This window comes from Miniopterus natalensis, chromosome 16, assembly GCF_054644295.1.
Source record: "Miniopterus natalensis isolate mMinNat1 chromosome 16, mMinNat1.hap1, whole genome shotgun sequence".
Classification (NCBI taxonomy): Eukaryota; Metazoa; Chordata; class Mammalia; order Chiroptera; family Miniopteridae; genus Miniopterus; species Miniopterus natalensis.
The window spans coordinates 5,286,053-5,574,410 of record NC_142096.1 but is presented as its reverse complement, the minus strand read 5'-3'; the positions used below and the strand labels follow the sequence as shown (position 1 = coordinate 5,574,410).

General features: G+C 44.4%; 3 protein-coding genes across 4 annotated transcripts; 1 reads left to right on the top strand and 2 right to left on the bottom strand.

The window, feature by feature from the left end:
* Positions 1 to 3,740: 3,740 nt before the first annotated feature.
* OSR2 (odd-skipped related transciption factor 2) lies at positions 3,741 to 11,120 on the bottom strand. 2 transcript variants are annotated; one of them, XM_016198474.2, is made up of 4 exons: positions 10,780 to 11,120; positions 6,129 to 6,896; positions 5,081 to 5,180; positions 3,741 to 4,328 (listed from the first exon to the last, which is right to left on the bottom strand). In XM_016198474.2, the coding sequence occupies exons 2-4, from the start codon at positions 6,782 to 6,784 to the stop codon at positions 4,146 to 4,148; spliced, it is 939 nt and encodes a 312-aa protein (XP_016053960.1). In that variant the 5' UTR covers positions 6,785 to 6,896; positions 10,780 to 11,120; the 3' UTR covers positions 3,741 to 4,145. The 2 variants fall into 2 exon arrangements, with proteins under 2 accessions (XP_016053960.1, XP_016053959.1); XM_016198473.2 differs by lacking the exon at positions 10,780 to 11,120 and having other exon boundaries at positions 3,741 to 4,246; positions 6,129 to 6,870.
* A 54,600-nt stretch (positions 11,121 to 65,720) lies between these two features.
* On the top strand, positions 65,721 to 208,080 carry STK3 (serine/threonine kinase 3). The gene is made up of 11 exons (XM_087825299.1): positions 65,721 to 65,761; positions 81,222 to 81,302; positions 82,724 to 82,852; positions 86,882 to 86,996; positions 104,109 to 104,273; positions 104,777 to 104,944; positions 144,313 to 144,450; positions 150,524 to 150,649; positions 163,959 to 164,151; positions 169,764 to 169,936; positions 205,673 to 208,080. The coding sequence occupies exons 1-11, from the start codon at positions 65,736 to 65,738 to the stop codon at positions 205,829 to 205,831; spliced, it is 1,473 nt and encodes a 490-aa protein (XP_087681425.1). The 5' UTR covers positions 65,721 to 65,735; the 3' UTR covers positions 205,832 to 208,080.
* Positions 208,081 to 221,325: 13,245 nt separating this feature from the next.
* On the bottom strand, positions 221,326 to 222,759 carry KCNS2 (potassium voltage-gated channel modifier subfamily S member 2). The gene has a single exon (XM_016198522.2). It carries the CDS (start codon positions 222,757 to 222,759, stop codon positions 221,326 to 221,328), a length of 1,434 nt encoding a protein of 477 aa, XP_016054008.2.
* Positions 222,760 to 288,358: the final 65,599 nt, after the last annotated feature.

Below are 288,358 nucleotides of genomic sequence, written 5' to 3'. Positions count from 1 at the left end.
TTGTCTTGAATAGTTTCAAGAAAAAAGTTACATAACTTAGATAATAATGTAATTTATGTTGGGTAGTGAAGGGGTGGGGGGGTGGGGGGGTGGACCAATAAGCAATAAAGAAAAGAAACAGGAATAAACATGAACTATCTTAGGTCATCACAGCTGAATCATTCTGAATCTCCACTCCCTTTATTGCTCATTGCTGTCAGCAGAGGTGCTTATCAGTCGCAATTTACATCTCAGAAGGAAAAATTGGGAAATAACAGTCTCAATAGAACACACAAATAAAGATAAACACAAATAATCCTCCAAAATACAAAGCCATTCCTGTTTGCAGTGCATTACAAGGTTTCCAATTTTTTATTTCTTCATCTTAATAATTAAAATTACTTTGGTAATAAGAAAGGCAACTATCATGCTGTGGTAATACTTTTCTCATAGTAAAATTTGCTGTAGATTCTACACTGTGTTTAATCCAGATGCATCTAGTCTATCACGTTGACAATATTAAAGAACTAATGTTTCCCCTGTGTCTTCCAGGGGTAGATTGGCCCCTCCAGGATCAAAACTGGGGCAAGGGTAGCTGATCGAACATGATTTAAGTGAGGAAGTCTAAATGTCTATGCTAGCATCTTACAAATGAACAGTAGAAGAAACTCCCATTAACTGCCTCTGATTTCATCATTAGTTGTATTCAGGCCTACTTATAATTTGAGATTTGAGATTTGTTTACTTTTTAAATATTTAGTTGTCCGAGAGTCAAATTTTGGAAAGGCCTCCTAGCGTAAAAGAGGGTGTGCCTGGGCAAAAGAGCAATTTTAATGACTGCAGTTATAAAGCACTAGTACTACAATGACCTCTATATAAACATTAGCATCAAGAAGTGGATTTCACACACATTCCTAACTTTATATCAACAATTGATTACAATGTAATTCATATTTAGAAATTATTTTTAAAACCCCGCACACAGATTACAAAATGAGATTAAAGTCATAGCTCAATATAATGCTCATAAAGTTCTTCAACACCATGGTTGTGACTTGTGATATTTCCCACTCTGGTCTCTGGCCAGGAGTATTGATTCGGGAGTTGACTATGGTAGAGGTTGTAAGGAAAACAGGCTAATCTAAAAGTCAACTAATGACTCTTCTCTAAGCCAAAAAAAAGAACCCCAAAAAACATACACACAAAAAAGCAGCAGATCAATTTCATAAGATACAAGATATTTTCCCTATGATGTCTCAAAAATTTGTCTCAGGTGAGATTCACTTCCTGCATACTTGGACATTCTAAAGAAGACACAAAACTCAGAACTTGGAGAGGAACCCACTCACTCTTCTAAAGTTACCTGAGCCTGGCCAGGCGTTGCTCAGCCTTGAGCATCGACCTAGGATCCAGGAGATCGTGGTTCGATTCCCGGTCAGGGCGCAGGCCCGGGTTGCGGGCTCCATCCCCAGTGGGGGGCGTGCAGGAGGCAGCCGATCAATGACTCTCTCATCATTGATGTTTCTCTCTCTTTCTCTCCCTCTCCCTTCCTCTCTGAACTCAATAAAGATATATTAAAAAATAATAATTAAAAAAAAAGTTCACCTGAGATCATGAAGAATGTAGAAAGAGGCTACTCTGAGCCAGATACTTTCTAAATCTAAATGGACGTTGGATTTTAAGAGTGCCGATTGAGGGTAGCTATAAAACTAAGCCCTATTCCAGATTTTTAAATTATTTAAGTTGTACTGGTAAAAACGTGCCACTAGATATAGAAAGGCAGAAACCGATCATGAAAATCATTGGAACCAAGCAAAGGGCTTGACACATGAAAAGCACACAATAAGCATCTGTTAAATTGATGACTACATAAATAAATTATAAATAAATTAACCTTAAACTGTGCAATAATGTATATATGGAAAGGGGGACTGCCTTCTCCACTTTCTTCTCTGATTTCCCCCATTCACTTCTGATTCCCATTTTTTCAGCTAAAATAAATGAACAGGAACAGTATTCTGGTTATATCTCTATATCCCTGTGACGGAGACTTCAAGGCTATGCCTGAGCTTGATAGTGAGCAAGGGTCATTCTGTGATAATTTGACGGAAGCCTGTGCAATGCAACTGCTGAAGCTTGTCGTCAGTCGGGGCGGGCGGGGCAGTGAGGCTGACTGCATGGAAAAAGCCTGCAGGATTAGGAAAGCTCTAGAGACAGTCAATGTGTAACCCTGCCCTGAAGTATTCAAATCTTCTGTGCCAAGGTGGGCAGGATCCTGAGGGAGCAGGGATAGGGAGGTCACTGAGTTAATACCGTACAAACAAAAGAAAACAAACAACAGTTTCGGTCCTCTGCATACCACACACACTTGCACCCCACACTGCATCCTTGCCCTCTCTCCTCAGGGAAGCCTTTAGGCCCATCCCACGTTGGGAAATGCATTTGTGTGAGTATTAGACACACAGGCTGGTGAGTGGACACTTTGTTGAAGAGAGTTGACCTCTCATGAGAAGCTGCAGTGACTTCCAGCCAGCTCCCCTGAGAACAGAGTGAGCAGCGAGTCTGGAACAACTTTGCAAAGTCCTTGTCAGTCGAATTGAACAAGGCGCTGGTGAGAAATTTTGAATCCAGTCCTCAAATCTCTACCTACCCTTCTGGAGGATTGTAAGGTACAAACGTGGGATGCGTTGTCTAGTATCACCCTGAACACAAACCATGTCATCTCCACACAAATATACAAATGAAAAAACTCTGAGACTATCTAATTCGCCCCGTTGTTTAGTATTGAAAGTTTGTGAGACTCTACTGGGCCGCTGGGTTACAGGTTCCTCTGATGTTCCCACTTTAAGTTCAATGATTTCCCTTCCAGTCTCTGCATAGACCTGCTGTTTACCTGCATCCAAAGCCCTCCACCCAAATCCTACACTGGGTTGTCATTACACTAGTGTCATATTCCCCAGAAACCATTAGGGAAAAGTTGAAATGCCTCAAGAAGGTGATTACAGATTTGCCGTGAGTTCTATACACAGTCACCTGTACTTCTGGCACCATCCCAGGGACAAAAGGCCAACCAGTGACAGCAACCTAACTCAGTTTGCTTTGCCGAGAAACCCAAAACTTCTGGAAGAAAGGCTCTCCACCCTTGGAGAGAAGCATTTTGTGCAAACACAGCTAAGCAGCTTCTCTTCTCTCCCCGTGTCCTCCAGCTTCTGAAGGCTGTCCTGGAGGAGATCCTCGACCTCTCCCCTAAGGGCAAGGTAAAGTCTGCCTATCGTGCTAAATCAGAGTGTTCAAAGTCTAATGGCAAGAGAAGCTGCCCATCATAAACTTTGACGACAGGTCAAGGACTTCAAAAAAAAAGTGAAATGGGGAGGCGCTCCCCTGCTCTTCCTCAAGACTCTTCCCACCTTGTGCTTTTAAGTAGGTCAGTCATCGGACTTGCAAGTCATTCACAATTATTACGTTGCTTTTATCCGAAGGGGTAATACACGAGGAATTAGAATAAACAGAAGGAAATAAAACCTTAGGGGAGTCCGTGTTTAATATCTTTGAAACACAGAAAGACGACACAGTTGTCCAACTCCAAACTGCCACAGTAGGAAACGGGAAGAGCCGCCGTTCCAGTAGGAGGACTGCGAGTCCTATTCTCAAAGCCTGGGGATAAAGTACACCCTTGAGTACCGACTGTTTCGGAGGCAGCCCACTCTTCCAGGATACAGAGGAAAAACAGGGGTTAAACAGCAAGACTCTTTGCAGGAGTGTTGAAACAAACAAGAAAAGGTTTTATTTTGAAAATACAGTCTTTAAAGATAAATTTGGCTTCCATTTTCCATATCTAGGTGCATCCAACAAGATACAAAACCAAACAAAACGAGGAAACCAAGACCCACGACATTATGTACAGAGCTCTAAAATGAGCTGTGAATATCTACAAGAAACTAGCATACGCTGTCTGTGAAGGGATGTACGTGCGTGGCTTTCCTTTCTACAGTTCTCAGTTCTCCAGAAGCTGAGTTAACTCCCTGGAGCTGCAGGTGCAGCTGCAGCGAGGACAGAGCTGGGGTCAGTGAAGGGCCGGGGGTGGGAGCCCCGGGGAGGGGGAGGCGTGGAGAGGTGTCTGGGGCGGGGGGCGGGGGGGGGGGGCACGGGACAGATCCTGGGCTTCTCTAGAAGTCCTGCCGCGGGGTGTGAGTCAGGCTGTGCCTCCGCAGATCACAGTTTCGCCTGAACACTTTGCCGCACTGCTCGCAGCTGTAGGGCTTGATGTCTGTATGGGTGAGAAGGTGAGTTTTCAGATTACTTCTCTGATTAAAGGTTCTTCCACATGTGGGACATTTGTGTGGAGATTCCTGTTCAGATGTGAAGCAAGCAAAGGATTAATCCTTCACACCACCACCGCACCCTTCTCAATAGTTGTCTTATTGGTATCACATAACACACGCACAACAAAAGAGGGGGCCTGCAGGGACAGATCTGCGGCCTTAGTCCCCCAGGCACTGACACACACGCCCAGGCCCACACCGAGGCCGATCCCACTGATAACTGTGTGGTCGCCGCCGTGGGCTCTACGACATGTCATCGCCGTGTCTCGGGCAGGAAAAGGGGGGAAGGAAAAACCCTAATCCTCCCTTAAGGAACGACATTCTCCCGGGTAATAAGTCTCCTCTTTGCTGGGAAATTAAACTATTCCTCAATGTTCTGAAAACTACAAATTATGAGGCCCCTGGGAGAGAGAGCATATGGGATTTCACCGCGCCTCCATTATCAAAATTACCTTTATTTCCTCCCAGACACGAAAGCCTTACATGCAGGGCAGATCGGATGAAAAAAATAATAATTCTCAAATTAGGATTTAGAATAAAGAGAGTGGCCCGTTCTTTAAGGAAATATAAAACTGTTTTATGTTAAATAGGATTCATTTTATGTATTAAAGAAAAAAAACAGCAACAACGCGGAGTGCTGCTTTCCCCGCCTAGAAAACTGATCTAAAGAGAGTCCTTTCCAGAGAAACACTCTGTCACCGAACACCTTTTGTAGAGCAAACAGGATAAAACGGAACCAGCCACTGTTGTTTTTTTTTTTAACAAGAAAACAAGCTTACCTGCATGTGTAAAGTTTTGTGAACTGCTAGAGTTCTAGACTGACAGAATCCTTTCCCACACTCCTGACATTTGAACGGCTTTTCTTTGGAATGAATATACCTGAAAATCAACATAAGGCTTCATTGAAACGGCTTTACCACCACGGTGGGGAGTTTCTTTTTTGACAATTACTGAAACCGAAGCCATAAAAGGACCAAAGAAATAGGATGCCCATTATGTACGTTTTTAGATTGTATTTTTTCCCCTGTGTAATTCTGTTTATGGTTAACCTCAACTAACAGACCCTTGCACACATTCCCTGGACGTGGGTTTTATGCACACTTGACCGCCCTCTCCGGCTCTTCCGGAGCTCTAAGTCCTGCCGAGGGAGTCCTCCTTGGACTCGATGCTTTTGCCTGGGATTTAAACTGGCAAAATCAAGGCCGGGACGGGGCAAGGGGGGCTGACTTTACCAGCCCGCAGACCTTAGGTAACAGCAAGTGGCATCGGAAGAGATACCCAATCCCCAGTCCCGGGAAGATTTTACAGGGCGAAAACATTTCTGTTTATAGTAATTTCTCCAACTGCCACTGCTTAATGCAGAGTTTACCGTCCTGGGTGGAGGTGGGGGACCGGGGGGTAACTGTTTAAATTCAGTGATCTCAAGACCTCCACAAATAAAGTTAAAGGGAAGGTCGCGGTGTGAGGCTCTGGGGTGCACCGTGGCGTGGGGGTTAGGAGGTAGGGAGGGGAGGGAACCCAGTGGGGTGGCCCTAGTGGGTTTCCAGGAATGGTCTCAAGGCTGCCCTTGTGGGGTTTGGGGCGCCTAGGCTTCACCTGCCCCACCCCAAGGGCGACCTGGAGGAAACTGAGAAACCAGTCACAGCACCGAAAGCCACCCACCGGGTCTGGACTGCCTAAGGGTGGCCGGTGGACGCTGGCCCTGGAGGGCTCTGGGGGCGCACCCTGGTTCAGAGGGCGTTTGGGCGACGCTGGGAATGTCCACGGGGCTGCGGTGTCCTGGACCAGCTCCCCTCGCCTCCCTCCCGCGCCACCCTCCCGGCTCACCTGTGGTCGCGCAGATGGTCTTGCCTCCGGAAGGCCTTGTGGCAGATGTCGCAGGTGTAGGGCCTCTCGTCCGTGTGGGTCCTCTCGTGGATGAGCAAGTTGTAGGATTTGGTAAAGTGTCTGCCGCAAAACTTGCAGATAAACTCTTTTTTCGTTTTAGAGGGCAGCCTCCCTCGGGAGGGCTTTCTGTCCGGAGTCAATTTACTGAGGCCCGAGATGGGGCTCCCCAGCCCGGGGCTCAGCTTGCTCAGCTCTCCCATCTTCGGGGGGTCCTCTTGCGTGGCGGCCACGGCCAAGTTGGCAAAGTCAAAACGGGGCCGGTCCTTGTGCAGGGCGGGGAGCACGTGGGCGATGGCCCCCTGCTTGGGGTGGAAGAGGTGCGTGGTGAAGGGCAGGGCCTGGAAGGGGAAGCGCGCGTCCACGAGGCCCTGCGCCGCGGCCATCTCGGTGATGGTGGAGCGCGCGATCTCGTGCACGTTGGGGTACCCCAGCGTCCAGTGGTTCATGTGCATGGTCTGCACGGCGCTGAGCCCGTACAGGCCCTGCAGGTGGTCCACGGCGGCGGGGAAGGTGTTCACGGCCTGCAGGAAGGAGTAGTTGGTGAGCTGCAGCGACGGGTGGAGCGGGATGGGCGCCGGCAGGGCCTTGCTCCCCATGGTCGGGGCGGACGGGGGGCGCGGGGAGCCGCCCCTTTCTTCCAGGACTCAGAGGCCGGTGGGTGTGGGGCTCCGGTGAAAACCCAGGGAGACGACGGCGCGCAGAGACACCCTAAAAATGACAGGGAGAGGGAGGGAGCGTCGTGATTGTTATCCAAACCAGCTCGGTCTGAACTTTGGCGCCGGCGCGAGTTGCCACACCTCCCTCCCCAGTCCTCCTTCCCACCCAGGTCCCCCCAGGGGTGGCGAGGGAGCCCCAGCGCCTGCCCCGCGAGTCCGCACTGAGCTCGGCCCAGGCCAGGGCGGGGACAAGGTCCCCTGGCGAGCTGGGCGCCCGCAGGAAGGTCAGGCCCCGCAGGGATGGAGCAGAAGACGCAGGTCCCGGGAGAAAGAAAGTGGGGCAGGGGCCCCCAGCAGAGGCAGCGCCCGGCCCAGCCCGCCCACCTCACCCTGCCTGGCGAAGCGCAGTCACCCCACAGCCCTGGATTCCGACGCCCCGCAGGCCCTGGCTGAGCCTCTGCCGCCCGGGCGCCGGGAGCGGCCCGGAGCAGCGCGCGCTCGGGCCCGGTGCGGGGGCTCCTCGCGCTGCGCCCCGCACTCACCCCGGGGTGCTCCGTGCTCTTGGGCCCTGGGGCGCTCCGAGGGGCCCGCTTCGCCCCGCGCTGACCTCGGAGGTTTTCATTTCATTCCTCTGCCTCCGTCCCATTCATCAGCGGTGACGGGCCGCAGGAAAGAAAAGTGACACCTCCGGGGCTGGGTTCGACCGGGAATCGCCTCCTCCTTCCCAGGGGCCGTCCACTCCCAACCCCCCACCAAGATCCCTTCCAGATGGTTCGGCTCCCGGAGAGAGGCTGGGGGTGGGCAGAGAACCTCCCTGAGGCCCGAACCCCTTCTCCCGGGTTGAGCGCCAAGCTCCCGGGAGGCCCGGCGGCTTCCCGACCTGGTACCAGGAGTGGCTCCCACACGGAGGAGACCTCAGGAGTAAAGAAGAGCAGAGCCGGGGCTCCCGGGGGAGGGGGGGGGAGCACGGGAGACCCGGCGGCCGGTGCGTGGGGGGCCTGCCGGCCTGTAGGGAGCTGGTTTATCTCCTGGAGACGTGCGCTGCGGGGCTCCTGCCACCTGGACGCCGGGCCGAGGTCTGCGGCCTGGGCCTAAGCGAGGCGCACACGCTCTGCTCTCCCTGCGCGCCCAAAGGCAACACGGAGGTCTGCCTTCGGATCCAAGCTCCCAGAAGCACCTCACCTGCGTTCCGGGGGGGCCTCCCTTCTCCCACTGCCAACCCCCTTACAGCGCCGGGTTCCTCCCGCTCGGCAGCGCTGCACCTCGACTCTGAGGGCGGCTCCCCGGGTGCGGGACTCACGGCCTCCAGCCGTCCCTGGAGACGGGCAGGCCGGCCCATCTGAGCCATCACCCTTCCCGCCGGCTGCTGACACCCGCAGAAAGGTGGGGGAGTTCGCTCAGCCTTCCCTCCCCACGCACCACGTCTGCGCCTGGATTTTCTTTCTCTAGCGCGTGGCGCTGCCAGCGGCTCTGAGCGCAGACTTAGGGGGCCGCGCTCATGGCACGGCGCTCTGGCAAGGCCCGACCTGGCTGCCTCCTCGAGGCCCACACCTTCCCTCTCTCCTCCTCCGCCTGGAAAGGCTCGGAGACAGGGATTTATTAATGAACCGCTTCTGCTGGGTGGTAGGCGGTCTGGGAGCCCAGGCCCCGAGTTAATGAGAGGTGTGTAACCGTCAGAGGGTCTCCGTCAGACCATTCAACCGAAACCGTAAACCTCCTTTCGAAATAAACTTTCCCACCACAAATCACGATTCATTTTTGTTCGGTGGCAACTCCTCCAGCCCTCTCCTAGAGAGACTGGAAAAAGGATTCTGCTTAACATCCCCGGTAACCTATCTGATGACTTCCTCTCCCATTAAAATAAATTACACCTTTCCGTATTTCCTTCTTTGTGCATAAGGAGGATTTCCCAGAGATTCCAAATATTATTTTTCCCCTAGCGTCAAAAAGCAGCCTTCTCCATAGAGAGGAAACCAAAATTATTATTTGGGTGTATTCCCAGATTTCTTAGAAATAAATACAGGAGGCAAGCACAACTCCCACCATGTTCTATGTGTGCATGTGTGTGTGGGGGGGTGTTGTCCATTGAAGGACTACCACGACTTGTGGTTTCGATTCAAAATACTCGAAGTGAACTCTGCCATAAAGGTTACACGTTAGTTCCGCCGGCGGAAAGATGAGTGCCTTCCCTTTTCCCCCAATGGTTCATAACGCAAAAATGAAAGATTCTATTGTAATTCAGCTTCGCGGTGGTACACAAGTGCCTTGTGACAGTGTGTGTTCATTTTAACTTGCAGGGCAAATGGTTCCGTCAGGAAGAGCAGACCCTTGGTGACTTCTGAAACCCTTCTACAAACAGAACCACCCTAAATATCCAGCAAACTTTTTTTTTTTTTTTTGCCATAAACAATTACGGAGTTTAGATTTCCACTCTCCCGCAGAGTTGCTGGAAATATATGTCAAAAAATATTTAAGTCAATGCAGAGACCTGCAGTACTTTCGTTTTGTCTGGAGTGGAGCATGGAGCTCCCATGCTCTGTCTCAGGCAGTAACAGTTACCGTTTGCTGTCATTTCTCCGCCACACTGTTTAGCACCATTGGCTACTTTTAATTTTGCAAGGAAAGAAATTTAAACCAATGAAAACACATCGCGATTTCAGTGGAGCTGGGGTTGGTTTTCTTTCATCAGTCTTCTTCATAGGAATTCCCAGGCACGGACAGAAGTTTTGCAAAATTTAGCTCACTGGCTGTCAACAAGTGAGGTGTGTACATACTAATTTCAGTCCAGTGGAGCTTTCAAAGCATTGGAGAGAAAATGGTACGTGGTAATTGATAAGGAGTCTGGCTCTTAGGTAACAGTGTTACTGCACCGAATTATCTAAAAATAATATACAGTCAGGGGTCATCTGCTAGAACCTGTACACTGGTGTCTGGGAGAACTGACGGATAGATGGATGGGCTGGCCGAATTTCAGCCCAGGCCACAGTGGAATTTTACATAAATCAGACAGCTACCGTCCAAGTGGATCTAAGGAGGTCATTTTAAAAAATAAAATAAAAATGGCCAGGCTGGATCAGGTGAACTGAGAAAAAAAAAAACGGTCGCGAAGTTCCTGCCCCTGTGCAGCGCCTCTGCCTGCCCAAGGAGTTAATTAAATTAAGATGCCTTCCGCGGCAGGGCTCTGCTTCTCTCTGCTCCCTCGCTCCCCCTGCGCGAGTAATTTTCTCGTTCTGCTCGGGACTGCAGTTTGTGTAGCCGAGAAAGTAGCTGTCTGAGGCCCTCTTTTGTTCTCTGCTAACAGGTAGGCAGACAGACGCGGCGCTCCCTCCACAAACACCTCTTCTCGCTCCTTCCTACCACCGCCACTCCTTCCCCGGTTGCTATTTCTGGAGAATCCGAGCGATTCCGACCCCGGGGGGGGGGGGGAATCGGCCTTCTGTCCCCTCCTCCAGACCTGGATCAAGAGGCCAGCGCAAGGCTGGAGAATTACCTAGGACTGAACTTCCCGTTGGAAACGGGCGAGCTCGACAGGCTCCGTGAGTCCCGGCCCGTCCGCGCTGCGGCGCGCGGCTGCCCTGGGACCTGGGACCCGGGACCCGGCGCGCGGCGGCGGGGTCGGGAACACCCCGGGGTAACCGGGCTCGTGTCTCAGCGTGCGTGCGCGGATCAGCTTTTATCAGAAGACGCGGGGAATGCTTAGATCAAATGTCCCAAAGCAAAACTAAAACCAGCACATGAAAGTGAGTGTCGCTGGGTGTTCGCTGGGAGTGGCACGCCTGGGACCCGACAAAGTGAGGAACAATGCCCCGGGACTGCATCCCTATGATCTCTTTCCATAGTTTCTGAACTTGCGGCTCGCCCGGCCCCCCTCCTGCATCCCCGGCACCCTTCCTTTCTCCGGGAGGCTGCAGCCCCTTCCCGGGGCGGACACTCACCTCCCGGGGAAAGGTCCGCCGGGGCAGCGCCGCTCAGACCCGGTCCAGGCAGGGAGGCGCACAGCTTGGAAAGGTCACTGGGTCCACGCCGGGCAAACTTCTCTTTCCGCGCGGAGTCCCGGGAGCCGCCGACATTCTCTGGAGCACCACGGGCCACAAAACACGAGCGCGGATCGTCGCCTTGGCCGGAGCCTGCGGACGCGGAATGCGCGAGGACCCCGGGCGCTGGGCGCGGGCGCTCAGCGCTCGCCCCGCACCGCGCGCCTCCGCGCGTCTCTCGCCGACTCGGGGTTGGGTCGGAGCCCGCGGCGGCGCAGGGCCATCCCCCTCCGGCAGCGAGCGCGCCGAGCTCCGTCCGCGCCCGCGTCCCTCCCTAGGCTGCTCGCGGCCGCGAGTCCAGGGCTTTAGTAGCGGCCCCGCCTCCCCTCCGGGCGGGCGTCCCGCCGCCGCGCGGGGCCCGCGGCTCCCTGGCTCCGCCTCCGCGCCCGGCGCCCGCTAATGGTCCACTCTGTTTACTTGTGTTTGGATAGCAACTGAGTCTTAAAGGCGCAGGTTTGCCCGCCGTTCCCCAGTCGGAGCCGAAGGTGACTCAGTTCAAAGCTCAGGCGCGGGCGCGGCGCCCACCCCTTTCCCTCCCTGGGCCACTTTTCCTTATATTGTTACAAAGTGAACAACCGACCTTCTGCCTCCGAGAGACCCCCGCAGAGAAACTAAAGGGCATTTTGTCGGTGGACTTGGAGCTCTCGGCGAGTGTAACAAAACCATCTTCTTCGTAGGGTAAAATCAATCAGTTCTGGATTGCAATCTTCACCACGCATCACCCCCCCCCAATTTAAAATACAGTGTTGTCCATACTCTTGGCCAACCTTTGACTCTATGTATAATCTGCTTTCATCTGTGTTTGGAACAAAGTTTGTTTTTGAGGTGACAATGGCTAATTTCGTAATTACTGGAAAGACATAGGTGGAATGTCCCAGGAGAAATTTCTCCCAATATTTAAGCTTTAATCAGCCAACGTACATTTCACAAGCGGTTAGCGTCCTTGGCTAAAGAGGTGGGCTTCTGCATGCCACCCACTGGCAGATAAAGAATCCATCTGGAACTGGGGAAGAACAATCCTTTAAAAAGTTTAGGAAAATACTATTTTTTTTTAGCGTCTCAAAACATGAACATCTTCATTCCCAGCCAAAAAAAAAAAGTGGAGTTCATTGTTTAGTCGCCAGCAAACTTAATGGAATTTGAAGTGTAGTGATACATTGTTCAGGTTCTTCCCAAGGTTCGGTCCTGTGAGAGAGTCATTGCAGAGCGCACTCCAGCTACTCTGGAAGCAGGGTGACCGAGCGACAGAAAGGGGATGACACGCACTCATCTTAATCAGCCTCTTTCCAGATGAGATCTGCCTGAGCACCATGAGCGCGTCCCGGAGGCGCGCCGCCCGAGGGGTTTGCCTCAGCCCCCCTGGCAAGTCCACGTTTGGGGGACGCAGATCTTCAGGCCAACAGGCTGTACAATTAGAGTGCTCAGCCAAAACTTGGTTTGGGATGTGCCGCCTCAAAGAACAATGACAATAATCTCAGGGAAGTGGACAAATATAAGTAAAAGACGAAAAACTGTCAAAAAGTGACCCAGTGACTGGGGGCAGGGGGCAGGCAGAAGCTGCGAGATGCTAGTTTTTGAAGATACAATGCTATCGTGTTCATGCCGAGGTGGGCAGAATTTTTCGTTCCTTTGGGGTAAAACGTTAGCTCAGGGATGGCAGATCTCTCCTTAATTTCAAATTCGCAAAGGTTACAAAGTGAGCTGGGAGGCAGACCTGAGTGGTTACTAGCCTTCAGTATTTCACTGCTTCAGAGTAGATCTGACAAACAGCGTGGAAGCAGTAGAATGTGGAAGAGTTCAGGATTTAATAAAAAAAAAAAAAACACCCACACACAAGAAGAAAACCGTTTTCCCTGGTGGCTTCTATAGCATAGGGGCGCTTTCATTTTCGTGCTCAGCCCTGAGCTCCAGCTACCGGGATGCCTGCGGTCCCCTCTCTCCAACCGCTTCATTCTTTCCGCAGCTTTTCTTAATTTGGAAGATTTGGAGGGAACTTTCTCTTCTTTCAGACCCCCCAGGACACACACTCCAGGGGTGGTGACCTGAAGAGTGTTCCTACGCGTTGCATTTCCTTTTCATAAAGTGGAGGCAATTCCCCAGCGGCGGACTTCACACCTTCCTACCGTGCGCGCGCGTGTGTGTGCGTGTGTGTGTGCGTGTTGTGTGCGGAACCGCCTGCTTGTCCCTAGGAGCAGACAGAATTGACAACCACCCGTGAGCTGCGCCCTCTTTCTGCAAACCTCCTGAGCCGAGGTTTTTCCATAAACGCGTTTACCTCGCCCACCCGAGCCTCCGACGTTCCACAATGGAGCTTGGGCCACGCCGGCCTCGTGCGCTGCGGTCGCGTGAAAGGTAGGGAGTCCCGAGCTTTGCGGGAAGCTGCGTGTCCCCGCGGCGCCTCGGCAGCCTCCAGGCCAGGCCACCTGGGTTGGCAGGTGCGCGACCCGCAAAGAGGGCCAGCCCGCGGCCGAGCCCCAGCCGCAGTGTGAGCAAGGCTCGCGTGAGTCACCTCCGCGCCACCCGCGCCAGGCCCCGGAGTCTCTCCACGCTCAGCCCCGGGCAAGCCCCTGCGTCCCCGCCCGCGCCTGGGGCGCACGCATTGTGGGGGGGCCCACCCAGGAACAGCGTCGCTTGCCCGCCTCTCCGGGCCACAGCTCCTGGCACGGAAGATTGGCCACCTGGCCCCGGCGAGTTGTGGGGTCCGGGTGAGAGGAGAGGGGGAGTCCGGGAACCTACAGACGCCCAGCTGCGCTGCGGGGGGGGGGGGGGGGCTGCGTCTGTGCGCGGCCCCCCTCCCCCCGCGTCCTCCCGGCGGAGCGCCGACGGTTCGCTCCGACACTCGCGCCGACTCGGGCTTCTGCTTCCCTCGCGGCTCTGGGCTTTCGGCACCGAGGACGCTGCCGGAGAAACGACGAGGGGCGCGAGCGGGTGCTGCCCAAACCCGAACCGCCGAAAGTTTACGCCCCCGGAGGGCCGGACGGAGGCGAGAGGAAACGCGGGGCGCTGGAGGAGGGGGCGCGAGCGCAGGCCCCTTCCCCCCTTCCCCCGGCCCACCCAGGAGGCTCGCCGGCCAGGCAGCGAGCAGGTGCCAGGCAGACGTCCCTGGGGTTGCCGTGGAGCCCTCTCGCTCTGACCGCGCGCTGCGGACACCCCAACATCGTTTACCCTTTCAGACAAATTACAGAAACCCCACCCTTTCCCCGGGGACGCCGGCTGCCGTCATCTCTGGGGACTCGCCTCCGGTTCCCCAGCCTTCCGCAGCCTCTGCGGGGCGGGGACCTTCTGCGTTTGAACTTCCCGCACTGTGGGCCGCCTGCCTCGGGGCTCCGGGGTTCGGGGAGCCCGGCTGTTCTCTGGGCGCGTGCGCTTCAGCCCGGGCTAGGGAGGAGGCCCGCGGAGGCCTGGAGGAGGGTCGCGAGCCCTGGGTGCAGCCCCGCGGGTGTGGAGGTAGCGGCTCAAAACCCTGAGAAGTTTATCTTTTACGAAACGTCCGTCCCAGCCGGCGCCGCACTGCGCGCGCGGACGGCCTGGGAAAGCGCGGCCCCAGCCCGAGCCCGGCGCCCGCGAGAAGAGCCGCAGCGCCCCCTGCAGGCGAGGGCCGAGCACTGCGGGGCGCGGGGGCCGCGAGCCGTCCCTCGGGCGGCTGGCTCCCTGGTGCGGGGCCCCGGCGCCCCGCGACTCCTTCCGCCGCCGGGACCCTCCCACCTCCCCTGCGGCCCTTCTGCCGCGCAGGGAGAGTCGTGCGCGTGGCGGGGGTGCTGGGGAGAGCGCCCGGGCCTGCTGTCTGGGCCAATGAGCCACCACCCCCAGCGCTGGGGCCTCCTGGGCGCCCCACGAGGAGGCCCCCCAGTGACTCCTCTGCTGGCGGGTTTTCTCAGACGGATTTTGGGACTCAGGACGCGGCCGAGGGCGACCTCCGCAGGGCGGGGAAAGTACCTCCAGAGAAGGGTGTTCGCGCGTCCCCGCGCTGAGCTGCTCTGATAGCAGCTGATCCCAAGGCCTCGGACACTGTCCCTGCCCCAGAGGCAACCCGGGCTCCTCAGGGGGCCGCATCGGAAGGGATGCCCACTCCCCACGCCTCACCCCTCCTCCCACCCAGCGTCGGCAGCGTGCGTGTCGGGGAGCGGATCCCCGGGCCGGCCGCGCTCTGGGTGCGTGAGAGCGGGACACGCGCGTCGCGGGAAGCCCCCCGCCGCCTCCAGCCGTCCAGTTCCCGGGCCCAGCGTCTCTCTGAGTCGGGCCGAGCCCGATGGACAGCCTGCCCGCGGCCGGCCTCGCCCGGCTGCCTCTCCCCTGGGGCGGGAGAGGGTGGCGAGGGGCGCTGCGCCCACGGCGCGCTCCCTGGGCCTGCGCCCCTTGCTCCGCGTCTTTCTGCCGGAGACCGCAGCGGGCGCCCTCGCTGTTGCCAGCTGGCGGGGCACCGAGGCCCTGGAGAGGGGAGCTGGTGGTGGAGGCCGAGGACCGGAGGGTTAGCTACGTGCTCGTGGCCGAGGTGGGCGAGCCTGGGGCCCTGCCGGGTCTGGCTTTTCCCGGGGAGGTTGCCGGCTGCCGCAGGAGCGAGGCCCCGGCCCACTCGAGGCCGCCGGGCTCCGCCACGTGCTGGGCGCGGCCTGCGAGGGCGCGGGCGCGGGCGCGGGCTCCCGCCGTGCGCCTCCCCCGTGCGCCCCGACGGGCCGCGCGTTCGCCTGCGCTGCCCCCAGGAAAGCAGGTCTCCAGGTGGCCTCTCCAGAGACGGCCGGGGCAGCGCCCAGGCTCCCGCCTGGAGGGCAGCTGCGAGCTCCAGGCCAGGCGCTTTGCTAAGGGGGCCCGCTGGTGTCCGCGGCGGGGAGGGCCGGGTGTGCGGGAGAGATGGGCGGCGCAGGACAAGCCCCGGGAGCCTCTGCGGACGATGCCTCCTGGGGGCAGCTTCGCCTGCCCTGGGTGGGAACGTCCCAGCCCTCGAGCTCCGAGAAGATCACCCTCAGAAAAGACCAGGGCGCAGTCTGTTACCCTATTTTGATTAGGCTTCACACTTAAAAAATTTTTACTTGGCCAACGTTGAATCGTTGGGAAAATTGAAAGGAAAGTCTTGGTTTCCAACGAGCCCTCGCAGCTTCGAGCGAGCTGGAGCGGAGCAGCTCTGCTCCCGGTCCCCCGAGGTCTGATTTTGCAAATACTGGGCCTCGAATTGCCTCGGAGGTTCCAGTTCCCGAGGCTTCCCGGGAGCGCCCGGCCCGGCCCAGGGCTGCCGCCCAGCGCGCAGCTCGCGGTCCCGTGAAACTCGTTAGAAATGCAGATTCTTTAGCTCCACCACTGAGTGTCCAGCTCGGGGAGCCGGGCCCCACGAACAGGGTGCAGACGAGCCCTGCAGGTGATCCTGAGGCTCCCCACCGAGTACAAGAACCTCTGACCCGGGTCAAGCTGACCTCTGCGGGCCTTGCCAGGCGGGCCCACTCCTCTATTCCGCTCTCTCCGCCCTGCCCCCTCCTTTCCTTTCCCACCAGAGTTGGGGGGGTCACACTTGTGGCCTAGGACAGCTAACTCCCCCAGCACCCGCTGGCTCTCACTCATCTGACTTTCCCCAGGCGTCTCTCAAGTCCTTGGACACCTGCTGAGGGTCCCCAGGGGAACAAGGCGCCACTCCTCCCTTCAAGGAGTGGGGTCTGGGATGTAAGGGGAAGAGAGAGGGAGAGAAAGCCTCTTATGGCCAGTTGTTTGTTTGTTTATTATTAGAGTCTAATACTAGACTTGCTCTGCTTTCAGAAAATGCCCGTTAGGACCCAACAGAAGCATGGCATTTCATCTGACAGCTTCTAACCTTTGGGGACTCTCCAAGACTCTCTCCCTGCCGGGGCTTTCTATTTGTCTGACATTCTAGGGATTCTGTGTGTCTGCTGCACACACTTCCACACACACACCTTGACACACACTGACCACACCCTCCCCCCCTCCCTGTACTAGGTCAGGGCGTGTGGCTGGGGCCGGGGGAGTGGGTGAGGGAGTGTCACAATTCGAAGGAACCTGTTTGGCCTGGGGCTCAAAGTCTGTGTGCAGTTGGGTTTTCCTGAAGCTGAAGCTGCTCGGGGCACTCGTAGGACAGTGGAAACTCATAAGCCCTGTTGTGCTCCTTGACACCGCGGGGCAGGGCTCCCAACCCTCCCATCTAGCATCCAGCTGCCCTGAACTGCCCCCTTCCCGAGGTCAGCTGTACCCCAGGAGGTCCTTCCAGTTTATCACTTTAAGATTGGGCCAAATACCCTTACCTTTTGCTTCGGATTAAAAGAATAGCCTATTTTGACCCCTCCCAGAGTATATAAAAATCCGGTTGAAATTCACACTTTCTAGTTCTCTTGTGCCAAATCTGTCTCCCTTAAGCTTCCACTTCGCACTTTCTCTCCAGAGTCTGGACTTCAACTCCCGTCCTGAGCCCTGGGAAGAGCTGCCTCCCCTGGACCTCAAGGTTTCCGTCCGAGATTTTCTGGCTGTGGGCAGTGAGAACAGGCGAGGCCTTTCGCCTCCCAGGCAGTGGTGAGTCTCTCAAAAATCCGGTCTAACTAGAAGCCTCTTGTCTAGTTTCGAATTCAGAGGAAAAGGTTTCATTTTAGTGAGCCAGTGCAGGGAAGCCACTGAAAATGCACACAGAAATGAATTTCATATTGACCAGAGTCGTAAATTGTATAAAAGTACTCAGCTCCACTTTGCCAAAGACTTGCTAGTTTAATATGACCCTTTCTTGTGGGGATTTTCAAAATATAAAATGTGTAATGGTCAGGAACATGATAATCTTTTTACAACCTGTGATCATATTTCTTAACAGGATTTTGCTTTCCAGTGCAGATGGTTTGACATAACATTGAAAGCAGTCAGCACTTAGTTAGGAAATGCCAAGGCCAATATTTGAATGCAGATACAAGTTTTAACAAAGGAAAGTGTATATCTCTGTAGCTGTTTGCCTGTGAATTTTCCCCGGAGGATTAATACATTATTCTTGAATCTAATCCAAGTCAGCGAGCTCTCTAAAAAGTCTGTAATGTGCCAATTCATAAGGCACATAGAATTCCGTGTCACCAAATATTTTTGAGTTGTCTACCATGAACCAGGGACTAGGCAAACGTGTTCTTGTTTGAGACCCTGAACTTTCATCCTGACTTGGGGGCGGGGCAAGGGCTAGGAAGGTAGGACTTTGTAAGGTTGTTTTTCCTCTGGTTTGGTTAAATTGTTGAAGTATTTGTACTTAATAGCAATCTTTAAAACATTTATTGAACTCTCTGTTACATTTTTGGTCATTTTTACAAGTCAAGGAGAGAAAGTCAGTGTTTGAGCCAACTCATTTATTGGAAAATGAATGCCAGCACAGGCTTAACGTTTGGCTTTCCAACTGGAAGACCTCAATATCATGACAGCATTTTGCAATAATGTTATTTCCAGCATGCCAGGTGATAATTTAGCTGTAGATTTTATGACTGGTGATCATAGCTCACTCAAGCCTCATTTCATCTCTTGACTCTGTAGGGAGCCACAGAAGGAAAAAAAAAAACCCAAACACATATGAAAACACCCTCTTCCTCTGGCACCCTTGCTGGAGGGATGGGTAAAGGAAGTGGCAGACATCTAGGGTGGCCCCATCCTCTTTGTTCCTTGGAAGAACTTGGAGCGGGACCAACTCAGATCCAGTTGGCTTCAGAGAGCCCAGGTCTTACAAGGAGTGATGTGCTCCATTATCTTTGCCTCTAAGCCCAAAACACAAACAACTTCAGTGGACCTGGACTTTTACCCCATGAACTGTGTCTTAATGCCTGGTCGCTGTGCATGCTGAGGCCACATTCTCCATTTCGCAGGGCCTAACCCCTTTTCCCACATTCCCTCCCTCTATACCCTTCCCAGCCATGCCTGGCCAGTGGGCCTGCCTCCAGGAATCAGACTGGGTGGATGCTATGATGTCAGGACACCAGGCAGCAGCACATCTAAAATGTGCTAGACCACAGTTGCCTTTTTCTTTCCCTGGAAAAGTACACAAAGTGCAAGTTGTCTCCCAGGCTGTGAGGCGCACGTCCAAATGCCCTACGTGGTGGGCCCACCCAGGCCCAGGAGAGTGTGGAGGGGAACACAAGTGTGTCATATGGGTGTGTTCACCACTCCTGTTCCCTCTGTCTCATCTTTGACCACATTCTCTTGACAGGCCATATGGCCTGGGAGTGACCTGGAATATAGCAAGAGCATTGGCTTGTAGAACCCTTGCAGACCAAGGGAGCATTGGCAGAGTGGGGTTTTTAGACTTGTTAACTCATTTAACATGTATTTATCAAGGATGTGTAATATATTAGGCTCTGTGGTAGGTGCTGGGGATCAACAGTGAATGAGAAGCCAGGCCTAGTGGGGAGGAAGACAGATGAATAGGCAATTATGATACAGCATGAATCAGAAAACCTGGATCCAAGGTCTCTAGTTAATGCTCCATTACCTTGGGCAAATCATGCCACTTGTTGGAGCCTCAGTTTCTGAACGTGCAAATTACGGACATCCTGAGGTTAAATGACATGGATGCATATCAGTGCTATCAGTAGTTATGATTCTTTCTTACCCATTAACGTGAACTGACCTCACTGGCATAACGTTGTTCCTCTAACCCCTCCAAGGACTTAGAGACGAAAGAGACCAAGGAGAAGAAATCTGACCTAGTGTCTAGTATTTAGTGGTCTGAAGTACAGAAATTAAGTCGCTGCAACAAGTATTTCTAGAGAAAAAGTCATCTGCCTTTTATCAAGAGAAAATGTCTATATTTTCACCGTTTACTGAAAAATAGGAATACTGTACTGTGCATTACATTTTATTGTAATCTCTTATTTTAATGCAGTTAGAGAATACATGGAGTAGATCTGTGATGAACAGATGTTTTTTAGGCTTCAAAGCTATTATTTTGGATGTTACTCTTCAGGGAAGTAACAATGCAAATTAATTTGGGGATGTCATTGATATATCAGGCCTTAAGAGAAATGCAGTGGTATAGGTTAGAATCCGACTGAGCTCTGATATTAGAAAATCCAAAATAACATGGGTTTAAACAATAGAGAAGTTATTTTATCTCTCACACACACAAAGGCCAGCCAGAGCTAATAGGGTGGCTAGCTCCTTGATGATCAGGTACTTTGACTCCTTGTTGCTCCACCAACCTCAAAAAATGACTTTCACCTTAGAGTCCAAGGTGGCTTCATCCCAGTCAGCAGCAGGAAGGTGGACATGAAGAAGGCAAGCCCCCTCCCTTTAAGGAAACTCTGCAGAAACCAAAACCTAGTCACAGAGCGATACCCTCCAGCAGCTGTAGCCTTTACGCTGGTATCCATCCGCTCAGCTAAAATCCAGGCTTCTGCTGCTAAGGAAGATGTTGGGGGACCACCAGTCTCTGCGTAGAATGTCTAGGCCCAGGGCTTCCTTCTTGACACATGTTATCATGGATGTGTTGGCAACATAATCCCTGTCATTGGTCTGAATAATGTTCACTGTCCCCTTTTGCTGATTTTATGGTTTTAAGCACTATAGTCAGTGGCGGGATTCTGTTTTGGAACCGCTCGGCATATTGCCACCACTTGCTTACTTTTAGTTGCGGCTGCCGATAGGTAACTTTCTGCTAGGGGTGGGGAGGTGTGAACAAAGAAGGCGGGTGAGGCGGGGGATAGAGGTGTCAGGAGCCTGCCTGGGGAAGACCTTGTGGATTGTGGAGGATACCACTGGTACCACCTGGCAGCATCCCCTTTGTGGGATGGGTCCTCGGGTGTCACGCAGGCCATGTGAGCGGGTCTTCTGCAGAACTTCATTTTTCCCCTTGGAGCATGGGTTGAGAAATGAGACAGAACATACTGGAGGAAAAGTGGAAGCCCTGGTTCTTCCTGGCCCTGTTACCATGTAAACCAGGCTGGGGTGTGGGGAAGGGGGGGGCCACTGCAGAGGCCAGGATCTGCCTTTTTACAGCTTCTATGCAGAGCAGGTCATCCTGAGGGGTAGAGTCAAAACTACAAGCAGACCCCACACACAGCAGAGAAGGCCCTGCTCAGCTAGAGTCCAAGGACAATCTCCGAAGATAAGTGTGGAGAGACTTAATTACCATTTCAAGTTGTCCTGGCCTGACCTCTCCGCCTGGTAAACTCTGCTCTGAGCCTTACCCTGTGCTCATGCTAACGGGCTCCATTCTTTTTGCCAAGCCTAGGAGAATACTTAGCAGCACACATAGCCTTCCAGGTGTGGGGGGTTGGAGGTGGAAAGGGCCTGTGGATCCCCAGTCCCACCGAGGGTCCCCTCTCAGGACGCTGCTTGGCTTGGAGCAAGTCTGAGCATGGAGGCTACAGGCAGAGTGTTAATGCCAATGTGTGGGGAGGAGGGTTCCTTCCCTGCAGAAACATCTGGAGTGACACCGAGGAGATACTTATACGCATTTACACGAGCCCCGGGGGATTCCCATGCCTGAGAGAACTGGCTGCATAGTTCCTATTACACATTTATTTCCTCAAAGGAGGTATTTTATATTCTACCCTGTAATTCAATTCCTTTGTCTCCCCGCCCTGCTTTAAAAGAAAAGAACATGCAATCCAAACAATTTTTAAAACCAAAAGTTTTTAGAACTAAAGTTTTTAAAACCAATTTTTTCCCCTCCAGATAGTTAATGTGCACAATTTGTGCAGCTTTTACTCACATCTGTAAGCTATGACTTGTTTATACCAGCCCTTAACAATATTTTAAAAATAAAGTATAGTGTTTTTCAGTCTGTATACAATAGCATTTTCTTTTTATCAACCCCCCACATACAAATGTATTTCCCCCTTTTAGGGAGTAATTACACGTCTAAATCATAATGTATACAATTGATGTACAGGGAGGACATCTATGTTTTACAGCAAACATCCCGAAAGGATGTAAGATACTCATGTTGATTCTTTAAAATACAGTAACTAATAACCTGCAGAGTTAGAAACGGCCACCGAGGTTGGTTTGATCCTATTGTCTGTGCTGGGATTGGAGAGTTTTAGGGTCATGGAGTGAGAAAAAATTTTAGAGACAATATAATCCAGTCCTGCCGTTTTACCTAATGTGGCCACAGAAGCTCAAGAGGAAAGTACTTTTCTCAAGCTGGCTGACTTTTCCACAACCCAGAGCCCAGACTCCTGATTTCAAGGGAGGGCTCTGTGATATCTCACAGTCTCACCTAGATTTAAGCTGGAATTTCCCTCCAGGAAAAGGCGTTGAGTGGGTCCCGGCAGCCTGTGTGCTATAGACCCACAGCCTCCGAGTACCAGAATGCCAGCCTCGGACATCCTTCAGGATTCAGCTTTTCAAAAAGGAGTGGGAGAACTGGCGGCTTTGGTCTCACCTGGGGGCCGGTTAGGGACACAGCCAGACCTGCTGAATGAGAATCTGCATTTTCACAAGATCCCTGGGTGACTTGCCTCTACTGCCAGATTGTTTCCTTGAAGACCTGTTTAATTATTTCCTCTGGTGCATTAAGAACCTGTAATGGCTTCCTATTGCTTATCTGTTCCTATACAAATGTTTTGAAAGTCCAGTCTCAATCTGTCTACTAAACCAGCAACTTTCAACTTTTTTCATCTCCTGACACACGTAAACTAATTACTAAAGTTCTGCGGCACACCAAAACATGTATTTTTTGTCGATCTGACAAAAAAATAGGTATCATTTTGATTCACTCACACTGGATGGCTATTGTTGTATTGGCTGCTCTCATTTGTTTATCTGACAGTCTCAGGGAAAAGAGGTCATTGCCCCTGACTAAATAGTCAGGTATTTCATGCTTTAAAAATTCCTGTGGCACATCGGTTGAAAATCGCTGCCCTAAACCTAGGAAGTGCAGTTCCTCTTGCAGTATACTAGACAATCTCTATGGGTGGACGTGGGGATCTAGATGTTTAAAGCCCCCCCCCAGTAGCCATCAATGGGTCCTTAAACTGGCCGTTGGAGAATGATTACTATCTTAAACGAGGTAAACCATGGAAACCAGCAAGCATTTCTCTGTGCTACCTTGTTTTTTTCAGATACCAAATCACAAGGGCTGTTTTTTTATTAACATTTTCTCTCTGCTTTCCCCCCCCCCCCCCCCCCCCGTCGTTGGCTGCTCACTTGCACCCAATTTGAGAAGCTAAGCTCTGCTTGACTCCCAGATGTCCTTTTCACACCCCTGCTAATCACTATTACTAAGGGGAGTGAGCTATCCCGCAGGCCCGTTTGGACCATTCTGAGATCCAGTCATTGGGTTGATCTGGGTGCCATATCTGATAAGCCCATGATCACCAGGATTGATTGGCTAATCTGGTTGGCTGGGTGCGGGTCTCTGCCTACCTCACCATTCAATTAAAGCCCCTCTGAAAGTTGTGCTTGGGTCGAAAATAACATCCCAGAGTTAAGTTGAGGCTAAATCAATGAACTAGCTCCATTTTTTTTAGTAAAAGAAAGCACTTAACCACAGTTCCCAGCTCTGAACTTGCACTAACTGATTCCAGGGAAGGGGATTGTTGTGTATAGCAGGGTTTAATCTAGTTCAGTGTTGTTTTTGTTTTGATGGCAATGACTCTTACAAGGCAATGACTTAGGGCGGAGCCAGTCAACGGATTTTTTTGTGCCTATTTAAAGACTGTTACCAAAACCCAGTACCTCTGCAGGCTGTTCGCTGTTACCTCATGACCATGGTGAGGTCATCTGCTGAGCATCTGGGCTTACACTGACCACAGCAGAGAGAGGCCAGGGCATTATTTGCTCGGATGATTTTCTCCCCTCCTTCCTTCTTTTCTTTTTTTAAAGTTAAATATGTGCCAGACGGATCAGGCTGGGAAAGGAAAGGGTGAGGTGGGGTGGTGGTTCCACTGAGTGTGATGTGTCCCTTTTCAGCATTGTGTTACTTCCATAAAATAGACTTTACGAGCTGTATGTTTGCATTTTTGTTTTCTGACTTATTGCTCCCTATTCTACATTGTTCTATTCATTCGATAGTATATGGTTTCAGCCAAACATTTGTTCCAAATTCTGCCCGAGTGGGGGTGAGTTTCCAGACAAAACCCAGCCCAAGAACCTTCCTAAGCAAGCAGAACTCCTTTAGCCCATCCCCCAGGCAATGCACCGTCTTCCCAGGGGCCTTCGGGAGCTGAACGGGCCCAGTGATAGGGCCCCAGCTCAGCTACTTCAAGACACCTAGTCTCTGTGACAAGACACATCCGTAGGCACTTCTGAGACCAGCTCCGCAGCAGAAACCTGGATCAGACAGGAGCCATGGGTTAGGAACCAGAGCTGAGCGTTGAGAAGAACGAAAACTTGCAGGGTCAGCTCCCTCCTTGGGCTGAGCGGCTCCCTTCCTCCGGGCGCTATGCAGGCCGCAGGCCCATTCACCCCAGAATGACACTCACATTCCACTCAAGTAGTCTGCTTTTGTAATTCGCTGGGGATTTTCATGAGTAGAGAGGTCACTGTTTCTGACAATTAAGCTTTAAAGTTAATTCCCAAGATAAATAGAGCAAATTGACACCACTTTGGTTGTAATTTCTCTTGCTTCAAACTCTAAAAGACAAGCGAACCAGCTGCCAGATTCGGTTCCTGGAAATTCAAGAAACACAGGCATTTGATTTTTTACCGTTCAAAACGAGGCAATCTAGGGTGGTCAGGAACAGCATCCATGTAAGCGTCTTAATTCTGCAATTTTGCTTGCATTTCTGAGAAGACAGAGAATCATTGTTTCCATGTTTTTTAAAAGCTGCATAAGTAGCGGTTTCTTTTTAACCTGGAATGATACAGGGTTGTAATTTTTTTAATTCAGATCTCACAGCAGAAAAGCTAGGTTTACCCCGTGAGCTGGATGATTAGGTAACACAGTAAATAACTGAACCCATACTTTTAATTACACACAGCAGTTGGGGTGGGGGATTCAAAGCGGCGTGGGAGTGGGGGGTGTGGGGCTGGGCCTGGGGCAGCAGCTGCAGGTCTGGCCTCCCCTCGCAGGCTGCCCAGGGCAGGGCAGGGCAGGGCAGGGCAGAGGCCTGCAATCCAGAGGTCTCAGCAGGAACCCCGGTACTGAGGGGAGTCGCTGTGCACTGAGCAGGAAGAAAAAGGCTCTGTCGCTCTGGGCCTGAGCTGGCAGGAAAATGAGTGTTTAGAGAATAAAATGGGAGCCTGTGCAGGGGCTTTAGAGCTTCACTCCACCATTGCCTAGGTGGTGTGCAGGACACCTCAAGATTTTAATAATTTTGCCAAGGAAAAATGATCCCACTGTCAAATAAGTTTGGGAAAGGTTGTATGCTAGATCCCCTGTTGGAGAATCAGAATTCATGTCACCACAGTCAAAGCTCTGAGGAGCCCCACAGAAAAGACATTTGTTTAATCCAGCCCCCCGCCCCCCCACACCACCTATTTAATTTCTCAAGTTCCTTTCAGCTACAAAGGTCTACAGGTTCTTGCTGACCAAGCACTTTCTGCTTTTCAAACTAGTTCATTCGATGACAGAGAAAATCGCGTTGTCAATGCAAATCAAGAGGCGGGTACAATTTGATTGTAACAACCTGATCTTTTAATCCCAGTTCTGATACTGCTCAGCTGTGTGACCCTGGGCTTTCACTTAGCCTTGGTTTTCCAGTTTTGATCTTTGAATGAAAAAATCCGCTCTGTGTCTAACACTTGTCCATGCGCAGGAATATTGATTAGAGGGTCTTCTTACAATACACAGTTAATCCAGTTGTGAAACCCTTCACCACTCACCCCGCTACAGAATCTGTTCGTTAGAGAAGTGACAGCAGTTGTTGGAAAATCAAGATGAGAAGGCAAGAATCGTGTTTGGTTAGGAAGCACTCACTACGTGCCATTCATTGTTCTAAGTGCTTCACTTGTATTAACTCCAAGGCCAAACACACCAAAGCCCGCTGGTCTGCAAGCCCAGGAACCTAGAAAAGACACTCAGTCAAAGGTTAATTCTATCTGGCTATTCCTGAGGGACTGACCGACCAACAAACCCCCCAACCCCTTAACCCTTTAAAGGGGGTTTCACAATATATAGCTTCCTTGCTCTTCACTGCAGACAATTCCCACCCTGAGGCCTGGGAAGATGGTCATCTGAATCTCCAGTTTGTATAATCCTTGTAGTGTACTATCCCAGAGGAAGCAAAGGGAGTCTTTCCTTGCACAGCAATAACCCAAGCTCTGCTCCAAAACTGCCTAGTGACACAGTCTGCCTTTACTACCTAGCTGTGTGATCTCACCCAAATTACTTTATCTTTGTCTCAGGTCTTTTATCTGTAAAAGGGAGATAATAACAGCATTCCCTTATTCAATTAATATGAGAATTAGACGAGATAATGCATCTAAAGCTTTTAGATCAATTCCTAGCCCACGGTAAGCACTCGATAAATGCTAGTAGTAGGAGAAGACCTTCAATCGAAGAGCTGGCTCAGCCTTTGCCATATGCCTACCTCTGGATAAGGTGCTGTGGGGGGGGGGGTGAGGTGATCTGATTGGCCAGATCTGAGTCACATTCCCAGCCTTGTGCACTGGGACGTTAATACCTAAATCACATTGAATCACAGAGAAGTCATATGTTGGGCGGACAACGTGTGTTCACTAGAGGGCCAACACCTGGTCCACTCCTGACCCGGACAGGAAAGGAACAGCCGAAGCCCTCCACCTCGGTGTGATCTGGAGTGAAGCTGGATCTCACATGCAGAGAGATCCAATGTAGCTCTAACGTGGAAGCACCATCACTCTTACCACCTCAGAGCTGGGCCCCTCCAGATGCCACGATTCCAGCGGGATAGCTACTTAGGTACCCGGCCTTGAACACCTGTATATAACTGGGACACCCTGTGAACTTCATTTTGCTTGGCTGTGGCTCTTACAAACCTAGTCTGGACTCTGGTCCCACAACTCTTGTAGTTCTAACCGACACCCACACTACTACCCACTGCTGCTGCCTGGGACCTCTGGTCACCGTGCCTTAGGTGCTGGTTTGGACCAGCTGGCACTGACCACACCTCAGCTTACCGTATCCTAAGATATTGTGCATTAGATACCCTAGGCTCAGTTTCCTCATGGTTTCACCCCTGCCCTTCACTTCTTCCTCTGTTGCTCCAAATCCCACCGTGTGTTGGTCCCCTTTTAGCAAGATGGGCTATGCCTTATTTCTCAGTGGTCTTGCTCTCACAACTGTATTTGCATGTGGTCTCTTCTCTGCTGGTCTTTTTTTTTTTCAGAGCTCTGTCTCCAAATAACTCTTCCCATGTCCCCATCCATGTTACTGGGTAACATAATTTAAAATTTTTCTCTTGAAGAGAGCATCATTTTTGATGTCCTAGCCCAGGTGACATGAGGTGCAATAAACTTGAGTTCCCATAAAGGACATGTTGGGTAGAATGGAAAGTTCCGGATTCACTATATATGCATTAACAGACAACTAGCTCTGTAGTTGACTAATAAATTACATTTCCATGTCAGCAAGCAGGTATTTATTTTACAATGAATGATTCCCCAAATCCAAGAACTTCTAAGGAGCAGATAAAGCAGCTGCAAATGTGATCTCGGATCCGTATCAAGAAAGGAAACGCGAGCAGCCCAGAGTTCCAGCTGCTCTCCCGCAGCGCTTATCGGCGGCCTATGGCCCATCCGAAGTCGGAAGGCCCATTTCCAACGGCTCGCGCCCTCATACATGGTTCTTGAAATACTGCAGATGTTCTGGTTCCTATCAAAATAGTAGTCACTGTCACCAAAATTATTCATTTCCTCCTCAACCTCTGCTCTCCCTCCGGCCCCTCTCTGGCAGCTGTGTCTTCCATCCTGGTGCTCGAGATGACAAGTCCTAATTGTGGGGAGGCTGTGACACTGCAGACTTTCATAGGAGCGGAGCCAAGGTTAGCCTGTGATTTATGTGATCGTTCTACCCACGGGGGCAAGCAAGGCTTTCTTAATCCCATACCTTTAATCCTTGCCTCCTCCAGACCCATCACATTTCCATCTTATTGTTGCAGCTGCGCTAAGTTCCTTGAAAGGAAACTGCAGTTTTCCAGGGACGGTAATTCCATCTTCCTGAGCTGATTCAAAGATTAAACAGTGTGCTTTAGAGACTGCATTCTCAGCAAGCAGCAGGGACAATCCAAAAATGGTGTTGGGCCAACAACAATACAAATTTCAGATGGAGAGGGGTTTGAAAAATCCTTACAATTAAAGGTGTTTGAGTGAGTGTAGAGTTTTGAAATGGAAGGATATGGGGCTGCCTTCTACACTGTAAAAATGCTAAGGATTTTATATCACTATTTCCTCCAAACCTGAGCTCCTTAAATAAATGAGTGAAGCACACGCTACAGAAAGCAGTTTTCTCTCCATTTCTGCTGCCGATCTGCTCTATGAGAGAGGTAATCATTTTTTTTGCAGAATCTTCATGTATCTCTCTTTAAATTTTCAAGTCTGGATGCCTTATTTTGTAGTTTTTAACTAAAACGTTAATAACCACTGTCGCTGAGCCTGTCATAAAAATTAGGACGATTGAGCCGAAAGATAGGTCAAATATTTGTCTTAAGGAATTGTTAGGAGAGCAATGGCCTGGTGCATAGAGATGGAAATCAGAGTCTGATGGGAGACTCTGGAGAGCACCCAACTCTGTCCGGCCACTGTGACCTCCTTGTGGCTACCCTGAAGAAGGTTTGGACTTTGGCAACACCATTCTCATTGCAGGACAACCTTCCGGAGGAAATCTAGCTCTGAATTGTAGTTTCTCTCCTAGTCTCCTCCCTGCCTTATCAGATTCAGAGGATTTTGTCTCTTCCTTCTGGTTAGCATCATACGGTGTCACATACCAGCCACAATCCTAAGGCATTTTATGGTCACAAGGCCCAACCCTTTGGGGGAAACTGTCCCGGCCTCCACACGCCTATGGGAAGAGAAAGCTGAGCTCATTCCCATTTCTCTGAGCTCTGTCTCTCGTTGCACCTACTGCTTTCTGCAGACGTGACTTCCAATCCTGACTTCCCCTCTTTTTAGTTATTTGACCTTGAGCCAGTAAATTAAACAATTTGTTTTCCAGTTCTGGCTTTTACAAGGACTCTTGCCTATGTGGTATGAGTTAAGTTTCTCTTTTCCAAATATAAATCCTACCTCTGTGCCCAAATTCAGTCTATAGTGATTCATTCCTTTGTCTGTATCCTTTCTCATGTTTTTGTTTTGTTTTCATTTAAAGAATACTGGGGGGGCGGGGGGCGGGGATCCGTTGGTCCCTTAATAGGATGATGCAAGATGAAAACAGTGGTTTCATGAGCCATCTGGGCCTTTGAAAGAGGCAAAAGTATGCATAAAAGAGATGCAAGGATTCCCAAGAAATAAACTGTACTGACTCCACAACTCTACCCAGGGCTGCCTGCTTACACAACCTTGTCATTCCTTTTTCTTGTGTACACAAAGTCTTTATATAACCAGTTAGGGTAAGCAGAAATTCAATTTAGCAGAGAAACAGAAGCAGATAATGTTTGTTTATTGACAAGGGAAGCAATCAGCTCTTTGTTCACAAACTTATTAAACAGACAAGGGTTCTCCCCGCTGTCCAAGCTGCGGTCTGAAGAAACAAGAGTTGGGAGGCCTGCCAAGGGAGGGAAACAGTCTCCTTGACGTTTTCAGGGTTAACAACAGCATCCTTGTCTTTATGCTTCCCTGCTTTCTTGACATGAACTCTCTGGACCTTCTAAGAAGGCCTGGCAACTCTTACAGGGCACCGTGGGCGGTTTTAGTGCGAGGGTTTTCCTTTTTTCTTATATCATGAATCTAAACAACTTCCAAAGGAAAAAAATTTAAAAACCAGCTGGCTCAACATAAAACCGTTGACATGCCTCCAAATTCTCTCCCATCACTGTCAACATATACACGTGTTTTTGCAAAGCCGTAGTCTGTGTGTACACACAGTTTCATGTTCTGCTTTTTGTTTTCGTTTAATTGTATTCCATATATACGTTTCTGGACGCGGTTGCTGCTCCAGACTTAAAAATTGTGATGGCTACAGAATATTCCATCTCGTTCATGGACCTCAGGCCGCCTGACCGTTCTTCCTCCCCCTGTGGGACTCCAGGTGCTTGCAGCCCAGGAGGAGTCTCTCTTTGTTCGAGGAACCGCCCCTGAGGTTTCTCAGGCCATTTTCGCAAGTAGTGCTAGGCTTTAGGCTTGCTTGTTTGCTTGTTTTTATGATTTCTTCTGACATAGTTCTCATTTTGTGCTTGCCTGGGATGTTATTTCTGGATGTGGTTGCTTTAAAAAAATATCCTGTTCATGGTCACCAGCGATCAGTGCATTTGTTCTGAAATGCAATCAAGGCCCACTCGACAAAGCTAAGAGTACAAGTGTTGCCACCTGTTGATGGAAAACTTACTGCACTTGTTTCACTTGGTCTTGCTGAAGAACAGCATCAAAGAGAAATTTTATTCGAATTCCCACAGACTTAATCCCCAGGCTTATTAACATAATATTTGCATTTTTTTCTGTTCTTTCTGTTATTTTAGACCTTCTTCTAACATGGGCCATTGATTGTAAACTATATAAATTTTGCTTCATTACAATTTGCATTAGGTATATTTAAAACCTTTCCATTTGATCAAGGCTCCACATTTCTTTTTAATTTAAATGTTCCAAACATCAAACATTTTGAAAGCCCATGGATAGTACATATCCTAATGCTCTAAATGAAATGATGTCAGCAAGCAGCCAGAGTTTGTCAATCCTCAGTGGGACCAATTTTAGCTGATTTCAAAGAAGAAAAATAGTTTCCATATTTCATAAAAAGGGCCCCACTAATAAACAAGAGAGGAAGAGTTATTCTCCTTCAAACTTCAGGAATGAATGAGTATGTGTACATTAAGAAAACAAGCAAACAGCATGAACTTCGATAAACCATAATTTATATGAATCAAAGAGCAAGAGCCAAGAATGATAATAGTTTATAGCCAATACCTAATAAATACTGTAGTTCTAAAATATTCAACTAAATAATAAATTTTAACAGCTCTTGCTCAGCAACCAGCCTTGTCTATAGTAGAAGTTCAATAGATGAATTCCTGAATCACTCTTTATTTATTTCCTGATTTGTTATTTATTTCCTCGTTCATTAAATAATTACTGAGCTCTTACTGTGTCAGATTATGAGCTACGTGCTTGGGAATATAAGTTGAATAAAGCACAGTCTGTCTTATCCATCTAATGTGAAAGTTAGAAAAGTACCAGTTCTGAAGTATTTGAATGTAGGTAATAGAAAACAGGAGACTAATTGTGGCTTAAACATTGCCAATGTTTACATTGTCTCCCTTAACAAGAAGGCTAGTGGTAGGTGGTGTCAGGAATGTGTCGGTGACTCAGCGAGGCCCAAGGACCCAGGTCATTTTTATGTTTCTGCTCTACGCTCCTCAGATGTTGCATTTCCCTCCCCCGCCTTTTGGTTGCAAGGTGACTGCCACAGTGTCCGGCTTTACATGCAGAGCAAAAAGAAGGGAGAACTGGTAACACCAGCAAGCCCTCTACTTTTACCTGACTTTTTTTTTTTTAAGTAGGAAGCAAAATGTATCTTAGGAGTACCCCAGCCAACTCTCTATTAATGCCTTATTGGCCAGATACCTAGGGACAAGGGAGACTTTCCAACTGCTAAAGTGGGAGAGAGAAAGAAAGAAAGGCCTTGGGGATGGCTTCTGGACACCCAGCTAACAAGGAACCACCTCCAGGCCCTCAGAGGCTCCAGCAATGTGAAGATTCAGGACCCAGCATAGTCCCTTGTTCTATCAAGATGTATTTGAGGGGTTTCTCTTAGCCAGACCCTGAAGATATAGCAGTGGATGAGACAGACACAACTCCTGCCCTTGAAGAAGAAAAAATAGATGGTAAACAAATAACTGCAGTAAGTAGGGTGAGTTTGTCATCATCAGATACTAATGATGTTGTTAGGATTTAACCCGAAATCCAATCTCAGCAGGCCCCACGGATCCAGGAAGGATCCTATTCACTTGATAGGTGGGACTCTCTTAACTCAGCTGACCAACCCGTTTCAATGGTGTACTTCACATGCAAGTGTTATAGTTAGGCTTTTTTTTTGCAATTTTACACGTATGCTCTGGGTGGGTGTTCTGCATTCATCTGGCACCTCCCAGTGATTTACTTTGTCTTAGGAACCCAGGCACTAACAAGACAGATCAGACAGCCTTTTGCTGCTCTAACTTAGGCCCCTGGCCCTGTCTCTCCAGGGACCAGAGGATGTGGCCAGGCAGCGAGCAGGGCTACAGGCCAGCACGGGAGCCTGGGGGGCCTGCTCGGTGTACCCGGGTAACATTTGGACAAACTGGAGCTCCTGGAAAAATCAGAGAGCAAAGACCCAGCCCTGGGAAAAACCATCAATGGACTTCACCAGGCCCAAACAACGGCTGGGCCACTTGTGGCAACATAAAAGGCCGACACCCTGGCCATGAGTAATGTGCTCTTGGCAGCTGTTAAAAGGGGCCTAAAACCCCACTGGCTCCCAGACCCAGCCGGCCAGGCCAGGTGCAGGCTGACAGGAGAGCTGTGTTGATTCTAAAGGCCAGAGATGTTATTTTGAGGTTTGACTGTTTATGTCTCATTACTGCTAATTTCCATGAGTGCGCAGGCTTCGTTCTGTGAGCCCCATCTCTGGTGCAGTAACCCCTCCCCACACGGAGGCCGTTCACTAACCTATCCCACCTCCGGGTTTTTGTTTGACCGGATCGTTTCTGGGAATACGGCAATCTTCGCACGAAGTTTCTGAAGCAATTCGCGTTTGGGTTTGGGGTCCCTGTCCTCTGCTGAGTCTCGCCGGGTGCGAGCAGGGCCGGCCTGGCACACGTCCCAGCGGCGTGGTTCCCTTCTGCTTCCCCTGGCCCCGGAGAGCGTGAACTATGAAGACAGCGGCCTGTGCAAGCGCGTCAGAGTATTAGCTTATTCTCACAGAGTTAGACACCTCAACGGGAAAAGACCAGAGTAATAAGACACAAAATATGTAACAGGTGGGATTAAATTTGACAAGAAATGTGCAGGAGACAAAGGGGACCCTCCGCCTGGGCACTTTTAGTCCATTCCCCATGCTGCCCTTTGACCCCACAGGCCCTCACCCCACGTAGCCCCTTCCTTGCCCTTGATTGTACCTTCCTCTGCTCCTGACGAAGACATATTTAGTTTTTTATTATGGTAAATTTTAAGCAGGTACAAAGGAAAAGAGTCTAATGAACCCTAATGTGCCCGTCATGGGCTGCCATCGCTGCGTCACCTGGACCTCTATCCCCCCCCCCCCGCCCACTCCATTCTGATTTTTCCCCACAGCTTTTTAAGGTAAGATTTACATACATTGAAATGCACAGCTCTGAGCTGTACAGTTTTGACGACTGGCTACTCCACCCATGTAACTTGCACCCCGTCGACATACAGAATTTCCACGTCCCCAGAAAGTTCCCCGATGTACCTTCTCAGCCAGACCCCCGGGCAACCATTGTTCTGTTTTGTGTGTGTGTGTTGTCATCTTTTAAATCTCAGATTTTTTTTTTTGCCTGTGTTAGACCTGACAAAGACTTTTCTCATCTGTGTCCTATCTCTGAACTCTTCTCTCAATTTTTTTAAGACAAGAGTAAGTTTATCTGTGGAGACAATACACTCGTATCTACTGGTAGGTTCTGATAGACGGATGTGTTACCTCTCTCAAGCCACATCCTGTCATTTCACAGAGGTCTTTGGTGGTATAGATATTAGAATCAAAGGGTTGTGTCTTCCAAGGTGATTGCTGTGGCCAGCGGGGGTTGGGGGGAGAGTTGAGGGGCCCCTCAACTGTTACTCCGTAGGGCCTATTGTATATGGAGCTGGCAGGAAAGAATAGATCATTTGTACACTGATACACAGGCACGTCTTGCTTGAGAAATGCCTCCATCATTACCAAGGTTTATTCTCAGTGTTCTGGGCCCATCTGCCTGAGCCAGGCTCCTTTGACCCTTTCTTCTTTTGGCTGTGACACTGCTACTCTGAGGCCAGTCCTGACATGAGTGACAGAGGCCTCAGTCCCCCTCCTGACATCCCAGTTGCCAGCCTCTCTGCTGAGGCATGGGTTTGAAGGTTGGAGAATGCCACCCAAAACAAAGAGATTTCTTTTTCTACAGTTGATATAAGCTGTCTTTTCTGAGTAAGATCTTTTAATACAGTTCCTGATAGTAAAACTGAGCATTAGCAGGGAGGAAAGAATAGTTGTCGAGCATCTATTCTGTGCCAGGCTCTTTGTCAGCTTCTAGGATAAGTTAGCAGCAGGATGTGCCTCAAATAGCTAGTTTCTATAAGTCACCCAGCAGGGCTTTGACCCTTTAGATAAATTGGGGTGTGGCTTCACCAGAGGGACTTGATGACATTGCTACCGTTCTAGCTAGAACATTCCGCACCCACTATGGACCAGGCACTTTCTATACGTTATCGCTACGAGTGTTTTTGAAAGCAGCCATTTCAGTCTTTAGAGGAAAAAGGGAGGGGAACAAACATTTATTGTTTATCAGTTTTGCACTTGGCATCCCAGCCTATGAAGTAAGTACTATTATGATCCCCTCTTTATAGATGGTGAAACTGAAGATTAAATGAGTTAATACAAGTAAGGTCCTTAGAACAGCGCCTGGCCCAGAGAAAGCACCATGGAAACATTTACTTTTATTATTATTAGGTAACTAACTTACTCAAGATGCATAGCTAGTAAGGAACAAAGAAGGGGTCTTAAGCTGGTGGTCTTTCCTCTACCAGGGCTGGTTTTTGAGTCCTCAGACCCAAAAGACATGGCCCTAAACTTGGGCTCAGTTCCTGGCACTTGGCAAGGGGTTGGCGGGATCTGGAATCTGCGTTGGGATAGGAGAGGCTTCTGTCAAGAGGGATGAGAAGCTTGCCTCTGGATTCTGCTCCCTGGATGTGACCTGCATGGCTGTCATTCAAAAGGCTGCACTGGTCCATCTGTCAGTTGCTGAGTCCTGCTCACTTAGATGGCTGTTCATCACAGATCTATCCAAGACATTATGCGTAGAAAATCAGTTAATCTAAATACTTATATATCTACTTATAATAAATATTTAAGTATGAATCAAAAAATTAGGTGCCTATTCAGTTTTGAGGCACTGGAACAGGCTGTCAGACATGTGCACTTAAACAGGTTGTCTGAGACAATTTTTACTGTGACCTGGGTGTCTTGGCTTCCATCTCTTTTCTGATTTCATCTCAGTGCCGCTCCCATTTGCTCACCATGCCCCAGCCACACTGGCTGTCTTCCTAGTCCATGGACACGTCAAGCTCATGTCATCTTAAGATAAGACCTGTGTGGATGCTCTTCCCAGACAGGAATGCTCCTCCCTCAGATCTGCTCTGGCTGACTGTTTCCCATCCCTCAGATCTCAGCTCCCAAATCTCCGTCCTTAGGGAGGCCTATGTCACCTAGAACCGCTCCCAGCACACCAATACTTTCCATTTTTTCTAATTACATTGCCCTGTTTATTTCCCACCAAGTACTAATCTCAAACTGAAAGTATCTTTTGATTAGTAGGAAGCTGCACAGGGGGCAGATTTAATGCTCTATTCTCTAGCCCTAGAATGGTGACCTCAGTTAATATTAGTTGCATGATTGTTAACAATCATGCATTCCATTTGGATAATGCTTTGCTATCACACATAGTCATGTGGTTCTCCCAATAACCACGGGAGACAGGGAGGGCACATGCTTAGGTCACACACAGAAAGAAACTGAGTTTTGGTTGAGAAGACTCACTCTAGACATGGTGCTTGTTCTCTCTTTGCCTTTTTAAATATTTTGCATCCTTCCCTGCCCGTCTAGCACTAGGCTGCAAGCTGGGGGTTTAGCAGTCCTCTGACCTTGAGGACTTGACCTCTGGAGCTTACGCAGGTTATGCCACAACAGGAAAGAAAAAGGGCATTTGAAACAGTAAATGAAGACTCCGTAAGGGCTTCCAGCAAGAGGCGCTGAATCTGCTGCTCCTTTGCAGTCTCGGAAGCAGGAAGAATTGTCTCGTGCCTTTGATGGTTTCTGGGGAAACTATCCTCACGTGAAGGGAGGGGCCAAATGCCACTTCAATCCTTGATTTCTGTCACTGGTAAAGGAAGTCGGAGATAGCATGTTGGCCTTGGGGGTGGGAGATGTTTTCTCTCAGGGTGGTTGGTGCTCTGTGTGACAAACTAATGAATGTGTCTCACCTGAGGACATTTTTTTATAAGACCCAGTTTCTAAAATCACACACATACAATCAGTGTTGATTACTATTTGCATTTCAAAAGGATTCTTCAAATTATAAAATAAATCTTTTAATATCCAAATAACTTCTGTGTGTATTAGGTACTCTGCCAGGCACTCTCCCATACAGTTTCTGATTCAGTCCTCACGGCCACCCTTTGAGGGGGTTGTGTTATCTCTGCTGATCACAGGGGTAAACTAAAGCTCAGAGAAAGGGTTTAAGGACCTTCCCTAAAGTTATACAGTAAACGGCAGAAACACATCTAGACCTGAATCCAGTGCTCTTTTTAAAATGTGGTCCTAAATAGGGAATTGTCCTACAACCCATAAGATAGGGTTCCATTTAATGAAAGATTTATCTCTCTTCAATTTCTCAGGATGTTTTCCTTCTGTCAACCACTTGTAATTGTCCTGTGTCATATATCCATCGTTCAGGCACACATTCAGAGATCAGCACTGTTAGCTCTTCCATGCCCCAGAGCACACGGTGCTGGCTCACCCAGCCTGTTTGAGGACCCGTGTTTAGAAATCTATCCCACTTAAAGAGAGATGAGGACAGTTGGGAAGGACTGAAAACAACCTGGCATAATTAACATGTCAATAGCAGCCCCCGAAGTGCGGTGTTGAGTAATTTGGGCCTGTATGAACAATTGAAATAATTCAAGCGCCTCACTTTGTGAGTGGGGGGTGTGTGTGTGTGTACATAAGCCTTCCTTAAAGGTCTTTTAAAAATTGGCATTAACTGAGCTATCGGTCGCTGAGATCATTTCCACCTTAATTTATTGCATTGCCATACGAATATTTAGACGCAAAGAAACTGAAGACTCATAGAATTTTGATGCAACCTTGTAGATCCAGCCTGGGTATTCTTTTTTTTTTAAAAACATATCTTTATTGATTTCAGGGAGAGGAAAGGAGGGGGAGAGAGAGAGAGAAACATCAATGATGAGAGAGTCATTGATCGGCTGCTTAGCCTGCAACCCGGGCATGTGCCCTGACCGGGAGTCGAACCCTGATCTGGATCCTAGGTCGATGCTCAACCGCTGAGCCATGCCCGGCGGGGCCAGCCTGGGTATTCTTGAGATAAGGGCACAGAAGCTGAAAGAGGCTGAGGTCGCGCAGGAGAGAGGCCCCAGGTCACAGCCTGGGGCTGCCAGCGGTGATTGCCGCCGGGGACTGTGTTCCCGCTCCAGGACTTCTGTTTGCTCCTGTTTCATGCCTGCCCGATGTTTGGTCACTTTGCGGTGTGGAAATGGACTTGATTGAATGCCTGTGTGGGCAGATGTGGTGCAAGAGGCCAGGGCACTGCAACACCTGTGTGAAAATCTCCTTCCCTGCCACCCCCCTGGCCCGCTCGGACGCATGTGGACATGCACGTAGGCCGGAGGCCTTGCACAGTGAGCGTGGTGTTGAGTCAGCATACCTGGTCACGATTCCCCGGGGACTCTCCTTTGGCGATTGTGCAACTCCAGCCAAGAGGATGTGCTTTCCGTACCAGATTTATACACGGGGTTAACTTTTCAAAAACAAAACCACTCTCTCTATTTTTAAGAAGTTTTTATTTCTTTGTTTCTGGCTAAGTAATGTTTATTTGTTTTATCTCAGTTTTGTTAATTAGAATCAAATAGGTATCATTTATCTGTTTATATACTGGGGAATATACTGTGTTTTTTTTATTGATGTACATAAATTATTTTTCCCATAAAGATAAAAAAGTTTATTTATTTAACTAATATTAATTAAGCAGCTACTGCTATGCTAACTAAGCTCAGGGGATACAGTGATGAGAAAAGTGATCATGGTCTCTGTTCTCATGGAGTTTATGCTGATGGGAGGGATAAACAAATAATTTTATACATAGAATTAATTTTGGTAACACTATGAAGCAAAAGTGCAAGATGCAATGAGAAAGCATAACATAATAAAATAATTTAAATAGGGAACTAGGGAAAGCTCCCTTGGTGAGAAAGGGACAATAAAGCTCAGTTTTGAAGGATGAGGTAGAGTTCGGTCCTACGTAAGGAAAAATGTTACAGACAGAGGGAACCATATATGCAAAGGCCCTGAGGCAGGAGGGAGCTGAAGGTATTAGAGGCACTGAAAGTGGGATGGTATGGCTGGAACACAGAGAGCAACGGAGATGATGAAGGCAACGGTGCTGGAGAGGTGGGCAGAGACCTGGGAACGTGGCCTTTTAGGCTGTTTGGGGGAGTTTGAATTAAGTGAAAGTCAGGATAGCAGTAATTTTTGAGCCTGGGTTTTGGGGCCAGACTAAGTTCAAACCCTAACTCTACCTTGTTCCAGTTCCATCATTTTGGGAACATTACTAAATCTCTCCAAACCTCAGTTTCCTTATCTGTAAAACAAGATTGTAACGATTAATTGAGATAGTGCATGCAGGGCTATTTGCACAAAGCTAGATGCACTGGCTATTATTAAGTACAATGAAAAGCTGTCAGAGTGTTTTGTGTAGGATAGTGACACAATCCCACTGGTTATGTTTTTAAATGACCCCTGGTTGCCATACGGAAGGCTCAGGGAGATTGGCTAGCTGGTTATCAGAAGAGAAGGCTTGAGCCAGAGTGGTGACAACTGGAAGATGTAAGAAATCTTGTAGGGGAGGAATTGAGAGGGTTTATGATAACTGGGATGGAGGTGATGATGACTCCTAGTTCTCAGGCATGCATGAACTACTGGGCAGATGGGAGTGACCGAGACTTCCTGAGAGAGGGACGCTGGGTGAAGGGACAACTGGGGGGAGTTCAGTTTTGGACTTGTTAAGAGAGATTTCTCAGACATCAAAGTGGAGATTCGTATGTCCAGGCTATTGGATATATAGGCGTAGAGCTCAGAAGAGCAACCTGAGCTGAAGGTGAAAATTTAGGGGTCACAGGATGTAGATGACATTTCCAGTTGTGACAATGGATGAGGTCACCTAGGGAGAAAGAAAGCTCAAGAAGGGGACAGGGCTTAGGGTCATGCCCTGAGGAACTGTGATGTTTAAAGTCAAGTAGAAGAGAAACAGGCTGACAGAGGAGAGTGAGATGGAGAAGGGGTAGAAAGCCCGGGAGAGGCTGACATCACAGAAGCCAAGCGAACAGTGTCAAGAACCGGGGAGACTCCACTAGCTCAACGGGGTGGAATGCCGCGGCAGCCTCGGGCACGGCCCCAGGCCCTTCCTTGGAAGAGCAAAAGTCTTGAGAGTGAAAGAGTGAAGCAGTACAGAAGGGGAGAGCACATGTGAAGTCAGTCCTTTTGAGAAAGCCTTGGGTTGACCCTCTCTGCTCTTTAGTGCCCATTCTTTCCCAGCTCGCCTACTAATGATTTATTTGACGCGTAGCAGTGTCGCATTTCTGTGTAGAGATCAGCCCTACTTTGAAAAGCTGAGGATTTTGGAAACTGAGAAGCTCTGACAGGACACATAAAGCTGCCCTGCCCTCCCCAGCTGCCTCCATCCCGGCCGCAGGGGCTTCGCCGCCCCGAGGGAGCCGGCCTGGAATGAGGCTCCGAGGGCAGCAGGTGGGCGCAGTCCACACATCCCCGCGGTGACCAGATCTGCCCTGTGAGCTACCTGGGAAAGGAATTTCAGCCGGGGGACCCCTGCTGCTGCGGCCGAGCAGGCCCGAGAGCCTGGGGCGGGTGATGTGCCCTCGGAGGGCTGGCAGCGCCCCCAGCAGCCACGCTCTCTCCTCCCTCCCTCCCCCCCCCTCCCTCCCCCCCATTTCTTCTCTTTCTCTCTTAAACCTACGTAATCTCTAAGCATATTTCTGCAAAGCCATTGACTCACTGAGAATGTGAAGTAATGCTGTCTGGATCGGGAAGGAGAGGAAGCTTAGACTTAAGAACAGCTCTAGTTAATACTAAAAGCTTATCGTGAACAATACCAGCATAGGGACCTTATTTATGTGTCATCTCACTTAATCCTCACGATAATTCTATGATGTGGGACCTAAGTTAGCCCCATTTTTCAAATAAGTAAAGGGAGGCTTCAGAGTTAGGGAAGTTTCTTAAAGTCACATAGCAACAAAATGGTGAAAGCGAGGATTCTTTCCGAGGCGCCCCTCACGCGGCGTCCAGACTGTGGGCCACCGAGCCCCTGCCCTCGCGACGGGGAGGCGGGGCTGCAGCTGTGTCCCCCCGTGAGCCGCACACATCGCGGCCTGCGTTTGAATTAGCTGCCCGCTGGAAGGGTATAAACACTTCCATGCGCCGTGTCCTCTTTAAAATGTATTTTTCGAATCCTGGAGGAATAGTGGGTCATGTTTGAGGTTCCCGGACGCCTTTGGGGGTTGGTTTTTATGCCTCGGTGCAGTCACCCCCCTCCCTAGGTCTGCTTTCTGTATACTTTCTCCTGCGAATGATGCCATCTTTCTTTCATAATGCACATTTCTTAACGCTTTTTTATGAGGATTGGCATTATTTGGTTAAATAACAGGAGGCGCAGAGTTTATGGAGCACCAGGTTCGTGCCATACCTGCAGCCCCGTTTTCTGGAAGCAGTGGCCAAGCCAGTCCTTTCCTGTATAAAGTATTAGGTGTCCCTGGAGAGAAAGCGGCCCTGACTCCTTGGCGCCAGCTGGTTAGAGCAGGGATCGGTGTCCAAGCCGAAGACAATCGCGGGTGAGCGGGACAGGCGGCCGGTAACTGCCTTGGACAGCGTTTGCTGGGGAGCTGGGCAGTTCGGGGCAGGGACGGACTGAGGGTGAGTTCACACGGAGAAGGGGGCTCAGTCCCCCTCCCTGGCAGTCGCTGTTGTACCCCGTGAGGCCTGGCGTGGGCCGTGGCCTGGAAGCCCAGGGACCCAGAAGACAGCCAGGGTCGTGGAGAATGCCCTACATCCTTCCGATGGGCGCCTCTTCCACAAGGAACCTGGGAACCTGGGTGCTGCTTCTCCCGGCAGACCTGAGGACCATCCCTAACGGCATCCCTCAGAAATAACTTAATCAGTCCCTCCTTACAGATGAGGAAACCGAGGCCCAGAAGCCAAAATGGCCATGTGGTTAGTTAATAGTGCTCGTGGGACAGGAGCTCAGGGTTCTGATGCCTAGCATCCTTCCAGCTGCTGTGCTGCCTCGTGTCTTTTTTCAAATCCTCAGTCAACAATATTAGTTATTTATTTTTAAATTTAAATTTTTTAATCCTCACCTGAGGATATTTTTTTCATTGCTTTTGAGAGAGAGAGAGAAACACCGATGTGATAGAGACACATCGATTGGTTGCCTCCCACACTTGCCCCGACCGGGGCCGGGGATTGAGCCTGCAACCGAGGTACATGCCCTGGGCTGGAATCGAACCTTGGACCCTTCAGTCTGAAGGCCGATGCTCTAACCACTGAGCCAGACGAGCCAGGGCCAACGATAGTTTTTCCATTGCTCCTCAGCTCCCATGGCATTTTATTCCTAACTCTGTCATGTATCTTCCTTCTGTGTATTATAGTTAGTTGTTTAAGTAGTTGGTACTAAAAGGAACTTGGTGAGTTTCTATCCATTCATTCAGTTCAACAAATTTTAATGAATACCTGCAGTACCTGGCACTATTCTAGATTCCAGAGACACAACAATGAACAAAAAAAAGTCTCCTACTTTATGGAGCTTAAGTTCTAGGTAGAAGAGAGGTATTTTAAAGTATTTGCTTTGTTATACGTACTTGTGGAGTGAATTAATTAATTAAACACATGTTTATTAAGCACTGCTATGTGTTAGTCCCAGTTCTAGGCACTGGACGGCATCAGTGAATAAAAACAGACACAAATCCCCGTTTTTAGTGGCACTTGCATTCTGGTAGGGTTTGGGTAAATAGTAAATAGATAAGCAAATTACGTAGTAGGCTAGAAAGTGATAAGTGCTGTGAAACTAATGAAGCAGATGAGGGGGAAATCAGGAATGCTGGGGCCATGGAGTTGTGAGTTTATATGGAGTAGTCAAGGTGGACCTCACTGAGGAGGTGGCAGTTTATGATCTAGTGGGAGGAGCGAAATATTCTGACTTGTGACTGGGAGAATGGTGGTACCACTGGCAAAAGTAAGGACAGTGCAGCTAGTTTGGACTTGTTGAGTTGGAGCTTTTGGTGAGATATTCAAGGGAAAATATCCAACAGACAATGAGAAATGTGGGCCTAGAGTCTGCCGGTAAGATCGGGGTGAATGTTTCAGGCTTAGGAATCATTACTGTGGTCCCTAAACCTAAAAGTGAGAGCCGTGGTTTAGAACTGTTTCCCCCAGGAAAGAATGCAGAGGGAAGAACATTCAGGAGCTCATGGCTGAACCTTGGAGAATGTCGCCAATCTTAGGGTGGGAGGAAGAAGCAATTTTCTCCCCTCGCTCAGAAACATCACTGAGTGATTGAGGCCAGCGGCGCAATGAACAAACAAACTAATCTGACTTATTTTTCTTCTTCTGCACGGATTATAGATAAAAGAGCTTAGCTGGGAGGGAAATAGATGGGCTGGGGAAGTTTTAATGCTTCTCTAAAAGTTGCGATAAGCAGCCATCGATGCTCAGACAAGTTCAGTCAAACTGGCCAGAATGAAACAGTCTCTCTGTCTTTGTCTTGCCCTTGCAGCTCCTATGTGAAGTAGGCCTGGGGTTAGAGCACAGCCATCTGGCCAGCCTTGGGGTGAAGCCACTGGTCCAAGTGCAGGTACCCTGAGGTTAAACCAGGCCATGGAACCGACCTTTCATTAGTGGTGACCTCAGGGACTAGATCAGGGATGAAACTGGAGTTTTGGTTGCTGTTTTCTTTTATACCCACAAAGGGCCATTCTAACCTCTCCGGTAGTATCTGCTCTTCCCTTCCTTCCCAGAGCTTTTCTCTCCAGCTAATCGTTGCCTTTGTATTGTCCACTGGTTCTTCTGAACTAGTTCACACTGAAGTGTGACTTCTCAACATGAATATATTAACAGAACACAATAATTTTGTTAGAATTCGTTTATCTAGTCAACAAATATTTATCGAGTGGCCATTATGTGACAAGCATTGTACTAGGTCCTGGAAATACAGTTGTGAATTAGTGACAGTTTGGTGTTCATGAAATACATAGTCTAATAGGGAAAAATTAGACAGTCAAATGGGTAAGAAAGTGCTAAAATAGGGATAAATTTAGGGTTACGTAGTCATTCGGGAGAAGAGTAGAAAGTGGGAAGGAGTGTTCTCAGCAAAGGGAACTATGTGCAGAAAGCCCTGGAAGCAAGAATGAGGTCTTGCGAAGAGGTGCTGATAGGAGGCGGTGGTAAGAAATGAGGCCGGAGCAGCAGTGGCCGGACCATGAGGACCTTGTAAACCCTGTGAGGGAATCTGGGCTTCATCCTGCGGGCTACGAGGAGCCAGCTAATGGTTTTAAGCTGGGGATTGTCATAATCAGATTTGCATCTTAAACGATCACATTAGTTGCAGTGTGGAGAACGGACTGAAGGCCCAGAGACAGGTCAGGAGCCAACACAGTCACCCTGGCAGTAGTTGACTGTGACCTGAACTAGAGTACTGTCAGCAGGAATGGAGATAAAGGGACAGAGTCAAGAGCTATGTGAGAGGAAACTGTGATTGATTAAATGGGGCCAGAGAAGGAGAGAGAGGAGTCAAGGACGATTCCTAAGTTTTTGACTGGGATGAAAACACTCCTTAATGGCAGAATTGCAGGCATCCGTGACATGGTCTGTAGCATAGCTGTTCTGTGGGTGGGGTGCTTGTCACACTTAAAATCACATTATGCAAACAGCTGCCTACCCCAAATATTTACCTTTGAGGATGGCTCTGGCACTCGTTTTTACTTGCTGGCATAGGGAGTTCTTTTGTTGTGCTGGGACTGGAGTACTTGTGGCCTGAATGCTTTCAAAGTGTAGTGAAGGACCACAGAGAGTACTTCTCAGAATTATCCAGGTTATTCGCAATTTTCCCCTACATGATAACTTGAGTCCAACCCCTCTCCCCCGCATGATGGAGTTTCACTTCTTTGTAATCTCCTTTCCCTCTGGATACCATTTCCCCACCTCCTGTTTATGGTAGAAACAGTTGATTGCTGGAAGTCTTTTTTTTAAATTAATTAATTTTTAATTGAATTTATTGGGGTGACATTGGTTCGCAAACCATACAGGTTTCAAGCGTACAACTCAATAAAGCATCATCTGCACTCTGCATTGTATCCTGCGCCCAATGCCCCAAGCAGAGTCTCTCTCCCTCCCCATTCCCCCCCTTTGCCCACCTCCACCCCCTTTTCCTCTGGCGATCACCACACTGTTGTCTGTGAAACACATAGATACAGACAACACTGTGGTGGGATATATATATATATATATATATATATATATATATATATATATGTTTTTGGCTAATTACTTCACCTTCTTTCATCCAGTCCCCCCACCCTGCTGCAAGTCTAGTAACAGCATGATATGCTGAATTAAATCAGCTTTCTTTTATTGTTTATATCTGCGCAATGTCTCCCTCTCACGTACACACATAAATGGCTTTATTTTAAAAAAGTATGTATGGCTTACAAAACTTTTAATAAAATTCCAGGCAACCTAAATAGCAACCCATGCCATACACACACACACACACACACACACACACACACTGAGAGTGCTATAGCAGAGATTGTAGCATAGATATTTGGATGTTATACATCTAAAGGCTCTACCTAGAAATCATTAGTTATCATTAAGTATGTTTTAAAACATACTATACATTTTGCTGTATAATGCAACCGGGGATGGTTAATGCTGCTCATAAAGAGTATTAAAACCATAAATGGGAATACCTGACAGCAGTGAGATTTTAAAAAGAAAACAAGTGCACCTGGTCTGCCTTAAATGCTTTTTAAAACACTCTTTCTGGAAAGTTCGTGTAAGTGAATTAAGTCTGTGTTTCTCCTGGGGCTGCCAGCACTTTCCTTGGCCAATGCAACAGCTGCACCAGGCGGTGCCGAGCTGCAAACAGCTCAGCACGGAGCTGCGGTTGTGGCTTCAGCCCTGGCAGACTGACCTGCACAGGCTTTTAGCTGGCACCTTGAAGAGCTGCTGGGAAGTCAGATTTTTCGCTTGTAACAGTGCACAAGCCCATGTGCCTTCAGCAGCCCCTGCTAACCGAATGAAAGGCATTTGCAAGTTAGGCAACATGGCCATCTTTCAAATTAAGCTTTGCAGTTACTGGCATTGATAACCAAGCTCAAGGCTAAGACAATGAAACGTGATCATTTTTCAATCCAAGGACAAACACGATGCCCAGCGGAGTGGTGTTTAGAAGATGTATCTTTACCAAAGTAACGCTTTATCTGTATATCTGTGTTTTCAGATAATGGATTGTTGTGAACCCTGGCCTGAACTCCTAACGGGTTTTGTGTCTCTGGAATTAGAAAAACACTAGTTTTATAGGTGTTTTCTTTTCTTCTTCAAGGGATTCCAGTTGCTGAATTATGTGTTGTAACCCAACCAAGGCCTGTGGAGGAAGAGGGTAGGTTTATGAAGTAGCAAGGTCTAGTGAAATCTTCTACTTATGTGACCCCTGGTGGCTGGTGGAAGCGACTGGTGCGCCGGAACAATTTTTTCTTACTAATTGCTTTCCAAATAGCAGAGCAGCCGATGGAGGCTCAGGGTCTGGCTGGTGTTTCCGAAGGTTCTCTTGGTGCTTGGGTCACGTGGATGAGGTAGATGGAAAAGTAAACAGATGGCGCTAACTCATTAATTCATTCTCCTGACATTGTAACCAAAGGGTGCCCTGGCTACTTGGCTGCCCAGTTTTGACCGCCTTTCTTAGGCTACAAAGGAGCTAAGTTAAAAAGGAAGGGAGGGAAGGAATTCCTGGGCTGGCGACTTGAGCAGAAGAGCTATGCCTCTGCCAGCGCAGGGAAAATGCCAAGGTGGGAGCCAGCGGAGAAATCCGTATGACTCAGAATCATGTTGGCTCCCGCGTTCCTTGCCAGGTCCGCTTGTCCCATTTCATTTGAGTGTTGGCAAGAGCCACGACATCTGGTTTCTAGCCCCAGCTCAACCACAGCTTCACTGGGAGACTTTGCACAAACTGATTCTCTCTAAGCGTAAGTTCCCTCGCTGGGAAAATGAAAGTGTCGAACCAGATATGTCAGGTTTTGGATCTTCCAGACCTAGTGGCTTTGCCTTTGAGCCTTCCCAACACTGCTAGGGAAGGCTGGGGTCTTCATTTCCACAGGTCCTGCTAGATGAAAGATGGTAGAAACCAGTAACTGTGTGCCTGCTTTGCCCATTAAATTGGAACAGGCCACGTGGATCACCTAAATCAGTGGGTCTTAAAATGTGATCTGAAACCAGCAGCGTGGGCATCACCTGGGAACCTGTTAGAAATATTCATCCCTGGGACCCCTCCAGACCTGCTGAATCAAATTGGGGGGGGGGGGGATGTCCAGCAATCTGTGTTTTAACCAGCCTTTCAGGTACTTCTGATGCGTGCTAATGTTTGACTGGAGTATCATGTATGCATTGAATGTAAAAAGCATTGGACCGTTGCTCTGTTATGCTTTGCGGATCCTGGCCTAGTCTAACAGTTTAGTATTTTTATCTTTAAAAACTTACCCCTAGGTACTGGTGATAAGATGAAATTTGAAATGAGCTGAGTCAACTCTGTATTTCAAAAGGTTGTCACATTTAAAGATTTCTACCTTTTTTTTTTGGTGACAATTAGAGTGGTTTCAAATACAGTATAGCCCTAGGCCTGAGCAAAAAGAATTCTGGGAAATGTAGTTTATTTATTTATGACAGGGGTGCTCTGTAAAGGGGGAGCTTTGGGAACTGTCTCCCTGGAGAGGTGGGAAGTTTTCCAGGGCACCTCAGACGTGGTGAAAAAACCATCTGCCGTCGCTGGCCGCGCCCGGGGAAAGCTCGTGGCGTCCTATCTGTGCGTGTTTGTTTGTTCTGCTTGTTGAACGTTGACTTTCGTACCATCTTGTTCTGTAATTCAAAACTGACTCTATAATTAGGTCTGAAAAGGAATGGTTCCCAGGCAATTCCTTGTGAAACTAGTAGAGACAGTTGCGATTTGCTTTGGCTTGTCTTGGTGTAATTTGTCTGGGGGGCTGCGTGGTGGCTCCATTAAAGTTACAGTGGGTGGGCCTCTCCTCGGGGTCTTTCTAGTGAGAGGGGCTGAGGGCTGAGTTCTGCTCTTGAGAACCTCCTGCGGATGAGCAGAAGATGCTGGCAGACTTCTCTCTCATCTCTGGGCAGCAAACTCTGAACTGGTTCATATTTTTGAGTCCACCTGGTTCCAGTTGGGCTGTCCGGCTGGAGGAGAAGATTTAACCAGATAAACCACAGGGGCCACAGGGGACTTCCTCGAGAGCAGCTGAAGACGACTCTTGGTGTGTTGATTCAAAGTTTCACTTTGGGGGTTCCATGCAATGGAGACCTGAGACATTCTAATTAATTTGCATACTTAAAACTGAGGTTCAAATCTAACTTCTCAGTAGAGAACACGATGACTGCATCTGTGAACCTCTTTGCTTCAACATCCGGGCCTGGGAGCATCAGGAGGCCTGGGAAGGGGGAAGCAGGTTCAGCCTGGCAGGCCCTGGATCCCGCTGCGGCCTTGCACTTAAGCAGCCACACTTCATTTGTTTTGGTTGTTTACACTTCCACTTGAGATTTCTTTTGGAGAAAATGTTTCACTGCTTTAGGAAGTTTGAAAACCACTGGTTTAGACTGGAAGCGTGCAGTCCAACCCTTGCCCTCAAAGCAGGTTCGTTTATCTGCGAGCCCTCCAAGCAAGCCTCAAACGCTGGAGGCCCTGGGGACCGCTCTTCAGCAGCCACTGGGCGCTCTACTTGCTTTTGCCCACCAGCTAAGACTTCGAACCCACCTGCAGCGCCCGATTCAGAAATCGCTCTGATCACCCCCCAGCATGTGGCTACTCAGTTCTCTTGCCCTGTTAACGGCTTCACCTGCTCCATCTGACTCTGGTATCCAACTGTGAGGCATCTAATCTGATTGCCTCCCTCATACAGGGAGTCCGCAGGAGGCCCCTTAAACCATAAGCTCTCCATAGCTGCTTTGCTCTGTGGTAATTTGTCCACGCCTACATAATTTGATGTTCTTCTTGGTGCCCTTGTGCAGAATGGAGTCGCCCCTGCTAACAGCTCCTTGCCCTGGACTCATCTCCACTACCACGTTCTCAGAGAGACCAGTTGTCAACTTTGGGAAACATAACTGCTGTCGTCTTGAATCTCTGGTTACTCTCTGAAGCAGATCTGCTGAGCAAAGCTTTTTCTCAGGACTGCTGGATACACTGGCTTCAGCAGCTCTGTTTCGCTATGTACAGGACCAACCTCATCCCTAGGTGAGGCAGCGGCCTCCTAAATGCTTATGTAGTTGACAGTCCGCCAATCTTACTTCATCTAATGGCTGATGCTTGAAACCTTACCATCAGAGCTTCATGTGTTGTTTTTAATGTATTGAAATATAGTATATATGCAGAAATGTATATATAAGTACGCGGGCCAATGAATTTCCACAAACTGAACATGCTCATATAGCCATTACTCAAATTAGAAGCAGAGCATTGAGCACACAATGTCGTATTATAAAGTTGTACACCTGAAATTCATATAATGTTATTAACCAGTTACCCCAACAAATTTAATTTAAAAAGAAACAAAATTACCGTGTCCCAGAAGCCTCTCCCATGTCTCCCACCCCAAGTTATTACCCTTCCAAAAAAAAAAAAAAAACCCACAGATTATTTTGCCTGTTTTTTGATCTTTATATAAATGGAATTATACAGGGTGTACTCAGTCGTGCCTGTCTTCTTTTGCTCGACATTATATTTGTAAGATTCATTCATGTTGTTCAGCTGTTAGAGTTTTTCCATTCGCATCACTCCATTCCCTGACTTATTTATTCATTCTGCTGTTAACGGGCATTTACATCTCATTGGCCATAAGTTACTCACATGATGAATCTTATTGGCAAAGAAGGCTAGGAAATACAGTTTTTTAACCACAACAAAAATCTGGGTGTGGTCGTTAAGGAAGGATGGAAGAAAAGCATTGTATAGGCAAAGACTAGTCTTTATCCATATTACCCTGCACTTTCTTTCCAAAATGTGCAGACTGCTGTGGATAATGGGAACATGGAACGTAATGGGTAGTTTTCATTTAAAAATGCTTTTGTGTACTAATTATTTTGTAGTAAACATGTTATTTTTCTAATCACCCAGACAGAAATATAACAGCTGACGTTGTTACCTACCGCATGCCAGGCCTGCTCTAAACAGTCTATATTTTCTTTATTCCTCAAAGCAAATCTTTAGGTAGGTGTTCCTGTTATGGCCATTGTATATATGGGGAAACTAAGGCATGGGGAAGGTAAGTGACTTGTCCAGAGTTACCCATTTAGCAAGTGGTAGAGCCAATGTTCCAACCCAGGGAATCTAGCTGAGAGTCTGCCCTTCCCTTCAATGTTGTACGTCCCTTCTGAAAGGAAATTAAGCAATGAGAATAAAAAGAGAAGTCAAATGCTGCTAACAGCAACAGCAACGACAACAACTTTCTCGCATTTTCACGAAGAGTAGGGCTGCAACTCCAAAATCACATTATCTTGATATGCATTGTGTTGGATGAGATCCTTGGCTGGGGGCCATGCTCTCCTGAAATCAACTGCGTCCCCACCCAGGGGGCATCAGGCCTGAGCTCTGCTCACTTTTAAATGCATTTGACACCCTTGGCAGCGTGGCCATCATCAATACCACTTAACATAGTTCCAAGGAGTCTGGTATGTTTGGGAGTGCCTCCTTGCCTCAAAATAAATTGGCCAATCTACAGGGTGAGTGCCTGAATCTATGCTAGGCTGGTTTGAACCTGTTCCGTGTACATAAGAATGAAAAATATTAGACATCTGTCACTTCATCCAATTAAGACCCACATTTAGTTTATTAATAGAACTAAGAGCCTAGCATAGGTCACCTGACTCCTTCAGTAGATGCTATTTCAATGGATTTTGCGGTCCCTCTGATACCAGTATCCTTATTTCTGCCTTCTCGTTTCTTTAATTAATTGCATTAAATAGAATTGCATGAGCTGAAATTGCTTTGACTACAACCAGTGACATTTGAGTGTTTCAGTGCCTCCAATAAGCCCTATTCGTTCTGGCATTGAGCCATCTCCAAATGGAAACCCATTTAAAAACCCATTTTCCTGGCAAGAAACAATTGATGTGAACCTAGACTAATGTGGTATTAAAGAGGCCTAGGAATTTACATGGCTAGAGTTTGTTTGCTATAATCCCAGGTCAGGCAGTGTAAATGTTTGTGTAAATCCCTCATTGGACGTACTGTGGATTGATCTGAGGCTACAACTGGGGTTGGTGGTTCTTATGTTTGGGTTTTTTAAATCAAAATCCTGGCAATAAATTATTTTGGCCCTATTATGTTTTAACACCCTTGAAACCAATGTCTGTGTTAGCCTCCTGCATTAAGGAGGGAGAAAATGCATTACTCCAGGCGTTCCATAGCTTTTCCACTCAGAATCCTTTTTGGCATAAAGCTAAATTTCATTTTTCACATATCTTCTCTCTGGTGCCTTGTAAGAAGTTCTAGATTCTCCAAGTGATACCACCTGTTCTCCCTTTCCCCTCAGTCTGTGGACACCCTTTGCCCCACGCAGACTGTCCACCCCGAATACTCAGCCATGGCCCTGGATTGGGGCGACAGGCTTTAGTGGAAAAGAAGAGCCATTAGACATCTCGAGATTTGGCAGGCACTGTCGCTTTCATTACCCAGTGAAATTCCCACAGCATTCAGATGAGGCAACTGGGACTCCAAATAATTAAATAATTTTCTCCAGGTCCCACAGAGAAGCCAGTCCTCGGACTGGGAGCCTGAGCTTGCGAGGCCCTCTCTGCTGTCTCCCTAAAACTATCAATTCGCTTTGATGCTGACAATGCCGGTGCCTCATTACGCTCTCCTGCCTCATTATAAAGGTGGAAGAGCTACAATCTCCCGCACAAATTCATACCAAGCTGCTGCCATCCCCTCTTAGCAGACACCCCTTGAAGATGAAATACCCTAAGCAGTGGAGCACTAATAATACACTGCCAAATTATTCAATATAATGTGTTTCTTTTCCTAGGGTTCTTTGCATTTTAACTGGGCAAAAGCTTAAGTTAAATAAGTGAAGCTCTTTGAGATCTTAGTGAGTCCTGAGTGGTTTCCAGTGGAAAAGGGGGTGACCTCGATTACGCTTTCAGGGGTCATTCAAATCCTGCTGTATAAAAAGCTTAGGCTCTCAGCCCTGGACAGTAGCTCCACTGCCCAGCCTTGCTGCTACTTCTACCCCCACAGTGTTGCCTGTTCTTGGCCTTAGGTCAGGACTTTTGTTTGTAGTGTCCTTGCCTATAGTCCCTCTTCCTTGGCTTTATGTTCCTAGCTCTTTATGAAAATATAATTCACAACCTATCATCTTTAATCCCTGTTTCACATTTAAAATAAAACCAGCGCCTCTCATCTATCTGTGCACTCCTCAGGTTATCGTGCTTACTGGGTCTCTTCTTCCCATCGGGCGGCGAGAGATCCTCAAAGCCCAGTGGGGGAAGAACCAAGCCTTTCCCCAGCCAGCCTGCCTAGCTTTCCCAGGATCGCTGAGCTATAACTGGTCCTTTTTGTTTCTCAGACACACCAAGTTCCTTCTCACCTCAGGACATTTGCCCTTGCTGTTCCCTCTACCTAGAAAGTTCTTCCTTTACATGTCCATGTGACAGGCTCCTCTCAACAGGTCTCACTTCAGAGGCCCCTTCTTGAGAGACTCTTTGACATCTAGACACTAACCTCCAGCCACTCCAGCACATTCATTTGTTCTGTTTTCCTCATAGCATGTATGTATCTGATATTATCAGGTTTATTTTGATCCTTTAAAAACAAAACAGAAAAATCTACCTTAACTTCATGAGAATAAGGACCTAGTCTTGTTCACTGCTGTGTCCCTAGTACCTGGAATGGTGGCTAGCACGTAGTAAACAGCAAATAAATATTGATGCCATACACGAATGAAGAGTGGTACTCAATAAATGTTAGTTGAATGAATGAATAAATGACGGGGTTTGGTTTCTCCTTCCGCTGAACACCCACATTCATAGTGTCCATGCAGCATAATTGCTGTCTCCATGTCACAGCTCTCTGATTTCTCTGGGTAGACTTGGAGCTCAAATAGGCAGGGGCCCTGTGGAATTTATCTGTGTATTTTACCTACCACCCAGGAGAGTTCTCTTTCCTGGTTTTTCAGTAGTAAATGTCTGAGTCTCTCCTTCCATTTTCTGATACCTAACAGAGCCCAAGACATGCCATTTGGGTTCTTACCAGTGATGCCACCAACCCGGTGCTCTGTCTTTATGGGTATGTTAATGCCACGTGATAATTATTGTACAGGGTGGAAAAGCATGTCCTGTGGGGCCAGCTCCTTCTGTCCCCACTTCTAGGTCTGTCTCAGAACCAAATGTCCCGGGAGCAGTCACGATAGTGGTTTGCTCGTGGACAGAATAATCAGCAATGTCAGTTGTCTTGTTTACAATCACCTAGCGTTGACCTTTGACCCTCAGCAGCACATCGGGATATCTTTAAAGAGCAGCCTTGGCGACGCCTCGATGCGTGTGCTCCATCGTGGCTTAGCAATCAAATCCGTCTCTAACTAGAGCTGGGGTTATTTTCCCTCCAATATGTTTGTTGACTTACATGTAGGCCAAACTTCGTCCACCCTTTCTGCTTTGCATAGTTTATCCCTGTCTTTCTGGCGTATCACTCTCTATAAAAGCTTAGTATCATTTTTCAAATTTAGAGATTTTACTGTGCCCTCTCTTTTCCAAAACATAATAAACCACTAAATCAGATTGGCCTACAGTTGATTCCTTGGAAAATACTATAACTTAAATTTCTCCCTTTAATAATGTTTCTGCCCTATTACCTTGATATTAATTCTTTATACCTGATAAAACCCACTGCCTAATCCTAGGATAACTCAGTTAAGACAGAGTGATTGGTGTAAAAAAATTTTAAAGATTTTTCCAAAAACAAAAGACATTTATAATTTCTCCTTTCTCCGCAAATCTATTTTCCCTCTGAAAGAATCTCATAGGTTAGTTAAGCATGATTTCTTCTTACGGAAACTTAGTTGGCTTTTCTCTAATTGAAAAATATCCAATAATTCTTTTTCATTCACCTTTTCAGTAATGTGTAGATATCCCCCCTTTAAAGGCTTGATCCCTCCCACTATACGTTCAGATTAGGCAAATAACGATTCAGCCTAGAACCTCAATCTCAGCCTTTCTTTGCTAACACAGAAAGCAGGCACAAGACAGCATTTTTAAAAAGTGACCACATCTACCTTATTTTTAAAAATATTTTATTATATGATAAAAAATGTTGTCTGTGTGCACACTCAGCCATTGGTAAACAGGTGGGAAAATTAGTAAGAACTGATCTGATCAAAATAACCGTATTTTTGAGCGCCCATTTAAGTATTTCGTGTTTTCTGTTTCTTTTCCCTTTCTGTTTTCTCTAGTTTTGCCTGCTAATTAATCCTGTTGTCATCCCCCAGCCCAGGTATTGTTATGGCTCCTTCCTCAGGCTTTATATATTTCCCCCTTTGGTCCCCCACTCGAAAACTCTGTATTTAGTTTCATTGCTTATAGCCAGTAGTTGGTCTAGCAATGAATTTTAACTTGAACTACTCCTTCAGCCTCTACTTTATGGTCATTGATGTCACTCTTATAAGTTTTAAATGGACTTTAATGCATTATCCCCCTTTTTAAGAACTTGAAATGCTGGTAACTCTTAAAGGAGTATAAACCCTCTGCTATTCTCTAGCACGCTTCTCTAAATAATCTGAGCAAATAAAACATCTAATCTTTCCCCATTATTCTGCTCTCTTTGACAGAAGCTCAGTACTCTTGATTTGTTAATAAGGCAAATAAATCTTCCTTTGAAAGACATGATGGGCGCTAAACTTAGGCTTCAGTCACAACTAGAAATTCTAAGCTCCCAAGTAACAATTTTTGAGAATGTGCCTTTAACCTTCAGTAATTGCAAAATAAACAGATCCATGACGCTAAACCTTCAAGAATCTGTACTAGATGTTCAAAGCTTTTTAATGTTTTGAAAAGTCATCAAATATAACCCTTGAGTGGATTTGATTGTTGTTTTTCTTAAAGAGTTTATTGAGATAATATTTAAATATCATCTTTTACTACTCTTTAAAGCATGCAACTCAGTGGTTTTTAGCACACTCACAGACGCGTGAAACCGTCACCACAGCAATTTTAGAACATTTTCATCACATCAGGAAGAAACCCCTTATTCTTTAGCTATCACCCCCCACTCTCCATCCCCACTCCACCCTCACCCCCCCACCTCCTGTCTTAAGCAACCACTGATCTACTTTTGTTTCTGTAGATTCCTCTAATTTGGACTCTATTATTGGCCAATATTGTATAAATGTCAATGCAGATTCTTTGCCCAATTTTAATTGAGTTATTTGTGTGTTTTTTTAATTATTAAGTTGCATGGATTCTTTATACATGTATAAATCTCTTAGCACAAAAGCTTAATTTTCATGATGTGCAACTTACCTATTCTTTTCTTTCGTTGCTCTTGCTTTTAGTGTCATATCTAAGAAACCATGGCCAAACCTAAGGTCATGAAGACAGGCCCATATGTTTTCTGCTAAGAGTTTTTAATTTTTGCTCTTACATTTATCTTTTTGATCCATCTTGAGTTAATTTTTGTTTGTGGTGTAAAATAAGGGTCCAACTTTTTTCTTTTGCATGTGGCTCTCCTGTTGTCCCAGCATCATTTGTTGAAAAGACGGATTGATCATTTCCTCATTGAATGCCCTGGCACCCTTGTAAAAAATCAGTTGACCATAGATGAATGTCTTCATTTCTAGACCCTCAGTTCTATTCCATTGATCTATGTCTATCTTTATGCCCATACCGCAATGTCTTAATCACTGTTGCTCTGTAGTAAGTTTTGAATAAGAATGTGAATCTTCCTACTTTATTTTTCTTTTCAGACTTGTTTTGGCTCTTCTGGATCCCTCGCAATTCCATGTGATTTCTAGTATCAGCTTGTCAATTTGTACAAATAAATCATCTGGCATTCTGATACAAATTGCATTGAATCTATAGATCAGTTTGGAAATTATTGACGTCTTAACAATGTTAAGTCTTCTGATCCGTGAATATGGGAATGTTTTTCTATTTATTTAGATCTTCTTTAATTTCTTTCAGAAATATTTTTAGTCTTCAGAGCATTAGTTTTGCCCTGTTTTGTTAAATTATCCCTAAGTATGTCATTCTTCTTGATGCTATCATAAGTGGATTGTTTTCTTAATTTCATTTTTATACCAATCATTTAAAATTAGAAATACAATTGATTTTTATATATGATCTTGTATCTTGCAACTTTGATTAACTCATTTATTACTTCTAATTGTTTTTTTTAGTGGATTCCTTAGGATTTTCTATATACAAGATTATGTCATCTGTGAATATAGTTTTATTTCTTCTTTTCCAATCTGAATGACTTTTATTTATTTTTCTTGCCTAGTTTTATCTGTGTTAATAAGATGTGCTATTCTATGGTTTTCTTGTGATGTGTTTGTCTGCTTTTGGTATCAGGGTAAAACTGTTCTCATAGAATGATTTAGTAAGCGTTCCTCCTCTTCTGTTGTTTTGGAGGAGTTTGTGAATAATTGGTATTCATTCTTCATTGAATGTTTAGTAGAATTCAGTTGTGAAGCCGTCTGGGCCTGGGTTGTTCTTTGTGGGCATTTTAGAATTATTACTGATTCAATCTCCTCACTTGTTACGGTTCTATTCCAATTTTCTATTTCTTCTTGAGGCAGTTTTGGTAGTTTGTGTTTCTCTCTTGGTTCCTGATTCTCTGTCTGAGCTTCCCCACTTGATTGTCTGTAAGTGTTGGCGGCAGATGTGATGAATCTGCACCAGGACTGTGGACCACAAATGAGTGTGGCTGGCTGCAAGACTTGGAAGAAATAAAAATCAGTCAGGGGTCAGCAATCTGGGCCTCAGTGGAAGCCAGAATGCACATTAGCCGGGAAGGAAGGACCAGCCATGAAACAGAGTTGTTGGGAGACCGGCCCCCGGAGGGAGGATGGGAACCAGAGGTACGCAAATCGAGGCGGGAAACAGAAAAAAGCAGGCCAAGGCGTAGGCAGAAATCAAGAGCAGAGACCAGCAGTGAGAGCAGAGCTTAGTGTGTGGCATTGAATCAGCCTCTGTTTCAACCCAGGACTTCCATGAACTTGTGGTGAAAGCAGTAACCTTTGCTTGGTGCCCCGGGACCCAAAGACGCAGGCATGTGGGACTTGCTGACCACACTGGGGACTGAGAGGAGAGGAGAGTGGAAACAGTGAGAGGAGCCTAGAAGGGTCTATGCACCCTGCTCGAGACCTACCCGAAACCCAGCCCCTTAACAGGACAGAGGTTTCCTAAAAAGAACGATTAACTTAATTTAACATTACTATATATAATTTTAAATCTATTCTCGAACTATACATGACTATATCAAATGATATACCACTAGATGAACATTTTATATGTCCCAGAAACAAGAAATCATTTTCTCATATTTTGGAATATAAAAGCTGAGCCTTTATTCCAAACTAATTCTCATCCAAAAAGCATGGGTAATATGAGTCCATTAAATAAATAAAAGAAGTAAAATGGAAAATATTTTTGATCACATATTTGATTAAAATATTTAGTATTGTGTATCTGGAAAAAGATGATCCCTTGGGGAATACAAATTCCAAGTAAGATGGGGTTTATTTTAAAGGGAGCAAGCCACAGCTATGCTAATAATCCCTTTTAAGATTCTGTGGATAACATGAGACCCACAGTAATATCTAACATAAACATGTAAGGAGATTTGAGAGAAACACAACAAAAATAAACTGTGAGAATCACCCCTACCAAGTTTTTTCCACCCTCTGGCTCTGTTAAAATTTGAAGGAAAGGATGAGAGCTCCTCAAAGAGTAGAAAAAAGATAAAGGAAAGAATCAGAAAAGTGAATTTGTGAACTTGAAGGAAAGAATATATTCATAGATAGGTATAGAGATTGAGTGATGATAAGATTTGTTATTAACTGAGGCAGGACTCTTTCATTTGACATACAACAAAACCGAGTAGACATATAAAAATAAAATTTCTAAATATATCATGAAACTGTATGTAAAACAAAAACAATAGTGAAAGAAATTTGTGAGTTTTTATTTTATTTTATAGGAACATCTATCTATTAAGGTTCTTTGTAAGCAATAGAAATGAACTTTTAGCAGAGAAAGGGGCATATCAAAGGGCGATGGGGTAGCCACACAATCGAAACAAAAAACGAAAGAATCAAGTCTCAGGAAGGGTGGGAACCAGCGCAGGTCCAGAGATCCGAAGGAACGAGTCAACGATCCCGAGTCAGTCCCCTGGAAGCCCCGTGTTTGTCGGGTGAAACCAAGGGCCTCTGATGTCCTCTGCTACTCGAATGTGGAAAGGAGCATTTCCGAGCCTCGGAGCTGTACACTGGTGCCTGAGGCAGCAGTGTTTTGTCTCGAGTGTCAGCTGAACAAAAGGACAACCAGATCGCGAGGAGATCTTGCAAAGCAGCAAGGCAGCCTCGCTCTGCAAAACTGTGTGGGGCCCTCTCAGCCCCCGCGGGCTTTCCCGCTCGTCTCATTGGCACGGTGGCACCGAGTTTCCATTTCAAACCAGTTAATGCCAGGAGAGCAGGGCTATTTAGATGTGGGCTTCGTCTAATTCACATTCACCCTGGGGTGCTGGAGAGTTGTCTCCTTGAGGCACATGGTTGCTTTGCAGCTTTAAAATAAAAAACAGTGTTGTGTTGAGCAAGTAGAAACAGCCATTGGGTAGGTCGCAAACAGTGGCCTTAATATCTGAAATTCCCCCAGAGGTATTGCATTGCCTTTGATTTACTACTTTAATAGGGAGAGAGGACTTCTTCCCATAATAGTTAGGGAAAAAACTGGGGGGAATTCCCCAGTTGTTGAGAATATTCTAGTCAACACAGAAAACGGAAAAAAATCCACAGAAGGCATGGGTTTACAGTTCGACTGGGTCAAACTTTATTTTACCTGACTAGGCTACAACCATATTCTGATAGGTAGGTCTCGGGATTTCTGTGCGTGAGAAATTACGATTAGCTCAGAGGAAGTACCTAAAGGTTTCCAAAAAAGCCTTAATTATTCCTCTCATTCCAGGACACAGTTATCCCATTAAATGACCTTCAGGGATATCTAGGTGTAATAGTAAAAAATGAACTTTTACTGTTATAACATGGTACCCAGTCTTCCCTTTAAGCAAGATGCTGTGGATCTAGGGGTTCAACTGAGGAAATTGAATGAGGAGTCATGACTCTCTATTGTCTTGACTCAGGTCAGACTTTATTCATCACATCTAGGGTATTGCAGTCATACAAATCAAGTAAGACTTCAGGGGGAGCCCTGTGTTCAAATAGGCTTAGCCAGAGACTTCTTGTGGTGAGATCATCTGATTACCAAACTGGTGTCCCTGCCCATTGTAATGCACTGTGTGCCTTTGATTGCAGAGGGAGGCTATCTCACCCCCGTGATCCCAAGATTCTCCTTTCCTAATTGAAACTAGGGAACACATTTTAATTGCAACATTTCCCACCAACATTTCCAACATTCAGAAAATAGTGAAGCTTTTTTCTTTTTCTTTTTCTTTTTCTTTCTTTTTTTTTTTTAAGATGCTGGAATTTCCCTCACAGTTCGGGGCTCAAGGCCTTGAAGAAGGAAAAGTCATTCCAGTCCTTCTTGGGGCAAGTTATGGGTATACAAGCAGGACACACAGTGGATCTCTTCCAGCATTCCTATCTCAAGGAGTCTTTATTTCCTTCCTGTATGTATGCCAAGGGATTTTTGGCATCTGCATTTTCTTTAATGAGGGCCAGTGTTAGGGCCTGATTTGCCTTATCCAACCCAGTTCAACACCCAACTGCTTCAGCCAGTGCTTTGAATGCAGCGCTCCTGGTCAGTGCATCCACATCGACAAATTCAGCCCCATCTAAAATTATGGCCACCCTGCTTGGTGGAGTGCTTTCAATACATATTCCTGCAAAAATTTCACCAATAGTTTCTCTATTTGCAGTAACAAATCCTACGATCCTTGCAATGTAAAAACCTCTTGGCAAAAAGAGAGTCCTGGCCAAATATCTGAGACTGATGTTGTTATCTGTGTCTTTTATGTGCTCGCTGCAAAGTGATAATTTGGAGGACTCATTGTACTTAAAATGCCAGGAATGGTGGGGACAAAATGTGATAAGAACATTCCTCCAAACCCATTTTCTAGTGGTTCTCAAAAAGGTTGAGGGTAGGAAGCCTTGAAATCCCTTGAGGATCCTTTGCAAAATGTACATAGCTGCCCCTACCCAGGGACAAGTCAGAAGATGGTGGAGGTTAAGGTGGGGAGGTCACACATATTAAAAGAGCCCTGTAGATTCTTTTTCAAATCCTCACCAGAGGATATATTTATTGGTTTTAGAGAGAGGAGAATGGAGAGAGAGAGAGAGAGAGAGAGAGAGAAACATTGATGTGAGAGAGAAACGTCAATCGGTTGCCTCTCATACATGCCCCGACCTGGGATCGAACCCAAAACCTAGGTATGTGCCCTGACCAGGAGTCAGACCTGCAACCTTTTGGTGCACAGGACAATGCTTCAGCCAACTGAGCCGCCTGGCCAAGGCTCTAGATTTTACTTTTAATACATACCCTCCCACACTCAGAACTCTTTACCCCCAGAAACATTACTACACACCCATCTTGATCATGAATATAGGATAAGGGAAGGGACAAAGTGGCTGTTTATAATTAATTATAAGGAGAGTGACTCTTCTTATGTTGTGACAAATTGTGTTAATGTGCCCAGCTATTCTCTTCCCTATTAAGAGTAGATGCAGTAGACTTTCTCACCCCATTTTCTGAGGTAGCTTTGACACTTGGGTCAATAGAAGATGAGAGCAAGTGACAAAAGTTTAATCAAACAGTTCAAAAAATTTGTGTTTTAGATGCATACCTGGTGATATTGCTTTTTAAAAATTACCTTCCTACTTTCTATATTTCCCACTTTTTCTTAATTGAAGACTATACTTTTCTAACTTAAAAAATGTAATCAGAGCACTTAGGAAAGTGTTCTGCCCTAGTCAGTTATTTTATACAAAGGAGCTAATTAAAAATATAATATAGCAAACATCTTGGGTTCATGCTGGCATTCTGCATACATATTGCTTTCATCTTAAAATTGTGAAGGAAGAGAAATTCCTTTTTGTTTTCCACATTTTATGCCTCTGTCGGTTCGACTCTCAGGGTTTACATTCTGTGTTCTGCTCTTAAAGGATCTTGCTTTATGATTGCTGCTACTGTGTAAATTGGTAATAGTGTCTACAGTAATTTGCATTTAAAAAAAATCTGACACTTAAAAATAAGGAAATTAATGTAAAGCTCTTAACACAGAGTGTTCAGTAAGTTGATGAGGATCATAGTGGTGATAAGGTGAAGGCACCGACCATCACAAGAGGCCTTCAAGAGGAAAATGGGACTTTGGGGGGAAAGGGAGTAGTCTTCATTGTGACACTTCCAAAATATTTGGAGTGTGCTTGGAATTTCCTTCTCCATAAAAGAATAAAAGCTTACTACAGACCATGGTCTATGATAATACTAGAGATAGCTATGATGACAATTCTAAAGCCCTTATTAAATCTGTTTAGATTCTCCATCTATATGGTGGCATGTGTTAGTGACTTCCTGTGATAAGACATCCACATTTTCTTTTAGTGATGTTAATATTGTCTCTTGAGGCTTGAAGGGGCACCCTTTTCTGCTAATATTTTTATATTTGTGGAGTAAATTTAAATTAATCCTATCCATATTTGATGTTTGCCATGACTTTATAAGTTAAAACATATGAAGCTCTTTATTTCCTCCTAGGCACCATGCCTAGAATTTGGTGCCCCCAGGTAAATGGTTGAACTTGGACATGGCTGCATGCCAAAAGCTAGGCTTCCTCCAGCTGTGGACAACTAAGGCTTACAGTCTAAACTTTTCCACAACTGTATTTTTTCTATTAAAATAACCACTCCCTAAACTTAGAATAAATATTAACCAGTAACTAGTTACCATCTCTTAATTTTTAAGAACAGATGAGAAATTGAACACAAGTTTAAGAATATGCCTAGTCTTAAGGCCTTTTAGTGTCTTCCTGAGTACTGTCGAGGGCGTGAAAGCAAATCTAATTCTCTTTCTATTACAGTGCTTCACTAAATCTCTTCCTATTCCTAGAGTCCAAAGACATTTGGAATTCATATACATCTCCAGTTCTGACCCCTAGCTTTCTTTGTTTACAAATTACCTCATTTTAGAACAAGCCTTTGGGTGCCACCTTCCCAAAGAAGCTTATAAGATGTTTTCTTAAACAAAGGTAGAAATTTTCTTCTACCCCTCTAAGTTCTGGATTAAGCTTTGCAGCACAGTTTACAGCTTGCCTTTCATAGGCTTCCTGAAGTCTAAGAAGCTAGACATGTTTTAATCTTATACTTTTAAAACTGATAATCATACGTTGCTCTTAATGTCAGTCTTGTACTCTGCCTGCTGCTGTCTCCCCTTTTCCAAACTGATGACTTAAAAGAGCATCGTTGTTGCTTTGTCTGCATTTTCCTGATTATTGGTGATGATGAGCATCTTTTAATGTTTACTAATCATTGAAATTTCTTCCGTAATTTTGTCAGATTGGATGTTTTAACCATTTGCCTATGTAGATCATGTTTTTCTAGTTTTAAAAAACCTTTCTGTGTATTCTAAATATGAGCCCTTCATCTATTACATATGTTGCAGATATTTTTATTTTCATTGTTGGGTATCATTTTGATTATTGACTTTCTTCTTAAGAAAGTTTTAAATTCTTATGTAGTCAAATTTGTTCAGCTTTTCCTTTCCGCTTTCTGAGTTTTCATTTTGCTTACTAGATTTTCTTCTATCTTGTGATTATAAAAAATTTACTCTTATACTCTCTTTTAAAAAATATCTTGGAGGTCTTTAATGTGTTTAAAAATTTTAAATAAACTTTTAATTTTAGAATAGCTTTAGGTTTACAAAGAAGTTGTAAAGGTAGTACAGAGTTCCCATATACCCCAAACTCAATCCCCCCTGTTACTAAAATCTGACATGGTACATTTGTCACAACTAATGAGCTAATATTGATATTATTATTGCCTAATGTCCTTTCTCTGTCCCAGGACTCCCAATATATTTGGAATACCTCGATACATTGAGCCCTATGTCTCCTTAGCCGTGTCTGGTCTGTGACAGTTTCTTAGACTTTTTGTGTTATTGATGATTAACTTGACAGTTTTTAGGAGTACTGGTCAGGTATTTTGTAAAATGTCCCTCAATTGGGATTTGTCGGATTTTTTTTAAAACATGAGACAGGAGAGCTCCAGGTTGTTACTGAAAAGGAGCTGGGTCCCAATCGCAGGTTTCCCTCACATTTCTCTTAGAGCACACCGTTGAGGATTCTGGTGAGCTGTTTGCTGGTGTAATTAAAGCAATACCTGATCTTGATTCCAGGGGAACGGTTGGAAGCAGAAACAGATTACCCTACTTTCACAGTTAAGTGAAGCTGAGTGACCCTTATCTGAGTCTCAAATTGCCCTGCGGCTTTTGTTTGTTCGTGAACGCTGCTGCCCCTTATTTGGAGGTTGAATGATGATTTCTGTGCTTGCTTTTGTGAAATCTTCAGGCTGCTTTCCACAGACAAATTAAATGGAGACTTGAGCCTTTTTTCCCTGAATAATTAAAGAGAAAAACAATTCCTTTTTCTTAGTAACACATGACACGCCAGGCACACTGCTTCTGGGACCTCAATACTTACTGTTCCTCTGGCCACACAGTTCTCTTCCCACAGCCATCGGCATGGTCCTTCCCCCGACAGCCCTAGCCAGGCTTTCATTAAGGCCTTCCCCGCCACCCTCTCTCATTTCATTCCTTCCCCTCCACTTTCTATTTTTCTTTTTCTTCTTAAATTTTATTTATTTATTTAGTAACTATATGTCCCTTTTTCCCTTTATTTTTTTGTGACTTAAAATTTTTTTTTAAATTACTAATTTTTATCTTTATTGTTGAAAATATTACAGATGTCCCCTTTTTACCTCCATTGATCCCTTCCACCCCCAGGCCTTACCCAGACCAGTGTCTGTGTCCCTGGGTTATGCCCATAAACATAAGTTCTTTGATTAATCTCTCCCCACCCACTCCCCCATCCCCACCTTCCCTCTGAGATCCCTCAGTCTGTTCCATGCTTCTATGTCTCTGGATCCATTTTGTTCATCGGTTTATTTTGTTCATTAGAGTCCACATTTGAGTGAGATCATGTGATATTTGTCTTTCTCTGACTGGCTTATTTCACTTAGCATAATACTCTTCAGGTCCCTCCGTGATGTCTCAAAGGGTACAAGATCTTTCCTCTTTACAGCTGTGTAGTATTTCATGGTATAAATGTCCCACAGCTTTTTTATCCACTCATCTACTGATGGGCACTTGGGCTGTTTCCAGATCTTAGCTATTGTAAATTGCACTGCTATGAACATAGGGATGCATACATTCTTTGTGATTGGTGTTTCAGGATTCTTAGGATATATTCCTGGGATATATTCCTAGGTCAAATGGCAGGTCAATTTTTAATTTTCTGAGGACCCTCCATACTGCTTTCCACAGTGGCTGCCCCAGTCTGCATTCCCACCAGCAGTGCCTCGGTTCCCCTTTCTCCACACCCTCGCCAGCACATGTTGTCCATTGATTTGTGGATGGAGCCATTCTGGCAGGTGTGAGGTGATATCTTATTGTCGTTTTAATTTTCACCCCTCTTATGATTAGTGACGTTGAGCATTTTATCATATGTCTCTTGGCTGTCTGTATGTCCTCTTCGGAGAAATGTCTATTCAGGTCCTTTGCCCATATTTAAATTGGATTGTTTGTCTTCCTTTTGTTAAGTTGTATGAGTTTCTTATATATATTATATATTAACCCCTTATCAGATGTATCATTGGCAAGTATGTTCTCCCAGACAGCGGGCTCCCTTTTCGTTTTGTTGATGGTTTCTTTTGCTGGGCAGAAGCTTTTTATTTTGATGTAGGTTTATTACATAGTGAAACTTAAAATAATGCAAAAGGAGGAATAACTGTTAATAGACAAGTTTAATTTGGGTTAATGTTCATAAAGTTCCTTTAGAGAACATTTTCTTCGCGCTCTTTGCTCTAGTCTCCAAAAACTACATGACACTACATCTTGACAATTTCTGTCAGAATTAAAGTCCTTACACGGCAGCTATACATGGTCATAAGAAAGGTATCTACAGTCAGAATTTAAGGTTAATGGTACGCACACAGCAGGGCTGTATGAAGGGGTCAGATGACAGTGAAACAGGTTGGGAGAGGGGTCGGCAAGAGGAAGGCAAGCAGGCTTTTCTCCAGTACTCCTCTGTGCACCCAAACTTGTCTGCTTTGCCAGGTTATCCTGTTGAACAGGCAGCAAGACCACAGTGCGTGAATCCTGTGTACTGAGTGAGGTCACTGCAGTAATTATTTTCTTTGTAATTAGACATAATTATTGTGAAATGTAGCGAGGAGCTTATCCACAATCAAATCAAACAAGAATTTCCAGAAGCATCCCTAGTACCGTAGCTACAAATGTCAGCTGGCTGGGGGCAAACATAACCAATAATTATAAACAGAGCTAGGAGGGAAGCGTGGGCAGTCAGCAGTACTTCAAACGCCTGTTCAACATGTTCGGGATGCATCCTTGGGAAATCCAGAGAAACGAACCACATTGGATTGGGGCAAAAAAAAAAGGCAAGTGAGGCCGCGGGCTCCAAGGAAAGAAGGAAAGTCCCCCGGCTCGCCCAGGGCGGCCCTGGGCCGGACTAGGCCTCGCCCTCCTGCTCTCCCAGCGCGGGTCCCTTTCTCCCCTGGCAGCTCCGGGCACAGGGCCGGACCGCCCTCACCCGGCTCCGCCCACCCTGCCGGCCCCTGGCTTGGCCCAGTGTGGCACGACCCCGGCCGGCCCCGCCCCACCCCTGGACAGCGGCTGGCTCCGCCCCCTCCCTGGACCGGGGCTGGCTCCGCCCACCCAACCTGGACCGCGGTTGGTCCCGCCCACCCTGTGCGGCCGCGGCAGGCTCCGCCCACCCTCCCTGGACCGCGGTTGGTCCCGCCCACCCTGTGCGGCCGCGGCAGGCTCCGCCCACCCTCCCTGGACCGCGGTTGGTCCCGCCCACCCTGTGCGGCCGCGGCAGGCTCCGCCCACCCTCCCTGGACCGCGGTTGGTCCCGCCCACCCGGTGCGGCCGCGGCAGGCTCCGCCCCCTCCCCGGACTCTGCCCGCGGCCGGGGCCGAGGGGCGGGGCGGGCCGGGAGGAGCCGCCCTCGGGCGGGAGGGGGATCCGCCGTGGAGTTACGGGAAAGTTGTTCCGAGTTCCTGGAGTTTCCCTCGGCGGTTCCCGGGCTCGGCCGGCGGCGCCCCGGCTCCTCTCCTCCCTCCGGCCTTCGCCGCGCGCCAGGCCCGTCCTCGTGCCCGGGGCCGCCATGGAGCAGCCGCCGGCGCCCAAGAGGTAACGAGAGCGGGGTCCGGGGCCGGAGGGAGGCGGCGCCGGGGCCGCGGGGCGGGGGCCGCTAGGCCGGGCCGGACCCGGACGGCCTCCCCGAGCGCGTGGCCCGGAGCGGGGCCGCGACCGTCCCGGGCTCGGGGCTCGGGGCTCGGGGCTCGCGGGAGGCGGGGCCTGGGCCGCCCCGGGGCCCGGCGGGCGCGCGTGGGCATCGGGGCAGCGCCCGGCCCCGCGGCCGGACTCCGGCGGCAGCTGCCCCTCGTGGCAAAGTCCCGGCGCCAGCGAGACGTCAGACGAGGCAGCCACTGGGCCCCTGCGACGGGGGCTTCCTCGCGCGGCGCTTCCCGCAGGAGGGCCTTTTTTTCCTGAGAAGGCGGGCTGTTTATTTACAGTTTAAGGAATTAAATGTGAACAGCTCCGCAGTTTGTGAAACTTGTCGCGGGTCTGCTGCACTGACAGGTGTTCTTCCCCTACCCCTCAAGTTCAAAAGTATTTATGGATGCAGGACAGGAACCTTAAGTTAGACCCCCTCCCCCATATAGGTTTTTTTTCGTAGCTTGTAAAAATAGTGGTGCTTTGGCATTTACTGTCAATTCCTACTTAATCCTTGATGTATTGGAAGTGTAAGAGTACACAGTAGGTAGGTTGAACTAATAATCGAAATGATCTTAGGAAGCTAAATCAAGGCTATCCATTGATTTAATTTCATAACGTGCATTTTCCCCCCAAGAATGGATCCGTCGACTAACTGATGTTGGGTAACATATTTAACTTCAAGCTTTTATTTTTAGTTTATAAAGTAAGGGTACTAATTTCTCTCCCCGATAGTGTTGTTATGAAGATGAAAGAGTGTGTGTTTTGATACCTAGAGATTTTTAGGTGAAAGGTAGCGTATTCAAGAACGTGAAATAATTAAAAAGGTAGGAATGTTGTGAGCCACGGTGAACAAGGTGTATAGACACGTGAGCCTTGAGGCCTGGAAACCATCTGTTCAGGTGTAAAAGGGGGGTTGTGGACGGGTGTCCAAAAAGAGACCTCCTATCAGACAGAGCCCTTGATAAATTCTTTCCTGGCATTTTGTAAAGTGTCCAAATTCTAGTATTGATTGGGCATCTAGTTTTAATACTATAGAAGAAAACCGGAAACATTTTTTTTCCCCCTTTCCCCTTTTTTGTCTTGGAAGGACTGAGCCAGCATCGTAAGGCCCACTTGAACAGCTCTGAATTGAAGTGGTAGTTCTACTGATCCGCTGTACTCTAAATTATCTGAGTTTCCTTCTAGGTGTAAGAGAACCCCTGCCCTTGCGGGGACGTTAGAGAAAAGAGGGGTCAGGGCCAGGTGTGGGTGGCATATATCACGACCCATGGTCACTTACACTTTTTAATATAGTGGCTGCCCACTTAATAGACTTATTTTTAGCTCTCTTCAGAGAGACATGTTAATCCACAAGGCATTTCTAAAGAGCAAAAGATATGCGACAATCCCATATATTTGAATATCTCTTAAATTTTTTTCATAGCATTTTTATTTTTATGATACCATTTAATCCTTCTAGCAGCCCTGTTGAGTAGGTTAGATTACAGGCATTAATTCTGTTTTATAGATTAGGACACTATGAGAGGACTATGAGAGGGATAACTGATAGTGTTTGCATCGTCCCTATTAATCATTACCTTCTAATAATGCAATATAGCTACAATTTTTGGACATCATACAGTTTGCCAGGACCTTGATATATACATTATTTTATTGTCTTAAGAAATAGGAATCTTGGTTCTGCAACTTACTATGCTGGTTCTAAGTTTCATTTCTTCATCTGTAAAATGTGTCGTGAGGTTATGTGTGAAGCACTTAGCACAGTGCCCTATAATGTGTTCAATAATGTTAGTTGTTAGGGTATGTTTTCCTTAATAAATGAAGCTCAGAGAGGTTAAATAACTTGGTCAAGAGGAGGAGGTGCCAGAAACCCAGGTCTGATTGGCTGCAAGTGAGTGTACTCTCTTATTTTGTACAGTGGTGCCTCTTTTTGAAACTCCTGCTTGCTTTCTTAGCATTCCATGATGTGGTGGCCATCTCTTCCCGGAATTTCCTTGTCTCCTTCGGTTGTGTTTTTTCTTAATCCCTGTAAAAGTGCCACTTTGCTTTTCTTCCTTGAGCAGTACTTCCGTAGGGCTCAGACATGTTTACATACATGGTCACGTGTATGTTGCTAATGCTGAAGTGTGGATGACCATCAGCTGCTGCACAGTTAGTACTTTTGATTTCTTCATGTAGATGTGCTCTCATTATCCCATGTAGTTTGTCACGAGGGCCTGTCAAATTTTCCATCAAAAAGTCTGTGGACTCATCCCCTTCCTTCGATTCCCAATACTACTGCCCTATTCCAGGGTTTTATAACCCTCACACTTGATTTACAGCAGTGCCTTCCAACTGGGCACTGTAGTCCAGTGGCTTTCAAAACATTTTAATGGCTGAAGGGCTCTGTTTGGAGTAGGGCAGAGCCCAAGAACGTGGTTCCAAGCACCTCACCTCCTTCTGTTCCCCTTTTGCTGTCCTACAGAATGTCATAATGATCCATGTTTGCTGTAGTTCATCTGGCACATGGCTTCTGATTTATTTTGCTGAAACAGAACTTCAATCATGCTACCTCTTTTTTGGGGGCAGGGAGTGGGGGGTTTGGGCACACTAGCCATTTTAGTACCCAGGGCACCCATCACTGAATCTCAGCCTTAACCCCCAGCCATCTAATACTACTCTCAAAGATGAATCTGTCTTCCTGAAGTTTCCTTCTTGTTATTTAGGTTGTAGGCTGTGGGTACCTCCAACTTTGCCTTTGGCATGCTCTTCCTTTAGAAAAATTGGGTGTTTTTTGCTAGTAATCTATGTTTTAGTCTTCTCTAAGGCCTGCTTTGTAAAGTATCTTATTTGAGTACTTTCTAGCTTAAGATATTTCTCTGTATTCCTAATATGATATCAGTTGGAGTATATATGCCATGGTCATATTGTTGTTGTTTTTTTTTAATTATAAGCTTTAAGACATCCCAAAGATAATTGGAACGAATTTAATAAATATTTATGCATCACTACCCCGCATTGGAGATAAAATAAAACCAATATAGTTGAGACCCTCTACATATATCTGTTCTCAGTTGCATTCCCTCACCATCCCTCAAAAAGTTGTTACTGTCCTGAATTGGGTATTTGTTCTTCCCATATGTGTCTATAGTTTTAGCATGTTGTTCCTATATATTTGATGTAGCATTAGGCCTGAGTGTTAGGCCCAGCTTTGTGCTGATTCTGAAATCTGCTTCTTTGGGTATCATTCTTCTCTGGGAGTTGGAGATTTCAATGTGTAGGCAGGTCTCAGAATCATGACTAGATGATCTGTAAGGCCCCTTTGACCCTCACATTATTGATTTGGCCTTCCCAGCAAGGCTTGTGTTAAACATAGACAATAGATGTGGTCACCCATGTCATTGATTTGAGGTACCAGAATGGCTTTTAGATTTCTCAGATTTCCTTAGCAGGTCTGTCACAGAAGTCTTCAGAAGTCCTTAGTAAAATGGATCCCCTCTGGGAGGGTAAATCCATGAAATGGTTATTAATTATTAGCATTTCGTAAGTTGAGTTTATCAGAGTGCTTTGTAGGGGAACCTCTAGTTGAGGTAAAAATGACCATAGAATGAGTAAGTTTTGATAGGTAGAAAGGGAAATGGCCAAAACATGGGTTCTTCACCAAGTAGAACATTTGTAGAAAAGGAAATGATCTCTATGATAGGCAGCTGGACAGCATTGAGAACTCTGGTTGCTTGAGGGTAGGCAGTTATATACAATACTTGTCAAAGAGAGGGCAGAGTGTCATTGCTGGAGAGACACATTACCGGTACCAGATATACTTGTTCCTAAGTTAGATTATGGAATTAATAGTTATTTAAAATTCATTGATCAAGATATATTTGGAGGAAAAGTTGGTGTGGAACAGTGAAAAAAACCTAGAAGGATAATAAATAATAAGAGAGTAAGTTACTGAAGCTTCTCTCAAGACAGATGAGGGGAGTTCTTTGATTTAAGCTGTAGTTGGATTTTGTAGCAAATTTAATTTTTTGGTAAGTGTGAAAAGTTAGTTTGGAGGAAGTAAAATTGGAAGTTGAAGTAAAAATGTTAGGATTACAAAGTACTTTCACATAAATGAAAGGTGAAGGTAGGAAAACAATGGATTATCAGCCACAAGATAGATTGCTATGGAATGAAAAGGCAAAGGCAAAGGAATGAAGATACAGAAGGGTAAAATAGAAAGTATCTATATTTCCTCAGCACGTAGAGCCCACATCAGCCTGTAGCATCAGTGGCCCTGACCTTTGGCCAGAAATTAGGAATGGTGATAAACTGTCAGCAGGGAACTTCCCCCTCTCAGGAATTAAGTTGAGTGGGACAAAGCAATAAACCAGATAAGTAGAAGTAGGGTACAGTATCAGGAAAACTATGAAGACATTGTAGTGAGAAGAGGGCGGACTTAATATTAACGCCTACATTTCTAATTCATGTGAACTTGGAATGTTAGAAAGTAAAATTCTTGTGTGCTTATCATCAGAGAGATTCGCAAAGTGGGGAGCTGTCTTCGAGAAGCTAACTCTAAGAACTCTTAAAAGGCAGTAGCCTCAGGATAACCAGTTGGAGGAGGTGTTCTGATAGTCCAAGGGAAAGAACTGCACAAACAGGAACCTCTCTTTGCTAATATTAACTACTTGGTCCCTAAACCATATGCTCCCTTTGGCTTTTCTTGGTTCATTTGGGGTTGCACCAACTCCACTGGATTTAGGCCCTGTAGATAGGAACAGTCCATTGACCCTTCCTTGTTAGGGTGTATATGGCAGACAATAAAATCTGGAGCAGTTCCTGGTGAGCAAACTTCAGTTACACATTAAGACAATAGATAAACTTAGTTTTCAGTCAGCTCTAGGCAATGATTAATTTATCCACTGTTCTTTAAGGGCTGAGATTTGGCATATATTAGTACTGCAGAATTTGTTAGAAATATAAAGAAAAAGGTAAACATTTATTAAGCACAGCTGGGTTGAAATTTGTTTTTCTGATGAAATCTAAATGCTCATTCCAGAAAAGTGTACCAGCAAAGTTTTAATAATAAAGGATATAAATTGAGCACTTCTTGTTTGGATTGTAAGGGGCAAAATGTGCTGAGAATTTAAAATTTCTCTTTTCAAAGACATCTTTTGAACTAGAGGTACTGTCTCTTCAAGTCTTAGTGGCTTTCAAAAAAATTTTAAAAAATGTTGATGGTGAGACCCAGTGCAGGCCCATATACATATAAAACTAAAATAGAAGTTTCATAAAATGTACTATGTGTGATGGTTTCTGGTATTTTTCTATTTTCTGTTCTGTTTCATTGAAAAACTGCTGGTAATGATCCACCAGATTATTTTCATGACCTATTAATGGGTTGTGATTGCAATTTGAAAAACACATTCTTGTATGTAGTAGAGACAGTCAGGAAATCAATTTCATTTCCAGCTCCATCCTGATACTTGGAGTTGAAAGCTTGATGCTGGCACTGCCAAAGGAACCCCGAGTGGTGTAATTGTAGCAACCTATACGTAATACTAGAGATGCTCTCTAAGATTCTAAAGGGGGGAGGTGAAGGGGACAGAGGAAAGTCTTATAAAAGCCACTGTATTTTGAACACTTTATATATGTCACAGTTAAAGTATGGAAAAATGCAAAGTGATTATCTATGATGCCTGACAGAGTTTACAAAGGAAAAGATTGTTACGAGAAAAAAGCGCATTTGCCTTCTGGTGTAAAATGACCCCCCACACTGGGAGCATCCAGCTATAATTATGAGGACTTCAATTTCTGACTCTGTACTAGCTCTGCCCTCTGTAACTACCAAAGGTCTTTAGATTTTTCTTCCAAACAGAACATTTATACTATATGATAGAAACTTACTTTTTTAGTTGTCCTAAGCTTCTTTTTTGTTGTGATTTTATTTGAATTGCCTCATATATTAGGATTATTCTAAGTCCTAAAAAGCTTTTACCTCTTAGAACAAAGATTCTTTATTTGAGATGTCTTAAATAACTCAGGTTAAATAACTGAAAGTAGCAAATACATAAACAGACATGTATGAATATTAAATAACTGAAAGTAGCAAATACATAAACAGACATGTATGAATATTAAAAATAAGTTCATTGTTTGCTTATTAGCTGCAAATGACCTTGAACTTCTTAAAAGTACACCAAAGGATGTATCTTGAAAAATGATAGCAAAGTGAGAATTACAGAAAGCTGTTAATATGATAACCAGACATCGTAGTAAAGAAGTAAAATTGAGTAAATTTTTTCAGAAATTTCAGGTATCTTGAGGTAAATATTAGTGTCTTAATCCGCACACACACAAACACACATGGATAAAATTGGGGAAATTGTTGAGCATATGTGATTCCAAGGGTGAGGTAGTTTCTATATTTAAAATATAGAATATTATTCTCTTTCCAGTTCAGATCATCTTTTCATTTTTAGGATGTTTGGTTTTCTGAAATTGTGGGATCTAGAGTCCTATAATTGGAAAGAAATGCAACTTAAAATTATTTTTTGTAGTTTTGGTGAATTTTGTTGCTAATCCTCGCCTGAGGATATTTTTTCCATGGACTTTTTAGAGAGAGTGGAAGGGAGTGAGGGAAGCAGAGAGAGAGGGAAGACCAGAGAGAGAGAGGAAGAGAAATATTGATATGAGAGGGACAGATCGATTGGCTGCCTCCTGGACATGCCCTGACCAAGGCTGGGGATCGAACCTCTAATGCAGGTACATGCCTGTGACTGGAAATCGAACCCATGACCCTTTGGTGCGTGGGCCTCCCCTCTAACCACTCAGCAACATCGGCCAGGGCCGTGAACTTTTTATGTAATTGAGGAAAGCATAAATGAAAGATAGTAGGCAGCTAACATCTTGACTCCAGATTGGAGCCACATGATCTCTCCTGTCTCTGCTGGGCTGCCCGATGATGGATGAGTACAGAAAGCCCTGTTTCTAAAAACTGACTTTCTTTACTCACCCATCATTGCTCGTGGCAGGAATGGACTGTCAGCCTCGAGTTCATTCGTTTTGCTCATTTATTCATATATTCAGGAATTAATAATTAACTGCCTTTCAAATGCTAGTGCTGGGAACCCTGATGAATGGAATAGATGGGATCTTTGCCCTCGTCGAACATCCTGTCTAGTTAGAGCTTGAGCTGTGAAGGCTGGAAGGAGCAGGTATTGACCGAGAAAAATGGAGCAACCTGCTCAGTAGGGCAGCTGGCCAAAGCTTCGCGGAAAAGGTAACATTTAAACTGTGACATGAGGTTGAGAAGTTATCCGTGTGAGTAGCCAGAAAGCGTGTTCCAGGTAGAGGTAAGAGCTGTAAGAAGACCAGGAGGTGGGGGAAGTGTAGTGCGCGAAAGAATTGCAGTGAGGCCACTGGCTGGCTTATGGGCTGGAGTTGAGGTCGGGGGAGGGCCAGGGAGGCAGAGATGCGGGCCGGAGGGAATTCAGAGTTGTCATAGTGCAGTGCGCTGTCATTAAAGGTTTTAAGCAGAATTTTAAGCAGTTTATGTTTTTTCAGACTGTGGGATATTTTGTCAGAAAATATGATTGCACTGGCAGTTTTGAGTTTCTTTCCCTGGGTAACATCTTCACATAGAGTTTTGATTTTAAGTTTGAGTCAGAACTCGGGCACGTAGAGACAGCTTCTGTGGTAGAGACTGCTTAGCGTGGACCGTTGTCCTCATGTTCCCCCAGCCTCACTCTCATTATGCTCCTGTTATCCTAATATCCAGCCTTACTTTCTCACCGCTAAAGGTTTCAGCTGACCTAGTTTCCTCTTTTCTTAAATGAAAAAGATACAGAAAACAAAAGAATCCAAGACAGATGACACCACTAGTGATAAGATCAGATTTCAGGCCTTATTTTTTAAGGTTGCACACTTAACCTGCCTTGTCTTGCATACATAAAAATGTATCTGTGGATAGACAGACAAAATTCAAGGGCATCTTGAGGCTGCTTTATAAATTTAATCCTGACACAATGTGATGAATTGCAAAATGAAGCATATCCAGATATTAAATGCCATGTGTTAAACCTTTCTAGTTTTGATTTTAGCCCCTCTTCTTAAAGTTTTATTGTGCTTTAAATAAATAAATAAGATGAGGTATTTGTTTCAGTGACATAGTTGGTAATTTACATTTGTCAGTGTGTCCCATAATTTTTCTTTCTAGAATTTGTTTTGGTGTAATTACTGTATTAAGAGACATTAGGTTCCACCTGTAAGTTTAGTCTGTCATTTTGCAATCAAGTAGCAACCAGTAACCATTTCCCAATGATTATCTATTCAGACATTTTTAATAATCAGTGAAATCTGGGTCATAGAGAGAGGCTGGAGAGAAATGATTGCTCTGAATAAAATTTGAAGTTTATGTAATTCCTAAGAATTAAAAGAAATAAGTGTCAAATTAAGCAGTAGAATTCCATAAAATTCCAGTGGAAATTAAAAATGTATATAATAATTAACTTCTGAGAAGAAAGTATTTTGATGATCTTTCTTTTCCTGGCTGATTGAGGTTTCCTTCTGTGCTCTTGATTCTCGTGATATACTTTCAAGAATTTTCTCTCTATTTTTTTTTCTAATAGAAGAGAATTCAAGTATCAGGCCAATGGTTAGAAAATGGGATTTCTCCCCTTAGACTCTCAGTACTTGATTATTCAGCTTTAATTAATTAATATTCATAAAACTCATGTGATGTGAAAAAGCCTGCCAAGTTAGCGATGTGGTGAGAACTTTAAAGATCCTTAGCATCCCTGGGAAGTACGGTGTGCCAGGTAATGCATTTTCTAAACAAATGAAGTACATCACTTTAAGTATTATACTTTTAAAATGTTTAGAAAACACCTTTAAAACAACTAGTTTTGATGGAAATCATTCCAAAGTGAAGACACTTGACCAGCGTTCTGAGACTGATCATTTGCTTTCTTGATTACTTAATATTATTTTTGTGAATTTTAGTTCAGAAAAACACAGAAACTGTTCATAGTTTTCGTTCATAAAAGCTGCCAGGGGTGCTCTTTTATGTGTCTGAAGCTTTGTTGCTGCATGTAGCTGTTTTTTCCCTGACCCTCGTCTTGTCTTTTACTTTTTTCTGTCATTTCTCACTGTTACAGCCTTCCCTAAACTACTGCTTATCTTGGAAGTGATCATCTGACCTGACAGAAGCTCTCTCTTTGTGTCAGTTTTTGCTTTTCTTCTGGGCTCGTGGTACATCTTGAAATCATCTTTCGACTAAGAAGAACATTATTGTGCAGTGAAAGAGAAAAAAATTATTTCAAACTTTTCTAAATTTCTAAAATTTAATATGAAAATAACCAATTTTCTTTCGCATTAAAAAACAAACAAACAGGATTTTACCTTAAAAAGCTTAAAAAATTCCTAAGTTAAAAGTATTTCTGTTATTTTGGAGCATTACTTAGATTTTGAGGAGTTATGGTATTGCCAAAGCAATTAGAGTTTTGGAGGGTATTTGTACCTGTAAAAATACAGTAACGTTCTTTCTATAGTAATTTATTTTTATAGTTTTTAAAAAATTTCTATGGGTGTAGTATTTAGGCTATTTTTCTGATCTTCCCCCCCCCCCCCCCATTAGATACTGCTGGGATTTTTAACATTTTATTTTCATTTCTAAAAAATGAAAACCAAACAGGTAAAAACAATTCCAATTTGAAAAATGGAAGAATTATTTTCACAAAGCTCCAAAATCATGAAATGTTTCTTAGCCTCCTTCCCCTTAATTTGTTTACAAAGAACCACAGAGAAATCCCGAGAGTGGCTTTCTGTGTGCTCATGCTGTGCAGTGAGACCGCTGAGAGGCGCCGTCCGAGCCCCCCTGAAGCTGAAGCGTCGCTGTCACACCCTTGCTCATCCCTAGCCACGAAGGCTCTGCAGGAGTCACCGCAGACCTCGCTGCGCGAGACGAAAGTTAATACGACAGAGTTTAACTTTTCCTTGAAGTTACTCTTTTATTAACTTAGCTACACCTTAGTTAAGGTATTAATGTTTGGGGTTATTGCACTTTTAGTTTTCTAGGGATGGGAGCGAGGAGTTGTGAGTGTATGGGGACTAAATCCTCATATTTTATCTTCACATTTGAGGTGTAGGGGACAAAGTGAGGAAGAGTACGAGTAAATCCAGTTTTTAAGTGTACGTAAATCTGCGGCACAGATCATGGTGGATTTTCTGTATGGCAGGTACATGGGTAGACTGGCAGGTTTCATATAGAAGTATCTCCTTTCACTTCTAATCATTTAAAGATTCTGTTCTCTTTTTTAGTTCTCAAATCGAGGCATGGTTATTGAATCTGTATGAATTGGATTAAAAATCATGAGACAGGTCTGCATATTTCTTATAAAATTGTTTTTCATTTTTATTTTAGGACATGAATATGTTGGAGCATTTTCAAATGTGCTATTTTACGTTGTCTACATTTTCTGGATTTGTTTTTTGAAAAATTAGTTATTAAGAAAGTGAATGCAGTAACATACCATTAAGTCAAAGGAGTGTGTTGCCTCGTTTAACTTTGTGTAGGTTTGTTTTATAAGAAATTAAAAGGAATCATATTGCTTTCCAGTTGAGGGTAAGTGAAAAAAATTCTTAGGAAATAAAAATCAAAGACTGCAAGGAGGGCGGAAGGAGAAAAAATCTCAGCTGCTTTTCCTTCAAAGTTCTGTGCAAGGAAATCATAACTTTAGAGTACTTTTGGGCAGAGAGCCCAACTCGAGAGGAAATGGTATGGTAGAGTTGAAAACAAGACGTTCATTTAATTTAGTAAGTCTTCTGTCCATTGTAGAGTATCTATTTTCCTAGGTGGACTTTAGCTCATAATAGTGTCAGTAATTAATGAAGCCCCCTAAGTTTTGATACAGCTTTTTAAAACTAAAGTTATGAGATCATTAAATTGTATCTATTTTATTATTAAAGGTGATACTTATTAGTGAAACAAGAACCAGAGCTTTGGAGTCAGGGAGACCTTGGTTCTAACCCTTGTTCTGCCATTTACTGCTTGCAGCAGTGGGCAAGTTACTTAGGGTTTCTGAGTCTCAGTAGACTCACTTGTAAAATGGAGGTGCTAATAGTGCCCTCCCTTTGGGTTTTGTGAAGATTAAATGAAATAGTGATCATAAAGCATTTGGCCTGAAGATAGTTTCCAGAGTGTTTCAGAGAAGTGTTCGGCATTGTCAACATATTTGGGAGAAACACGTAACTTTCTAAGAGGACAGAAGGACAACTTTCACTGGTATGTCTAATTCTAGTTAAGACAAAAAAATCAGTATTACTACTTTAGAGCTAAATATCTACTAAATATTTACAAAATGCATGCCCTTTAAAAAGCAGAAGGGAGCAGGAAAGATCTCATCCTTGAGTTTTGTTACTTTGGGATAAAATGTACTTCCCGTTGCCGAAATAGAAAAGACGTTGGATTTTGTGGGTTCAGGATCGGTGTCAGCACTGTCTGACTTGGAAAGGCTTGTGTTGAAGGCTAGCTTGAGACTGTCGCTGTTGAGTAATGGACTGCTGAAGGACTAGCGGGTGAAAGCCTTTCATGCGTTTCTGACAGTGTTCAAGATGAAACTGCCGGGGTTGAAGACTAGAACTTAGTTTAAACGAGGTATTACATACGAGATGAAGCATAGGGCCTGATTAGCACATAGCAGTAATAACAGCCTGACTTTTATAACACTTCATTGAAATTAAATAGCCGCTATGAGTAATAACACTACCAATAATGTGATCACTGAAATATAGGGCAGCTTGCTGGAAGAGAAGGCGACATTGAAAATTATGGAGCTGAAATGCGGTAGAAGGTCCTTTGCCATTACGATTGGAGAAGATATTTTGTATGATTTGTCTTCTGACAATTATAAGAGTTTTTGGGGGCCTAGCATAGCATGCAGTATCTTTTGGAGACTTCTGTACACGCTTGAGAAGAGTATGTGTGCTGCTGCCGAGTGGAAGGAACATTTTCCTGTGTTTACTTATATTTTTATTAGCTGTCGCTCTTTAGTCTTTTGTGTAGATTTATGTTTCCTTTCGCATCAGTTTCATTGAGCCTGAAGAACTGTTTTTAACCACTTATTGAATCCTCTCACCCTTTTGTTTGAAAAAAATTTTTGAATTTCCCTTTCATGTTTTGAGCGTATTTTCACTTGATGTAGAATTTTAGGTTGGTTGTTTTCTTTCAGCAGTTTAAAGGTGTCTGTCTCTCACTGGCTTGGCTCAGTGTCTGACAAGAAGTCTGCAGACATCCTTGTTTCTGTTCCCATAAAGGTAATGGGTTTCCCTCTGACTGCTTGGTAGTCTCGCTCTTATTGGTGGTCAGCAATTTCATTGTAATTATCTGTGTGTGTGTGTGTGCGTGTGTGTGTGTTTAGATTTGTTGAGTTTCCTGTATCTGTAGGTTTATTGTTTTTATAAAATTTGGAAAATGTTTGGCTATTCTCTCCCTCCTCCCTCTACATCTGTCTATCTGTCCATCTGTCTGTTGATCTCATATCTATTTATTATTTTAGCTATCCTCTGTGTATCTAATCTCTCTCTCTATATACATCCTTCATTTTCACGTGAGGCACAGGCTTTCTTTTAAACATTTTTTTCAAGTTATTCAACTTTTTTGCTGCACTGTAATCTGCTTCCTCGTCATTGTCCTTAGGAAACTGACTTTTTTGCTGGGCTTTGCAGAGTGTGTGTTTTTGTGAGCGTGCACAGGTTGGGGTTAGTCACGGGAGCACCTGGGTAAGTTGCCGGACCTCTTTCTCTGCAGAGCTCTCTTCTGGAAGGTGTCCGGTCATGCGGATTTTATTCTCCTTGCCGCCCCGCAGCCTCGTCTCTGTTTCGTCAACTCAGCAGAACTGTCGGGCTCCACTTGGATTCCTTTTCCCCTGTGTCCAGTCTGCCCAAGCTTCTCGATCTAACGCCTTGATGATAGTGAGGCTTATTTCTTCCCCTTTTCTCAGGGACCTCAGTTCTGAAATGCCTAACATCTAATGTCTGAAAATAGTTGTTTCCTATATTTGTTGAGTTTTCTAGTTGTTTACAGCAGACAGATAATCCTGGATCCTGTTACTTCCTTGTGCTCAGAAGTGGAAATTCTGTAACTGACACTTTTGAATTTTTTTGGTTTGAACTTTCAAAAGCTTTTGACATGGTCAAGTACTGCCTTCTTGTCCTACATGACCTCATTGCTTAAATATTGATGTTTTCCTGGGAGCTGTTTCTCCTTGACCCGTTTTTCTTTTTAGACGTTTTCTTGATGATTTGGTCTCTTCTCATGCCTTCAGGCTCCATCTATGTGCTGATGGCACCAAAAGTGATATTTTCAACTCAGATCTCTTTTGGGATACACTTGCTTACTGGAAATCTGCATTTGGATGAGTTGACTTAAACCCATAATATCCCCCTCCAAACTGTTTTCTACTGGTGTTTGTTAGCTTGGTAAATGACATTAAGCCAAAGGCTTAAGAGACACGCTCAACTCCGCTCTTCCCCTCGTCACCCCATATTTAATCAAAACCACTCCCTGTTGATTATGCTTCTTTAGTGTCTTGAATAGCTTATTTTCTGTCCATTCTTACTGTTAGGATTATGTTCTGCGCATTCATATATCGAATCAGCTCCTAACTAGTTTCCCTTTTCTACTGTTGTTCACTGTATGTCCTTCCTCTGCTTTACAGGGAAAGTGATCATTTTTTAAAAAAAAAAGTCTTTATTAATTTCAGAGAGAGGAAGGGAGAGGGAGAGATAGAAACATCAATGATGAGAGTCATTGATCGACTGGTGCATGCCCCCTACTGGGGATTGAGCTCTCAACCTGTGCATGTGCCCTGGCCAGGAAATGAACCATGACCTCCTAGTTCATAGGGCGACTCTTCAACCATTCAGTCACCCCAGCCAGGTGGGAAGTGATCATTTTAAAATAGAGCTCCTTCACATGGTTTACAAGGCTTTTTTTCTTAAACTGGACCCTGCTCACCTCTACATGCTGGTCATTTTTGCTTGATTCATGTTGAATTTTGGGTCCTTCATACACGAAGCTTCATTCATACTGCATTATGTTTGGTCTGTCAGACATACTGTGCATAATCTCTCTGATCTCTTTGCTTCCAGATGCCTGCACATGCCATATATGTGGATGATGTTTTTTAAACAGCAAAAACAAAAGAAAAGAGAAAACAAAAAGACATTTCTGTATGGCAAACAGTCAAATAGACCATAAAACTAAAAAGTCATAAGTGAAGTCAAAATACAAGCAAAAATATGTGCAACCTAAACAAAGACCAATTTATATTGTATACAGATAACAAAAACGCCAAAAACACAGTAGAAAAGTGAGCAAAGAACATGATCAGATGGTTTAGTTTCATAACTATAATAGAAGATGACCAACTTCACTCATAATAAGAGCAATGCAAATTAAATCTACTCTGAGTTACAAGTTTTCACCTAACATACTGGCTAAAATCCAAATATTTGGGTAAATACTCTTAGTGGGACTGTGGGAAAGGAGGCTTTCTTATATATTACTGGTAGGAGAATAAATTGGTACAAGTACCCTGGAGGGCAATTTGCTAATATCTATTAATATACATATATGTTTATATAACAGGCAATTATAGTAGGTAAAGTAATATAATGTAATCACTGATTTTAATAATTACTACGTTATATTATGAGTTATATACTATATATAAGTATGTAACACATATAATAGTTATTTTATTAGTTATATATACATTATTAAGTTTATAGTATAACATGATTATACTTGTATATACTTATTAACACATATGCTTTTGTATTTGTATGTGTTTTGTGAATTTGCTAGACCTCACAGTTTCACTTCTGGGAATTTATCCTACAGATATACTAATACATGTGTGAATTGACTTATGTATAAGCTTTTTTTTATCACAGTGTTTATAATAGCAAAAGGGAACCTGGATCTCCATAAATAAGAATTAGCGAGTAAGAGGTGCTACATCTTTGCAATAAAGTAGGCTGCGGATGTAGGGAAGAAGGAATGAGAGTACTGTCTTTGCACTTACATTGTGGAGACCTTCAGTGTAAGTTTCGTGTTGTTAAGCAAAAACAGCAAAGTGTGTAAAAAAGAATGGGTAAAATGCTGTGTATTGAAAAGCGGGAGAAATAACATTCATAAAGGTTTCACAAGAAGCTAAATAAAAGTGGTTATTCTTTGGGGTGTTTCTGGACAGAGAAGAACAGGGTTTGGTAGGAGACTATTTATTATATACTTTTTTGTATTTGAGTTTTGAGCCAACTGAGTATATTGCCTCCTTAAAATAAAATTTAAAATTTTATTAAAGATCTTATGGAAAATATTTTCTTCTTATCTTTTTGTCACCAGTAAGCTAAAAAAGCTGAGTGAAGACAGTTTGACTAAGCAGCCTGAAGAAGTTTTTGATGTATTAGAGAAACTTGGGGAAGGGTAAGTACAAAAATATGAAAGTAGCATTTAGATAATGACAGAACAATTATAAGATATTTTATAGTATTAATTTTTCTATTTGCTTGAATTTAATAGTAATAGTATAGAGGGAACATACCTCAACATAGTAAGGGCCATATATGACAAACCCACAGCTAACATCATATCTGTGGTGAAAAGCTAAAAGCTTTTCTTCTAAGATCAGGAACAAGCCATGGATGGCCACTCTGGCCACTTTTATTCAACATAGTACTGGAAGTCCTAGACAGAGCAATTATGCAAGAAAAAAGAAAGAAAAAGCTTCCAGATCAGAAAGGAAGAAGTAAAACTATCTCTGTTTGCAGGTGATACACTATTATATAGAGATTCCGCAAAAACTGTTAGAATTAATAAACGAATATAGTAAAGTTGCAGGATATAAATTAATATACAAAAACCAGTTGTGTTTTTATAACAACAGATTTATCAGAAAGAAAATTAAGAAAACGATCCCATTTATAATTGTATCATAAAGAATAAAATCTCTAGGAATAAATTTAACCAAGATGCTGAAAAATCTGAACACTGAAAACTGTAAGACATTGATGGAAAAGTTGAATAAGACACAAATCAATGGAAAGATACTCTGTGCTTGTGGATCGAGAGAATTCACATGTTAAAACATCTATAGCAATCGCTATTAAGATTCCAATGGCATTTTTCACAGAAATGGAACAAAGAATTCTAAAATTTATATGGAACTATAAAAGATCCCTAAAAGTTGACGCAATCTTGAGAAACAAGAACAAAGTTGGAGGCATCATGCACTTTGATTTCAAATTATATTATAAAGATATAGTAATCAAAACAGTCTGCTATTGGTATAAAAACAGACACATAGAATGGAGAGCCCAGAAATAAATCCATGCCTGTATGGTCAGTTAATTTATGACAGAAGAGCTAAGGATATACAACCGGGAAAGGATAGCCTCTTTAACAAATAATGTTTAGAAAACCAGACAGCTGCATGGAAAAGGCTGTTACTGGACCTGTTTTCCACCATACATAAAAATCAACTCAATTGGATTAACCAACTGAGCCACACCAGCCTGGGCTATTTTTCATTCTTTTAATTTCCATTTTAATCTTCTTAATGCTTCATTTGTTTGAGTTGACAAGCTGTAAGCCAGATTTTTTCATTTATAAGAAAAGCAACAAATGTTTATATATTAACCTGGTGATTTTAATAGATTTTAAGTCAATAATTGAAGCATTAGAGCTAAGGTATAATTCACTTTTCTGATTATTTATTTACTTTGATTCATCATCATTAAGTCATGTTTTAAACTGGAAAAGACTACACACAAAAATTCATCATAGACTCTTTTTCTCTAATAGTTATGATGTTTGAAAGGAAAAAAAAATGTCTTGATTTCTTTTAGGTCTTATGGAAGTGTATTTAAAGCAATACATAAGGAATCTGGTCAAGTTGTAGCAATTAAACAAGTACCTGTTGAGTCAGATCTTCAGGAAATAATCAAAGAAATTTCCATAATGCAGCAATGTGACAGGTATGAAGAGATTTTGTTTCATTTACCTTCATTTGATGAGTTTTGCTAATAATGTATAATAAAATGTGTTCTTTGGTCATCTGTTTAGTTTTCTGACTTCCCATTAGAAGTGAGGCTAACCCTTGTCTTTAGGACTTATAGCTCTTAAGCAAAAATTATAAAGTAACATATGCTGATAGAAAATACTCAGTTTTTCCATTTGCAGGGCAAATTTATGGGTGAAAATTATTTTTTGATGTTAAGGGTGGGTGATTTAACAGTCTTTTTTATGTTACTCTTTTTGTTAATTCAAAACAGTGTTATGAACTCTTAATTCATTCAACAAACATTTACTGAGCATCCCCAGTGGGCCAGGTTCTGTGCCAGGATCTAGGAGTACCAAGAGAGCTAAGATGCTGTTTTTCTTTTTGAGGGGCTGGCTGGTAATCTAGTTGAGAAGACAGATCCTTAAAATAAATAGCTATAATACAGCTCAGTCACCATATGACTGGTGCGTGGGGTGATGTGGGAACAAAGAGGCAGGGCACCCATCTCAGCCAGGAGTCAGGAAGTCTGGAATGCTGAGGAAGGGTTAAGTTGGTGAAGAAATGGAGGAATGAGAGGCTATAGAGAATTACAGGTAGAGAGGTGAAAAGCAGCCAGTGGTATTTGCTATTCTGACAAGGTTTAGAATTACTGGAGTGGAAAGTATGAGACTGAGATTTGTGTGAAATGAGTTTGGATAGTAAATGGAGCTGGTCATGAAGGGACTTACTACACCCCATTAAATAGCTGGTCTTTATAAGGGACGCAGAGTATATAAATTAGAACTGTATTTAGCCTCTAGTTACTTAATCAAAGAGCGGTTTCTTATTTTCCCTTTACCAAAGGTCTAGAGGTAGGGCTGGAATAGCAGCAACAGTGTAACAACTATCTTAGGTTTCTTTTCTTATACTGTGCCATTCTTGTCATGTGTCCTTTGTTTTCATGCCTGTTGTCTCATGGTTATAAGAGGGCTGCTCCAGCTCCAGCCTTATGTCTATATTCCAGCAGGAAAGAAAAGGGAAGAAGCAGGAAAGGGCTTTCCTAGAACCCCCTAGCTAATGTTTTATTTATTAGAATTGACACACAGCGACTTAGAACCAGTGACTTAGGGGAGCCTGCACACATTGTCACCCCTAGTCAAAACATAGTCCTATTAGTAAGAGATCTATGGAAAACCTCTTCCAACAGTATATAAGCTCTCTGGCTCATGAAGGGACTGTATAATCTTAGGGGAACTTTGTTGCTTGGGTGTGTTTAATTTTGCTTTTCTTTATCGTGGGTTATGTTTATTTAGGTTATGTTACATATTTTCATTAAGGCTGTATAACTGGAAATTCAAATGGTTATAGAGAAATAATACATTCCCCAGCCCTCATTTCCCAGATCAAAAAACATAATTACAAGTTTTCCCCAGACCTTTCTATTAATTTGGTAACTGGGTAAGAATGTGGTTCCCATAATTTGACATAGAAAAGGAAAGATTGATCATAGCATAATGCCAGGCCCACCAGGGGCTTAATACTTGGCATATTTTGCTATTTTTTTGAATATACATGCTTAATTCCTAACACATCAAGTTTATCCTGACAGATAAATTTTCAGAGCACGGTAATAAAGCAAATATTTGATAGATAATACATTTTTGACAGTAATTGTGTACTTCTGTTTAAATGTGGAATGTATAGAAAATCTGTTGTGAATGAAGTATGCAATTTATCAACTTAAAAAAAAAGAAAACAAAAACCAAAAAAATAAACCCAAAAGCTCTTGGTGTTTTCTTTTTAAGCTTTCATTTCTCTGTGGAGAACTGGCAGGTGGCGGGGCAGCTGGGGAAAGCATGCCCATGACTGAGATCCTCAGATGACTTCCGAGAAAGACTTGGGGTCTTAGAGTCTGGAGGAGGAGCTGGAGATTTAGGAAAGCTGCTGGCCTGTTGTGGAGTAATATAGTTACCTGAGGAACTATTTCCTGAGTTTGAGGGCAGTTTGGTGGGTGGAGGTCTGTCTTGCTCCATTTCCCAGTACTGAAGACTGAACTGACACGGTCTCAGGCTGTCCTTTCTTTCCCTGGGGGAAGCTCACTGAAGTTGGCTGACCACTGGAGCTGAGTAACGTCTTGATTGGACACTTGGCTTCATTCTGTACCGATTCCTGGTACCGACTGACTCCCCTCTCAGCTTCAGTCTTTGATCCAATAATGAAGCAATTTGAATGATCACCCGGGGAGAGTGGGGTGAGACACCTGGCTGTCACCTTCGTTGTCTTCTTTACACGGCTGACTTTTACGTAGTAGAGTGGGTCACCGGGTGATTGCAGGACGGTCAGCTCTGTTTTCTGATGCTGATCGACAGCTTCATTTAAATACATAATCGTCTTTTACGTCATGGTCTGTCCAGACTGTTGGTTGTGAGTCATCAGATTTGATAGACTTCTATGAAGCAGTTAAGACTTTTTTAAATTGGGAGAGCGCTATAATCAGCTTATTTTACTTTTGATTTAAAGGGAGGCAACCTTGTTAACTCTATGGGGGCAGAAAACTATGACAGGGAGATCTGTTGGAAAGGAATTCTGTGCAAGAGGTAATGAGGAGCAATAGGGATAAATCTAAATTAATTTTTAGCCCGTAGCGACTGGCATTAGCTTAGGCCTTTTAACCCATCTGCCCTACCCTTTACTTCAAGACAGCAGAAGTTATAAAGGCTCTGCTGAGAAGTCCTCCCTGGCTTCTCCTACACTCTTCTTTTGTGGTCTCTATTTGGTCTTTTATACTACTTTCCATTTTTGTTACTTTTTGTTTATTTAATTACTGTGTCTTACTTGTCTGACACTGATGACACTTTTCAGGATAGCTACTACTACATGGAAATATCTTTTGAACAAGTTGCCCCCTAAACATACCACTCTTAATTTTTTCCTTTCTGCTTATGTGCCTTTGCTCATGGCCTTTCTCTTTTCTGGAATGTTCTTACCTCTGTTCTCTACCCACATTTTGAAATTTACCCTCTTCTTTGTAATTCAGCCCCCTCTCGTCTACAGAGTTTTCTCCGATGGCTCCACCAGGCCACGTCCTCCTCGAGCTCTTACAGCATTGAAGCTGTGAGCTGTTTAGTTTCTGCTGCCTCGTGTTTTCCGTCTTTTTATGTGACTGCGGATAGTCTGCCGCCTTGAGTTCTGCAGGTGTTTTGCACGTCAGTGTATGTAGCATGCCCTTGATAAGTTTAATGGCGGTCGTTTTGCTCTTTGTGAGCCTTGCTAAAACAGCTTGGCTATAAACACAGTTTATTCTTCCCTGAAAGACGTAAAACCTCAGTTCAGAAATACTTTAAATTGTTAATAATTTTAACTATCTGAATTAAAAAAATTTTTTTGACTCTATTGAAATATAAAGTATTTTAATGTTGAGTGTTAATATTTGACTGTTGAAAAACTTTTAGAATCCCAGCCGTCTTAGCTCAGCTGTTGAGCATCGACCTAGGGTCCCGGAGATTGCTGTTCGTTTCCCGGTCGGGGCACACGCCCAGGTTTCAGGCTCGCTTCCCAGTCGGGGGCGTGCAGGAGGCGGCCGATTGATGACTCTCATCACTGATGTTTCTGTCTCTCCCCCTCTCCGTTCCTTTCTCTGAAATCAGTAAAGACATATTAAAAAAAAAAGAAGAAAGAAAATTCTTTAGAAGAGTTGTATTTCAAATGCTTTAGTTAAAAATATTTTCATTTATTCCTTATGTTAAATAGTAGTTCTTTACCAGAACAAAGCCTTAATTTCGTGGGAATCACTGAAAACATTTGGGCCTCCTGTGGTTTGTAATCCTGTTAAATTTCATCAGTCAATTAAAGCCTGATTAACACAGTTGGTGAACCCTACATATAGGCAATTCAATGTAGAATAGAAGTTTAAACATTAAGTTTATTTATTGGAACATCATGAAATGTTGAAATACTTTGTATTGGGAGTAAGAAAGGATTTTCTTTGGGAATTAACTAAGTTTGATTGTATAACTTTCTGTAGCCCGTATGTTGTCAAGTACTATGGCAGTTACTTTAAGAACACGGACCTCTGGATCGTTATGGAGTACTGTGGAGCTGGCTCTGTCTCGGACATAATTAGATTACGTAACAAGACAGTAAGTATTTTTTAATTGTTTTGTTAATCTCTTTTCTAAAGATTCATATTTAGAATCTGATTAGGTAATATTTTGTTAAAAAGAAAATATTCGTGTGAAAATAAGAAAAGATTTTAAAGTGTAAAGGGATCTAGTTTAGGTCTGAGAACCAGCCACATATCTTTGTATGGCAAATTTAGGAGTCATATGACTGTTTATTTATGGTGATTAATTTTTGTTAAGTCACCAAAAAACTACTATGGTACTCTTTTTCATTTTGTATCATTGTGAATATTCTTTATTAATCTGAGTTCAATAAATTATGGCTAGAATTTTATTTAAAGTTCATAGTATTCATGGCATTTCTTTAACTTAGTTTCCTGTATTATAATCTATGGTTGGTAAACAGTTGAAGTTTTATATTTCTGAATTTTTAAAAATAATTGAAAAATAATTTTTGTCTTTATTTTTCCAAATATTGTGAGGATGTTTGAAAGTGAGAGAAGTAGACTATATCTTTGTAAAAATTTTTGTGAATTCAGCTTAGTGAAAGGTGTTATTAATAATAGCTTTTTATGGTTATATTTTAACCCTAAGTAAAAGAGCTATCTATTTACAAAATTGTTTACTTTCGGCCATCATCTAGTTTTCTTGGATAATTTATAAGGACAAGAGTACCCTTTTTATCTGTGAATGACTAAGAAGAATAGTCAGTGAAATAATTTTTAATTCTGTAAAACAGTAACCCAGTTACTATATGACATTATTACATGTTGTCAGACATGTTTCAGTAGAATACATTCAGAAAAATACTTAACTACTTGAGTCAATTTGTGGTTAACCAGAATCATTTTAAAGTTTGATTGGGGATGTAAGTTGTAAGTTTATCCTGCTAATTTTTTTTTCTGTTAGAGAAAATAAAGTAAATAGGATTTCTTTTGAAGGACATGAAACAAGTTTAAATAATCTCTGTTTTGACAGAATGGATTAAGTGACTTGTGACATTCTAGTTATCTATTGGAGGATTTCTATGGTGCTTAACTAGCATTTATGTAAATCAGATGACTCTTGAATGGCAGAACAATGCTTTAAATGAAAACAATTATACTTCAGTTAGAGATTTGTTTTAAAACCATTTTAGGAATAAACTCAGTGCATTTGGTGCTTAAAATTATGAGGTAGAAATATGAAGTAAAAGTGTGTGAAATGGAAAATCTATTATTTGATTGTAAATGTTAATGCTATCATTTTGAGTAGCTAAAAAGTATTTGATTCAAGCACTTTATTTCTTGTTGTCAATAATTACAAGCTGTGAAGGTATGCTATAGTTTGATGAGATGAGTATGGATGGGACCTTATCCTTGGAAATCTCCTTCATCAGCTAGGAAAGGAAAGATTTTAGTCTATATGCGTTGTTTTTTAGAAGACTGAAGCTACTGAACATGTTGGGAGTCACACATTGGGAATAGTCTAACTGCTGTTCTCATAGAACAGTGACCCTTGGGCCTGGGGTGGTGTGGAAGAACCTGACTCCAGATGTGAAAAAGAACCCAGAGCTGCATGATTATGGATCAGGAGCTGGAGGTATATTGTCTCTGGGTGTTGCTTTGCTAACAGCTCCTGTTAAATCTCATTATTTGTATCCTAGGTTTCCTTCATTTATGTATTATCTAAAAGGAGTACCATTGTTATGAAGGTTAACAATATATGGATATGTATCATCCCATTTTTTAAAAGAAATGCCTTGACATTTGTAAATATTTGATCATTTTATAGGAATGTTCACTGGAGTGATAATCTTGACTGTATGATTTCAGAGTCATGGCTGTTACTGATTGGCTGGCTTTCAAAAATGTGACCAGTGAAATAGTTGTCCTTGATCTATTAAAACTTGCTCTAGTGGTTATTGTTTTCATGGTCACAGAACAATCAATCATTTCCTAAGAGTATGGGAAGCTTTTTTTTTTTTTTTAAGGTTTCTATGCTCTTTTGTTTTTATTACATGTTTTGTTGTTTCTGTTAATTCTGTATACATTTAAAACAGCACAAGGCATTCTTACTGTCTTACACTGCCAGCGTTTTTATTTACTTATATATATATGTAGCATTTATGCTTTCTATTCCTCTTTATTCTTTCCTGCATTTCTCAGTTGCCTGAAGAACAATGTCCCTTAGTGTTTCCTTAGGTGTGGATATTATGGTGATAAGGTTTCAGATTTTTTTAATATAAAAATGTTATTTCACTTCATTTTTGAACAATGTATTTGCTGGGTCAAGAATTCTAGGTTGGCACTTTGTTTTAGATTTTTGATTTAAGAGGATCGACTTTAGGAAAACCACCTAAGTAACCTACTTTTTGCAGAATTATGCTTCTCTTTGAGAGAAATCTCATTAGGGATGAAGTATTTTTTGTTAATTATTAATTGCTATCTATTTTTGATCACATGTTTCCTTGAAAATTAAAGGCACAGGAAAAAACGCATCAGAATGTAAGCTTCTGGGTGGCAGGATTTTGTCGTCTTTGCTCACTGTTTTATCTCTGCTCCTAGGACAGCGCCAGGCATGTAGGATTCTCAGTACGTCCTTGTTGCGTGAATGAGCGAGTCAGAGAGGGCCAAGGACATCTTGAAAGAGGTCTCAGTGATTCCTAAATCCCATCCCTGAAAGCCGGATGTCAAACACACGCTTAGGCCACCTGAAGGAGGGTGTCCCACATCTGGCTTAAATGGATTTACTTCTCTCACACTTAATCAGTTGCTCGGAATTCTTGCCACATTTTAGTTTGCTAGATCTGTCTTGGGATTATGATATTGTTACATAATTTGTCCTCTTTCCTGGAGTTTTTCTCATTTTTTTCATGTTGAGAGAAGCAGCATAGGCCATCGTTTCTGCTTTGCTAATAATAATGTCTTCTAGCTCCCGACTCATTTTGTCCCTTTCCTGGACTTTGTGCGTTTCTTCTTTGGGGGGACCGCCTTGGAGCGCCCTGATTTCTGCTCTGAGTGGCCTCATTGCTTTTTGGTCTGCTGTGCAGTGCGGCCTTGGGATTTCTTTTCGCTGGGCCCCTGGTTGGGGCCGCTGTTTCCGGCACATTTCCTACTGCCTTGCTTTCACCCGTGTTTCGTGTGCTTCGCAAACTCTTCTTCCTGGCACGGGAACCAGGGCCGGCCGTGAGCCCCGCGGGTCTGAAGATGTGCCGGGTTCGTGCTCGCGCGGCGCTTTGCTCCTGCGGGCTTCGTGGGCTCTTCCTCTCCGCCGTGCGGGGCCCCGGTGCCTTCTCCCACCCGGTGGCGCCCAGGTTGCGGCTGGCGCGGGTCACAGGCCTGCTTCCGTCCCTGGACCACGCACACCTTCCCTCCTTCCCGGTGGTGCTGCTGCTGCTGCTGCGGGAGGGGGAGCTGTGCGGGAGGGAGCGGTGCGGGAGGGGGAGCTGTGGGGGGGAGCTGTGTGGGAGGGGGAGCTGTGGGGGGGAGCGGTGCGGGAGGGGGAGCTGTGGGGGGGAAGCGGTGCGGGAGGGAGAGCTGTGGGGGGGAGCGGTGCGGGAGGGGGAGCTGTGCGGGAGGGAAAGCTGTGGGGGGGAGCTGTGGGGGGGAGCTGTGGGGGGGAGCGGTGCGGGAGGGGGAGCTGTGCGGGAGGGAGAGCTGTGGGGGGGAGCTGTGGGGGGGAGCTGTGGGGGGGAGCGGTGCGGGAGGGGGAGCTGTGGGGGGGGAGCGGTGCGGGAGGGGGAGCTGTGCGGGAGGGAGAGCTGTGGGGGGGAGCGGTGCGGGAGGGGGAGCTGTGGGGGGGAAGCGGTGCGGGAGGGGGAGCTGTGGGGGGAGCGGTGCGGGAGGGGGAGCTGTGCGGGAGGGAAAGCTGTGGGGGGGAGCTGTGGGGGGGAGCTGTGGGGGGGAGCGGTGCGGGAGGGGGAGCTGTGGGGGGGAGCGGTGCGGGAGGGGGAGCTGTGCGGGAGGGAGAGCTGTGGGGGGGAGCGGTGCGGGAGGGGGAGCTGTGCGGGAGGGAGAGCTGTGGGGGGGAGCGGTGCGGGAGGGGGAGCTGTGCGGGAGGGAGAGCTGTGGGGGGAGCTGTGCGGGAGGGGGAGCGGTGCGGGAGGGGGAGCTGTGGGGGGGAGCTGTGGGGGGGAGCGGTGCGGGAGGGGGAGCTGTGGGGGGGAGCTGTAGGGGGGAGCGGTGCGGGAGGGGGAGCTGTGGGGGGGAGCGGTGCGGGAGGGGGAGCGGTGCGGGAGGGGGAGCTGTGGGGGGGGGAGCGGTGCGGGAAGGGGAGCTGTACTGCCCTCTGACCGTCCTGGGAACCGCCCTCTGGCTTCTTCATTGGTGGGGGAATAGTCTCAATTTTATTCTTTTTATTTCTCCTAGAATTTTTTTTTTTTTTACCTTTTTGAGGGGTATGGGGAAGGTGGTTTCTTTTTTTTTCTGACTCGTAACTGAACTTTTAACTTCCACAGTTACATTTTAGTTTACAAGGACTGTTGTTTTTGACGGTTCCTTTCTGTTAACGCCTTGATGCAGAGACATGGGTGCATGTCTAAGCGCTGTAAGGATAGTGAAGTTACCTCCTGCCCCTGGACCACCTCGGGGCTGTTCCACTTGTCCCGTCTGCCCGGGTCTTGCCCGTGGCGGGACCCTGCGGCGCTGCCCGGCTGGCGCTGGAGGCCCTGGGACCGGGTGCACTTTGGCCGCAGGTGCGCCCTGAGCATGAGTGGCAGGGAGCGTGCTGCCAGGGACAGGGCCGCAGGCGCAGGTGGCTCAGTGTCCTGAGGGGCCGCCGGCCACTCCCCTCCTCCTGCCTTCTTTTGGCCTCTGGATAAAGGCCAGAATGCGTGGAAACTGCGGGGCAGGGCGGGGATGAGCCAGTTCCTGCTCCATTCTCTCTTCTCAGCCCCCTGGAGAAAGCCCACCACTGGCTCCCCCGCCCTCCCCGCCCAGTAGTCCCCACCTGGAGCCCCTGGGGCTCCCTTGGTAACCACTCCTTTTGTCCCAGACCCCTCTTTGTCTGCTCTTGGCAGTGACTCTTTCCATAAAAATGCTTCCAAATGTATTATATTCTCTTGTCTTGATTCCTATGTTACTAGTGGATTTTGTTTAAAAAATTCTCTATTGGTTTAATGGGGTCTCGGGGAGGAAAGACAAATAACTAAGCAAATTAATTACAAATTCAGGCTGGTTTTTGAACCCAAATCAGTGATATTTGCTCTACCCCCCCCACTTGCCTTACGTTTACTGTATGTACTTTCAAACTCTTAGGGGTATACAGTAGTACAACTGCTTTCAGGAGTAAGTTGATAATCGCTTACAGTTGAAGGTATGTGCACCCTAGGACCCATCCAGCAGTTCTCCTCTGTCGGTACCTAAGAGAAATCCGAGCACAGTTGTAAGGTGACACATACACAAGGATGTCAACGGGAAATTGGAAGCAGATTTAAATGTTAGTCAGCGTGGGCCCTGGACTAGTGGATTGCTACTGTTCTTTCAGCCTCCGGGATTCTGTAAAAGCTCTTTGGTGAAGACAGACCCTGAGAGTAGTATTGCGGATGAAACCTTTTAGGGTACCTGGTACCCCAGCTGTACAGAGGAGACTAACATGATAATACCAAATAAATTTTGTGTCTTAAAATGTACATAAACTTGCAGTCTGGTACTGAGGACAAATTTTTAGTATCTCCTTCTATCAGGATGGAATGTATTTCTGTGCTGTTGGCTGGGAGTGGGGTGAGGGAACACAGTACAATGGAGAGGAAATTCCAGACTGAAGAGAGTGATTCCTACATTATGTGCAGAGGGGGACAGAAGCAGGTTTGCAGTTCTTTGTGTGGGAAATAATATAGGAGTTAATGAATAATAATACAGGAATGAACTCTGCTTCATGTACTCACAGCCGTAAACCTACTTTTCCTTCACCTTGTGTATGTATTTTCCTGAAGCCTGGTGGTGGACTTGCTATTTCATAATGGAAATAACTGGGGAAGTCAAGTTCAAAAAAATTTTTTTTAATCCTCACCTGAGGACGTGTTTTTCGTTGATTTTTTTAGAGGGAGGAAGGGGTGGGGGGAGAGAGAGAAAAAGAGAAATAAACATTGATGTGAGAGAGAAACATCGATCGTCTGCCTCCCTCGCGCACCCCATCCGGGACTGAACAGTCACACCAGCCAGGGCAAGTCAAGTTTTATTTAGTCATCACTTCTTTAGAATTGTGATGACACATTTAGGCCATCCTGCTTGGTAAATTCTCGCTGATATTGATTCTCAACTCCAGTGACAGACTTGTTAGATATTGTAAGAATGGTTACTCATACAGTATTGGTATGTGCCAGGTACTGTTCTGAACACATTACATGTATTACTGCATTTAATCCTCAAATGAGGATTGAACAAGAACTGTTATTGGCCTATTTTCCAGATAAGAAACTGAATCATAGGCTGGTAAAGTAGATCAGAGGGAAAGAAAGGGTTGAAATTATAGCTAATTGCTAAAATTGAACTCAGAGCACAGATTCTGGAGCCATACTGTCTGGGTTTGAATCCTGGTTCTGACATATGAGCTGCGTGAACTTGGGCAAGTTTCTTATCCTCTCTGTGACTCATTTCTTCATCTGCTAAATGGGATAAGACAACTACCCTACTTCAGTGAGTTCTGAAGATTACATATATGTAAAGTGCTAGAACAACAGCAAATACACATGAAAAGCCCTATGTGTATTTGCTGTTGGTATTGTCATCATCAGCCTGTCACCCTACTTACGTAGATGGGAGTATCTCTGCATCGTGAACATTATGTATCAGGTGTGTTTGAGAATAATACCCAAGGATGGTGGAACCAAAGACAGAACCCTAGCGTTCACCATTGGTACTTTGAATTATCTTTGTTAATGAAAGGTGGCACTGCATAAGCTAAGCTTACATTTATAGGCACAGTGAGAGTTTCTTTAATAGAACCAGGCAGTGGTTATTCAAAATATACTAGGATATTTTATCTTAGTGCCCTTAGAATTAATGCCTTGTACATAACAGCCTTTTTAGTAAATGCTTGATTTGTTGTGTTTTAAAAATATGTGTTCTGTCTTCATCTTAATTATGTACTACTTCAAGCAGATTTTTTTTTTTTTTTTTTGTGAAGGCATACCGATTTTTTGATTTAAGATTTATTTGGAACTTCATAGTTCGATATTATTTCATTCTGAATAATAGACATATTTTGATATATGTGTATTTCTATTCCATGAAATACGGGGTTTACGTTTGCATCTGTGATATTGGGCTAATTCATGTTTGACTTTCCTAATCACTTCGTTGCATGATCCCCCTTTGTGTAATAGATACTAGCTCATACAGGATTTATAACTCCATATATATTGAGTGCTTTTTTGTTGTCTTCTGATCTCTTTTTCAGGAATCTTTTCATGTGGGAAAGGATTTTAAAATGTCTGCCCACTGACCATTTTCACAGTAGAGTATCAGTTCTCTTTCTCTTCAGATCAAGGGATTATAAGCAGTGTGTATATATGTATATTTACATATGGTGTAAGTAGTGAAAGCTTTCATTTTGAATCAGTAGTTCTGGGACTTTGTGATAGATTATTAATCTTTTTTTTTTTTTTTGGCCAGACATCTGCAATCCAGATTTCATGAAAGACAACCTCTCTCTGCTCTTTTGTATATAATATGGTTAAAATATTCCAGTTATGTTTCCTAATGTATGTACTTTGTGTTGAGCAGATTCGTGTTTTTCTGGAAGAATCCCATAACATTTTTATTGTTTAAAACCGTGGCTCTTTTATATTCTCAAGCCTCCTTTTGTGGGTGGGAGTCCCTGCATTGCTCTGCTGCTTTCCGGGGTTTTTCTCACGTTGGGCACCCGAGAGCCCCATTAAATTCCTTTTCCCAAGTAGGAGGAACAAGAAGGGGAGAAATCTGGGCCGTAAAGAAGTTGGGATCTAAGGCTCGCTGGATGTTCGGATAAAGCCTGACATATTGGCTTACGTGTTACTTTTGAGATTTAGCTATTTGAGAGATTGCTACTTAACTCCTCAAGTTTCTCTAAACTGTTGATTTTTAGCAAGGGGCTTCGATTACTGTTGTGTGTGATTATATCATGTATGTCATCAAAACTAATGGAAACTGAAGTATTGGACGAGCTTTATAAAATGAGAAACCTAAATGCAGTATTAATACAATTTGGAGTAAATATTTATTAGCTGGGGAGGCAGTACTAGGAAAAGGAAGGAAAAGGAGACTTTTAAGGAAAATCTCCCTGCTTCCTTTAAAAAGACTTCCCTTGCCCCCAATTATTGTACCTCTTTTGTGTGGGGGCAGAAAATAGAAATAAGTTTCAGTGATCTCATGCTGTTAAATACCTGGAATAACTACTAGCATTTCTGGAGTTGGTTAGTGGTTTGTGCTTTATCCAAACCTCTTTTCCAGGAACTTTCCCACCTTTTGGTATCAGCAAGTTTATTGCATCAGTTTCTGCTCTTGGTTATGTTACAGATAAGCCAGCATAAACTGACTTAAGCCAAAGAGGGAATTGATTTGCTCATATAACAAAAGTCTTTGCAGAGCTAGTTTCCTGTATCCAGGGTGAAATGAATTACTTGAACTCATCTTGTCCTTCTGATACCTCTGTACTGATTTCACTCGCATACAGACTCTTGCTTCGTGGGCACAGGATGGCTGCCAGCAGCTACCTGGGTTATAGCTTTCAAGTTGAAATCCATCAGCCTTGTACTTCACTCCTGAATGGGTCATGTGCCTTTCTCTGAGCAATTGGTGTGGCCATTGGAATGTGATGTGGTAATTGGCTTCGACCTCCAGGTTAGACAACACTGACTGGTTGCCTCCAGAACACGTCCTGACCAGGGCCAGGGACTGAATCAGCAACCCAGGTACGTGCCCTTGACTGGCAATCAAACCTGTGATCCTTCGGTGTATGGGCTGACACCCTAACCACTGAGAACACCAGCCAGGGCGAGCATACCAGCCAGTCCTCGGGTGAGGATTAGAATCTGTAAAATAGCTCCTGAAACAAATGTTCAGTGTTGGAAGAGGCATCAAGTGGCACCGGGAGTCAGATCTGTTGGGTCCTCAATCCCTTTTCCGGTTGCAGTGAGGGACGGTGAGGCTGTTCCTCAGGGAGCTTGTTTGTGCTTTGTACGCTGTGACCGTTTGCTGAGATTTCCTCTGCAGAGCCTACCATCAGGATACGACCCACGGCTCCCTTTAGAGCAGGGCGGCCTGATCCTGCTCTTAGTTCTGGTGTCGGTGGCCCCTTCTCTTACCGAGATGTCCTCAGCCTTACTCTTCAGTGCCACCCTAGGGTCTTAGAACCATGAGTCCTTTTGTGTGGAAAGTAGCTCTTGCTCCTTCCTTGTGTCTCCCATAGAATGAGATCAGTTGTAAGTATTTCACACATGCCTCTTAAAGTTCCAAGCCACTGCATTAGCACGGCCACCACCGCAGGGCTAGACCCTTAGGGCACTCAGGGGCCCGTCTTAATCTCTGATTAAATACATTGTACACATCACGCTCCACCACATCTCTTCTAAACCTTTTGATTGGATTATAAACACTTCTCTTTATGATTTTTTTCACATTACAACACAGCCCTTCCAATAGCCTTTCTCTTCTTCTACCTTAACTAAGTAAATTAAGCTTACAAAGGTATTTCTTTGGCTTCCCTTATTGGTAAGCTGCCCAGTCTTCACCTCAGCTGCTGTTCTTCTTGGCATGTCTCCCAGTTCTGGTTCTCTTTCGTCAGTCAGGCCCACTTTCATGCACTTTGTTTTTATATTGTACATTCTTCTGGCTGACTGCCTGTCGTTGCCTGACCCTTAGCACACCGTGACAGTGGTGTTTGGAGTGATGTGGTTTAGTGGAAAGACTTCTGGATGTGGAACCAGGAGAGCAAGCGGCAGTTCCTGGGTTGTTACTTATTAGCTCTGTGACCCGGGGTACATTGTGTAACTCCTCTAAATTCAGGTACCTAATCCTAAAATGGACCCGATATCATTTTACTTTCTTTACCTACCTCAGTGTTTTCTTGTGAGGAACAAAGATGCATGTCAGAGCATTTTGTAACCTGTAAAGTTCTGTACAAATGTAAATTGCTAGTTTATTATTGTTACAGCAAAAACTTTAAAAACGGTATTTAGTTTTTTAATTGCTAGTGATCTAAGAATTTTATGATATTTGTTGAAATAGTGGATCTTCTCTAGTATTACAAAAACAAAAAAATAATTGTGTTTTATCTAATAAAGACCTGTTTAATCTTAGGAAATCAAGAAATATGTATAAGTTAATTTTCTAGATAATGGACATTTAGCTCCTTAGGTTTGGCAACTCTGTAATTTTAACAATTTTAGATGGAAGTCTTTGAAAATTGTTTCACACAATTCTCTATACATTTAACCAGAATGTATAAACCCCTCACCCCTTTAATTATATAGAGCAAGGAAAAAATAAAAGTAATAAGAGTACATTGTAAAAATTCCAAATAGTGTAGAAAAGGAACTTAGCATCTCTACTCATTTCTAACTTTTACTTCCTTGGGGTAATGTCAGTTAACGGTTTCCTGAGGCCTCTGTCGGCGCACATGTTTGTACGCCTTGTTTTATACAAGGGATTCATATTATATGTGGTGTTATATATTGCCTTTTAAAAACTTCTGATATACCTGAGCTGTCTTCCCACCCAGTACATATAGGTCTCTCTGTGTGTAACAGAATGGTTTGTTTTTTTTCAGTACTTTGGATACAGTGAGTTCCAGCTTTTCAGTTTCTGTTTTTATAATCAATGCAGAAAACTTTTGTACATATGTATTGGCATAGTTGTGTTGTTATGGCCACTGGATACATTGTGAGAAATGGAATTACTGGATTAGAGGGCATATTCATTTTTAACAACAATTTAGCTTTTGGCTGATAGGGCTCTACCTAAGCCATATGTGATTTTTTTTTAATTTTTTTTTTTAGTGCTGAGGCAATTTCAGTTTGAATTATGGAAGAAGAGTGGATTTCACCCTTGGTGTTGTTCTTCTCTAATTTTGTCTTATTTTGCTTAAGATGTTAATTATTAATTCCCCCACAGGAATCTCCGTTGGGATTTTGGGCAGTTACATGCCTGTCAGCTGCTGCCACAACTGGCTGCTGTGGCTGCTCCTCTAAATGGCTTCGTTATTAACTGTCCTTCCTAGCCTTTCTAATTCTCATCTCTGGCTCAGAGTCTGCTGTCAGAGTTTTTCCTCTGAAAGTTCAGATAGGAGCATATTATCTCTCCACCCAGCATTTGTAGGTGTAGACAGCAGAGTTTGGCCCTAGTCTAACTTCACATTTTGCAGTATTTCCCAATTCACTAGTACTGGCCTTCATAGAGTGTATGCCCATTGCCCTTACACATTCCTAGTGTTTTCTTTCCTCTTTGATCACCTGACAAACTTTGTTCATTCTTCAAGAGTCAGCTCAAAAGTCACCTCCTCTGTGAAGGCTTCTTAGAGTAGGGAGAATCGTGTGGTGAGATCACCAAGGCCCGCAGGAACTGCATCATTCAAGCCTTAAGGGTTACATTAGATGGTCCAAATCTTATTTTAAGAACTCTAGTTCTGGTGGGTAATCAACTTTAGGAACTGCTATCCTGGAGTGCTCCTAGAGCTAATCCTGTTGGTGCGGGTATCACTTAGTATTGTGATGTTTTGTCCCTGTGCCTTTCCCTTCCCACTAAATTCTGAGCCCCATGAAGGCAAGGGCAGTGTACAGGCTCTCAGTAAGTTCCTGTTAGTGCCTACTTCCTGTGGTTGTGTTCGGGTATTAAATGAAATGACACCTGTAATGTGGCTGGAGTAGTAAAAACTCAATAGATGTAAGCTGTTGTTGATGTTACCGTTATCATCGCTGATAGGCAAATCCTGATGGGGAATATATAGGGTGAGTTCTTGAAAGAGGCAGGATCTAATCCAGGCCTTAAAAGACTGTAAGGATTACATCAGTGAATTTTGATTAAATGGTTTTCAAAACTTTATGAAAAGTCACTGTAAAAGTTGAAACTTAAAATTTTATAATGAAATATCTATAGTTATCTATCTGTGTGGCACTTGGAAGGGTTTTTTGTTTCCTTGATATATAATAGGTACTAAACATAGAATTAATGCATTACTTTATATGCAGAAATAATTATGTCAAAAGCTAAGTTTAGCTAAGATTGTCAAAGATTCACTTTTGGAAAGTAAAAATTTTAAATTTTGTATGAACTTACAGAACCTCGATTTGTTTTTACTGACATAACATCAGGGCAGTATGTGTATTTTAAGACAGCTTGTGCATGTGCCCTTGAGACTAGTTGGTGGATGCATTTTTATCAAAACCATATACACAGAGACATATTAAATGTATCATATTATTATACTAATCATATGACTCTAGAAACAAAAGTAACCAGAGGACTAAAGCCTATCAAAACCATCTTTTTGTTTTTGTACAATGAGATTCTTTTAAAATTTGCCAGTGAATTCATACCAGTATTGAAACCAGATGTAGACTTCCGTCTTTTAATGTATTAGCTCAGCTATAAAAGTCTCATTTCATCCCTGATTACTGAGTGTTTCATTCATGGTTTATTATCTCTTTCCCACCCTCTTTTATTTATTTATTTATTTTTGTTAAAACTAAAAAATGTGATTTAAATGATCTTAAAATGACATTACCCTCTTTGCATAGTGACAGAAATAAAATGAAACCTCTAGTGTATTGAAGGTAACCTAATTAAGTCAGCAAATGAAGTACTTTGTTGGTAAAATTTTTCATTGGAAATTATTCTTGACAGATATCATTAAAAGATGTGTTAGCTGTAGTTTAGAATGGATTTAGAAGTTTTTCATCTTAGAACTGAAATCTTACATTACCTCCTTCTGTATAAAGCAGACCCTCTTTCCTGTGTGTGTTTTTTAAATGTTTTCATTATAAACCTGACCATTTTGAAATGGTTGGATATGGGTCTATCTGAAGTGATGAAAAGTTTTAGAGAAGTGAAAAAAGATACTCCTTTAAATTTTATATACTATTGGGTATAAGTAGTTCTATTTTGAAATAGAAATCAAGCCACTTTTGGTAACTAGCTGTGTTTATATGTAAATGAATTTTTAAAAACATTTAAAGGCTGGAATCAAACCCAGGACCCTTCAGTCCACGGGCTAAAGCTGTAACCACTGAGCCAAACCAGCTAGGGCCCTCCTTTCCTCTCTTTAAAACAAGAAAGTCAGTCTGTATCTAAAAGATACAAAATAAACTTCCAGATCAAGGCCTACTGTGTTCCGTCTAACACCAGCACCTGTCTCCTTCCTTTCTTACTCTTCTTTGGTGACACAAAATTCTTGTAGGGCAGCTTAAATGTTAACATAGATATTGCTCTTATCCCAGGTTCATTTGCTACCATAGATATTTCAAAGAGACGAGGTAAACATTTATTTCTCCAAATTTGTTAAGATTTACCTGCATTTTGGCACTTAGAAGGCTAAAAGTTGGCCCATCATTTTATCATTTTTCTTGTTTTAAAGAAAATGGGCCTTACTTGACTTCTAAGTCGCATTTCATAGCCATTATATTTGAATTGCTCTATTGACAGTCTTTCCTTTTTCTGGACAGTGAACTACTTTTCTTGCTCAGGGCCTAATTTTAATGCCAGTTCCCTTTTCCTTCCCGAATTAATTGCTCTCAGCTGTGGTTCATAATAATTTACTAGAAATTTTTTAATTGAATGTAGAACAGGTGCTCAATAGATGTTTCTTTCAGTGAGTGAATGTTATCTAGAGCTTTTTGGAAAACAATTCTGCACCCTTAGATCATCTTTACCCATGGTTTACACTCCTGTCTGCCACATGTGCTGTTAATACTCAGCAACATTGTGAACCATGTGGGATAACTTTATAATCGATACCTCATTGTTTAATTTGCTTTTCTTTGATAATTAGTGCAGTTTAATGTTTTCCATGTATGTTACTCAACTCTATTTTTAGTTTGGTGAATTGTGTGTTCATTTTTTGCCTATTTATTTATTGGGATTTGATTGTTTTTTTCTGAGGATTTATGTGAACTCTTTATAGTCGAAATAATTCTATACATTAAATATCTTACTCTGTTTGCTCTGAATATTTTTCTAAGCTTACAGTTTTCATGTAGACAAAGCTAATAAATCCTCGTAGTTCTTTGTTTGCGTTTTTCATTGTAAATTGCTGTTCCTGCCTGCTGATGTGATACTTTGATTTTCTTCTCTTTTTATTTAAATATTTTTAAAGTGTTGATCTGTATGTTTGTTTTAGTGGGATTAAATATCTGTTTTCAATAAAATACTCAGAAAGCCACCTATAACTTCCTCGGTTGAGGTTACTTCCCGGGCCAGGTGAACTCATTGACAGGTGTCCACGTATCAGTGTGAATGACTGGATAGTGCGGCATTTTTTGATTAGGGCAGAATGTGAAGTGACCCCCTGAAGTAAGGAGAGGGTTTATTATAAAGAGAGAAGAGCATAAGGCAGAGGGACTTTATAAACGTCACATACTTGCTTCAGATGCGCCCTCTCCACTTGAACAGTCCAGGGCCGAGTGCAGCTCTGCCCTCAGGGGCTCCTGTGTAAGCTCCATGCGGCCTGGGACTGGCGTTTCCTCACCACCTTGAGCAGAGCTGTAGGAGAGGGCTGGTGAGGTGCAGGTATTTGTTGAAAGAATAAAACAATAGGTGTCCACATTAATGTGAATTTACTTAGTTGTTGAGTAAAGACTGTGAGGATCTTTTTTTAATGTATCATAGAATCATGGAGTTTGAGTGAATCTTTGAAACCATCTAGCAAAGCCAGAGAGAGTCCATCAGTCAGTGTATCTCCCGCAATCTTCCTCTGGTCTTGCTGTGGGTTTGCCCAGTGGCACGTGCTTTACAGCATCAGAATCAGATAGAGATCCCGAGACTCTGAAATCTATGGGTCTATTTAATTCTGAAGTTTCTCTAGCACAGCTCTGAAACAGGGCACAGGAACGGAGATGACACATCGAAGAGTTAATGAAGGGTCGGTGGCACATCGGTCAGACACAGTGGAGAGTTAAGAGGGTAAAATTTGAAGTTTAGGCAACTGAGAAGGTCCGCTGTGAGGCGATTAAACGGCACGGTTTTATGGGCTGGTGCTGCTGTTGTAATGCCCCCAAGCTCTTTAATCTTCACACCAGGAGTAGGGGGTGGGAGAGGAGAGAAAACCAAGGCAGATTGACAGTATCGCCACCTTGCACACCTTCTACAGTGGTGCAGTGCGGCGGCCCTGAACAATACCTCTTCCTCCCCTCTCCTTGGTTGCAAATCATTAATTTAGAAAGACTGGGAACATCAGATGTGGTATCTTATTTCTTTTCATAACTACAAGTCTGCATTTATTCATTCATTCATTCATTATCACATGCTAACTGTATGCCAGGCATGGTCCCAAGTACTGCAGATACATTAGTGAACAGAACAAAGATCCCTGCTTGTGTGGACCCTTTTCTTAGTGCAGTGGTGTCTAACAGAAACATAGAATGAGCAGAAACATAAAATGTACTGCTATAAACGTTTATGTTTGAGTACCAGCTTTCAGTTCTTTTGAGTGTGTAACTGGGAATAGAATTGCTGGGTCATATGGTAATTCTATGTTTAACTTTTCTTTTTGACGTTTTGAGGAACTAAATATTGGTTTCCACAGTGCTGTACAATATTGCGTTCCCACCAGCAATGTATGAAAGTTATAATTTCTTCACATCCTTGCTAACACAGTTTTCTATTTTTTTGATTATAGCTATCCTAGTGGGCATGAAGTGGTACCTTGTTGTAGTTTTGATTTGCATTTCTTCATGGCAAATGATGATGATGTTTAACATCTATCTTTTTATGTGTGGCCATTGGTATATTTTTGGAGAAATGTCTATTCAAGTCCTTTGCCTATGTTTAAATTGGATTGTCTTTTTGTGTTGGGTTATAAGAGTTCTTTATATAGTCTAGATTCTAGACCCTTATCAGATATAAGATTTGCAAATATTTTCTCCCATTCTGTGGGTTGTCATTTCACTTTATTTTTATTTTTATGCTGATTCAGACGAATTTACTGAGAATTTGACTGACACATCCACAACTTTATCATGATGAATCTGGGGGCGGGGAAAAATCCAAAAGTAATACATACTTGGTGTCAAGTTTCTGAAAATGTCCCAACACGCGTCATCCAGGGCAGACTGCTGAAGGTGGCTTGTGGCTTTCATTTTCTTCCCCCAGGTTTCTGGGGCCAGGGCTGAAGCGCAGTGATTGGGAGGTTGGGGAGCACATGAGGACTGAAGCAGAGGGGAGGTGCGCCTCTCAGCCCTGGGATGCCAGCCAGGCAGCAGAGAGCGTAAGGCCGGTGTCTCCTGTAGCTGAGCCGGAGCCCCAGCCCCAGCCCCAGCCCCAGCCCTTGGGGGCGTAGGTGTTGCTGTAGCCACAGCCCGTGCTGTGCCACGGGGTAGCCGCAGCTGCCCCAGTAGCAGCCTGGCAGGATGGCCCGGAGAAGGTGCCTCAGCACAGGGTGTCGGACTGGAGGGCTTGGGAGCAGGAGAAAGCCTTTCCTCCGAGTGATGATCTCATTTCACTTTCTTAATAGTGATCTTTAACGCACAAAATTTTTAAATTTTGAGAAGTCCAGTGTATCAATTTTCACACTTGTTTCTTGTACCTTTGATGTCATAGTTAATGATCCATTGCTAAACCCAAGGTCATGAATATTTACCTGTATGTTTTATCCTAAGAATTTTATGGTTTTAAATCATATTTAAGTTGTTGATTCATTTTGAGTAAATTTTTATATGTGGTGTGAGATGAGGTCCAACTTCATTTTTTTGCAAGTCAAATTCCAGTTTTAAGGCATGAACTGCTGTGGAGCTGGTGGCTGATTCCAGTAGTTTTCACATTCTACATAGTCTTTATATTTTTACCTTTTTAATAAGAGTGACAGAGAATATGTGTGGGGGAAAAGAAGCTTCAGTGTTTTACCTTCTAGCCTTTTCTTAGAGGTTTGATGGTCTTCAGAAAGCAGTGCTTATCACCCTGCTCTTTTGTACGAGTCCATCCACATGGCATTTCAATCAAGTTTTTAAAATATTTCTTACAGTTAACAGAAGACGAAATTGCAACTATTCTTAAATCTACTTTGAAAGGACTAGAATATTTACACTTCATGAGAAAAATACACAGAGATATAAAAGCTGGAAATATTCTTCTCAATACAGAAGGACATGCAAAATTGGCTGATTTTGGTGTGGCTGGTCAGTTAACAGTAAGTGTAATAATTTTGGAAATACTTTTGGCTTATATATGCAGGTTTGATTGTGACTAAACTTTAATAACTTTTGGGGAGTATGGAAAGAAACGTATAACTTCATTGTTCTTGGGTAGAAGGAGCTATCATTTGAGAATTATCTGTTAGTTTTATATACAACTTAAGAGACATTGAGTAAATACCAAAATATATGTAGTCATTGAAATGCTTAAATGTTAGAAAAGGCAAGCTACATGGGCCCATTTATGTAGCTTTCGTTGTACAGTACTGTTTTTAATGACAATAGTGGAGATAAGTTACTTGTGGACTCGTGGTTATTTTAGAATTCAAAATTCCTAGATATGTCATGTCATCACTAGTTGCAATTTTAGGAAAATGGTCAATTCATCTGTAATCTGTAGTATTTGAGGGTTTCACATACATGGTTTTAAGAATATGCTGGCAAACAGATTCCTCAGTAATTCTGTACTAGTATTTATGTCCGTGTAACATTTTTGCAGGACACAATGGCAAAACGCAATACTGTGATAGGAACTCCATTTTGGATGGCTCCTGAAGTGATTCAAGAAATAGGCTATAACTGTGTGGCTGACATCTGGTCCCTCGGCATTACGTCTATAGAGATGGCGGAAGGAAAACCTCCTTATGCTGATATCCATCCAATGAGGGTAAGAAAATGATGGTTTTCTAAAAATGTCAGTGTCATAAGTGTGGCAGTGTTGTGATGTCAGTGGAAGTAAATATAAAGTAAATTAAATATGTTCATTTGATTTAGGTTCTGTGCAAAAGTGGTAAAATTATCTGTCAAAGATTAGTGACTGTTAACTCTCTCCCCCACTCCAAATTCTTAATTGTGAGGAAAGAAGTGAAGGCTATCTCTTTCTCTCTACAATCACTGTTTCCCGCCCCAAAAGATATGCCTGTAAAAACTTCCCTCACTTTTTAGTAGAAGAAAGGGTTGGTCAGTTCACTACGCTGTCCAGTTCATGGTTTTCCCGACGTGGCAGTGGAGGCATTGGAAGAAATCAGTTCTTTTTTTTCTACTCACCCTGCAAATTCTGCCTTTCTGTGTTTTTGTTTGTTTGCTTTTAAAAAAATCCTCACCAAGGTATATGTTTATTGACTTTAGAGAGAGAGAGAGGAAGGGAGAGAGAGAGAAACATTGTCTCCCATATGTGCCCCAGCCCAGAATCGAACCCTCAACCTTCTGGTGTACAGGATGGCGCTCCAACCCACTGAGCCACCTGGTCAGGGCTGCCTGTCTGTTCTTGTTTCTCCCCCTTTTCTTCACATCTAATATTTTTAAAATCCTGATTTCTAATATTGCAATGTACTTGTAAGCAAGTTACTTTTATTTCTTTAGTTAGTGCTCAGTGAGAAAATGCCCTGTCTTTTTATTGAACACTATTATATGTTCTGGGAACTCCTTTTCTGGGATAATTTTTGAATTTGAAGTTCATACCTTGCATATTCAAGCCTAATTCCTGTGCTCTAGGGTTTGTGATCATACAGTCTTTACATTTATTGGTATGTGACTCAACTCATTATAGATAGTACATTTATCTTTGTAAACTTATTGCCCTCTAGTGGCTGTAGTCATCTCGGGAAGAAGGGATATAGGAATAAAGGGCAAAGAGAAAGGGGGAGAGAGGAGTGTGTGTGTGTGTGTGTGTGTGTGTGTGTGTGTGTGTGTGTGTGTGTGTGCGCGCGCGCCCACGCGTGTGTAAGGCGGAGAAGACCGTGTCCGGGTGCCTGGAGAAATGCCTGAAGGCAATAGTTGGGAGGAAAAATAGTGCAGTATTTTAGAGTATCTGGAGAAGGGTAAATTGTAATTATTTCTGATGTTACAGTGTTGTTACAGATTCAATTTCAATACTAAAGGCAACTGAACTATGCCTAAAATATTTAAAAATTTCGGGTAACCCAGTGGTGTAGAATGTGTATCATCCGCCTTCTGCATATGAATCCTTTGCTAAGTGAAAAATAAAAACCACATCAATTATTTGTTTGATAAGAGCTTGAAAACTATGTACAAGGTCAGCATAAAATCAGTGACAGATTCTCATTTCTCATCTGATTACCTTATCATTAGTTATCTTTGATACTTTTAGTTGGAATGTTTTTGGGGTGACCCTTGAACTGGGTGTGTTTGAGTTTGACTTAGTGAGTGAGGTAAACTAAATTGTCCAAGGCAACCTGCTAAGTGCCGGAGCTGGGACTTATCCCAGGACTTAGATTATTACTGCCTGCTTCCTCCTTGTGTAAACCTTATTTTTTCCATTCAAATAGTGTATTTAGGAGTTAGCAAAGAATTGTAATACATGGCCCCTGCCTTCCAGCATCTTAAAATATCACTTGACAGTTTGAATGAACACATACGAAGTAGTAAGAATATACTTGAAGATATTATATCTCTTTAAGTTCTGTCTAGCTAATCTGTCTGTCAGTCAGACTTCCTAGGATGCATTCACTTTTTTCTACCAATCAAAATTCTACCCATTTTTCAAGTCCCATCTGAGTTTTTATTTCTAGGTAGAGCCTTCCTTGATAGTTGCTACCTAAGTGGATTTCTCTTTTCCCTCATAATTTATGTATAGGCAACTCTTGACTCTTTAGTCCTTTGGATAGTTTATCAGGTGTCACCTTCTGCGTTTCCACAATAGACTGAAGATGCGATTGATGGAAAGACCACTACAAAAGATGAGGCAAAGAAAGCTGTTTCTTTATATATATGTTTTTATTGATTTCAGAGAGAGGAAGGGAGAGGGGGAGAGAGAGAAACATCAATGATGAGAGTTATTGATCGGCTGCCTCCTGCACGCCCCCGACTGGGGATGGAGTCCACAACTTGGGCATGTGCCCAGACTGGGAATCGAACCATGACCTCCTGGTTCATAGGTCAATACTCAACCCGGGTTGCTAGTTCTTTTAATGTAAGTAAAGGCTATTATACAATTACTGCATATAGATGGCTTTCTGGAATAGGAGGCTAAGTTAGGATGTGGTGGGCCAGGTTCCTGAGCCTCCACATCCGGGGGCTGCCCAGCCACTGTTGATATTGCCTGCTGGAGTGGGGATTCTAACCAGTCTGTCGGCAATTACCTTTAGCCTGTCTCGCAAGAGTGTACCTCTTTCTACTATGCCTGCCCTCTAGATGCATGTAAATAGGAACAACTCCAGAACAGTGATGCTGAGTCCAAGGCTGAGTGAACTAGGGATTGGCTTCCCAGTCATTGTCTCAGGCCTACCACCCTTTCAGGATGCCCGTTCTCCAGGCCTGCTGGAAACCCGTGCTTGCATAGGCCGGCAAGAATTAGGGACAAGAAGAGGTGCATCAGCTTGGATACTTTAGAACAGAATTGCTCCTGCTGAATAGTCACTGGTTTACATTGTGCTTTTTACTGATGAAGCTTTTGAAAAACATATTTTGAGTGTCATAGCCTGAGGGATCTGAAGAACTTAAAGATGGTACTAAATTAGAAAATGAGAGTAATTGTATTAAGTTGGAACTTGGCAGTGAACTGAGAGTGGGTCTTCTGAAGGTGTTAAGGCTGAGGTCATTTGTTGTACATGCTTTTCGTTGATTTATCGGGTATCGGTACTTGGATCATTCCCGAGAGAGAAGGAGAGGTAGGTAGAGTGTAGATACTTGGGGAATTTCCTAATAAAAAGAGCTATGGAAAAGACTGGGTTTGTTGCATGGCAAGGAATGAACTAAATTTTTTCATTTGGATACAGCTCTCTCTCTTTCTTTAAAAGAGAAATTTGTAGGGTGTGCAAGCCAAACCTTCAGTGTAGTAGATAGTAACAGTTATCTGTGTAGTAAAGGGCACCGCGGGGATACACACTGAAACCTGTAGAACTTTCTAAGCAGAGGACTGGAAATGTGCTTATACATTTATAGCCAGCTGTTAGATTAAAATTAATGAGTGATGGCTAATGGAAGTAAATCTATCTGCTCAAAATGTTAACTGAAACAAATTTTATTAAAACCCAGTTTATTTTTAAAAGTTAAATGTGAGGTCACCAAATTAATTTTGGTAAGTTAAATAAATAAAAGATTTAAAAAAATTAATTTTGAATTCAGTTAACCACAGAACTCTGTGGAGAGCAATCTTCTCAGCCCTTGAGCAAATAGAATTACAAAAAAATCAGGAAATGAGTGAACAGTATCATTTTTCTAAATATCTATCACCGTATCCCCCCACCAAACCTAAGCACTTCTCCGTAGACATCACTAAGACCCTCCTGATTATTAGCACAGCTTTGCTTTGCTTTGCTTTACAAGCTTGTGTGTTTGGTTACCAGTTAGTCAGCGTGGTGACAGGGCTAGGACAGAGCTGCTCGAGTCAGACCAAGGACAGCAGGCAAGGGACCCCCAGATCTGATGTCACCCGAGGAAAAGAAAGTAAAAATAAAACTAAGAGTTTTACTTCTGTACAATATAATACGGAATGTGGTTTACCTTTTAAAAATAAGATGTACAAATCTGTGGTGTATCTTAGGAAGCTTTATGTCATGTGTGACTTAAGGAGAGGCCGGAGGCATTTTACTCACTTGTTATTTGCTCGTGTAGCTCGCACTCCTCTGACCTGAGCTGCGAGGCGGGGAGGCTCACCTGCGCCCCAGGCTCGCCCGCCCTCGGGGAGCCCCAGGGGGAGCCCCAGCCCTGCCCGTGCCCGCTCGGAGCCGGGGAGAAGCGCGCGCTGCCCAGCGGCCGCTTGAGGACACGGCTGGCTTGGGCCTGTCTTTCTTTTCATCACACTTCATCGGAGTTTTCTTTGATTTTTGTTGTTGTCCTTTAAAGCCTCCTGTTCCTCAGGAGCCAGCTCGGCTCCCCGCAGCCCTGCGGGGGCAGGTGGGCTGGGACTCTGGGCCGGGCGCTGCCTGGCTCTGGGTGCGGCGGCTCGGTGCTGGGCGCTGTGCAGGCACCGTGCCCGCAGCCCTCTGGGCGCTGTGCAGGTGTGGTGCCCGCAGCCCTCTGCGCCCAGGAGGAGCCGCCCGCTCCCACCGCTGGCACGGCCCCCACTGTGCAACGGGGCCTGGAGGCATTTGGAAGACAAGTGCCCTGGGACTCCCTCGCTGTCCCCTTCACTCCCATTCCCCTTCCTTGGTTTCTCCCCGCAAGTGCTTAGTGCGCGGTTGTCTTGCACGGCTGTCTGTCTTGCATCGCTGGCCATGGAGGACGGGTGCTGAGCGGCAGGGCGTGGCTCCTGCTCTGGGGCTTGGGGTCCAGTGAAAACTGGAGCTGAGGTTGGAGACGCAGCTGTCCTGGGGGAGCGCGGGGTCGGCAGTGCTGCAGTACTTGGGGTGCAGGGCCGCCCCGAGAACCTTCATTCAGTGACATGCGCGCGCTGCAGACTATATCGGCTCCCCGGGCTGCGGGTGGGGTTTTATCGCTGTCATTTCACGTGTCACTGGTTTTCTCCTCTGAACTTTCCCTCTTCTTCCTTTTTCTCACCTTGTCCTTCCCACCTTGACGTCCTCTGTCCCCTGTCTCCCGGCAGCACGGGGACACAAAGGCCCCCCGCTCCCCGTCCCACTGCTTGCTTGCTTTGTACAGTGCCCCTTCTCTATTCCCTGCACTTTCTGCCTGCTTGTTTTAGGCGACACCCCGATTCTGTTAACCCTACTTTCAGATCAGAAACAGCCCCGATGTGGAGGAGCAGGGCCCGTTGGATCAGGGGAGACTCAGTGCCGCTTCCAGGACATATGGTTTTTCGCTCTGTCTGAGAGTTAGTTTTTCTGCCCTGAGGTCCTAATACATGTGGGAGTACCAAGCGTTCCAGCCCCTAAATTGGGGATTAAGGTTTATTACAGCGACAGTTTCAACGTATTTCTGTCCAGTTGGAGTTGTTATTTTTGAAGAGATGAACAAGTGAGGAGAATGGAGTGAACAGATCTCAGCTCCTCTTGGTTGAGCTTGCTGAGGTCACCCCACTGGGTTTCACAGGGAAGACAGATTCCCACTGTATTCAAACCTTATTATTGATGTTGCCAAGTGCTTTGTAAACGTGATTAGTTTGGTAACTATTGAGGAAACAATCATTTCCCTACTGACACACGAATTACATGAATCTGAATTATAGTTTTGGAGACATATTTTTATTAAGTACTGTATTGCTTACAGTAAGAATCATTGAGAAAGAAATGCACTAGAATACATCTTTTAAAGATTTTAATGTGAGGTATTGACAGAGACAATATTTATCTGTATTTGTGTGGGAGCATCAAAAGGAGACAATTTAAACTGATTTATTAACGATTGAAAGATGGCATTTCATTTCAGACTCTCTCAGCTGTGCTGCACAGCATGAAATATATTTCACTGTGACCCGTTTTTGTGTGACAGAGAAATGGGACTTACACATAAAACAGTGTTTATCGTCACTGTGTGATCCACCCTCATTTCTCTTCTATCACAGTCATGTGTTATTGTCTCTCCTTTTATTGTGTTGCATCCTTTCATTAAAAAAATATAGGTGGTTCAAATCTGTTCAGTTGATTACATGACCAGTATTAGTTTTAACTTGCATAATAGAGAAAAAAAATCACTGAACCAGGCTTTGGAAGTCTGAATGTGAGTCCTGAAACAATTTTGTTATCTAGGAATTTGTTTTAAAGCACTCTCATATGTCCATTTCAGAGAGTTGTGTAAATGAGCGATACATGTAAAATGCTGAGTACTGTAGGTATGCCAGGTAGCCGTATTAAGTTACTTTTCAAGTCTCACATTGAGACAGTACATTAGTTCAAGTTCTTGCAGAGGATTCCTACTTAATAATATTTACCATCATCACTTAGGGAGCTTTTGGCTATGGAAAGGATCAGGCAGTTACTTCAACATCACCTGACATTGTTTTAGGGTGTCCGGTAGAGTTGGAGATATTGGGACTTTACACAGTACCCAGAGGAGTTTATTGCCAGCCAAGGGAGGTTGCTGAAAGCTTTAAGCCCTTCTTATGGCTGCTGAGATGACTTTTGAAGCCTTTACTGAAACAATATGGAAGTAATGAGTCTGTGAGGACAGAGATACATGTGGATTCTCTCTTTTCTAACTTTAAGTCAGACTGGTATACAGAGACTTTCTACTTTTTCACTGTGTACCAGCCCAGTGATGGAGACCGTGATTCATGGGGAATAGAATGAGCTTCCTCTGGGGCAAGAATTCAGAGTTAGTGGACGCCCAGAAATTGCATTTAAATAGTGGTGTTTGTGCAGCTGTGCATTTTTCTGGTGATAGAGTTCATAATTTTTATCAAATGAAAATGGAGACTCCTTGACACAAGGGTTTTTTGACCCCAGAACATTGAAAATGTGATTCTCAAAAATCAGTGACCCTCAGGAGAGTTTATTATGTTGTATATTTAGGTTATGGTTTTGTTTACTGTTTACTTGATCACAGCATATCACTGTTCTGTGTCTTAATCCGGAAACAGATTAAATATGTATGTGTATGGCATCTATGATCTGCCTCCCCATTAAGATAGTTTTAGGTCTGTCAAGTTACTGTCCAAAGTTCCTCATTCCACTGATTAAAAATAAAATATTTTCTTTCTCTGAATTCTCACATCACCTTTTCTTTGACTTACTTATGGCACTTTTTAACTTACTATGTATCATCATAGTTATTATGTTATCTTATTTCCCCTGCTAGAGCTAAGTTTTAAATGCAGGTGTGTTGCATTTCATCTTTGTGCTTCTAATGGAACCTGCAGAGTGACTTACGCATCAGAGCACCCAGGAAATACTTTTGTTCACTCTGTACCCGACCGCCTTTCCTGTCTCAGGGTCCTCTCTGATGTTAGTATTGAAGTCTGGCAAGGTCACCTTCTTTCTGACGATAATAAATGTTGTGCTTTTAACAGACTAAGAGTTAGTGAAATAAACTGAGAAATGAAAGTAAGCAAATGCTAATCAGATACAACTTGAAAGGCCCATCATCACTTGTAGCTTGATTTTAAATCTTTTACCAAGTGCAGTTTATTTATCTAAAATTTAAATTTTAAATTGATATAATTCATATAATTTTTTTGTACTTTAGATCCTGTTCCCTTGTTGAAGGAGATCAGAAAGACCAGTGTGAACACCCTTATAGTTTTGGCTTCTGGACAGTAGCTTTGGTTTGCTAATGGGGATGTAATTGTTAAGTCTTGTTGAAGACTTACTTATATTTTCAAAGCAATTGTATAGACTTACTATATTGATCTTAGTTAAGTTTTGTTTTGTTTTTAAACCAGCCATGGAAACTGTTTAGGCTGGAGACCTGAGCTGGCATTTATTTTAGAAGACAGATATCTGGAGTGTGTGTGTTGGGAGGTTGAGAGATATCTGAGGGCAGGTATTGACTCGGTAACTTCAAGTGTATAATATTAAAAAATTTAAAATGGTTTTGGAGGAAATGCTGTTTACAGCAAATCTTACTTTGGAATTGTGACTGAACAGACATTTTTTTTTAAAAAAAGAAGATAAGACATACCTGACTTTGAAAAAAAATTGAATTTTAGTTAAATTCCTGCAGAGTAGAATTTTTTAACTGTCTTAGAGGACCATCTTAATCACACATTAATGATTTGATTATGTTAACTTAGTTTCAGTTAACTTTTACATAAATAGAATCATCTTTATTACATCTGGGATCATTTAAACGGCAGAATTACATGTAGTTGTGCTATGTAATGAAAGGTGAGGGATAACTGGTCAGAAGTGACTATAAGCATGGCAGTAAGTGACTTATATACTGAAGGTCACCATTTTAATTGGAAGGTTTGTGAATCTCTGAAATTCTGTAATCAAATGAATGATATCAAAGGAAGAAGTAATTTAACATAACAATTGTGGCTTACACTGAACATATGTTCCTGTTAATAAGTTGCATTATGGTCTTTAAGGAATTGTACATAGTTAGTACATTTTGGTTCATATGATACCCACAGTTTTTCTTAATTTTTATTAGTGAGTTGTTACAGTGGTTAACAAGAAATACACAGATTTAAGTTGCAATAGTTTTCCCAGGGTTATATGATCTAACTTCACAAGCTTCTTGGACATATGTAGATGCTTTTCTATTTTGCTTTAGTTATGACATACAATTGATATAGGCAAGCATGAAAGCTTGGGCAAATTTTCCCATTGCTTTTTCTGGATCGTGCTCAGGTCCTGTGGTATTTGTGTAGAGCACAATTTTGTTACTTGGGAATGCATGTTGAAATTATCATGTGCACTATTTTGCTGGAGGCCTGTTGGCACTGCCACAAAGGTAATACCCTGCCAGTAGGCCATTTCCTTGTCGGCTGCATTTGCAATTTAATAGAAATATTACATGACTTTTTAAACAAGTGTTTTGGCAGGGAGGAAATGGCAGATTCCATACAAACAAGCGTAGCTTCCTCTCCTTAACCACACTCCCGCTACTCAAGAAATTGCACTCAGTTTCAAGTTTGGGAGTTTGGGGTTAGAATGGGAAGTCAGGTTGAAACAGGAATGACATTGATATTTACTGTAAAATAGTTATGTATTTTTAACGGCTGGGTTTTATTACCATACAGTTTCAGTGAGTGACAACCAATATATTTCTGAATTAGAGCTGAAGTTATTTTAGGCAGTTCACCTGACTGGAAATATCTGGTTTTGATTGGTTGGCAAGGTCAGGACCACCAGATAAGCTCTAAGATTATCGTATTGGTTCCTTTAGGTTTTTATAGTTTTGGCTTTGCTGTGTAAATTGGTCCTTCATGGCCTTTGCCTCATATCATCTATGAAATCATTTTGGGAATTAGAGAATATGGAAAGAAAATCTGTAGACTTAGCCTTGACATAAAATGTGATGGATTCCCAGCCTTCCCAAAAGGTGGTCAGTCTGTTTTGTTCTCTATTATATATTTCAAACTTGAAAGGTCACGTTTGCAATTTTTAAAGCTTGGATGCTAGTCTCTTCTATTCCAGTCTTCTTACGGAATTTAATTCTTTGGATCTTAAATCATTCGTAGTTTTGGATAAAATGCTGACCTCTTTAATTCTAAAGTACTTTATAGTTTGGGAAACTGTCAAAAAAAACCCCAACAAAACCAGTGCTTTGCTTTACAGCCTTTATTGTGGCCACATTCTGCTTTCTAGAGTAGATCCCAGCTTTTTTCATGTAGAGAATGAGAACCGTTTATAGTCAGGCCTCTCCCCTTTTCTTTCCTTATTGCTTCTGACTTCTTAGCCAGCTCACCTGGCAGCTGCAGTAAGCTATGCTGCTGCGCTGTGGTAGAGACTGGCATTGGGTGTGCTCTTAGAGCCATCACAGCATTGGCTTTTGTTATTTCCCATGTTTTGGTTTGTTGGTAATGGACATATGGACATCATATGTTCCGCAGAGTACTGTATGAAGCCAATTTGAACTGTTTCCATTTGCCTCAAGTCCAATCATGATATTTATTTTTCCATGGCACTTACCCAGAGTATCCATACCTCCTGCTTAGCTGTGTCACTGCCACCACGGACTGTATTTCTTCTGATTGCCTTCATTTTTTCACAGTATCTAATTGCCTCGTCCCTCTTAGCTTTCTTTGCACAGCATTGATTGATGTTTATAAAATATCCCAAGATCTCTTAGATAACAGATACTCAGGTGCATAAGAGTACGATATTCAGCTTGTTTTTTGTTTATACATAAGGAACGTTTTATATCCAGCTTCACAGACTGGAATTGAATATTCTAGTGGAAACCTTAGACGAGTAGCAGTATGGTTTTAGACAATATTGCTTACTTTTTAGTATCAGCAATAACAGCAATGTGATCAATCTTCTAGAGTCCCTTTGATATATCAAATCAGGTCAGGTCATAAATTTATTCCTAAATTTTGGAGGGAGTATCTTAGATGCTCCCTTTTAGGCTTGAAAAAATAGGACTACGTTATTGTTTGCCACAGCTCTTCTAGCCCTCTGTAAAGTCATTTTAGGTATTGATTCAGAATAGGAATAAATGAGTTGCTTTCATTTTGTGACATCCAGTGAGCCAATTATTACTGTGACCAGGAAGCTCTGGCTTCACACCGCAGTGCATTTATTCATTCATCAGCAGATATCACTGAGCACCTATTTTGTGTTAGGGACTATTCCAGGTGCTGAGGATGTAGTGGTAAAAAAGTCTTTTTATTGAGCTTATAGTCTAATAAGGGAGAGAGATAATACCATGCTAGATAGTAATAAGTCTTACAGAAGAAAAAATAAAGTAGGGAAGCAAGATAGGAAATCTCAAGGGTGGGATGGAGTGGTTGATGTATTGTGCATTGGATCACAGTGAAGGCCTCACTGAGAAGATGACACTTCATTTGTATTGTTTATTGTAGAAAGGAATGAATAAAGAAAGCAAAGTATAAAGAAGAAAATAAAAATCACTCGCACTTGTTCTGCCTAGAGATTTACAGTTAACATTTCATGTATGATACTCCTGTTTGCTTTATATATATAATGACCACAAGGACATACATTTTTTAACCAAAATTGGAAAATCATGAGATCATATTGTTTTTTATTTCATTTAATGCTTTATCTTGATAACTTCCCCATATCCTTAAATTTTGTAAGCCATAAAATATTTTTTAAAATTTCTTAAATTAAATGATTTTATATGCATTATGCTTTTATGTTAAAGCTTTAAAATGAGTAGTTTTTTATGTTTGTTTTTCAAGGTAAAAGGAGACAACTTAGGTAAAGTGCTAGTCAACAATCTCGAAATGTGTAAAAATGTCCTTGGTCTTAATTTTTCATACCAATAAATTACTGTTCATTAATTATCACAACTTATACTTTTAAAGACTATAAGTATTCTGACAACTTTTAAATTAAGGTATAATATCAGCTCTCTGTGGATTTTATTTTTGTTTCTTTTCTACAAATATTTTTATATAAAATTTTTAAAATGCCCTTCTAGAGGAAATTGGTTTTGAGCCTTAAGAAGCTGATATTTACATTGCAATTTATACATCCTATCTTTTGCTTTGTATCAGTAAGCAGTCTTAACCAGCTGAATGATTGCATCAAGTCTAAATAATTAACCATATCAGAAGACATGCAATTAATAATGAACAGATTGTTAGATGCTTCCTTCTAGCAGCACAAGCATTTTAAAAAGAAAACATTCTAAATGTTTTTTTCATTTAAAATGTATTTCACCTGCCAAAAAATACAAATGTGGTTTTCTTAACCTTGAGCACCGATACATACATGGATAGTAGGAAAACATTCCTCCAGTCGCCAGCTAACTAGTTATTGAGGTGAGTGGAATTGCTCTCCAACTACCTGACTCCTCCTGGTATCTTTTGTGCTGTTAGTATTCTGCATTTATGAAATATTTTACAAAGTTTCAAGAAGAAAAGTTCTCAAAGGTTCCTGGGAGAGAGGGGAAAAAGATGAAGGGCAGAATTACAAGTATCCGTATTTGGGGCTTGGAGGAGGGGGGAAAGGAGGGGGCAGAGGGTAAGAGAAAAATTAGGAGAACGTGGTTTTACAGGCAAGAAAGAAAAGAGGTTTAAGACGAATGTTCGTTTGCCTTTAGGTTGGGAGTAAGAGGGGTTATGAGATCGGAGGTCGTGGTTAACTTAGGGGCGCAACTCACTCAAGTGGTGGAACAGGGCGTCGGAGCGAGCGGAAGTGGAGACGTGGAGGCAGTGCCAGCGCCGTGTTTGAGCCGTTTGACAGCCAAGGAGAAGTTGGGGGAGATGTTTGAAGGTATCAGGGTTGAGGAAAGGTTAAATCACCTTGAATAACCTTTGCTCTTGAATTATATGATTTGGAAATAGAGCATCCTTTTGATTTACTGAAGCAATTGCTCTGAAATCTTTGGGGAAATAAAGATGTCTTTTATAGGCTTTTCCTCTTAACCAAACCTTAAGTGCAAGAAGACAAAATAAAACGTAAACCTCTTTCTTTTCTAAGTCCGCTAGAGCCAGTGGAGGAGATGGTGATGTCCAGGTAATTAGCCTGATGACATGTAGATGAGAGATTTTATGTAAAACAGATTTTTGAGCCATAATTTTATTATAATGTCAGATATATGATATAGAAAATGTTTCCAACTCAGGCAGTAAAAAATTTACATCCCCAAATCTCAACACTTACCTCACAGAAGTTTATCAATGAGTCCTTAAGCATTTTGCTTTTAATAATATAAAGGCAGATTTTATTTGCTATCTCTGTATGTATACAGACAACCACATTGCTAATTTCTTTTTTATGTGGACTATTTATTGAATTTGTGGGATTTTAATTTGTTTGTAGTTATAATTAACTGTGTCTATGCTTTGCTTCCCCTGGAGGGAAGTGGGCTTTATTTCTCAGATGGATTTAGACAAGTTCTAGATGCGAAGTCTCCATGTGGGGAGTCAGCCCTTCTAGTCGTACAGGCTGCCCTCCGTTTCCATAGGTATGTTTCAGAAAGTCAGACAGTTGACAGAACTAAGAAAAGTTCTCAGCCCGGAGAACTTTATTATGTGTTCTCTAGTTTTATTTCCCTTGTCAATAATATGTTTCTAGCACCTTATACATGTTCCTTAATGTTGACTCTTTTACATTTAAACAGTGTTGACTGGCTGGGATTTAGTGAGCTCCAGTTGAGCCTAAGGATTTGATGTTAAATCTAATGACTTCTACTTATGTCTAGATTGTTACTTTCTTATCACAAGTCAGTATTTTTCCCTTTTCTATTCATTTTTTATACATTGGCATAAGTACTAATTTTCAAATATTTGTCAAGATGAAAGAAACCCTTGGAAAGGGTTGAAAAGTTACCTGTAAGTACAGTTACCTACTAGAGTTCCCGATGGGAGGGCTTACGGTTGAAGATGCTGGGAGCTAGACCCTTCTCTCCTGGGGGAGCTGGGCCTTCTCTCCCATGAAAGGCATCGGAGTCCTTCCTGCCTCCAGGTGCCATGAAGGGCTGGGCCGTCAGCAGGCCAGCACCCCAGAAAGGAGGAGTGAGGGAGAGCGAGGAGCAGGGGTTTGTGGGCTCGTGCGTCGCAGGAGATGATGCCGGGTTACCTTCCGCTCTTTAACGTGCCACTTGGTTTTGTTGTGGGCTCTATACTCCTTTACGTATTCATTGATTTGGGGCGTATTTCCTTGCCTATCTGTGTGAAGCACCTTAAAAACACATGATAGAAAAAGTCTTTTGTTCTAAAATTTACACTTGCAGTTTTTGGAAGACTGTTGCTTATTAGTAAAACAGAAATATTTTAGATGAATCTATTTCCCTTGCCTTTTCATTCCTTGAAAGGCTGTTCGAAGAGTGTTAGGGTGTACAGAGTACAAGTCTTCTGCGTTTGGGCCAGTTACGTGTGCACATCCGAAACTTGGCCAAGGGTATTTTGTGGGGTCGACATCATGATCAGTTGGTGTTAAAGGAGGGAGGAGTCTTTCCTGGATCTCAGGACTTTAATGATTGTGTTGCTATAACATATCCCGGTTCTAACAGTAAGAGTTACTTCTTCTGGGAAAGCAATTCAGAATTAGAAATCTAGGCCAGTAAATTTGTTGTGCTTTTATGAGCTAGTGGAGAATGTAAGACAAATAGAATTTCTAAAATTTGAATGAAATTTAAGTATTTATTCTTAGGTACTACATTGCTTAAGAGAGAAAGAAGCCATTAGTGAATTGAGGCTAATTTGTTTATAGTTAGCTTGATTGTTAATGAGCTCTTTGATTTAAAATAAAATGTAAAATACTGGATACCTACTAGATAATCAAATATTCAAGCCTTTTGATTTTGAGTTTGTTTATATGAATCATTAGAAAAAGATTAATTTGGCACGTGTAATCGAGTAGCAGAAGCAGTTTGAAAGCTGGACACAATTGAAATATAATTGGAATTAAATAGAAAACATTTATTTCATATTTGTAAATGAGGTTTTAATTAAAGTAAAATTGGCTCATCTTTTTTGACATTTCTCTGAGAAGGAAATTCAAAACACACTTCAGTTGATGGTTGGCTTTCTCTGACTTTGATTAATCACTTTCAAAGTAAGCAGTAGACCAGTACAGTAATTTTATAATTATACATAAGTGAGATTATTTGAAACTTTAACTAATATAACCTTAAAGGAAGTTTTACATTGGTCAACGTTATATAATACTGTGTATTTTTCTTTTATGATTCAAATACAAGCGCTAATCTGAAAAAATTCTATTATTTTTGAAAATATAATTTAATGGGGAAAACTTTTAAACTAGAAATATTAGTTTCAAAGACATTTATCTATTAATACTGAAAACTTTCAGGTTTTTGGGAAGCTAGCTGATGAACTCTTCAGTGTGGTTAAGAATTGGAAAGAATCCAACTAATGGAGCTGACTTATGGTTCCACACTAATGAACCAACTTGTGTTTCCCCAGAGCACTGCTAAAAATAAAACTTGAACTGTCCGAAAGGTTTGAAATGACAATGGGATTTGATTATTTATGATCAGTATAAAAGAACTTTCATCCATACAAAATGAAATGCCCTTACAAGTTTAAAAATTTTTCAAGTTTAAAAACTGATGCAGAGAAAATATATTCTAATTAAATTAATAATACTGCAGAATGTGCACCTCATTTTACTTATATGTCTAGAATTTTATGGTAACAAAGTACTGAACTCTTTCTAAAAGACTTTTAATAGTCTTATCAAGAACATCAACCTACCTACAATATCACCTATCTAAACATTTCTTGTAAGTTCATTTCTTAGAATAAACCTTTTAACAAAACAAAGTGTGTTTTATACCATATAAAACAAGTAAGAAAATGTTTAATATTGAATTGTATTTCTTAAGAGGCACTTGCTTCATCTCTTTTAGGAGTAAAAAAAGTGCTGTTTAATGGTAGAAGCCAAGTACTTAACTTCTTTTCAATACTAAATACTAATACTAATAGAAAAGTTATTGGATATTTTATAAGGGAAACTTTATTCAGCTCTTAACAATAAAGTTTATACTTCAATTAGGTTTATGAGGAATGGTTAAACTTTTTGTAATGTTACTAATTATATAATGTTTTCCTTAAATGTTGTGAATTTAAGTTATTTTGTGCTTGATTTTTTAATTTTAAAACTGCATAGATTCAAAACAAAGTAAAACCTTTCAGAAAAGACTGTCAAAGTTTATACTTGCTCTCTTTCCTTATTTTGACCTGCCTTTTATTATATATTCATTCCATTTTTTAAATGATGCTGCATATTTAATGAAAGAAAGTTTTTTTTTAAAAGGAAGTGTTGCCAATCAGTCTAAATTTGTTACAGTTAAAATTTGATGGTCTACAGACAATTTATAATCCTTTTCTTGTTATAAAATATTGTCAAATTTATAGTAGTATCAGTTAGAAAGTTTATGGAAACATTGTTTAAGGTGGTTTAAAATAGAACTAAATCTTTAATTTGAATTTGATGGCACCTGTTTTCATTTTGTTCCCCAGGCAACACCACTGGTACCAAAATTGCCCATAGACCACCCTGGTTTTGAGAAGAATGAAATCATTCTGAGTTTTTTAAAAAAAAATCTCATCCTTTTACTGACTAAATATTTAAACAGAGTTATAAAACATCTGTCAGAATTTGTGAACTCATTTTGGAGTAAAAGAGTTTAAGACACACAATTGGAAGTTTTGCATAAAAATCCCCAAGTAATTTTAGTTTGTCTTTCTTAGTTATGCTAAACTTTTTATTAAAATTAGAAATTAGAAAAGTAACTGACAGCAACAAGAAAAAATATCTGGACTTAGAAAGTCATCTTGGAAAGCTGTGTTTCCTTTCATTCATTTACTGACAATTGAGATTAAAAAAAATGAAAGGCAGCATGGTCTTTTTTTCTGGAAGTGTCTGAGGAATCAAGGTTTGTGAATTAAGTTACATTCTTGAGACTCCTGTGGGAGAGAGAGAAAGCTGACACAGATGTCATCTTTTCTCATAGGGTCTGCATTTTTTCCCTGCTCTATCATCGATTCATATGTTTGGGACATCATGACATTGCATTATTCTGTCTTTTTAGTTGTGGATAATTTAGACTTACATGCAGTAAAACAAGTGGCCGAAAATAATTAATTTTCCATGTCCAGAGACCGGAATTGAGTGTCTTGTAATAGGCTAACTAAGCCAGCCATGTTAGATTAACATGTATTCTTTTGACAATTTCCTTGATCAAGTTAGATTTATTTCTGTTTTCCAAAGGAAAATTCATATGGGAAAATTTTGGCTTACTTTGAAAGAATTGGGTGTATAAACCAGATAACCTTTGTTTTATTTATATGTGACAGTCCTTTTTCATATAGGTTCTATCTCCTGCTACGAAGATATTTATAGGAGGCCAACTCCCTAAACCTGATTTGATTAAGTAGAGCGTTATATAGAACCAGCAAAGATGCTAAATAGTTGACATGTATTAAAGTTATATTCTGTTCTTTTTTACTGTACAATTACTTTTCCTCATAGCATATAAGTAATTTTTCTATTTTTCTTAATGAGGAGCATGCGCCTGAGTAATTAGCCCTCTCCCCCAAGTTCTCTTTTATATTCCTTTTTCTCTGTGTATTACTAGGCTAATATGGAAAATGCCCTTGGATGAATCAGAATTTCTCAGTATGATTTTTGACATTTACCAAAACCATTGCGTCAGGGTTAGATTATTCTGGTGTAACAGAATGTTATTGGAATGAGGGATACATTTTCATCATGTTTAAACCAGTTATTGGGAGAAATTTAGTTTTTTACTCTGTTCATTCATTTTGAAGGGACTGGAAACACTTGTGTTGATCTTCCCTCTGCATCTTGATGCCTCATCTAACCAGCAGCTTCATTGGGCTCTAAGTCCTGGCGGCGTTTGAAAACCCCTTGGAGCCTCAGTTCTGTCGTCTGTAAACAAGCCGGTGATAATACTGTCAGGGGTGTTGAGAGAAATGAGCAGCCAGGGGGAGGCGCCCTCGGTGTCTGGCGCCGCAGCAGGGTGCCGTCAGTGCCTCTCATTCCCAGGCTCGGCCCTCTCCCCGGAGCTGCCCTCCGTGCCAGTGCCAGTGCCCCCGCAGGAGGGCCGTGGGATGTAAAGTGTCCTGGGAGGGCTTGGGGGAGCACTTGGGGCCCATGTTTTGAATACTATTTTTAGTTACACTATTTACATTACCTGAACACTTTCAGGAGAAATCCCCGAGCCTGGGATGATTCTCTCACCTCTTGATCGTTTATGCTTTTGGTGAATTTGGTAGTTCTTTTCGTCTCTTCTTAACACGGGAAGCATTTCTTACGCATTGTAATACAAAGTATCCTTGAAGGAAATACCTATGAGGCGTCCATGTGTGCACCCAAACCAAATAAAGTTGGGCTTAAAGAAGTCAAGACTTGGTTCTGAAAAAGGCAGGGACGATCTGTGCTTAAAATGTGGAATAAAGATCTGAGCTTTTTACAGTAATACTATATTAACCTATATTTATGAAAAGTCTTTATAAGTAATAAAATTTATGTATCTTTAGCAGACAATTCTACATAAATTATTTTCTTTAAGCCTCACAATTAACCCATGAGGTTGGGTAGGTGTTATGCTGTCCATTGGACAGATGAAGAAATGGAGGTCAGATTGTGGTAGCATCGAATCAGTTCCTTTGAAGCCTGGGATTGTGGTTAAGTGCTGAACCTTTTTCTGGGCCGGGGGGAGGGGGGCGGTGTTGTTATATTTTCATATTACTTTATTTATGAAGTTATTTCCGAGTGAATCTCTAGCAGAATACTAGTAAAGTCTTCAGTTAAATGGAAATCAGCAGAAAGAAGTGGATCAGCGTGGTGGTTATATTACAAGATTGATCTGAGTTGTGCACTACCTTTTTCTTCAAAGAACAGCCTATGGGTAACTTTCAGGGACTTGGGCATTTCATAATTATAGTGATAATAGTACCTAGGCATTTACTGAGTTGTTACTAGGTACTAGGCACTATTGTAAGTGTGATACATGAATTCTAGTCCTTTCAGCAATCTTATCAGGGGAGGTACTATTGTTAATTCTATTTTCTATGCCAGGAGAAGCCAAATCTAAAGGAGAGAGTACTACGGACAAGCGAGCTTTTCTCCTACATATAGCACATTATATGTTTTTAGGTCTGCTAGAAATGTTGTAGTTTCAAAGTCTTTTTTAACGCGTTTGCAGTAAATTATAATTGTGTTACCTAAGCTTTGTGTTTCCAGTTAAAAAAATTCAGGTGTTTACTTTTTAATCCATAGCATGAAAAAAATCCCTCTAATGTTAGTTTGTACCATGAGATAAAGCAAGTTTAATATATCTCTCTTCCACTTGTAAAGATCTACATATGTGTGCACCCAAACCAAATAAAATTGGGCTTTAAAGAAGTCAAGACTTGGTTCCGAAAAAGGCAAGGATGATCTGTGCTTAAAATGTGGAATGTACATTTTCTGACCTTTTTATAGCAATGATATATTAACCTATACTTATGAAATGTTTTCATAAATAATAAAGTTTATGGATCTTTAGCAGATAATTCTACATAAGTTGGAAATTTAACTTAACTGCGCCCAAGGTTTCTTAGGGAATCCAGATCAGAATTTGAAATCAACTCATTTTTTTATTGTAAAACTTGAAATACCAATATTAATCTCCTATTTTCACTGAGTTCCACTTTCTTCTAATAGAAGAAATGTTTTGAAGAATGAGCGACAAAAATGCAGAATTATTATACAAATATTGAATTATTGTGCACCTGAAATGAAAATGTCAACTTATATTTCAATAAAGAATAAAATATTGTAAACCTTTCATAAATCTTTAAAAAATATGCCCTGGCCAGGTAGCTCAGCTGATTATATAGCATCGACCCAGTAACGCCAAGGTTGTGTGTTTGATTCCCTGGTCAGGGCACATATAAGAGCCAACCAATGAATGCATAAATAAGTGGAACAGCAAGCCCATGTTTCTCTCTCTCTCTAAAATGAAAAAATAAATTAAAAAAAATCTTTAAAAAATAAGACAATAGTGATTATAAAAAATTAACTACATTATATTATTTATTTACTTATTTTTACTGATTATAGAATTGGTGAAGATTAATATTGATATTTCAGTTTTATTAGACTACTGGCTTGGTTATAGAAAGTAAAAATTGAAAGGCTTTTCCATAGGTCTATTAACGTATAACCTGTTTCACCCTTTAATTCATTTTTAAAACATTTATTAACCACCTGCTCTATGCCAGGCACTATGTGCATATGTAGGGATAAAATATAGCAATACAAACAATCCTTATACTTAAATAGTTTACAGTCTCTGGGATAGATATACTGGCAAGTAAGCGTTCATACTATATTTTGGTAAGTGCTGTAGTAATTGTGTCTAGATAATGATAAAACTCAGCATTATTGGGAGCGGGGAGCTGTAGGTATCGAGTCCTAAAGAAAAGGAAGTCTTTGCTGGAGTAGAGATGTGGTTGCAGAACAAGATAAAGTTCTTCTAGTTAGAGAAAGTAGTGTGTGTAAAGGGAGACACAGGACGTTCCGTGACCCCGAGTAGCTCCCAAGGGTGGTGGCGCGGAGAGTGGGTAGAAATCACTTATATACGTGGTGGTGCTAATGCTGAAGAAAAGTAGTGGTCATGTCATGAAACATTGCTTTTGATCCTGGGTGTGTTAATTTATTTCCCGCGGAGACTGTACGGAGCCACCAGAGAAATGACAGCAGAGTGATGGGATCTGGTTTTTGCTTTTTTTGGTTTTGTTCTGTTACTTCGCTAATGGCAGTGGTACAGGAAATGGATTAGGGCGGGACAGGCGCCCGGAATTAGGAAGGCCCGTTAGGAAGCTCCCAATAATCCAGATGAGAGATGATGACGACCCGCTGAAGATGTTAGCCGAGGTGACAGAGAGAAAGGAATTCAAGCGATACAGAGGAGGTAAAATGACAAGGTAGGGTTATTGTCCTAAAACCACGCTGAGCCAAGTTGTCAGGCTACACCTGTGTGTCTGTGACGCGACAGAGTGCACCGCTCACCCATCGCAGGCTGGTTTGCCACACTTCCTTTGTTTTCAGAGATGCCTCTGTTACACTTTTAAATTCATGATAGGATTGCTATATAGAGCTACAAACAAACTGATTTTGTCTCTTAGATTTGCCTTGTAGTTACCTTTGGCTCTTTATTCTTTGTGGGTTCGAGTTCTCATGTACTGTCCTCTCATTTCATCCTGAAGGGCTCCCTGTAGTGTGACTTACAGGGCAGGTCTGCAGTGAACTCTCTTCATTTTAATGTATCTGAGCGAGTCTTAATTCAGTCTTCATTTTAGAGGAGGGAGGGGAAGTCCCAAGCAACAGTGGCTTCTTAGTGATAACAGGAAAGAGAGGAGGGAAGAAAACAACCTAAGGTTGTGCCTTGGCAAGTTGTTTATTGGGGACTGATTATACTATTGGTGAAGGGCTTTAAAGAAAAGGTCCTCATATGGAACCCTAGAACTTTGGTGAGAGAAGGGGTCGGTGAGTCTGACTGAGAGCCTAGTTCTGAGAAGTAAATTTGTACTTGTCAGAATTGATACGGGGAAAACCACTACATCACACACACTGAACGCCAGATATTAGAAGTTGTAACACAACAAATGTGTTTTACATGCAAGATTTCTTTGCCTGTAAGAGAAATTTTTCTACAAATATTTTATTTTTCACTTTCCATTATTTAAAAAATTTTAAATTGTTGTAAATAAAAAACACATAATAAATTTACTGTCTTAACCATTTTTAGTGTTAAGTATATTCAGTTTGTTGTGCAATGGATCTTCAGAACTTTTTTTATCTTACAAAACCAGGACTCTATACCTATTAAACCACATTCTGCTTTCTGTCTGTAAGAATTTGACTACTTTAGATATCTCATATAAGTGGAATCATACAGTATTTGTCCTTTTGTGACTGGCTGTTTTCACTTAGCACAATATCCTCAAGGTTCATCCATGTTGTAACATATAACAGGATTTTTGTCTTTTCCAGGTTGAATAATATCCCATAGTATGTATATACCCCATTTTGCTTATTCAGTCATCCTCTTCATTTATTTAAGTCTAGGTTATCTTTCCTCTTCACCCTCTAAGTTTCTTAATCTCTAGGTTTTTGCTTATTTAGGGACATAGACCATTTATTTGCTTGACTTGTTCTTTGGAAGTCATATTAATGGTTATACTGCTATACTTCTAATTTATATGTTGCTATTTTAATTATTCATTTAGAGATCTTTGAGTATTTTATTAGCTTCTTTAGATATTTAACTGATTGGATTTTTTTTTTAGATACATCTTTGTTGATTTCAGAGAGAGGAAGGGAGAGGGAGAGAGTTGAAACATCAATGATAAGAGTCATTGATCGGCTGCCTCCTGCACGCCCCCGACTGGGGATGGAGCCCACAACCCGGGCATGTGCCCTGACCGGGAATCAAACCCCGATCTCCTGCATCTTAGGTGGATGCGCAACCGCTGAGCCACGCCCGGCCAGGCCTGATTGGAAGTTTTAAAAGAACCTGGGACTTTATCAGTTAAATAATGATCAATAATGAGGCTAATAAATCCTTTCCCAACAGCATGCATGCTCTATACTGTACCGGTTTAAATTATAGCACCTAACCCTGCCTCAAGGCCTGTGACATTATAACTTTTCAACTGAGCAGTGCTTAATTTGTTATGAAAGTAAAAGAAAAGTTAACTAATTCCATTAAAATTGTGCTGCTGACATCTGTTTCTGATAAAATTTTAGTAATATGATAAGAATTAAAAGCATTGTGTGATCACTGGTTTCTGATTCCCACGATAGTAAACTGCCGATGACTTGTATTTCCTTCATGAATCATTTATCATATGTGAGGTGTTATTAAGTCCAAATGGAGAAGCAGTGTAGTGCTGAGGGACGCTAAAGCAATAACTGAGTCTCTTTTCTCACACGAATATTCTTAGATTACCAGTTAAATTTGTTAAATCACATTTTATTCCTTGAATTTTGAAAAACAATTTTTAAATGTATGAAGGAATTTTTAATATATTTAGGGCATAATTTTTTCTAAAGTCACATAGTATTTTAACATAAACAGGTCTGTGTTTTCAGTCTGTCTTTCACTCTATAACATAGGCTGGGTTGTCTAAAGTTTTCTTAAATTACCAGTATTGGAAGAAGACATATGGGCTTTGAGATCAAAATGTATTTGGAAGTAATGAAGGTATAATGCATGCTCTTGAAACCAAACTGGTGGTGGGAGAGAAGAGGCAATTCAAAAGGGGGTGCCTGCCTAAGGTAGTGGGGAAAAGGAGAGATAGCAGGGAGGAAGGAGCAAGGTAGTTAATAGAGGGTGAAGGGAGTTTACTAGAAGAGGAGAGAATGGGAGCTTAGAGGGAATTAGCGTTGACTTCTTACATAGCTGAGATGGTTGCCCTTGATCTCTCCAAGCCAGGAATAGAGTGTTTGAACAGGTATTTAGGGATTGCTTTAGATTGCTATTGTTGCTGAGCAACTTTGTCACTGGTGCATCCCCAAGGGTTATCACAAAAGTAACCCTGCAGATGCTAATCTGAGCAACATGCACTTTTAAGTTAACTCCGAGGTTAGCTGCTTGACTGGACTCAAACATATTTGGCTCCAAAGCCCACTTTCTTTCCACTGCACAGTCCAACTTCAATAGGGAAGCACTTTTCTGGATTTACCCTATATCGTACAGCTTTTCCGAACTCACTTATTACCTGCAGTAAGTTGATGTCCTTGAAGAGAGTAGTCTGTGATCATGCTATCTGTACAAATTCCTATTTTTATTTCTTCCCCCATTTTTCTTATAATGTAACTTTAGGTAAGGTATTACTTCTCTCAAACTTCACTTTCCTCACATATAAAATGGACATAATAGACGTACTGGACTCACAGGTTTATTGGAAAAATTAAATGAGAGCTTACGTACAAAGGATTCACTAAGGCGTTGGTACAGAGGGGTGGTACACACATCCTACTCTTATTTACATTTTTATTGAGAATGGCCTCTTTCTTCATTTTGTATAATTCTAGAATTTAGTTTTAGAAAGAAGTTTTCCTTTTAGTCACATTAACATACTCTCAGCATCTACTTTTTTTAGCATTTTAATTCTGAATACTATGATTTATTCTTGACTGATAGGATGGTATAATAACATTTTAATTAAGACATTTTTCTATAAATGTGAGGAGTTGTTTTAGCCACATATTCTAAGGTTGAATCTAAATAAGTAATACAATCTGTATTTTAATACTAAGTCCCTCATAGGGATGTTTAGGATTAGATGAGTTAACGTACATTCAGTACTTAGCACAGGACCTGGCACTTAGGAAACACTGTATGTGGGGTTAGCTGCTATCATCATCATCATCACAGAGAGCTCCTTCCTGACTACACATATATTTTATATATATTTGTGTGTATAAAAAACAGCACTTCCATGCTGCCATCATTTTCTTTTCTTGCCTTATTGTTTTTTCTTAGTTTTTAGTAACTACTTTATTTATTTATTTACTTATTGTGTGTTTCCCTCAACTGGAGTGTACATTCTTTAAAGGCAAGGACTCTCCTTCACGATGGGTGAGTGTCCATCGCCTGAAACAGGGCATGTTACATAGTGTAAATTTCTTATAAGTTACTGAATGAATGAATGACTCAACCAATATATTCCATTCACCTCTCAGAGTAAAAGATATTTTTTCTGTATTCAGGGCCTCACAGAATATAACTCTAAGTTACCCCATTTGAGGAAAATACTTGAACAGATCCTACCTAAACAGCAAATAAATCATAACCAAGGCCTCAAGAGAGACAGCGATAAGTAAGGAACTTTTCATTGTATGTTGCTACATTCAAATGAGGGACAGTTCACTAGAAGGGGGAGGGAAAGGCAGGTGGCCGTGGCTCGTCACAGCGCAGCGTATCGCGGTGTCCCGAGCACACTTATTGTGCCTTTTACCTTCCCATGGGTTCCTGGGAGCTCAGGGTAGATTTCAACTTTGTTGACACTGAAAAGTAGTGAGACTTCCCCCCCAGAAACTCATTACATTGCTGTTTTTCTTTACGTTATGTTTGTTCACATACTCAGTCAGTCTTTGCTGGCTCCCGGCCCTTTGTTCAGTAACTGGCAGTTCAGAGGTGAACGAGCCGGACACACTCTGTCTTAAAGTAGCTCCCAGTGTGTGACATTAGGGGGGCACTTGCAAATATCCATTTAAGTTTTTCCAGTAGATTCATTTGACCTTTACTACAGTTTATATATAATTTAGTGTTTAGCAAGAAGCTGCTTCTAATGTACTATATATGTGTAATTTGGCCTATAGCAGCTTGATCCTCTTAAAAGTACACTTTTTTACTCCATAATATCTGGAATATGCAATTATTTCTCAGATATTACATATTGCTTTAAGCTAAAAGTCTAGGTTAGGCAAAATGTTTTTTGTTTTGACATATTTTAGTTTATTCTAAAAATGTTTTGGACCTAATACCACCCAGAGTCCTCACCTCTAAAGGACTGAAATGAGCAAGAGAATGGCCACCCTGCTAAGAAATTAGTGGTGATTTTTCATTAGAAGTTGATATTTAAATCTCTGCATCTGGTTCTGTTGTTTAAATGAGACTGTCTGGTTCAACAGAGCAAAACAAAAATTAAAATGTTTGAAATAATCTCAGTACCTGTAATTGTCCATAAACATTCAATTCTAATTTTATGAACTCCCAAATCTCGTACACCAAGGTTGTAGTAACTATTGTAATTGGTCTTTGTGGCTGTGTGTTTAAATTTTTGAAATGAGACTTTAATATGAACATGCAGTAAATCTTAACCACAGAGGCACACACAGGTTTCAGTGTAATATAGAGCAGGAAAGAGACACATGTAAACAGGCATATTTCTCATCTTAGTATGTGGAGCCATACTTCCATAGAATTGCACTCAGTGTTTATACAGAGAGAGCTGGCAATGAAAAACTGCTGTGCCTATGGGTTTACTATGTATTTTGATCTCTAGGTTATTTACCTTTTCTCAGTGTGTAGGGATGATATTAAAAGATGCTGGTATCAGTTAATTATTTTATTGATATAATAAAAAGTTACTTAATAGCTGGGGGGGAGGGTGTCCCATGCCTTCATGTACCTTAGGAGAGAAAGGTTATGGTTGAGAAAACAGATTTTTAAATAAGAGTTTTGGATAAGAGATTCTTTGTTAAATATAAACGACATGGATAGTTTAACACTTAAGTCTGATGTGGCATTTTAATTTCCATTGCATTTAGAATGCTTTATTCATGTGACTGTCTTTTTTTTTTTTTTAATATATCTTTATTGATTTCAGAGAGAGGAGAGTTAGAGAGAGATAGAAACATCAACGATGAGAGAGTCATTGATCGGCTGCAGTCCGCAACCCGGGCATGTGCCCTGACCGGGAATCGAACCCTGATCGCCTGGATCCTAGGTCGACGCTCAACCGCTGAGCCACGCCTGGCCGGGCCACTTTAGTTCTTAAATTACAAGTGTCCCCTTTGAAAGATTATGTGTTTATTAATAAGTTTTTGGAAATGAGAGCTAATAGAGATGTCTGAACAAATTGAGTTTCATTCAAACTTTGACTTTTACCTTCAGAGTTTTAGATTTTGCTTTGTGTTAAACTTATAAAAAGCAATGAAAAATAAATGTAGAACTATACTTTTAAAGAAGCCATGATTAAATCTACAGCAGTGATAAAATCTAACTCAGTTTCTTCTCCGGTTCTAAATGCTAAAGCTCATTTATTCAGTCAGTAAACACTTACTGAGTGCCATGCACTGTCCTGTGGGCATGGGACCTAGCACTGCATAAAACAAGATTTCCTGCCTTTGTGGTATTTACATTCCAGTTGGATTAGACACATAATAAAAGAAACAAATAAGTACAATATATAGTATTAGACAATGATTAACACTTTGAGAAATGCTAATAGGGAATGTGAAGATTTGGTTACACTTTTAAGTACCACAGGGGAAGCCTTGTAAGGAGACATTTAAGCAAAAGCTGGAAGGACACAAAGCAGTGAGCCATGTGCATACCTGGGGTGAGGGAACAGAGTCTAGGAAGTGGGGTGCCTGGCGCATTATAATTGAGATTTTGTTTTTCTTCTCTCTCTCTCTCGCTCATTAATCTTATGTAATTCTGATTTCAGTGGGAACATAAATTGTTTTAGATTCATTCACATATGTATCTATAGGGTGTTCCAAAAAATGTATACTCACTTTTTTAAAAAATTAATCCTCACTTGAGGATATTTTTCCATTGATTTTTTGGGGGGTGGGGGGAGAAAGTGGAAGGGGACAGGGGGAGAGACAGACAGACAGAAAGACTGACATTGATGTGAGAGAGAGACATCAATTGATTGCCTCTCCCTGACCGGGGCTGGGGATCAAACCTGCAACCCAGGTACCTGGGTGCATGGGCTGGTGCTCTACCACTGAGCCACACTGGCCAGGACAAGAGTTTAAAAAATGATAGGACCTTTAAAAACATATCCGCAGGTGACTGAAAGATAAAGTCCTTTCCATGTAGTTCATTTTAGGGTATTTCTTGTCTCGTGCCTCTAGGTGGCTAGGATGGACTTCCTGGCCCCTTTTAATTGTGCTGGTCGGCTGCCACTTCATTAACCGCACATGGGGCCACACCTCCTCCTGCACCAGCACAGCGCCCCTTTGCCCGAGCCCGTCCTTCCCGGGCGGGCTTGGTCCCTTGCCTGCCTCTCGTGGTTCTGTGCTGGAGGTAGCACTGCTGTTTCTTCTTCAGCCATCGCCTAACCTCTGCCGAGAACAGCAGCTTTGTGTCTTATTCTACGTGCTGACTGTAATGCAGACAGTGTCCAAAGTTGGCCCCACGGTACTGAATACCATAGAGAGTAGCCCTGGCCGGTTTGGCTCAGTGGTTAGAGTGTCAGCCTGTGGACTGAAGGGTCCTGGGTTCGATTCTGGCCAAGGGCATGTACCTTGATTGCAGGCTCGGCCCCAGTTGGGGTCAGGGCTGGGGTGCATTCAGGAGGCAACCAATCGATGTGTCTCTCTCACATTGATGTTTCTCTCTCTCTCTCTTTCCCTCCTTCCACTCTCTGAAAAGCAATAGAAAAAAAATATCCTCTGGTGAGGGTTAAAAAACAGCATAGAGAATAAAAAATACTCTTTAATCTATAGCTGTTGGCTGCTTTTTAATACGAGATGGTGATAGTCTGTTTTTTCATTTTGTCTGAAGCAGTCACCTTTATACACCCAGTGCCTTCCATGCCCATTCTGTTTCAGTAGTGACGTGATTGACTGTGTCACCTGTGCAGTAGTTGAAAAGGGATATGAGTGCACAATTGCAGGACCTCCCTGCCTCCTTATAGATCATTTGGCCGTATGTAAGTGATTTAACAGTCACGCAGTCGGGATTCTCAGAGTAAATAATCGCCAGCTCCATTACTGTATCTCTGTGTTCATGCACAGTCGCGGGAGCACAGTATTCCTCAGTTAAATTTACACAAGTTTAAAAAATCAGCTAAAAATAAATAAAATGTTAAAAAGCAGGCTAATTTAAACATTTGGAGACTTGTAGTTTTATAATGAGTGAAGTTTTTCATTTAAAATACCAGCTACTGACAGAGTGTGAATGCAGTGAGGGATTAATGTGGTTTTTGTAGGAGTGCCGTCCGATTTGAAATTTGGATTCTATGTAAATTTTAACTTGAGTTATGTTACGACTTTTTAAAGGTCCTTATTTTTTAGCCAATATTTCTTTACATAATAGATTATAAGAAAATGTTGAGTTCCAACTCCTGATAAAAGGTATTAAAAAAGTATTGCTTCTTGCCCTGGCCTGGTGGCCTGGTTGAAAGCATCGTCCAGTGCACAAAAGGTTGTGAGTTCAGTTCCTAGTCAGGGCAGATACCTAGGTTGCAGGTTTGATCCCTGATCGAGGTGTATACAGGAGGTAACTAAATGGTGTTTCTCTCACATCAATGTTTCTCTCTCTCTCTCTTCCTCTCTCTCTAAAAAATCAATAAAAATATATCCTCAGCTGAGGATTATAAAAAAATATTTCTTCTTTAGTTATAAATATTTCTTCCTATTACCCAGTTTGTCATGTGTCTAATTACATGGTCGTTTAGGTTGACTTAAGATTACAAATACTGAAGTTGAAAGTTCATAGCCTTAGAGCATCTTTTTTGCGTGCATCTGCTAAGTCATGTTTCACTCACTCATAACTGTGATAAATAAAAAAACAACTGACTTTGAAAGTCATGCATCTTTAGATTAGACGGTATGCAGATTCCATGTTAGTAGCTCCATGATAAAACATTTGAGTTGAAGGGGAAAACAGGTATTGTGCAGGAGTGCTGTCCTCACTTTCACCAGAAAATATACTTAAATTAGGATTTCCAAATGTGAGAAGTCTGAAAGGAATGAAAAGTGCTAGCCCTAATGTTAGCATGTGGTTGGTGTTAGCCAGGGTGAACCTCAGGCCGTGGTGCTCTCTAGCCACCGTATGACCCACCCAAAGGCATCCAGAGCCCGCTTCTGTTTTTCTCTCTCTCTTTCTCTCTCTCTCCTCCTCCCTCTCTGTCTCCCTCTCTCTCTTTCTAACTAATTGGCCAATGTTGAGTTTACTGAATGTCATCTGGACTCAGTAAAAAGCAAGTGACCTGCATTGAATTAGTGTAATTGTAATACAAACAGAATATCGCATAGTTTTGGTCTTATACAGGAAAGGAGAAAGTTGGAAAGATTTTTCTGTTTGATAAATAGAAACTGAAGATACGGGGATCCAGACGTGGTTCATACTTAATTTTACCTTTCATGTCTTTTCGTAAGATCAGTGTTTGGACTTTTAGGCATTTTTCCTCTATAAAAAATATTGGTTTCCCTTTGAAACTTACTATGAAAGAAGTTTTGTGTGTTTTTTAAATGTTACAAATGAAGAATATTAAGTCATGGATCTAATTCCTCTTTAATCTTAGAAAGTTAGCGTTGTCCAAACTGAAAGTACTTTCTTGCACTACTTCCATTGTCAGGAACTTGGCATATTATTTTACCTTTATCATGACTAATATTTCAAGGCCCCTTCAAATACCATTTTATTAATTTTTTTCTAGTTTATATTTATTGCACTTTGTTTCAGAAAGACAATAGCTACATTTATCAAGGGAACAAAGAACTGAAGAATTTTAATGTCATTTTAAATAATATGTTTAAAATTTTAACTATGTGACTTTGGTCTTATAATTTAATCACTTAATTTGATTTTGAAAGTGTCATTGTAAAATGGAGTTATTTGGCATTCTGAAAGTCATATTCTGCATAACTTAGACCATTGTATTAGGAGACTGAAGGTAAAGAAAAGTAGCTATAGACAGGTTAGGTCTTCCTCTTATAATTTCAGAGAACTTTGTACTTTTTGTCTTAAATGTTTATTTATTGAAATATTTGTAATTTTTTGTTTGTTTAATGTCAGTCTTCCCCCCCTAGATTGAGTGTGTCAAGGGAGTAGGCACTGGGCCTTCCCTTTTTTATCTGGTATTGCTCAGTGCCTAACACAAGGCCTGGCATACAATAGGCAATCATATTAGTTAAATAATGTAAAAATGAATACGGCAATTATTTATGTTAGCATTTAATTAAAATATGTATTATCTAAACAACACTCAAGTACTAAAGGTCAGGAAGTGTTAGCATAATATAATTGCCTGGCTCTTGGTAGAGTCCTGGCTCTTGTATTTACTGGTTTTATCACTTATGGCAAATTTGACCCCCCCCATATCTCATTTTTTCCACATGTAAAATGAGAATAATTATAATCTTTATCCTGAGTTGTAATGAGGATTAAATGAAATAATTAATGTAAAATCCTTGGGAAATGCCCCACAAATGTTGATTGATATTTTATCGTTGTTTCCTCTCTTATTATTTTAGAGGTACTTTGGACTCATGGAAGGAATGTGCGGCTTTATTAGAGTTGTTTTAGGGAAACCTTTAGAGATATTGAAAGATGAGTAATTGGACTATGGCTCATGGGCAAAGGGATCACCTGTGAGCAATGCCGAGGAGTTTGTCCGTTATTCTGTAAGTGACGGGAAAGGTTGGTTTGAAGTAGGGGCTGTGCAGATGAACATTTCAGAAAGGCTGTTTGCAAGCAGTGTGGGGGAAAAACAGCAGAGGCAGATGGAGCTGGCAGGTGGGTTATTGTGATCTTAAAATAGTCACAATATGTCAATTTTGTATTATCTTTGAGTAAAACTTGATATAAAAATCTAAGTAATTATGTGGATAATGGTAAGTCATTATCATATTATTATTAATAATAATTGTAGATAGCACTTTTTGCTTACCATATGCTATGTATTTTTATATTTATCTCACTTGATTCTTATAGAGTTACTGTAAGGTAGTAGTTCAAGGTGAGGTCCCTAGACCTGTAGCATCAGCATTTTCTGAGCACTTGTTAGAAATACAAATTCTTGGGCCCTGTTTCAGGCCTATTGGATCTGAAGCTCCACGTGGGGTTCAGCAATCTGCTTTTTAACAAGCCCTCCAAGAAATCCTGATACATGGTAACATTTAAGAACCGTTGTTATATGTATGTATTTATACAGATAAGAAAACTGTGTTTAGTGGTGTTAACTATAGGGTAAGATGTCTTAATGATATACTGTTAAATAATCTAGGTTTTCTTAATATATCAAAAGTAGTTTAGCAAGTTTCTGATCAGTAAACTCCAGTTTTCTACTACTTTTATTCTAAAGTTAGAAATATTTTCTGATAGAAAGTATGTTGTCTTCAGATTAACTTAGTGAACCAAAAGTATTCTATATCTGTGGAGGAGGTTAAGAACATCAGCTTTGGAGCTACACTGTCTGGGTTCATTTTCCAACTGTGTCCTTTGTTTGCCGAGTATTCAAGGGCAAGTTACTTAACCTCACTATGCCTCTGTTTCCTGATCTATAAATTGGGATAATAATCCTTCATTGTGTTTTTGTTAGGATTAAAAGAAATAATTTTTGTAAAGCTACTTAGTACTTGCCGTATACATTGTCTATATAGAGTAGCTGTAATAAATACAATACTATTACTATATATATGTAAGTGCCTAAAAAATTACATAGCAAAATTTTAAAAAATACTGCTAAGATAGCCTAAGCACAGGATGTTTATCATTAAAAAAATATTGGTTCAGTGGCTACTGTGTGGCTAAACTTTAGGGGCTTGTTTCTCTCTGTTCTGGTTTTAGTAGAAAGCCACGCTCCTCCCCTTCCATCTCTGCCCATCACTTGTTCCCTCTGTTTCGGAACTTTACTGCTCAGGTTCTTCTCATTTTAAGAAATAAACAAACAGAGTTCCTTTGGCTCACGCTCCTCTTGCTGCCCTGCCTCACACCTCCTTTCAAGCCGCGTGAGAGCCGACTAACAGCTCTTGCTGCTGAGTTTCCTCTCTCGCTGAGCAGACTGGCTGTTTCTTCCCTGCCACGCTTCTGCAATTGTTCAGTTTGCTTCTATTGGGCATTGGTAACCACTTTCTTCTCCTTAAATCTCTTTCCTCATTTGATTTCCAGCATATTCTATCCCCCAGCTTTCCTTGTATCTGTCTTGAGCTCTAGACTCATTCCTACTTATCTACTTAGATAATTCTATCTTTTCTGTACTGTCATTAGACACCTCAAATCCAGTATCTTCAAATTTGTTTTCACTGTTTTTTCATCAGATTTGTTTTACTTTTGTATTTTCTGTCTTGGTTAATGGCACGACTGTACAACTAGTTGCCACATTGAAAATCTGGAGAGCATCCTCCCTCGGTCCAGTCTTTCACCATTAATCAATTATCCAGTCCTGTTGACTCTGCCTCCTAAATTTCTTGTAATTACTTTCCTTCGTGTCCAGCTCCTTTGCCTCTGAGCTAACTCAGGTTCTCAGTCACCAGCTCTCATCCGTGTTGCTTCCTTAGTGTCTTTCACATGTATCCCCTTCTTCCCATCACAGCTTTATCTCCATATTTGAGACCTCATAATTTGTGCGGATTTTTAGTCTCCTAACTGTTCTAATAGTGTTCTGTTTCGTCCCATCCCTCTCCAAAGGATCCTTCATAGTGTTGCTAGAGTGGTCAGCCTAAAATGAAACACATCGTATTACTTACTTCCTTACCTAAAGTCATCCAGTTAAAAAATTTTTTTCACCTGCCTCTAGGTTAAGACCCCCCTCTGACTTTTAAGGGTGTTAAAAGCCTTGGCCTCTGCCCCCCTCTGTAGTTGTGTACTGTCCGCTTTCCCTTAGGCGCACTAGCGCTGGTGGATGGTTTAGGCTCTTCCTGCTGCCCTCTGCTCAGTGTTACTCCTTTCTCCCTGCATTTTCTCCCATCTCTCTTCTACACAGCCTAACCTGGGAACTTTCCTCTGGGCTCCCTTAGCACCCTGTGCACCCCAAGATCATAAAATTGGTTATACTCTATTATACTTTGCCTGACTTTTTTTTTTACTAGATTATGAATTTATTGAGACCAGCATGCATAACTTCCGTCTTGTGTCTTCAGGGTCTAGTACAATGCTTTGTGACATAGTATGTATAAAACAAATAGTTAATGCATATATAAACGTTTTGAGTACATAAATTTTATTTGCATTTTTTATAACTAGGAAGGTTGCGGTGGACATGTCTCTACTGTATACCACTAAATCTGGAAAAACGTGAAAGGAAAGAAGAGCATCAGCTCTCTTTTACCGGTTAACAGCTTGAGTGCTGCCATGTGGGCAGCCTGGGCGAGGCACTGCCTGAGTGAGACAGAAAGAAATAAGAGGGAAGCACTGGGGTTAGAACTTTTTTCTTTGACAAAATGTTTCTTTAAAAAATCCATTTTATACTCATGATTTATCATGTTTTATTTTTAGCCCACTTTTGTTTTAGGGAAGCAAAATAGAAGTCCTTTAGGTTAGCATCTAAAATGCTAATTCTGAACCTCACTGAGTGTGGTGTGGCTCTCGGCCAGCGCAGTCTGTTAAAGACTTTCCTCTGGGTCAGCTCTGAGCTGGGAAGGGCGAGGTCACTGTCACGTGGACCCAGATTGTACCCAGCCTTGCTCTCCTGTGAGTTGCCAGATTCGCAGTTCCATTCGTATCTGGACTTGGGGAAGCTGAGTTTAATATGGACTTTTGCCAATGATAGCAAATCTTGGCAAGATAGTCTTGTTCTCTGTGCTTAATTATACAGTTTTATTATAAAGTTTTTTACATATTTATTGGGAGGCACCCCTCATATAGACTTTATCTTCTGGTAGTTAATCACTTACTGTCAGGTCTTCCTCGCTTTTGGAGAAGACCAGTTTGTTTTTTTATACCTTGCTGTTAGCCAGTTAGGTCTGCCTCTTTGCTAGATTTATAACTTTTAAAGCTGTACAGGTATCTTGGGGGTCATTACATGTAAGTCCCTCCTTTTGTTAATTGAAAATCTTAGTGAGGCGGAGAGAGACTGAGTTTATTAATTCATCCCATATTTATTGAGTGACTTCTCTGATACCCCTGTAGGCACTGGGATGCAGAAGTGAATGAATTAAAGTTTCAGTCTTTTAGGTGCTCATATTATAGTGAGGGAGAGAATAAATTACACAGAAAAAGCTATAACATATCAGGTGTTGATAACTGGTATGCAAGAAAAAAAAGCAAGATTTTAACCCATTATCAGAGGTGTTGTTTGTAAATGTCTTCTCCATTTGGTTGGTTGCCTTTTTGTTTTGTTGATGGTTTCTTTTGTTGCGCAGAAGCTTTTTAGTTTGATATAGTGCCATTCATTTATTTCTGCTTTTGCTTTCCTTGCCTTTGAGGTCAAATTGATAAAATCCTCTCTTAAACCAAGGTCCATATGTTTATTTACTACCTATGTTTTCTTCTATTTAATTTATTGTTTCAGGTCTTATATTTAGGTCTTTGATCCATTTTGAGTTAATTTTTTGTGTATGTCAAAGATTTTTTGCCCATATACATGTGGGTTTATTTTTGGGCTCTCAGTTCTGTTCCATTGGTCTGTGTGTCTGTTTTTCAACAAGAAAACAAATAATCCAATTAAAAAATGGGCGGAGGACCCGAACAGACACTTCTCCCAAGAAGACATACAAATGGCCAACAGATATATGAAGAGATGCTTAACTTCATTAGCTATTAGGGAAATGCAAATCAAAACTACACTGATTTGCTATATCTTAGATTCTTTTAGAGAGTTAAAAAGATACACCTAAGCTCCTTCTGGATCAGATTCTTTGGGCTGGGTCCAGGGGATTAGTAATTTTTCAAGTTCCCTATATGGCTCTGATCTAATATGTAGCCAGTGTTGAGAACCATTGGCTGTGTATTTGGAATTGGTGGTTGCTTGTGAATCTGAAGGTTTTCTTAAAGAATATGAAGCCAGAAACTATATAAATATTTTTATCATTTTCACTAGTTGGTGATAGACTGATGAGTTATTTGGCTCTCATGTTTGACCCAGGCAGTAGATGAATGCATTCTTTCGTCCAGGCAAGGTTGAGGGACCATGTTGACAGATTTTTTTTTCTAAAACTTACCATTTAGTTCCTAAATTGTCAAACAATTCCTGAGATCTATCGTTTCTTTCTGATTATAGATTTTCTACATTTACAGTTGTTTCTTTCTTGTTCTTTATAGGTCCTTTATTGATGATTTTAGTTTTTTAACTATAATTTATATTGATTTGATTATGTAATACCTTCTTTTTGTTAAGTTCATTTGTACTGGGCATTTGTACTGTTCTTAGGCCAGATTCTCATTTATTGTATGACACTCTTGTTACCTGAGGAGCTTATTGTTTTATCTTAATTCAACCTCATGAGCTCTGTGTTGACCTTTGCCTGCTTCGCTTTAACCTAGTTCTTATTATCAAATTGGGTTCATAGGCACTAGGAGTGCTTTTACATGAAGCCTTTGTTCAGTTACAAATATGATTTTTAAAAGTTGAATACATATTGGCTTTTGTAATAAAATTTTAAAATGAATCTTACACAATCTTGTAGATAGTTGCTGTTGTGAATAGACATTTAAAATTTTTGAGACCCTGTACTGTCTTCCTGTTTTTATTGCCGCATACCTGTCATTTTTATGGGAAGTAACCATTCTGTACTGTTACTTTATTTTCTCATTTTCACTAAGTATTTTACATGTATTAACCCATTTACAGTTCAGAACAGCCTTGTGAGGTAGGTACTCTTACTATTCCCCTTTTCCAAATATGTAAACGGCACAGAGAATTAAAATAGGTTAGGTAGCTACCCTTAATGGTGGCGCCGTTACATGGTACCCAGTGCCACCCGGGCTGGCTCGGGCTCAAGCCAGCTCTCCTATTCACTGTGTGCCTCCCAGGCACCAGTGCACCCCTTCCCTTAATTTGGTTGATACGCAAGCACACTGGCCTTTGTTGGCCAGATTAATGATTACTGACGTCCCTGTACCTGGAGCTGGAGTGAATGGTGAGGTCGTGCTTGCGATACTTCAGCCGGTGCTTATGTGGGAACTGCACTCAGAGCAGCGTTCACGCAGATTTTAGTCTTCTCTTCCAAAACTCCGTCTGTTTCAGATTTGCTTTGGAGGGAGTGGTGATACATGTTTAGATCTGTATTTTTATGTTAACATCTAGTAGGCCTTTTACACTTGATCTTAGCCAAAGCGATTGCGAGGCCCTTGAACACCCTTCCCTCTCCTCCAGGTCCACCTCCTTTCTAACTAACAATGTAGTACTTGTCTAGCTAGCACTTACCTCCTAGGTTGCTGGGAAGTTAGAGTGCCAGTCTTTGAGACCCAGAAAGGAGCCTGAAAGATATCTAGTCCAACTTTTCTCACTTATGTGAAAAAACTGAGGCTGCACAGTCAGTTGGGGGGTGATTTGGAACTTCGGCCGATCATTCTGACCCGGGTCCAGTGTTGCTTCATTTGGTTGTGCTGTTTGCTGTCATCTGTAGTAGTCTTTTAAAAATAGTATTATATGTATCCTTTGCAGAAATTATATATTTTTGACTTAGTAGCTTGCTCCCGATTATGTTGCTGTCAGGAAGCAGCGATGTTTGTTTAGTTCTTTGCAGTTTTTGAAAATGCTTTCTCATCATTTATCTCATTTAGTTGTTAGGAAGATAACCTTTTGCCCGAGGTCCGTGAGTAGTGGCACAGATTTCTCTGTTATTCTGGCATGTTCATTGCCTCTGCGCCTTCACAGACCCAGCTCCCTTAGCTTCAGACAGTGTGGACGCAGGCCGCTGAGGTTATAATGTCGTTCAGGCTTTGCAGTTTCCCAGCTCCAGCTCTCTCCACAACTTCTGGGGCCTCCTGCATTGGAAGGCCTGAAATTCCAGGCACGAAGATGTTGCTTGTTTTGAGGCACTTAATTTCTTGGCTTCTTAAGACTACTTGTGATCGGGGAAGTTCTTTTTAAAACTTAATCAGAGGTTCAATATGTAGTTAAGCAACAAATTGCGTAGAAACAAACACAAGGATAATCGTATCATTTATTGTACGAACATTCTTCATCAGAATGGTGTTAGAGATAAGATAAATTATATGGCTGTAATGTGTGCCCATGTGATTTGGCTGGTGGCAAGGAAGGGAGTGAATTGTTAGTCTAAGGCTCTAGCCACTGATTGCCAAAACTTTCTACAGCGGAGGCCTATTACCTAATCAGCTCGGAGGCTCTTGAGAGGATCCTCTACGATTCATGATTAAGTTAAATTAGTTGAGCAGAGTAGAGTCTGTGATAAAATGTGTCAGTTTGTTATTGATTATCTAACATAAAAAATGGAAATAAAAGGTAGAGTGGTTTTCCTAGAGACTTTAAAGTCTCTACATTTTTGTAGATCACATATTAAGACTATTTGTTTGAACTGTATGCAGTTCATTGCTTGTTTGAGAATGGGATGTGAACATTTTAGGATCACTTTATGATAGTCCTGGGCAAATAAGAGTTAGAGTTAAGCTTTTTATCCTTGGGTTTCTAATAGCTACTGCTGAGGTGAGCCTTATACGTTAAGGTTATCTGAAGATAAGGCTGCAACTCATTGTCTCAGAGTTCAAAGGAGAGCCTTAGCTTCAGGGACATAAATCACTGGGCTGTTATCCATCGTTTGTGGCAGAAGTGCATATGAACAGCATTCATCTGACAATCTAGTATCACTTACCTGCGGTTTGAGGTCATCTGTCCAGGGGCTTATGTTGGTGCTTTGAACTGTTTTGTAGAGATGAGAGTTCAAATTTATTTCTGTTCTTTAATTTGAAGTAGTGGGTGGTTTTTGTGTGCCTTCTCCAGCAGCCAGTATTTACCCCATTGTGCCCATCCTTAAAACCAGATTAGGTTCTGCTTCAGCGATGGAACTGTCTGAGATCAATTAGGTTATTTGTAGAAAAATTTTATTTTCTAGCACTCCATTGTTTGCTGTTTGTTCCACGAGTGTTAGTCCCCTCCCCCCCCCCCCCCCCCACACACACAAGTTGACTGTGAGCTCTGTGAGTCCAAGGTATGTATCTTATTCTAAAATTTGTATTAGCAGGGTTTACCTGGATACTTAAGGGGGCATCAGGTAAAGTAGATAATTGAGCCAGGCCAGGTGGGGCCCACAGGTATCCCCCCAAATATTTTATCTTTGTCCACAATTTTGATGTTTTCTCCATATATGAACAGAAGTGTTAAACATAGGTATGGTTAGTTTCTTTCAGTGATAAAAACTTTGTTTCTAAGTCTTATTGTAGTTTGCAGCATTACCGTTTTAATTTTTTTTATGAATTAAGGAGAAGGGACATAAGTTCATGTACATGAAATTTGTTTGCACATGAAGAGAGAAGGCCGCTAAAAGCCAGGTGAAAAACTGAGTATGGAACAGAGACAACAGCTGTCTTCTGGAACGTCAGAGAATTCTGTAGTCTGGAAAGGGAGTTTTTTATGCCTCACCCCTGAATACATCTTTGTGAGGCCCATGTCTGGAGGCTGCATGTGCCTTTGTTGATTAAGATTGTCAAAAAGCCATTTTCCCTCACCTCACATGTTTTCATTGATGTAATTATATAAACTTATCTATTAAACTACAGTTATAACATGGCTAAATTCATTTTGCTTTGTAAAATTTTTGTCATTGCCATGTTTGCCTCTTGTCTTTTTTATATTATGTGGAAATGAAAGTAATAACTAGTATTTATTGAGTGCTTAATACATTTGGTTTAAATTTATTATTGTTTTCATACCTTTCCTAACTTTTCACAGGAAATGATGTTTTAGTGATGGTATTTTATCAGGAACTATTCTAGATGCCCAGGAGAAAAGTTAACTTGTTACATACAGTGATTTGCTAAGAACATTAGGGATTAATTCTCTTGGTTGAAAAGGGTGACTGGATAGCTAAGCTAAGAGGATAGGGATGACACGGAGACTTTTTGAACTGTGAACTTTATGGATGTATTATCATTAGTACTGAATTATTAATACTAAATCAAATCATTAGTAACAAATCAAAGTGGTATATCAGCGTTAAAACTTTTCATTTGGAATCCTGACATACATATTTAGGAAGAGAAAAGTCTTGGCTCTGTCAAGTATTATTTCACATAACATCAGTAAATATTCTGCGTTGCAGAAGCAAATTGGGCTGCTGCTAGCCATTTTGAGCAGCAGTACTTGTATAAAACTGAAATGGAGCTAAATCTGGCATGTAGTAGCAAAATTGGGGGGTATAGCTATTTAACTAGAGAATGTCCTTAGTTTGGTAAAAGGGTTAGAAATGCAATCTTCTTTGGAGACTGATGAAAAATAATAGATAAAATAAAGAATCATGTGCTCAATGAGCTACAATTCAAATAGAGGAAATTTAATGGGAAGTGATCACATTAGTAGCAGATGGGTTTGCTTCCTGAATTGCACTCTTACTGGAAACCCTAGAACCACTTAAATTTGTTTCCCAGATTTAGAGTCCGATAGGAAGATAGATGAAGAGATTTGTTTATTTGGTGTGCTCTTGTGATTCTTACTGTGTCTTTTGACTGTTTCATTTTTACTAGGCTATTTTCATGATTCCCACAAATCCACCACCAACATTCAGGAAGCCAGAACTCTGGTCTGATGATTTCACTGATTTTGTTAAAAAGTGCCTAGTGAAGAATCCTGAGCAGAGAGCTACTGCAACGCAACTTTTACAGGTCAGTGTTTGTGCCACTAAGGGAAGGATATTTTCATTATGTCTTTCAGCTTTCTGACATTAACTTCCAGGATGGCTGTGAGTTCCCTTAGCTGATTTCTAGATGCCAGCCTCCCAGGAAATGTGGTCTGATAGATGCACATCCGTCCTTACACCTGCAGCCACCACCTCCATTCTTCTGTGTGTTCTCCGTGTATTACTCTTTTCTTTCCTTTTTCCAAGTTCAGTGTCTCTTTTCCCTTTTTCTGTTTGTTGTTGTTATTGTGGTTGTCAACTCTTTCCCCCTAAAGTTGTTTTAAAACAAAACCTCCAAGGGTTCTCATTTCAGAAATGAGCTCTCACCTCTGTCGTTACTGTTTCACGTGTTTGTCCTGATGTATTGTTCCTTGACCCCGCACTTCTTTGACTTTCTGCTCTACTTTCAGATATGTAAATACAAGATCCCTGAACTCTGAAAAGATCACGTTGTACATGTTGGTTACAAGGTACCTAAATGAAGACTTTCTGTATTCCTGCTACAAATAGACTTGTATCTAGAGTGTCAGGAAGTTTTTTTTATCTGCCTTGAAATTTAGGGCAAATAGATGCCTGGCTGGGTGTGGCTCAGCGGTTGAGGGTCAACCTAGGATCCAGGCAGTCGGGGTTCGATTCCTGGTCACAGGGCACATGCCCGGGTTGCGGGCTCGATCCCCAGTCAGGGGCGTGCAGGAGGCAGCCGATCAATGACTCATCATTGATGTTTCTATCTCTCTCTCTCCCTCTCCTTTCCTCTCTCTGAAATCAATAAAGATATATTAAAAAAAAAAATTTTTAGAGCAAACAGAAATAATGTAATACTTTCAGTAAGTATTTGTGAGTCTTCATTTTCCGAACAGAATTGGCTCAGACCTCTAAACTATTAATAAATGTGCCTAACATTAACAAAACTTGATATTTGGAAAATAATTCATTTATTAAACAACCAAAGGATTCAAAGCATGGTTCTTATAAAAAGTGATGTTTTCCAAAGTACTGTTTAAACAAAAGTATTTGTTAAGGGGTGCAAGAAACAGGCTCTTAAGTATAATGCTTATTGCTGTGAAAATATAACTTAGTGCTCATTCTCCAAGGAAGGCAGTTTAGCAATGTCTGTCTAAAATAAAATGTCAAATATTCTTTGACCCACTAATTATACTTGTAGAAACTTACTCTACAGAAAAATTTAACTACGCATGAAATAAAATGTGTAAAAAGATTCATAGAGCATTGTAATGGCAGAGGCCTGGAAACAACATAAAAAACTGTCAACAAATTGTAAACAGTTTAAGCTCCATCGAGAGGAGTGACTGGCAAAATACACCCCCCCCCCCCCCCGTACATATCATATGTCCATATGCATATGCCAGTGCTTACAGTGGAGCGGCTCTGAAAAAAGCAAGAACCTGGCCTCCAGAGAAGGGAACTGTGTGTCTGAGAAGCAGGAGTGGAATTGAAACCTAACTTTTTGCTGACTGCTATTTTTGAACATTTTAGGTTTTTTGTTTGTGCAAATACTACCTTTCAAAAATTTATCAATTGAAACATTTATTTTGAAATATTGTCAGATTTTCAAGGAATTTGGAGCACATAAATCAAAGGCCTATTGGTATTGCTATTATGTTGAGTATCTAAATTATTCAACCCCAAAGAAGGCAAGAAAGGAGAAAAACACACACAAAGAAACAGAAAAAGTGAGTCAAATAGCATAAAATCTGATGGTAAAAGTAAATCTAAATATATCTGATAGCTAACTTTTGGATAATTTAATCAGTATTTCTTTCTAGTCTTTCTTCCATAACCTTTTCTAATCTTTCTAAGAAAAGAAATTGTCTTGTTTTTAACTTAGAGTTTTTAGGACTGAAAAGCATTTAAGAAATGTTCTTGTATAATTCCCTAATTTTGTGGGAGGATACTGAAGCCCAGGTTAAATGACACTGAAGATCACAGTGATTAAATTATTATTCCATTTGTCCCCTAGTCCCAGTCTTCATCCTTTCTTGACTCTGCTTTCTGCCCACAAGCTGACCTGTATAGACCACATTAACAAGTTCTGTTATTCTCTAGCTTCTAGGATTTGGGCCAAGCATCTTTACAATAAGGGCAAACAATGCAACTGGTTTTATGTGGTACTTATGAGCCAATATTTACTTTCTTGCTTTTTAAAAAAAATTGTACTATTCCCTGGTTGGATGGCTCAGTTGGTTTGGAGCATTGTCCCACACACCAAAAAGGTTCGGGTTCAATTTCCAGTCAGGGCACATACCTAGGTGACAGATTTGATCCCTGGTTGGGGTGCATATGGGTGGCAACCACTTGATGTTTCTCTCTCATATCCGTGTTTCTCTCTCTCTCGATCTCTCTCTCTCTTTCTTTCTCCCTCCCTCCCTTCCCTCCCTAAAATAAGCTTGTGCTTCAGGCTGGCCTCCTACAAGAATGTTAAGTTGATTGAGATCGGCCATTATATGAATTGACACTGGGCATGGCTAGAACAGGTGATGTCGTGGTTTATTCTATGAACCCCATAGTGTGTGACTTACTCTACATTTTACCAGTTCAAATGAGGAGTCAAAACTTTATCTAATTTGCCATCCCTCTTGTTTTAGTATAATTATCTTAAATACTTTTTTTCATACACTGATATCCATATCAAACAGTGTTATAATATTTGCTTTAATGTTTAAGCAACTGAGAAACTAAAGGAAATAAGGGAAATCTGTTTCTATTACACTTACCCTATTTTACTCTGTTTTTTTTCCTAACCTTCCTAAGTTCTTTAATTTCTTTCTATTTAGAGTAATTCCTTATATTCTTTTAGAATAAGTCTATATAATAAATTCTCTTAGTGTTCCTTAATCTGAGAATGCTTGTTTTTTCTTTATTCCTGAAGGATATTTTCACTGGCTATAGAATTCTTGGTTGACAGTTCTTTTCTTTCAGCATTTAAAAAATGTTGTTGCACTTCCTCTTGGCATCCATGGTTTCTTAAGAGAAATCTACTGTCATCTGAATTTTTTTACCCCTTGTTCTTTTTAAGATTTTTTTCTTTGTCTTAATTTTCAGAAGTTTAATTATGATGTGTCTCGGCATGGATTTGTTCTGTTTGGGATTTTTTCAGCTTCTTGAATCTATAGATTTATATCTCTTACCAATTTGGGGAAGTCTTCAGCCATCATTTTTTCAAACACTTTTTCAGCCCTACTCTTTTTCTCTTCTCTTTCTATGACTTTATTGATGCAAATGTTAGATCTTTGGTTTTAGTTGTTCAGGTCCCTGAGGTTCTGTTCATTTTATTCCAGTCTGATTTCCCTCTGTTGTTTATAGTGTGTACTTTCTAGTGTTCTGTATGCCAGCCACTTCACTGAATCTTTCCTCTGTCCTCATTCTGCTATTAAGCTTATCCATCAAAATTTTAAGTTTGGTAATTTTGTAGTTCTAAAATTTTCATTTATTTTTTATATTTTCTCTTTCTTTGCTAAGATGTTCTAATTTTTTTTTTACTTGCATTACAAGCATGTTTGTAATTGCTCATTGAAATATTTTTACGATGATTGCTTTAAAATCCTTGTCAGATGATCCTGACTTCTGTGTCATCTTGATGTTGGTGTCTGTTTATTGTCTTTTTCCATTTGAAATTTTCCAGTTTCTCTGTATGGTAAGTGATTTTCATTTGAAACCTAGACATTTTCAGCATTATATTATGAGATTCTGGATCTTATTTAAATGTTCTGCTATAATAGGCATCCTCTGACAATGCTTCAGTGGGGGAAAGTGGCACCACCTAATTTCTGATAGGATGAGAGCTCAGGCTCCTCTCCCAAGTGCCTCTACTGGCACTGCAGGGCCTCATTCATTATAGCTGGGTGGTGAGGGAAGTGCTGACTCTACCAGGCCTCCTCTGATTCCATTCTAGCTGGGAGGGTGTGGGGTTTCTTTATTACTGTCTGGTGGGCATATGAGTCCAGGCAAATGAAAACAAGTTGGCAAAAATAAAACATGTTGATTGTGATTAAAATGTTATTTGAATATACCAATGTAAATAAATGAGTTGAATTTCCATTTAATTAAATAGCATTTTAGTTACTAAAAGACACTTAGTTCATAAGATAATTCAACTGCATGCTTTCTACATGAGATACATAGTTAAAGGAATCCAGCTCATGTTTCCCCAAGAGGCCCCAAGGTGACCACCTGTTCATCTACTTTCCCACCTCTTCCTCGTATAGGGTGTGCTAGACCGTCATGTATGAAACCTGTATGCCACACTTTAATTTTTTTGTATGTGTTTGTGTTTTATTTCTTATTCTAGATAAGTTTCTTAAGGACTAAGAATGTATCTTCAGTTGTTATTTGTGTGTGTATGTGACCGTCAGTGTTTCTCAGACATTTCCAGGGCAGGGCTGGAGTTTCCTCCTCGTTGTTCGCGTTCCCTAGGGCACTGTCTTGGCAGCAAGAGTGGACGCCCTGGGAGAGGGCACACACGGGGCGGTAAGGCCCAGGTCAGGGAGCGGAACGCAGCACAGACTCCCATTCTGCTTTGTTCCATTTTGTTCCATTCCATTCCGTTGACAGAACTTAGTCTCCTCGTCACCGCCAGCGAGTGGGAGACTAAGAAAGGTAGGATCTGGCTGGGCTGCCACACACCTAGCCGCAGCTCTGTCTTGGTGGAACTAGGAGTCTCCACCAAAGCTGTGTTGATGGAACTTAAGTTATCTGGTGATTAGCCTGTAACTGTTATAAAAGAATTTGTTGGTTCTTTGCTATTGATCCTCTTATTTCTGTAATCTGGGTCAAATTCTTACTCATACCTTTCCCAAATGATGTATGTTCACCATTTTAAAACCTCTCCCAAATGCCTGTAATTTCTTCTTTAGCATTAAAATTGTTTTGTCTTTGAGAATATTTTTGTGCTCTATATTAAAGTAGCTCAGTTTTTACCTGGGTCTGTATACTGACATTTAATTATGAAAATTACATCTTGAAGCTGTATTGCTGCCTCCAAATAAGGTTATCTATCCCAAGTTACTTTTAATCTTACCCTGCACTTCTCTCTCTCTTTCTCTTCCGTCATTAAAAAGTCGTCAAAAACCCAGGTCTGTCCTGGTGGTTTCCATTCTGTGTGTCAGGTTTATAACAAACTCAGATATTTTAGTTACATCAGGGTGGTATAAAAAAAGAAATGAAAAGTTGTTATATGTATTACAGATATGAAGCAATATTCATTTTCTGAAAAAATTTTATTTCCGTTTTTTATTTCTCCACTGGAAATGATCACATTTTCAAGACTTAGTAAAACAGAAAATACGTAAAAGAAGTAACAAAATAGTTGCCCTTCTTTTGACCACTGATTCTGGCTGTCAGCTTGTTAAGGTCAATTAAAATCTGAAACTAATACCAAATAATTTTATTTTTATATGTAATGTAATCACCAGTCCTTTATTTTTCTTTTTTTATCTTTTTTCCTACCTATTCTAAACTTCTTTGGACAGTTATATCTTTAAGGTAGTTTTCATTAATGTAATTTTATTAACAGGATTGCATTTTTGTGTTTGTGCTTTAGTGGTTTTTAAAAACAAGTAAACCTAAAAGCAAAATCTTTATTTCTAAAGCAGCTGAAATATTCTCTATTCTTTTTAATTTTTTTTATTATTTTTTGTTAATCCTCACCTGAGAATATTTTTTCCATTCATTTTTAGAGAGAGTAGAAGGGAAGGATGGAGGGAGAGAGAGAGACATTGATGTGAGAGAGAGACATCGATTGGTTGCCTCCTGCATGCACCCCAACTGGGGCTAGGGATTGAACCGCAACCCAGGTATGTGCCCTTGACCTGCAATCGAACCAGAGACCTTCGGGTCCAAGGGCCAATGCTCTAACCACTGAGCCATGCCAGCTGGGGCAATATTCTCTATTCTTAACCTATACATTTAATTCTGGATGAAAGAACAATCATTGAAGCCCAAGATCCTGGTTTGCATTTATTTACATGTTGTTTTAACGTTTTTTAGATATAATTCAGAGAAATCTTTTAGAATTATACTATTGAATTTTACTTTTCTAGCATCCTTTTATCAAGAATGCAAAACCTGTATCAATTTTAAGAGACCTGATCGCAGAAGCCATGGAGATCAAAGCTAAGAGGCATGAAGAACAGCAGCGAGAGCTGGACGAAGGCGAAGAAAACTCGGTTCGTAATCACTCTCAAAAGATGGGTTTTTCTTCTTCTGAGTCTTTTTCTGTAACTTTGTTTTTTCCTTTAAATATATCAATAGCACTTACTGTTTTATTATACAATGAGGTATGTTTGTTCATTAAATCTCGGGATATATTTTGTTTGCATTAAATCTTTGCTGTTTTTTTCTGATGTCTTAAGAGTGAGTGATTGTGGAATGTAAGGTTTACAGAGTATCTGGAGCACCACAGTAGAAGGTGGGTTAGTAGCAAAAGCAGGGGGGCATTTAAGGATCTAGTTTATTCCAGTTACTTTATACTGATGCGTCAGTGCGTTTTAATAACAAAATAAAATAATTTTATCACATTTTATGATGTGTGACACGTCTGTTTTCCACTAACCTTTTTTCTTGTTTCACATTATAATTTTTTTCTGGTTAAAGATACAGAAATGAATGCCTCTTGGTATTCAGATAGTCACAAAATCTGAAAACATATTATTATTTTTATTTTTACTGATTGAAAATGTCTTTGATAACATCATCTATATTTTTCCATAGAAGTTTACAAATTGAAATTCTTTAAAGAATTGATCGCTTGTTTTCTCTTTTCCCCCCAAATTCTAAAAATCCCTACTTATGACTATGTAAACATGTTAACATGTTGTGATTACATATTCTTTTTGTGGTTTCTGGAACTCATAATTTTCTCAGCTTTCTTACTGTTGTTTTTTGTTGTTACTTTTTCTTTGTACCTATTACTGATTTGTTCTCAAATGCTGCATTCCCACATTCTTTGCAGGATCTGCAACCCTGACCAAACAAACCTACTGGTGTCGTGCTTTGTCCTTAATTGTTCTCAGCCCCTCCCCTCTGACCTGAACCGAGGCTCCCTGGTTTTACTTCCGTGTTTTTATGGATTGTATCTCCCAGGAGCTTCCTGACATGAGCAGTTTTTTTTCAGACCTTCCATTTCTGACTATGTCTCAATTCTACCTTTACTGTTGACTGAGTATAAAATTCTCGTTGTCAGAGGAGAGGGGGGTTAGGGGACTGGGTGAAAAAGCTGAATGAAGAGGCTAAGAAGTACTAATTGGTAGTCACAAAATAGTCATAGGGATGTAAAGTACAGCATAGGGGATATAGTCAACAATATTGCAATAACTATGGTGCCAGGTGGGTACTGGAACTATCAGGGGGAGCACTGTGTACAGTAAGTGATTGTCTAACCATGATGCTGTACGCCTGACACCAGTACATAACAATATTAGAAGTAGACTAGTGGAAAAATAAAAAATAAAATAATATTAAGAAAAAAATTTTGGATATAAAGTTCTGCATTGGAAATAATGTTCCCTTAACATTTTGGTGTATTTCCTAACTTAGCAGTGATGGTAATGACAAGACATGATATTCTCATGCCCAGTCCTTTTAATCCTCTATGGAAGTTTTTTAGATCTTCACTTTCTCCCTGTTGTTTAAAAACTTTCTCCATGTTATTTCATGATAATGTGCCTTGGTGTAGATCTTTTTCCAATTTCAGTTTGGAAATAACCTTTAGTTTTGTGCAATTTTATTTTTGCTATTGATTAATAATTTTCTCTCTCTGGGGCTCCTTTTATTTGATTGTTGGACCTCTTAGATTTATCTTTCAATGACTTCTTTTTTTCTTTCTCTTTTTGTTTTTTTCTTGGAGGTCTTCTCAAGTTTATCTTCTAACCTTCCTATTTTTTTCATATGAAATATTTAATTTCCAGACCCCCTGCTCTCCCACATTGTCGTTGTCATCACCTTGGCCCTCCTTCGCTCCCTTCCTTCTCTCGGCTTCCTTCCTGTGTGTGTGTTTTGGTCTCTGACTGTCCACTTGATGGGTCTTCTTCAGACATCTAGTGATTGGATCTGGGGGGAGCACTGGAGCTGCCTCCTAGAAACCCTTTGTTAAAGAGAAGGGCTACTTGACTTGGAACCTCGCTGCACCGGATGTTATCACTCGCCGCTTCGCAGCCTGAATTTGCTTGCCAGTTACAGAGCCAGCTGGTCACTGGACCACTGAAAAATTTCATAAAGTTAAAATTTGAAATAATGTAGATTAATTTTCCCCCTGATTTCGAAAGTCTAGATCTGTGAAATTCACCATATTGAGTTGCTGCGTTATAAGAAATTTATATTTGATATTCAGTATTAATTCTTGAGCCCATTGTAGGTCTTGCTTTTTCCATTTTGAGAGTGTAATTTTCAGAGAATTTGTAGGTTATACCAATATCAACTTATAATTTTTCCAAATTTAATTTAATTCTACATAGTTCAGCTTATTAAAGTTGGAGAAAAATTTGTGACCTAAAATTAAATTGACATTTCCATCAACTCTCAATGTGACTTTTGAAAAGAAAACCCTTTATGATAACCATTTCCAGATCCGTTGTTTTTTAAAAAATTTAGTGCTATACACCTGTGTCCTGGGTAACTATTATAAACAAACCTCTCCAAATATTTTTTTACTCAAGAAAAGTAGAGGACATGATTGGGAATAGTGCCTTATGAATTTGATTTTTATACCTATTACAGAAAAAGCTTGTCTGGTGAGAATACATCTTGACAAACTAACATGTTTTGATAGGTGCTGAGGTAATTGTACAGACTTTTAAAATTAAACAAATTGCAAACAGAGATTTCTGCAGCAGGTTAATCCCAGTATCAAGGCTTTTGAGTTAGTTTAAGCATTGCTAAGCATGACAAAGGTCGTCTTTTTTTGGCATTTCTGAGCATGTGATATAAATTTTGTGCTGAGATGGGTCAACTGTATTACATAGTAAGAAAGAATTTGTTTCCTGGATATTAGTGGAAGATATTCCCAAGTTTTTATTGTGAGTCAAGTAACATAACTATTATTTGTTCAGATTTACTGTAAATACCCAAATTGCCTATAGAAAGTCCACTTTTTAAAGAGTATCTACTAACAGAGTTGGTCTACTCAATGCAACTTTGAAGTACAATGTCGTTGTTTACCAAGGAGCATTCATAGTTCCATATAAAGCAAATCTGTGAGTTCTTCCTTTAATATAAGATTTTTAAAAATAGTATCTAAGAAAGGATGCTTTTTTAACATTAGGATATGCTTCAGGCCATCCTTTTTTTAAGGAAAAAAAAGCATATGCATATTGAAATTTACTAACTACTTTCTAAATATTTTATTCTGAATGAGATTCTAACCAATTTTCTGGTTAAATAATGGATTCCAGAGTTCTGTTCTCTCAATACAGTCAGTTGTATACATGAATCACTTAAAGTCTGTATACTTTAGTTACCTCTAATGGGAAAATTATTCCTTGGGATGTGCGATACTTAATAGAATATGTAGAATATTCAGCAAATGGCTAGATGATTTGATCTTTCTCTTTGCACATTTGACACACCTGGGTGTTTCTAGAGGGGAAAAACCAACAGTGTTTGTTTTTTTACCGTGAGAAATTTCTGATTTAATTGATACAGGCTGAGGCCCAGGCATCAGAATTTTTAAAAATCTCCCTTAGCTGATTGTAATGTGGATGAAAACCAGTGACCTGTAGGTTCTAGCATTGGGCTTCATGACATAAACATTTATTCTGAATAAAAATTAATTCAGTAAATATTTATTCTAATTAGAAAGTTAAGGATTTTCTTCATTTTCTTTTTCTAAATTAACTTACAATTTTTGAATAGTTTTAGATTTACAGAATTACAAAAATAATAGATTCCATATACCCCACATTCAGTTTCTGCTTGCTATTAATAACGATCACAATGGATCCAAAAAGGAGTAAGAGAAAAAGGGTAAAAAAAAGAAATTGTTTTCAAAGACAAGTTAGCCTTTAGTTATATTTGTCCTAGGAACGTAAGCTTATAATTGTAAATCTTTTTATGTAAAAGCAGCTTAGAATGCAGTGATAAAGTAATATAAATATTTGATATTTCCTATTATTGAATAGACAGCATGCCCCTAGAAACATAAATATTGCTTATTTAAAAATACAACTTACATACGACATGGCAGTGGCGATGGTATTTTTAAATATATCAGGGTTGTTTGAAATCCTTGCCCGAGGATATGTTGATTGATTTTTTTTTAGAGAGAGGAAGGGGGAAGAGAGAGAAAGAGAGACGTCAGTGTGAGAGCAGCACTGATCGGGTGCCTCCCGTGTGCACCCCGACCTAGGTATGTATGTGCCCTGACCGGGAATTGAACCCGCAGCCTTTTGGTGTACGAGACAACACTCCAACCAGCTGAGCCACCTGGCCAGGGCTAAATATAGCAGTTTTTTAAAAAGTCAGTGTCCACTAGCACATTTCTGAAAGGTGTTGGTAATATGTTAGTAAATGTAATATTACCTGTTTTATGAACCTGTTTTATTGATATGTCTCCAATTGATTTGTTCTAGTCTTTTGTCTTTGGTGCCCTCTTGTGGATTTTTTATAAACTTCTTGTAACAACACAGTTTTTTAAAGGTGTTAACTTTTATTGTAAAATATTTGATTTCTGTAATCTTTATATTTTGTTAATCCTTTGACACGCCTTTGGCTGTGAGAGAAAAAAGAAAAGCCATGGTTAAGGCTGCTTTTACTTTTAATGTACTCTGTTGTATATCAGCATTGTGCACATGAGGTGTAAGATAATCTTATGTGTGGAAACTTTTAATATGATGCCAAGAACTTGTGCAGTCTTGCTTCATGGAGCCTCTGAAGTCCTGCCCACACGCCTTCTCACCATTTCGGCTTGTTGTACTGATGAACATGTCTTTTATGACTTCTGGAGATCCCGAAAGCTTTGATGTAACTTTGAAACATGCCTGTGAACATGCAAAAAAGTTAGGATCTGTGAAAGCAGAAATTTCTGTTGGTTAGGGGCAGGTATGTGAAAGACAGCGCTGTGCAAGCGCTCGTGCCACTTGCCGTGAAGTGGAAGGACCACCTACTTATTACAATGAGAAGGAAATTCATCCTTTGTACAGATTTCCAGATACTGCAAATCTTAGTAATTTTTAATTGGTGGAGAATTTATGACTTGTTTTCCGCCTGTCAGACATTGAAGCAGTACTTACGAGCAACCATTGGAAGGAGAATGCTTTGATGTTTTCTCAGTAGTTCTGAGCTCAGTTGGGTTGACTGTACTGACACCAGAGAGAACCAGCCGAGCCTACTGTGCGCCTTTCCCTTGTAACACAGAGACAGTAGATGCCACGGGTGTATTGATAACGGGCAGGGGGTAAATGCTATCCTCTGCCGCGGGTGGAAGTAGAGTTTGGGTCCTGTCCATAGTTTCACCTTGCTTTACAAGAGTATTTTTAGTTTAACGGTACATAGGGCTCTACCATGATGTGAGAAATACAAGCAAGTGTACAGTAGGACCCTTTGATTTGTGCCTTTTTTACCTCAAGTAATAACTGAAATGATCGACACAGGCTAGCAGGTTAACAGAGTCAGCAACCCCGATTCAGTGGTGCACAGGGAGAGAAGGAAAGACTTCTGCCAGTTTTCCCCAGTTTTATGCTCATTTCCTTGAAGTTGCGTTGCACGTGCCTTGCTGATTTCTTATTTGACTTTCTTCACAAATTAGTAATTAGATTCAGTGCCTTTCTTGTATGCAGAAGTAGCAAGTTCCATTAAGTCTTCTTTTGCTCACGAATAATTGGCATTGTCTCTTGTTTTCTGTCTTCATCATTTCAAATTAGAACCTTATACAACTTTCCTTTGGAGTCAGTTTGGTCTCTTTAGGTTCATCATATTGGGATTACCTTTGGCCCATTATGTTTGACTGTCCAGCAAGTTTCTTCTTTCATGACTTCTTTCAGATTTGACTTGTCGTTTCTGTTTCTCTGGGACCCTTTCTAGCATAGGCTCTGATTACCCCAGATCTGGGTTTCGGGAATGACCTTCTGCCTCCAGTCTTCTCTGATTTGTCCTGTAGTTCCCGAGGCTCCCATCACTGCTCTGCCGAGCACTTCATGCGTCTCCCACTGTTTAAACACTCCCTAAGCTGTAGGCCAGCCCTTCATGCCCCTGAACTCACTGCTTTCCCTTCTAGCCAGGATACTTCTGCCTTTGTGCTTGATATATTTTTAAATCTAAAATGTTATTTTTAAAAATCGACTTTCCTGCTTTTCTCCTAGAAATCTTTCTCTTAGAAAGATCCAGCTTTCTAAGGGGACTAACTTAACTCTGAGGAGCAAGGGAATCTTAATTCTGTAGTTTCTTGTTTCCACCCATTCCCAGTAGCTTGTTTCTCCGTTGTTCATCTTTTGGATTGTGAGCTCAGGGTTGGCTGGGTTTTCTCTCCGCCTGATGTGAGGTCTGGGCTAAAGGTTGGTATGAGTGCCGAGGCTGGATTTTTATCTGTTCCCATAAGGCACCGGGTGCTTCTATACTGGGACTGCATTAAGTTAATTTCTCAACATGGGGTTCCCCAGACCATGTGGATAATGTTAGAAAGCCCAGGCCCATGTGTGTTTGTACCGCCCCCCATCTTTACCTGTAGCCCAGGTGAGGCAGGCAGGTTTGCATGTCATCTTCACCTGTGAGGACAGTTTTTCCTGTTTGTCTTTTCACTGGGGATGTAGACCTTCACGACTCCCAATCTTTTACAGGGGTTTCAGTTCTGCTTTGGAGAGAACCCCAAAATGTGTCTCTAGTTCCCCTTTATACGCTAAAATGGAGACCCCATCATCACATGCCCCTAAGGCAGCCCTCAGGTCAGATTTAGCTTATTTTCACACTGGTCCCCAGCTCAGTTTGGGGCCCTTGGGGATTTCCCTTCTTATATTGACAGCTCAGTGATGTGCTTATAGTATGTGTGTTACCTTTACTGTTTGCTGTCGGTCCCATCCCTGATTAGCACCTCTGAGAGGTTTTAAATAATCTAGACCTCTGTAATATTTTTATATAATTGGTTCACTTATATATGTTACACATTCTTTTTTTCCCTGAAAATAATTTTTTCGTGCTGAAGCAGCATGCATATTCAATAGAATTGTTTAGCTGAATCAAAGCCATTAAGATCACTACTCTATACCAGCGGTTTTCAACCTTTCTCATTTCATGGCACATAAACTAATTACTAAAAATTCATGACACACCAAAAAAGAAGTTATATCTTTTGCTGATCTGACAAAAAAATAGATATACCTTTGATTGATTTACAAAAAAGTAATAATAATAGCAATTACCTGCCCGTTTTGCTGCAAAGTTACTGTTTAAAATAAAAATTCTTGTGCCACACCGGTTGAAAATCGCTCTCTGTACTAATAATGTGCTGTTCTGTGTTGCGTTAGCAATAAAGATGTATTTAATATTATTTCAAGAAGAGAAATAAAATAACTAGAATATTTCCAATGAGAAAGATACCTATTTCAGGATAGTTGAACAATCTCAATGTTGCAAATGACAGATGCTTTCTAAAATGTTTGTGTAAATATCCTTAAAAATCAGACAAATAGTAGCTGCCAGTCCTTTAAGGTAGTAGGTATTGCAGATGTAAAGGTACCTAAAGCAGACTCTCTGATTGTTTCTCAGACTGTTCTAGCATAAATCTGAGCAGTGGAGTAGGATTTCCTAATAATGTTTTCAAATATTTGTATTCCATGTGGACTTTATGATTCATAACCTGGATTATCATCAGTACTCTGTTTTGCATTCCTGGCACATGATGACCACTGATTGAAAGGCTATTGTGTTCCTCACTGGGACCGGCCGCTTGCTGCAGTGCGAAGCATCTGTTCTGCAGGCCTTTTTCTATAAAGTATCAACATGTTTTCCTTTTGCTTTTCTTCTGTGAGGAAAGCACAGGACACAGGAATGAAGTATAGCTTTAGAAACACTTGGTAAACTTCTGTTTTATTATAAAATAGTAAAAAGTATCAAATGAAATTTTACCAATAATGTAAAATATCAAGATTTTCAGAGGTAATGATTTTCAAAAAGGAAAAAGTGTTGCTGAAGAGTTTTTAATAGCATCACCATGTGAGTTTTCTGTAGCTCTCGTTCCATCTGTCCTCCATCAATTACTGTTTGAGCGCCATCGTCTCATTAGTGAATTGAGTGCTCGCTACTTTTTTCATTGCTTTTTTTTTTTTACTGTCAATTTGTAAATGAGATTAGCAGCCTTTAGCAAAGTGACTATGCAAGTAAAAATATGCCCTGGCCGATGTTCTGAGTGGTTAGAGCACCGGCCTGCAGGATCTCGGGTTCAATTCCCGGTCAAGGCTGCAGGTTTGATCTCCTGCCCCCTTTGGGGTGCGTGCGGTAGGCAACCGGTTGATCTGTCCCTCTCACATTGATGCTTCTCCCCCACCCCACTCCTTTCCACTCTCCCTAAAAATCAATGGAACAATATATCCTCGGGTAAGGACTAATCATAATAATAATAGTGATAAGCAGTAAAAGTGACCCCTTCCAAACTTGATTCAGTGTTTTTGTAATTTTACAGATTATTGAAGCCAGTTGTGTGAATCCAGAGGTGCGGGCGTCATTATCTCTGTAGGTTCAGCTCTAGTGTAGAACACAGGAAGACTAACAGCATTATTTCACACCACCCAGATGTTATGTTTCTTGTTAAGTTTAATGGTCACAGCACTGCATCTTACCAAGATAAAAGACAATGACTCACACATATAAAAATAGATTTAGTGTTTTGGGAATAAACTGGTTGTAACCACGATAAAATACAATATTAAATCAGCAGTAGAGTTTTAAAAAGAACTGATAGAAAATCAGCGTTTTCCCTCCTTCCCTCTTCAGTGGGATCTACTGGAAGGAGTAAATCCCAACTTTTTAAAAAGTTAGCTTTTTGAACAAGTACAGATCAGTTTATTTATGTATGTTAGTTTCTTCATCTCTTAGCAAAATGGAACGTGCTCTAGCTAACCTGTAATATAAGATAAATTAGACTTGAGAAATTCTGTAGATAATTTAAAAGCCTTGTCCAGTTGGAAGTTAGATCTTGGGCTGTAGAGTTAGAATGACCTGGTTAGAATCCTTGCTTATCCACGTATTTGTTGTATGACCTCGGACCCATTTGAACTTGAGGGGTGTCGTTTGTACAATGGGGATAAAAATATCTCACAGGAGGAATCAGAGGATAAGAGGACGCAGCCCTACAGTAAACCCTTACCATAGTGCCTATAACTCATTGATGATGAGTATTTTAATCGTTGTTAGATGAACCTAACTGTAATTCCAGTCAATAGCATTATTTTTTCCTCCCAAAGTTTCTTCAGTAGCCATTCTGTTTTTAAAACAATAAGTCAGTTTAAATAAAGCTCTGCACTAGAACCTTACGTGACATTGTCCGTAGTTCTGTGCCTTGGCACCACCTCAAAGTGAGGACTTTACATTCATTTAATAGGTTATGTAACAGGAACAGGCTTTGTACTGATACCAAGAATATAACTGTTAAGATCTGGTTACCGCCTGTATAGATTTCAGGGGCTAATGGGAGATTTGGACAGGTCACACGTACAGACAGCTACAGCGTTGGATCATAGCGTGTGATCCGCAGAAGCGCAAAGTGCTGTGGCGCCTAACTCAGTGTCGTTTCTGAACGGAGAGGGATGTCAGTGTAGTTCTGTTGTAAAAAATAAGTTGTACTATAAACCACCCACTGAGACTTGTTTACATATTTTACTTATCTAGTCTACTCATCCTTCAAGGCCTAATTTAAGGGCAGCCCCCTGCGAGGCTTTCCTCACTTATGAAAGGCAGAGCCAGAGGCTCTCTTCTTGATACTCCCATTGGACTTGCCAACACTTTCCTTACAGCACTTAAAATACCTTGTAATTTATTGTTATTGTGTGAGTCAGTTTCTCTTAGACCTCAGACTCCTTTAAAAAACCCAAAATAAGCAGAACTGTTTCTAATTCATCTTTGTATCTCAATGCCTGTTCATTTTAACATGTAAATGTACAAGAAATGCTCATTGAATGAATTAGTAAGTGAAAATAGAAGTTGATTCATTCATTAAATAGTTTTTTGTCCGATACCTACTATGTGCCTGGTGTCTGAGCATTGTGGATTCATCAGTGAAAAAGAAGCCCTCTGTATTTACTAAACCTGCATTCTAGTGATAGAGGAGGCCAGGCATGGGCTCTAGAGCATAAAGGGTGAGTCATGGAGGCTTCAGTGAGGCGGTGGCCCCGAAGGGGAGACTTGATTGAAGTAGAGGACCACGCCGGTGTGGCAGAGTATTCCAGGCTGAGAGATTGGCCAACTGAAAAGCTCGAGGAGCATTATGCGTAGAATGCTCTAGAAAGAGCAAACAGGCCAGCAGGGCTGGGACTTGATGAGTGAGAAGGAATGTGCTAGGAGATGGGATTGGCAGGTACTACTGGGCCAGATCACATTTGGCCATGGTAAAGATTTTGGATTTTTTTCTGAGTGCGATGGGAGGCCAAATGTGATTTGTCTTTTGAAAGGATCAATCTGCTTTTTGTGTGGGAGACTAAAGGGGGCAAGAGTTGGAAGCAGTAAAAACTGTGAGGAGGCTGTTTTAATAGGCCAACTGAGAGAAGAGAGTGGTTTTGACTAGGATGGACCAGATAATTTGTATGGGACTCTGGGAATAAGAGCTGGTGACATAAGCTGTTAAAATTGTAAGCCTGTGCCTCTAACTTAAGCATTCAAGTAGATCAAAATTTAAATGTAAGTAAGTACATGTATTTAGTGAAATAATAGACTAAGAAATGAAGGAACTAGTTTCTTAGTTCAAGTTCTACAGTTTTTTGTTTTTTTTTCCAGCTCTACTAAGTAGGTGTGTGACCTTGTGAAAATCTTGTACTATCTGTGGGCCTCAGTTTAAGATATAAAATGAGGGTTTGAATTACTAAAGGTCCCTGATTTTACAGTTTTGTGAAAAAGTAAATATATAACGAATGCTTACTGTATAATGGGATACTGAACAGAATACTTTAGCAGAATCACAACTGTAAGGCATTCTTATCTATAAGGTACTTATGTTTATAAACAGTTACAATATGAGATCTTAAATTTAAAAGCAAAAGTGTGTAATGCAGATGATAAATTCTACAGAAGTTTGGAAAAGAAGATAATTAATAAAAACTGAACTAGCCATGAAGATAATATGTACTTGATCTGGGACTAAGCACAATTTAGTTAAAATGAAGAGTTAAGGGCGTTCTGCGTAGAGAAGACGTGAGCAAAGAGGAAGGCTTAAGAAGCATCTCATGATACGGGTTTTTGGCAGCTAGGGACTCAGTTAAGGTCAGCCTGACTATGTTGCAAGATATGTGAACAGTGTGCAGATAGGATTTGCTAACTAAAATAACATCAGGGTCATTAAAACCCAGTCAGGAATGTTTAGCTTTTAGTGCGTGCAAGGACTGCGAGTGTTATAGAATCTTCAGTAGAATTAACCTAAAAAGACATTGAACTTTTACTCTCAGACAGCTAATGAAGATTACTGTTCTTTGTGGTGGTGGTGCTTGGGGATGGAGGCAGACTGGAGGGGCTAAAGGGATGGATGAAATGCTATTTGACTTGGGAATGCTGAGTTTTAAACATCATTAAGTATTTAAATAGTAAAGTCAGGAAGATTTCAGGATTTGGGAGTCCCCACCGTATTAGATAGAGGCATAGGAATGAAGAAGTCTTCTGAAAGAGGGAGGCTCAGGAAAGAAGAACAGAAGACTGTGAGACAGGCTGAATTTACTGTGTAGGGTCAGGAGGACGGGCTGTCCAACAGCCGAGAGCAACATGGGTGATCCTGTCTCCATATTTGCATTTTGACCTCTGTCAGACGGGTTGTGCTTGTGTGTTTCTACTTAAAGTGGAATAGATATAAATGGATTTTAAGTTCATGATCAAACCTTCCAAAATACTGGATTGTTTGGTCTCTCAAACAATTTGGTAGTTTATTTGTATGCCCTATTCCAGTTTATATTTTGCTGAACATTCTAAAGAGCATCTTTTGTTCATATTTCATTACTTAGTTGGTTCTTCTGTGAATTTACATTTAAAAGCTAATGGCTAGGATATGACAAGAAAAGTGTACACAGCAAAAGAAGAAAAGATAAATTGGATTTCATCAAAAATTAAAAACTTTTGTGGATTAGGGGAGCTATCAAGAGAATGAAAAGAAACCTATAAATGGGGAAAGATACTTGCAAGATTAATATCCAGACTATATAATGAACTCCTGCAATGCAACAATGACAAAGACAAATTATATCAAAAATGGGCAAAGGACCTGAGTACACATTTCTCTATACAAGAAGATGTACAAATGGCCAATAAGTGCATGAAAAGATACTCAACACCACTGGTCACTAGGGAAGTGCAAATCAAACCACATATCCATTAGGATGGCTATTATTAAAAAAATGGAAAATAAGCATTGGCAGGGATATGGAGAAATGGGAACACTGTGCACTAGTGGTAGGAGTGGAAAAAAATTTGGCAGTTCCTCAAAAAATTAAAAATAGAATTACCATGGTACAGAGTTGCAATTCTAGGTATATACTTAGAAGAATCGAAAGCAGGAACTCGTGTAGATACTTGTACACCAGTGTTCATAGCAGCATTATGTGTTACAAATAATTTATAATAACAGAAAATTACTTAAAATAACTAAATGATGTAAACAACCTAATGTTCCTCAGCAAATAAGTGGGTAAACAAAATATATATACAGAATGGAATATTATTCAACCTTAAAAAGGAGAGAAATGCTAACGCATGTCACAACATGCATGAACCTGGAAAACATTATGCTAAGTGAAATTAGCCAGACACAAGAGGCCACGTATTGCGTGATTCTCCTTACATGATGCACCTAGAGTAGGCACATTCATAGAGACGCTGAATAGAAGTTCCCAGGTACTGGGGGCGGGGGGACTGAAGGGCCCCTTTGTCAAGGGCGCGGAGGTTCTGTTTGGGGCGATGAAACGTGCTGGGTGCAGTGCAGTGGGTGCAGGTGGCGATGGCACAGCACTGGAGTGTGCTCAGTGTTACACAACTGTGCACTGAAAAATGATTAAAATGTTCAGTTTCATGTCACGAATACTTATCACAATTTTTCTGAAAAGCTAATGGCCTTTGTACAAGGTTATAAACTTTATTATAGCTGACAGAGTAGCGTCAACATGTTCTGCCTTTAATGTTTTGTCCCTGTGTTCTCCGTGCGCATTCGCTGACAGTTTACCTATCTTAATCCTGATTTTAAAAATCGATTTCTGTCGATTTCTCTTTACTTACCTAAAGCTTTAGCTCTTGCGACAGCATGTGTGCTTGTCCTTGCGTGACAATGGCAGCAACAGGAGCGCGCTCACTGCCCTGTGCTTTCAGGAGGAGGAGGAGCTGGACTCCCACACCATGGTGAAGAGCGGCCCGCAGGGCGTGGGCACCATGAGGGCCGCCAGCACCATGAGCGAGGGCGCGCAGACCATGATCGAGCACAGCAGCACCATGCTCGACTCGGACCTGGGCACCATGGTCATCAACAGCGAGGGCGAAGAGGAGGAGGACGGCACCGTGAAACGTATGTGCTCTTTCCCCGGGACGTCCATGTTCTGTTCTGAAACTGTTCTTCTGGAGAAGCCGGGATCGTTCTGTTCCTTCTGATAGCCAGTTGTGGAATTTTTTGTTTCTTTGCTTTATTAAACAGTAAAAAGGGTGGGGCACAAATAAATTTAAAGAATACTTTTTTAATATAGCAGAAGGGAACACATCTCTAACTTAGGGTTATGGAACTGGTTTGTTGAAGGATGCTTACCCCTAGCATAATTTAATTTGTAGTGTTTTACAGATAAAAAGATAATGTTTTTAACATTTACTTTCCCGATAAGAAAAGGGAACCTAAAATTCTAGTCCAGTAAATACAATATAATATTATTTCATGTTGTCTGAATTATCAGTTAGACCACACAGCGACCCAGGGGTACAAGTTAGAGGAAGTAAGGGCTGAGGTGGGTGGGACAAAAGGAAATATTAGAAACAAGGATCGCGAGATGGGGCTATTCATGCATAAAACTTAGTTTAGTGCGTATTTACTGCTGCTTGTCATGCGTGAGGCACAGTGCCAGGGGCCTGCAGGGGCTAAAGTGGCGACTGAGACATCCTTTCTGATGTAATGTCATCGCTTCCAGAGTGATGAAGAGAGATGGTCCCACCGACTAGCACTTCTTTATATACGTTTGCCAGATAGTTAACCATGGGGAGGCGGTGGGTAATGAATTTTTCTATATCCCACAACTGGTAGGTCTCCTGAGACTTTGCTCTGGAAAGCAGCCTAAGACTTGGGTTTCCTGAAATTCCTAGCCAGGCTTCTGACTAGGGTGGACCTTCTGCATCCCTAACATGCTTACCCAACTGCATTGGATGGTCTTGTGGCCTCCAAAGCCAGCTGGTATTGTGGTACAAGCCACGTGCCCTGTAGATCAAGAAGACCCTATAAGACAGTTTAGGGTCCAGAGACCTTACCATTCTTTCATTAAAAAACTGTGGTATGCGTCTTTAATAGGTAATGTTAATCTTGCCCACAACATAGCGGTGAAGGTGAGAACAGTGAACTACAGGTCCCACTTGCAGCTGATATTACTGGGCAGTTAGAAACCCTTCATTTCCTCCACGGGGGTACTAGTGTGTGGCTACGTGGTTGGAGTCACTTGTGGGTACCAGTCTGCTCTTTTGTGTTCTCTTGGTCAGTGATGTGACCCAGCTTGGGCCTGTTAGTGTAGATATTCTGTATAGTATAGTGCAGGATACCAGTTTTACCAGCACAGAACACAGACAAGTGTGTAAACATTAGCCTCCCTTGTGCAAATGAAAATTTGGCTGTCTTGTAAAGGCCTCTGAAGAAGGGTTTCCATAGCCCCTCAGTTGCCGTGATAGTGCTCATTACTCGCGCAGGAAATCGTTCCTTTTATTTAACTAAAATCCTGGGGCTTCCATTCGTCTGTTTCCTTTTTTCTGCCCTCACTGGAAATGGAAAACAGCTGGTCGCTATTTTCTGTTCAAGAACCCTTCGGATATACTTGGACACTTACTAAATTATACCCTTAGACTTTTCTTTTCCTGGCTGAACAATTTCAGTCCCTTTAACCTTTGTACAGGTATTATTTTCTAAGCTTTTAATCTTTTTTATGAAGAGCCTCTGGATCTCCTCCATGTTGTCTGTACCCTCCTTTGTTTTAAAATACAGTCTGATGAAGTTAAGAAAAAGCTGATGTCAGTGGCTTCTGTATTAACATTCTATTATATATATATATTAATTATCCTCTTGGCAACAAATTAAAGGACAGATTTCCAAGATCATTAATCAGGTGGATCACCCACATCTTAAAATATTTTTAGTAGGACAAATTAGGTAATATTCATAAATCCCTTTGATGTCTAAATATATTATGCTAAGGTTATGATTAATTGTTATTTCATTCCCTACACTTGACTGACTTTGTCATAATCATGCTAAGAAATTAAAACTTAAACAAATTATATTTTATTAAAGTACCTTAAAAATTCCTTTATATATTTGAATTTCCATGAAGACTTTTCACTTGTTTAGAAGACATGCAGATTAGGAAAGTTTATGAGTAATTGTAGGTGGACTGGCATATTTTCTAAAGGCATTAAATTCATACAATTTAGTCTTCCTTGTATATGTTTTGGGGAATGTGTGAAGGAAGGGAAAACCATTTTTTTCTTTAAAATTACACATGCACAAAGGGATTGTATGGTGATGATGATGATTTTTTTTTTTTTTTATTGCTAATGGGTTTTCAGTTCCATAGCAGGTGGCTGAAAGAATTGGGGACAAAATTGAGGAACAAGGTAGTTTTGAACATTAAGTTTATTATTAAAATAAAAATACATTTTTATGAGTAGAGTCAGAATTCAGCTGCAGCTGGAGAAATTGATGTCAATTTTTTGTAATTATTCTTTCTCTGTTTAAAAAAAAGTGTTTTCCATGGCAACCACAATCACAAGTGACTGGTTGCTATCTTAAGATTCTGTGCTTCACTCTCCTGTTGAAGGGCCTACATTTCTTTTTGTCCCTTTTTGGAAAATAACTTGTAAGTGAGAAGCATCCTCTGTGCTGCTCCTGGGAACACGCATGCATCTCCCTGGAGACTCGGCTGCATGCTGTGGGATGTGTTTAACATCGTGCGGTTAAACATTGCTGCGCTTTTACAGCTGCCCCTCCCGTTAACTTTTAAAACAAATGTTACCTATTTTCTCCTTGGAAATTAAAAAATTTGTTTTTTTAAAATTATTTCTGTATAGCAAAGATGTACTCTAAATTTTAATACTCAGTTTTAAACAATGGAAAATATTTGGAGGTGCAAGCACATACATTTGAATAAAAAATTAGGTGTCAGTGTATCTCGCTCTAAAGTCATCCGCAAAGGAAAATCTAGTGGACTAGACTGCCGCCTTTTATGTACGTTGATTTTTACACTTTGGTTATTTTTAAATAACAAAATGTTTATTTCTAACCTAGGAACGGTTATTTTCCAAGTTTTTGAGTGAGTGTAGAACCAACAGGCATTTTACCGCAGGTTTTAGGTCAGCCTGTGAAAGACCCTTAAGACCGTGACACCCCTGAAATGCAGTGATAGTGAAACCAGTACAGCAGTGGAAGTCATCTCCAGATTGGGGTGTTCCTGCAGTCGAGTCAAAGGCTGCCAAAGCACCGACATAAGCCAGATTTATTTTTTAAAGAATGATGTATAGAAACTTGCCTCCATGAAACATTTTCTATACACTTGACCAGTGCAGTTGATAATCCACAGGTTTCTTTCACAGGAGTTATTCCCAAAGAAACCATCTTTGCCTCCTCTCTGATTTTGAGTTTTCTACATAAACATTGATAACCCTTGTTGTATTAGATGTTAAAGTTTTTAGGTGTCTTTATACATGTGACCCACCTTAAGTCTAGCTGATTAAAATAAGTACGTACAACACGAATAAATACACAATTCTGTTAAAAAATTACTCATCTCTTAAAGGAAGACTATTGAGCAAAGGCTTCCTCTAGGGGTTATCTCCTCCCCTCCCCATGATTTGATTTGCTCAGTTACTTTATAGAAAACTTATTGAGTTACACTTGTAGTATTTTATTATTTATTCTTACAGAAAGGTCAAAGGTGAGGATGACAGGTTTAAGTTCTGGACTCTGTTACGGAATAGAAGGTTGCCATAGGAACCAAATTTAAATTCTGAAGATAAAACCTCTCGTAATGATGAAGCCCAGACGCGAACCAAGGGTTCTTAAAATCGGTTGAAAGCGTCTGTGGGCTGTGTGTGTCCAGTCCAAACGCCTGTAATGTAACCTTGTGAAATTCCCTGATTCCTTTTTCTTAGCAATAGGAGATTTTAGCAAAGACAGTTGAAGATAAAAAGACCAGAAACACAAAATCTTTTTAAAACGTTTATTGATCATTAAAATATTACACTTTCTCCTGTATATTTTGTTCATTTGTAACATTTCTAGTAAAGTCCGGACTGAATTCCAGACATGCTGACTCACCGCTTAGAGCAGACTTCAGTTTCATCCCACATTTCTGAAGAGTGAAAACAAAGGTTTTTAGCAGTGTGTTCTCTGGACCAGAATTACTTTATGAGCCAACAGTGTTACTTTTCATAATGGTACCTATAGTTTTAAGTTGCAGTAGTGCTATTGCAGGTGCTTGCTAGCTGGGCCAGATCACAATTAGCAGTGTTACATCTGATTGTAGGGGATCACGGAGAGGCTGGAACGTCTCCATAGGCAAGTAAGATGGTGATGAAACTGAAAAACGCGTCTTAAGAAAGGGACTAGGGATGTTTCACCTGAAAGACAGCCAGCCAAGACAGGAGCCGAGCCATTAACCGTGTCTGCAGATGTACTTGTATATAAAAGAGGAATTTACTTGGATTGTGAATGTAAATTATAGGACAGATTTCAAGTTCACATTAAAAACCCCCACTTTCTATGACTTCGAGTTGCCCACACACCTCTTTGCTGGGAGGTGTACTTCCCCTCTCGGGGCCTGTTCAAGGGGAAGGTGACAACTTTCCCTCTGGAGGGCTGTATGGGAGCATCCTTGGGGTGCTGTCTGGGACCTTTGTTAACTCCAGAGCTTCACAGAAGCCAGTTTGAAAACCACTGATCGAGACCATACCAGCTGGAGTTAAAAGTCTGGTTATTCCAAAGGTTCATTTGCACTCTAACAGTTCAGTGTAGAGCGAGGAGCCACAGGAAGGCTCTGAGCGCAAGAACGACATGGTTTGATTTGCATTTAGAAGGGTCCCTGTGTTACTGGCATGAGCTAAAACAAAACCGGAGGAGGCAGCGAGACCAGTAGGAGACCAGTGGCAAGGCAAGGAATGATTAGAAGCTAAACTAGGAAGGTGGCCGTGTTGGATCGAGGGAAAGGGTTAGGTTTGAGCAACTGTAGTGAGAATTAGAATGAAAAGGCCCCAGTGATCAGTGTGGTCCGGCGGGAAGAGAGGAATCTGGGTTGCTTCTCAGCCTTTGTCTCTGGGCCTGGAGTGAACAGCGCTGACTGCTAGCCGGGCAGTGAGCCTGAAGGGAAAGGCCTTGGGCTCAGCTTTAGAGCTGGGAAGTCCGAGGCGACTACATCACCCGAGGTCCGGCGGTCCGTTAGCAAGCAGTGGGTGAGTGGGGTGTGGAGCTTAGGGAGAGAGAGGGCGGGGAGTCAGGAGTCACACGCAGGTGTAACTATGACAAGGGAGCCGGGACTCAGGAGGAGGCGGGATTAGCTAGAAGGACCGTGAGGAAGGGCAGAGATGAAGGCGGGGCCTGGGCGAGTCTTCAACTCCTCATGGCCGATGGTGGAGTACAGTGACCACAGCGATTCGGTGTAGCTGTTTAAAACAGGACAGGTTTCAAAGATGCTTTCTTTGACATGTTTCAGATACATCTGAAATGATTTCAGATGAAACTCTGACAAAGATCTGCCCAAGTTCTGAGTGTCCCTGGGGTCTGAGAATTCTGGGGATGCCCGCCTGGTCCTTGGTTGCACTTCAGTTCACCGGGTTCTCCGCTGAGTGCCTTGGCCGTGAACCCGACCGGACCCGTGAGGGCCTCCCGCACCGCCGCGGGAGCAAGTGCCCTTCCCTGAAAGCCTCTCGCTGCTCTGTCCCCAGGAGGCCGCTCGCCGCCCGCCCAGAGGCCATCCTTCATGGACTACTTCGACAAGCAGGACCCCAGGAGTGGAAGCCACGAGGACCGCGGCCAGGCCGCGCGCCAGCCCTTCCCTGTGTCCAAACACGTCTTCCCGGATAACTGGAAAGTTCCTCAGGACGGGGACTTCGACTTTGTGAGTACCCTTCCCTGCTCGGGGGCGCTTCCTCCCGCCCTGTCCTTGTCGGGCTGCGAGTTCGGGTGCGTGTAACACGGTGGACGGTGTCCCCACGCTCGTTGCTCGGTGTGTGCCAGGGATGTGAGCGGGGCGCTGCAGCCCCCGGTGCGGGTGCGGGTGCGGGTACGGGTGCGGGTGCGAGCAGGGAAGCCCAGGTAACTGACTCGGCTAAGTAAGCACAGCCACGTCCAGAAACACTTAGGACCCTCGAACGAAAACGACGCTGCCTCGAGCTGCTCCTAATGATGCGGTAAGCGGGAGGCACTTCGGACAGTTGTAAACTCAGTTTCCGAAACAAGCGAGACAAGGACAGGTATGACGTGGACCTGGAGAAACTTGCCTCAGCTTTGAAGGTTAACTGAACTCGTTTCTACTTGAGTGTTAATTCCAGTTGGCTCGTCAGAAATAATAGTCCTAGTTTTTATCCAGATAGCATGTAAACGTCAGTGTTAAAGTGGGCTGTGACGCCTCTTTTATTACATTTTCTCTTTTTTCTTCCTCCTGTTCCTTTTCATTTCTTTTAAAGAATGCATATAAAACAGGCAAACGGTTCTAAAGCAACTGTTTCTACAGCTTGAGAGTAGTTTCTCATGATGAGTTTCTTAATGGAGTAGAAATTTTTGTGGAGTAGATTTTTGCTTTAGCATGTTTTACTTTGTATGTTACTTTTGGATAGTATTCTGTAGGATTTTTCCCCACATGAAGTAACTGCAGCCCTTCATAGCTCTACTTATTAATAAACACATTTATTTGCAAGTAAACAACATTTTAGATATATGTATTTCTTTACATTTCTTAAGTAACTTTAAGCCATTTTGCTTACTCAGTGTGCCTCTGAATGCTTTGGGATTATAAACATTTTTAATGTTAAGTACTTTACTCCTAAATATTAAGATTATTTAAGCTTTTTACATCAGATAATCAGATAATAAAGTTTCAAAGTCTGTCCTCAATAAATTTAGTAATAATTGCTAGCAAATATTCGCAATAGCACAGGTTAGTGTGAAACATTAATTATATCTACTCACTGGTTTTTCAATTTTGAAGTTACAAATTAGAAAAATAAATCTGTATTTCTCTAGTTTTTGTAAGATTTCGTTTTAAGCTATCTACTTTCTTAAAAATTATAAATTTTTTAGAATGCTGACATTCAAGCTTTAAATCATTCATGAACATGATGAATTATGTAGAGTATTTAGCATCAAAGAAGTCTCAGAATAAATCTTAATAACCTCTGGGAAACAGTATGAAATGGACTACAAAGTAATGAATAAATTATCATAGTTAAGAAATAATAGATAAAATTATTTAATAGTTTCAATTAGTTTTTCTACCACCCCCAAAACTTACTGACTTAAAATAACAACTTTTTATTTGCACACTTTAGTGGGTAAGCAGTTAGACTGGGTTTAGCTGAGTGGTTCTTTCGCTGGCCTCGTTGCGGTCATCCACCAGCTTCACTGGAGCTGAGTGATCCAAAATTGCCTCACTGCTGTGTGTGGCAGTTGTCCCCACAGCCAGCTAGGTCACATGACCCCATCAGGCAAGCGGGTGTTAGGTGGCAGTAGTCGCCTGCTAAGAGGGTAATGGCAGAAGTTGTAAGGCTTCTTGAGACCTGCGCTTAGGATCTGCACAGTGTCCATTTACAATAACGTCACAAAAGAATGAATTCTTAGGGCCCTGGCCAGGGTGGCTCGGTTGGTTGGGGTCGTCCTGGGCACCGAAAGGTTGGTGGCTGTTGGCTTCCAGTCAGGGCACAGGCCCCGGTTGCCAGTCGATCCCTGGTAGGGGGTGTGCAGGAGGCAGCCCAGCCATGTCTCGCTGTCACGTCGATGTTTCCCCCTCTCCCTTCCTCTGTCTCCAGAGTAAATAGAATGGTGGTTGCCAGGGGCTGGGGGCGAGGGGAGGTGGGGAGTTACTGTTTAGTGGGTACAGAGTTTCACTTTCTCACGATGCAGAAAGTTCTGGGCACGGATGCTTGTGATTGTGGCACAGCCGTGTGAATGTACTTAATGCCACTGAACTGTGCACTTAGAAATGGTTAAAATGGTGGGTTTTAACTTATGCATGTTTCACCACAATAAAAAAAGGGGGGAAAAGAATTCGCAGAGTGTCTGCCCTGGCGAGTGGGAGTGAAGAAGAGATGAGCGAAGGCAGGGCTGCTAGAAGCAGTAGTGAGTGGAGACAGACAGGAGCTCGAGGGGCGAGCAGAGGGCAGGGCCGCCTGTGAGGTCCACGGACACTTCCGCACGAAGCAAGGGCGCGCTGCACGCAGACGGAGTTCCACTTACGCCAGCTGGTGACGCGGGACGCCGGCTCTTGCTCATCCCCTCGTACATTAGATACAGGAGATCGAAAACCGTGACTCGTCAGAGGAACCAGTGTGCTGAGGCTGTGTTTACCGTCCCTCTTTATGCTGTCTCGGGGCTTCACGTGAGTCCCCTGGCCATTGCCCAGAGCTGCTTAGAACAGCCCTACGTCGTTCTGACCGCATTTCCAGGCTCTCGAAGCCTTGCCCTCCCGCCCTGAGGAAAGTGGGTGGCAAGGAAGAGAAGTGAAAGGGAACACGTGGTGCCTGTTGTGGCATTCAGGGCAGGCTCCTGGAGGGAAGTGCCCCTATGGCATTCAGGGCAGGCTCCTGGAGGAGGGAAGTGCCCCTATGGCATTCAGGGCAGGCTCCTGGAGGAGGGAAGTGCCCCTGTGGCATTTTGGGCAGGCTCCTGGAGGGAAGTGCCTCTGTGGCATTCAGGGCAGGCTCCTGGAGGAGGGAAGTGCCCCTGTGGCATTCAGGGCAGGCTCCTGGAGGGAAGTGCCCCTGTGGCATTTAGGGCAGGCTCCTGGAGGGAAGTGCCCCTGTGGCATTCAGGGCAGGCTCCTGGAGGAGGGAAGTGCCCTGTGGCATTCAGGGCAGGCTCCTGGAGGAGGGAAGTGCCCTGTGGCATTCAGGGCAGGCTCCTGGAGGAGGGAAGTGCCCTGTGGCATTCAGGGCAGGCTCCTGGAGGAGGGAAGGCACTGGGAGGCGCCTGCTGGGCAGCGGGGCGGCAGGGCGCAGTCCCATCTCGAAGCCTGTCTGCAGCGTGTGTATCTTCTTTAGCGCTGGTCGGCTGGATTTCCTGTGAACTGTCGTTTCATTTTATGTTCCTGGATGTAATGAGATGATAGGAGAATTACTTTACCTTCACCAATCTGGAGGTCTTATAAAGCTAGGATAAAATATATTTAGGCTAATTGACCCAATTATTTGAACTCTTCTAAGAAAGTTGTTTCGGGTGTGCCTGTGAAATTCATAAAACAAATGTAAAAGGCAAATCTGTTTATCATAGCACCAGCCTAATGTTTTAGTTTTTGTTAGAATTATTTCCAAACAGCCTGAGCATCCAGATTGTTTAGTGTTAAATAGTGTGTCGATCATGTTTTGCAGAAGGTACAGTATCATTCTTAAATAGATATATTTTGGGTAACATAAAGATTTTGGAATAAGAACAAAAACTTTAAAAGCCATCTGTTAACCCACTAAATTCATTCCAAATTAGAAAAAGAGAAAGAAAATTGGATTGACAATAATTACTAGTATAAAAGGAATTCGGTAAATTAACCATGGTTTGTTTTTGACTCACACTTAATTGTAAGCTAACGTTTTTTGATTACTGTGATTTTTAAATATTTATTCAATTGGTGCTGTTCTTTTGAGCTAAGGGATGAGAGTTCTCCAGGGCAGGCGCGACAAAAAGCCTCAATCATTGTGGCAGAAGGAAGAAAGTCCCTCCTCCAGGTATAAATTTGTCTCGATGTTTCTGAGTTCTTTACAGCCTTACCTCTGATTCCTGGGTTGCCAAGTCAGTCTGGTTGTAGGGAAACAAAAAACCAACCACCCACCAACAACAAAGTCTCACTGCTACAACACACAGAAAGCAGTAAACCAGAGAAAGTCCCAGCCCTGCACCGGAGCCCCCGTGGGCGTTAGGAGTAGCCCCTTGTTTGGGAGAAATGTGTCCTTCCAGGATCTTTTCGCCCCCTGGAGCAGCCGGCAGCTATGAAGGGTAAGGGAGGGGAGGCAGTGGGGGAGCAGGACACCCACAGAAACACCTGCAGCAACCAGCCCTCGGCAGGCCCTCGCACGCGGGCCCTGGGGAAGCCTTGAGGGAAGGCCTGCAGCCAGCAGCCTCTGCCGGTTGTGACAGTGTCACTGTGCTGTCATCGGCTTTATTTACTCAAATACAGGTCATGTTTTTGGAGATGCCGGTGTAGAAGCTACCTTGTTCAAAGAGCGGGTTCTCTTCGGCCCCTCTTTGGGTGAACTGAGGAACCCACTTCAGCTGAGTGAAGCATTTAAGCCTATTGTCATCAATTAGCTTTGCATTAATTAAGTGATTATTGTTAAGTATTTCCAGATGTTTGCAAGAGTGTTCACAAAGCACGAGAAGATAACTGTAGATATTCCAGATTTGTTTCTTCTCGGGGAAAGAAGAAATAAACAGGAAAGCTCAGATGTTTCCGTGGCTGGCCCTGGGGAAGCGTTTATGATCACAGGTGTGCCCGCGGCAGGAACCTGAGTGCATGTGGCACGTTGTGCGCGCCCTGCTCACTCTTTCCTTGTGGAGCCAACAGGAAATTAAAATTAATGAGGAGCCTGCACTTTGAAATACTTGCAGAATTCTTGACTATTTCAGTCCTTTGCCAGCTCACGAAATCTGCGCTGGCAGTCGTGTCCAACAGATGGTGCGGCGAGTGCAGCTCTGTCCTGGATTGTCGGGCCCGTGTAGAACTTTGTAAGATTTTGACCATCAATCTGCTGAGGCGTTTAAGACAGTCATGACCTTTGTTTTGAAAGGAGGGTGGCCTTCTTCAGACATGCTTATGTACAGGTAGGAAAACAATGTTGGGTTAATTAATCACTGGGCCGCAAAGCTGAATCTAGTTGATTCTAGAGTAGGAGACAAGGCCTTTCGTGTGTCTGAGCTGCTGCCCTGTTGCTTTCCCCCTCAGGATAATCCCGTGCACTTGGCCGCCCGCGTGGAGCACACATTTTGCTTTCTTACTCCTCATATGCTGTTTAACTTTTCCACAATTTCAGAAACTTTTACTTACAGCATCTGCTGAGACATTCAGCTAATTCTGCTTATTTAGGTAATTAATACCTTAAGTTAGAATGCGGTGTATCACCTCCTCCTTCACAGATTACCGTGGGCAGGCCTGTACTTACTGGGTTAGTTAAGATAGAAAGCACAGGTGCCCTCTGTGGGTTCTTGTCGCCGTGTCGGAATTTAGTAAGATATTTAAAGCACGTGGCAGAAAGAAAAATGACTTACCAAAAAGGGCTCTACTAAGCATAAACTTTTTTCATAGTAATTTGTTCTTTTAAAAATGCCATTTATATAGAAGATTGTTTTGAAAAATTGGCTGCTCCATGCATGTGTTATGGCTAATGGTGATGTCTGAGGAAGTTATTTTGACTCTGTCAGCCTTTTGTTCATAACCTGATTTTGAATATTTAGTCAATAAGCAGTGGGGGAATTACACTGCTTCTTATTACATCAGAAGCAATATTAAGGACCAATAGTGGACTTTCGGATCAAAGAGTGGACAATATAATTGATTACTTTTTAATTTCAGACTGATGCCCCAAGGTGTTTACCTCTTAAATAAACCATTCGATTTCAAATAAGCCGTTACGATTGGTTGAGGTTACTAGTAATTGTGTTGGTAATAGTTCTTTTTTACTTTAACTGTCATAAATAAAAATTTTTAATATGAAATTATTTTTGTACTTATTCATACTTAATTTAGTTTTCATAATGTACGTAGTAGTTTAGAACCCTTTTCATAACTGACCTTCATCACACTTCCTGACGTGTCTCTCACAGAAGGGCGCACAGCATTCTTTCGGGCCGTTGTCCCGCCCTGACAGTGGGTGGAAACCTTTCCCATAGTGCCTCTCACTCATTGAAACAGAAAACTTCCATTAGGCTGAATTCTTCATGTTGGAAGACTTTTCGGTAAATAACAGCTTTTTTTTTTATCCCCTCCCCCCAAAATTAGTTTTTTTTTGTAATTTTGTCCATCAATAGTAGAAACACCTTCTTTCCAGAAATGTAGACAGATCTTAAGGAGAAATGTGAAAGAGGGTGTCAAACTAATGTGTAGTAACAGGTAAAAGAATTTTGGAAAACAAGTATCTTAATTTCATTGACTTACTTTGAAGATATATTTTCATGGTTCTTAACAAAGAAACTACTTTTTCTTTATGAATTAAGCGATGGTGATGTTTAATTTGATACGTAGTATATACTGTGGTAATTAAAGCTGTTGCTAGTAATTGTCTCACAGAAGCCTCAGTAACCTGGGTTAGAGCATCAGGTTGTGATCTGCAGTCCTGCGATTCAGGTTTTAACTGTCCGTCTTAACGTGAGAATGCAAAGGAAGCTACATAATAGCCAAGGATGTAAATACATAACCATGGAGAAGGCTGATAACTAGCCGTGTCTCACTAACTAGGGAAATGAAACGAGTAGTTGGTTGTGGATTATTGCTGCTCAGGGAAGAGCTAAGCAGATAGTCATTTTAGTGATTATAGCCTTTGATGGGAAAAAACTTACTGTCTTTAACTCATTAGAAGTTCAGTGACAGTACAAAATCCCTGAAATTGCCTTACTTTTGATTTTAAATATTTCGTCATTCTTGCCTTGACTGTGAACATTGAAAGGCTTTCCTTAGAAGATCCACATAAGGAGCAATAGAAACAAGATGTCGATAAATTCCCCCTTGATTTGCAGAAAACAGTGAATTACAGGTAATGTCAGCAAACAGTTTCCCCGTTTTCCTTTATTACAGAATTACAAGTGTAATCTAGAAAAGCATTCCTTAGATAACTCAGGGAAGCAGGTATGTTACGATGCAGCCCCTAGCAGTCTGCTGCCGTCACTTAGCAGCGGCTCTCGGGGCCCTAGAAATCCACCCCTTGTTGTCATTTTAAAAGCATTTTCCAGAACTTAGTCAACCTGTGAGCTCCTTTTGGAATTGCGTCAGTTGCCCTCACCTGTAAGCATTTTTTCGTGGTCTGTAGTCATCCATACCTTTTTGTGTGGACTCCACATTAAAACTGTCAAGCTTCCATTCACTTGAGTTCTGTGCCGTGTCTTGCGGTGACTCGTGATAGGAAGCTGCACTGGGTTTAAAACTTCAGCATCTGAAATTGTTTTTCCAACTAACCAGTTCTTTAAGGTATGTACAGTTTTGTCTGTATAATTTTACTGTTCAGAATTTTTCTATTATTTTGCTTCTGGCTAATAAACTAAATATTAGTAAAAATATAGCTAATGCATATTGAGAGTTTACTCTGCTACGTGCTCAGTACATCTCAAAGCATCTTCTGACGGTGGTCCTTTGATGATTGTATTTGTTTACCTTCCCATATTTTACAACTGGGGAAACTTAGATTTTTGTTCAGCTCTTCCCCCCAATCTCTTTCCTCTTGCAATTTATTATAAGTGGCAAAATGAATCCAGAATGTACCTTCAATTCTTTGCTTGGAAACTTCCTCGGCTAAATACCCAAGTTCATCACTCACAAGTTCTGCTTTCCAGATAACTGCAGGACACAATTCAGCTAAACTTTCTGCCACGATATAACAAGAATCATCTTTCCTCCAGTTTCTAATAAAATGTTCCTCATCTTTTTTTTGTTTTTGGTTTTGGTAATCCTCACCCGAGGATATTTTTCCCATTGATTTTTTTAGAGAGAAACATCGATGTGAGAGAGACATACTGATTGGTTGCCTCCCACGCGCCCCAACTGGGGCAGGGATCCAGCCTTCAACCCGGGTATGTGCCCTTGACGGGCAGTCGAACCCAAGACCTTGGGCACGTGGGCTGACACCCTGGCACAGAGCCACACCGGCCAGTGCGGAACATGTTTCTCACTGCTTTCTGAACCCTTGCCAGCAATATCTTTCTGAGCCTCACCAACTGGATTAGTTTAATGCTATTAGTTTCCTATGGCTGCTGTAACATTACCACAAACTTAGTGGTTTAAAACAATAGAATTCTTTTAGATTTCTGGAAGTCAGAAATTCGAACTGAAACTTACAGAGCTAAATCAAGATTTCACCAGGGCCTCAAGTGCTCCAGAGACTCTAGAGGAGAATGTTTCCCTGCCTTTTTAGGTGTCTAGATAGAGCTGTGTTTCTTGCATTTCTTATTTCAGAGCCCCTTCCTCCAGCTAAAGAGCCAGCAGTAGCATCTTCCTCCGACTTGGCTTCCAAGGTGTGAAATCTCCCCTCCCTCCCTCCGTCCCTCCGTCCCTCCGTCCCTCCGTCCCTCCGTCCCTCCGTCCCTCCCTCCCTCCCTCCCTCCCTCCCTCCCTCCCTCCTATAGGAACACTTCAGATTGCATCCAGGGTTCACCCAGATAATTCAGAACAATATCCCCATCTTCAGGCTCCTAAGTGAAGATCCTTAATCATGTACTTGAAGTCTTTGCCATATAAGGTAACATTCACAGGTCCCAGGGATTGGGACGCATTGTCCTGAGGACTGTCGTTAGCCTACCACAGGGTCTGAGGATTGATCCCCAGAGCACACCAACCTTAATAGATTGGGGGAAAGGGGAAAAACCAGCCGAAGAGACTGGGAAGAGACAGCTGAGGGGGAGGAAGGTTGCCAGGAAGGTGTGGTGTCCTGGAACCCAGGTGAGGAGACAGTCCTAAAAGGAACAAGTGATCAGCTGGTTCGGATCTGCTAGATCCAGGAAGGAGGACTGGTGACTTGCTATTGGATAGCAACAAGGAGGCCACTGGTGGTCTTGAAAAGTAGTTTAGATTCATAAACTCTCCTAAGTACAAAAGACCCTTCCTAGTGGTCCAAATAATGATAAAGAAAAATTAGTAGAGTAACATGAGATACTGATTTATTTTATGGACAAAACCCCTGGAAGGGCAGGGCCGTACCATGCTGCATGCAGTACCTGCCGCAGTGAGGGCTTCGCCCTCCTGTGTCGTCACCCCCAGCGGAGACAGCACGTCACCGGCCCTCGGGACCCGGGCACCAGTGTCTGGGGTCTCTTCTCATTAGCAGCCAGAGCTGCCCCCCCTTTTCCTGCCCCAGCCACACTAGAAGAAGTTGATAATAGGCATTTTCTCTACCCCTGCCTGAGTCGAGATCCTCACTCAGATTATAAAAGGGAAGGATTTGGGAGATGTCCCCCCATAAACATAAAAATAATTTCATTCCAAGGCGTAGCTGTCCCTAATGCTCTGCCTTCCTGCGTGTCAGCTCTAAAGACTGTTCCTTCTGGCCTTTTGCGTACTTCCAGGCTTACTATCTTGTGAGCTCTCTTCTAGTTCTCTGGCTCTCTGTACTGGAACCACGTCTGGTTTTTCATTGCACTGGGCTGAAGCCACCCTATGACAGTCTTGTGGTCCCTCTTTTTCAACGACTACTTTTCTCTGTAGTTGCTGCTACCATTTTCCATATGAGCATTTCTGATAGTCTGGTTTTTTTTCATGTACTTTAACATCGTTTGCTGCTTTCCCAAAAACATACTTTGGTCATTTAGTATTCTAAGCGTTGTGTCTGTTTAACAGCTTTATTGAGATACAATTCATAATTCACTCATAATTCAGTGACATTTAGTAAAATCACCACAATTTTAGGACACTTTCATTACCCCAAAAAGAAACCAGCGCCCCTAGCCTAATATTTTCAGGTCCATCCATGTTGTGACATGTATCATAACTTCATCCGTGTTTATAGCTGAATAATAGTCCATTGCACAGTACACGACAGGTTGCTTATCCACTCATCAACTGGTAGGCATGGAGATTGCTTCCACCTTTTAGTTATGAGTAATGCTCCTATGGACAACTTTATGTAAGTGTTTGGGGGACATGTGTTTTCATTTCTCCTGCGTGTATAACTAGGGATGGAGTTGCTGAGCCACATGATAAAACCAGGTTTAACTTTTTGAGGAACTGTCAGACTTTTTTCCAAAGTGGCTGTACCATTTTACATGCCCAGCCCCTGGTTACCACTACTCTACGTGCTGTTCCTATGAACTTGACTACTTTAGTTGCCTTATATAGGTGCAGCTACTTTGGAAAACAGTTTGACAATTGAGAATCATATAGTATTTGTCTTTTTCTGACTGGCTTATTTCACTTATCATAATAATGTCCTCAAGTTTCATCCATGTTGTGGCTTGTGGCAGGATGTCCTTCCTTTCTAAAGCTGAAGAATATTCCATTGTATGTTTTGGCTATTTTGAATTTGTTGAACTTCCATATGAGTTTTAGGATTATCTTGTCATTTTCTGCAGAGAAGTCAGCTGAGCTTTGGTAAGGATTGAATCACTAGATTCTGTAGATCAATCTGGGGAATATTTACATGTTACATGTTAATAGCATTTACATGTTAACAATATTAAATCTTCCAGTCCATGAACATGGGATGTCTTTTCATTTATTTGGGTCTTCTTTAATTACTTTCAACAGTGTTTTATAGTTTTCATAGTATAAGTTTTACACAACTCTTGTTAAATTTATTCCTAAATATTTTATTCTTTTTGATGCTATAGTAAATGAAATTGTTCTCTTAATTTCACTTTTGGTTTGCTCATTGCTACAATATAGAAACACAATTGGTTTTTCTATATTGATCTTGTATCTTGCAACCTTTGGAACTCATTCATTAGTTCTAGATTTTTGGTGGAATCCTTAGGATTTTCTACATACAAGATCATGTTGTCCACAAATTGAGACAGTTTTACAATATTGCATTTAATTCAACAGACATGCATTGAGGACTTGGCTGTGTCAGGAACTGTGCTCCATGTTGGGAGCATAGAGAGTAAAGGCATGAAGTCTGCTTTCATGAAGTTTTGCAGTCTAGTTAGGGGACAGATCGTTAAGCCAATATCCACGATTCAGCATCATAAATACTGAGACTGAGAGATATAGAAGGGGCTGTGGTAACAAAGGAGAAGGGCTACTACACGGGGAAGTTAGGGAAAGCTCCATACATGAGTTTATACAGAAGGACTACTTTCTAAATAAGTAGCCACGGTTATGATAGCTTGTCATTTCAAGGCCACAGTGGTCTTGGATATTTAAAAATTGCTGTATAGTACTTCAGCTCTAAGATTTTTAGGTCTATCAAAATTTAAGCAGATTTGCATTAGTAGTGAGACAACACATCGAGTTTTCAAAGTATATACAGATGTTTGATTTTGTAGTAAATCTGCTGCTATAAAAGCATATGATCACATTTGGAAAATTGCTATTGCATGTCTTGGCAGTTTGTTGAGAACTGAAAACTTTTAAAACTAACTGGTGTTTTGATAGATTAAGTTCAAGGCCACCTTTTGTTTAAATGATGTTTTGTTTTCTGTAATTAGACCATGCTAGGTGAATTAAGTATGTAATTAAAAACAGAAGGTTTGGCTAATTCAGAGTAAATGAGTACAAAATACAAGGTCATTATCCATCTCCAGTGAGACTCCAGATGAACAGTGCACATGGAACTATTTATAAAACATTTTGCATGGTCAGAGCTCCTCGAGGTTGCTGTCCATGGCTTTTGAATTAAAAGCCTCAGAAAAATGTACCTGTGCTCATCTAGATGGAAAACCAAAAAAGATTAGAATCTAATCTTCTATCCCAAATAAAAAAGGTGAACTGTACTCCTGCTTCAAACGTGAACATTTAATATGTTGCTTGGCATTCTGAGTTCATGATTGAAACTCTGATAACTTTTGAGAGTTCTGAGTCTCAGTTGTTTTGATTTTCACATACCCTAGAGATGTGCAACTAAAACATCTCTAGTGTAATCTATTTCCTCAATGCTTAGTCACAGTGGGTACCGTGGGATGGGAAATCTGGGAAGAGTTTTAGTTAGAATTGTTTTTCTTTCTTATGGTGATGTTTTTAGAAAACAGGTGTTTCGTTTAGTGGTTTGATTTATAGAGAAGATTAGGATTGGTTCCTGGAAGCTCTGAACTCAAGCTTCTCTTGAAAATCCTTTCACAGTTTGGCTCCTGATGCCTCGAGCTTTCTTCTCGTAGTCCTTCCTTCTCTAGCGTCACCACCCCGTGACGACTGTCGTGCTCAACACGGTATCCTAGCAGCAAGGGTGGTTTCAGACTAATAATAGTTGCTCAACCAATATTTGTTCAGTGAAATATTTGCCGAGTAAATGCTACAGATCTGTAATTTAAATTGAAAGTGGTACATGTGTTAAAAATGTAATCTCTGCTAGACACTGTACGAGGCAATGTAAAAGAAAAACAATAAGTGGTCTCATTCTTTAATCTTGAGTAGTTTAAAATTAATTAAAAGGCCTTTCTTTCTGGGTATATGTTGTTATAAAATGTTTAAGTTACAGGAATAGTTCAATAGTAGCCTATTGATCTGGGATATAAGACCTAGTGTTAATTTCCTAATCTAAGCCAGTTAGGTAGTTAAGATGCCCATGCAGACAATTATGATGCAATAAGGTCGTTGTGTAATGGAAGGATCTTCAGAACTGCAGTTGAGAATGTACAGAGAACACAGGTCTACCCGATAAAAGGGGATGCTGTTTAGAAAGTTAGCATTTAAGCAGGTTCCTAACAATGGGTAAGAATGCACCAGGCAGACGAGTGAGGAAATGGTGCTGCGGCAGGGACAGGACTGGCGCGGGACAGGCTCAGCGCGGCTGGGCAGGGCTTGAGTGGGGAGTGGCAGCAAAAGGGAGGAGGGGCAGGTACCCTTGTGCCACGCAGAGAAGCCCAGTCTGGCCGGACAGCCGAGAGCCGCTGGGGAATTGCAATCAACTGATTACTCTCTATCATTTAATAAAATTTCAATTAAAATTTCTTCTTCTTTTTTTTTTTTGTTGCTAAACCTGACGATGTATATCTGAAGTTTTGTTGGAGAAATAAACCAAACAGACTTGGGGGGTGTAATGTGAATTACTTGTATGAGTGGGTATTAAACATTTCCAGAGCCACCATAACCAAACAGGAATACTAATTTTAAAAAATCAAAATAAAATAAAAGTGGAATTTTTAATTAGGAAAGAGGTATTTAATGATATCTGTTATTAAATGTGTTAATCCCGTATAGGTACAATTGGCTAACTGTATGGGGAGAAATTCCATATGGATGAAAGATTAATTGAAAGTAAAGAAGTACTAGGAAAAATGGAGGTGAATATATGTCCAGTATTGATGTGGGGAAGGCTTTTTAAATGTATGATAGTAAAGACAGGGACCACTTTTTTAAAGGGTTTCATTTGGCTACATAAAGATTTAAAGTTTTTGCACAACAGAATCAACTGAATTAAAAGGCAAATAAATGGTAATAAGTATTTACAATGTGCTATCTACACCCTTAATATAAAAAGAGCTCTTCCTGCCCTGGCCTTTTGGTTCAGTGGTTAGAGCGTCGGTCCGAGGACTGAAGGGTCCCGGGTTCAATTCCGGCCAGGGGCACATATCTCGGTTGCAGGCTTGATTCCCAGACCTGGTTGGGGTGCGGGCGGGAGGCAACCAGTCAATGTCTCTCTCTCCCTCTCTATCTTTCTCTCCCCCTTCCACTCTCTCTGAAAAGCAATGGAGAAGATATCCTTGGGTGAGGATTTAAAAAAACAAAAACCTTTAATAAGTGCTCTTCCCAAAAAGATGAACTCCTAGTGCTGGGCTGAAAAGGAGGGAGCAGGTGTAAATTGAAACTTCCAGAAGAGCAGTTTGGCCAGATGTATCAAAAACTTTAGAATGTTTTCGAGTCTTTACCCACTTCTAGGAGTGTAATCTAAGAAAGTAGATATGTGCAAAAGATAACTTTAAGGGCATTTTTACAGCGTGGCTTGACTAAAATTGAAAACCGTTTCTCTGCCTGGAGACCCACCCCTTGAAACTCGCCATTCCTAGGGTGCTGCTCTCTGCGTGACGGAAGGTGGGGGTGGCCCGATGGAGAAGGGGTGGGAAGGGCGTGCCCCGGCCGTCTTTGAGGCGGGTGCCCCGACGCTGCCCTGTGGTGCTGCCTGGCACTGAGTGCCATGGCGACACCGCTGCAAGAGCGACCGGAAGATGTCTGTATTCTGAATGCCCCGTGCCCGGCTAAAAGTGATTTCTATGGAAGGAAGACAGCAGGTACTGGCGGCCGGCTCTCAGCCCCACACCTGCCCTCCTCCCCGTTCCCCTCCCAGCTCCTGGCTTAGCCCACGTTTGGGGGGCACTGGCTCATTCTGCCTCTGCTTCCACGAGCCGCGTACCCACCCCGTAGATCGACTAGGTGAGTTTTGACTCTTACACCCGGGAGCTGCACGTCTACCTTTAGTGTCGGTCACTAAACTCCGTCAGTGTGTTATCCTGGAGACATGATGCGTTTTTCCTACCCAAATATGGGAAATGAGTTGCAGTGCCTAGCAGATGAGGTTATTGCTACTAAACATTACCAGCTGGTTTGTAACATTTGGAAGCAGGAAAAGAATCCACTGTAATTCTTCTGTTCTTCCTTTCCACTCCCTCCCGCCCTGCCCCAGTAACTAGGAAACACTGTCAGCTTTGTACTGCATTGTTTCGGAAAACTCCAGGACAGAGAGGAGCGTCCTTGTGCCACTTCGTCTTCTAATGCGTTTAAGACATGGTACAAGTCATACACTGGATCCGAATCCCACTGTTGAGAATCTTCCTAGTTGTGTTTTGTTTTTTAAATATGTTTGTGCCTTATATGATAGGCAAATATTTTTTCAATATTTTATCTCCATAAAACTGCTACACACAGATCAGCTGGTGAAGCCATGGCAGTTATCTAGCTTGTCTTTAATATTTCACAGCTGTCACCCATTGACTGGCCTGTGCCAGAGAAGGAGAGAAACGGGGAGTGGGAGGGACTCATCTTTTTCAGTTTTGTAACCTCCCTCAAATGGTTCAGCGCTAGCTTATAGAGAAACTCTAGTATTTCAACAGCTATACCAAAAGTTGTACCAGTTCTCCATCATAGTCATTAGCTATTACATTTCGGGGGGGGGGGGGATGAAGGACATAAATATCCCATTCTCTAAACAAGCACACAGACTACATAAATTAAGTGACTTTGCTCATGGTCACACAACTAGTGAAGGTTGAAGCTGGGACTCAAATGCAGGTCTACCTGATGCCCTTGCAGGACATTTGATCCTGTCCCAAACATCCCCTGAGACATTTGGTCCATGCCAAAAGGTCCTTATTATTTAGTTCTGCTCTTCTGCAAGACTCAAACCCTGATGCATCAGTCTCGTCCCATCACCAGCCAGGCTGCCAGGGTGCGAAGGGTTAGTATTGGCAATACAGCCAGAACACAGTTATTGGACCAGTGAAACATGGTAGTATTTTTATGTATTAATCCTGTAAACCAGAAGTATAAATAAACATTGTGGGCCATTTGAGCCCAGGGATGTTTTCTAAGCATGGGCGGTTTTGACAGGACCAAATGTCTGCTAATCGCCAAATTCCAATGCCCGTTCCCCAGCTATGGTGATGTATCGAATCCCAAATGATAGAGTGGAGACATGACTTTCTCCATTTATGCGCCTAATGGTGGTCATATGGCCACAGGGTCACGTATGTTCTATGTAGCTCCAGAGGGAGCCACTGGTTAGAAATGAAGGCAAATTTTAATTAAATGTTAGAGGAGGCATTTTACAGCAAGTAAGACTTTATTCAGAAATGGAATGGGATGCATTTTGAAGTCATGATTGTCCATTACAAAATATTCAGACCGAGGGTTTTGAAGGAGACAGTAAAATAGTAGAAAGTACTGGACTTGCAGATTGTAGATACTGATTCTGATTTTACCTCTGAGTATGTGCTTGAATTTGCTATTTGAGTGTCTGGGCTTTCCTCTCCTGGCAAATTACATGAAGGAGTTGGACTAAGTCACCTCAAGGTCACATTGCCTTGTAGGTGAGCGGCTTTTGTGCTGTATGTGCTCATTAAGTGTTTGTCAGATGAGTATCGTAGCACAGTCCCCTCTGTGCTAGTGCCAGTGCCACATCCTCAGTCTTCCCAGCTGCAAGTAACCGTCCCCTCCTCTGTGCTGGGTAGCATCTCACCTGTGCCTCTTGTTGAATTTAACACTTTCTGCTTTACAGTGAACTTACTTGTAAGACTCTTGGTGGCACGATAGGTGTCATACTCTTATATCCCCCACTGTGCCTTACACAGAATATTCAATAAACATTTACTGAGTAAGTTAGTTAGAAAAAATGACCTGATATCTGAAAAAATTGAGGGCAACGTCTTTGCAGCCATGTTTTTTTTTCTCTTTCTTTAGGAAGGTTATTTTGACTCTTAGCAACAGACAAATGCATGCAAACGGTCCAAACAAGAGCGTATATAGTTGTTGCTTCTTTCCTTTCTGACTCGTGCATCATTCTCTGATCACATCATTTCCTTTGGGGAACCCTTGATGGCTCCCACTTCCTGCAGGATAAAGGCTGAGCTTGTGGTGTGTAACTCCTCTGCCTTGAAACCTGCCCCCTTACCTCTCTAGCCGCGTTTTCCACTCCTGCTTTCCCTGTGCCCCCTAAACTCTAGCCTCACCCCTACCACTTGTCGTCTACATGTGCACTATGTTTGTAATTTTCAGGTGAACAATTATTATATTATAGTGCTTCTGTTCAAAGTGCTAATGATACTTTAGCATTGAAGTAAACTATTTTTAAAGACAAAGTTTCGCATTTACCCCCCAATTTTTGTAGAAAAGAAATTCTTTTCTTTGTTTAAGTGTTTCCTGGTCCTTTTGAGAAATTGGAGGGCTTACAATAAAGTGGACTGAAGTAAGTCTTTACATGGTGGCACATGTAGTGGGAAACGAAATCTTCTCACTCGGCTGTTCATTCAAGGTCAGGTCAGCAGAGGCAGCTTTTCCAAAGTAGTAAGAAACTGACTAATTTTCACTGAACAGATTTGTAGTTTTTCTGGAGCCATCTTACCCCATTTTCAAACACTCCCCTGGGTCCTCCTGGATAACTTAATTCCATGCAACTGAACAGCTGGTCTTGATGATGGTCAAGTATTTCTCCTGAGCCCAGGCCCAAATGAAAGTACTGCTTAACGATACCCAAGGTCATTAACTACACCCGCAGTGCCACCCTTTATTCCTTCTCCTTTCTGTGAACCCAGAGAATGGTCCCACTAAAACAAGGTTTGCTGACACTTCAGAGTCTTGGTTATTTTAAGGTTGTTCCTAAAAATTTTTCACATGGTCCAGTTGCCAGACAGATTGTACATCAGTTTCCTGCAGCATTTGGCAGGCCTGTGTATGCACTGCCTTAAAAACGATTTGAATTTATTGATTTTGAAATTTGTGATTGCTTTCTAAAGTTTTCTTCCCTGATCTAAATTTACTTTGGGGGAAAAAAATCTCCACAACAGAACACATTGGCCTATTTCTGTGCCAAGACTTTCAGGGAAATATTTTATATGATTAATATTGTGTGGCTAATCTGGTGTAAAAAATCAATTTTATCCATTTTAACTTATGAGAGCATGACCATCCTGTGTGAACTATTTAAAGAGCCTGTGACTCCACTGCTCCATATTTAAGTGTTTGTTATTATATGTGTCGTATTAATCACATCAATTAATATTGGGCTGCACTTCTTTTTAAGAATTGAATTATATCTCATCAGCAGGTCCATATTTTTTCATTCTAGGGCAGTATCCTAACCGTGCCTTGGGCAAGCCGAAGTTAGTAGACTCTGGACTAGGCTCAGTGAAGCACACAGTTCACGGTACCAGCCCATTTCAGTAGGTCTGGATTCAGTTAGGACGCCGCCTCCTTATCTGTCTACTCCTTTAAAGCCGTTTGTCCTGAAAGATTTGTGTTCTGTCCCTTATTAATAGTCAGAGGAGAAATAACAGTATACAATCTGTATGATGCATTCCATCCAACTCAGGCTTTTTAATAAAATGCTGGACCATTTGTTACTTGGTGAGTACATTATCCTGACAGCTTTTGTGTAAACACTTTGGGGAATCGAGAAGTAGCATCTGTAATGCTGTTCAATGCTCTGTTATCCTTAGAGTCACAGCACCTCACAAACAACACAGCTTCCACCCGGGGAGTCATTCACTTTCCGTGGAGGTCTGGCTCCCCGTCTCATTAAATCTTCTTGAGTTGCTGTGAGGTGGCTAGCAGTTATTCCATCTGGTTGACATCTGTGGAGAGTCAGGTACCAGGCAGTCAGAGGGCATGCACAGAATCTCTAAGGGGGAGCTTTTGGATATTGGTCATTGAGTGGCTGCTGAGCTAATGTTGAGACAGCTCCTGGGGGCCGTCTCATAAGGGGACGCAGTGACATAAATGCCAGAAGAGAGTCTTCACGAACCATTGTAGGCAGTGCTGATCCCTGCCCTTATTTAGGTTGTTATATTTTATATGTATTTTTCATTTCTATCTTTATATAATTTCTTCACAGGATTCATAAAAACACCTGTCATTCTTATTTTAAATTTAACAAAGAACATTTTAAAAGAGCTGTGTAAAATTGTTTGAGAACATTTAGTTTTGACCTTAATTGCTCTTAAGATTCAAACCCTCTGATTTATTTTTATCGAGGGAGCAATAATGTTTTTAGAGTATATGACTGATCTGTAAGAATGCTATATTATTTTATCTGCAAGATTCACATGTCAGAAATCGGCCTGCAGGGTGTTTTCTTTCGGAGCTCCTTGGAAAGCTGAGTGCTGGAGATGAAGTGACACTAGTCTGTTTCCCTCGCTGTGAAGTGTGAGCCGGGCAGGCGGGAAGGGCCCTGCCTTTGATTCCGTCCTGACCTTTCAAGCTCATCTTTGATGCTCCTTCAAGGGAAGTGTGAGGAATGTGGAACTAGCTTCAGTTGAATAAATATTACACTTCAGCAACTTTAACTTCCCTCAGTATGGAAGGAGGAGGTGACAAGTACAGGAGAAACACAGTGATCAAAACTTTATTCCACTGTTTAAAAAATCCCAAATGTGCGCAGACCCACATCCCTGCCCGATGACACTCCTCTCGTTGCTCAGGCCGGCGGAGACTGGCCTCGGGACTCGGGGTTGGTCATTGCGCACCGTTTGCTCCTGCCCTCTGCGTGTCCCGGCCTTGGAAGGGGCAGGGTGGTCAGAGGGAGTTCTTCATGCATCTTCCGCTCGTCGTGGGTTATATTTGGCGACGACCAGTGGGTCTCCTGTTTGTCGTCTCTGCTTCCCTTCTCACCTCCCTGTGTTCTGTCCTTCTGTCCGGAGCCAGGCTGATGGACTTTAAAGGTGGCTGAGACTCTGCCACTGTCCACTCAGACTGCCCAGGACCTTCCCAGCGCCGATCAGCTGGAGGTCTCCACTGTGGCCCGTCAGCGCCGTTCTGTGGGCACCCAGCCCGTCCCTGCCCTGCCGCCCGCCCCCTCTCGCTCGGCTCCCGCTGTGCCGTCCTCTTTGTTGACCTGTGAGTCCGGTGGAGGCTGCCCCAGCCCCGGGCGCTGTGCTCGGCCACCAGCCAGGGACGCCCCGTCCCAGACCCTCCCGCACTTCAGTGCCCGCTCCTCGCCGCACTGTGCTTGGATCGGCCTCCCCCTCCCCCGCGCCGTGCACCTTTGTCTCCGCTGGGATGGGGCCGGGGCTCCCCCAGCTTGCCCACCACTGCCTCCGTCACAGAGGTTTTCAGGGAATGTTTGTTGGCTGAATGAACAGGAGTTATCCGGGGGCTTAAGAGCTTGGTAAGACTCGCACGTTGCACCATCTCGGGGCAGGCCCTTGGCACACGGATCCTGACGCCCTTTACCCCGTGGGCGTTCCAGCAGTCCTGGTGTGCGGCAGAACCAGGCCACGCTCTTCCCCAGACACAGAGCTAGTCCCCTGACAAGAATATGCTGAAATACGGACCGGAGAAGGGAGAGGGGAGAGTATTTTGAATAAAGCTCTTCCAGCTAATTTTCTTCCAACTTTTTTTTCATTGTGGAAATTTTTTAAAAGCTGCAAGATAGTGCAGTGAACACGCATATACCACCTAGCTTTAACAAGTATTAACATTTGCCAGGTTTGCTTTAATTTTGTGTACGCATGTCTTCCCTGTTTCTCTGCTGAGATTTCCCGGGTTTCGTTTGTTACAAGCTGCTTTTCCCTCCCTCGCTGAGCGTGACTGTCGCTGCTTTGCAGTCCCATCCGCGTCTGCGTGGGTGTCGTGGCAGAACTGGTCTGTGTTGACTGTTTTCCTTCGAGACGGGATCACATTCTCCTGGCTCTTGATGTGTAAGCGGTTTTGGATCACCTCCCAGAGATTGTGCACGTTGACTGGGGGGAAGAAATGGGGTTTTGTTTACCCTTCGGAGACCCCAGTAGTGGGATCTGTATTGTGTCCACAGTCACGGGTGTTACCTGTGAAGCCGTCGGCCTGTTAGGAGCTGACTCTGACGGACCGACAGCTGGACCCCGGCTGCCGTGCGGTCCCCCTGCCTCGGGGTTTCCTGCCCAACTGCGCGCCTGCACTGCGCACAGAGAGAAGGGCCTTAAGCTCGCCCGCGGGGACGCCACCAGCGCTGCCGAGGGTTCAGCAGTGACTGAGAAAGATGAAATTTGTCGTCCACGTAGCTGGCACCCTTTCCCCCATTCTCCCCACTGCTGCCCTGACATGCACTCTTGTCACCAGGGATGAAAGGAGGCAGATGCATTTAGCAGCCAGCACCACTGCCACCTCATCAGGAGCACGGGAGAGGAAAACCCCAGCACCAGACGATGACAGAGGCTAGGAAATACGACGTCTAAGAGACGTCTAAGAGCCGAGCGAGGACAGCTCTGCTGGCGGGGGCGGCACAGATGTGGGCCTGTGCGAGCGCGGAGGGAACCAGTGTAAAGAGAAGGAGGCAGGAGGGCAGGAGCCAGCTGCGCCGGCCTTGGAGCTCGGCCTTTAGCGTCTGTGGTCTCGTAATCTTCAGAACAGCCCTGGGAAATGAGTTATAATATTCCCATTTTATTTGAGAGGCTCAGAGACTGAAAGAACTCAGATGATTTTCTCTAAGTCACACAACTTAATAAGCGACTAGGCGGAAAGTAAAATGCCCTTTGCTTTCCTGAGGTTGGCTTAGTCGCCGGAAGTCCCTCTGGAAACGCTGGGGAGCGGGAGAGTCTGTCTAGGTCCTGCCAGCTTTGCGGTGAGAATCCAGGCAGCTGGCCTGGAAAAGTGGGCTGGGACCCTCCCTGCCTCGGCGCTGGGCCCGCGTGGAGCACGTGTGTGTGCCTGGAGCTTAGGTGAGCTGTGCGAGGCCTCCACCTCCTCTCGGCTCCCTGCCCCTTCCCCACCCACACCCCGTGTGCCTCCAGGTGAGCTTTGAAGCCGGAGCCTGGGCGAGAGGTTGGGTGCCCCTCAGAAGGCACGCGGACCGCCCTGTGGGTGGGAGGCAGAGGCTGGGCTTCCCCCTTACGGATGTCCTCTTACTTCCTCTGCCCTCTGGTGCCCTTGGCCTCGTGCTCACTCTTGACCTTCTGTTACACTGAGCAGTGTTCAGACGGAGCGAGCGTGTTACCAGGAACCACTCGCTGCTTTCACACACAGCTCAAGGGCCTGGATTCAGGTCACTCCTCTCTACTTTCCTTCTTACTCTCTCTGTGCCCACAGAGGAGACCATTAGCTCTCAGCCAGAGCTGATTTTGCCCTGCAGGGCCGTTTGGTAATGTCGGGAGACAGTTTTGGTTCTCAGCTGGGGACCGCCACCAGTATCTGGCGAGTGGAAGCGGGGTTGCCTTACACCTTCTGCAACGCACAGGACAGCGTCCTTCTCAAAGAACCTCCCACCCAGACTGTCGTTACCGGTCAGATGGAGAAACCCGGGAACAGACCCCCAGCGCCTTTTCTCTGCCCCTTTCCTCCTCTGTCCCTTCCTTTCCTTCATTCAGCCGCTCCTGGGTGGAGCGAGTTTGCTCGTGCAGCCATTCCAACTTTAAGCCCCAGAATCCAGCTTCCCCAAGCCCACGCAGCAGTCAGAGCTGCGGGTGGTTCTCCCTGGTGGAGAGCAGGGGTGGGAAGGAGCTGAGTGGGCTGCTGATGGACTCCTGGGGAGGAGTCTCCAGAGGGGTTTGTGGGGGCGGAGCAAGGAGCCCTCAGCCATGGGCACTGGGTGCACCGGAGCTGCTGGGAGCTGGAGTTAAGACACGTCTTTTGAAGGATATCTGTGTGGTGATAGGGGGAGTCATCAACAGTGATTGAATTTAAAGATGTTTAGGGAACTTGGAAAATGTGGGGGTTGACTGTTTAAAAATAATCTTGGCTATGATTATTTTTGAAATGAAATCAATTTTGGATAATTATCACTTGTCTCAGTGTTTATTATTCATGTCATTAAAAGTGCCACATTGATGGGGAGGGGGGTAAGTTTTCTTTTATTGCAACACTAAAGTCTGTTCATGCATTTGCCTCTTTTATTTGCTGGTAGGTAAGTGACTGTCAGTTCCCAGCTTGGGGGCGAGGCAGGAAACACTGATCTCACCTGGAATCAGTTGTCTTCCCTTTTCTATTGGAACGGAAATCCTAGTTGTAAGGGGCCACACATCCAGAACATTTACCCAGAGCCTAGAGCTCTGTTGCTGTGACCTTGTGTCAGTGCCCTCTGCATGCTGATTCGTCCCGATAATCACCTTGACCTTCCTCACCCAACCAATGTAATCCCAGACCTCCCAGTATTAGTTAGTGGGACAGGAGAGCTCTCTGCACTGGACTGAGGTGCTCCCAGGTCTTCACATCTGCTGGAAAATCACTGCAGGATTCTCACCTTCCCCCATAGCTCTGGTTTCCACAAGTTATCTGGGGAAAAAAACGGGGTGGTGTTATGTTCAATACAGATGGAAGATAAAACTCCCCCCTCCCAAAAAAGTTTTCGATAAAACCTTTGAACTTACGTTAGGTACATGTTGGATTGTCAGATTTTGATGTTTTCTGTGCCCAATAGATCTGCCTTTGCCTTGAAGTGTAGCTAAGGTGTGGATGGTCCTCACCGTCCTGGGTGGTTCACTTTGAAATGAACTAAACCATCACGCTACTCTCTCTACCATATTTAATCAGGACCAAACAAGTCAGTCAGAGCCACTGACACGGTGCCACTTGGGGGTGGCGCAACAAGGAGGAGATTGATTATACTAATCCCTTGACTGAGACATCCAACGTGGACATACAGATGATCTCTGATTTCAGGAAACTCCACCAGTAACATCTTTAATGATGAATACTCCATGTTTTCTTTCAATATGCCATAGTGATGATAAATAAATTAGTAAACAGAATCTGCCATGGAGGTTTTTGAAAGGTAAGATGGCTTGTACTATTATTATTGATGTTTCACAGACCGGGTGATGATGATATCTTTTGTTAATATCTACTATTGATAGCCGGCTCTTTTTTTTAAACAAAATTACATACTGATTTTTAAGAATTCAAGCTTTTCCCTGTCTGGCCAACACAAAATTCCACCTCAAAATTAAACAGAATCAAGATGAACTGTGGACCCTAAAAAGCATCTTTAGAGATTCACACGGCTAGGAGTAGCCTTTAGACCGCGGGACATGCTCACGCTCATTTCCGCCTGTGCTTCACCAGCGTTTGGTAGGCACGGGGAGGTGCTGTGATCTGAGCAGTGGAGAGGGAGTGGACAGAGTACAGGGCAGCTTCAGGGGCCAGGTAAGGTGGAGACCCAAAGGAACTGACTTGACTTGGGTGACTCAACGAGAGCCGTCAGGAGCAGCCCCGAGCGGGTGGAGGGTGGTGGCCAGTTTAGGAAGCAGAGGCTGTTTTCCCCGCGCTTCTGACAGGTGTGACTTCCAGAACATAAGGAAGCTGGGACAGCCGGGAGTAGATGGAGTGAAGGCAGGGCTGTTTCTCGGGGCTGGTCTGTCTGAGACAGAAGATATTTAAAGGTATTTCAGTGTCGATGCTGAAGACTGAGAGAGTTAGGAGGTGTGTAAGGGAAGGAAGGGGGCCGTGGCTGGGTTTGAGACCCCTCAGGGCAGTCTGGCGCGGACCCTCCGGGCGCGGGGTGTGGACGAGGGATGCAGCAGGGATTCTGAGCTGCCCTGCTTCATACTCTGAAAGGATTTGGGACTCCGCCTTGTCATTAAAATCACAAGCCATTTTCTTTTGAGCAAAAGCAATGGCTTACTTTCCAAGTACTTTTGCAGTGTTCTTGATTTGCCATGTGAAGGTTATTATGCCTCTCAGTTATCTCTTTGGGGTTATAAAAAGTAACAGATTTTGAAGGCACTTTACAAAATTAAATAATTATAAAATGCTGAGTACTCTGTGTCATCATCTTAACTTCTTAATTTTTGGTTCGTTTTGCTCCCAACTCAGTGTGGATCTTATGAATCTGTTTTTCTGTTTACTGTGGCTTTTGCTTTCTCATTTTTATTTCCTTCTTTGGTGGATGTTTGCCTATTCAGCAATAGTAATTACTGTTGAATTATTTGCTGTAGATAATGCAGAAATAGAGTGAAAACAGATGATCTAGAATAAGTCATATTTTTTTTTTGCTTTATCATGAAAATTCTGATTTTTATTTTATGTATAACAATATAAAGATTTGTAGACAGGTTAATTTAGTGTACATTCAATCATTCGGGACATCTTAGATTTTGAGGAAATTGTGTTACTTAAGGAAGTTACTTAATCATTCTGCACCTCATCAATCTTATCTGTAAAGCAAGAATAATGCCTATTTACAAAATTATCTGTCTCATTTCACAGAATTCTGTGGCCCATCTGATACAATGTGTATAAACATGCTTTGCAAATTGTAAAATATTTTATAATATACTATGATTTGAAAAATATTCGATCTCAGGCTCTCGTGGTCCATTATAAACTCCCCTTCTGGCATTCTAGGAAACGAACACTCCTCTGACACAGGGTTTTAGTTCAGTTTTTAAACATCATTGACCTGCAAATCTCTATGCTAATCTAAGTATAATTTAAAATATTTAAGAAGCCCTTCATTTTTTGAGAAAAAATTATTATGACTGATATACTATATCTCTATTTATAATGCTTAAAAGTGCCAGCTCTGAAATTAGGCTGCCTTGCATTCAAATCCTAGCCACAGCTTTTAATAGCTAACTGTCTTGGATAAGTTTAAACTCTTGGTACCTCTAAAAACTGAAGCTCTGCAAATAGTACTATTTCATAGGACTATTTTAAATGAGATAAACTTAGTACAGTGTTTGCCAGTGCTGAGCACTCAAAACGTGTTATTATGTGTATGACACTTATAGCAATATGAATCCATATATAAAAGGATAGTTCATGTAAAGTAAGTGCTTCAAAGGATTAGCTTTTCAATAGCTCAGTGCTGACTAGGTATTTTCATTTACATAGCTTCACCCACGGGATTATAAACACATTTGGAGGAACATTTTCTCTCTTTGAATCATTGTAATGGCTTACTTTTTGGGGTGTCAGATTTATGCCTAACCTAGCCCAGAACTGCTAGTGGTGATTCCTTCCTTGACTAAAAAAGATTTTGAAATATACTGTGCGATTTTTTTTTTTTAAAGGAAAGCAGGTATCTGCTCTCAGGAGGCAGAAAATCTGTGATGTCAAATGTGGCCACCAGAGGGAGCTGGGTAGCCAGTGACCCAGCCCTCGCTCGGAGGCCACGATCTCTTGTCCCTGTGAGAGGTCAGGAGCTGCCACTGATCCCATCCGTGGAGCTCGTGGCCTCCTGTTTCCTCCACCACTGACCTGAGAGGGGCCCGTCTCCTTACTGCTCAGGGACCAGTCATCGGGCTGGAAGCCCTTCCCCTCCTTCAGAAACCGTTAGGCTCCAGGAGCCAGCACAGCTTTCCCTTCACCCCTGCCCTTTCCCGAAAGGCCTGCCCATTCAGGAGTCACCTGGCTTACAGTTCAGCGCATTTAGGAGAATTAGCTTCACCTCATCCTATTGCTTTCACTTTTGCTGCTGTCCCTCAAGTTTTCTGTAAGTTAATTTCTTAACGGGATTTAAGAGACTTCATAAAATAGTTGCCAATTACTCAACGTTTGGTCACTCTGCATGGTTAAAAACCCACCACTTCTTAAGAATCAGTAAACAGTATCTATTTTTAATAGTACTCAGAGCAGAGATTTGACAGAGGATGGGGAAATGTCCACTAGCAAAGCCGCCGGGGAAGTCTGCCCTCTTCGTTGTTAGTTGGTATAATTCGGGATGGATCTCATTAAAGGGCCGTGAGAAACAAACTTTCAGTATTTGTCTTCTGGGCCTTCCTTTGGTAACAGGGTCCAGCACAGCCGGCTCTCCCGGCTCCCAAGCATCAGCGAGAGGGAGGGTAGTCCACTTAAAAGGCCTATGGCGTGTGGGGTGAGACGAGGCAGTGAACACACCGGGGTGCAGGTGCGGGTGTGGGCCCGGGCCTGTGTCCTTTTGGCATAGTGGGGCGATTGGAAGAGAGGTGTGGGTTCCTGGCAGCAGAGCTGGCGGTGGGTCTGGCAAGATCATGCACTTTGGTTAAAACAAAAGAGGCAGGAAGAAGTTCGTTCAAGTGGATGGTCCCAGCTCAAAGTAGGCTGTGTGTCCTGGGAGCCCAGAAATGGGCGGTGGTGTATGGACCCACTGGAAAGTAATTTCTTTTTCAAAATAACTATCCTTTGCGGTATCGCGCCTGTACTCGGAACCTAGTAAGGCAAAGGAGACTTCACTTGCAATTTTCTTGTTTAAGGAAGCTTCAGAGAATTGTAGCATCTGTTGGTACCAGGTACTAGTCAGAGGTCTGTTAGGTCATTCATTCAGGATTGGGAGTTAATGATATTATGCGTTAATACACAATAATTTCGGAGTAATTATCCAGTGCATAGCTATCTGAACAGCAGCATGTGTCGGCAACTTGCTAACACCATCCTATGAAAAGCTCCTCAAGAGCACATTGGGTTTAACAGCCACATAGCTTTTTTGTTATTTTTCCACAGGAGGGAAACCAACAGTATGTCTTTCATTTAGTCAGTAATTAAAGATGCATTTTTTTCTTTTTAATCTTATTAAAATTGGACTTTTTAAAGGCTTAGCTGAAATTTCATCCTGAAAAATAAAATGTAAAGGTTTTCCCAGAAGAACGACTTCATATTAATGTATATTATTCAAACCAGAGCTCGGATTCTGATCCCTTGTTTCCACTAGTGACCACAGTCCCCTGGCTTCCCAGTAGATGCACAGTGAGATCAGCCACTTTGTCAGGTCCCCCAGTCTCAGTTCTCTGCCTCTGTTCCAGGTCCACACAGGCAGAGAAACCACTCAAAAAGCAGGTGTTTGGCTCAGGGAAAGATCAAGCCAAAAGTCTTGTTGCTTCTGAGAGAGGTGGCAGCTTGGTCCAGCCCAGCGCTGGAAAATTCTGGGAACAATTGGGAACACACTCATTTTACAAGGTAGTATTATAGATAAACATTTTGATATCTGTTCTCTATTAAATTAATTGACCACAGATTTAGATACTTCAAAACTAAACTATTAGGAATCCTATTTATTTGTAGGTGTTGCGTCACAAAAAATTATGAATTTCAATCAGAGTTTCATGATTGGTGGTTTTCAGCAGACTTCTATTTTATTTTAAAGCTCTTACAGATTTGGCAAAGTAAATTTTGCATTTTTGTGATAAGTAAATTATGACTATAATTTCTGTGGTAAGCAGTCATAATTTAAATTGTCAGAGTAAATAACATGCTATTGCCACAGTAGAAGTTGCGTAAACAGCTGTACTGAGAGATACTAGTAAGAAACGTGCCCTCCCGGGGCACTTGGTCGTGCATGTTAACCAGAGGGGTAAACTACGGCATTTGTTATCATTTTGAAGAATTTTTTGACAGAAGCAATTTTTTACAAAAAGAATAAGTTGAGATTAAAATAAATGTATTATCAGATGTGCATTATAAGCACATAGTGGAGCATGGGGCTGTTTTGTAGTGAGATCAGTGGAATATGCTGGGTAATACCCTGATTTCCCCAGGTACTCTCTTTGCTTTACTTCAGTTGCAAATGCACTTACTTGATACCACACACGCATGCATGTGTGCCCACACACACATGCACACACACGCATGGTTTTTCTTTTCTTAGAGTTAACAGGTACACACCGGTGCCGAAAGGGATTTTCCTGGTGCTGCCCATTGGCACCAGAGTCCACAGGTGAGACCAGCAGGCGCTAAGTTCCCCGTATTCTAAAGAGAGCCACCAACATTTGAAGCCAGATCCTCCTTCCAGGGCTCACTAAGAGCCCCACTATTTTTCATTCATTTAGTAAATATTTATGAGGTACCTCCTATGTTCCGGGCAGTGCTCCAGACACTGGCGATGTATTGATTTGCAGTTCCTGTCCCAGTGGAATTCACAATCGGGGTCTAGCAGAAGGGAAATAAAGTAGCTCTCTCCTTGCTTCAGTTAAAGTCAAAAAGGGGAGGGAGTGGGCTTCCAGAGGGCCATTCGCAGAGGTTGGTGCTGCCCACTGGGAGACTGGCATCTGGTACCCCAGCCAGCTGCTTGCTGAGCTGGCTGAGCCTGCAAACCCACCAAGGTGCCACTAGAATGGAGCTCAGTAGGCTGTGGGAACACACAGAAGATCTCTGCTTCCCTCTGAAGAGCTCCTGTGGGTAAGGCCGAGGCCTGAAGGATGACCAAGGGCCATGGTGCAGGCGCAGTGTGCTAGGAAAGAGGACTCTGGGGCTTCTCCTCTTGCTGTGTCCTGGTGGCCCCTGGAGGGTGTGGGGAAGAACCTCCATGACCTCGGTGGCTCTGAAGGTGGAGGTCAGAGTCTCCAGGAGGGTGAGCACCAGGACGGTACCATCCACTGCTCCAGGAGATCCACACACGCACCCCCTTCTGTGCACAGACCACCAGTATCAACCAAGCCAGAGCAAGGCCAGGGGAACATCCCTCCACAGACAAGTAACATTGACACCAAAAGACCCCTGTCCCCCTCCCAGCTCCCCACACCAGAGGAGGTTCTGGATACAGACATCACCCCTTCCCACTGCAGGTCTCTGGGTGTCTCTGTGTGGGACAAAATCTGTATTTAATATGAGATTGAAGTTTATAATTGGTCTGGACTTTTATTAACCAGAAGTGATGAGAAATCAGGGAGATTGGCCTAAGATTCCTCAAGGGATAGGTCATGGAAATTGGCATAGCACAGCTGGAAAAGCGTGACTGGAGAAAAAAGTTCATATAATAGTTGCAGAGATTCGACTGCCCAATCAGCTAGTTACAGATATATTTGGACTTGTTTTTAATGTTTATGATCTCCCATAACTCATCACATGCAACAAGTCTTAACTTTGTTGATGGCGAAGCTACGTATAACAAAGCAGAGTGGCGTTCCTACGGCATAATTCTGGTCACAAAGCATCATCAAACTTCTAAATAAAGACCCAAAATGCTTCTGATATTGAACATTGAAACAAGGATGAGCGATATGTACATTTAAGAAAGAGGAATAAAAACAGAGAATTCTTTTCCAGCTTGCCTATTCCCGTTCAGGGGTGTGGGTGGCCAGAGTCTGTCCCAGCATGGGACAGGACGCCCTGCATCCCGGGGCCACTCCCAGATACACCCAGGCCCACTCAGACGCAGTGTGGGCACAGGGCACCTCCTTGGGATGTGGGGGGAACTGGCATCCCCGGAAAAACCCACAGATGTGGGGAGGGCATGCAGACTCCACACAGACGGCGGCCTGGCCAGGAATCGGTTTTTTTCCTCATTATTGTAACGAAATGGCATTGAATGAAATGTTATTCAAGGACCTGCTGTAGTTAATTTTTAAAGAAACGAGGTATGTAAAGCTAATCAGTGAATTTGTTCCTCTCCCATTTAAGGCCTTATCAGTGTTTTAAGTTTTTCAAACAAAGTGTTCATCAGAGTCACTGGGCTAAGACCTCAGTCAAAGCTAATGGAGCTCCCTCGCCCCTCAGACCGGAAAGGTTTAGTTACCAGTTGGTTTCAAGTTACTTGGGTTTTGTTGTCTGGGCCTAGAATTGTAGAGCCTTTGCCCCGTAGCGGAGCTGTGCGTGAATGAGCTTTTTCCGAGTTTTAGCAGGCGGACTGCTTCCTAGAAACTGAAAGCATAAAAGGGACCGGTGATCACTGCCGTTGAGGAATTCAACTAGAGTGTCACCTTTTCTTTTTCACATGGGCGGCTCTGAACCTCCAGGACAGGATCGCTGGGGTGACGCATCAGCTTGTGGCCCATGTGGGACCCAAGCCCAGCAGCAAGCCCGCCACAGACAGCTTGAGGGACACAGGCAGTCTCGCTTGTATGTCAAGGGGACATGTCTTGTTGGTTTTGTCACGGCATGTCTCTTTTTATTGGTAAAATTATGGCGTCTATTTCAAAGCACTATATAGAAATGTGTTTATTTTGCTGAAGGGCTGATTACATAGAAAAATACTTAATAAACATATATGAACTTATTTCATAAGGCCAATTATAGCTAAAACGTTAATATCTTATGAGTAAAATATTTCAGTAGGTACAACCTGGGAGAAAAAGCAGGATTTTTTTCTTAGCTTTTGCTTTTCCCCCCCCCTTTCATAGGAAAGATTAAGCATATTTAGACTTGATAGAAAGAAGAGAGGAAAGAAAGATGGAATAAAGTACATGAGTGAACATGAGGAAGGAGGATTTCAAGGCACAGAAAGAAACATTATGCTTGAACTGAGGAGTGAAAGGAGAGAAGGGAGATGGAAAAGAAAGGTAACTTGGCAGACCTGGGCTGCTCAAACCCTGCCCATTCGAAATGATGGCCTTTTGGGGCCCTCGGCCAGCCCCTGGAATACACCCTCTCAGATCTTAGAATACGCTGCCTGGTGGCATTGGTTTTTAGACTTGAGGCCCTGGGTTAACTGTGCGGGTTTGAGGGGATACGTTGTCCTGACAGTGGGCTTTGTGCACCCCCCTGCTTCTGCTCTCGGAGGAGGGGCTGGTGTCCGAGTAGCTGAGGCGAGGCACACGCGTGCTGCATGCCCTGCCCGTGTGATGGACCCACAACCAAAACTCCAACACCAAGGCTCAGGTCAGCTTCCCTGCTCGTCAGAGCTTGTCATGTGTCATCACACAGCAGTGCTGGTCGGATTGAGTGTCCCTGTGTGACTCCACAAAGGTGATTTTTTAAAGCCTTGCTTCCCTGTTTTTAATCTATTAAAAAGAGAATCTGTTAAAAACTTTAATGTGATAATTAGTTTTGAAGTTCTTCTGTGGTTCTTGGGAGACCCAAGAAACAGTTCTAGGTGGGCTCCAGTCCAAACTCACGTTAGTGGACTTCATGTCCTCGGGTGCCTGCACAGCACCTCCAGCTGTGTGACCCAGGCTGGGTCCCTTGGTCTCTCTGAATGTCTTCACCTGTAAAATGAGGTTAGTAATGTCTACCCCATAAAGTGTAGTGACTGCTAGGATTCAAGGACAAAGCACAGGATCTAGGAGAGTGTGTAACACATTGTAAATGATCCATCATTGGTCCTTTCCCTCTCTTCCAGTGAGAGCTACAAGAACTATAGTTTCCTCCCTTTTCTTTGGGAATGAGAGTAGAATCTAAATGCCTTAAATTTACTGTCGATGCTCTGAGGTTAAACCACCAAAACTGATGCTTCAGGGCAGTTCCAGTTCTAATCCCAGAATAGTTGTAGTAATTCGGTCAGAAGACAGGGGCGGCTCAGCGCAGAACAGACCGACATGTAGCCCTCCATCCAGACAGGTAAGTAGCGCCTATTTGGGGAGGAAGGCTGTGCCAGTAGACAGAGTTAATGCCACTTTTAAGAGCACATTTTATACGAAATTTACAGTGAGGAACTCAGCTTTTATTGTATAATGTAGGGATCAGAAATTATTGCCATTCTGTGAGCACATGTCGTGAATGTGTCTGTAAAGCTTTCTCAGCAGTCAGTGTGTTGTTCTCAGGGCAGAAACGAAACCAGGACACGCCTCCATATAGCGATGTTTTATTTACCTCTCCTTTTACTTCACTTCCTACTATTCCTGACGCTGTCTTTTTGGCAGGAGGCCCCCTACCTGTTTATATCCATCCGGACTAATCAGTGGCCTGATGGGTTTCTGCTGGCACTTGGTTGCGTTTCCCACTCTCGTCTTTGGTAAAATGAGCGCGGCTGCCTCCAGGAACGGTGCTTTGTAAAACCAAACCAGGTTCCGTTCAGCACAGTGAAAACATGAGCTAAAACGGAATATTAGGGGGGAAAAAAGCATGTCGCTCGAGGCCACGTACAACTGGAAACAGTCTGAGGCAGGCACTGGTACATCTTACAAAACGCTACAGGCAGTTCAGCCCCAAGGTTGCCATGGGAAGCGGTTGCCGTCGGCCGTGCTGCGGGTACGTGGACTGCTGGAATTGCTAGCAGATGGGGAGGCAGATGAGTCAGGGTACAGTATTAGCAGTCCACATTTTTTTAATCATAGGCCACTAATAAGGTCTGTAGCATCTGTGAGGTTTATTTAAACAGTTGCTAAGAAGAGTTTGTGTTCCCAGTAAACACAGCAAGCCTTGCGCAGGGTTTCCTTGCTTGACTACTTGACTAACCGTGTTAACATGAGCATCTCAGGTTGCCTCTTGGTGGTGGTGTCCCGTTTGTTTTGACAGACTGATTATACTAGCAACTCGTGGCCCCATTAGGTCTTGAAATGGTGTCACATTTATGCACTTAAAAACGGTGTCTGCTATTTTTCGAGATTAAGACTTTAAAAAAAAAAATCTCTCATGTAATTGGGACTATTTTTGACAGAGGAAATAATATAAAGATCTAAGTGTTTTCCCCGAGAGCTCGAGCGCTTAGACGGCATGATTTAGAGAGCGGTTCCTTCTTATCGCTGGAACGTGATGTTTTAGGTTTCCTAGTGGACGGGATTTACAGACTGACAGAAAGTTCTCAGTTTACTGGCAGCTCTTCCTGATCAGTAATAAGCAGCCTTTTCATACTCATGAAGTTCAGAAATAATTAAAAGTTTGAACTGTCAGAATTATCAGTGGTTTGATTTAATCTTGTTTTCCACCTTCACATCTCATGTCATTAAACTAGTTGTGTTGCTTTTTATTCAGGAACCAGTAAGTTATTAATGTGCACATCTCTTACTTGGATTCTTAAGGGATACTGAGAAATATATTTTTAGGTATTGGTTTATGATCTTACCTTCTGGATGAAATGTGGTAATCTGGGGCCGTCATTAACAAAATGAGCTGTTTGTTCAAGCTGTCCAGTCATGATGCAAACCATACCAGTTCTCAAAATGCTCACTCCTATTCTAACACTTTCATTTAACTTATGAACATCTAATTACTATGCCATCTAATTATTATTGCTAAGAAGGGTAGAGGTTTTATGTAAAGTCCCTCACTTGTTTTCAACAAACCTTCGGTGGCAGCTGGGAGATCTCATCTACCAGCTGGCCGAAGCTTACAGAAGGTGGCAGCTCTCCCTCTGTTGAGCTTCTGCAGTTTACTCCTTTTTAGAAGACGGCTCTATAGAAATGTTGTTATGTGGGGTTTTCGTTCACTGTGGCCTTTATGGCTGGGTACTTGAAAACCTTGTGCTCAGGTTGAAGACCCAGGAATAGCTCAGCAGCACACTCGTCGTTTGTTGTGACTTAGAGCTGTGACCTCTCTGACAGGGCTAGATTAACAGTGTCAAACTTGTGCCCTGGCCAGTGCGGCTCAGTTGGTTGGCATCGTCCTGTGCACTGAAAGGCTGCTGGGGCCATTCCTGATCAGGGCACGTGCCCGGGTTGCAGCCCGATCCCCAGTAGGGGGCATGCAGGAGGCAGCTGACCAGTGTTTCAATCTGTCTCTCCCTCTCCCTTCCTCTCTCTAAAAACCAATTTTAAAAAATCTTAAAAAAAGAGACTTTTCCTAGTAGATACTATCCAAGTATCCCTTTAAAAAATTAAATAAAATAAAAATGAGAATGGCTGCTCTCCCCAGGAAAATGTACACATGAACATGCAGGATTTTGCACATGAGAAGCTGGTTCCTGGACTTGAGCTAAGAACCTTTCACTATAATTTGTACCACACACAGTGGGGTTTAATTTTATAGAATCCTGCATCAATCCCTAAATGTTTATAGTTGCTAATCTTCCCCTTCCCTTCCAACTAATTTGTAAGTTTCCTAAGGCAAGGAAATAGTTTGGAACTTATTTGCTTTCCTTACAGTACCTACCAAGATGCTGAGACTGTAATAGCATCCTGTAAATCATTATGGTTTAACAGATTTTTTTAAAACCACCTGCCTGCCACCATTGCTTTAAGAGTCAAATTCTGAAAAAAACCCACCAGTTTTAGATTTTTTTTTTAATGTCAGTAAGATAAAAGCACAAGTGTTCAGTTATATATCTCAGGGCACCCCATAGTCCCTGAGACGACATCCCTGAGATGCGTTTCTCGGGAGATAATCTCGGGTCTTGCTGCTTTGACATACACCTTCAGGATGCCACAGATCCTGATGCAGAGCAGATTCTGTCCACAGTATGTGGTGACGTGAGGCCCCTCTCCTGCTGGTACACAGCAAACCGGGGAAGCTTGTGCTAGTGTTGTCCCCAGAACTCATCTTAACCAAACTAAACGCAGTCAGACAATGTTGTTTAGTCCAGCGATTTTCAGCTGCTGTGCCACAAGGATTTTTTAAACGTGCACTGCCTGCCTGTTTGGTCAGGGCGCTGACCTCTTTTCCCTTAGATTGTCAGAAAAAGAAAGACAATAGCCAGCGCAACAACAGCCGTCCAGTGTGGATGAACCAAAATGATACCCATTGTTTGGTCGGATCAGCAAAAAATATATTTTTGATGTGCTGCAGAATTTTAGTAATTAGTTTACATGTGACATGAGACGAAAAAGGTTGAAAAATGCTAATTTAGTCAAATCATATTGTCAAACTATAACGTAAACAGTGAAAGCCTGACAGGCACTTCAATTTCAAATTGGCCTCGCCCATGTCAGAACTTACGTGACACTTTTCAGGTTTGGGAGATTTCTTTTTGCCCCTTGATGTTAGAGAGAGAAAGAGAGAGCAAAGCATCAGTTCGTCCTCCGCTCATTTATGCGTCATTCTTAGCTGTGCCCTGACCAGGGGTCGCCCCGCGATCTTGGCGAACCAGGGTGATGCTCTCGCCGGCTGAGCTGCTGGGAGGGCGGGTTTGGGATATTTACAATGATAAATTTAAAACCCTATTTTATCACAATGCCTGGGATAAAATTATTCTAGATAATTTGATTTTCTGATTAACTTTTAGAGTGCTTAAAATTTAAGCATCTGGTAAGATGCAGGATGGAAGAGTTAATTTGCCCGGCCCTGGGCCCTGGCCCCGCCTGGGGTGGCGTCGCGCTGTGTCGCCGCCAGGGCGAGAGTCGAGAGGCCGCCCTCACGGGGCATAACCTGAAAGTCCGCTTCGTGGCGACGGTGGCTTTGTCTTTCTGCCTTTTTTAAAAGCAGATATATTTCACCAGCTTGTTTTCTCATTTGCTCTTTTCTAAAAGCCGAGTTTTTTATTACTCTGCTGCAAATTACTTGAGGTTCCTGCAAGATGTGGCTTCTTGGTTCTTCGTGGCAGGAAGGCCTGTTATAATTGTTGAACCGTATTTCAAGATAACGCGAAGAGTTTGCTGAAGTAGTTCTGCCAAAGCTCATTGGATTTTAACATATTGCAGGTAATCTTACTATGTTAAAATCTTCATTTTTTTCTATATCTAGTTAAAAAATCTGAGTTTAGAAGAACTGCAGATGCGATTAAAAGCACTGGACCCCATGATGGAGCGAGAAATAGAGGACCTCCGGCAGAGATACACGGCGAAGCGGCAGCCCATCCTGGACGCGATGGACGCGAAGAAGCGGCGGCAGCAGAACTTCTGAGGCCCCCTCTCTGCTGCCCCGTAACCTCCGGGCCAGGCGGCCCCGCGGGCTGAAGGAGCAGCGAGGCTTCCTCCTCCCTCGGGCCCGCTCCGCAGCCGGGCAGGGGCCACACGCTGGGGGGAACGCGCGCAGGGAGTTCCCGGGGCGCTGCGTGCGGCTGTGTCCACTGTGTCCATCTTTAACGCTGAGAACAGCAGACACGGAGACACTGAAAGTGTAAAACGAAGGCCGTGTTCAGAGACCCTGAAAACCCAAAGCTGCTGTTTAATTGTGCAGCACTCGAGGGCTTTATGTTATAATAGTCTTTATTCTTACCTAGTAGCCTATTTATTGTATCCCCTTAGGTAAACTTATTTATTTATGCCATTTCACTTTTTTTTTTTTAAAGGACAAGATCAGGATAGCTTTGGTGAAGGTAGGGATGTTTTAATAATAATGTTCAACCAAATTATACTTTGAGCAGGGAGCTCTGGGGTGCATTCCTTGATTTCCAGGATAGTTTTCCAATAGAAGCAAATCAGTAATAGCAATAATACCTAAATGGGCCAGGCATTTTTTATACTGAAGCAATAATTCCATTTTTACCTCCTGAAATTTTTAACTTTTTAATTCTTAATGTTTGGTACAAATAGAACTCTATATATTTAGGTCAGACAGAGCTATAATGTTTAAAACCAAAGAAATCAATGGAATCCTTGTACAAAAAAAGTGTGGTAAATATTTTAAAAGAAATAAATCCTTAAGACAAATGTAATTTCTTAATAATTGTTTTATGTGTCATGTGTAGGTCTTATAGCTAAACTGTGTCAAACTGTAATAAGCTCATCGAATTTATTCCTGTGAAAATGTGCTCAATTGTCACAGGACCTTTCTGTTGATTTCATTTATTTCCTGGGAATTGGTACACATCACGTGCCTGATGTAACAAAAGAGCAAAAACATTTTCACTGAACTGTGCAAGCCTTGGGGAATGAAAAAAAAAAAGATTAAAACCATTAAAAAGAAAGTCATTCTAAGCTGAATGAACATTTGCATGATCGAACGGGGACCAGTCATTTCCGAAGCTACATCTGACCATCTTGACAGCATTTGTTTTTGTGTGTTTAATTACTATGTGTAAATCATAAAAACAAATAAATTTTACTGTGACACCCAGCACATTTCATCTCTATATGTGTGTTTGTTTGTTTTTTTAACTTATCACCTGGATTTTTTTTCCCAGGGAAAGAAGGTATATTATTAGGACAGACAAGATTGCACAGTGATAATAACAGGGAAACTTCAGTGGTTTAGCATAGCACAGGTCATTTCTCTCTTGTGCTCCATGCCCGTTCCAGGTTGGCAAGACGCCCTGCTCCTGTCACTCACACCCAGGGATGCTGCTGATGGAGCCTCTTCCATCTATAACTACAGCAAGGGAAGGAACACCGACAAGTCTCACACTAGCTCCACCCAACAGTGACGCATGTCAGGTCATCCACAACTGGTATTCAGAACTAGTTACGTGGCCACTCCTGATTTCCAGGGAGCAGGGAAATGCAGCCTTACCACGTGCTTTGGGGGGAGAGATGGGAAATGCTGGCGAGTTCACCAGTGACAGCCACAGAAGGTATTTCACCTCTGGAAAGTGTCTACTTTTTAAAATGGCATTTGTAGCACAGGTAATGCCTTGCAGTAACATTTCTCTCTGTTGAGTTCTTAGGAATAGTAAATTGTATGTGTAACTGGATATAAATTATAAGATTTTAAAACAGTAAGTATTGAAAATTTTATAAAGGTTTGTAAGAATGGAATTGTATTTACAAATATGCTTCAGCTATGTCTTTATTGGAATCTGTTTAGGACAGCAGCTGAGTCAGTCAGCTCAAAGTTCGTATCTTTTTTCCCGTTCTTAATTGTGTTTCTTTTCAGTAACCTAATACCTTGCCTAATTTGATGGAATCGAATGACTAATTTGCCATCACCTGAGTAAAACCACCTACATGAAATGGCAAGAAAGCTGTGAAGATGATTTCTCCCCAGTTTGCTAAATTAGAAAATGTCTACAAGGAGACTTGACTTGGAGTGGTGAACACACAGTACAGTGTATAGATGATGTATTGTGGAACTGTGCACCTGAAAGCTGTATGATTTTGTTAACCAGTGTCACCCCAATTTTTTAAAAATGCAAATTAACTGAATGAGGCTTGTTAACCACTCCTATTAATTCAGTCTCAATAAAGGTCCTCCTTTTAATAGTAAATGTCAAATGTTGCAATTACATTGTGATTTTTTATGTAAATAGACTTTATTTCCTATTTTTAAATACACATTTAGAGAATTAAGAACAGTGGGCACTGTTTAATTTTAGAGCCTTAGGAAGCTTCAAAACATTTTAGGATAATCTGTTTTAAAGTTTTTCTTATCTTCTCACTCTCTGTCCCCCACCAATCACACAAAAAAGGAACTTAACATTAAGTTTTAAGGAACCGAAAGCCATGAGAGAAAATGTCAAGTCTAGGTAGGCCTTGATTAATCATGATGCTTAGGAAAGAGAGTTTTCAAGTTATTTTAATGAGTTTAAAAAGCAGCCTCTTCAAGGGAGAACTCAAAGGAGCCACAGACACAGCCCTGCAGCCTGGAGCTTACTGTGGGGCTCAGCCCAGAGAGGGGAGAAATCAGGTTGTAGCTGGCACTCCCTTTAGCTGGAAGGAGCAAAGGGATTTATTTCGTGAGTATTCCTGCAGGAGTGGGCAATACAAGCTGCAGCGGAGCCCAGTGACCTGGGAAGGGACAAAGCACAGAGGTGCAGCCACGGTTCTCTGGCAATTGGCATTCCAAACAGAAACAAAGCCACAGAGCCTGGCCACCTTCCCTTAACCTCCCAGAGCTCACCTCTCCTCACCCTTCATGTCAGATTGTAGAGAACATTGTCTGCAAACCCAAGAACTGGTACTACAGTTTCTGTAGTACCCTGAGCAAAGGGCTCACTCTGATTAATCCCAGGGTTAGACAGAGGTGTAGGGGAGATGCCGTGGAGGGCAAAGCAACAAGTGAGGCAGCTGGGTTCCCCCAGCTCAGCCCATCCCCACATATCACAGCTGTACTGCTAGTGGCATTTGGCTGTGGTGACAGCACTGGTATTTCATAGATTAGGAGCCCAGTCACCAACTGCATTCTCCTGTGGGGTTTGTCCCCTGGGACTGGAACAACCAGATCACAGGGGAGGTGCCCACCTTTCCAGGGAACACAGGCCATTTTCCACAGAGATCTGAAAAGCCAGAGAAGTGCAAGAGAGCTAAAAAAAAAAACTTGTGATTCAGCAACACCTACTGGAAAACAATAGGAAGACCTTATTATCAAGCTTCTACAGAAGTGCCATTCATATATAGATGCCTAGACAGAGACGGAATCCATCAAATACCATGAATAATCAAGGTGACGCTGCTCCGAAAGAAAATTTAAAATCTCCAGAAAACATAGACATAGAAATATGTAACTTAAATGACAGAGAATTCAAGATTGCAGTTCTGAAAAAAACCTCAACAATATTCAAGAAAGCAGAATGGGCAGTTTAGTGAACCAAATCAACGAACAAAACAAGCACTTTACCAAAGAGATTGAAACTTTAAAAAAGAACCAAATAGAAATTCTGGAGATGAAACACTCAATAAAAGAGATGAAGAGTGAACTAGCGAGCATAGGAAGTAAAGCTGACCAGATGGATGAAAGAATTAGTGATACTGAAGATAGAAATCTAGAAATGACACGGAAGAAGAAAGAGAGAACTTGAGCATAAAAAAATGAAAGAACTCCATGAGCACTCTTAATGCCATCAGAAAGAGCAATATAAGGATAATAGGCATCCACAAGAAGAAGAGAGGGAGAAGGGGGGTTGGAGAGCCTATTCAAACAAATAGTTTTATAAGAATTCCTCAACCCTAAGCTCCTTAAATTAAAATTCTGATGTTGGGGTCACTCCTCTATTCGCCCAACCCTACCTACCAGGTTAAGACTGAACTCTGCTTCCTGGCATCCCAGACCCAACTGCCATGACCTTATCTCACATTATTAGCTTATCATTGTCCTTTCTTCCACCAAACTGAAATGCTTCCAAACGCTATTACAATTAAAGCACAGAAGTCATTAGGTTAAGCGCAGAGAGAAGGGTATGAAGAAAGTAAATGAAGGGGAGCAAAGGGAAATAGTTTGTTTTGGCATGATAGAAATTTGTAACCCAAAATGACAAAATAGTGTCAAACCTGACATTTCCTCAACAGAAAAATAAGTCTTTCCATGTTATGAGGAAGCACTGAACACCGAGTTTTAAATTCTTTCAGGTACAAAATCCAGTGCCTGCAACTAGTTGTGTTTTCCGTGTTTAGAGAATTTGCCAAGGTGAGCTGTAATTAGTTGAGTGGAAGCTAGAAGAAACCTGAGATGAAGGCTCTCGGCTTGAAAATATTCTTTCTAACGTTCCGTGAGTGCAGAGAGTGCTGGCGGGGGCAGCGCCGCAGCTGTGCGTTCCCTTCCATTTATTCCACGACAGCTTTCCCTCCTATTTAAACAGAAAATATTCCAAGCAAAAATATGCAAATGAGAAGACAGAACAGCCCTGGCAACCCAAGTCTCTGATGTTAAAAAGCGAGCCGCACTGAGGAATCTGAAGCGGAGAGCTGTTTCGTTATTAATGAGTCTGTGCAAGTCCACGAGTGCGTTCTCTGCTGGCCTTTCATGAAGTATAGAGATGTTTATGTTAAAAGCCCACCAGCTGATGACCATCAATCAGTTCGCATGCTTAGAATGTGGTCTTTGGAAATTATACCTGATGTTAACTGACTAATGACCCTGGGCCTTGACAAGTCTCAGCAAGGCACTTCGGTGTTGAGGTTGAATTAACTGCTTTAACGAGTTCAGTAGTGACCTGGGATAGGATTTAGATTTTGAATCTGGCAGGTGATCATGGAAGTCCAAACAATGCAAGTTCTTAATGCAAAATTATTCCAATTTCACACAAACCTGATGGGTTGCTAATTTCTTATTTAAAAAGATATATATATATATATATATTGATTTTTTTTAGATAGAGGGAGAGGGATAGAGAAATGGAAACATCCGTGATAAGCGAGTCATTGATTGGCTGCCTCTGTACACTTCCTACTGAGGATTGAACCCAAAGCCCAGGCATGTGCCCTGACCAGGAATCAAATCGATGACCTCCTGGTTCATGGGTCGACCCAAACTCTAAGAGAAAGTTTATTTAGAAAGTTGCAGAGATGGAAGAAGTGAGTGGTATAAGAAATGGGCTCAGGAAACAAGTTACAGAGGCGAAGGAAGGCTCCTTGGACCTTAGAAGTGAGGAAAGTAAAGGCGATGCCCCTGGGGGGTGGGGAGGAAGGGGAAGACCCCTGTGTGCTCCAGGGAGGGAGAGCAGGCTGGGTGCTGGGTCCTCCATCCTAAGGGTTTTAAGGGTGGAGATTTTAGGGGAGGTCCTAGGGGAAGATCCCAGTAGAATATTGAGCAGATTTCCAGGTGTGTCCTTTTGGGGTCAGGGTCTCCACTGATTGATTGCTCAGCCCCAGGGCAGGGGTCATTATCCAACACAGCTGGTCCTGAGGTCAGCCATGGGGTCACTTGTCTGGTTTTGCTGCTTTTCTGGGCCTGGAGCTGAAACACAATGAGGCCTAAATGTTATCTCTAGGGAGGAAAGGCCAAGGGATCTAAACCGAATGACCAGCCATATGCTAGGGGAGGAAAGGTCACCCTGGGGATGAGGTCCCAGCCTACAATTGCCCGTCGCTAGGCACCTGGGGCTTTCCTCCCTGATGGTGACCTTCTGTACCTGGCCCATCGCCCTTGCTCTCATGTCTGACTGCCTGCCACATGTCTACCAGTCACACCCAGCAGACGCCTTGGCAGCCCTCCCTCAGTTCTGGGCTCATTCAGAAATGTGCATGGCAGGGAGGCTGTCCCTTCCAGTCCTGCTGGTAGTGGCTCTGCCTGACCAGCAGGTCACAGGGCTCCAGCCTGGGAGGCTTGCTAAAGATGTCCACACAGCGACACCCCTTCATGGAGGCCTCCCAACCCTTGCTTCAGTAACGCAGCAGGTCCGATCAACTCCCCAGACCCACGACTTCTCTCGCATCACTTGCAAGGAGAGGACCCTACCCCATACTTTACCTGGACCCTCAGTTCATTTATTGTCAGCATTTACTCTGTGCCAGGCACTGGAGATAAATATCCTGCATGATGCTTCCAAGTAATGGGGGTGACAGACAAAAATGACAGATTGCAGTAAGAGCTAAGGAGGAAAAGTACTGTGAGATGTAAGGGAGAGACACTGGGTGGGAGAAAACTGCCATTTAACTTGGGCGGGGTGCGGAGAAAGCCTCTGTATGGAGTGAGGCCTGGCTGGAGCCCTGGAGAGCAGCTGTGTCCACCCGTCTCCTGAAGGGCAGGGCTACCCCCTTTCAGGTCACCCCACATTCACAGAGGCATAGACACACCCACCGACCCACGCACATGCACCCAGACACACACATGGACGCACAGACTCATGCAGACAGACACACAGGCATGCAAGTGCCCAGGCAAAGAGAGACACAGACACACACAGACTCACAGACACACGCACAGGTACTCAGATACACACGTGACATTTCGCACCTGCTCCTGAGGGGCCATCTGAGGGGCCTTTTCGCCCAGCGGCACCTGTGAAGGTACAGAGAGGTCGCCCCCGTTCCACTGCGCACAGGGCCTGGCGAGGGGCTTTGCACCCTGCTGGACAGAGGCCCTCAGCTGACCTCTGCCCCTCGGTTCCTTTCCTGGCGTCGTGTGCGGAGGCCGGCCCTCTAGTCACTCCGAATAGGTGACATCTGCCCGTCTCGGCTTCCAGGCATCAAGCTCACCCAGGAAATAACAGCACAAACGAGTCCTCAGCACCAGGGCTCAGAGCGTCTTGCTGGCTGAAAGCTTCGTGACGCATTTACACCTTCCCATGGGGAGGTGGAAACTCAGGGAAGTGTGAAGGTCGGGAGGACACTCTGGTCTGACTGGAATTTCTATTTTATTTTTAACATGAGGGAGTTTTTGAAAATGAGGTGACGGGACATTTGGTGATCTCATGTTTTAAAATTGGCAAATTACACAGTAATATAGTTAAACCTTTTAAATCGTTTGTCCCCAGGTTCCAGGCAGAGTGAAGGGCAGAGTGGCAGTGACTTCACCACCATGAGAAAGGAAAGGACCCAGAATGACCTCCGGGCCGGCATCGGCTCCCACCGGCGCCTCGTTCCCAAGGCAGCCCTGCACCCTCAGGCCTGGGAGAGGCAGGAAAGCCGGCCCCTTCCCTTCAGCCCGCAGTGCCCAAGCCCAGGGACACCCTTGGCTCTGAGCACTGCGGATTCTCCCCTTTCCCCCTCATGTTCCACAGAGAGATGCAGGCCACGCCCCCGTGGCGGTGGCCTTTGTCGTGGCTGACCCCGCGCGCGCAGGTTACAGTGCAGCCGTTCCTGGCACAGTCGGCCCTGGTAGGCCCACAGAGTTTGCCAGGAAAATCAATACAAAGCTGTCAGATCAAAAGTGAGTCGTGCCAGCTCTCCTCCTAGGAAATGGTTGGATGGGTGTCTGACTGCTAACACCTCAGTTCTTTTCATAGGAGCTCTGAAAATAGCTCAGAATTCTTTAAATGTCTGGGGATGTAGGCGGCGAAGAGAGTTTCGAGTGGAAAAAAACTTCCCTGCGATCCCCCAATTCTGTGTCTACCCTGTTCCCCCAGTGCCTGCCTCATGCCACATCCCTGGGTGTCCAGAGACGACGCGGCGCTGGACAGACCCCAAGTCTCTCTGGGAGGCAGTTGGTCTAGGACCCAAGATTGGCCACCCCTGGACAGGTGGTAAGCCTGTCCCCCAACTCTTCAGGCCCTTTGTGCTGGCAGCTCTGTGTGTCCCTTGTTACAATTCTCTCATGTCCCTGAGGCCTGTCGCTGGTGACCCCATTGGAAGGCAGCTCCCTCCTAAATGAGCCGTTTTCTCCGTCTTTAGCCTCAACGGGCCCACGCGGACTCCGCTTCCTCCGCGGCGACCCTTCGTGTCTGCAGTAGCGTCCAACAGAAGCACCCACCACAGGGGCCAAAGAAGCCACCGCAGGCCTGAGGTCCAGGAGGGGAAGGTGAGCCCGGCAGGCGCTGCAGGAAAGGGCGGACTCGACGAGGGGAACCGGGCGGGGGCCTCGGGATGGATGCGGGGGGACCCAGCGCTGATAACACCTGCTGTCCTGCTGGGGGTGGGGTGAGGAGAGCGAGGACTGTCAGGGTGTCCCTGGGACTGTTTCTCCACAGGGGTCAAAAACACTTGTATCCAGGTCACCTGTTTGCTTCTCGAGAGTGCGGATGCCTGGGGCCCACCCCTAGGAGTCTGACTTTGTTAGTTGAAGTCATCTGATCTCCCCAGTTGGCTTCAACACACAATGAAGCGGCTCCCCCTCTACAGTGCTTAAGAGCTGTGAGCCGTGCCTTTTACATGCACCTCCCTTATGTCTAATACGGGTCTTGGCAGCTGCCAGGAGTGGGTGCTGTGGTAAGTGGACAGGATCCAAGATGACTGAAGTTGTAACCTGAGTGGCTGAGAGCCCCACGGTCCCATTTACAGACGTGAAGGAGGCGGCTGGAGGAAGGACAAGTCTGGAGCAAAGGTGAGTCCGCTGCTGGACACGGTGCCTTCCCAACGCACTTGGGCAGTGAGTCTGGGGCTCGGGACTGACGCAGGGTCAGACGAGGAGACCTGTGAGTCATCTGCATGCTGGCTGAAGCTATGGCTTGGGCAAAGAGTGCCGCAGGCCGCTCAGGACCGAAGGTTGCGGGAAATGCACCCCGAGGAGGGTCAGGAAGAGGAAGACGCAGTGAGAGGGAGCAGTGGCCGTGTGCAGTGTCCAGAAGTCAGGAGGGAATGCAGAGAACTTAGAGAGCGGGGCATTCGGTCAAAGAATCGGGGGGCGCTTGAGACCTGAGGAGGGGCCGCTGAATTTGGCTTTTAGGAATTAGGAAGGCCCTAGTGATCCTCATGAGAGCAGTGTGGAAAGAGTGGCAGGAACAGAGTGGTCACACAGGTAAAATAAGGAAATGAGGAAAGCCGAGGCCTGCAGTGGACATCCCCCACTGGGGTTCCTCAGGGGGAAGGAGACATGGGGTAACGGGCCAGCAGAGAAAAGCAGGCCTTGGGCCTCTCTCATCCCGACAGCTGCCCCTCACTGCAGGGGTCCGGCTTTCTTTCCTTCTGTTTCTCTCTGTCCCTTCCTGGGCCACCTTACTCATGGTCTCAACTGCATCGCTCGGTTAACAATCTGGTCCCAGGCTTCCCTCTGCCCTCCGCCCGCCTCCATCTGTGTGTCCCTCAGGTATTTATTTAGGCAACACACTGCTCAGCCTCGGGGAGGGAGCCAAGTATTCTCTGTCTCTCTTCCTGGCCCGACCACCCACCCATCCACCCAGTTACCAATTAAGTCAGAAACCCAGGAGCCATCTAGGGCCCCCTCTCCCCCATCCCCACATCTGGTCGGTGTTGATGGAGTCCTGTGGAGTCTGTCTCCTTGGCGACTGGCTCTGGCCCTTCCTTGCAGCCCACTCCCCCCAATCCAGCCTGCACTATGGCAATGACCTCAGCTAGGTCCCTGGCCTCTCCCACGCCTCCAAGCTGCTGCAGTCACGTTCCGAGGGCACTCATGTGGTCAGGACGCTCCACCCCAGTGACAGAAGAACAAAGCCCGAGCCCTGCCCAAGGCTTTCCTCTGGACGGCCGTGCCCTGCTTCTTTTCAGGAGCACCGAGCAACATGTGCCTCGCACATGCCGGCCTGCGTGGGCCGCCTGGCCTTGTCGTGGAGCTTTCTTCCCTTCCCCTCCCTCCACCTCGCTGCTCCTGGCTCCCCACACCACCTCTGTCTGCCAACACCTGGCCCTCTTTCTGGTTGTAACCCAGAAGTCTCATCTTCAAGGGGAAGCATTTCCCTTCCCTTCCTGTGTCCTTTCTGCCCTCTTCACCTTGAAGGCTTTCGGTGGTTTCCGCGTGTCTCGCGCAGACTGTGGACCCTTCACGGGGAGGGCGGTGCAGGTGCCGGGTGGGCGCAGGGGGCGGAAGCTGACTCCAGCAGTAAGTACCTCCCGGGAGGCCTCTGGTGGACTAAGAACATGCTATGTGGACCGAAAATAAAATGAATTCAACCAAAGGCCTAAAATCACTTCATTAAACACTCTCTCTTACTCTCTGAAGCTACTGCCTTCCTCCCTCACTGCTCCCTGCCTTTCCTTTACTCGCGCTCTCCTCCTGCGCCCTCTCCCCCTGCTCTTCTGTCCCCTGGCTTCCTCCTGTCCCCTTTCACTTCTGCAGGGACTTGCACCAGCTCCTAGGCTTTCCTCTCTCCTCCTCTGTTGTACCTCTCCCCGTGGGCCACGTCTCTGAGGCTGTATGTCTACACCCTGGGAGCACCAGCTTGTCACCTGCAGACACTGTCATTTGCTTTGGAGAACATGGTGATATTGACAAATGAGGTCACAGCGGGAGGAAAATGATTCAGATTTTCAGATCAACTGGATGTGCCACCCAGAGAAGGTCCTTGGGTAGAGACGCCAGTTAAAAGTCCTCCTGAAAATAGTAGGAGGCCATGACCATGCGAGTGCAGGATGTAAGTTCTTTCCTCGAGGGAGGCGTTTGTTTTCCCTTTTAAGATGCAGGCATCCTGGCCCCAAACACCCCGGAACATCCATTTATACCCGATGGAGGGAGATGCCCTCCACCCCACTTGGTGGCAATGCGAGGACTGTGGGAACCTCGTGTGCCTCCCTGGGCTGCACAGAGGTCCAGGCTGCCCTTTCTCAGTTGCCCTGAGACCAGGGACAAGGTTAACAAGTCACCATGCCTTCCTGCAGATTATGCAGAAGGGGACACCTGCAGGTGCCACCACTCCACAGTGAGAGTTAAATCCGCGATGGGAGAGACCCACCTGACCTTGGGCACTTATGGGCCCTTGGTGGGGCCCAAAAACCTCCTGGGCACAGGGGTGGGGGACCCGCCAATCTTCACCAAGGGAAACATCACGGGTGAAAGCCCTGAGGCCAAGTGGGTCTGATGTGACTTTCCTCTCTAACGATGTTCAGTAACAGGAACTTGGATTAGGTGTAAATGGCTAAAAGCCCAGAGGAGACACTCATTGATTATTTTAAAGCTCTGTTCACCTGGCACAGACACCAGCCCAAGCCTTTCTCTGGTGGTGTTGCCCCTGAAAATGCCGTCTGTGTGGTTGGCTACTGAAGAGAGAAATGAAAGCCAGGAGAAGGGGGTGTGAGCCGTCCCTGTGTCCTGCTTCAGGACAGATTTTGGACTCGGATCTGCTCACTGCTGTAACGAGGGGGTAGAGCCATGCAGAAATCCTGTTTATACGTTGAGGTGTGAACTGGGCAGGGCTTTAAAGACGAGCTGATCCAACCGTCTCGTTTTGCAGCGATGGGACATAAGGCTCCGAGAGGCCTACGGATATGCCCGAGACCACAGAACTGAAGGCCCAGTGAGCCAGTGACCTCCCCACAGAGTCGCCGTGGCCTTGGGAATGGCTCCGAGTCTAAGTCAGTCCTGGGTTAAGCAGGTGCTGAGGGCCGGTTCTGTGTCCCCCCTAGCAATATCCACCCCACACCAGCCGGGACCCCGGGGTACCCAGCACCCAAATTACGTGCAGGAAGGTACTAGAGCAGCAGAGGGAATGGCACCCAGGTGGGATGTGGCTGTCACTGCAGGCCCATTCCTGGTGCTGAGCAGATGGGACGGGGAATCCCGCAGGGAGCGTTTCCCCCAGGGTCTGACAATAAGTGACCATCCTACAAAGCAGGAGGGAGGCTCAGATCCTGGTAGAAATGGGGCCCAGCTCTCTATGCCCACAAAGAACCAGTAACAGCTCCTCCTTCCCAACCAACGCTCACGAAGGAGCCCTTTCTCGGGAAGCCAGTGCCCAGCGCTGGGCGCCCCTGTGCCTGCCACCCCCTTGTAGCCGAGGTGCCCAGGAAGCGTGCATTCCCTCTGTGTGGTCCGCACGCCCTCCCGGCCGAGGCGGAGTCCGGAGCCTGCGCGGCCCCGCGTTCCCAGCCCGGGCGCGGAGCCCCAAGCGAGGCGCTGCGCACAGCAGCCCGGCAATGAGTGTTCACACACTGACACGGCAAATACTGCGTTCTCAATTTTTAAATTACAACTCTGTGACAAGTCATGCTGTTAAAACATACAGGAAATACCAGTTAAGCCTTCAAGTAGCTAACACACAGATCACTGCTACCCCAAATGCCTAACAAGTCATTTTCTTTAAAACGAGGCAAGAATTAGCAGGTCGTTCAATGATCTGAGGACTAAGATAAGTAGAAATAAGAAATGTGAATATTAAACAGCAATTACTACCTCAGGAGCTGCAGATCAGCTCGGCATTACAACATGCCCCTCCTCGGCAGCAAACCCAGGAAACGCGGGGGTTTGGCAGCAAACACAGGCCTGTAACGAGCATGCACCTACTCAGTGAAGACACAGCATCGCTGCCCAAACGGCACTTTCAAAATGCTCGTCACATAAACGGTGAGGAAAGCCTGGCGCGTATATTTGTCCCAGTGGCATTGAAAAGGACACCTCCAAACGTGGGGAGTGATGCTGCTGTTAAGCCAATTGCTGGCAATACATGGTCCGGAGCTTCCACTGTGGCCCCTGGAGGAGGTTTATGGGTCCGTTTGACAGCCTGGTGGCCAATGATGTCATTTCATATGTATATTCTTAACTCCAGAAACAGAGCAGAGAATTACCATGACCCTCCCTGCAGGGACCAGAACCATGGCTACGTAAGATGCTGTCCAGAAGATCCATCGAAGCCCAGTTGTGAGCACTTGTGAACTTCACACCTTGGTGGTGCTTTAGGGGAGGGGAAAGTCGTTTATTCCTGGGTCACAGTTCAGTCTCCATCCTTGGTGGGAATTAACTTGTGTTTGAGCCGACAGAGCTGGTCTCTCTCCCTCTTACCTGAAACCATCCCTTGGAGTACTCAATGCTATTAGGACATTCTCATGCTCGCAAGCGACTAGAGTTCCAGGATGGGCAAAGGAAAACTTTATACAAGTATATGTATGTACAAGAGGTGTTAAAAAGACAGTCTCTAAAGCACTTTGGGATCCCCTAATGAAAGGCACCAAATAAATGCAAGTCGTTACCAAAATGAAAAGTCAAGTATTCCAGCTTTCACATCTGCAAAGAGCAGCCACCATGGGTATCTCTTTTTTGGTGGTAAAACCTGTCTATTTAGGAAAATACTCATGAGAGTGACTGTTACTCTGCCTCCTTCCTTGTCTCCACTTCTCACAAGCTTGGTGGTCGGTGACTGTGGAGACCACGCTGGGTGGCCGGATACTGTCAGTTTTGGCAAACTGAAGAGTCCTCACATGTCTGCGCCATCGCCTGCCTGCAGTGCCGCCAGGGCTGATTCTGTAAATTCTCTCCTTCTAGCACTAGGAACATCGGCCAAAGCCGAGTGCTCCATGTGCAAACTCTGAAAAATAACCCTGCTCTTCTAACTCGGTGGCCCTTGCCCCTAAGCCGTCTCACCCTTTCCAAATGCTTCTGAGAAACAGATGCGGATGGTAGACCATCAGGCACCAGGACGTGGTCACCTCCCCACCCCCATGCGGCTCCAGTCCGATGGAAGGATTTGAACTGGGAACTCGAGGGCACATGTGACTGGCGCATTCGTCTAACCAAATCCCTTGGTCTGTAGTATCCATGGCAACTACAAGTGCATGAAGCCTTCTGACAAGATCCTTACCACACTCCCGTGAGGTATGTATTACTTTCAACTAAGACACAAAATGGGCCTGTCTAGGGAAGGCCCAAGTCGTGGACCAAAGGCCTGCCTAACTCCACGCCTGGACTCCTAGATTCTGCAGCCTTTCCAAAGACCGAGCCACAATGGGAGCCAACTGTAAAGCCACCTGGTTACCTAGAAGGTAATAAAGGCTGTCCTACTAAGGGGCCTAGGTTCCCCTGCACAATGTCATGTGCCAACTAACAGAAGAGGGGGAGGGGGAGGGAGGAGAGGGGAGAGGCATTTCGGAGAAGGAAAGAGTTCTCAACCTTCAACACAAGTTCAGAAGTTTAAAGGTCTTTTAAATAGCACTGCGCTTTTCAAGAAGTTTACAGCTGTTTATGACAGTAGCGACGTTTTGTCTTACAGCTCTCCCCTTTTCTCTGCGCTCTACGCTCCCTCCTCCAACAAACGGCAGCTGCAGCGGAAAGAAGACCTGCAGGATTTCCGCCCTGGGGAGGCAGCACAGCCTTCACGCATTTCTGTATTTTGAGTACACGCTCCACACCACCAGATTTCCACACCAGACCCGGAGCTGCGGGGAAGTCACGGCATTGCACAAAACGTACTATATTCTAGAGGCAAATTTATCCAAGTCAATCTGCTTGGAAATAAAAGGGCTCTCGTTTCACAAGCTTGCAGCGCAGGCAACGAAGTTGCTAGCAACCCAACAACGTTTGCCTCAGGGAAACAACACAACACTAAACCTCTTTTTAGTTGAGAAAGACAACACCTTATTACTAAACATTTTAAAAAATAAATATTTCAAAAACATGCTAATATCTAAGACATAGCAAAGTTAGGCCAAATAGGCTAGACCAGGAACCTCCGCCAGAAAGAAATGCCTCCACGGTCACCCTAGGAAAGCCAGAGGCCTGAAAAAGTCTTTAAGCATCCTACAACTTGGCCTATGTTTAGCTGAGGCTCTGTCCCTAAAGCATCTATTCTAGGAAACGAATTCTTATCTTCACTACATGTTTAACAGAGTAACATTCTCTAAAGAGCAACATCTAAGAGATGAACATTAGCACACGTAGTTCTAAAGGTGACCAGTGTATCCATGCAAGTCATAGAGCCGCAGATCATTTATAGCACAATTCACAGACCTGCGTTGGCCATGTGCTTAACCTCACATTCTCTGTTTCGGTATTAAAACTAAATGAATAAAAAAACTGAGATTTTGTTTTCACATGACGTGAGCAAAACCCCGTCATCTCCTTGCTGACCCCATAGATGTGTTTCCACTGGACAGACATGTACAGAAACTTACATGACAACCTTGAAAGAAGCACGAGAACCTCACAGACAGGACTGGGCCACGAGCACTAGAGTAGAGCACACAGTGAACAGAGAAATTAGCATTCTGGGGGGTACTCATCCAGCAGAAATGTGAACATTTTATGCCCATGATGCAAATACCAGTGAGTGTCATTTCATTGAAAGGCGCAAAGGCATGGTGCCAGGCACACCACCCTCTAAAAATGATTCTAAGAACTGTAGAAGCAACCTGGGCGCATAGCCCACGCCTCTCCCCCCTTTGGGGCTGGCCATGCTCCTTCCGCCATCACCCTAAGGGGCCTGGACTGTGCCAGAGCCACTAGAGGCAGCTCAACAATGTGGGTCTGAGGGCCACAAGTCCTCCCTGCTACTGTAGGGAATCGTTTAAACTTAATTCGCTTGGTGAGCTCCTGCTCATGTTTGTCAAGCTTGCCATGAGGGATTTAACTTTATGGGCATAGTAGTCCCTCAGATTGACGGAAGGGACCTCCTTCATTCCATCTCCAAAGTCACAACTGCGCATGGCACTCTCAAGTTGCTTCTGGCGCCGATAGAAGTGGGAGAACTTATTGAAGATCAAGGTGATGGGTAGTACCACCACCAGGATACCTGCCAGGATGCAGGCCGAGGCCGTCAGCTTCCCCGCTGTGGTCCCCGGGACCACATCCCCGTACCCCACGGTGGTCATGCTGACGGTGGCCCACCACCAGCAGGCGGGGATGGTGGCCAGGCCGTGGTTGTCCTCCTTTTCGATGGTGTAGGCCACCACGGAGAAGATGGAAATCCCCACGGAGAGGTAGAGCAAAAGCAGCCCCACCTCTTTGTAGCTGTATTTCAGGGTGGCCCCCAGGGAGCGCAGGCCGGTGGAGTGTCTGGCCAGCTTCAAGATGCGGAAAATGCGCATCAGCCTCAGGACCTGGGCCACCCTGCCCAAGTTGGCCAAGGTGGGGGTGCTCTCGACCACCAGGTTCACCACCAGAGTGATGTAGAAGGGCAGGATGGACATGAGGTCGATGAGGTTCAGGGCGTTCCGGAAAAACCTGAGGAACTCCGGCGCCACCGCAAACCTGGCCACCAGCTCCAGCGTGAACCAGGCGATGCCGAAGTGCTCCACGATCTCGAACCTGGGGTCCTCGCCGGGGCTGCCCTGGCCGTCGGGGATCTGGAAGTCCGGCAGGCTGTGGAGGCACATGGTGATGATGGAGCCCAACACCACCAAGATGGACAGGATGCTGAAGACCCGGCTCAGCACCGAGTAGCCCGGGTTGTCCAGCGCCAGCCACAGCCGCCTGCGGAAGCCGCCCAGGGGCTGCCCGTCGAACTTGGAGGCGTCGTGGTAGAAGGCGAGGATCTCGTCGAAGGAGGGCGAGGCGCTGTCCCGCTCGCTCTGCTCGTCCCACGCGTCGCGCTCGGGCTCCACTTTGCGGCCGTGGTAGCTGTAGCTGCAGCAGGAGTCGATGAAGAACTCGTCGATGCCCCAGTACTCGATCTCCTGGCTGAAGGAGAAGACGCACAGCTCGGCCATGACGTGCAGGCGGCCGGTGCGGTAGAAGTGCAGCACGTAGGGGAAGAGCGCGGGGTTGCGGTCGAAGTAGAACTCGCGCCGCGCGTCGTCGTAGTCGTCGCAGAGCTCCAGCGCGGCCTCGCGCGAGCGGCAGCGCAGCAGGCGGCCCAGGCGCGTCTCGGGGAAGCGCAGCAGCGTGTGCGAGCGCAGCCGCCGCCGGAAGCCGCCCACGTTCACGCGGACGTCGCCCTCCTCCACGCGGGCCTCCGCCGCGCCCCACGGGCTCCGCCGGGTCATGCTGGCGGCGCCGCGCGGGGGCGCTACACCTGGCGGCGGGAGGGGGCCGCGCCGGTGAGCGCGGGGGGTCGGGGGGCGCGCCCCTCTCCCCCTCCCCGCGCGTCTCCAGGCGGGCCGCTGGGTGCCCAAGGGCACTGAGATGGGAGGGATGGTGCTGGGGGGTGGACCCCTCCCAAGGAAAGGCTGCGGGGCGGGGTATGTCTCTGCCTGCCCGGCCGCGCCTCCGCCCCCACCCAGGGGGGTCCTGTGGGTCGCCTCGGGCTTGCGGGAGGCGCGCCCCCCGCGGCTCTGGGAGGAAAGGGGGCTGCGAGCGGACCGTGCCCGTGGGCGGGCCGAGGAGACGTCCCCGCCCGCTCGCCGCAGACAGGCGGGACCGGGGCCGGGATGCGCGCGGGCAGGGCTGGGCCGAGCTGGGGGCGCGTAGCTTCGGGAGGGAGGCGGAGAAATTCACCGCGAGAGTCTGTAAAAGGCTGGCTGGGGGCGAGGGGCATCCCCGGCATCCCCTGGGGCCAGCCCCCCACGACTGGAGTCACCTGCCCCCGCCCCGGGCCTCCCCGCCTCCGGGCGCATTGCCCCCCGGCCGCGTGCGCCGCGCGCCGCGCCTTCCCGGCCGAGCAGCGGGGCTTCGCCCGGAGCGTCCGGGAAGCGCTTACCTGCGAGCGCTGGGGCCCGTGGCCGGGGCCGGCGGGAAACTTCCCCGACCTGCTGGCGAGCATCGCTGCGGCTGCCGCTGCGGGCGGGCTGTGCGTGTGCGCGCGGACGCGGGTGTGTGTGCGCCCGTGGATGCGCCCGGCGGGCGGGCGGGCGGGCGGGCGGGGTCCGCCGAGCGTCTCCTGCTGTCTCCGGCCCGAGATGCCACCGCCGCCCGCAGTTGCAGGAGGCTCACAGGTGGCTGCTGGCCCCGACGCTCGCAGAGCCGCCTCCCGGGGCCCGAGAGCCCCTCCTCCCGCACGAGGGGCAGCCGCCGCGGGAGCCCGAGCGGGAGCGGAGCCCGCGCCCCGCGCGCCGGTGCTGAACGGACAGCTCCGCGCGCCCAGCCCCGGGCGCGGCCGCCGCCCCAGACTCGCGAGCGCCGGCGCCGCCGCCCCTCCCGCACGTCACGGCCGCCCCTCCGCGCCCCGCTCCGCTCGGGCACCTTCCCCGAGCCCTCGCCCCTCTCCCGGAGACAGCTGTTGCTGCCCCCCCCGCCCCCGGGCGCCCGCGGTGACCTTCCCGCCGGGTCTCGGGCGGGAGCCCGCTGGAAAAGGAGGGGCGCGGGCCGCGTCGCGGGAAGGGCAGGGCTGCAGGGACTGGGGATCCCCGACCCCCGCAGCGACCTGATGAGAAGTTTCCTGAAGCTGCGGGCGGCCCGGGGGTCGGGAAAGGCCGCGGGAGGGCGGGCGAGGGGCGGCAGGCGTGAGCTCGGGCTCCGCGCGGGCCCCTTCGGCGTGGGAGGGAGTCACGGAGCTCTGCGTGGGAGCTCTGCGTGGGCCTGGGTGTGCACAGGCCCGTGTGGTGTGTGGGCCTTCGAGGAGCGATGGAGACGTGCGCGCGCGTGTGCGCGCCGAGGACGGTGGGACTTGGCGTGTGTGCGGCGTCGATGAGAACGGGGAGATGTGAGCAGCGCATGTGCACCTCAGGGACCCCGAGCTCTGCGTACAGTGTGGCATTCGGCGGGGCAATGGGGGGGGTGCTGACACGGGGGAGGCTGTGGGGTGCCAGTCCAGTGTGGATGTCCTCAGAACCTGTGCCCCCATCCCCCAGGAGATTATGGCCCAGATCTGAGCTCTTGGCCTCTTAGGTTTGCTCCTTAAGGTGGCCCCAAGCTCAGCAACGGACCCACAGCCTCTGGGTCCCAGGCCTTCTCCTTTGGTTGCTCAGTCCTTTTGCAGGGCCCTTATTTGTAAAGACTAGGGCATCGCAGGTCCTGGCCAGAAGTGGTGTGGCTCTGGACTCACGGGGCAGCCGCCAGAGCCACAGTGGAAAGCCTGTCCTTTGTTCACGTGGCCCAGTCACCGCCGTGCTAGCTAGACAGACGCTCTGTGCAGCTTGAGTGCTGTGGGGTTCCTCCTGGGGCCTGGGGACCACTGACCTGGCTTCAGCTTCCTGGATCGAAGCCTGGCTTCACCCAGAGGAAAGCTGTCCCTGTGCCAGTCGCCTGCCTCCGGGTATGTGTGTGGGGCTGTGTGCAGGTGCATTGCCTGCTGAGAGGGCTCCACACCCATGTCCCTGCAAGCCTCGGCAAGGGCAGGGGGTCCCAGCGATGGGCACATGTGGGGAGGGGGAAGGGGAGGGGGAAGGCTACACCTGTTCCTTTTCTTTTGTGTTTGGTGCGCTGAGAGGTATGTGTGTGAGGGAGAGAGACACCAGTATTTATTGCCATTGTCCCCTCTTGTCTTTTTCAAGCTGTGTTTGGAGTGTGTCCATCTCATTCCCCACCCAGGCCTGCTGGATCTCTCATTTCAAGTCTGTGGCTCTCCGCCCACGCGGTTGGGGCCCAGCGTCTGTACCTGTCCTTTGTTTGCTTTTCCTGGGGCCTGGAGGCCCCTGGGTCTCTTTCATGCCCATGAGAGTGCTGCCGAGAGTGTGCCGGCCTTTGCTGCTGCTGCTGCGTGTCTGTGTAAATACACGTGTAACCACTGTGTTGTTCTTCTTTCCCTCTTTTCAGCCCCCTGCCACTCCTCGGGGGTGCCTGCCGCAGGTGCCTTTAGCAGCAGCACTGTGGGGCAGGCTCCGCGGCCTGTGACTCCTCCAGCCCTTGGCAGGCGCTCTCACCGCCAGGCCTCTGGCCACCCGTAGCTCGCAGCCCCTGGGGCCTCACCACCACAGGTCTGTGTGGCTTCAGCAGCAGGGCCACATCCCCAGCACTCCCATCCCTGGGCCTCAGTCCTGACGCTTCTCCTGCTTTGGCTCGGTGCATAAATCACCTTTCCTGCTGCATTTGGAGGGTCCCTACCCGCAAAACCCTTGGGTTTGGCGATTCTGAGGCTGTGCTCCCTCTCCCACTTTAGCTGCCTGCCTCCTGTTGCCGTCTGGTTTGGCTCCCGCTCATCCCTTCTTCCTCTGTGGTTGTGGGAGTTTTGCCCATGGAGGAAGAGTCTCTGCCTTCTTCTCTTTGTTTCTCCCACACTCACAGCCATGCCTCCGCAGACCACCAGGGCTCCGGGCCCTCACCCTTCCAACAGGGGTCACTCTGTGCCCCCCTGGGCTCTTCCCCTCCTCCCACCAGCTCCCTCCACCTCCCTCCTTCCCACTTGCCCCCCCCCCCCCCCCCCAGCCAACAGAGCTGTGCCCACGTCCTCCAGCCCCTCAGGGGCCCAGTGTCAGTACCTGCTGCTTGTTTGCTTTGCCTGAGGTCAAGGACAAGCTCTCATGCCCACCTTTCCTTGAGCAGGATGGTGAACTTGGAGGCCTCAAGGAGAAGCCCGAGTTTGGGGCACAGCAGTTATTTCTTAGAAAGGCTGAAGCAGAAGCTCCGTGGGTCTGACAGATGCCTTTGCAGCGGGCTAAGTGTATGTGACAGGCAGAGCCACTTGTTTATTTCCCAGTCACTGCGCTGAAGAGAGATGGAGCCGCCTCCCTCCCTCTGCACCGGGAGGCTGGCTGTGTTCATGGGCTATTTAGAGGTCTGAGCCCGGATCTTAAGCTGCAGGTGCCTGCTCCAGCGCACATCAAGGCCTGGCCTGGGGGTCCTGAGATGGAGGGGTGGGGGAGCGGCTCCCTGGGAAGAGGGCACAGGGACCCCGGGCAGTGGCCCATATCCTGGCACCTGGAAGGCTGCTCCCTCTGCCTCCGCTGGCAGAGCTGATGTCAGCCGAGCCCACACATCTCAGAGCCGTTTTCCCTGACAGGCAAGGGGGCTGCGCTGGCGGCTGGCTGAGGGAGCCGGGCTGCCTGACCTACATTCCCCACCACGGGGGAGCTGAGACTCATCCTCTCCCTAGAGTGCGAGCACCGGGGCACCCAAGGCCCTGCTGGGGTCCACTGTTCCCCTGTGTCCATCCTGCTCCCTGCAAGCCACCCTCCCCATCACAGCCAGAGTGTCTCTTAAAAACACAAGCCAGGTCATGCCATTCTCTCCTGAAAACCTTCCAGGGGCTTCCTGTCGCACTGAGAAGGAAAGCCCTTCCTTACCCAGTCCCAGACCCTTCGTATGCGCCCTTGCCCAGCTCGCAGCCTTCATCCCTCCGGTGTCTCCCCATCCATTCTGCCCCAGCCACATGCCCCTTTGCTCCTTCCCAGGGCCGTTGCACCTGCTGTTCTCTCTGCCTCTCACGGCAGCTCCACATTGCAAGCTTCTCTTTGCCATCAGGTCTGGATTTAAATGTCATGTCCTCAGAAAGGCCTGGCTGCCCAGTAACTGGACCCCTCAGTTTCCATTATTTTTTTTGCAGCACTTACTAAATAGCTATTGAATATGTGGTTCAGCAGTGAGTTCACGAGCCTCCGACTCATGTTATTCTGTGCCAGCCTGAGTCTTGGCCTCTCCCTCCTGGTAGATCAAGGCAGTGAGAGGGGTTACTGTGCCCCGGGATGTGGCTCAGAGCCCCCAGGCTCTGGGGTGTTGGCTGGAACAATAGGTTAGCCTAGTGGATCTCATCCTTGGCTGCACATTGAAATCACTTGGGGAGATTTTATTTATTTATTATTTATTTTTATTTTTTTATTTTTTAAATTGTCTTTATTGTTGAAAATATTACAGATGCTTCCCCCCCCCCCCCCATTAACCCCTTTTAGAATAGCTGATGGCCCTGGATGTCTTGGGCTTGCCTCAAACCAATTAAATCAGAATCCCTGGTGTAGGCCACGCGGAATCACTGTTTTCTTAAAACCCCCGAAGTTATGGTAATTTGTCTTCGAGGTTGAGAATCTGTGTGCCTGGGTGCAGCCCAGTGGTCGGCACCAAGGGCAGGGGCTGTGTCTTAGCTCAGTGAAAACCCATCCCACCCCACCCATAGGTCCGTGCCTGCCTGGAGCAGGGGCACCATAAAGGCTGGGTGCCTCTGTCACTGCCTCCCCTCAGTCCCCAGTTCCTGCAGCTCTGCCCGAGCTTGCGCCTCTCAGAATCATTTACCTTGGAGACAAGTTGTGATTAGGAAAATTCGCGGTTTCTTCCCCTCCTTGGAAAGGTATCTGTTCCTGGGCCTGAATTACGCTTCCGGTGGCAGTGGGACCGGGAACAAGGTTGCTGGCAGGCCTGCCTGGGTGGGAAGGCACGGAGACACTGCGGAGGGGCAGGGGCAGACCAGAAGAGACGAGGGAAGCAGGCCGGGGAGGCCCTGAGCTGGGGAAGCAGGAGCTCAGCCTCGGGAAGGAGGGCTGGGAGGGCAGGAACAGGCTGGTGGGGAGATGAGAGCAGCGCTGGGGAACAAAGGGTTTTAAGAAGTTTTGCTGCATTATGTGTGCAATTCCTCATTAAATGTTTTCTCAAGAGGCAACAGTGAATATTACATAGCTTGTGCCTTCATTCTGGATGCCAGACTGCATTTATTATAGATGAGTCCTTGCCTAGGCCATTTGGATTTGCCCCCAGAGGCCACCCTCCTCTCCTCTTACAGCCCCCCCATCCCTAGGTGCCCCTGCAGGTGGGTAGGCAAGGGAAAGGTCGTTTCTGAAGGTCACCTTTCTGAGTCCTTTCATAGAATGGGGACCTGGTGTCCCGTGCATGCTGGCATACACAGGGCCTGCTCCCACGAGGCAGGGGCCTTGAGGTCCTGCCGCTCACACTTCCTGCTCCAAGTCCCTTTTCCTCGGGAGGCTCTCCCTGTAAGCCCCCTGTGTACCGCTCCACTGGGGCCCTTCACTCTGTTCCCCAGAATATCCTGAAACAGGGCTGGGATAATTAAGGTAAACTTGATTAAATTTAGACGTAAGGTCACCCCAGGGGGCATTAACAAGAGGACAGCATGGCTTCTAGGGAGGGCCCCCTCAGTCTTACTGTCACCTACTTCCAGAGTCTGGCTGTCTCTCCGCTCTCTCCCAGGACCTCTCGAAAGCCCACAGGGGGAGCCTGAGCCCAGAGGTCTAGAGGCTCCCTCTCCGCCTGCCGCAGGCGTGTCTTCTGGCTTCTGCTGTCCCTCTTCTCCTGGCCCTCCTCTGCGGGGCTGAAGCTGGGCTGAAGCCCCCAGCTCCTCCCCCTGGCCCTACTCTGTGGGCCCAGTGGGACACCAGATCAGGGCCGGTCACCTCATGGCCCTCACCTGTGCTCAGGGAGTGCAACGGATAGCTGATGAAGATGAAGAGCGTGGGGAAAACGAAGCTGGCGGTGGAGACTCGAGGGTAGGAACAGAGGGAAGCCACTGGCTGAGTGAGGCATGTTCCCTAGAGCTAAGCTCCCCAGGTCCAGCCGAGTATCCGTGGAGAAAACAGTTACCCCCTCATGCCTCGTGGTCCTTATCTTTAAAATCTATGCTAGTCCCTAACTCGTGAGGTTACTATGAGAATTAAAGGAAGCATTAAAGAGCTGTAGCAAGGCCTGGTACACAACAAGTCCTTCAGAGGTTAATCGTGACCAACACCAATCACTGAGCACTTGTGATGTGACCAGCCCTGTAGCAAGCGCTCTCCTCTCCTCCGGCCCTCTCTTGGGTACTGTTATTAGCCTCCTTTCACTGATGCCCATTAAGTGAGGTGTTTAGACTCAGACATGGCTCTCTGGTTTCAAAATCTGCCCGTCTTAATGATCTCAGGTAGGTGCAGGATTAATTAGTGTAGGCTAACTGTTGTAAAATCCTCTGACCCCAGTGGGTTAACATAATAAAAGGACCGTTTCTCGCTCAGGTTACAGTCTAATCTGATGTTTGGGAGCAGCCTTCCACATGTGATTCCAGAGCCCAGGCTCCTGCCATCTAGAGCTCTGCCAGCCTCCAAGGCCTCGAAGTCCTTCCCTGGCATCCTCAGCATCTGGATGGGAGATGAGGGCAGACAGCATGGAGGATGGCACGAGAGGCTCTCAAGGCCAGGTCCGGAGTGGCAGCTTTACTTCTGCCCACGTTCCTTTGGCCAGAACTCAACCGTACAGCCCCATGTAACTGGGACGGGTGGAGGAAGATGCAGGGAGAAGAGAACCTGGGGCACCAGCATTTTCTGTTGCCCATGGATGAGTAGAAGCTGGTAGACATCTTGCGCCCATTTCCCCCCGAGGTGGGAGAGGGAGCACAGAACAGCCCCCACTCACTGCTCAGCTCACCACGAGGTGGAGGCGGCTGGAGGTTTCCTGGACGAAGGACTTCGCTCTGGGACACAGGCCCAGGTGCCCCGTGTCGCTAGGAGTCCTGAGCTGGCATGAGGCTTGGTCAGTCTCAGGCAGGACTCTGTTTCCCTTCCCTCAGAATGATGGTTTCTGCTCTGAACTTACCCACACCACACATCTGAAGAATGGTGTCAATCCTGGTTCTTGGTCACAAGCTTGAAATAAAGGATATCAGGTAGGTCAGACTCTCCAACCTGAAAACAGACTCAGACGCTCCAGAAGCTGAAATGCCCCCTTCCCCTCCCGAGACCTCTACTTCTTACAACTTAGCAGAAATCTCTCAGCGAGATTCCCTCTCGGACCTGCCCCCTAGTTCTTTATCAGGCCCCACTGTCTACCCTCAGACACATTCCCAGCTCCCCGAACCGCCCCCAGCTCAGAGGTGCCCACAGGGGCTGCCCTAGGCCCCCACTCCTCTGTGAAAGTGACACCCACCCACCCAATTAGCCATCCATCTCCCACCGATCCATCCATCCACCCACTTCCCCATCCCACACCCTGGATACCTCTGTGGGCTCCTGTTTCCATGGTTACTCCAGGGCCTGAGCCTGCTCTGGGTTTGCTGAGTCTCCACTCCAGGCTCTTTCCATAACAGCCTCACTGCTGGGCCGAATTCCTGGATTGCTTGTGGGGCCCCACCCTTCTTACAGCTCTCCCGTCCCAAAGAGCACACAGTGCTTGTGCATTGGTCCATTAAGGTGATCAGCTTCCTGGATTTGAAATGAAATGAGAAGCTCTTCAGTAAAGGAGCAGAGAGCGGGTCCTGGCCGTAGAATGTCTGGGAGTCTGCCACAGGGAACAGGCAGGAGTTCCCAGAGGTAAGTGGCGCCCCTTGTAATAATAGCAAAGGCTAATGCTCACTAGGCACTGTTCTAAGGATTTCATGACTATAAACTAGGTTAACCCTCCCAATAACCCTGTGGGGTACATATTACCATTATCTGAGAAGAAACAGGCACAGAAAGGTTGAGTTACACGTTCAAGGTTACCGTACTAACTAGTGACAGAGCTGGGATTTGTTCTGGCATGCTGCATTCTCACCTGCTGGCCTTGTGACAGCCATTCCTCCCCACCTGGGGATCCTGGAAGTTTCCATGATCATTTTTGTAAGACAGAAGGTAGGTTTCTGAACGCCTCTGCAGCACGCAGCTCCTCTCTGGGGGCGACAAGTGCCCACATGTGAGAACCCCCCCTTTTCTACTCTCAGCAGAAGCCCTCAGTGGTTCAGAGGCCAGGTCAGCCACCATTGTTCTTGGGAGCCCCCTGACCCTACCCACCTTGAGCCGGTCTATCCGTGGGCTTTAGAGGTTTCGTCAGGTCACAGCCAAGCTGCAGCTTGTCCTCAGAGGCCTTCGGGAGGGTGGGAAGAAGCAATCTCATCAGAGAAACCCAGCTGAGGGAAGACACAAGATGTTCCCCACAAGCGACAGAAAACCAATTCACACTCTTTCCTGCAGCCAAAAAATTAAGCTAATTTTTCATTTCCCTGCTTATGTGCAACTCAACTAAACATAGGCATCTAGGAATGCAAACAATTACTAGATTTTCTTAATTTAGGGCAGTTTTAATTAAACCTTGCTGAGATGATGAAGGCTCCGGGTATTTTTATTGTGGTAGAAAGCTGTGTGGTTTGGGAGTAGGAGAGGCGAGGAATGCCGTGCATCCTCTCCTGGCCATCTCTCACCCTGGACTGGCCTCCCAGGCCTGCCCCATTAAGCGTGTCTCCTGAGAAGAGGTACAATCCTCTTGGGATTCTTGTTTCCTTTGCTCTTGTTTTTATTAAAGGAAACTAATGTCCTTACATTGCACTCATGCAAACTAACAAGAGTTGGAAAATCCAAATGACATAGCAAAAAAAAAAGTTTAAATTACAGGATTATTTTTGAGAAAAATTTGGACTTACTAGAAGATCCTAGTATAAATATTAAGAAACCAGAATCAAAAGTTTCAAAGGCACAGTCTTCTAGTACATACTGATCATCCTTGTCAGTTCTCCTCTCCCTCAGGGCATATTTCACAACTATTTCCAAGTTTGGAGGAACCATGTGACTTGCACTGGCCCACGAGCTGTGTCTGGAGGTAATGTGTCATATGTGGGTCGAAGCATCTAGCTGCCAGTGCAAGAGGCTGCAGTGTTCTCTGCCCCTGTCGTGGAAACACATACTGAGATGATGGTGCCACAAGATCAAAGCAGCCTGGATCCCTGAGCTACCCCATGGAGCAGAGCCTCCTGGAGTCTTCTGGATGTGAAGCAGACTTTGTGTGGGTGAGAGATACATTTTGGTTGGGTTTTATCACTGAGGTTTGAGGAGAGTTGGTTGTTTCCTAAAGCAGAGTCTCTCCTATCTTATTGAATACAACAAATGATGCTTTTATAATGATCGCTGGACAATAAGACCACATTATTTTAATTACGCTAAGTGAAATAAGCCAGTCAGAGAAAAACAAAAATCATAGGATCTTGCTAATATGTGGAATCTAATTAACAAAATAAACTGATGAACAAAATAGAACCAGAGGCATGGATACACAGAACAGACTGACAAATGTCAGAGGGGAGGGGGATGGGAGCGACTGGATAGCGGAAGGTGAAGAGATGAGCTGAAGAACATAGATGCAGAGCCCACGGACACAGTCGTGTAGTGAGGGCAAAGGGCGTGGAGCAGGGGCCGGGTGGGGGTGCGCAAAGTGGGAGGGAATGGGGGACATGTGCAATAGTGTCCACAATAAAAATTTAAATTAAAAATTATGATTTGGAGAAAGATAGTTTGTACCACACAGGAAATTAAACGAATGCGGGGCCCCGTGAGTTGGTTAAATGCAGGGTGCTGACAAGCACTCTCTCAAGAGGGCAAATTGGACAGGAGCATTTCATCCAATCCTCGCGGACACCCAGCTCTGCTTTAAGACATAAGAGGCTTCCATGTAAGGACTGGGGGGGTCCGTGGCAAGCACACGTGGACTGGCTCAGAGCTGTTGCCTTGCTCCAGCTGGGACCAGCTCTCCTGGCCTCAGCTGCTAGCGCGAGGCTTGAGTCAGGTCGGCTTGGAGCTACTCACTCATACAAGCTGGTGGCCGGTAGGAACATCAGGAAGTCCCAGGAAGTTCCTTGCAAGGAACCAGAAGAAAGGGCTTTGAGTCCTGTGAGTGGTTCTTGGAAAGTTTCAGAGATGGCAAGTGCTGGAGGCAGAAAGGGCATTTTTAGATGAACTGGCGAACAGCAGAAATTATTTGCAGCTCTCCAGCCGCCCCCCCCCCCCGGCCCCTGCTTTGGTGGTCGACCACCCCACTGCCCTAGGGAGCGGGGGCAGATTGGGGGGAGTGGGACTTACGGGGGGAGTTCAGCGCTGGGAGCCCACCACCGCCCTTGTGTTTTCTTGGGCGGCCGCAGGAGGAGCTTCCCGGGGAGCCCTAGAAGCCGGCTTGGATAATGGGAAGCACTTGGACCAACCCCTGGGGAAAGATCAGCAGCTTTTACCAAAGCCTCTCTGCGCAACCCGAGACCTGGGCTCAGACTTAGAGGCCTTCCTGAATTCCCCGTGGGCAGGGACGGCCAGGCCTGAGGAGGGAAAGGAGGTGCGGTGGCGGCCCCTGGGGCAAGACGGAATGACGGGGTTCAAACCAGGGCAGCCAGGGTGGCGTGGGGGACCAGTGTGGCCGAACCCCAGAAGCCAGACGGATGGGAGAGCAGTTCCTCAGTCCCGCTCAGGAGACACCCAGATTCAGCCCAGGACTTCGGCTGAAGATAGTACCCTGAATTTGCTCCAGGAGGGGTGACGTTGGTTACACAAAGGGCACTTCTCAGACCCCAGCATGAGACAGTGTCACCCTCAGGCTGCCCTGAACATTGGAGTAAGTGACATATGTGTTTTATTTGCAGCAAGAAACAACATTTGAGCTTGTAACTGCGAGGAAGTATGGTTGGTGGAGACCGCCAAGGGGCAGAGGCTCCGGTGGAGAGTCTGGGTGGCTGGATGGGCTCAGGTGTCAATGATGCAATAAGCGGGGTGGGGGGCAGGCTGGAAAGGGGCTTGCCCACCACCTTCAATGCCAGCGTCTCCAAGCTGCATAGAAGGGGAAGAATCTGGGTTGAATGAGCGCGTGTTGAGCGTGGGGAGGGGACTCACTGGCCACAAGTCAATGTTATACTCTGACCGTGACTGTGTACTGCTGAAAGGGAGTTATGCAGCTTGTTTGTTGGTTCTGGAAAAGCTGAGACAAGATGAAGGATCTCACTGCACTGCGTTCAAAGGCTGTGGAACATAGGTTGGTGGCTTCTCATGGGAAGAGCAGTTGGAACAATGCAAAATCCTCGCACCACCTCTCCCAGCAAACCCATCCCCAAACCTCCACTGTTCTTCAAGGACCGAAGAGTTGAATACTGACTTTTTCTGACTGTGAAAGAACTAAAAGGGCCATGAAGACACTCATATTTATGTGGGTTACACTTAAAAGGCGCATAAAAATGGATATGGCTGTTTGAAAATATGTCTCCTCTAAATATTAAAACCAATTGGCCAAACTTCTGGGGGTGGTAGTGAATCCTTTGTTAGTATGTCATTCATCATCATAATGAAATGCCATTGTAAAGACTATGCTGCTGGAAACTGTGTTCCCAGCCTGAGGACCTTGAGATGTACCAAAGCTTGTACGGACCTGAGTGTAAGACGTGAAAGAAGCGCTTAGAATTCGCTCCCCACCTTTCTTCTTCCCCCTAGAAACTGTGCCATCGGTGAACGGTCTCGTTATAGTAGATGTGATAAGTGTGTATGTGTGGAGGAGGTAAGGTAAGAGGTAAGAGGGATGGTAGAAAAGAGTTCAGTGGGTCATGTAGAGACACAATTAGTACTATTAATTAAATTGTAGATTGTCAGGAGAGAGAGAGAAGTGGTGTGGGTGTCGCATCAACCATCCCTCTCAACGAGTGACAATGATTGTTCATTTATTTATTTCTCCATATAGCCACCCATTCATACATGCATACTTAATTCTCCCCCAAAAAGCATTTGAGACAGCAAAAATACGTTCTGTTCCAGTTCTCTTTCCTTCATTTATTCAACAAGTATTCATTAAGGCTCATTATAAAAATATAGCTTTGAGGGAGTCAGGCTCTCAAGCAAAGGGCTCTCAGGGCCACACTGTAGAGAAGGTTCACATGTTAGGCCTGCCCGGGGCTCCCCAATCCAAGAGGTAATGCTCATCTCTCTATTCCCTTACTTCCAGGATGTGGACGTGAGAGGAGAGCACTCACATGTCTCCCAGCGTGTTTTCCCAAGGGAGGGAGGCCAATCCCTCAGATCCCTCAGCGTCAGCTGCTCCTTGGCCTGTGGACTCTCCCAGCCTTGACTCCTACACAGTCTGAGTCAGAGGTCGCCTTCTAAGGTCTTCCAAACCCATTTTAGCCGGCTGGTTTTTAATACAATAACCACCAAGATATTCCATTATCTCTAGGACAATAGTTTTTCATTTTTTCCCTTTTCTAACAGCCCAAGTTAAAAATAATGTGGAAACATTTAGGAAACACAAGTGCAGGGAAGATGAGACAATTCAAAATATGACTGGCCTTAAATCCTAAACGAAATCTGATTGGTGGCCTTTGACTTGGGTCCACTCTGTCCTCCTGCAAGTGTGGCATTCTCGGGGCAAGGAGGGGACCACTGAGGGTGTTTGAGAGACAAGGGATTTTGCTCCAGCACCCAGCCTGGCCTGAAAGGCATTTGGCAGAGACGGTGTAGAGTGTCCTGAGCTTGAAAACAGCTGCGAGTGAGTCAGAGCGGACGTAAGGCCAGTAAAGGCCTCAGAACCACGCCGACCATATTTTTCAAGCCTTAAAATCGAAACACATGGTTTGACACATGAATTATAATACGACAAAAAAATCTGGAGTTAGAAAATTCACATTGCTTGATGCCATAGCTGAGTCCAAAGTGGAATTTGGAGGGTTGCTCTTAGTCAAACGGATCGTCCGTCTGTCCCACTCCATGCACCTATTTCCACGGAGTGACATGCACAGGACCCCTGTTGCCTGGAGGGCATGGGGAGAGTTGGCAGCGGAGTGGCCTTGGGAAGGCAGAGAGGGCGAAACTGAAGGGTGGAGGGAGTGGCAGAGGCCCAGCTCCTCAGGAGCTCCCCATTCAGACAGAGGGCCTTGGAAGAAAAGCCAACAGGGCTGTTTTCACGAGGAAGCCGAGGACTCCCTGGGTTCAAGCGGAGCTGCTTCGGGGTTCATGTTCGACACAGAGATGCCATGCTCCTCGCTCTGTAGGGAACCCAGACCTGCTTCTTGCATCTCATGGGCCAGTAACTTTAGATGCCTCAAGAGACGGCTCCTCCATCTCACCCAAAATGGTCAGCGTTGTCAAGCAGGCACCATGAGCTGTGGATTCCACCAAGCTTCAGCTGAGTGGATGGGAGCACAGGGCGCGGTAGACAATTGTGGGGGTAAGAGGTCCTGAGCGAGGAGATCGGGCAGGTAGAGGAACTCCAGGTCATGGATGTTTCCGAGGCTTAGAGGTGGCAAGCCGCCTTCCAGGAACAAGAGAGGGCCACAGACAAGAGGGGGCATTTTCTTACAAACCCAAAACTGGGTCGTATGGTGCAAAACACAGTCGGATAATAGGACAGACGACCTGACTTTGGGGCTTATGCAGAAAAATTGCCAAAACAGTATCAGATCAACTTGACTGGAGGCTTCATTTGACAAGATCCCTAAGCTCTGGGGGGGGGGGTGCGTATTAATCCAGCCCATTGTCCCAGCAGAATGGGAACCCCAGTCGGCTCTATAAAAGCAGCAGGGGCATTGCCAGCCAGCCTCTGGCTTTGGGTTTGTTTTGTGATCCAACGTTTTAAGGAGGTTTGTGACAGTGAGATCTATTTAGAATACAAATGATCACTTAAAGGCTCTTAAAGGCTTTAAGAAATATTTTAATCATTGAATCTTTCCTAAGCCCAGCAGAGTTATTCATGAATAAATTGCCGTGCCTTTGAGTCAACAGGACTTGGACGGCCCTCCTGAATTAATGAGCCTCTCTCCCTCTGGTCCTCGGCCGGGGCCGCGCACATCTCCGCGAGCCCTGCGAAATGCAGAGGGGGTGGAATGTTCCCCAAATTGATTTGTTCTACATCATCGAATTTCAGCTATTTGCATTTTTTAACGCCAGAATCAGATTTAGCCCATTATTATTGTTGTGGAAAATAATTATAATCTTTTAATTGTCATGGCACTTGACAATTTCTTTTTTTATTTTTTCCCCCCTCACCCGAGGATATGCTTTTTACTGATTTTAGAGAGAGGAGGGGAGACAGAGAGAGAGAGAAACAGCGATGTGAGAGAGAAACATCCACCGGCCGCCTCGTACCCGCCCTGACTGGAAGGAACCCGCCACCTTCCCGCGCACAGGACAGCGTTCCAACCAACCGAGCTACGCAGGCCAGGGTGACAGGGTTTTTTTAGAAAATCACAAATGATATTTCATTCCATCCCCACTCTAACCTAGTGGACTAAGCAGAGGAACCATCAAATGTGCCTCCACCTGCATACGCCCGTCTGCCCGGGGCGTGGGCTGAGGTCCTGAGAGGCGAGTGACTGGCCCACGGCCATGCGGCCTAAGCTGTGGAAACAGGAGTGGAATCGGGGTGAGTTCCGACCTCATCCAGCCTTGTCTTCAAAGTCTGTCGTTTGGGTTTGGTCATCTTTGCCTCGCAGGCTGTGAGTGTGATGTATGTGCAGGTGCCAACTCAGTGCCCAGCACAGTGCCCAACACAGGTGCGTGCCCGGTCGTCCCCTGCTCCTCACGTCTCCAAGAGCTTGCAGGTGCCCTTTGGAGGTCCTGAAGCCCACCAAGGCCGGGATGGGAGAGCACAAAGCCGGGAGGCTACGAGGCCAGCAGTCAGACCACACACATACACACACGTGCACACGACACACTCGCGTAAGCCAACACACACACACGCGTGCACTAGCAGAAGAGCTCGTCTCTGGGGCTCCCAAGATGTTACCACTGCTGGACTCCAGGGCTGGAACCAGCCTTGGCTGTCACCTGGTCCAACCCTCTTCTTTCACAGAGGATAACTAGTTAAGCCACGTCTTACCCTCAGGAGAGAACCTGAGGCCCGGACCTGGTTTCTTCTGCAAGTAACGGAACACTCAACAAGAGCCATTTTAACAAAGAGCCTGGAGGCAGCCATCTGGGGACCCAACTTCACGGCTCAAGGACACCAGGGCTGGCTTCTGTGTGACCGTTTCAGTCTTTCCCACAGTCTCGGGACTGCTGCACCTCCAGGAGGGTGTCTGTGTATCAGCCAGGACAAAGAAGGCGAGAGGAGGGGTCCCTGCTGGCCCACTTCACCTCTGTCTCCTCGGGCTACACCGTGACTGCTGGGGGTCTCCCCGGGCAGCAGGCGCCGGCTCTGCCTGTATGTGGGGCAGCCCGAGGGACACATGGTCACCCCGGACCCCTCCGCTCGGGCAGCCTTAACCCATCAATGACCGACCAGAGGATCGGTGCCCCAGCTCCCTGGCCTCTGGGGCTGGGGGGGCGGGTGGGTAATTCCAGGTCACTTCTACACTGTCTCCCAGAGTCTCCAGTGGGACTAAGCTTCAGTTTCGCCCACTTGCATCTTTCTGGGCTTCTGGTCCTTCCTGGCCCACGTGCCTCCTGCTGCCTCTTGGGATCACCTCCCATTGCAACTACTTGCAGTAGAGCCGCCCTCTCGGGGTTCGCTCCTGCAGGCGGAAGCAAACTAAGGTGGCGGTGGACCCCAGGACCAGAGTCCGGCAAATCGTACAGGGTTTGCCAACGAACAAACGGGCAGCAGGATTCAAATCTGGGGCTTACGGATTCCGAGCCTGGCTCCTAACTCCTCCCCGGCCTGTAAGTGTCCGACAGCTCACTTACAGCGAAGGCAGGGCCGGAGTGTGGGAGTGGAGCTGGGAGAGGATTCAGCTGCTCTTGGCCTCCCCCAAGTGTCAGCAGCTGCAGGAACAGCTGGAAGACAGCCTGATAACCGGGCCTTGCGTTCTCCTTCACGACGAGCTCGGGAAAGCTGTCCAAGGAAAGGTCAGGCCCTCCCTGGAGGCTGTCCCTCCCCTCTTCTGGGGCCATGGTTACTCAGTGTGGGGTCTCCTACCTTGGCCCCCGCCCTGGGGCCCTCTGGAAGGGTGTTCCCGACAGATCAGATGCTGGTCTCCCGGAGCTCTGCTTGGGAAATGTGCTCACCGGGGAAGGTTGACAGAGAACACGCTGCTTCTAGGGCTGGGGGGAGAGGGGGCCAAGAACAGACTGCTCCGGGGCATGTCCCTGTGCCCAGCAGGCCCTGCACAGGTGTGGCCTTCACCGCTCAGGATCAACATTCCCCAGGTGGGAGAAGGCAGCTGACAGACGCCAAACTCACTGGAGGCCACCCCAGACTCTCAGGGCCCTCTCCACAGTGTGGACATGGAGGGAGAGGAAGCTCCTCTCTGGCCCTGCCCTCCCCTTCCTGCAGGGCCCAGGCCTTCCCTCCCCTCTGGGGCTCAGCCCTCCTGGCGAATGAGCCAACCACGGACCCCAGGGAGCCCTGAGCCCTCTGGTTCTCTGAGAGAGGAGACAAGAGTTGGTCAGGGCACTAAATGTAGCTCAAGATACTCAGGACCAGATGGTAGTCTCTCCACAGATAGGAACCTGTAGTTCAGTGGAAAGACACAGACACACGGTTAAGGGGGCCTGGGTTTGACCCCAGCTCTGCCTCTCACCAAGGTTCTTAGGGAAAAAGGTGACAGTAATGAGCCCTCACCTCAATGTGGTGGCGGGTTAGATGATGTTGCATTTATGCAACTGCTAAATGCGTGCTGGGTGCTAAGTAAATGGTAAAGCTACTATTAATATTGACGATGCCTGGGGAAAATACAGAACTTCAGGAATGTGTGGTCCCATTTGTAGGAAATTGTGGTGTATTGAGAGGCCGTGTATCAAAACCATACTAGTAGTTATCTCCGGGTAATAGGATTTGAGGATGACTTTTAATTTCCTTTATTTATCTGTGAGTTCTTTGATTTTTTTTTTTTTTTTTACACTGAGGAAAATTGCCCATCTGTAGCCTCAGCAGGTTCCAGTGAAGGCTGGATAATTAATGCTCTTGAGGGTGGTGGTTTTGGATTAGGAGCTTCAGGCTTACTGAGTTACTCTTCATAGCAGAAGATTTGGGTTCCCAGAGCAACCTGAGAGGTGATGTGAATGGGAAGAGGTGGGGAAAAGAGGCAGCAAGTTGACAGAAGCCCGTGTGGTCAGCGATGTGACCTTAAAATTTCCATGAAGTCTTCTATTCACTCAGATGCCCCAACCAGGGGGTCGAACCCACAACCTCCACACGTGCCCTGACTGGGAATCAAACCCGCGACCCTTCGGAGCACGGGAACAATGCTCCAGCCAGGGCAACATTTTCCATCTCTTGACGGAGGAGCTGAAAGGTTTGGAAGGAGCATGTGGGACTGAGAATGTCCTTGAAGCCGTTTTGGAAAATACAAGCTGCCACAAGGCATGCCACAGGTGTTGCGGGGCACGGTGGCCCCCAGTTGATATCTGAATTACAATCAGGAAAAAAACAAAACTATTTTTTCTTTAGAGGCAAAATATTAACAGAAGTAGACTGCAAATTAAATCTAAGATTATTTGGGAGAACACCGATGATGAAGGGGACTTTCAGTGGAGCAGATTTACTGGAATTGGCTGTGAAAATCATGAAAATGAACAAGCCAGAAAGAAAAACATCGCTCTCTGCTTCAAAACTCTTTCTGGATGGAGCTCACGGTGCTGGAAATTGAACGGGAAAAGCCTGGAAGGGGGCCTGCGGGTCAGGGGTCAGGCCTGGCCGCTGGCAGGGAGCGGGTGGCCAGCCTGAGAGATGGCCGAGGTGAACTGCACGGGAGGAGCAGGGTGGGCGCGAGGCGGGAGTTGAGGGGAGCTTGGCGCAGCGGGCACCTGCTTCTTCTGCATGTGGGTTCCCCCCGGGAGCACCTGGGGGCTTGGCCTTGGGGGCCCGGAATCTCCTGCCGCTCTCTGGGGCCCCAGCAAGTGAGTCAAGGGCTTATGGGGCTCAACCTCTTTTCCTCGCTGGAGTCCCTGGACTCCCACCCCAGGGATCATCTCTTCCCTTCACCGCAGGGAGGTCACTCCCTCTCCTGTGCTCTGCTTCTCACTGACTCTTTATTCGGAATCTCTGTTGTCAGACCTGGAATCTCCGATCCTGGACCTGGAGGAGCCTCAGGGCGATTCGGATGGGAAAACAGCTCTCTCACCTGCAGACCTGATGGGTGGCCACCAGCTCTCACGTTGAGTTTGCATTTGGACTGGCAGGGAAAGAGGGCCTAGCTCAGCCGGCAGTGGGAGGTAGAGTGGTGATAGAAGTTTGGAAAGTGTTGGGCAGCAGACACCTCTCAAAGCAGTTGGCCATCTATCGTTTCCTTCCAGATTTTCAGGGCCAGCGTTTGCAGCCTCCGTACCTGCCCCTGCCTTCAGCACACCCCACCCGCGCTCCTGTACCCCTGTTCTCTACAGATCTCGGCTGATGACATTTTGGTTCTAAATTCTCTTTAAATTACTTGTCCCTTTATCTTCTTTTATCAACCAGGAGAATGTAAGTCTTGAAAAGACCTTAGAGATCATCTAATTCTACCACCTTCTTGTACAGCTGAGAAAACTGACCCCTCAACAGGAGAGAGTAGAATTGCCTGCCAGTCTCCCACCAGCATCTCAACCAGAGTCTGCAAAGGGGCCTTTTCCCCCACTGCCAGCCTCCCCACCCAGTCCCCTGTCCTGCAGCTGCCAGGCCATACTGAGGACCATGCCAAAGAGTGTCCACCAGGAAAGCGTCTTCTTTCCTGGGAAATGTTGTGGGTCAGCAGACAGGCCCCTCAAGATCCCAACGATACAGTTTGCTCGGAGCCCAACGCACAGTAACCCAGAAACATATGCGGTGAGCAATAGCAGTCATAAATTTTATGAGATTATGTGTCCTAATGTGAGATTTCAGGCTGATCTGTTTGTTGAGCTGTGCCAAGCTTCAGCGTGATTCAATCAAGTTGTGCTTAATCTTCCCTTATTTACTCTGTGTGAGGGTGAGTCACAAGTGTGTCTCTAGTCCAGTCTGCTGAACTAATTTACCCCAAAGATCTTGATGGACTGGTGATTTGTTTTCTCTGAATGTCCAGAGTTTATTTACTTATAGCATTAGATGGAATCTGGATCATATACAATGAATCATATCCGTAGCCATGCTGAGGACAAAGTCTTCCCTGGAAGATCACTAGGGACAGAGAGGACCTTGGAGGTGGTCACGGCATCTTGGTCCCAGCCATATCATGCCAAATGTTTGTCACCTGCCCATTAACTCGCTGATTTAACCCTGTGGCCTTTTTATCACAGAGAAGAGTGTTTTGTCCAATGCCTCGTGTCCCTGGCCCTGGGCCATGTGGATCAGGAGGAACGAAGGAGGAATTTTGCCATCTCATGCAGAGATGTAAAAGCCTGGACAATTTGCCCGTGGCCAGAAATGATTCTAGCCGCCAAGCATCTCCATCTCCCAGGGTCCAGTTTTTTTGCAGCCTCTGGGGAGATGGGAACATGCAGATGGAATTTGGGGTCTGTGTCCTCAATGCCTTTTTCTCAGCGCCCCACAGGGATGTCACGTCCCCTTGTATGGAGAACAGAGAGGACCAGTCTGGAGCCTGATGTTGATGGTTTGGGGAGCTCCTGGCTCCCATGGATCAGGAGATTTATGGGGTGTGGGCCTTTCAGGCTTGAGGCATGGAGAAAAGACTTTCCCTTGATTTCTACTTTGATCAGGGTGCCAACCATCTGGGTATGCTGGGGACTGAGAGGGTTCCCAGGGTGTGAGACTTTCAATGCTAAAGTTGGGAGAATTCTAAAGCAAACAGGACAAGTTGGTCACCCTAACCTTGGTGTCCTTTGACTTTGGTAAGTCAGGCCTTCTGTAGCCAGAGCTTTCCAAGTGGCTGCTGCAGGGCCTCGGGAAGACCATTGTGAGAGTGAGAGCGTGGTCACAAGTCCTGCTCAGTTTCCCAGGTTTTCACCCCAAGGATTGCCCCAGGTACGCAGTGCCCTTTCCCTCTGTTAAGGGGCGGCAGCAGGTTTTCCTGCCAGCTGTGGGCATTGCCAGGCTCTTGGCCTCCCCTGGGAGGTAGAGAAGTCCACATTCTGCACCGGGAGGCAGATGAGAAGCAGTGGCCGTCATTGGAAAGGCCATGTGACTGCTGAGAAAGGCCCTGAGGCTGGACATCTGCATTCCTGCAACTCTGATGGTCTGAAGCAGTTGTAAGTTAGATTCAAGCTGGTAGCAGGTTCTGGATAGATCTCCTTTTTGGGGGGGTGGAGGGAGGGGAATTGTGGGGGTTTTCTTTTTAGGGGTAAAGATCAGAACACTGTGGGCAGCACCCGTTTTCTACCACCCCCTGATTAGGAATGTGAACTCTGGAGCCTTATTGAGACTGATTTCATTCCTTGCATCTGCTACAATTTTAATTATTTCGTTTTGTATCACACTCCTTAAATAGATGCAATATTATTTGATGTCAATATTTACATTATGCATAAATGTTCTGACATAATATCAAATTTTGCTCTGTCTTCTGCCAAATGGATAAAATTCCATTGTCAGGCTCATGCTCATATAGGTTCTTAGATGCTCTTCTCAACACTAGACCTTGCTTGCCAAAAATTAAACCATGCATAATCTACATTTGACAACAGCACAACAACCTTTTCTCACTTCTGTAATTTATTTGCAACATTGATAGTTTTTCTTCTAATTGGGTTTTTAAATGTTCAGGTTTTCAATACTATTAGTCACACTCCATCAGGGAGCGCTTTGGGAACAAGCGATGCTCCGGGGGCTTGACACAACCAAAGCTGATTTCACATTCGTGCAATTCCCACTGCAGGTCCGGGTGTCTTCTAGGGCAGCCGCCCTCCCTCCATGTGACTCAGCAACCCAGGCAGAAAGAGAAGCAGCCATTCTGCAGCTTTACCACCTGGGACAAACGATCTCCTCAGTCAGTGCGGCTGGCAAGAGTGATAGGAGGTCTGAGACCAAGGGTCAAATGCTGTTCACCACCCACTGGCGAGACCTAGTCACATGGCTTCTCCTGACGGCCAGGACAGCAGAGATGTAGAATCCCCACGCTGGTTGCTGTGCATTTTATTTTATTCACATTTGCAAAGAATATGTGATAAATGCTGCCAGTCTTAGCGTCCGTTTTTCTCTCTTTCTCTTTTTAAAAATAGTTTATTTTTATTTTTTATTTTTTAATTTGTCTTTATTGTTGAAAGTATTACAGATGTCCCCTTATTTCCCCCCATTGGCCTGCTCCACCGCGCTCCCACCATCTCTCCAGGCCTTGCCCGCACTTTTGTCTGTCCATGGAGAGAGGAAGGAAGAGAGAGAGAGAGAGAAACATTGATGTGAAATTGCAGCATCGATCTGCAAGTACAACTGTTACCAGAATAGGGCTGGTTTACTCTCCATTTACTGTAACAACGGGCATTAAATGCAGAGCACAGTGCGGTGCAACTGTGTGGGACAAAAGTTGCAAACTGCTAGCTTCTGGGCTACGTCTGACCCAAGGACTTCCCTTGTTTAGCCTGCAGAGTATTTGTTTGCTTTGCTTTTACTTTTAATGAGTTGCCAGAATTTAAAAATCAGGATTTTCACCTAAAAAATGTGGATTTCAAGCTCTTCTTGAAAAACCCGTTTGGCCACAGTGGGCCTGCATTTGCACATGGCACAGTCAGCCTGAGTCTGGGAGCACCTGCTCCCTCAGAGGGACACACACCTCCTGTCTTGCTATTGATCCCTCCAGCTCCTTGTCTCCCATTTATACTTCAGCCTGACTCCTGTGGTCTTTGGTGTCTGAAACCCCTGGCTTGTTGAGTCAATGCCTGGGCCTTGGCAATAAACAGACGCAGTCTTAATTCTTGAGAGAGCCTCCTACTGTTAACCTTGGACAAGTTGCTTTTCCCCTGGAAGCCTCAGTCTCCCCATCTATACAGCCCTGATGATAACAGTGCCTAGTTTCTGCCTCCCAGGGTGGGGAGCGAACAAGATAATTCACATGCAGCAAAGACGGTGCCCGGGGCAGGGGAGGGTCTGTGCGGGGGAGGCTGGGAACAGGCAGAGCCCCTCAGGCTGTGGGGTCGGAGGGAGCCCTGGGGCCTGGATCTCTTTCTTCTTCCCGGGGAGGCAGGCGGCCCAGCTGGGGCCTGCTTGGACTTTGAAACCCTGCCAAGCAGGACGGAGCCCAAGCCCCGGGAAGGCGGCCCCCACCCTCTCCCCTGTGATTCCAGGAACTGGGCCCTATCAGTTGGGCCCGGTTTCAGGAGCGAGTTTCTTGCCATTTCTCCTCAGTCATGTGGCCGCTGGAGTGGACAAAGCGGGCGGGAGTGTGATCGGCTGTCAGGCCGCCTTCCAGGCAGGGAGAGTGGGAGCGTGTCTCGGAGGGGGAATGGTTAGCATGTGGATTGGGAATGTGGGCGTCCTGGGTGACCTGGGCATCCCCGCCTCTGTGCGCGCCTGGGCAGGCTCTCAGGTCAGAGAGCCAACTTGGCCTCTCCCCAGCGAGGCCGCTCCCCCAGGCCTGGAAGCACAGACCACTCTCGAGGAGAGAAGGCTTGTTCTGGGGTGGAGGAGGCAGCCTGAACTTGGAGGCCTTTTACTCCCACCACCCTGGGCCTGGGCCTGGCCAGTCTGGCTTTCCTACCTTCTGGGAGCCGGGGCTGGGAAAGAAGTGTGCCATTTATTTATTTGTTTGTTTGTTTATTTATTTTAGGAAGTGTGTCTTTTAGATCATTCCAAATGAAATGGTAAAATGTCACTTCTAAGGAGACCATAAAAAGTTAAGTGTGTTATTTGCGATTCCTACAGTAACTACTAAAACAATCATACAAAGAGATAGAATCAAAATCAAATAAATAAAACGGAATGCTAAAAAAGGCTCAAACCCAAAAGAAGGCAGAAAGAAGAAATAGACAAACAAAGCTAGAGACTAGCAAGCTGAATTCAGCAGCATGTAAAAGGATTATACACTATGACCAAGTGGGACTTATTCCTGGCATGCAAGGTTGGTTAAATATATGAAAATCAGTTAATGGCCATACACCGCATTAATAAAATGAAGGGAAAATACTACATGATCATCTCAGTTGATGCAGAAAAAACATTTGACAAAACTCAACACCCTTTCATGGTAAAAACAAACAACCACTTAATTAAGTAGAAATAGGAAGAAACTTCCTCAACATAATAAAAGCCACATATGAAAACCCACAGGGGATGGTGGAAAACCGAAAGCTTTTCTTCTAAGACAAAGAACAAGGCAGGGATGCCTGCTCTGGCCACTTCCATTCAAATAGTATTAGAAATTATAGCCAGAGCAATTAGGTAAGAAAAAGAAATAAAAGCCATCCAAACTGGAAAGGCAAAAGTAAAATAACGTGTTTTCAGATGACATGATCTTATATAGAGAAAAACCTAAAGAGCCTACACAAAAAAATTGTTAGAACTAATAAATGAATTTAGCAAAATAGCAGGATATAAAGTCAACACACACAAATCAGTTGCATCTCTATACACTAACAATGAATGATATGAAAAGGAAATTAAGAAATCAATTCCATTAATACTAGCATCAAAACTAATGAAATACTAGGGAATTAACTTAATCAAGGAAGTGAAAGACTTGCAAATGAAAACTACACTTCCTGATTTTAAAACTTACTACAAAGCTACAGGTAGTGGCACAAAAACAGATATATAGGCCGATGAAGGAGAAAAGAGAGCCCAGAAATAAACTCTCACAGATATGGTCAAATGATTTTTCACAGGGGTGCCAAGAGCCTTCAATGGGGAAAAGAGCTCTTCGACAAATGATGATGGGAAAACTGGATATCCACATGTCAAAGAGTGAAGTCGGACCCTTATCTAAGACTATATACAAAAATTAACTCAAAATGAATCAAAGACCTAAAACGCTTAGAAATAAAAAGAGCTCAAAGGGTTCACGACACTGAATTTGGCAATGATTTCTTGGATATGACTCCAAAGGCACATGCAGCAACAACAAAAAATAGATAAATTGGACGTCATGAAAAAATTTTTCTAATTGTTCATCAAAGATGCTATCAACAGAAAAAAAGGCGACCCACAGAATGGAAGAAAATGTTTGCGGATCACATGGCTGATAAGCTATTAATATCCAGAATATAGAGAGATCTTCCTAAACTAGCAACAAAAGAACAAGTAAGCTGACCCCAAAATGGGGAAATGATTTGAACAGACATTTCTTTAAAGAAGATATACAAATGAGCACATGGCAAGATGCTCAGTATCATTAATCGTTAGAGAAAGGCAAAACTAAACTAAAATGCCACCTCACACCCATTAGGATAGCTACTATTATAAAATAAAACAGGGAACAGCAAGTGTTCGTGAGGATATAGACCTTTGTGCACTGTGGATGGGAGTGTACGATGTATAGCTGTATGGAAAACAGTACGGCAGGTCCTCAAAAATTAAAAATAGAATTACCATAGAATCCAGAAATCCCACTTCTGGGTATATGCCTCAAAGAAGGAGAAACAGGGTCTTGAAGAGATATTTGTACCTATGTTCGTAGCAGTGCTATTCACAATAACTGAAACATGGAAGTAACCCAAGCGTCCACTGATAAATAAATGGGTGAACAAAATGTGGTATATCCATACAGTGGAATACTACTCAGTCCTAAAAAGGAAGGAACTTCTGACACATGTTACCATGTGGGTGAACCTTGAGAACATTCCACTAAGAGAAGTCAGTCAGTCACAGAAAGACAAAAACGATATGATCCTACTTATATGAGGTCTAATTCATGGAGACAGAAAGCAGAAGTATGGTTCCCAGGGTCTGGAGGGAAGGGAGGGATGGAGAGTTATTATTTAATGGGTACAGCGTTTCAGTTTTATAAGATGAAAAGAGTTCTGGAGATGAATGGTGGTAATAGTAGCACAATATTATGAATTTATTAATACCACTGAATGGAACACTTAAGATAGATAAGGTGGTAAATTTTATGTTATGTATATTTTATCACAATTGTAAAATTGAAAAAACAAGAGAAAAAACAGAAGGATTAAACAGAAAACAAATAAAAATTGGTAAACCTAAATCTAAGCACGTCAATAATTATATTAAATGAAAATTGTTTAAACACACAAAATTAAAAGACAAAGATTGTCAGCATGAAAACAAAAATGACCCAACTCCATGTTGCCTACAAGAAACTCACTTCATGATAATGATATGGGTTGGTTAAAAGCAATAACATGGAAAAAGACAACATATAAACACAAATCTAAAAAAAAAGCTGTATAATTTTTTTAAGGAAAGCTGTACTGGCTATATTAATATCAGACAAAGTAAATTTTTGAGCAAAGAAAATTACCAGGGATAAAGAAGAATATTACATAATGATAGAAGGGTCAATACATTATGGCTTACTCTACCGTAATCAAGGCAGTGTGGTACTGGCCACAGGATGGATATACAGATCAAAGTCTCAGAACACCCAAAAATGGACTCACACAGATAAAGGTGTAAAAAGAATTCAATAGTAAAAGAATAGTCTTTTCAAAAAATGATGTTACAACAGTTGCATATTCATATGCAAAATCTTCCTGAACCTCAGAACTTAAATAAAAGTTAAATCAAAATGGATCATAAATCTACAAAATTTTTAGAAGAAAACATAGGAAAAAATCCATATGATCTTGGGTTTGGTAATGAATCAGTCCTTGGATTCATAGGGGCATCAAAAACAATTCTTTAAAAAAAAAAAAAAAGATGAGTTGGACTTCATCAAAATTAAAAACAGTGTCTGAGAAGGGCTGATAAGAATATGAAAAGACAAACTACAGACTGAGAAAGATTATTTGCAAATCACATACCAGACAAAGGTCTTGTATCCAGAATCTATCAGGAATTCTCAAAACTCAGCACGAAGAAAATGAACAATCCAGGTTTAAAATGGGTAAAACACATGTACAGATATTTTACCCAAGTGGATATAAGGTTGGAAAGTAAGTGAATACAGAGATGTTGAACATCATTAAGTCATGAAAATGCAAATTAAAAAACCACCATAAGATATCACTACCCACCTGTTAGAATGTTTTAAAATGTATATACTGACAGCATCAATTGCTGATGAAGATATGGAGCAACTAAAACTCATGCATTGTTGGAAAGCGTGCAAAATGGTACTAAAAAATGTTTCAGTCTTTCCTTTAGTGAAACATATACTTATGACCCAATAATCCCCCACCTGCATATCTACCCTAGAGAAATGAAAATGTATGTCCACACGAAAACCTGTCCATGAATATTTATAACAGGTCTATTTATAATTGTCCCGAGCTGGAAACAAACCAAATGTCCTCAGTGGCTGAATGAGGGGTGGGGGTGGGATCTGTGCTGCATCTCTCCACGGACTAGTACTCAGAAATAACAAGGAATGGACTTTTGATCCATGGAACAATTTGGATGAATTCCAAAGATATTATGTTTGGTGGGGTGGGGTGGGGGGGAAGCCACAAAAGGTTACAAACCACACGATTCCATTGACCCAACATTCTTGAAAAGACAAAATTATTAGGATAGAGAATAGATGAGTCATTGCCAGGGGTTAAAGGTAGTGGGAAACAGTGACATTAAGGGGATGCAGAGATGGTTTTGGGGGATAATGGAATTGTTTGGTATCCTGATTAGAGTGGCATTATATAAACCTATACATGTTAAAATTGATAAAACTCTACAAAAGGCCCCCAAAAGGGTCAATTTTACTGTATAATAATTTTAATAATAAAAAATTTAACAGTATGTAATGAAGTCTTCCTCCCACCCCCACCTCCATTTACCCCATTCCTGCCCATCCCCCTCTTTTAGAGATATCCACTCATTTAGAGATATCCACTCATTTAGAGATATCCACTCATTTAGAGATATCCACTCATGCAGCCTTCCAGAGTTTTTTATGCATGTACAAGCACATAAAAATATTGTTTTTGCTTTCCTCTGCTTTCTTACAAGAGTAACACAGTTTACACTGTATTTATTTTACTTAATAATGCATCCAGGGCCTCTCCCCGCATCAGCAGCAGAGGGCCATACTTTGGCTCCTAAATTCTGGGAGGTTTAGTTGCAGCCTCGGTTTGGTTTAGCCGATAGTTTTCACATACTGTATACAAAACCCTTGGGGAGGAAAGATTTGTTCTCAGGGCTGACAGCACCCACGGGGCAGGGAAGCTCTATTTACTGAAGTGTTCAGCCAGGTACACGGTCCACACAGGCCTGCTCCAACTGCCAAGGGCAAGTTACTGCCAGGAATAAATGCTCAGATCCAAACTGCTATTGTCTCAGATGGCCTGGCTTATCTGGTAAATATTTGTAGAATAAATGGCTTCATGTTACTGTGGTTGGAAAGGAACTCAGGCAGCACCATCCAATTCCCGGGCCCTGGCTGTCCATTCTGTGAAGTCGCCAGGGGCCCGAGGCCGGTGCCTGGACCACTGGCTTAGACAAGCCGAGCTTCCATGGCCAGGACCTTGGCTCCCCAACACCCACCCAGTCAGTCGGGCCAGACAATCCACATCTCGCCACGTGCTTCCCCCGGGGTGCTCTTTTGTTCTGTTTCGTTGTCCAGGCCTAGAGCAGAGCAAATGTTCTAGACCTTCCACCCACACTGGGGAAGTGCATACATGGCAGGCAGCAAGCATAGTGGTGCTCACGCTGACAAAAAAACGTTATTGCCCAGATTCATGAAGCATGTTCTGAGCTCAGAGTTGAATAAAGCTCACGGGGGAGATGCGTGTCCAGGAGCTGAAGGCTGTCTGGCCTCACAGGGGTGGGTGGAGGAGTCAGGCGGGGTCCTGACTGATGGGATGTGTGGGCCTACCCAGCCCATGGCTGAGGCACCAGGCTCCAGAACCCCCAGGCTGCCCAGAGGAGCCCTCTGGGTTAGTTTCCCGGGGCTGCCTAAGCAAAGTAATACAAACTGGGTTTACAGCGTCAGAAATTTACCCGCTCACAATTCTGGAGCCGAGAAGTGTGAAATCAAGGTGTCAGTAAGACCACGGTCTCTCTGAGACTGGGCGTCTGGTAGTAGCTGGAAATCTTTGGCGCTCCTTGGCTTGTAGCCGGATCACTGTCTCTCTGCTCTCCCTTCACGTGGCCTTCTCACTGTGTTGGTGCTTCTGCCCGAGTTTCCCTCCTCTTGTAAGGACACCGGTCACATTGGATTCAGGGCCTAGCCTCACTCTGTATGACCTCATCTTAACCTGATTACATCAGCAAAGCTCCTATTTCCAAATAAGGTCACGTTCACAGGTACTAGAGGTTAGGACTTGCGCATTTCTTTTTGGAAGACACAATTCAACCCGTAACACCCTCCATGACCTGGCACTTGGGTGGGGTAAACACACTGCCTCCCGGTAAGTGTTGCTTTGGAGACTCAGTGCAGCTGAGACTAGGGTTCTGCCAGGTGGCCCTTGGACAAGTTAAAAAGCAGAATCCGGAGAGGTCACTCTTCAGTTCCGTTCTCCCGCAGGTGCGGGACCATCCCTTGCTTTGCGACTGAAGACTTGCCAGGGCCTGGAAACATCTGGGAAGTGTTTTGTTGCGGAGAGTGGACTGTCTGAGGAAAACATCGGTGCAGCCTTCCTGACGCACTTGCCTGCCCTGCCTCCCGCGGGGCCCGCTCCGCTGCCCAGAAGGATCGCGGGCTTTTGAGGGAAAGCCCAGCTCTGTGGCTCACTGGCTGTCTAACCTGAGGATATTATTTCACCTTTGGGAGCCTTGCTTTCCCTCACCCGTCAAAACGAGGCGATCAATACCCACTTGGAGTTGTGAGAATGAAAGATTATGATGTACAGGAAAGTGTGCCTAGTAAGTGTTCAATGCTGTGTCGGCTTCCTTTCTCTTCCCTGCCCTTGGTAGGTGGGGTCAGAAGGATACCACTTTACTAGTTATCACTTTATCACTTATCACTTTACTAGTCCAATCGAATAAACGAGTACTGAGCACCTACTATATACCTTTCTTTGTGCTGGACCCTGGGGATATAACAAATCATACCGATTCTTGCTCTGTAGGAGCCCACAACCAAGTGAAAATATAGTACATATTAAGTGCCTGCTCTCCACAGGCCCTTCACATAGAATACCCTTCATTTTTACAACACTCTCTATAGTCTTAGTGGCCCCATTCTGCAGACGAAGGAGCCGAGGCACATACGGGAAGAAAACAACCAAAGATCACGCGCCTGGGATTTGAACAGGCCTGACTAAACCCCAAGACCTTGTCTGCTGATGGATTCCACTTACAACGTGAAAACGTGACCCCAAGGGAACAAGGTTATTTTTTACCTGGACCTGAAGCCTTGCCCAAGGGGGAGCTGGTTCCAGGAACAAGACAGGCAGAAGCAGCATTTCTGGACGCTGGGTGGCCCCTCAGGACCGCGCGGGAGGACGGCGGCATTGCAGTTCACACCCTGGCAAGTCTTCCTGGTTTCATTCCCGCTCCTACCGCGAATGAGGCGCTGGATGAGTAGCTAGGAGATGATCGGCTTTGCCTTCGGAGCTGCCAGTTCTTATTCAGAGTCCCAGTCATTTCATTACGTAAGATTCTGATTCCTGGGGTCAGTGGTAAAGCCAGAGTTCTTTAAACACACACACATACACACACACACACCGAAGCCCAGGAGGTCTGTGGACTCAGGAAATATTTCAATAGGTTTCCCGAGTTCTTAAAAGAATGAAAGTCCCTGGACCACTCACCTGAGAGTGCTTGAGTCACTTCAGTCCCAGACCAGCACTGAAGGCGGGAGGCCCAGGGTTCCTGGAGCTCGTGGTGTTCGGGAGGGTCTTCATAGGCCATGGAAACAAACAGGACGTATTGCTCCTTCTTGGCCTGTAAAATATTCAAAATTCCATTTTTGACCTTTGCTGACAGCTTTCAAAGCCCCATCACTCCCTTTCCCCTCCGCTGCACATCTGGGCAAGCTGGTGGGAATGCCCAGGGCACCTTCCCTTAGCACTAGCTGGAAGTTCAAGGCACACAGGCCCTCGGCAGCTGGCAGGAGCCCCCAGCCCAAGCCCGCCCTCTAACCACCATAAAACCTCAAGTCGTTTTCAGATCTTCCCAGGAGCCTGGCCTGATCTCCCTACAAAGCTTCATTATGCGAGTTAAACCTTTCTTAATACCCTCTTGATGCAAGCGTGGTGACATCAGTCTTGACATCTGAACCAAATTTTGGGTGGGGGTACATCTCATCTTTATGGGGTGACTCAGCATGGCCTCTTTTTTTTTTTTTTTTTAATCTCTAATGAGGCTGAAATGACTTCATCCTACGTTGGGCCCCTCCTCCTGCCTATTAGGAGTTCCCATTGTGGTGCAGGCCCTCACCAAAATTGTGTGGTACTTGACATTTATTTTTTGGGGCCCCAAGTCTTCCTTCCACCCCTCTTCAGGACAATCCTCTCACACCCCTCAGTTGTTAAGTCCCCTAGCCTCTGCCCCACCCCCACACATCCCCACCACCCCCACACATCCTCACCACCCCCAGCCTTATTTAAAAGACACTAAAAAAAGAATCTAAATAACTCCTTCCCATCAAGGTCTGAATGACTTCAGAATTTTAATACTTGACTTTTGTGGGGAGGAGGCCCTCAATAGTTTTAGCAAAAGAACTCACTCACTAATGGTAGAATTTTAGGCATCAGCAGTAGGATGAGCCTCTGTGCGGCCAGCCCCCTCAGCCCCAAATGCCCTGCCCTTCAGCTCTCCAGTTAAATCCCACAATTAGAGCTCAACGCCTCAGGTTCAACTCTTCACTCTTCCATTCAAAGGCAAGCTCCTCCTCCCCTTTCGTAATTGAGACCCAGTGTGCGCACAATTATCACGTGTTTTCCTGGGGGGGGGAATGGGGGAAAGGAAGGAGACCCGGAGACTGTCTGATCCTCAAGGGAACAGGAGGTAAACAGAAACAACCCTGGGGGAAAGGTTGTAGGGCTCAGGAAGAACCATTCTGGCACGTCCTCATTCCCAGGGCCTGCCTGGTGGCACACAGCACGAACGGAGTTTGACCTAGAGGATGTTAGTGCCGCCAGTGCCCCCAGAGGCCGGCAGCCTCACCTCACACTTTCACAGATGAGAAAACCAACATTCAGAAAAGTGCCCTCCCCAAGGTCACGGAGCCAGTGCCAGGACCAGGACTAGAAATCAGCTTTCCTGTCTCCAAGATGGTGCTGTCATTATTGGGATGCATCACAGTGAATCTCTTATAATCAAGAATGATCTATGGGCCCAGCGGGCACGCCTCTGTGGTTGAGCGTCAACCTATGAACCAGGAGGTCAAGGTTCAATTCCCGGTCAGGGTACATACCTGGGTTTGGGGCTTGATCCCAGTAGTGGGTGTGCAGGAGGCAGCGGGTCAATGATTGATGTTTCTCTCTCTCCCTCTCCTTTCCTTTCTCTGAAATCAATAAAAACATTTAAAAAAAAAAAAAAAAAAAATGATCTTCACGAGTGCCCACTCCCTGGAGCTGGCCTAGCCCTGGACATGTCCGTGGAAGGGTGGTGTGCGTATGAACATCGCCGTGTGTTTGAGGGTATGTGTGGGTGGGTGGGAGCCCCTGTGCTACCATTTAGCATATCTAGCGATGGGAGTCCCTTTGTTCCCTTATAAGGACAGCTTCCTCTCCAGTCTCTGCAATTTTAAACAGAGGTTGAATGTTCCTCCTTCCTCTCAACCATATAGCGAGGTTATGGGGGCCCAGGGGCCCCACTTGGTTTTGGGGAATAGTAGAAGCTGTTTAAAAGAAAACTCTCGCCCTTTCCAATGCAGCCATGTTCAGAGGAGTCCCACGCAGTGAGCACCTGCCTCAGCACCCCTGGCCAGACCGCCAGGTAAGGAAAACGGGTTGCAGTCCTTTGGGTTTGTCTCTGAGTAATTCGACATGGTTTCCAGCTCTTTCAGTTCCCAGTATATTGCTCCTTGTAAGGCTCAGGCAGGATTTCCAAGTTAAACAAGGGCGAGAGGGCACTGTCCTCCCCACTGTTTTTCCCTGTTATCCTGATGCCTGCAGAGTGTCCGGGGCCCCTGGCCGGAGCTGTGGATGACACAGTGCAGATGTGAGTGGTGGAGTCAAAGAAAGCCAGTAACCAGAGTGTCCAGTCCACTGCTTCTGAAGTAGAATCGGCGTGGAAATACATACATGTGTATGTATGTGTTTGCTTTTCCTACAAAAACTTCAATTTGCAAGAAAATTGCAAGTGACCATAATCTGCCAGCATTAAAGGGAGCCGCATGCTAGCGCTGGAGTCCTCCAGCCGGTCAGCTTCCTTCCTCCACGTGGCTCCCATCAGCCAGAGAGCTGCCGGAAAGGCTGTCTTGTTTCACCTGCATCCTCTAAGGGAGGCCTAGAGTTGCTTTGTTGCCATGGTAATCACTAAAGGGATGGCTGGCTGTGGTCCAAGCCCAGGCAGCCCCGAGAGCGAGGAAAATGCCCGCTCTGGCTCTGGGTGCCTGGGGATGTGAAACCTGGGTCATGATGGTCATTTGGTAGACAGGCTTGCTGTGCCAGCCCAGAGCTATGAAACAGCGAGTGACCCTCAGCCCTGAGGTTCAGCGGGACTAAAATAGGATTGCTGAGGGTTTCCGATCCTCCTCGGCTTGCCCTTGTCAGTCTTCCTGTTGCTCCCGGGAGCCCCTAACCAGAGGAAGCAGAGTGGAAAGGGGATGATTTCTAGCCCTACTCACTCACTCCCACCCTCTCCTGCCCAGCTCCCACTGGGATGCAAAAGCAGGGGTAAGCGGGCTGGGGTAAACTTATTTATTTATTTATTTATTTATTTATTTATTTATTTATTTATTTTAAACTTTGGCAACTATTGCGTACCTCTTATTCAAATTTAGCTGATGTTTATTGATTACTTATTTTGTGTTAGGCACTGTGCCAAGGGCTTTCACATTTATAATCTCACACAATCCTTATGACAACCTTGCAAAGAAGGACTGATGCCCACATTTTACAGATGGAAGCATTCTGAGATCAGATAGGGACCAGGTTGTGGAGATCCTGAAGGCTAGACAATGGAAATGGAGCACCAAATGAAGACGGGAACAAACAGACCTGGATGCTAGCCCAGCCCTGTCTTTTACTGGGTTTTACATGAGCAAGTTACTCAATTTCTGAGCCTCAGTGTCCTGACTGGCAAAACAGGGATTGCCTTTTAGGGCTGTGAGGAATAAATGAATAATGTATGGGGAGTTAGCATACAGCCTAGCACACAGTAGGCACTCAATAAATTAAGTGATAATAATGATTCTTTTAAAGATAGGTCTAGTATATGAGGGCAGGGCAAAACTGAAAAGGGAGATGTTCAAGATGGGGAGTGAAGATAGATAGGAAGCTATGGGTTTTATCTAACATTTTCAGCAGGAGTTGGTGCGGAGGAGCTAAAAAAAATTATCAATGAAACAATAGAAGGCCCAGAAATAAACACATCAATTGGACTTTATGATACAAGCACCATTATAAATTAGTGAGGAAAGTATGAGCCTAATAAAATATGTTAGGACAACTGGCTTCCTAGGTAGAAAAAAATTACATTCGATCCCTACCTCACACCACACCCAAAAATAAACTCCAAATGGCTTGAAGACCCAAATGCTTGAAGGTATGTTTTTATGACATGGAGATAGGGAAGGATTTATTTTATAAGATATGAAAGTCAGAAATCAAAAAGGGAAATGTCCGAATTTAAAACTTCCAGAAAAAAATACAGTAAAAGTCAAATCACAAAGAAGGATTACCATTTGAAATATATAAAGAAACAATTTAGGTCAATTTTTTAAAAGGACAGAGAGACCAACAAAAAAATGAATAAATACTGTAAGCCAAAAATTTACAGGAGAACCCTGAATATACAGGATACATATGAAAAGATGTCTGGGTCTTACCAGTAAACAGGAGTATTCAATTTAAACAAGGAAATTCAATTTTATATTTTTAGCTTGGTAAAAATGGAAAATTATGACACTATAAAATATTGGTGAAAATTCAGGGAAACAGGAATTCAACAGGTAGTTATAATTATTTTGAAGAACAACTTTGACAAACTTAATAATATTGCAAATACACATACCCAACAAACTGAGCACTCCATTTCTAAGATATATCCTAGAGAAATTCTTGTACATGCGTCATGAACATTTTTTATATTTGAAAGCCACAAAATGCCCACCAGTTTGAGTATGGTTAAAATGAATAAACTCGGGAGCACCCATAATCCATATCCATATAATAGAAAACTACGCAGCAACCAGAATGCATAGATCCAATAGAGCTAGATCTAGACAAGACAATGTTGAGTGATAAAAGCAAGTTGACAAATATTGCCTAAAGGATGATACTATTCTTCATCCAAGTTTAAAAACGTGGAACAATGTTATATGTTGTTTATTAATACATGAATGTATACTAAGATGTAAAGAAAAGGATGGGGACACGTGGAACTCATCATAGTGGTTACTTCGGGAAGGGAGGGAGGGGAACAGGGCTGGTGTGAGGACATGGGGTATTTTAACTCTAATGTTTTATTTCTTTTAACAAAGATCTGAAGTAAACGTTTTAAAGTAAGCATTTGTTCATTTCAGGTGGCAGGCACATGGATTCTTTCAGGTTTCTTTTTTTTTCTGTTAAAAATAAGCAGATCTGGGATGATTCTGCCCCCCTCTCTCCTTCCAAGGCCTGGATCTCCCACACTTCTTTTCATCAAGGAGTAAGAGCCAGGAGTCCCATCAATCATGGGAGAAAATTCTTGCTGTTCTCCAGGGACCTTTTTATCTTGTCTCTGAGAGAGTGCCTTTTCTTCCTATGGCTCATGGACTTATCAAGGAATTTAACCTATCTAGAGTTCTTCTAGAACTTCTAGTAGGCATAATATTAAAAGCAAAGCATGCATTCTAGTGATAGTATTGGAAAAATTATATAATTTTAAGACTTCGGTGAATCAAACTCTGGAATAAAAACTAGAGGACTATTGCATCAGTGCGGTCAGAGCAGGAAACAGAATACGCTCAGATTCTGTTACAGAAGCGTGGGCAGGTTAGGGGAACACACGGCGGTGGAGCACAGGAGTGGGAAGCCATCAGCTCCCTGAGGCTAAGCGGAGGCGGCGAGGGAGCAGTGTGACTGTGGCCCAGTGAAAACCAAAACTGCGGAGGGCCTCCCCTAAAGCCAGAGACAAACCAAACAGGAGAGAAGGTGGGGAAGAGCTGAAAGGAACAGCCCGACTTCTCTTTCCTCCCAGCCTCTAACCTCTTCCCCGTGCCTCCCCATCGGCTAAACCCCATGGGAAGCCAATTACAAGGGATTCTGGGAGATGCAGACCACGGGGTTCAGCACCCCTGGGCTCAGAATAGGGAAGAGCTGGTGTGGGGGTCGAGCAAATGCTGACAACCCAGCCTAAGGGCTGAAAGAACCCCGGTCACGGAGTTAGTAAGTCATAGTCACACGGTTTAGTTTGGAAGAACAGAAAAAGGGACCTGGGCCACGCGCCTTTGGAGGGAGGTCAGTGCTAAGGAAACCAGAGAGGGGAAGGAGCAGGGCTTGGGATCTGGGCTCTTGCTGAGCCTCTGGGAAAAGAGGAGAGGCTAGCAGGCCTCACTAGTCCCAATGTGGGAGGCAGGAGGCAGGGGCAGGAGATTCAAGGTGGGATAGAGGGAGTTGGCAGCCAGTGGCTATAAAACCCCATCTGTTTCCTTCGAGTGGGAGTTCATCGGGAGCCGTAGTTGCTGAGTGCAGGGATGTGGAAGGAAGCAGGCAGCCGAGGAAAGCAGCTGAGTGGGAGGGAGAAGGGCCTGTGTGAGACCGGCATCTGCAGGTAAGAGCGGCCGAGGCCACCCTCCATCCTGACGCAGCCCGAGGCCCCGCGGGAAGCAGTCCCTGTCCCCTTACCAGGCTCGAGAGGTCGGAGACACCTTCAGGAACGCCCAGCTGGCTGCCTCCCCCAGTGGCCTTCAGTAAAGGGACACCTGCCGGCTCATCAAGAAGATTTATCTCAGCTTCTGGCTTCTCAGCTAAGATCTGCTAGGCTTGGTTGAGACACAGAAAGTCTCAGCCCCAGGGCTCTTCTCCTGTGTCCATCAGCACTTCTCTAGTGTCTGGTGGGGGGTGTGAATTTAGAAGCGCCACCGTTTAGCAATGGTCAGTAGTACAAGGAGAGGAGTCCACAGGCCCTCCTCTGGCTGAGACATCCCTGTGGTGATATCACTTCCACTCACCTCAACTTGAGGCTGCCCTAGTCAGGGCGACACAGACCCTCAGCCTCCTAAATCTGGGAGGGGTGGCTCTCAGCCTCCTTGGGGACCCCAATCCTAACCATGCAGCAATGTCATTGTCTAGTCACAAGACTGCGTGTTCCTTCAGGACCCAAGCTGAATGTTGGCTCTTAAAAAATTGTCTTTCCTCCAGCACGTATCTGGCACTCAGTGGTTTCTGAATTTAATCTGGTCTCTATCCCCTAGGGGAACACAGGGCCTGTAGTGGAACGCACCCCCATTCCTAGTCTACCGCTCTTTCTACCCTGGCAGTGAGACTTTCATTGTTGGGCCAAGTGACTTCCTGGGGGAAGCGTGTCCCCCAGGTGAAGGGCATTGGGGCTCACAGGTCTCCTGACTGCTGGCTCCCCACCAAACGCAGACAGCCTCTTCCTGGCACAGAACTGGGTGCCATGGAAAGCTCTGCACTCATTTTTTTTTTTTTTTTAATAGGAAAATGTGTGCTGCCAAGTCGGGCTCCCCGGGGAGCGTTTTAGCTGCATGACTCACGGGGTATTCAGAGATCCTGCTCCATTTAAGGGTGATCTATTTACAAGCATGCGTAGGTTTTTAGAATTTTACAGTGGTTTGCAGGGAGGGTGGGGTGTGTATTCAGAATGTATGGCCATTTCCTGGACTGTAAATAAAACTGTGTGTGTGTGAGAGAGAGAGACAGAGACATAATGATTATGTAGGAGCTTTCTAGAAACAGACAGCTGAGTCTGAAGATCTGAAAGGGTTTCTTGTAAATCAGACCTGCAGAGTCTCCTTGGTTGCCCCGACGCTGGCTGTGGGAACAGACCAGGGCAGAATTGCAGTTGAGAAAGTGAAGGGAGCCTCCCCTCCCATGCAGCCCTGGGCTTGGCCATGATTCTGTGATAGTAATTCAGGGGGAAGCATCACACTCTTTCCTCTTTACCCCAATTTCTAGAAGTCCACTGCAGAGCACTGCGAGAGGCAGGCGAACAGATGCTCGCCTCCCCAAGCGGCCTTTGCCCTCTGTCTGGACAGCAATGGACGTCTCCCCAACAACCCACCCAAGCCATCAGTGAGAGGCCCAGAGATTCTGCTGGATGGATGCAGACTGGACTCCAGGGAAAGGTGCCCCAAAGTACCCCCATCACCCTGGACTCTCCAAAGGACAGTGAGTCTGTACTGGCCTGTGGGGTGGGGAGCTCCCATGAGTAGAATGAGGGAGCAGGAACCCCCAGGACTATCAGAGCTCAGCATGGAAAGCCACCCTGTTGCTGCAAAAACAAGAAAAAGAAAAAAAATAATAAAAACCTTGGAGCTATTCTTTCTCCCGACCCCATCCCATCTGTCTGCAGTCCTGTCAGTGCTCTGTCCAGTGAAGATCCCAAGCAGGGCCTTTCCTCCCATCTTCCCACTGAGCTACCTTTATCCACCTTGGTGCTCCCCCAAAACACGCCTGCTGACTGTTGAACGGGCCGCGAATTCCCTTCGAGCCACCCTCCTCCACTCTCTTCCTGGGGCACATCCAGGGAGCTACTAGGTTTTCTGAATGGCTAGAGCAGAAAGGGCCGGAGAGGAGATTCAGGGGTCTTCTCAGAGAAGGGAGCATGGAGGGCCTCCACCTGCAGCAGAGAGTTGGGGCTCTGTCCTGAGAACAGTGGCGAGCGCCTGGAGGACTGAGCAGACCAACTGCAGAAAGCTCCCCTGGCAGCACCGTGGAGGGCCCACGGGGCCCGGGACGGGATCCACGCTGGAGGGAGACCGCAGCGGCCTGACTCCGGGGTCAAGTATTCATTCAAGACAACACTCACTCCACTGCTCGTTTCGTCACTTCCCCCAGGTCCCTCTGCCTTTTGGAGCTCCCCAAAGTCAAGGCATTGGCTCTTCCTATCAATATTCAGCAGGAATATAGGACCAGGGCCCAGTCTCTGCCCCTGGGAGCTCACATCTGTGACTCTGTCCCCCAGCACAGGAAGGAAATTCCATTTCCCCAGCTCCTTTTTCAGAAAAGTCACCCTTCATTGACTTCTGTGAGATGTTTGTCCCTGGACGGGGTTTGGATTCCGCGAGCGAGTGCCTGTGTGCCCTGCTGTCCAGCTAGGGGAGGGCTCCGGTTTTCTTGGTTTCCCTGCTGCGGGCAGACTTCAAACGGTGCGGTTTCCTCCTGATGGTTATCTCCACAACCCATTTCTCAGAATGTCGTGCCCATCAGCTTTCAGACAGCGCTGTTTTTGGTGCCAAGTTGCTTGCTTCAAGGTTTGGAGCTTTACTGGAGCATAAAACAATAGAACTTCTGACTCCACCTCCCTCCTATGCCCCTAAACTGGCTCTCTGTCCACCAGCCCCCAACAAAACAAAGCTGTACACTTCCTGAGAAACACCCCTGACCCTGCAGCAGCCCTTGGTCCCTAAAAAGTACTTGGTTTATGGGTTATCACTGTCATGCATCTTAAGAGTTGTTGGAAATGCAGGGACACCACTCCTGAAAATGGGTTCCCCCAAGACATCAGAGACATTGGGCAAAAAAGACAGGATGACTCAGTGCCACCCCATTATCTCTGAGAATCCTTCAGGGGCCGCCCTCTGCTCTCAGGATAGAGCACAAACCCATTGGCTGTGCTCTTTTGGACATTGGGGTTCAGCCCTGACTCCTCACTCCTTAACCCCCACAGGTTTTTATTGGGTAAAGAGTGGGTGACTTGGAGGCTGGTGATGTCTGTCTGAACCAGGGGAGAAGCTCCCCGTCCTGGCGGGCAGGTCTTCTGTGCCTTAGCCCCCAAAGCCTGCCTATCTCCCTCTTTGCATTGGGTGTGTTTCTGGAGATTTGTGCATCAACTCAGATCACATGGGGAGCATTCTTGGAGTGTGTGCTTTTAAAAGGAAATCCATGGAAAATCCTGCTTGTGAGATGAGAAATCCTTTTGTGATGGGTAATCATCATTGCCCTTCTCCAGCCCTTCATGTGTTGATGCTGTGAATTTGGGGCTTTGCTGAAGGGGTCCTCCGGATGCTGGTGCTCCTTCTGAAGACCCTGAGCATGGTTCCTGGGGAAAGGCCGTGCAGCTGAAGCTGAGCCCAAGATGCTTGCACGTCTGACATTTCTACAGTTGCCGAGGCTCCTCGTAACCCCAAGCTGGTCTCTGTGAAATGGTTGCTGCTTCTCGAAGCCTGACCAGGGGGTGTTGTCAGCAGCCTCAAGGGCCCTCCTCTGGTTGATTCAGCTGGACCAATGCACACATTTGGAAATGGGTCAACTCCTCCTGTGGGCCTTGGCTATAGAATGATCGAGAGGGAACAGGAAAGAGAGGGCAAAGAGAAACACCCCCTCCCTCGAAAGGGTATCAACCCTCACCCAGAGGGATTGCGCCTGTCACAATTAGGGCTGTTTTTCCTGCCTCCAGATGTTGTGTGTTACAGGATCCTTTGTTGGTGAGCACACACATGGCAGCCTTAGCGGCAGCCAGTGCCAGCCTGAAGGCTTCAACAATGGGGGCTGCAATTGAGCATGAAACATAATGTGCCAGGCACTGAGCTATGAGAGCCGTGTTTCTGGGAACGCCGTGCGGTGCTGTTCCCAAAAGCACAGGCGCCCAGCTTTGCTTTGTGAACTCTTGTCACCAGATATAATGAGGCTCCCATCTGAGAGAGAGACTTGACCTGAGGGGATGATTAATGGGATTAAGCTTCAAGGCTAGATCGCTTTCTTTTGGGATTTGGATCCTTGCCATGAGAACCCACCTTCAAGGCCAGCACTGTGGTTTTACCTGGAGCCCCAGGAAGATGGGCCCTGGGCAGTTCCCAGACAAGACCCCACGGAAGTCAAAGTCTAGAGAGGCCTGGCTGCTTCTCTATCGTTGGTGGGAGTGCTGGAAATCACCAAGGACACCGTCTTGTGGGATCCCTGCTAACCCGCCATCAAAGGGGGCCAGAAACCACTGGCCTTGAAAATTCTGTTCACGGCACCTTTAGCTTGGAGCATGAAGGGAAACCCAGGATTCAAAGCACAAACACTTTTTTCCTTCTTCAATCGAGAGGGCAGACAGGCTACATGCATTTGAAAGCGGTTATAAACACCAGACCCACCAACGACAATTTAGGAGGTCTTATATGTAATCTGCCCAGTCCCAGATATTTTAATTCTACGTTGCAGGGAAGCAAGTGCCAGCTGGCCGCTGACCGACCACGCTCAGGGTTCAGTTCTAAACAGCACTGTTTGGGAAAAGCTCAATCTAAAACAGACAGCTCTGCATGTGTTTAGGTTTTGCCTTCTTTCCACTTTTAAATATTAAAAATTGACTCCAGCTGTGGGGTAGAAAGTAACGCCTAACCTATAAAAACATTGACAAATAAATCACAATGCAATTTGCTGCGCATTTTTGTGAGGTCTAAACACCAGTTCTTGAAAGGAATTTTCCATTATTGCATCTTGGGAAGATAACTTCTTCATAAAAAATTCATTTGACTTTTATATTTCATAAAATCATCACAATAGCATTCCCACATTCGGGATCTGCGTGTGTGCTGGAGCACCCATGGCTTTCCGCCGGCTTTCCAGGCTCCCAGACCTCTCTTCCATGATTGCGCAGCATCGGAAGCCTTACCTGGGAGGATGAGATCGCGCTGCATCCCCCGCCTGGGGCCCTGTCCTTCTGGAAACCAGGCTGAGTTGAGTCTCAACAAAGGGGCAGCTCTTTTTGAGTTTGAAGTGACTGCCAGCCAAACTCTGTCCATGTTTGCAGACCCCTTTCTGAGGTAAGGATGGAGGATTGGTGGTGGGAGGCCCAGGACAGAGGAGGGAAGAGGGATCTGTGTGACAGACTTGGCTGTGAGTTTCAGTCTTCAAGCGCCTTTTTCCAGAAATGATGCTGCTTCCAGCCCAGTTCACATGGCATCGGCCGCGATAGCGTAGACACGCTGCGCTGACAAACAGCCCCAGTCTCAGTGGCTTATTCCTCTTATAGTACACGCCTAGCACACAGCCATTGCACTGTAGTATTTACACCGGGATACAACTAATATAACGGCCACTACCTGAAACATCGTCAGTGCTCCTGGCAGAGGGGAAGGACCATCTTGGAAGGCCTTTCACAAGTAGTCAGATGCTCACAGCTTATTGCCCAGAACTTGTCCCATGGTGCCACCCAACCTCAGGGAGTGCCAGAAATGAAATCCTACCTGCCCAGAAGACAGAGCTGGAGCGAGGCGGTGCGTGGCTTTGATGGGTGTTACACCCAACATGTCTGCGTAACTGTGGAGGTCCTTCTGCGGTATCTGTACTAGCCCCAACCCTTCTGAGCCCCGGCCTCAGTGAGATCGTAGCCCTGGGAGTACAGCTTTGGGAAGCCAGAACGGATCAGCTGCAGTCAGGCTTGTAGGAGATGCCCCCTCACAGTGCCTGGCCAGCCCCTGCGCCCCTTCTCTGAGAGCTACGCTCGAAGTCCTTACGCGTTGGGGTGCATGGGGCGGCCCCAGCAGATGCTGTGACGTTGCTACTACACAACTCTCCCTGGAGCCAGCTGCCTGGATCAGAGAAATGCACCTAAACAGAGCTGAGCCGATAGGATTCTCCGGCCCAGAAATTCAGAATTGTAGTTCAGGGATAGCTAGTCTTGGTATGGTGCGTATAATTTTGGAAGCTCTCGCAAAGAGATTTTTGGCCATATGCGTGGAGACACTTACAAAGTTGAAATGCAGGGCAAGTGGAACGTGTCAAACACGCAGAGAGAAGTAAATACAAGAAACCACGGCGCGGGGACGGGGAGAGAGAATGCTAGGCACACAGGCACCGGGTTCTAGCATAAAATCAGCGCTTGGGCGGCAAGGGAGAACGAGTATATTACAGAAAAATCTGAGTGTCCACCACAGAAGATAACCACTAGGTCAAGGCCCTGAGTGTCTGAAAGTTTCCTGTTCAAGTACCAAGGCTCATGGAGAAGAGAGCAACTGACACCATTACCAGCCGAAGCCACTTTATGGCGGATCCAGTTAGCAAGTTAGGGAGCCATTTGGTGATGTCCTTAGGATTACTAACCCCTCAAACCTGTACCTTCTTTTATCCGCTCTAAGAGTCCTGGTTCTCAAGGACACAGGGGAGGGTAGAATTAGCAAACCCCACAATTACTCATTTGTTTTTCCCAAGTTGCATACACAGCAGTCTCAGAATAACTATACCAATCCTACCACCGTTATGATGACCAACAACATTAAAAAAATTATATATGATCCCTCCATTCCTCCTCCCTTTAAAAAATAGTTATACTATATGTACATTTTTAGAGCATAGAGCTATTGGGTAATTTACTGTCCCTGTGAGCCTTCATTCAGTCTTAGAGTGATAAGTAATTACATTTTTAATGTTCCCCACAGCATCTCTCTAGCCTTTTTGATTGTTCAAAATTTATTCTCTAGTGAACTTCTCAGGGAGGGCTTATGGGACCAGTTTCCCTAAGTTGTGGCATGTCGCTAACATTATGCCTGGACCCTTCACCTTGAAAGTCAGTTTTGTTGAATACAAACAAGTCTTCGGCCTGTATTTTCTTTCCTCGAGTATCTTAAACACGTTACTCCGTTTTCTTCGGGCATAAAATGTCACTGTCAAAGTCTGATGCTAATTTATTTTTTTTCTCTTCTATGCCACATGCTCATTTTTCTAGATGCTCAAAATATAACTTTTCTTTCTCTTTGAAATCCTGCGATCTCATTACAATATATTGTGGAGTTGGTCGTTCAGGTCTGTACTCCCAAGAACATGGCGCACTTTTTCCTCCCTCTGAATCGATCGTTTTTTCGTATTCTAGAATAGCCTTTTCACTCCCTGGGCATGTTTTCTTGAATTAGACTTGTTAGTATTTAATTTTCACCTTCAGGAATTTCTATTATCGTATGTTGAGTTTTCTTTGCCTAGCTTCGAGATTCATTCTTTTTTCTTGAATTCTTTTATTCATTCTTTGCTTTTTAAAATTTTTCCTCGTGTTACTTCCATTTTTAAGACATTATTGTATTTTCACTCACTGCTCCTTACAGTTTGGTCTTTGTTTCTGAAATACTTTTTTCTTTTCTTTCCACATCTTTCCTGAGTTCTGCGCTTATTTCTGAGTTTTTCTATTTCTGACTCGTGTTGTTCTTTCAAGTCTTAACTGTCTTTTGGTTTATTTTGAAGTAATAAGTTACAATTTTGAACTGCTTTTATGGACACATCTTTCTGGTGTTTTTATTATTTGTAGGGATGTTATTTTCATCGTGTCCTATTTTTAAGTAGTAACTTTGTATGGGCTTTGGCTGCTGCCAACTTTTATGTGACTTTGGTTTTCCTGGGCATGGGGACTGAGGCAGGACATGAGGTTCAGGAAAGCTTTTGTAACTGCTCAGAGCTCCCTCCTCTGTTGTTGTATAGTGATAATAAACACATGAGCTTGTCTTATGACACTTCCAGTGCTTCAAATGGAAATGAGTGGATACAAAATAGCAACACAAAAGCATATGAAAGCATAAATCTCACTGGATAAGGTAAATATATAGACAGATACAGAATAATGTAATATTATAATAGTGGTACATAAATCACTATTAACTGTGGTGTAATAGTTAAAAGAGTGAATTATTAAGAATAACTATAACTATGAAAATCTGTCAGTGAGTGGATGCACAATAGAAAAGATCTAAATTGTGATATCAATAACATAAAGTGTGTGCCCAGGACCAGGTTATCTTCACAACTGAACATGTTCACATATTCTACCAAACATTTAAAGAAGAATTAATACCAGTCCTTCTAAAACTGTTCAAAAATAAATAAAAGAAGGAACACTTGTGAACTCATTTGTGAGGTCATAATTACCCTAGTCCAAAGCCAAACAAAAAATTAAAAATAGAGCTACCATTTGACCCAGCAATTCCACTTCTGGGCACATATTCAAAGGAATTGAAATCAGTATCTCAAAAAGATATCTGCGCTCTCATGTTCATTGAAGCATTGCTTGCAATAGTCAAGTCATGGAAGCAACCTAAATGCAAACAAGTAGATAAAGAAATTGTGGTATATAAGCACAATTGAATGTTATTCGGTTTTAAAAAGAATAAAAAATCTGCCATTTCCATTACGCTAAGTGAAATAAGTCAGACATGGAAGGACAAATACTACATAATACCACTTATATGAGGAACCGAAAACAGTCAAACTCAGAAGAAGGGAGTAGAAAGGTGGTTGCCAGGGCCTGAGAAGAAGGAAAGTGGGGGGATTTAGTCAAAAGGTATAATATCAGTTATTCAAGATGAGTAAATCCTAGAGATCTAGTGCCTAGAATTAATAATGCCTTGTTGTTTTCCTAAAATGTGGGTAAAGTGGTAGATCTCATAGTAAATGTTCTTATCAAAATAAGAAGAAGAAGGGTAAGAATAAATAGAGGGTGTGGGTGAATCTTTTGGAGATGACGGATGTGTATGTAACAGTTGTGGTGACAGCTTCACAGATATATACTTATCTCAAAAGTCATCAAGCTGATTATATTAATTACATACGGCTTTTTGTGTCGATTATAACTAATAATGTGGTTCAAAAAATGGTGGATGTGGTTAAAAAAAAAAAAGAGTGGATGGAGAAAGGCCTGATTGGGTTTAGGGAACTAAAGGTTTCATGGACAAGGCCACTGGGACATGTTTATAATCATGGAAAGTGAGCAAAACTGGCCCAGAATGATCTAAACAGTGTCATTTTGACTTTATCAAAAATAGGTAGAATTCAAAGCCCAGGAGTAAACATGCAAAACTAGTACAGCAATTACCTCCAGGTGGTGGGATTACAGGTCATTCTTCTCTCCCCACGAGGAAAACAATGGAGGTGACTGTGAACTGGGGCACAGTCTCGCTCACCCTCAGCCGGTGAGTCCGGGCTCTGTGACCCCCGTGACTGCGACGTCGGGAAAGTGAGCTGATCCCGGCCCAGTTCCCACCTCTGCCAGGGGTCAGTGATCCCTGCCCCGCAGAGCAGCCCCGGGCACGGCATGCGTGCTTGTTTTCGAGCCCTGGAGCTGCAGAGGAGGACTGCTTTTCCTCCTGCACCACCATCATCATCGCATCTCACCCCCTACTCAGAGCAGGGCTGGCTCCAGACGCCAGGCCGCCGACTCTGCAGGGGAGCGTCGGGGAGATGCAAGCGCATCATGCACGCGCGCAAGAGGGCCCAGCCTCCTCATGGGGTGAGGCAGCCGGCTGCCCCGTGACACCACTGTCCCTACGAGCCATGCCGGGCAGAAGGGGGCCGGCGGGGCCTCCCTGATCCTACCCACCCCTCACCCCCCTTCCCTGCTCCTGAGGAGCAGCTCCCCTGCTGGGTGCATCTGCTCCTGCCATTCGCCAGCTGGTGCAAGAGAATTAAAAGTCCCATCTGAGGTTATGATGAACAATTTAATGATGTGGCTGTGAATGAGGCCGTAACGGCGGAATCGTCGCTTCATTTTCAGGCTTCCATTAGTTGAGCTGACTTGATGCTGCCTGGGGAGGAAACGAGCCCCGCAGTGCAGCTCGGGGCAGGGCAGGGCAGGGCAGGGCAGGGCAGGCGGATGGGGGCCGGGAGGGCGAGCAGCGGTGGAACTTGGTCAGGTGGGTCAGAGGCGGAGGAGAGGCCGCAGGAACTCGGGCAGCGATACCTAGCTCAGCCTGAACTGATGGAGAAGGCAGAGCCCTAAATTAATCCAGTTTTTTTAGACAACTGAAAGCAAAAGCCTTTTCCCAAAAATGGAAACTTCTAAAAGCTCATTCATCATTGTCCCTAGGAGTTTGGGAGGCATGTAGGGCTATTTGCCCTGGCACTACATGACCCCCAATTAATGTGTTTTTCCATTTGGGGACTCTGTCTTTTTTTTTCTCGCTGCCAGCTGCCACTTCTTCGTGTGTCATCTCCCAACATTTCCCACTCTGCTTGCTTGTCTTTAAACTCTGCAGGAACTAAAGGTTGCAGGGGAAACAATGAGGAGCTCAATCTGCTCGCGCAGTGTCCGTATATTCCATTGGATCCTAAGACGACAGAGTTGGGCGAAGGACGGCTCTTCCCCTTTCCCCTCTATCTGTCGCTGCTGCCAGCCACCCCCCAACACACACACACACACACACACGCACACTTTGAAGAGCAAGGCCCTGACTCGCAGCCTTTCTCTCCATCCCAACCCCTGTCATCCCTGCCTTCAGGCCTAGCCCGCCAGGGTCTCTGCCCTGGGCCCCATCTTTCGGAGGACCCTGCTCTGGCTCTTTCACAGCCCTCTTGGTCTCCCCGCTACGGGTGAACTTCAAACAGTGCATTTTCCTCCTGATGGTTATCTCCACAACCCATTTTATCAGAATGTCTTGCCCGTTAGCTTTCGAACAGCACCATTTTTGGTGCCACGTTGCTTGGAGCTTTACTGGTGTAGAGCTTTACTGGAGCATAGAGCAATAACACTTCTGACTCTGCCTCCCTCCTACGGCCCTAAACTTGGCCTATCTGACCTCCAGCCCCCGACAAAACAAAGCTGTACACTTCCTGAGAAACAAAGCCTGCAGCAGCCCTTGGTCCCTAAAAAGTATTTAGTTTATGGGTCGTCGTTGTAATGAATTGTAGGAGTTGTTGGAAATGCAGGGACACCATTCCTGAAAATGGGTTCCCCCCAAGACATCAGAGACATTGGGCAAAAAAGACAGGATGACTCAGTGCCACCCCATTATCTCTGAGGATCCTTCAGGGGCCGCCCTCTGCTCTCAGGACAGAGCACAAACCCATTGGCTGTGCTCTTTTGGACAGTGGGGTTCAGCCCTGACTCCTCACTCCTTAACCCCCACAGGTTTTTATTGGGTAAAGAGTGGGTGACTTGGAGGCTGGTGATGTCTGTCTGAACCAGGGAGAAGCTCCCCCTCTTGGTGGGCAGCCCTTATGGAAATTAAAATATCATTTACAATATGGTATTGTGGATAGAAAGGACGTCAGGAAATTCTCTTTGCCCTTTAGTGTCTGAATATGTTTTATTATTAGCGAAGGTTCCCAAGCTATGGGTCCTGCGTTTTGTTTGGTAGCCATGGTCTGCCTGAGAGAACTGAGAAAATCAAACAAAGAATTATAGGGGAATGTGTATTTCATGCAATAAAAAGACTCTAGAAGTGAGAAGAGCAACTCTAGACTGAAGGTGAGAGAGGTGAAAGCCTGTATCTTTTTTATTCTTCTGGGAAAATAAATCAGAATGACCCGCTTAGAGAGATTTTGTGGAATAAGTTTGTTCCATTGCAGTGATTGTGCGGCCCTATATCTGTGGTTCTCAAACGGGCAATTTGCCCCTCAGGGGACATGTGGCAATGTCTGGGGACATTTTTGGTTGTTGCATTTGGGGAGCGGGGTAGCCTACTGGCATCTATGTATCGGATGGAGCTCAACATCCTACATTCCAGCCCAGAGCACCACAACAAAGGCTTACCTGACCCCAAATGTCAGTGGTCCCAGGACTGAGAAAGCTGCCCTATCTGTCGGGGTGGGATTGGCACTGACTGCACTCCAGCATCCACAAAACAACCGAACGTAAAATCCGTTCCTGGTAGTCACAAGCTTGAGCCCTGGGTGGCTCTGACTCATCCATAAGCACAAAGCTGGGACTTTGACAGGGGCCAGAACAGAACTCTTGGATGATTTTGTGCTATAATTAGTTTTTAAATACTCTCTCCCCCCTTTCCCTTCCCCGACATCAGCTGCCTTTTTTTTTTTTTTTTTAAGGAAATTAAATAAACGAGAACAACTCCCAAAATATCCTTTGTTTATGTCATTGGATTTTTTCCCTGTGGATGAAGTAAAACGCAATATATTGTAGAAAGTAGCGTCAAAGGCTGTGGCGAAAGCTCAGTGGCAGCTCATGGAACACAGCAGAAGCCTTGCTCCTGGGACCGGCTCGGGCGGCGGTGAAGCGCACAGGTGGGGCGTGACCGTCATAACCTGTTCGTGTGCTTCCCGCACGGTAGACATCCCTGGATTGCTCATTTGATTAAACATGGTGCGATATGTTTGAAGTATGACTATCCCAGTCCATGCTGTTCTATTTTCCCTGCGAGGGTCATATTTCTCCTGTCAATAACACAGGCCCGGTTCCCCTCGAGCCCCAAATTACACTTCCTCGAAGGGATGAAATTCCGTATTTTCCGTGAGATCTTTATTCCACATGACTGTACTAATGACCAGGGTGAAACTGAGAAGTTCAGGAAAGGAAACCTCTCCCTCCATCAAAGGGAGTAAACAAACCGAAGGAAAACAAGACGCCAGAAGCGAAAATGTGTAGGGGGGTTAATGCGTTCCATGAATCCGGAGGCTGTCCTAGGCCCGCGGCCGGACCTCCTCGCCTGTCCACCAAATCACTCCTGCCACCTACAACCGTGTCACGTGGCCCGCGCCGCCAAAATCCTTCGGCCGTCTGGTTGAGGATTTTTTTTCTCTCTTGGCATTGAAAAGAGGGAATGCTGTTAAATCTCTCTAATCTCACCTTGTCCCTTGTCTCCCACCACTACTCCTGACTCATCTGTACCCGGATTTCCCATTCACATGCTAAGTCATGTCCAGCCGGTGTGGCTCAGTGGTTGAGCATTGACCCAGGAACCACGAGGTCACGGTTTGAGTCCCGGTCAGGGCACAGGCCCGGGTTGCGGGCTCGATCCCCAGTCGGGGTGCAGGAGGCAGCCGATCAATAACTCGCTCATCACTGATGTTTCCATCTCTCTCTTTCCCTCTCCCTTCCTCTCTCTGAAATCAATAAAGATTTTTTTTTTTAAAGAGCACGCCACTGCCTTTAAAAAAATAAAAAGGAAGAATTAAGCAGAGCAAATGCCCAGGGTCCTGAGAGAGGGTGGGACTCACTTGGCTCTCCTGACCCTGAGACTCTGAGCAAGTTACTCCTCTGAGCAGCCGTGTTCAAGGCCAAGGGGGCTGGTGGAACAGCGGGTTTCCTGTCACCGTAGGGACACTAAAGTCCTCCCGGACCAGTATGATCTTCGATTCAATCAATGACTGACTCTGTTGTGTGTGAAATGCATTTTTATAGGGAAACATTCGAAGACAAGATCTGTTGAAGAGTGACTTTTGCAGCATCTTATCTCAATTACTAGGTAAAACTTTCTGATTTCTGAGGTTTACGATGGTACGTGAGTGCTCATATCTAAATACAATGACTTTGGTGGCCTGTTTCACGGAACGTATATGCTCCCAAGTTACAATTCCCTGTTTGACACTGTCCATTAGAGAGCCCTTAACTATTTGGTTCAGCCATTTCTATGCGCCAAAGAAATAATAGGAGTGAGCATGCATTTGGGGGGTGGGGGGGGGGGGTCTCTGTTTGTAGTTAATGTCATAAACATTTTAAAGTCAGATAAGCATTACATAAAATCAAAGCTATTTTTTCACAAACACAGTTGCTGGTGTATCAATGTTTTTGTAAGGAGAGTCCAATAAAATGTGTCAGGCTTTTCTTTCTCCTGTCCTAAAGGACCAAGACTGTAACAATTTTTCTTACATTAAAGATGAGTATTTCAAAAGATTTCTCTTCAAGGGCAATGCCTACGGCAATATCAGCCTCTAGGATAAAGGAGGAGGCCCCTTCTGCTCCCGAAATAAAACCCACACTCTTCGTTACCCAGCAGGAAGCTGGAGCTGCCCTGCAACGCTGTCCCAGGGCCAGGCCCAGAAACATCCACGAGGAGACTTTATACCGAGAACCTCCGACCTGGACCTTGTTTATCCAAAATTCACTCTTTTCTGAAAACATAGCAAAGTGCAAGGGACGTTGGACATTTCTAAAGCTTACAGTTACCCAAATGCACACATATCTAACCATTAAAGGCTTATTGTTAAATAGCATTTAAATGTTTATCCTTACTACTTATTTAAAAGCCTCCCAGGTTTATCTTGTTAAAGAATAGACCAGTTGTTGCTTAATAATAACCTAAAAATGCAAAATTTCGCCAATTTGACTGAGACCTTTCATCTTTTGGCCACGACATCGCTTTTGTTAACTGCAGTGAAAATCCCGAAAGGTTTGAACTCAGTTTAAGTCTTTAATATTGTCAAAAAGAGATAAATGTTCAGTTTACAGGCCTTTTTTGAACTTTTTCAATGTCTTATTGTTTCAACACGATGACGCAGGTAAAAGTCCTCGCCCATATCTAGGCGTTCTGTGGAGTTATCTTCTTGGTTAATAAAAAACTCCCCTTATAACACGGATAGCTTCTTCCATTTAAAAACCAAATGCCAAAAATACATTTCTCAAATGGAAAAGCCAGGTCAATAGGCTAGAGAAACACAGAAGTGGAGGTCCAGAGCTGGACCCGCTGAAGCTGTGCTCGAGGTTATGTTATGCAACGTGCTGCTTGAGCTCTGACACCAGACATCACTTTCAGAGTATGACACCCCTGCTTCCAAGAACCTCAGTGCCAAGATTTATCTGGACGCTGGGAATCTGCACCTAAACCGAGGGGCCCCTACCATAACATAACCAATGCTGAGGAGCAGGATTTATAATCCCCCGGAGAGACGTAATTATTTGGCCACTACATCATTTTCATTAACTGGAATGAAAACTCTGGGTGGTTTTGAGAACTCAGCGGTAATCATACAGGATATGCTGACATCTGGTGGCATTGATTAAGCAAATACGAATTAATAAGCAGCACTGTAATTAAAACGATCAACTGCGTCGTTTTAAAATATTCAGAATTCCTTTGGAGCTTTTCTAAACTATTTTAAAAGGCTTTGCTTTTTCCTTATAATGTTTATCATCTGGCCTAGCCTAGTCATTAAATCTGTGAGTAAAACCTTACATTTTAACTCCAGGTTAATTAATCCTAGATTTATAATGATAGATGTGAGCTATTCACTAATTTAGGTCTCCAATTTCAATAATAAGATCTAAATGGTAATCAATTTTTATGGGGTTTTTTTTTGTTTGTTTGTTTGTTTCAAGGAATAATTTAAGATGAAATAAATGTGATTTTTCTAGTTTCTGGCTTAGAAGCCAACAGTGGAGAGCTGCCCGCAGTCAAAGTGGGCTGTGGTGTGTATAATTTCATGCTACTAAATCGTTTGACCTTTCAAAATTACATCTAATCAAATCTAGGAGAGAATTACCACTGTCTCCTTATTAGCATGGCTCTCCCCAAAGTTGTCCGTCAAGAGACATAAAACAATAGTTTCCACCCTGCTTTTCAGAGCAAAAAATGAAAACAGATTTTGACTGGTCCAAAGTCAGTGTCAGGTCCATGAACAGAATCCGGGAGTTGCTAAGCCTTGGTTCTTGCCACCTTTCGATGTGTGTTTCCATTTAAGATGAGTGACGTGTAGTCAGTTGTCATGGTTTTTAGAAGATTTCTGTAAGGTCTGACTTTTGCCTCAGATTCTGGACGAAAATCATGTTTAAAGTTTGTTTCCTCTCATCTTTTCCTGGTTTCGATTATTTTTTAAGAGTAGTTGATGGTCTCATGACACGAGCCTTCTATTTTGTGCTTTATGTCTCGTGTTTTGAATTTTATGTGAAATTGCGGGTTTGATCTTTGACCTCTGTTTACTATAATGCTGATTTGCCACTAATTCGATAGCAAGCCATAGGGATCTACTGTAAACACGCTGCTCACTTTACACAGCTCTGTTTTACCCTTAAGTGAAGAAATATGTGCGTAGAATATAATTGAAAGGCTCTTGCAGAAGTAATAAAAACCACATAAGTTTTCCACTTCCCAGGTAGCACTCAGATTAATCACTTTCTGTGACAGAAGGACTAGTAAACTGAGAGGACGTCATCAACGTAAATAGGTATAACCTTGCATTTGGGTTTAGCTCGGCCAATGTACTCAACTAGAAGCAGGGAGATGTGGCACAGACCGCTCAGCCCTGCCTGGCCCGCTGGGCTCTGGACCCAGAGGGCGCTGATCACAGGTGGGGTCAGGGCAGAAGGGAGATTCACCCTGAGTTAGTTCACGCCCTGATCCCAGGGGAGCCCGTGTCAGGGCAGCTGTGCCCAGCACAGAGACCTGGGGTAGAGCCCTGTCTGTGACTGACAGTGGCATGGAGTGGGCATCAGGGCATCGGGCCTGCGCGATAATATTCCATGAATTTTATTTCTCATTTTTCAGAATTTCCAAAGGCAACTCTGTTTCGTTTTAATCCCACAACCAAAGGTCGTTACAAAATAGTCACGGGGATGTAAAGTACAGCACAGGGAATATAGTCAATAATAATAGTGTAATAACCATGCGTGGAGCCAGGTGGGTACTGGAAATATCGAGGGAGCGCTTCGTAAAGTATGTGATTGTCTAACCACTGTGCTGTGCACCTGAAACCAATACAAAATAATATTGAATGTAAGCTGTAATTGAAAAATAAAAGAAAACTGAGAAATAAAACAAGAGAGAGCGAGAGATGAGAAGACCTTGGGGAAGCTCCAAGGAAGGGTTTGGCTGGTCGCAGCTGCGCCCCGAGCCCAGGCCAGCGAGGAGCGCGCAGGGCACAGCCCTGGCAGCCGGAGGAGGGGATATGGCAAGGCCCGCGTTCGGGCAGCGAAACACTGTCTTCCTCTCTCTCCCTGTTATGCCAACTGCCTGTGAGTTGCTGGCCTAATGTCTTATCGGTGTATATTCCAAATCCTAATTTCTCCTGGGCTGGTTTATGTTATGCCCAGTTTGAGATCACTCAGCCCTTCGGACTCTGGGCTTCGGCTGAACACGGAGCAGGGGTTGCTGTCCTTGGAATACTTTGATTCAATAGAAAAGAATTTGCTATTAAAAACACATTTATGACATTCAACCTGGTCTCCCTTTTTCAGTTTCGTCTCATTTTTCTTCATCATACTCAGAGATAGCATGAGAATGAAATCACTTGTCCAAGAAATATTTATTGGGCCCCCACCTTCTCCACGCACTGCGCAAGGCATCGTGGAGCAGAGAAAAGTCGGCTGCCTAGATGCTCCCTCCAGGAGCGTGCGGTTCCCTCGGGGACGCGGGGCAGACGCGTGTGCAAAGTTAAGGAGCAATTCAAGGACCTCACGGCACAAGACAAACACCCAACAAGGCGAGAGGCGCCGCAAAGCAGGGCAGGATTCTAAGGAACAGGAATGGTGTCGACAGAAGGTGTGCGAGCCCTGGCTGGTGTGGCTCAGTGGTTAGAGCGGCGGCCCATGGACCAAAAGGTCTTGGGTTTGACTCCTGGGCACGGACCTCAGCTGCAGGCTCCATCCCCAGGCCTGGCCGGGGCGAGTGTGGGAGGCAACCAATGGACGTGTCTTTCTCACATCAATGTTTCTCTCTGTCTCTTCTACTCTGAAAAGCAGTGGAAAAAATATCCTCAGGTGAGGATTTAAAAAAAAAAAGAAAGTGTGAGAGTTCAGAGGAGGAGGGAGCATAACTGCCAGAGAGGAGGGAGATTCCCTGGCAGAGCCATAACTCAAAAGCTGGCATCCCCGTGGGGAAGGGAGCGCAACTCCATGGGCAAGGCAGAGGAGAGGCAGGCGAGCACAGGCCTGTCCTGGAAACACGTCTAACTTAGAGGAAAAGATCCATGGACGTGCCGTGTGGCGCAGGAGACGCGAGTTCCAGTCCTGACTCAGACCCTCCTGCTGTGTGACCTTTAGCCGGCCTCTTGTGCCTGCGATCCCCGAGCTCATTTACCTATGTCATGGAACTAGCACCTCCTCCTGTGACGCCTGTGAAGCTACTGGAAAGATCAAATGACGAACGGGGCATGAAATGCTTGGGGATACCAGCACAAGGGGCAGATCAGAGAAGGCCTGAAATGCCAGCCAGGGGCTGACTTCAGTCCTTTCAGTAATAAAAAGCCATTGAAGAGCTTTGAAGACGCGAATGAATGACAGGATGAGAAAGGTGTAAGGAACCTAGGTCCCCTCTCCAACTCCCTCCCGCAGCCTGGCCATCAGTCTCCCTTCCACGCTGACAATTTTCTGTGATGTCAATTCAACACTCCTGCCGGCGCTGGGAGGAAACTCCATCCCCGCGCTTGGGAGGAGCTGTGCAGGCCTTGAAACAATCATACTGTGTAAATCAAAGGCCCTGCTGCAGCTCGGGCCTCCCATTCACTTGAGCATATCTATTGTTTTTGGAACTTACTCAAATTTATTCACATTTCAAGATGCTTCGTACTGTGGAGAGAGCATTCTTGCATTGTATCCCCAGAAAGCACCCTTGTTTATGATGTGCTGTCTTTGGCTCTGAAGATCATTAGCCCTTTCCCCACATCACTGCCTTGCTGAATCCAAACACGCTGCTAAGCCCCTATAAACTCTTAAATATTTACCCGCCTTTTGAGATGAATAGGTTTACTTTTTCTTGTATTTAAATATTACTTTTATCCCTGCTGAAATTCATGGTATTGCAGAGTTTAACTTAGCGACGAGTCATTTTGCAGCAGCAGGTTGGGAAATCATTAAATACCCAAAATCTTAATCAAATAAAGTTAATTTTAAAAAAACATTATCCAACTTCATTTTTCCTTTCTCTGTTTGTGACACTTGCAAGGTTTGGAGGAAATGAAAGGGCAATGTCTAAAGTCCTTTTTTAACCCCACGAGTGTCTCTATAACTTTTAGGTCCTGTATGTCCGGGTAAATGAATGAATGAATGAACTGAAATAACTAGACCTGGAAAAATTGTATTTATTGTTATATCATTCATCTCGTTAGGAGTAGGCAAACTTTTTCTGTAAAGGGCCAGATAGTCAATATTTTCAGGTTTGTGGGCCACAGGGCCTTTGTCACAACTACTCATCCCGGCCATTGCAGCGTGAAAGCAGGGACTACAGTTCAAAAACGATGGGCGGGCTGTATTCCAATAGAATGTCATTTAGAAAAACAGGCAGTAGGCAGATTGGGCCTTTGGACTGGCCTAGCTCACTTGTTCCCAAACTTTGGTGTGCGTCAGAATGACTCGAGCAGCTTGTGACAAGGAAAGATGCCCTGAGCCCAGGTTCTGATTCCACCGGTTTAGGCCGGGGCTGGGCCTGGGGCTGGGGCTGGGGCCGGGGCTCCCGTTGTTATTCTGATGCACCGAACTTTGGGAACCTATGTTCTTTCTCCTTAAGAAATGCAGCCCCAAAGTCGTATATGAACTACCAAAATTTTGATAAGAGACTCATAAAAAGACAAGAGAATACAAGTTGGACCAACAAAGATTAGCATTTTTTAAATTGGAAAAATAAAACAATTTCTGCATTTCTAGAAATTTTAAGGATGAATAATTCTGATCCATAATCCTAGCTCGTATCAGTTTCTATGAATCATCTAAATGGCGACATTCAAATAAATTATGGAACTAAAGCTATAGCCAAATAATATCTTGGATTTAGTCCTTAAGGTGTAAATTGAATTTAAACAATCTCAAGCGATTTTAAAAGTTTCATCATCTTTCAGCCTCTAAAATAGTTTAGCACTGTGATTATTAAAATTATCACGACCCAAAAAAATAACAATAATAAGAGCTTTACAGCCCATAAAATACCTCATTGTTTTAGCACAGCATCAGTTGATACTTTATAAATCTGGACCCAGACTTTTTTCCAAAAGCTTGTTGAAAGCTACTCAGCAAAGCAATGAAAAGATAGAAAATATTTTTTTTTTTTCCGTATAGAAATTGAGGGGAGCCTGGGTCCCACCCTGTACAAAAGCATTTCTCATACAAAGAAAAGACACTCAAATTGTAAACAGATGGCCAATCTCGTGGCAATCAATTAAAATGTATCAGGTGAGGTCCGGTTCCAAATCTGAATTCCATTTCTGTTGGCTAACCCCCGGAGTTTCCTCCGCAGCGGGATGAGCTGCTACGTGGAACTGCAGGCTCAAGCCACTCCCTGGGCTCCCTCCCCGCGTGGCAAGGAGGCTGCTGCCCAAGCGGAGAACTTGGCACCTAAGGGGGCTCGCCTTACTCTTGAGCCCATCTGCCAGCTGGTGGTGATAGACGGGGGAGTGAACACGGCCCTTCTTGGCTGGTCTATGAGTTTCCATTCGGTGCTCCTTTGTTATTCGACTCAAAGCTAATAGTTTTGTGTGTTTTTGTAAATTTCATTATTTTGCCTCTTTTCTTTAACAGGATGCTGCCTGCCTGGCATACTGTACAAATACAGGCCAGGTTTAAAAAAAATAAAATCAGAGTTCAATTCTGGACTGTTAAACCTAGAGTGATGAATATACGGCACGAATCGCCTCATTTCCCTGCACGTCAATGTTTGATAAATGAGAGAATAGCACTTTTTAATGTATTCAGTTACAAGATAATAAATAAGTTAATCTTGGCTGTGAGAGAGTTGCAAGAGGACGGAGATGGCCGGGCGTGGCTCGGCGGTTGAGCATCGACCTAGGATCCAGGAGGTCAGGGTTCGATTCCCGGTCAGGGCACATGATCCCCAGTCAGGGGCCTGCAGGAGGCAGCTGATCAATGACTCTCATCATTGCTGTTTCTATCTCTCTCTCTCCCTCTCCCTTCCTCTCTCTGAAGTCAATAAAGATTTTTTTTTTTTTAAAAGAGAGTGGAGAAAATGCAATAATCTGGAATTTTAAATTGGTTTTGTCAGTGACACAAAGCTGTTTTAAATATGTGGTTAGTGATGCAAGACTCTAATGCCTGTATAATTAATAAATCATTTTTTATGTTTTTTAATTGAATTTAGGGGAGGGCATTGGTTAATAAAATCATATAGGTTCCAGGGGTACAATTCTATAAACGTCATCCCTCTATGGTACTGTGTGCTCACCACCCCAAACCAAGTCTCCTTCCCTCCGCATTTACCCCCTTCCACCCTCTTCTGCCTCCCCCACCCCTTTCCCTCTGGTCATCACAATACTATCGTCCATCTATGAGACCGGTTTTCTGTTTCTGCTGAATCCCTTCACCTTTTTCACCCAGGCCCCTCACGCCCTCCCCTCTGACAGCTGTCAGTCTGTTCTCTGTAGATAGAAAGAAATGATTTTTATAACTGCATTTGGCAGGTGTAAACTAACCCACAAACGCTGAATAGCCTAGTAACAGCCCCTATGTGCCCCAGCGACGACACACTCAGTACTCTCCGGTTTTTATTTTGAAGAGCTGCTAAGCCTCAGGGTGTCCCCACTGCAGTGAGTGCTGGTGACCTCACCGGTTCTGTTCAAAGCAAGGAGGGCCACACTGAGACCCTTCCCGAAGCCCCTGGGAAGGCCCAGCAGTGACCCGGTGTCCGCCACGTGCCTGCCAATCCCGCCCCAGTGCACGGCCCGTGAAGCCCGTAGTTTTCTGGAACTGATTCTTAGAGGTCAAACTCGTGACTGTCTTTTCCCCAAAGATAGTGGAATAAACTGCCTCTATATTTGCTTGATTTGATTTTCCCCCCAAAGGAACCAACATCACGGCCCAAGAATGTTGGTTTATTACCAAACTGATATTTTATCTTAAAAGTCACAAAACGCTCAAACAATGGATTCCTCTGAATTGCGCTCCCCCTGTGCCTCTTCTTCAGCTGGAAAGCAACCCCTGTAGTTCTCTCAGATTGTCATCCAGGAGGCACATTCCCGGCGTCACAGCCCGCGTGCCTCCCAGGCCCGCCCGGCGGGACGCTCACTTTGATCTCTCAGTTAAACTATGAGCTGCTTGTTCACGCCCCCTCTTTGCAAAGTGGGGGGATCTCTAAGCGGTGGCTTAACTTCCCGTGAAGTGCGACTAACGTCCTTAAGAACAACGTAAGGAGCATCCGATGGAAAACGTTTGGGGTACGGTTCAAAAATGAAAGTGAATTTAAAAAAATAAAGAGCAGCCCGTCCACCGTCGCGGACGGCCTTCAGGTAGGTGCGCACTTGCCCACTCGCTCCTCCATCGAGCATCGAACTATTGAACGAACCGTCTCGGGTGCACGGGCTTCTCGGCTCCAAAACAAGGGAAGGGGAAACCCCAGCGCGGCTCCTGGAGGAACTGACGTCCTCAGCTCCCTCCTGTCCGGATGCCAAAGGGAACTTTTCTGCCGTGTGTCCGCCCTGCACCACTGTGGACAAAATCTGACAAAATCTTCCGTATCCTCGGACGCTCCACTCGAGTCTGATGTGCTCCCAACGCCCTCTAACCGCCTTGAACCAGACGGCTGCACCCCTTTGGACTTTCTGAGAACATTGCACATAGATTTAGGCTTCAGGCAGGTGTTCCCTGGTGGTCCCATGTCTGTTTTGCAGCTTGCCCAGGTAGGAAACGCTCATGAGGACCTGAAAGGCCCCGGCTGCCGCTCCAGCTCCCAGGATCTTCCTCTCCGCATCGTGATCTCCTCGAACAGCGCTCTCCTTTACTCTTTTCTCAGGAGAAGGGAGCGGTGGGTCTTTCCCCAGAGCTCTGCACCTTAACATTTTACATGCCGTCAAGTTACTTGGCCCCGGGAAGTTCACCCTCTCCTAGCTGGGTCTCTACTTGGATTTCTCTGTCTCCGTCTCCTTCAGGGGCTCCTCGCTCTTTCTGCCCTTTCCAATTTCCAGGCTTCCTAAAGTTCATCTTCCGCCACATTCGTGTTTGGTTCTCTACATCAGTGACTTCGTTTTCACCCGTGAGTTCAGACACTGCTCAAGTGTAGACGACTCAGCCCAGGTCTCTAGCCCTGCACCCTCTCAAGCTACACTATTATATTTTCTGGCACCCGTCTAACACCCCGAGTGTATTTTAAAATCATTTCTCCTGTATCAGGGCCTCCCTCGACCTTCCCAAGTTCTCCTAAGTGAGAACCTCAAAATCACCTTTTCTTCTAGATCCCCCCTCCAATTGCAAGACAAATCTTAAGGGCCTGTCCCTTCTTTGCCGTTCCCAGTGGCGTCTCCCTGATTCCAGGCCTCTCCACCTCCCCTCTGAACAGCTGCCACAGGTACCTCACTTTTTTGCTCACCTCCTGCTTCCCTGCCCCAACCTTTCCTACCCATTGCTCGGCGCCGGGGAGTAAATGATGCCAATGCAGAGGAGGCAAGGCTAGACGGGTCCTTGGCCTTAAATAGAGGAGAAACCAACATTTAAGGATCCAGGTAAAGTAGATCAATAGATCAAGAGCTCTACAATATTGAAAAATAAAGATAGAGGGTGAGGAGAGAGGGAGAGGTGGGGGAAGGGGGGGTCCTGAAGGGACATCCTGAAAGCCTAGGAGAAGCAGAGAGGGGCCAAATACCAAAGAGAGCATTCTGATTCATTCCACTTTGTTACCGTCTATCGTCTTACCATATCACCAAAACTATGTATTATTTAGCATTAAAGCAAAACACACCAAATTGATAGCTACTAAATTAGCTATTACAATTAGCTGCACCTGTCTGAGCAATGATTCTCAAACACTGGCAGAAGAGGAACCCAGAGCGGTGGGAAACGGAGCACACCCCAGGCCCGGGCAACGTCCTAAAGAGCAATAACTTCTACCACACCAGTCTCTCTACAACCTCTTTTATAAGATTGTACGGTGTATATTTAGCCACTAACGCTGAAGAAAAAAAAATGTTAGGTTCTTTTAATCCCAGGTAAACATTTAGACTTTGTCAGAGAAAATGAAACCAAGGTGCTTTATGTAATAATATACACATTGCATCCTTGAAACAAAGTGTTTCTCATTTGACTCCACTTTTAAATCACTTGCAACTGAATCAGGAAATGGCAGAATAAGCAGCTATTATAAACTCCTGGGTACACATGTCCTCTCCGGCCAGAGATGGTCGCCTTTAGGGAGGTTTGTACGTCACAAAAGGAAAGCAGCATTTTTACTTCGAGCAGATTTATACCAACTGGAGTTTCCAGCCCATTAGTGAGTCGTAAAATCAATTTAATGGGTCGTAACCAACATTTTTAAAAGAAATGAAAAAATAAGAAAATAAAGGTGCTAGAGTGTATCACAAATTGCAAGGGTATTATTTCATTCAACTCTTATGTCAGTAAATACAGCTGTATGTGTGTGTGCACCACGTTACGATGTAAAAGATGTATCTTCTTGTGTGTTACAGTAAAAAAAAAGTTTGAAAAACTGACTTAGGGCAGTAGAATATGCTTCCTGCTACTTAAAACAACAACAAAAAACAAAAAACAGTAACAGCAGGAAATTCCATTAAATTTAACTTGTCCTACATGTTGCTGAAGCTGCTGCTTTAAAGAGAGAACTCGCCTCTCCTGTGCTCCGCCTCCAGGGCATTTCTTACATCGGCGGTTCTCAAAGTGTTGGCCGAGGACCCCTGAAGGCCCCTGAGGCCCTTTCAGAGAGTCTACACCTTCAGAACGATTTCATTGTAAGACTAGGACATTATCTGCCTTTTCACTGCGCTGACATTTGCATCGGTGGAGCACAGGCCATGCACGTGCAGATTTTTCTTGAAGTGCCAATTTCACTTATGACGACCTTGATAAGGCAGTAAAAAGTATTCATTTTATTGAATGTTGGCCCTTGAGCACACATCACTGTAATATTCTGTGTGAGGAAATGGAAAGTTCTCATAGAGACCTCAGTGCCTGCCGATTACGATTACGACAGTCGTCTCAAGGAAAATCTTGTGCTGTGAGCTGAGCTGGTTGCTTTTTAGTGGAACACCAGTGTTACTTGAAAATGATGATCCTTCTGTAGGTATTTGGCAGACAGTGTCTGTACAACGAACAAAGTGAGATTACCACTTCAGGGAAAACAACTGAAAGCATTTATTGCCAATAATAAAATTCCAACTTTATAGTGAAAAAAAAAAAATTTTTAACTTGAGAGTATACCAATACTTAAAGAATTTTATGATGAAATGAGTGGTGATAGTAATGAAAGGGGTTGTTTGACTTTGTATAATGAAACGCGTCAACATTTGGAAGGTCTGCATAGCCCAGTGAATCAATATTTTCCAAATGACCAATACATAATACAAGACAGGCCAGTGCATTTTAAAGCAATGGAGTACAAAAAGTCATTGATGTCGTTTCAGAATCCATCTATTTTTAAGAAAGCAGCCTTTAAAAAACTACCACTTGTTGAGTTTGGATGTCAAATCAAAAAGGAACATCCACAATTATCTGAAAAGCTGTTAGAATACTCCTCCCTTTTCCAGTTACATATTTGCGGGAAGCCAAGTTTTCTTCATCTATTTCAACCAAAATGATGCATCACATCAGATTGGATGGAGAAGCAGATAGGGAACTACAGCTGCTTTCTTTTAAGAGATTTATCAAAATGTAAGACCATACCACTCGTCTCATCTTTTCCCATTAAAAGTCTCTTATTTACATAATGGGCTTGTGCTTTTTAATGAATAAATAAATTAAAATTTTTTCTCAGCTTCGATTTCTAATACAACAAACACTGGTAGATATAACATATAAACAAAATCTCTTTGGGGCTCTCAATGATTTTTAAGATTTTTTTAAAAGGGATCCCGAGACCAAAATGTTTGAAAACCGCTGTCCTAGACCTTATTTGATTCCACTGTGAGAAAAATCATCAAATCCAAAACATAAATATACATTGGAGCTTCTGAGTCCATAATTAGTTGTACTGTTTAAGACAAGCTTACTAACGGATATGAATTGGGGATGCTGGAAGCCATCTGAGGTTTAAAAAAACGAATTTCCTAACTGAAGAATATTTAATGTAAAAGTCTTATAGGCAAGGATGACATAGGGCACCAAATAAGACGCTTAATGTTCTCTCGCCTGCTGATCTTGATTTTAAAGTGTTTGCCTTTCATTGATATACTGTCAAGCTGGGTACCGCATATAAACATAAACTTTATACATCAGTAGAAACCATAATTCTAATCTGACAGTTTAAAGCTGAGATGTGCATCACACACGATGCAAAATGCCTGCCACGGTGCTTCCAACACCAAGAGCTCTCCTGGATGAGACGCCGGTCCAAGAACCCGCGCCCCCCAGAACAGACTTTACCCTGCAGTGAAAGTCCGTAGGAAATCGACATGACTTAATTACATTCATCACACTGAAAATCAAATTCTATGCCAATGATACACAGCAGTTGGAGCTTACTTTACAAACATTTAACTAATTAATCTGCAAAACATCCCTGAGAGGCAAGACATCATGATCTATGAGCTGACAACCTAATTATGTCTAATTATTCATAAGGCTTCCCCCTTCCAAGTGTTTTCTATTGCAGGTTCCGAGAATGTGGGCCTGATACATGCTTACGTCAGATGCAGAAAATCAACCCTCACTTACTCCAGCCAGAATCCTCTTGCTACAAAGCGCCCACACTTCTTTTCAGAACAGATCAACCTGTACCGTTTTCCACCCGAACAACTCATAAAACTCCAAAACCCCAAAGTGTTCACCTGGCGCTGAACTCATAGTCCTAGATCTTAGACGGCACTTTACCCCCAAGGAATTTTTATTATTGTCCCAACTGCATTGACCGATTTTGCTCTCCTGTCCCCTTTTCTTCCCACGGGGATCTTATTCTGTGAAGATACCCACCGGCTCAGGCCCCATCCTCCATGAAGCTTCTTCCCCCCGGGTTCGGCAATCAGAAGGCCCACACTGCCTTCCCTGGGCTTCTGTGCCTGTCGCCTCCCAGCTCTGAACATGTCCTGGGTTTCCTCTAGCTCTCTGCACTGCCCCGGGCCTCATTCCCCTTGAACTTAGGCAACTTTGTTCCATCAGATAATTCCACTTTGGCTTCTCATCAGCAGCAAGATGGGTCTTGAAAGTAGATGCCACATGTTTAAAAACATTACTAGAAGACACATTTGCAAAGAGGGATGTTACTATTTGTGGAAAGGAAGGTATGATACAATTATGCTTTACAATGTATAGGTTATTTCAGGAATGGGAAATAAATGGTAATACTTATGAGAGCTGTATTAGGGTTCTTCAGAAAAATAGAACCAACAGGAGATATAGACATAAAGATACAGATATACATGATAGGCACATAGATACACAGATACATAGATACATAAATAGAGACATAGACAGATTAACTCTAAGGAACTGGCTCACACAATCTGGGGAGTGGTAAGTACAAAATCTGCAGGGAAGGCTGGTAGGCTGGAAATTCCAGCAGGAGCCGCTGTTGCCATCTTGAGTCCAAAGACAGAATTCCTTCCTCTTGGGGCGAACCTCAGTCTTTGCTCTTAAGACCTTCACCTGATGGAATGAGGCCCATCCCCATTATGAAAGGTAATCTATTGTACTCAGAGTCTATTGATTTAAATGCTAATCACATCTAAAAAATGCCTTCCCCGTAGCATCTACCCTGGTGCTTGACCAAACAGCTGCACACTGTGGCCCAGCCAAGTAAACACATAAGATTAGCCTCACAGAGGCCTACCTTCTTTGAGAAAGCATTTACGGTGACTGTATCTTTCATCCTCGCAATCTTACTGGCTAACAAAGTACCTCCTATCCTAGGTGTTCAGTAACTATTCAGTGGTCAAGTTAATGACTGCGTGTTGGACTTGTATTTCCAATAAAATTGTAAACTTGAGGGACAGTATTTTTCTTGGCATGTCTTGTACCTGTGACAACCATATAACCCAAGTTTTCCAGGGTCATACTGATTTCAAATGCTCTGTCACACCACGTGTCCTGATTTTTAATTGTAGAAAATATGGTTACCAGACCTCTCACAAGTAAGTAGTTTCATGCTGAACACAGTCCTTAAATCTCACTAAATACTTACTGATTGAAATGGAATTTCCAGCCAGTGGACATTTTGTTTAAAATATGACAAAATACAACTGGGAGAAATTATCATTTTTCTTCTCATTTATTCCTGAGACACAAAATGCAATCTGGTTCTTGTGTTTTAAATTTTCCATGTCCAGTTTTCAGGGTGTGGTTATAATGAATTGCCGGGCCAATATGAAGTAAGATCCTTGGTAATCAAGGGCAAGTTTAAACAGTGCTGGACATTTTTTTAGTGTGAGCGAACATGCAGGTAATGTATCCAGGAAAGGGCTTGTATAGAAAGGGAGGGACGCAACTCAACAAATAAAACTCCCTGTTTATGGACTCTCTGTGCAGGTAATAAAACCTAATGATTTCAGGAGGAAGGTTGATGAATTTTTTTAAAGACATAAGAAGGCAGAATCGAAAAATAAATAAAACATTAAGGACTGTCCTTTTTCCAACAAAAACGACTTGGGGCTTTTCTGGACTGCTTAAATTATTTTCCTACTCTATAATCTGTTGTGATTTTTAAAACCGCTCTTTTGTTCCAAAATGATATCTCAAAGGAGTACAAGTTATACCACTTGGAGTTTAGATAGCCTTGGCGAAAATTTAAAGCTATTATAGAAAAACGAGTGATGAATTATCTTCGGGGAAGCCAGAAAGTGCTCGAACCAAAAACGTTCAGATATTCAATAAAAAAATTAGCAAGATTTAGTGTCCGCTTGGGTACAGGGAGCGAAGACATGGAAGGGATGAAAGGTCTTAGCTGTGGGAAGAGACAAGAATTTTGCTGATCTCATATGACAGGCAAAGAAACCAGGACAGAGAACCATTTGGGGGTATTTGGTCGAGTAGCAAAGGTGATGAGTGACTTTGAGCATGTTGAGTTTTAAGTGGGCAATGGGGAAACCCTGTAAACAGCTGGAAATACAGGACCAGAAGGCAGGTGAGAAAGCAGAGCCAGAGCTGAAGCTTCCAGGATCTTTAATAGAGAATTTAAATAAAGTCCAAACTATTGGCCACAGTTAACCCTTGCCTCTCCTACACCCATCCAAGCCACAGGTGTCTCTCCCTAGACTCCGGCTGGGTGGGCCGATCTGCAGGCCCCTGCAGGCCTCTGTACCCTCTGGGGTATGTGACTGCTCTCTTCTCACCCCGCATGCTCTCTCCTCCTTTCCCCAGCTCTACCCCCCAAACACCAACTTCAACTCAAACTTCGGGTGTTACTGCTCCCTTTACACACACACACGCACACACACACTCCGGTGTTAGGTTAGTTACCTCACTTCCAGAATACTTAGTATTTAGTTCCCCCATTGCACTATGTAATCAATTCGGCTTCCTTGTCTGCACATCCATCTCCAG

What these genes read in the sequence shown, in the direction of transcription:
- KCNS2 (XM_016198522.2), bottom strand. Translation starts at nt 222,759, where the DNA reads ATGACCCGGCGGAGCCCGTGGGGCGCGGCGGAGGCCCGCGTGGAGGAG.
- OSR2 (XM_016198474.2), bottom strand. Translation starts at nt 6,784, where the DNA reads ATGGGGAGCAAGGCCCTGCCGGCGCCCATCCCGCTCCACCCGTCGCTG. An exon ending in GACCATCTGCGCGACCACAG is followed by an intron (nt 5,181 to 6,128) that starts GTGAGCCGGGAG and finishes GTTGATTTTCAG; the next exon opens with GTATATTCATTCCAAAGAAA. An exon ending in ACAAAACTTTACACATGCAG is followed by an intron (nt 4,329 to 5,080) that starts GTAAGCTTGTTT and finishes ACATCTGAACAG; the next exon opens with GAATCTCCACACAAATGTCC.
- STK3 (XM_087825299.1), top strand. Translation starts at nt 65,736, where the DNA reads ATGGAGCAGCCGCCGGCGCCCAAGAG. An exon ending in CTGATATCCATCCAATGAGG is followed by an intron (nt 104,945 to 144,312) that starts GTAAGAAAATGA and finishes CATTTTTACTAG; the next exon opens with GCTATTTTCATGATTCCCAC. An exon ending in AGGACGGGGACTTCGACTTT is followed by an intron (nt 169,937 to 205,672) that starts GTGAGTACCCTT and finishes TTCTATATCTAG; the next exon opens with TTAAAAAATCTGAGTTTAGA.